The sequence below is a fragment of the Schistocerca piceifrons genome, chromosome 2 (genome assembly GCF_021461385.2).
Source record: "Schistocerca piceifrons isolate TAMUIC-IGC-003096 chromosome 2, iqSchPice1.1, whole genome shotgun sequence".
NCBI lineage: Eukaryota > Metazoa > Arthropoda > Insecta > Orthoptera > Acrididae > Schistocerca > Schistocerca piceifrons.
The window spans coordinates 590171421-590459778 of record NC_060139.1 but is presented as its reverse complement, the minus strand read 5'-3'; the positions used below and the strand labels follow the sequence as shown (position 1 = coordinate 590459778).

The window sequence follows — 288358 nt, the reverse complement described above, 5'->3', positions numbered from 1 at the left end:
AAATCAGAGCTCGTACGGAAAGATATAGGTGTTCATTCTTTCCGCGCGCTATACGAGATTGGAATAACAGATAATTGTGAAGGTGGTTCGACGAACCCTCTGCCAGGCACTTAAATGTGATTTGCAGAGTATCCATGTAGATGCAGATGTAGATGTCTTTCGTGGCCATGTGTGTTACACCATATCTTGCAGACCACGATGAACAGCCTGCTGCGAAACACCAACGAATCCAGAAACTTCAGGCTCCGTATGGCCATGAGGAACGCCAAAACCGATTGTCCCTTTTTGTCACTTTGCCGCGTCCTTACATTTACCCATCTTTACGTACAATGTCCGCTTGAAACAAATGTTTCACTCATCGCTACTGCCTAACGCTCGCGTAGAGGCAGTGAGCGCGCGATTGAGCACGTGACTCGATCGCTGCGCCATATGTAAATGCTTAACATTTCAGCTGTGAGAGGGCATTGGAATGATCACTTTTTTGACTGGTGAGCTTACGATTAACCAGTAATGATGCCACTATATTATACAAAAGGAATTGAAAAATAGTAGGAATTACATCAATATGGAGAACGCTTTAATGCCGTTCGGACTGTAGTCGACGTGATATGTAGCATCGAATAGTAACGGTCTCATTGTCCCCAGATGTCGACAACTGAATATGCGACGAATTTGTTCACCGGACACTACTGCCTGTCTCCACTTACAGACTGCTGGTTCTCAGTGAATCCAGAATTTTTCCAGTCAATGATGTTTCGTGCAGAAGCAGTTGTTAGTGTTGTACAGGTGTGTGCCTGGTATGGACTACCGGTTCTCTGACGGAGGCCTTAGGTTGGCACAGCAGATATAGGCAGCCAGTGGTGACAACAAATTTATTTACTTCTAGGTTGGACAAGCGTAGATACAGTGTCCGCAGGAGGCGGGCGGCCGCGAGAGTCGGCGACCCAGATCGACATGTCAGGTGAGGTGGCGCCCGTGTCAACGCTTCCCTCAACACGGCACAGCGAAACTTTGCTAGCTGTGCATAATTCGGCACTATGCAGCGTCAAGAGGCACGCATCTGCTCTCGTGCAGCCCCAGTGATGGAAGGCAGTGGCCCAGGATCGGACCTGGGACCGGTGATTCGGAGGCGGTGGTAGCTGCTGGCGGTCCCAAGTGGTTCATCCAGGCTACAGCTGGACCCCAGCAGGAGGACGGAATTTGGCAGACGCCAACACATACATCGGATGCTGACTCGAACCCCGGCTGTCTCGACATACCCAGCCTGGCCGTGCGGCCTGCTTTCCGCCAAACGCAGTCGAGATATCCCAAAATGCTGGTTATTGCCCCCGGTGCCTGAGTCGTGATTACGAAGTTGCTGGCATAGCGTTAGTGCTGTACTTGGGCAAGCGTTCTGCATCGGGCCCTGGCTTGTGCCTGCGCCGCCACACTACCCATCTGGGCTCATTTTCCCAACACCCACCTGGGCTCATTTTCTCAATGAAATATTCTTATGTACTACTGGAACTAAAGTCAGGTATCTCTTTCCTGTACTGCGTGTAATCTGTGTAATAAATGTAGCTTTTATGAGGAAAAATAAAAGAAGCCCATTGCATCCAATTGTAATTGGACCTCCCCTCTCGTTACAGTTTCCTTTTCCGCACCTATCATGACAGTATGCTTTTGATGTGGCCAGAGTAGTCATTCGGCTGCTGTCAACCATCGACAGACGTGACGTGTCTCCTCTTTCCACAATTCGATCCTTGTCTTCTCAGGTACGTTGGTGATCTTCTTAGTCAGTTGAAGGGAGGTTTTCTGACCCTCAACTGTTCCAAGTATATGACCGTGGGATGGGAGGCATTGTCTGTTTCCACTTTGAGCGTCTCCTTATCGGCACCCACTTCTTTACGTAGAGTTATGTAACGTGGAGTAGGCCATAAACAGCCTGTTATTTTGCAGAGGTTTCATTCAGACGGTATCTAGAGGCTTGGCATGAGATTGTCTGTGTCACATTGTGGAACCATTTTCAACGGCAGAAAAGAGACAATTATCGTAGGAGCACAGAGGTCCATTACGAACCTGGTGGTTTTCGAATCAAATGTTTCGCGTAAATATTTTAATTTTGCTACGCATACATTGATTCCTAAGTATAAGTGCACTGCCAAGCGCTACTTTCAGGCAGTCTGAAGTGTCACAGTCCTGTATCTGAGTTTGTGACCATTTCACGTTGTTTCACACTAAATTTAACTGTTCCATAGTTGGAAGACCCAGACTTGTGCCACTGAAGATTTCACTCCTAGCTGTTTTCCGTCATAAGAGGTTTACAAATTTACAAGGGCGGTGATTAAATTTCTCTGCACAAACTCGGTGAGTATGCTGTACGCAGCAAGGGCTAGGTCGTCTGAATACAGGAAACGTATTTCGACTCAGTGTTTGGTCATTGGCGTATATTTTAAAGCGTGCTGGAGCTAAAACAGTTCTCTCAGGTAGACCATTTTTCTGTACACTGCCGATTCACGTATCAGTATTTCACATAACGCACTTGGATTTCATCACACGAAGCACAAAAAACAGGATGACAGTCAGAAATACACTCATTCGTACATTCGTGTCTCAACAAATACATTTAAAATACGTTTCGCAATCACGTCAACCGAAATACAGCGCACAGCAACTAGAACAAACAATGCTAACTGCATATTTGCAATGTTGCAAAGTGCAATGCGGCCTGATTCTGACTAATATGCATTTCAATTCAGAGCCAATAAACAGGCGACAAAATCTGTAGCAACTGCTTTTTCGGGTCAACACTCATATACCACAGCAATGTGTGTCACATAGAGTACTATTATACAGAACACAGGAACTATATGTAAGCAGAAACTGAACTAACAACTTAATTTTGAAATCACTCGTATTCCGAAATAAAAAAGTATGTGAAGCTACTGAGAAGTGAAGGTACAATCTGATTAAACACTTATCGAATCTGCAGTGCTCAGCCGATGGGTTACCGTAGCAGCCGTGATGTTTAAGTTGCTGCCAGAGCCTTCAGTTTCACGCTCATTTATCTCAAACGCGTCCACCGTAATGTTACTATTAATATCTTTCCGATTAATAACACCCATCATTATGCCAACGATTCCTTACAACTAGCATTTGATGGAATAGCCACTCGACTCTGTGCCGATCAGGGACTTTTCTCTGCAGCGGCTTGCAACTTGACCACTCAGCAAAATACATGCTTCGTTCAAAATTCCCATGATATAGAATTTTCATTTTATAACTTATTTAAGGAACATGATGCTTCCTGGCCGATGTTTCAGTCTAATGATCAATTTTAGAACCTTGAGCAGTTTCCGACATTTTCTTGTGTTTGTATTGTTGCAGACATGAGGTTGTGTTTTATGCAGCATTTGTAAATATTACGAGTTCTAGATATTTAAGTGCTGTGTAATGCATTGAAACTATTTTGAGGATACTGTTAATTCCCCAGTCAATTGTTACTTGATTGGATTCCTTCCTCCGTGAACTGACAAGGGGAGGCCACGACGTTTGGAACGCGGATTTACTTCAAACTTCGTACACTCGCAGTACTCCATGAGGACAACAAAATGTGTAAGCAGTAGCGCGTACTTCTCAAGCGTTACTGAGAAAATTGCAAGATAATTTCGGTCGTCAAATATATATCTGTGCGTGGCCATTTTAACCATGAAGCGGCTGCAACCGAGTGGTGCCGGCGCGGTAGCTCGGCGTGTTCAGAACAAAATGTTTTCTTTTTTTTTTTTTTTTTTTAATAGAACGTGTTTGTCGTTCAAGCATAGCTGGATCACTGGACCGAGTTCCGTTCGTCAGTTTTTTTTTAGTTTTCAACACAGCCATTTTCTTTACTATTTATATTACAATTGATATAATGGAAAAAATACGTGTAATCGGATGAACTTTTATTAAATTTTCAATGTTATTTGGCAGTCTACTAATTTTTACTATCACAAATTACGTAATATTCATAACTATCGACTAGTAAACAACCAAACGCATAAAGTGATACTGAAAATGTATGCTTGTCCGTGATTTGAGAAATCCCTTATACCTGGAAGGAGCCCGAAACGACTATTACCTCCAAGTTTTGACCGGCACAGACGGTTTTCGAAAGATGTACAACTAATCGTCGCTTTCGACATTACGAGTACAAGTTGCAGGATGGTATTTTTCGTAAAAACATGGAAAACATGAAGTTAAACGGCACTAGCTGCATTTAATAAATGCTATGTTTCCGCATACACAAGGTCTTGTGACGTTTTCCGTGGAAAAACAAACCTCGTTAACATTTTCAGAAACCTCTCTTTCAAACGATAGTTTGGAAGCAAACCATGACTAACGCAGTATTTCGTTAAAAATCGGCGCTGATAATTGGTTATGCAGTGTCGAGTGTATTCTAATAGCGTCTTCCGAGAAGCAATTTCTCTTTTTCCTTCGAATAAATACGAACAGTTTTGAAGACACGGACAAGCATACATTTTCGGTATCACTTTATGCGTTTGGTCGTTTACTAGTCGATAGTTATGAATGTTATATTATTTGTGATAATAAAAATTAGTAGACTGCCAAATAACATTGTAAATTTAATAAAAGTTCATCCGATTACACGTATTTTTTCCATTATATCAATTGTAATATAAATAGTAAAGAAAATGGCTGTGTTGAAAACTAAAAAAAAACTGACGAACGGAACTCGGTCCAGCGATCCAGCTATGCTTGAACGACAAACACGTTCTATTAAAAAAAAAAGAAAACATTTTGTTCTGAACACGCCGAGCTACCGCGCCGGCACCACTCGGTTGCAGCCGCTTCATGGTTAAAATGGCCACGCACAGATATATATTTGACGACCGAAATTATCTTGCAATTTTCTCAGTAACGCTTGAGAAGTACGCGCTACTGCTTACACATTTTGTTGTCCTCATGGAGTACTACGAGTGTACGAAGTTTGCAGTAAATCCGCGTTCCAAACGTCGTGACCTCCCCTTGTGAGTAAGATGCAAGAGCTGTCTTGTGAAAGCTTTTTCCAGAAAGACACCATGCTTACTCGTATGTGAGTAACGGCTGAAACGTAGGAATGCATCTACTCATATTCGTACGTTCAAGGTGCTTATAGAGCTGGACTGAAAGGCTAACTATAATTTTCGTTTGCCTCTTCCCCGTTTTGCCAACATAATTCTGTTCTCTCACCATAAGTTTTGTATTTCGAGCCAGATCACCCAGTTGTTGAAGACTGCAACATTCTTCATCTTGTTATTGGGCCAATATTTTAAATTTGTTTGATTCGGATATTATATAGGGTAATGAGTTCCTAGTCTTGCCTGCCTTGACAACCTTGCTTTGTTGTATTATCATAAATGGGCTAGTAAGGTTTCCTCCTGGTCTTCACGATTAGCCTTAGTTAGGCCTACTATTAAATTTTGATTAATTTTTTCATTCATGGTCAGCTAGTGAGGTATCCCGTCCGCAGTGATATAGGAATGTACTGTAGTCCTGCCTGGGTCTTTATTGAGGCTGTCTCTGATTACGTTAAGTTCATCTGTGCTTTCGATTATAAGATACGTTTTTGATTTTGTCGACGATGTTAAGAGTTTATTCCGAAAAGGTCCAACAGATCTTCTTCGACAAGTCTTCATAGTATGCAAATCGGACAGCAAGCTGTGAAGGAAGGAATGTTCAAATATGTGTCAATTCCTAAGTGACCAAACTGCTGAGGTCATCGGTCCTCTAGGCTTACATACTACTTTAACTTAAGCGAAGAACAACACACACACCCATGCCAGAGGGAGGACTCGAACCTCCGGCGGTACGGGCCGCGTAGTCCGTAGCATGGCGCCGCAAACCGCGCCGCCACTCCGCGCGGCGTTAAGGAAGGACAGGGATATATTCTACAAGACAACCATGGTAGTTACGATCTTCTACAGCCTATGTTTATAGCTTCAACATGCATCGTGAAGGTAGAATGGTGGAAACTGTAGGGTCCAGAATAACCGTAAACCTCAGCCCGTCAACTTTCTTGGAACTGAAGCTCATTCGAAATGGGATGACAGTCGCTTATGCATGACAAGTGACTGGTCTGTGTTATTATTGCTAATTACTATTTGTGTTCGTTGGTCTCATGAATTAGAAGATACTCGATGAAGAAATCAGCTCCTGATGATTTGTGATTGATTGTAGTTGTTTAGCCTTTACGTTCCACAGCTACAACTTAAAAATAGTTCACTTCAGTGAAAGTTGTTGGTATGACTTTGTACTGGGTGGGAAAGAGATGGAACTTACGTATTAGTGGTGATGTTATTCAATAGTAAATAAATGTTTTTATTCACCGGTCGGCACATATTATATTAGAGGCGGTCAAATGAAAATGTTACATGCGGAGATTATGTAGCAATTTTTCTCGAGTACGGTGCAGAAGATTCGCTGTTAAGCCCTTACATATTCACCATAGAGTTCCGATCTCGCCCCATACGGTTTTCATATTTTTGGGCCCTGAAGAAAGACATTCGTCTTCAGATGAGATGGAGTACGCCTCGGTTCCACCATAGTTCCGTAGGCAGCCGCAAACGTTTTTATGTGAAGACACTGACCGTCATGTCCCACAGGGCTGTAAATAAAGGGTGATCAAATGGTTCAAATGGCTCTGAGCACTATGGGACTTAACATCTTAGGTCATCAGTCCCCTAGAACTTAGAACTACTTAAACCTAACTAACCTAAGGACATCACACACATCCATGTCCGAGGCAGGATTCGAACCTGCGACCGTAGCAGTCCCGCGATTCCGGACTGCAGCGCCTAGAACCGCACGGCCACCGCGGCCGGCGGGTGATCAGAAAGTCAGTATAAATTTGAAAACTGAATAAATCACGGAATAATGTAGATAGAGAGGTACAAATTGACACACATGCTTGGAATGACATGGGGTTTCATGAGAGCCAAAAAAATACAAAAGTTCAAAAAATTCCGACAGATGGCGCTTCAGCTGATCAGAATAGCAATAATTAGCATAGCAAAGTAAGACAAAGCAAAGATGATGTTCTTTACAGGAAGTGCTCAATATGTCCACCATCGTTCCTCAACAATAGCTGTAATCGAGTGAACAGCACTGTAAAGCATGTCCAGAGTTATGGTGAGGCATTGGCGTCGGATGACGTCTTTCAGCATCCCTAGAGATGTCGGTCGATCACGACACACTTGCAACTTCAGGTAACCCCAAAGCCAATAATCGCACGGACTGAGGTCTGGGGACCTGGCGGGCCAAGCATGACGAAAGTGGCGGCTGAGCACACGATCATCACCAAACGACCTGCGCAAGAGATCTTTCAGGCGTCTAGCAATATGGGGTCGAGCGCCATCCTGCATAAACATCGTACGTTCCAGCAGGTGTTTATCAGCCAGGCTAGGGATGATGCGATTCTGTAACATATCGGCGTACCTCTCACCCGTCACGGTAGCAGTTACAAAACCAGAATCACGCATTTCCTCGAAGAAAAAAGGCCCGATAACGGTAGATGTGGTAAATCCAACCCATACCGTGACTTTCTCGTCGTGCAATGGAGTTTCCACGACAGTTCTAGGATTATAGGTAGCCCAAATTCTGCAGTTGTGGGCGTTGACAGACCCTCGGAGCGTGAAATGAGCTTCGTCGGTCCACAATACGTTACTCAACTAGTCGTCATCTTCCGCCATCTTTTGAAACGCCCACACCGGAAATGCCCTCCGCTTCACTAAATCGCCAGGTAACAGTTCATGATGCCGATGGATTTTGTACGAATAGCGTCGGACGGTACGCCTAAGTGCCAACCAAATAGTAGTGTATGGAATGCCGGTGCGACGTGCGACTGCGCGAGCGCTGACTTCCCGTGCATAGACGAACCCGCTACAATCTCCATTTCTTCCTGAACTATCTCAGCAGCATTACGCCTTGTGCTCGGTCGGCCACTACAAGGTCTATCGTCTAAACAATCCGTGGCTGCGAACTTCGAAATCATTCTCGCCATAGCTGCATTTGTCAACAGACCTTTACCCGTTCGAATCCCCTTCCTATGGCGATAGGATCGTAACGCTGAACTAACACATTCCCCATGACCCCATTCTGATAATACAGCTTCACTAAAAGCGCCTTTTCGGGTAACGTCAACATGCTGCGACTGCTGGCGCATCTGATTCTCTCTCTCATTACAGCTCTTTTTATACACGATTGTCGTGCGCAGTCACTGACGTTTTGCTGTCCAGCGCCATCTGTCGGACATTTTGTGAACTTTGTTTTCCTTTTTGGTTCTAATAAAACCCCATGTCATTCTAAGCATGTGTGTCAAGTTTTACCTCTCTATCTACATTATTCCGTGGTTTATAAGTTTTCAAATTTATACTGACTTTTTATCACCCGCTATATTAACAGTTATGGCTCTGTTAAACAGTACTCCAAAAATACCGGACGGGTCACTCAATGAAATGCCATCAGTTGGTGAACGAATGACTGCGGCGCATTAGAATTTCACGCTCTACATTTTGCGAAAAGTCGTGACATCAGACCAAATCTTAAAAGACGAACCACATTCGCCTCCTTATCATTTAAAATAGAGAGCACATCATGTGAGAGTCCCAGACTTTCTCTCAGGTCGTCATATGAAACACACTCAATTAAAACTTGTCGTGTCGATAGTTGTGTTCGACATCTGTGACGTACTGGGGACTCCTTGCGACGTAAGAGAACGCCATTTGTCAATGTGCAATGTCCCACTGCAAGCCTAATATTTGAAGACATGTTACTGTCCCATGTACGGCATTCAGACACAACCAGCGTACTGATTTGTAGGTGCCAGCGCTTGAGAGACAAGTACAAAAACTTCCTCATCGTACTGTACGAGAAACCGTGTAAGAATAAGTTGCCCATAAGACAAGTGAAGCTTGGTTGTGAACGGAAATAGTGTCCAATGACTAAAGGAAGAACGGCGCGACCACGTCCTGTTTACGAAAGGATTGCGCTGTTGCTTCCAGCTGATGCGCCTCGCTCCATCAGCTTCTAACTAACAAATTGGAACGTCATTACCCTCCAAAGAGAAGTGAATTCCTTGACAGGATGTCACCACCGTTGTCTTTATACCGGAGCAATGGTCGCTGTAACGGCGTACACCGTAGTAGTCTTACAGTAGTAGCGCGGTCACCAATGCACAGTTAAACATTGACAGGTAATTTTGTTTGACAATACTGCCCGCACATTCTGACATTTATTCACATGGTAATGAATATGAAACTGCTTTTTACCCGAATAAACCTCTGGCCGTTTTTAGTTTAATGCTTCGTTTTCCGTAAAAATCGAATATAGTATTCGTTTTTAAAACAGTGTCGTCTCGTTAGCACACATGACGGCTCGTTATTCTGACACGATTTAAGACGATATATCACAGACAGAAAATTTTTTCTCAATTTCCTAGAAAGCCTTGAGGTCCATGTCTGCCTCGGCACTCCTTACCTGAGCTTGCTACCGATGAGGTAGTTCAGTCGGTCGCCACCAAAGTGTCTGAACTGTTGCCATCTCCTAACGACAATGAATGCCAAGTCTATAGCGTTAAACACGCAGCACCTTTCGATTCAGCGGTTCGGAGTTAAAAAACTTCTGCTTCAGAAAAACTGATAAGAAATATTTACACACAAGAGCACGAAGAAGTATTAGATGGTGGTTTTCCACACTGTTACAACAAAAACAAGCTGCTTTTTCTAGTTCTGGCAGTTTATATGTTTCCATCTGTTTTCTAACGCCACGTACGGGAGAACGCTTTTCACAAAATCCGACACTGCATTTACCAAATTCACGAAGGGCACTGACGCCAGGGTTTGCCAATCGTCCCGATATATCGGGACCGTCACCGTTAAGGACCTTCTTGTCCCGACAACCTGACAAGACCCAATTTTGTTCCGATTTTGAAAATGCTTTTACGAGTTTGGCTCAAGTACTGACGTAACGGCATCTGCAGTTTTATTTATGTCAACAAGTTTATGTTGACAAGGTCATCGCACAGATGGCGCTGCATGTTGCGTATCCGTATAGACGACGCGAGCACCTGCTGGAACTCGTGTCATCATTCGAGAAAATTCCTGACTTCTCCAGTAGTTCGGGACTGCAACTATTTAAGCAGCGCCACGCAGGAGAATTCTGTAGTTCCTCTTTGAACAGCGATCTGATAAGACGTAATACAAAACGTAATACGAGCAACGACTGCAATTTAGTAGCACGTGGTCTTGCGGTAGCGTTCTCGCTTCCCGCGCTCGGGGTCCCGGGTTCGATTCCCGGCGGGGTCAGGGATTTTCTCTGCCTCGTGATGACTGAGTGTTGTGTGTTCATCAACATTTCATCCTCATTGACTCGCAAGTGGCGCCAACTACCAAAGGACTTGCAATACGGCGGCCGAACTTCCCCGCATGGGGCCTCCCGGCCAACAATGCCATACGATCATTTCATTTTCAGTAATTTTTGAAGTGTTTACTGCGGGTGTATAGGGCGTGATGTGTGTTGTTGTTGTTGTGATTTACCTATCTAATTTTCAGCATTCTTCTGTAGCACCACATTACAAAAGCTTCTATTCTCTTCTTGTCCAAACGGTTTATCGTCCATGTTTCACTTCCATACATCGCTACACTCCATACTAGTACTTTCAGAAACGACTTCCTGACACTTAAATGTATACTCGATGTTAACAGATTTCTCTTCTTCAGAAACGCTTTCCTTGCCATTGCCAGTCTACATTTTATATCCTCTCTACTTCGACCATCATCAGTTATTTTGCTCCCCAAATAGCAAAACTCCTTTATTACTTTAAGTATCTCATTTCATAATCAAATTCCCTCAGCATCACCCGACTTAATTCGACTACATTCCATTATCCTCGTTTTGCTTTTGTTGATGTTCATCTTACTACCTCCTTTCAAGACGCTATCTATTCCGTTCAACTGTTCTTCCAAGTCCTTTGCTGTGTCTGACAGAATTACAATGTCATCGGCGAACCTCAAAGTTTTTATTTCTGCTCCATGGATTTTAATTCCTACTCCGAATTTTTGGTTTGTTTCCTTCACTGTTTGCTCAATACACAGATTGAATAACATTGGGGAGAGGCTACAGCCCTGTCTCACTCCCTTCCCAACCACTGCTTCCCTTTCGTGTCCCTCGACTCTTATAACTGCCATCTGGTTTCTGTACAAATTGTAAATAATTTTTCGCTCCCTGTATTTTACCCATGCCACCTTCCGAATTTGAAAGAGAGTATTCCAGTCAACATTGTGAAAAGCTTTCTCTAAGTCTATAAATGATAGAAACGTCGGTTTGCTATTCCTTAATCTAGCTTATAAAATAAGTCGTAGGGTCAGTATTGCCTCAAGTGTTCCAATATTTCTACGGAATCCAAACTGATCTTCCCCGAGGTTGGCTTCTACCAGTTGTACCATTCGACTGTAAAGAATTCGCGTTAGTATTTTGCAGCCATGATTTATTAAACTGATAGTTCGGTACTTTTCACATCTGTCAACACCTGCTTTCTTTGGGATTGGAATTATTATATTCTTCTTGAAGTCTGAGGGTATTTCGCCTGTCTCATACATCTTGCTCACCAGATGGTAGAGTTTTGTCTGGACTGGCTCTCCCAAGGCTGTCAGTAGTTCTAATGGAATGTTGTCTACTCCCGGGGCCTTGTTTCGAGTCAGGTCTTTCAGTGATCTGTCAAACTCTTCACGTAGTATCACATCTCCCATTTCATCTTTATCTACATCCTCTTCCATTTCCATAATATTGTCCTCAAGTACATCGCCCTTGTATAGATCCTCTGTATACTCCTTCCACCTTTCTGCTTTCCCTTCTTTGCTTAGAACTGGGTTTCCATCTGAGCTCTTGATATTCATACAAGTGGTTCTCTTTTCTCCAAAGGTCTCTTTAATTTTCCTGTAGGCAGTATCTATCTTTCCCCTAGTGAGATAAGCCTCTACATCCTTACATTTGTCCTCTAGCCATCCCTGCTTAGCCATTTTGCGCTTCGTGATGTGTGTAGCGACGTGTAATTCGATGACTAAAGTATTGCTGTTGACTGTTTTCCGTCTAATAAACTTATCTTATCAAATCTTATGAAAATACCCAAGGATGGAAAGAGAAAGTGACGCTTTCCTGGTGATTATACAAAAGAATGGTCTTTTTTCAAGAAAGGACGCACGGATTAGGAAGCGTCGTGTGAGATTTGTGGCTGTTTCATCTCACTAACTCATGGCGGTAAGGCAGATGTGATGCATCACATTTCTACGAAGGATCATACGAATAGGTTCGCGGTGGCATCGACATCAAAGCCTATTTCTGCATTAATGATTGAAGAAAGTGCTCAGGAAGAAAAGCTCGTTGTTGCTGCAGAACTAACAACACCTTATAAAGTTGTCAAAAATCATCAGTTCTTCCGCTCTCTTGACTGTACCGTAAAACCGAAGGCCGCAGTGTATGCTGACTCCCAAGTCGCCGCTAAGCAGTCTACAGCCAGCACCAAAGTTACAGCGCATGTTAAAAATATTCTCACACTACACTCTGTGTCCAAATACATAAAACAATTGCAAGAAGTTTCATTTTACGGCGTATGCACCGATGCATCGAACCACAAGTCTGGAAAGATGTTTCCTCGAGTTGTTCAGTACTTAACTGAAACTGACGGAATCCAACAAAAGCTGTTGGAGGTTGATTCGCTGAGTAACGAAACATGGGAGACAATTGGGAAGTTTTGTCTAAACACTTTAAGACAACTGCAGTTTCCATTAAATGAATAAATCGCTTTTTGTAGAGGCAATACCAATAACTCCGGAGGGCTTCATCGACGCGGCCAGTGGATTGTGTTACATCAAATTTAAGAAGAACCAGGAAAACATGTAGAACGAACTGGATGCCCTGCCCATATTCTCCACAATGCTATTCGTATATAAAGCGCTGCTGGAGTAACTGTCTACAATGAAACAATCGTCATGAAAATATTTAAATATTTTTCAATGTACACGATGACAGAGAAGCTGAAAGAGGCTTATGCGTTGATGTCAGTCATCGGACTCTTCTATCTCACTCAAATACAAGGTGGCTGTCGTCAGTGCCCTCAGATGAAAGAATTATTAAGCTCTGAATTCAATTAAAACAATTTTGTGACTCCGAAGACGGCCACCTAAAGTAATTTCAGATTTTTTCAGTATTCCGATCAGTGAAATTTACTTTATATTTCTGCAGACAAGCTTGGCTCTGTTTGAAAAATATTAAAAGCGCGGAGAAAGATAAAGTCTCCATAGCTGAACTAAGAAATAATTGACACTCAAAGATGCCTGAATGAAAGGAAGACTGCCAATTTTATTGGTATGCAAACCAAGATGGATTTAAACAAATTACAGAATGAGAACCCTAACCAAGAAATAATCAATTTCATTTCGAAATTTGAGGAAGAGGTAGTATCTTTCTATAACACAAAATTTGATTACTTGGAGAAATGGGCTTTTTCTTTTAATAAATATCAAGTATTTGGTTGGATGATGCTTTCTGAAACCGCAGACTGCGTGTTGATTGAAAACACTGTTATAACCTGACTAGAAATGTGTGAAGATTTCGGGCAACTATTGTTTCAGGAATATATATATATATATATATGATGAGCTTTCTAGAAATTAAGCGTGTCTCGGAAGACTGGAAGTGTAAACACTCTGTGGAAGAAATGTGGATTTACTTTTTTAAGGAAACCGAAAAATCCTGAACGCAAATGCCGGCTGCTAAAATTATGCGAGTATTTGTTCTCTATTCCCGCACAAAACGGTACTGTGGAAAGAGCGTTTTCGCTGATGCCGGACCAGTTGACTAATGAAAGAAATCGACTGCTGCCTGGGACTGTGGAATCAGTCTTACAGTGTCAGTTTAGCTACAAACTGACTTGCATGAAGTTTTATAAATACGTAAAAGGGAAAAATGAGATGTTGGAAAAGGGTAATTCTTCCGAAAAATATGTTGTACCAACTACTTCTGCCACAACCAGTTCCAAGTAACAGTGGCCTAAATAAAAAATAATTATATTAAATAAATTTTTAAAGTCATTTCTACATCCCCATCTCAGACTTTACCGACGAGGTGCCTGCTAGATATGGCAATCATAACTGACTTATAACTCATGCTATTTCCTGTGATGTCACGGGAATATATCAAATCCATTAATGGAAATTTATACGAACTGGTAGAATCAGATGTTTGCATGTCAAACAGGATATTTTCTTTAGTACTTTCATTACGACATATCCAACGACATAGGCCAATAATGAACGTTTAACAGAATTAAGCTGTGTTTCTGAAAACTATAAGCACTCTTAGTTTAAATTTTCAAACTTAAACTATATTGAGTTTTAATTATTATTGAAAGCGGTTTAGAGAAAATTTAAATTTTACTTTTCTAACTAGGTAATATTAGATTATTTTAATACTGGTAGGTGCATAAGGCAATAACTATTAAACACAAAACAACTTACGTTGTATTTCGAGAGTAGCAGCTAGTACTTTATGTTGACAGTATCAGCAGGCAATTGTTTTCACCTTCGCTGTGTGGTGAATTTGGTGTTGTTTGCGAAGTTTCCCACAATGCTGTTCTGTTCATATCTGTGTTGGTACATGAAGGTACCATTAATAAACTAGTTTTCAAAATTCTATTCATGCTAAAGGTCACTGTTCCGCAATCCAGCATGTCGTTACCGCCGGCTGTTAATAGCATTCCACTAAAGAACATTTCTGCACAGTCATTGTTAAAACTGCGACTGAAGACAAAGTGAAATCCTCTATTTAGCAAATATTTTGTGCATTCGACTGTCGAGATGGTTGTAAGTTTAATGGTTTCGTAAGTTTCATTGCTTAGGAATTGCTTCTCAGATGTAGGGCTTTCGTTTTTAAAGGAGTCTGGATACCCCAAAAACTGACTCTGTAGCCACTTCGTCGTCAACTTCTGGGTCCTGTCATCATTGGGAGTACGTGTATGGTGTGATGTAGTGCTGACATAATGAAGTGTGTGCCTTTTTACACATACTCCATATTTTATTATAGTTCCTGAAGAAGTAAAATCCAAATCCTTCTTCTGAATAGGAACCTGAAGCTTTAGTGTAGCAATTAATTTTGGTGAAAATACCTGCTTCACACGCTTAACATTCATTTTCTCGAAGTTTTCTAGAAAGAAAACTGACAGGTTTATAATTTCAGAAGCTTGTAGTTGGTACAGCTGTTTTATGCATTTCCCAGAAATCATTACCTCACTATCAAACATACTTCTGTCTAGCAAGAGAGACCTCAGACTCTTTGAAAAGTGATACTGGTCGAAAGCTAGAAAGAGCGGCCGTTCACATTTTTCTGGACGTGGCACTTTAGGGGACATGATTGTAGGTACTTCCACACAACCTTTTCATCGTTGTGACGTTTATTTTGCGATCATCTGTTACCAAGCGTAGCACAAAAAACCCACATTGTTCTATTTCGTGAATCACAGGCAATGTAAGCTTATGCAGCTGTGCACTAAACAGCTGCTTAGTGAAGAAATACGCTGCTGGCAACCTGAACTTGGTTGAAAATTTGCTTATATGAAGCTCAACAAACGATCGACTAGAATTGGTAATTTTCTTTGCACACATTGTTGTGACTAGCTACCATTCTCAAGCTCCCGAGTCTGCATTTTATCTGGCACACTGGAGTTGTTGCTTAATTGACATCAGTTACTAAGCTCCGCCTCTTCCTGCTTCCAATCTTGACTTTACCAAAGGCGTAACTACTGTTTCTTACGATATATCACCAACAAAACGAGAAGGAATATGACTACTGGGTAATTTCAGCATAAAATCTCTGGCATATTTGTAGCTTTTGGGAGAGCAGCATTGCCAAATGAAGTACTGTTTCATTGCTTCCCTACTCCAATGAGACGATTTTTTTTACTAACATTTTTATTTGCTCCAGTAAGAATTCTATTGTAGACTTGTTGCTTTCTTCCTATGTTAATTATTCCAGGTTTTCATGATATGTGTTATTTTCATACTGTGCAAGTCGTTTTGACAGGACGTGAATGTTACGTTCCTGGGTCTATATTTTTTGCTTATTCTTCATGTTTTAATTTTTGTGATCTTAGTTCTTTTTCCAAGGCTTTTAGATTGGAAAGCACGTCATCTTTTGTTTGAACTGCAACTTCAGTGAATGAATTTAATAGAATAATAGTACTGATTTCTTGTGCAGAGCTTGCGCTTCTTTTACATTTACGACACACCTGATTATTTGGAGGCTGCTTTTCAGTTCGTAGCCAAGATAATATTGCTACTGGAATTTTAAGTAGAGGATAATTTGGAAATCTGCTGCAAATATTACCTGTTCTCAGAATCTTTCTCTTGGAACCAGATTTATGGTCTGCTTCGGTGAAATGTCAACTACAAACTATTGATCAAATTAACAGCGTATTTGGCGTGAAGTAGTCTCGAGGAATCACTCATAACCACGCATTTCTTAGGTCATTACCAATTGGACATTCATGGTAACTTATACCACTACCTTTTACTTTCTCGTTCTTACAGAACGGCACACAACAATAAGACATCTGTAAGGAATAATGAGTGTATTTCGGACTATTGTATAACAGAAATGTAGTTACCAATGTACTTTTGTCACAAATTTTCACACTATCAACAGCATGCACAACGGTGGTACAAATGCAGATACTACAGCAATATTTTCAGCTGCATATGCTTTCTTTATTGGTTACGTTCATTAAAAGCTGACTCCAGTTAATCATCAAACACAATAAATCCACTAAATAATACATTGATGAGCCGGAACAGTATGTCCACCCACCTAATTGCTGTTATGGCACAGAATAGTAAGGGGTTGAAAAATTAGAAAATTTTATTGAAACTCATTCATCTTGCTACAAGGAAAGTGCGGTCACGCCAGAGGTGGAGACAGAACCAGGAAATAAACAATATGTTGCAAGTGGGTCAGGCTTCAGCACGTTACAACACCATGCTGAGGGGAGAGGGCGGGCTCAACAGAAAATACAACCTCTGACAAGTTCGGTGAATGAAGGCAGAACGGTCGATCGGGCAACACTAACGACTCACAACGCCGTAACTGCCTATGGACCGGAGTGGGCAACCTGCCCCCACCGTGGTCCAGTTGAGCATCGTGTGTGTTCCGTGTTAGACCCGTTGGACGAAATGCTTGTTCAATGCGTTGGTTCTGAACTGAGAATAGGGCAATGAACAAGCAAAGCATCAATTTAAAGTTTTGTTTTAAGCTTAGAAAGAGACTGAAAGAAACGCATACAGTGCTGGTACTGTCCATGAAGTGTGTGTACGAGTGGTTCGCCTGTTTTCCAGGAGGCCGGGAAAATGTTTCTGACAATCCCCGTAGCGGACGAACGGCGACCGCGTCAGTGACGAAAATATTGAGAAAGTATGGACATTAATCAAGAACGACTGTCGATTAATTGCGCGAATGATAGCGAATGAACTGCAGTGAACCGTGAATCCGTGCGAAAAATTCTTACCCAGGAGTTAGGGAGGAGGAAAACGTATTGTCGGCTTGTGCCACATCACTTGACTGACGATTAGAAGCAGGCACGTTTAGAGGCTTCACAGCATTTTGTCGAAACGTTGGATGCGACATCCAATTTCTTGAACCGTATTGTCACTAAGGATGAAACCTGGTGTCTCCAGTACGACCCTGAAACTAAACGGCAAAGCATAGAATGGCGTTCTCCGACATCACCTCGTCGGAAAAAGGTCAGAGCCGAAAACTCACGAATCAAAAAGATGCTCATCATCTTTTTCGATACTAGTCAAGGTATTATCCACAAGGAATTTCTACATTTCTACCTGAGGGAACGACGTTGAACGCTACACGGTGCGTTGTAACTTTGACCCGTTTCATGCAACCCCCCCCCTCCCCCCAGCACGCATAACAAGGTTCCTGTTCCTTCCTTTTTTTTCACGACAACCATCGCCCACACACGGCCAATATCGTCAAACAGTTCTGGCAAAAAAAGAGGGTGGTGCAACTTGAACGTCCGCCATACTCACCGGATATCAATCCTACAGACTTATTACTATTCCCTCGACTCAAACTCGCTTTGAAAGGAAAAAGATTTGACGATATTCCTGACATCCAACGTAATGCGACGCAGCTTTTGAACTCCGTGCATAGTTTTCAGGACATATGTCACAGAGATCAGCGGCGCATAGTTGACTATTTCGGAGGACAGTAAGGTAACTGTAGTTCATAGTTCATCTACGTTAAAGTTGCAGGACTATTCACCTAAGTTTATTGTCAGAGGTTGTAGCACAGGACAGAAAGACATCGGAAACGTGACAAGCAGATTTGTTAGCTCGAAAATGAGCATCAGCGAACCTACACGGCAATTAAGAGCCTGTTAAGCGAATATGGCAGAATAAGAAGAACACATGTGGTCTCTACGAACCGAGCGTCGCGTCATAGACTCACGTTAACTCCTCTTAAAAACTCGTGTTGATCATTCGGATCGATGGAATTCATAGCAATAGCACTCTATTTCATGTTTACGATACTGTGGCGAATCAATATCCTAGATATTCCAGAACAGTTTACGAACCAGCCGAAGATGTATCTGAGATGACGGTCTTCACCTGATGACCTTCTCCCCACCTACCATTGCTGATGGAGAAGCTGACTGTCTTCCGACAACACCACATCGAGGATTGCTTACAGCAACGAACTTCATCGCAGAAACCGGCAGCACGGTCTCGAGGGCTCCACGTACCTGTTCAGCACTAAGGCGCCTCCGGGTGATGAAACCTACATGGCTGGTAGGGAGGAAATCGACTGACCACACGACTTCCAGCAACACCACATCGTTTATGGGTCACCAAGGGTCAACACAGAATTCGGAGTGGAACTGAGCACACTCTAGTAGCTAGCACGAGACCATTCGTGCTGGACCATAGCAGCGCCGGCAGCGCGTCGCAGCGCGAGATCACTCGATCGTCGCCTGGGCCTGCAGACGAGGAGCTGACTCGGCAGCCGTAAGCGAGAACGTAACACGCAGCTGAATGAGGCATCGGCTATAGCGCCGGTGTGGAACAAGATAACTGTAAACACTGTTAATAAATAACGGAATTTTGACAATGTTTTCTTAGCGTCAGAGGCGCTCCACAGGTACGCAACTGCTATCCTGACGTCCTGCAGAGTTATTTCCGCTCGGCCTCTCTGTACCACGTTTTGCACGGATTACAGTAGCGACGCTTCCTGGCATGGAAACAATGAGTCCTTGGTAGGTTGCTGGAGGGAACTGGAACCGCATCTGCACACATAAGTCACGCCACGTTGCATGGGGGCTTAATTAAATATAAAGAATGCAAATATTTTTAATTTTTCGTAGCTGTAAGTCCGATTACGCAGTCTCGTAAACGGTTGGCCCTGACTAGTATTTGTACGCAATCTGACTGCATAGAATAACAACAAAGAATGAAAGAAAATTTTCGTTAACACAATTAATTAATTAATTAAGTCCCCAGCAACTATAAAACCTACGAAACCAAAGCACAAGTATAACTGTTCTGTGTGTGGAAGTATGACTCAACGTACACATCTGGCACGGTTCTTCTTCAATAAGACAAGAAATTTCAAATACCATTTATACTGAAGTCATTAAAAGAAATTAGAAATACTGTAATTGCGCAAGAAAACCAGAATTACACTCTAATACAAGAACACAAGCCAGATGCTTTGTTGACTGAACCTGTAATGACGCATTATTTAAGACATTGAGATAATAAAAAGAAAAGGAAAAATTTTTTTTCTTTTACCTTCATATATATTGATGAAAAACACTCTAATCATTACAATATCTCCACACCGACTCGCTACTACCACATCTCAACAAGCACTGACTACTGCCACATCTCGACAAGCACTCTTCACTACGACATCTCAGCAAGCACTGCCTACTACGAGTTCTCAACAAGCATTGCCCTCCGCTACTTCTCAATAATCACTGCCAGTGGAGGCGGCGAAACAAAACTCTCTGGCGCTGTGGCTCAGTGTAGCCACCTTTCATATGCCCTTCCTCCACGGGCTAGAATTTGATGGTATTTTTGCCAGCATTGGTGGTGAAAATACCACCAAATTCGTCAAAAAAATATACAGACAAAAATAAAATATAATATTAATACGTAAATATCATGTAATTAGATTAAATTTTGGCTTTGCACTGACCTTTCAATAACCTAATATATGAAATACAGTAAGCAATACAAATTCTTTCATACATGTGGCTTTACATAATAGTTTACACAATACACAAAAACCAGTTTATACAAATGTTCACATAAAATACTTCTAATTATTCAAAAAACAAAAAAAAAACAAATAGTTGATAGTTCCAGCAGCAGCACCCAGCAATGGTCAACAGGTGCAAACACCAACAAGTGACATCATTTTAGTAAAAACAGTTCCATCTGTGGCACCCAGTAATGTTGAACAGGTGCAGACAGCAAGAAGCAACATCATTTCAGTAGAAGCAGTCCATCAGTGGCACCCAGTAATGTTGAGCAGGTGCAGACAGCAACAAGTGACATTATTTCAGTAGAAGCAGTTCCATCTGTGGCACCCAGCAATGTTGAGCAGGTGCAGACAGCAACAAGTGACATTATTTCAGTAGAAGCAGTTCCATCTGTGGCAACCAGTAATGTTGAACAGGTGCAGACAGCAAGAAGCAACATCATTTCAGTAGAAGCAGTCCATCAGTGGCACCCAGTAATGTTGAGCAGGTGCAGACAGCAACAAGTGACATTATTTCAGTAGAAGCAGTTCCGTCTGTGGCACCCAGCAATGTTGAGCAGGTGCAGACAGCAACAAGTTACATTATTTCAGTAGAAGCAGTTCCATCTGTGGCACCCAGTAATGTTGAACAGGTGCAGACAGCAAGGAGTAGCATCATTTCAGTAGAAGCAGTTCCATTAGTGGCACCCAGTAATGTTGAACAGGTGCAGACACCAACAAGTGACATCATTTCAGTAGAAGCAGTTCCATCTGTGGCACCCAGCAATGTTGAGCAGGTGCAGAGAGCAGTCCATAATATTCACTATCACTGATCACACTGTTCATCAGAGTTTATAAGCAGAAATTAAACATGTCCTAGTGGCACCAATCATGTAGAAAAAGTACAAGTAACAGTCCATAATATTCACTATCCTAATCACACAGTTCATCAGCAGAAATTAATCATTTCTAAGTGGCACCCATTATGTTGAAAAAGTGCAGGTAACAGTCCATAATATTCACTATCACTAATCACACAGTTCAGGCATGAACAATAGTTTGAATGCACATACAAATGCTTTTACAAAATTATTCTCAATGCTCTTACACTAAACATACAAATTCTAATAAACACACAAATGATATCAGATAATTGTCATATGAACTGTTACAAATACTCAAATATCATTAAACCTATAATATTTATGGGTGTCAGTGCAAGCCACTACAGACAAATAAAATAATATTTAGGAGATAGGTGGGTAGAATTAGGAAAGGAAAACACACAAAACACACTCACTCATCTTACATCCACATTAAGTACTACTGTGTAATTGAATAGTGTTAACAGTGTAAATGCAATTCTGTCAAAATTTGATGTTCATCATGTGTATCAAGTAGTAGTGGCAGCAATGTATAACAGTCAATAATAGTTAAGTCAACGTCATAGTCATCATGTCAAGACCAATGTTTGCCAAGCCAGATCAAAATGTACGGTTACTGAACAACTGTCAGTGAGCCAAGATATGCAATCACTTCCTCTCTCAAAAAAAAAAAAAAAAAAAAAAAAAAAAAAAAAAAAAAAAAAAGTACTTCTTATTGATTTAACAAAGTGTGCGTAGACAATCTTCCTTCTACTTGAGTGTTCTAGTCTGCTATCTTCATCCTCCTTGTTCCATATAGACCAACAAAAAAAAAATATGCACCTCACTTACTTTACCTCTTATCCACCAAAACTCCAATAATCATCAGCATCACATAATCTCAATACTTCAATAATACCTCTTTCGTCGATACATATAAATCTTATCATCAATATCATTTACCTTACTTCTTGTCCACAAAAACTCCAATAATCATCAACTTCATATAATCTCAATACCTCAATAATACCTCTTCAATACGTCGACACATACAAACCTTATCGCCAATATCATTTCACTTCCATAACAACTCTTTCCTCTAGTCAGTCTCCTCGAACAAGTACAGATAAAATCCTAACGCAAACCTCATCATCCCATACAATCCGAAGACACACTGTCAACACACAACCTCTGTGTAATCCATCTGACCCAAATCTTCTACTCATTATGAATTATAAACAAAAGAAATGCATACATGACCTCTAACAGACTTAGTTCGAATAACTCTCAGTAATTAAGTACGATTACGGAGTGTGAATGATCATAATATTTCACAGTGTGTACACCACTTCAAGAATAATGGCAAACAGAAGCAAACATGTGGAGTAGTTCTTGTGTCAAGTGTCACTTCCTATTTCAATTGCTCACGAAAAATGCAGTGTAATAACTGTCAATGATCTAAAATTAGTTTTAGTATGTCATGTCGTTAGCTTCTTTCCTATTAGCATACATTTATACAGCTTTCATAAAACCTCCAGCTCATCTGACTTCTATGAAGTTTCTTGTACTAATGTCGTTCGTCGAATTATAGCAGTTCATTTTCTTATCTTAAAATATAAGGCACTGAGCGTAAGCAAAACAAGAAATAGCGAGTAAATATACCAGTAGAGAACAGAATGTCAACAAGTGGATGCAGTACAATCCTTACAACGAGACTCTGCCAAGCGAACAATCTATAATTAATACAATAGTGTGACCTAAACTCTATGTTTGTACACAGTATATCAGCATTTCTATATACCAAATTAAAGAGTAGTTGTGACGACAAACAGAAATGTATAAATATGCAATCCATACGCATAGCAGTAAACATATATCTTACGTAATAAACAGGTCATTAGCATCATATCAGCATAAGCAAATAAATGTTCATATGTCATCTTAATAAGTAAACATGAAGGCGCAAGCAGATAAATCACAAAGTATAAATTACATACATATCAGCACAACTAATCAGGTGACAATTATAATTTAAATAAATAAGCACAGCAGACACATAATAAAAAAATATGACATCAGTGAAAAAGCAATGCAGCCAAGCGATGCATAATATATACAAGTAACAACCCTGTTCATTAATAAAACATTGTCAAATTCAGCAAATGTACGCAAGCACGTCGCTTCACAAGTAAATTCATAGAACATGAAATTAGCACAAAGTATGAATCACGTAATTGCGAGCAGCAAATAACGTCTAAAGTACGTACCTAAGTGGAAATATGTCACCTGAAAAAATAAACTCAATTAATAGTTACCTTTTTAGTTTAGTAGTTTCTTCTTGGAAATTACATTCTTTCTGAAATTTTCTCGATAGCAAGTCCTCTTAACGTCGGAGACACACAGAATTTACCTGAAGTTCTTAAATATTTTATACAACCGTATCCTGAAAAATACTGAACGTTAATAACATAATTCATCAAGTCACTATAGCTTTATACTGAATTTAATCGGAGAAATTAGACTGTGTATTTGTTTACGGCTGTCAGTGCATTCGCACTGAGCGCTCGATCAGCTGTAGGCGCGTGACGTAGGAAGCAATTGTTTGCGGTCAACGACTGCCTGGTGCGGCGCGCAGACTTGACTGTTGCTTTGAGTATATGCCGCCGCCAAAACACAGCGCGGTATCCTTGTATTCTCTGCATTTTTACATGTAGCTGTTGGTTTCTCGAAAGTATGTCATTCCACAAAAATTTTAACATTTGATATATGATATATTCCCTTAGAGCGTCGTGATTTAAGAGTTTCTACTTCAACAGTGTTATCATGAATAATTTTGCGAATTCTATATGGACCGTTATAAAGCAGAAAAAATTTGCGACACAAGCCTTTTCCTTTGTGAGACAAACGATGAGACTTAATTAACACCTTTTGGCCAACTGAAAAAGTTTTTAAACGACCAGGACGCTACGCTGATTTCTCTCTTCTAGCAGCCGCAGATGCAATATTTTGCAGAGCCATGTTCACAACTTCAGAATGCCGCAGTTTCCGTGAAGGCGGAAAAGGAACGATTTCAGATATGCGATTTGTCGGTGCTTTCTTTTTTAATATCAGTATAGGCGGTAAAGAAGTTGAATCATTAGGGAGTTCATTCAGAATGTTTTGAAAAATATGAAGATACTGATCCCAAGTTCTGTGATTCTGATGACAATAGAGTCGACACAATTTATTGATTTCCTTCATCCATCTCTCTGAAGCGTTAGATTGAGGGTAAAAAAGTGAAATGAAAATTGGTTTAATCTTACGACGCCGTAGAGTACGAAGCCAATTTTTAGAACAAAACTGTGATCCATTATCTGATATAACCTTATCAACATGACCAACTTCTTTAAGAAAATGGTTAATGAAAGCATTAGATATTGAACGAGCTGTTGCTTTGCGTAAAGGTGTAAAACACACATATTTTGATGTCAACTCCACTGCTACGAAAATGTACGCAAAACCATTAGTAGAACGAACCACTGGACCGAACAAATCGACTGCAGCCATGTCCTTTAATTTCGCTGGAATGATAGGAAACAACGGTGCTCTGTGAGAAATTGTTGGCGGCTTAGCCTTTTGACATAATTTGCATTTGGCCAGAACAGATCGAATACGTTTTTCCATATTACTGAAGTAGCAATTTTCTCGTAATTTATGAAAGCATTTTCTGGGACCAAAGTGTGCATAACTCAAATGTGTATACCAAATCAGCTTATTAACCCACTCATCAGGAATACAAACTAACCAAACAGAGTTGTCGACCGATTTTCGTTTAAAAAGAATGTCATTACGAACTAAATAATGCTGTCTAATCGCTACGCCTTCCTTTCTCCTCCACTTCTCCTTAATGTCCTTCCAGACTGGATCCTTATTTTGCTCCTTAGCGATGTCCTGGAGCGAAGACGAAATAAAGTTCTCAAACGCAACACCTTGAATATACATCAAACAATAATTGTTTTCCTTGCAGTCCTCTTCAGCACTGTTTCAAACCCATAGGTGCACGTGATAAAACATCAGCAACAATATTTGAAGAACCCTGTATGTAAACAATACTAAAGTCAAATTCCTGTAGGTACAACGCCCATCGTGACAATCTGCCATGAGTTAATTTTGTTGACATAAGAAATTCCAGAGCTCGATGATCGGTGTAAACCTTAGTATGTCTGCCATACAAAAATGTGCGAAATTTTGTGAAAGCCCAAACAATAGCCAAAGCTTCAAGTTCCATAATCGAATAATTCTTTTCTGATTTAGAGAGAACACGACTTCCAAATGCAGTAGTTTTCTGTACTACAACGCCGTTTTCTTCTATCTCTTGAAATAAATGTGCACCTAGGCCTTTGTATGATGAGTCCGTCGCCAAACAAAAATCTTTAGATAAATCCGGATGTGAAAGAAGTGGAGCAGCAACTAAAGGATCACGAAGCTGTTCAAATTCTTACTGAGCTTCCTCATCCCAACACCAATTAGAATTCTTTCCAGATAGTTCACATAAACGAGGTGTAGCCAAATTGTCCAATCTATCAAAGCGTCTAAGAAAATTACAGACACCAAGGAAACTACGAACATCACGTTTTGTGGTAGGTACAGCATAATTACGAATAGCGTCTAATTTCTCTGGATCAGGGAGAATACCTTCTGTAGAAATAATGTGACCGAGAAATTTCACCTGAGAACGACCAAATTCAGATTTTTCCAAGTTCACTGTAATGCCAACTCTTGCAAAGATACGTAATAATGAATCCAAAATTTTGTTATGCTCACTCCAAGAACGTTTAGCAATAAGAATATCGTCAACATATGAAGTAATATTGTCACGAAGATAAACAGGTAAAATTTCGTTTAAGCTACGAATGAATGCTGCTGAAGATACAGTAAGTCCAAACGGTAATTTCCGAAACTGGTAACAGTTACCAAAGGCTAAAAAGGCAGTATATTTTCTACAATCAGGGTGGAGTTCTATTTGCCAAAAATTTGCGCGCATATCAATCGTGGATAAAACTTTAATTCCATGGAAATGTTGAAGAAGTTCATCTAAATTTTGTGGGCGGTCAGTTTCAGGAATGATGATATTATTTATCTGTCTGGAATCCAGAACCAAACGAATTGACCCATCCTTTTTAAGAACAACGTGTAATGGGCTGGTATAAGGACTGACTGCTGGCTCAATAATGCCTTGATCTATCATGTATTGAAGTTCACTCTTAACCTTATCTCTGTAAGCCAAAGGAATAGCGTACGTTTTCCCCCGAAATGGTGTGTGTTCTTTTACTTTAAATAAATATTGTAAGCCTTGTATAGTTCCTGTGTGATGACTAAATACTGTAGCATGTGAAGTCAAAATGTGGTGCAGCTCTTCTCTTGCAACGTCATCTGGCACTTCAGCTTTCTAAACCTTTTCATTAATTAATTCTTCGCTATTAATTATATCATCCATCGCGTCTCTGTATCTATTGTCATTGTCATGAATAAACACACCGTCGTCATAATGCTCAACGAAAACATCAGAAGTAAGAAACCTTAAACATTTTGCATCTGATTCACATCTAGTTAAACACTCGAAAAATTTCAAACATTTCGGCATTCCGGCAACAGTCAAATTCACACTTCCTTCTTTAAAGTTCAAAATTGCCTTATGTGCGTTAAGAAACTCCATACCTAATATAATTTGTGTACTGAGTAATGGAACAATAATAAAATTAGCAGAAAATTCGTATCCTTGACAAATGAAATTTAAGTTGGTCTGTTGTTTAACTTCCACACTTTTTCCAGAAATAGCGCCTCGAATTGTAGTTTTAGAAACAGGTAACACAGGACAGGCAATAGTTCTTACACATATACGAAAAACTGATTCACTAATGACATTCAGTGGGCTCCCAGAATCTAAAACTGCAGTGAACTTATTCTTACCCAAACATACTTCAATAACAGGATGTAAAAATGCGTCTACATTATTTTCCTTTTCGTCTAGCAAAATGTCTCTCATGTCTTCCAGGCGTACGTAGTGTAAAGTCGTAGTGTCATTACTTTCTGAACCGTCTATATTGCTGCCAGAAGCCGAAGCTACAAGTCATTGTCGATTGTTTGCGTCACGTCTTTGAGTATTCGCGTCATTTCGCGGATCAATTTCTACGATTTGCACTTGTCTTTCTGAAGTTCTGTCACGTGGAGGATGCCAATTAGGTCCCTCCTGTCTGTTAGATGCAAATTCTTGGTTGTGTCTTTTATTAAAATTTCTATTTTCCTGTCTGTCTGCATGACTACTTCTTGTGTAATTTCGACTGCCACTTCTGAAATTATTGTTGTATCTACTACCCTGGTTATTTCTGTAGTAAGAATTTCTATTACTGTATGCATAATTTCTGTCTTGATGATACCGATTACTGTTTCCGTATGATTGATCATTCCGATACGAATTACCGCTATTATAATTGTCTGTGTAATTTCTGTTAGAACGTCTGTTATTGTCATAAGGCTGGTATCTATTGTCCTGTCTGTTACGTCTGTCATTCTCAAAATTACCCATATAACGCCCGTTCCGATCACTATCTCTTTTCTCTGAAAATCTATTGTAAATACTGTTACTGAAAAAGTTACAAGAAGTCCCGTCGTCGTTGTCATACTCAAGTTCTTGCAACAAAGTCTTAAAAGTCTCAATGTCGTCTTTACATCTTTCGGCTAAAGCAATTTGTCTTATGGATTGTGGCAGCTTAGTTAAACAAATGCGAATTAATTCAGTCGGGCTATAAGGGTTGGACAGGAACTGATTCTTTTGAATCATGTCTTCAAAATATTCTGCTGGCGTGCGGAACTCAGACTGTTTAAAATTACACTGCATAATCAGACTATGTTTGACTCTGTCTTGTGTGTTTTCGGACCAATATGCCGATAGAAATGCATGATAAAAATCATTCAGATTATTACAATCTGTAATGAGTGCGCGCATCCGCGTCGCCGGTTCGTTTTCTAAATATTCACACATAAATTCCAGTTTGTGACTTAGTGGCCAATTTGGTGGAAGTGCGTACATAAATTGATCTAACCATGCACATGGATGTATGTCATTCTTAGAATTGCGGAAGATCTTAAATTTCCGAACAGTCAAAAAGTGTTTATAGTCAAAGTTTTCACCTCGTGGCGACAAAGACCTACCGCGTCTGTCCCAGTCCCAATGTTGATTATTGTTAAATTCACGCGCCTGGCGCTCTCTTGTTGCATCCCGTGCACGAAACAAATTACTTTCTTCAAACCCCTTTAGTATCTGTGATTCTAAATTTCCTTTGCTGTCTTTTCCTCCGATTTCGCCTTCAATTTGTTTGACTTGCTTTCGTAATGCCTCAACTTCCCTTTTAACGCGCTCATTAAATTTTCCCTGATTTTCAACATGTTTATTTATGTTCTGATACTCTTCGGTTTCTGCAAATGGCAATGGTGCTGTATCATCTGAATCTCTGTCCCCACTTAAACTAAGACTTGTCAGTTTATCTGAAATCTCCTCAACTCTTTCCGATAAGTCACCTATTTTTTCTTTCTGTTTATTTACGTCTTCCGTAAGTGTCGCGACTCGGGTTTCAGTATTAACACATTTGGTAGGTAACTGTTCATGTTGTTGTGTTAGGTTATTTATTCTGTCATTTGGTACGGATTCCTCGATTCTCTCAAATATTTCTTCCTTATCGTGTGCGTGTTGTAAATTTTAACTCTGAAAATTTCTGTACTATCACGCGATCTCTTTCCTCCTGTTCTCTATCCTGTTCCTTTTGTCTGATTTCTACTGCAATTAATCTATTATTGTGAGCATTCAAAATTGGTTGTACTTCTTCTCTGATTTCTTTCTTTAATTCATCTTTCATATTTTTGAAACACGTCCCTATTCGTGAACCTAATCGTGTTTCCATTGTTTCCATCTCTGTTTTAATTGTTCCTATTTGTGAGTCTAACCGTGTTGCCAAAGTTCCCATATCTGTTTTTAATTCAGATCGTAAAGTTCCCATCTGTGATCCCAAATGTAATATAGCACCCATCAACTGCTCCATATTAGCCGGTTCGAAATTCTTTTCACCCCTAACATTTCCCGCAAAACTAACTTCCTTCTGCATAGCCATAAAGCTATCTGTGTTCGATACTATTTCAGAATCTTCTATCGTTGATCTCATATTCTGTGAATTTTCTGATTGAGAAAAATTTTGAAATGGTTCCCGACTATCTTCCCGACTTATTAAATTGTTTTCCACTTCATTATTCATGATACTGTTCCCCTGTGTTGGCGAGTTCGCCATGTCAACAATTTCGTCATTCTGACTATCCATCATTTTTGCCTTTTTCATCAATCGCGTAATCATTTACAAAACATACAAAACTCGTCACTGTACGAAAATTACACACAATGCCTCCTTATCTCCAACAATACCATTCACACGAAATGTTTCCCTCAAACACGATTAACGAACAATTGAAATAATTGCACTAAATTGTCAAACGCGTATACAAGACAGCAAAATTAAATTCTGAAATAGCATTAGAAGAATGACAATTACCAAATCTACACATGCAAAATAGACTACAATTACTAAACTACAAATTACTACAACAATACTACTGTCCACTATTTTTACAATCAGAAGAATTCCAAGGGACGATCCGAAGCAGCGGTCGCCACGTGCATGGGGGCTTAATTAAATATAAAGAATGCAAATATTTTTAATTTTTCGTAGCTGTAAGTCCGATTACGCAGTCTCGTAAACGGTTGGCCCTGACTAGTATTTGTACGCAATCTGACTGCATAGAATAACAACAAAGAATGAAAGAAAATTTTCGTTAACACAATTAATTAATTAAGTCCCCAGCAACTATAAAACCTACGAAACCAAAGCACAAGTATAACTGTTCTGTGTGTGGAAGTATGACTCAACGTACACGTCTGGCACGGTTCTTCTTCAATAAGACAAGAAATTTCAAATACCATTTATACTGAAGTCATTAAAAGAAATTAGAAATACTGTAATTGCGCAAGAATTCCAGAATTACACTCTAATACAAGAACACAAGCCAGATGCTTTGTTGACTGAACCTGTAATGACGCATTATTTAAGACATTGAGATAATAAAAAGAAAAGGAATTTTTTTTTTTCTTTTACCTTCATATATATTGATGAAAAACACTCTAATCATTACAATATCTCCACACCGACTCGCTACTACCACATCTCAACAAGAACTGACTACTGCCACATCTCGACAAGCACTCTTCACTACGACATCTCAGCAAGCACTGCCTACTACGAGTTCTCAACAAGCACTGCCCTCCGCTACTTCTCAATAATCACTGCCAGTGGAGGCGGCGAAACAAAACTCTCTGGCGCTGTGGCTCAGTGTAGCCACCTTTCAACGTTCAATCACATCCCAGATGTGTTCGATCGGGCTCAGATCTGTCGAGTTGGGGGTCCAGAACATCAATTGGAACTCGCCATTGTGTTCCTCGAACCGCTTCACCACACTCCTGGCCTTGTGACATGCCGCATTATCTTTTTGAAAAATGCCATTGCCGTCAGGAAATATGATCGTCATGGAGGGGCGTACATGGTCCTCAACCAGTGTACCATACTCCTTGGCCGTCATGGTATCTTGCACAAGCTTCACCGAACCTATGAATGTCCACTAGAATGTTCCCCAGAGCATAAAAGGAGCTGCCGCGAGCTTGTCACCGTACGGGTGCCAAGGAGCTCATCTCCTAGAAGATGACGGATTTGCGTCCTTCCATGGCTACGACGAAGAAGGTATCGGGATTCATCAGACCACGCAACGTTCTGCCGCTGCGCCAACGTCCAGTGCCGATGGTGACGTGCCCATTCCCGTCGTAGTTGTCGACGTCGTGGTATTAACATTGGCACATGCATGAGTTGTCGGCTATGGAGGCGCTTCGTTAGGAGTGTTCAGTGCACTGTGTGTTCAGCCGTTTCACCTTACATACTTCTCTTCTTAGTGCAGCAAATGATTCCCGCTTTGGAAGAGCGCATCAGTGTGGAAACTACTGTTTTCACGTAAGATGGGGTAACACCTCACGTCGCTCGTCCAGTGAATGATCTGCTTAATGCAGCCTTTCACGAACGTGTTATCTCCATAGGTTTTCCAGGTGCATGGCTTGCAAGATCATCTGATCTGAATCCATGTGACGTTTGGCTCTGAGATATCTAAAAGAACGCGTTTTCCACAGACACGTTCGTTCTTTGCTTGATCTGAAGGCCAGTATACAAGAAAACATTTCTCCAATTCCATTGGAACTGCGTCCCGTTCCTAATCCGTTACATATGGAAACATATCTAGACGTCTATCTTGCATTCACAGAGCCAGATTTGCACCCGGTAGCCAAAATTGGAACTAATTTTTTTCCAGCTTTAATAGATTTCGTATTAATGCATCAGAATATCCACCAAGCTTCACTGCCGTACATTAATTACAGCCCACACTGGTAACTATAACCATCAGTACTTCCTTGGCAACTTCCACAAACACTGTAAAGCGTTTTCTTTTTCAGAAATACATTCTGTGCTAGCGACTCGCCCCGGTTTCGAATGGGCAGCCCTAAGTATCTGTTACCGAATAGCTTGCCAGACGTAGTGGTAATACATTTTACATACAAAACTTCCTCATGAATCAGTTTATCTGTTAGTGAAAACGGTATGAAACTCCTTACAGGGGTTCCTCAGATTAGCCTTCCATACAGACAGAAGATCGCGATGGGGACTTTAATCCATTATAGTTCACGTAGTTTTCACTCAATATTTGTGAATTACGTACGCAAACCTTCTCTTAAATTAGTTTAACTGTTAGTGAAAACTTTATCAAAGTCCCTACAACAGTTTCTCAGATTAGCGTTTACATACAGACAGAAAAATACGACAAGGGAATTTACACTACTGCCCATTAAAGCCGGCCGCGGTGGTCTCGCGGTTCTAGGCGCGCAGTCCGGAACCGCGCGACTGCTACGGTCGCAGGTTCGAATCCTGCCTCGGGCATGGATGTGTGTGATGTCCTTAGGTTAGTTAGGTTTAAGTAGTTCTAAGTTCTAGGGGACTGATGACCACAGCTGTTAAGTCCCATAGTGCTCAGAGCCATTTGCCCATTAAAATTTCTACGCCATGAAGATGACCTGCTACATACGCGAAATTTAACCGACAGGAAGAAGATGCTGTGATATACAAATGATTAGCTTTTCAGAGCATTCACACAAGGTTGGCGCCGGTGGCGACACCTAAAACGTGCTGACATGAGGAAAGTTTCCAACCGATTTCTCATACACAAACAGCAGATGACTGGCGTTGCCTGGTGAAACGTTGTTGTGATGCCTCGTGTAAGGAGGAGAAATGCGTACCATCACGTTTCCGTCTTTGATAAAGGTTGGATTGTAGCCTATCGCGATTGCGGTTTATCGTATCGCAACACTGCTGCTCGCGTCGGTCGAGATCCAATGACTGTTAGCAGAATATGGAATCAGCGGGTTCAGGAGGGTAGTACTGAACGCTGTGCTGGATCCCAACGGCCTCGTATCACTAGCAGTCGAGATGACAGGCATCTTATCCGCATGGCTGTAACGGATCGGGCAGCCACGTCTCGATCCCTGAGTCAACAGATGGGGACGTTTGCAAGACAACAACCATCTGCACGAACAGTTGGGCGACGTTTGCAGCAGCATGGACTATCAGCTTGGAGACCATGGTTGCGTTTACCCTTGACGCTGCATCTCAGACAGGAGCGCCTACGATGGTGTACTCAACGACGAACCTGGGTGCACGAATGGCAAAACGTCTTTTTTCGGATGAATCCAGGTTCTGTGTACAGCATCATGATGGTCGCATTCGTGTTTGGCGACATCACGGTGAACGCACATTGGAAGCGTGTATTCGTCATCGTCGTGCTGGCGTATCACCTGGCATGATGGTATGGGGTGCCATTGGTTACACGTCTCGGTCACCCTCTTGTTCGCATTGACGGCACTTTGAAGAGTGGACGTTACATTTCAGATATGTTACGACCCGTGGCTCTACCCTTCATTCGATCCCTGCGAAACCCTACATTTCAGCAGGATAATGCACGACCGCATGTTTCAGGTCCTGTACGGGCCTTTCTGGATACAGAAAATGTTCGACTGCTGCCCTGGCCAGCACATTCTCCAGATCTCTTACCAATTGAAAACGTCTGGTCAATGATGGCCGAGCAACTGGCTCGTCACAATGCGCCAGTCACTACTCTTGATGAACTGTGGTATCGTGTTGAAGCTGCATGGGCAGCTGTACCTGTACACGCCATCCAAGCTCTGTTTGACTCAATGCCCAGCCGTATCAAGGCCGTTATTACGGCCAGAGGTGGTTATTCTGGGTACTGATTTCTCAGGATCTATGCACCCAAATTGCGTGAAAATGTAATCACATGTCAGTTCTAGTATAATATATTTGTCCAATGAATACACGTTTATCATCTGCATTTCTTCTTGGTGTAGCAATTTTAATGGCCAGTAGTGTAAATTGTAATAGGTAGTTATTTATGAAACAAACAAAATTGGTTTATTATTATGTGAAAGGCGAATATATTTCACAATTCCCTGATCTCCGAGCCTGCACTTTCAGTTACCGGATAGAAAAAATGTCTCGACGGAAGTACAAGGGTTGGCAAAAATATGTAAATATGGCGAGAAATGCGTGGGTAACATAAATGTACACTCCTGGAAATGGAAAAAAGAACACATTGACACCGGTGTGTTAGACCCATCATACTTGCTCCGGACACTGCGAGAGGGCTGTACAAGCAATGATCACACGCACGGCACAGCGGACACACCAGGAACCGCGGTGTTGGCCGTCGAATGGCGCTAGCTGCGCAGCATTTGTGCACCGCCACCGTCAGTGTCAGCCAGTTTGCCGTGGCATACGGAGCTCCATCGCAGTCTTTAACACTGGTAGCATGCCGCGACAGCGTGGACGTGAACCGTATGTGCAGTTGACGGACTTTGAGCGAGGGCGTATAGTGGGCATGCGGGAGGCCGGGTGGACGTACCGCCGAATTGCTCAACACGTGGGGCGTGAGGTCTCCACAGTACATCGATGTTGTCGCCAGTGGTCGGCGGAAGGTGCACGTGCCCGTCGACCTGGGACCGGACCGCAGCGACGCACGGATGCACGCCAAGACCGTGGGATCCTACGCAGTGCCGTAGGGGACCGCACCGCCACTTCCCAGCAAATTAGGGACACTGTTGCTCCTGGGGTATCGGCGAGGACCATTCGCAACCGTCTCCATGAAGCTGGGCTACGGTCCCGCACACCGTTAGGCCGTCTTCCGCTCACGCCCCAACATCGTGCAGCCCGCCTCCAGTGGTGTCGCGACAGGCGTGAATGGAGGGACGAATGGAGACGTGTCGTCTTCAGCGATGAGAGTCGCTTCTGCCTTGGTGCCAATGATGGTCGTATGCGTGTTTGGCGCCGTGCAGGTGAGCGCCACAATCAGGACTGCATACGACCGAAGCACACAGGGCCAACACCCGGCATCATGGTGTGGGGAGCGATCTCCTACACTGGCCGTACACCACTGGTGATCGTCGAGGGGACACTGAATAGTGCACGGTACATCCAAACCGTCATCGAACCCATCGTTCTACCATTCCTAGACCGGCAAGGGAACTTGCTGTTCCAACAGGACAATGCACGTCCGCATGTATCCCGTGCCACCCAACGTGCTCTAGAAGGTGTAAGTCAACTACCCTGGCCAGCAAGATCTCCGGATCTGTCCCCCATTGAGCATGTTTGGGACTGGATGAAGCGTCGTCTCACGCGGTCTGCACGCCCAGCACGGACGCTGGTCCAACTGAGGCGCCAGGTGGAAATGGCATGGCAAGCCGTTCCACAGGACTACATCCAGCATCTCTACGATCGTCTCCATGGGAGAATAGCAGCCTGCATTGCTGCGAAAGGTGGATATACACTGTACTAGTGCCGACATTGTGCATGCTCTGTTGCCTGGGTCTATGTGCCTGTGGTTCTGTCAGTGTGATCATGTGATGTATCTGACCCCAGGAATGTGTCAATAAAGTTTCCCCTTCCTGGGACAATGAATTCACGGTGTTCTTATTTCAATTTCCAGGAGTGTAGATGCTAGCCAAGCCTGCAAGTTGCGCCGGTGTGCTTGAAAACGAATGGCACCTAAGCAGTGTCATCAATATGTTGCAAGTTTCAGTCAGTCGTGAGTGCGTTATATCGGAGATAAGCGAATCCGAACGCGGGCAAATTGTTGATGCACGTATCGTGCGTGCTTCTGTTACCAACGTAGTTTCAAGTGGCACCTTGTTGAAGGTTTATGTCGCATACAGGGAAAGCGGGAAAACAGCATCCGCTAAGTCACAGCGCGAACAAAAGTGTGTGTTGAATGATCGTGACAGACGGTTATTGAAGAGGATTGAGACGAAAAATAGAAAGATGATAGCTGCAAAAGTCACTGCTGTACTGAATGTCGCATTTACGAACACTGTCAGCACCAAAACAACATGAACGGAGGTCCATAAGCAGGGAACTGCAGGGCGTCCTGGAATTCCAGACGACTCATCATTGATGCAAATGCCAACAACAGGAAAACGGGGTGCCGAAGTTATAAAACCTGGAGCTTGAAAGTAAGTAATGTGGTTGGATGAATCTCGTTTCACACTGTTTCCGACTTCTGGCCGAGTTTACGCACCGAGAGTGAAACTTGGTAGCGACTCGATGATGATTTGGGCAGCCATATCGTGGTATTCCATGGGTCCCATGGTTACTCTGCAAGGTCGCATTACTATCATTGGTTATGTGACCATTTTGGTTGATCAGATCCATGTCACAGTACAGTGTTTGTTCCTCAGTGGTGACATTATGTTCCTAGACGACAGGGTAGCTGCTCACTCAGCTCGCATAATCCAGAACTAGTTTTGTGAACACAAGGACGAATTGTCGCATCACCCAAGGCCACCACAGTTACCAGATCTTAACATTATTGAACCTTAGTGGTCTGTTTTGGAGAGAAGTGTGTGTGATAGCTATCAAAAATGGCTCAAATGACTCTAAGCACTATCGGAATTAACATCTGAGGTCATCAGTCTCCTAGACTTAGTACTACTTAAACCAGACTAACCTAAGGACATCACACACATCCATGTCCGAGGCAGGATTCGAACCTGCGACCGTAGCGCGGTTCCGGACTGAAGCGCCTAGAACCGCTCGGCCACAGCGGCCGGCTCATAGCTGTCCACTTCCATCATAGTTACCTGAATTCGTCACTATTTTGCAGGAAGAGCGGTTTTAGTTTCCCCGTGAAAACCTTACAGGACCTGCATTTATCGGTTCCGAGACGACTGGAAACTGTTTCGAGCGCCAACGGGTTTCCTACACAGTGTTAGGCATGGTAATGTGTTTTATTTTTGGTGTTTCCATGTTTTTGTCCAGCCTGTGTACATGTAAATATATGACAGATTCAATCCTTAAGTGTTCGATAATCGCCCGCCGGAGTGGCCGAGCGGTTCTAGGCGCTACACTTTGGAACCGCGTGACCGCTATGGTCGCAGGTTCGAATCCTGCCTCGGGCATGGATGTGTGTGATGGCCTTAGGTTAGTTAGGTTTAAGTAGTTCTAAGTTCTATGGGATTGATGACCACAGCAGTTAAGTCCCATAGTGCTCAGAGCCATTTGAACCATTTTGTTCGATAATCGTAACGTAAAGAGAATAGTACCCTTGAGTGCTCATGAACGAAGATATCCTAATAGCCAGCGACCCAGTCCGTTAAGTATACCAGGAGCGGAAAATAGTTCAACACTTGGCGAGTAGTCTTACGGTTTTAATTTCTTTCCATTCCTACCACTACGTATATAGCAGCGCTTGTACAGGTGTGTGTCACACCAGATTCGATACGGTTAGACGAAAATTTGGATACTCTAATTAACTGCTTATCACACATTAATCGCTGTTGGATTACAACTGAATGTCGTACATATCTTAAGCTTCTGGAATGTGTCCCACTGTACATGTAGCAATATATTTGTATCAAGTGTATTTTGCTCTACAATTATTTGTCATTCGTTAAATGTCTTATCTCATAATGTAACACCTGTTCACTTCTTGCTATCATGTACCATTTCTTTAGCTAACACTAGCTTATATATGAATCCTAATTATGTACTTGATGCTAAAGCTTCGAGTAAAATCCTAATATAACGAGAGAGCACTGTGCATTAAACAGATATTTTGCTTATTCTGTAGCACGATAGATAAAAATATCTGCTCACTAAGCGGCAGCATGAGAACACACACATATAAAGGTTAAAGAAATCTGGAAGCTTTTGGAGCCAGTGGCTCCTCCTTTTGGCAAAAGGGTTGAAGGGAAACGAAAAGGACTGGCGACATTTGGGAAATAGGAAAAGTTTGGATAAGACACCCGGAAGCCCGGGTCAGGGGAGACTTACCGGACGGGATGAGAAGGAAAGATCGATTGTTTGAGATTGATTTGAAAGTCTGAGAACTTAGTTGTGGAAGATAAGATAATAAGCGAAACAGAGATGTATGTGGTAGAGGTGGGAGGGGGGGGGGTCGGAGAAAAATAGACAAGTCGAAAATGAAAGACATAGAAAACCAAAAGGAATAATTACTGACAAGAAACGCTGAGACCGAAGAAATTAACGTAAATTGAGGCCAGGTGGATGGTAAGAACCAAGGACATGTTATCATCCCGGTTCTCACCTGCGGTCTTCTTAGAGGCTAGTGTCTGTGGGAAGAATCAGAGTTGATGAAATAGGCACTGAAATCACGACTTTTATGTTGTAGAGCAGGGGTCTCCAAACTACGGCCCGCGGGCCGAAACCGGCCCGCGAGGGCCGCTAACCGGCCCGCGTTAGCTGGCTGGACATCCCCGGTATCCGGCCCGCCAAATATTTGAGGTGGTACGTATACTGCCAACAACTGAGTTTCGAGGCCTATCGCGACCAATACACCGCGACATTGTCGGAGCTCTATCTTTACAAAGCGGAAGGTCATGGTTAAACTTGTGGCTATCAAGAATAAACAGACAGACCATTCTACGTGCTATAGTGAAAAAAAAGAACGGTTAACAGACTAGTTTGGCGAAAACATTTTAAGTAATATAATTCTTTGCATTTTATTCTACTCACGAGTCTGGTGCAAGTCTTTCAAACGGACGCCACTTCGGCGACTAGCCTTAGCAATCAATCATTACGGAAGATGCTTATTAAGCGAGGTTTCACTTTCTTTTGATTACGTTGTAAAATACACATAGCAAGTAAATCGTATAAAATATTTTTATTTAAAGGCAATTTAAAGAAAATGCAATACCTGGTGTACATAATGATATTGGATATTTTAGTTGTAACTGACGTATAAAAATAACTGTAATTAATTTGTATCTTGAAAACTCACAGCGGTAAGAGTATTCACGTAAAGAAATTTAACATCTTACAAGGGAACCTCCCCATCGCACCCCCCTCAGATTTAGTTATAAGTTGGCACAGTGGATAGGCCTTGAAAAACCGAACACAGATCAAGCGAGAAAACAGGAAGAAGTTGTGTGGAACTATGAAAAAATAAGCAAAATGTACAAACTGAGTAGTGCACGCGAAGATAGGCAACATCATGGACATTCTGAGACTAGGAGCGCCGTGGTCCAGTGCTGAGCGTGAGCAGCTGCGGAGCGAGAGGTCCTTGATACAAGTCTCCCCTCAAGCTAAAAATTTTTCTTTATTTTAGCAAAGTTATGAGCTATCCATTCGTTCATTGACGTCTCTGTTCACTGTAATAAGTTTAGTGTCTGTGTTTTGCGGCCGCACCGCAAAACCGTGCGATTAGTAGACGAAAGGACGTGCCTCTCCAATGGGAACCGAAAACTTTTGATCACAAGGTCATAGGTCAACCGATTCCTCCACAGGAAAACATGTCTGATATATTCTATACGACACTGCTGACGGCATGTTGACAGGAATATGTCGTCGACCCACCTAACTTGTACACTTGGCGAATGGGTAAAAAGATTCTTCTACGTTGCCCGATTTAGGTTTTCTTGTGGATGTGATAATTACTCCCAAAAAAGTGATGAAAACATAAGAGTTTGTCACATAAACTGCAACAAATGAATCCAAAAGTCTCACACTCGCACACTTTTCCCTGTGCTCTGTCAAAACATATGTTTTTTACGTTTTCAAATTTTTCCGTGTGTAGACCGTCAAATCCTGCATATGTCCAAGCAAATCTGGTCCTGGAATTTTGGAGAGCGAAGTTGATTATGTGTCAGTGCCTGAACTTTGATAATTGTCTGAAAATAAAAAATTAAACTTCTTGCTCGAAAGAATACTTGAACCAGAGACCTCCCGTTCCGCAGCTGCTCACGCTAACCACGAGACCACGGCGCTCCTTATCTCTGAATGTCCATGATGTTGCCTATCTTCGCGTGCACTACTCAGTTTGTATATTTTGCTTATTTTTTCATAGTTCCACACAACTTCTTCCTGTTTTATCGATTAATCTGTGTTCAGTTTTTCAAGGCCTATCCACTGTGCCAACTTATAACTAACTCTGAGGGGGGTGCGATGGGGAGGTTCCCCTGTTAGTGATAATAATTAGTGACTTTTATGTAGCTGTAACTTTCCTTTCATAATTACCTCCAGTTGTGGATCAAGTTTATCGTCAGCGACTTCAAATGCTCATCACTTAATTTTGATCTTTAAATACTTTTTGCATGTTTCATTTTGGAGAAAGTTTTTTCACACAAATAAGTAGTGCTAAAAGCGGAAAAAAAGCCACGGGAAAATTTATGTAAATTTGGAAACTGTGTGGATGGAAGACACTTATAAAATTCCAGTATTGTTGACTTTGAATGTTTTTCTTTAAAAAAGTCACTACATTGCAAATCAATAATTTCAAACTGTAGTTCTGTGGGTAACGCTTCTATATTGACGTCAAAAATATCTTGATATCGTTTGAATTTTCATCGATATCTGAAAAACGTGATTCAAAATTAAGTTTTAAAGCGCCCAAAGCTTCAATTGCGAAACTTACAGGAAACGGAATCTCAGTTTGCTGACTGAATGTTTGGCATGTATTAAAATGCGTGAAGCATACTTTGTTCAACTGAGATTGAAACAAAGGAATCTTTCGTCGAAAGAACTAAACATGCGTGTATAAATCAGGCAAAAGCTGGTTTTCACCTTGCAATTTTAAATTAAAGTCATTCATATGTTTAGTTAAATCTGTATAAAATGCTAGCTTCCATAACCACTCACCATTCCGTAACTCGGCCAGAGGACGATTCCTTTCGTTTAAAAAAAATTCAGTTACTGTTCGGAGTTCAAAAAAACGGGTCAGAACTTTAGCGCAGCTAAGCCAGCGCACTGCAGTATAATATGGCAAGTCGCTTTCCTCAATATCTTCAAGACACTGGCGATGGCGATGACCAAGTGCATGGGATCTGATATAATTAACAACTGAAATAACTGGCTTTAAAACTTCCGACATATCTAAATGTTTTCCCCACAAAGACTGTTGGTGAATAATACAATGCACTACTGATGGTTTTTCTACGGCCTTAGAAAGGAGAGCAACATCACCTTTATTTTTCCCCACACATGTTTTTGCCACCATCAGTTGTAATACATTTTAATTTCTTCCACTCAAGATTGTTTTTCTGAACTGCCCTTTCAACTCCTTTAAAAATATCTTCGCCAGTGGTCGTCCCGTGAATACTGTAACATCAAGGAGCTCTTCATACACTTCATAATTTTTGTCAATCCCTCGAATAAAAAGTAGTACTTTTGAGCAGTATCTGATACATCTCTTGACTCATCCACGGCCAAAGAGAACCAGTCCAAGTCTTGATTTTTGTCACGCAGTTGTGATGATATATTTTGTGCAATGTCATCTATTCTTCGAGCCACAGTGTTTGCCGACAAACTTATGTTTTTAAATAAATTAACTTTTTCTGGACACAATTCTTCTGCTGTTGCAATAATGCAGTTCTTAATTAATTCGCAGTCGGTAAATGGCTTACACTGTTTCGCTACTAAATGAGCCACACGAAAACTAGCACGAGTTGCTGCATGTTGTTCAGCATTTACTTTCTTAAACAGCGACTGCTGGGTTTTTAGCTGGCGTTTCAGAGACTCATACATTTCTAATCGATCGCATCCTGTAAACTTGGAGTAATTCTGAGAGAGCTTAGTCTCATAATGACGTTTTATATTGTATTCTTTCAAGACTGATATTGCTTCATTGCAAATAATACACATTGGTTTGTTGCTTGACTCCACCACGAAATATTGACACGCCCCCTGCTTTTTAAAAATTCTACATTCACTGTCAACCTTTCGTTTCTTTTCCATATTTGTACAGAACTTCACAAAAGATTGTAACCTGAAAATAGAATTGTGCTATTTAATACTAATAAAACTAGGGAGTAGTGTGCCTAAACAAAATGCAATGAATTTATTTCTAAGGCACTTTAATTACTAAATTAAATACTCACAGTTACACTGCAGTTCCACTAAAAAATACAGTGAAAAAATACTCAAGTCGTGCTATATGTATTTCGATTTTCAAATTTTCCTTGTCTCTTCGAATTCAAACTTTGAATTGTCCCACACTTCGTCGTCTCACCTACTAGTACGGCGCATAAAACAGTTAAAAACCCGTGAGACACTCGTAACATAGACACAATCACGCAACAGAACTATCAAATATATGCTCTGGCTCTGCTACTCGTTACAAGACTACATAACTAAACTTATTGTTGCGCCGATTGAAATAACAACGTGTTGACGTACTCTACCTCTGTTAAGTCTTGCAGTAATAGTGTTGCTAACAATGATTTTGAGATTTCGATAACTTTGCAGGATGCTTTCGTGAAGAATGTGCAGTGACATACTTTTTTGTCGGTGAAATTCACCAGAATAAAATACACCAGAATATAGGTCAGGTACGTTCACCAACCCCCCCCCCCCCCTGAACCATGGACCTTGCCGTTGGTGGGGAGGCTTGCGTGCCTCAGCGATACAGATAGCCGTACCGTAGGTGCAACCACAACGGAGGGGTACCTGTTGAGAGGCCAGACAAACGTGTGGTTCCTGAAGAGGGGCAGCAGCCTTTTCAGTAGTTGCAAGGGCAACAGTCTGGATGATTGACTGATGTGGCCTTGTAACAATAACCAAAACGGCCTTGCTGTGCTGGTACTGCGAACGGCTGAAAGCAAGGGGAAACTACAGCCGTAATTTTTCCCGAGGGCATGCAGCTTTACTGTATGATTACATGATGATGGCGTCCTCTTGGGTAAAATATTCCAGAGGTAAAATAGTCCCCCATTCGGATCACCGGGCGGGGACTACTCAAGAGGATGTCGTTATCAGGAGAAAGAAAACTGGCGTTCTACGGATCGGAGCGTGGAATGTCAGATCCCTTAATCGGACAGGTAGGTTAGAAAATTTAAAAAGGGAAATGGATAGGTTGAAGTTAGATATAGTGGGAATTAGTGAAGTTCGGTGGCAGGAGGAACAAGACTTCTGGTCAGGTGACTACAGGGTTATAAACACAAAATCAAATAGGGGTAATGCAGGAGTAGGTTTAATAATGAATAGGAAAATAGGAATGCGGGTAAGCTACTACAAACAGCATAGTGAACGCATTATTGTGGCCAAGATAGATACGAAGCCCACACCTACTACAGTAGTACAAGTTTATATGCCAACTAGCTCTGCAGATGACGAAGAAATTGAAGAAATGTATGATGAAATAAAAGAAATTATTCAGATTGTGAAGGGAGACGAAAATTTAATAGTCATGGGTGACTGGAATTCGAGTGTAGGAAAAGGGAGAGAAGGAAACATAGTAGGTGAATATGGATTGGGGGACAGAAATGAAAGAGGAAGCCGCCTGGTAGAATTTTGCACAGAGCACAGCATAATCATAACTAACACTTGGTTTAAGAATCATGAAAGAAGGTTATATACATGGAAGAACCCTGGAGATACTAAAAGGTATCAGATAGATTATATAATGGTAAGACAGAGCTTTAGGAACCAGGTTTTAAATTGTAAGACATTTCCAGGGGCAGATGTGGACTCTGACCACAATCTATTGGTTATGACCTGTAGATTAAAACTGAAGAAACTGCAAAAGGGTGGGAATTTAAGGAGATGGGACCTGGATAAACTAAAAGAACCAGAGGTTGTACAGAGATTCAGGGAGAGCATAAGGGAGCAATTGACAGGAATGGGGGAAATAAATACAGTAGAAGAAGAATGGGTAGCTTTGAGGGATGAAGTAGTGAAGGCAGCAGAGGATCAAGTAGGTAAAAAGACGAGGGCTAGTAGAAATCCTTGGGTAACAGAAGAAATATTGAATTTAATTGATGAAAGGAGAAAATATAAAAATGCAGTAAGTGAAACAGGCAAAAAGGAATACAAACGTCTCAAAAATGAGATCGACAGGAAGTGCAAAATGGCTAAGCAGGGATGGCTAGAGGACAAATGTAAGGATGTAGAGGCCTATCTCACTAGGGGTAAGATAGATACCGCCTACAGGAAAATTAAAGAGACCTTTGGAGATAAGAGAACGACTTGTATGAATATCAAGAGCTCAGATGGAAACCCAGTTCTAAGCAAAGAAGGGAAAGCAGAAAGGTGGAAGGAGTATATAGAGGGTCTATACAAGGGCGATGTACTTGAGGACAATATTATGGAAATGGAAGAGGATGTAGATGAAGATGAAATGGGAGATATGATACTGCGTGAAGAGTTTGACAGAGCACTGAAAGACCTGAGTCGAAACAAGGCCCCCGGAGTAGACAATATTCCATTGGAACTACTGACGGCAGTGGGAGAGCCAGTCCTGACAAAACTCTACCATCTGGTGAGCAAGATGTATGAAACAGGCGAAATACCCTCAGACTTCAAGAAGAATATAATAATTCCAATCCCAAAGAAAGCAGGTGTTGACAGATGTGAAAATTACCGAACTATCAGCTTAATAAGTCACAGCTGCAAAATACTAACACGAATTCTTTACAGACGAATGGAAAAACTAGTAGAAGCCAACCTCGGGGAAGATCAGTTTGGATTCCGTAGAAACACTGGAACACGTGAGGCAATACTGACCTTAGGACTTATCTTAGAAGAAAGATTAAGGAAAGGCAAACCTACGTTTCTAGCATTTGTAGACTTAGAGAAAGCTTTTGACAATGTTGACTGGAATACTCTCTTTCAAATTCTAAAGGTGGCAGGGGTAAAATACAGGGAGTGAAAGGCTATTTACAATTTGTACAGAAACCAGATGGCAGTTGAGGGACATGAAAGGGAAGCAGTGGTTGGGAAGGGAGTAAGACAGGGTTGTAGCCTCTCCCCGATGTTGTTCAATCTGTATATTGAGCAAGCAGTAAAGGAAACAAAAGAAAAATTCGGAGTAGGTATTAAAATTCATGGAGAAGAAATAAAAACTTTGAGGTTCGCCGATGACATTGTAATTCTGTCAGAGACAGCAAAGGACTTGGAAGAGCAGTTGAATGGAATGGACAGTGTCTTGAAAGGAGGATATAAGATGAACATCAACAAAAGCAAAACAAGGATAATGGAATGTAGTAGAATTAAATCGGGTGATGTTGAGGGTATTAGATTAGGAAATGAGACACTTAAAGTAGTAAAGGAGTTTTGCTATTTGGGGAGCAAAATAACTGATGATGGTCGAAGTAGAGAGGATATAAAATGTAGGCTGGCAATGGCAAGGAAAGCGTTTCTGAAGAAGAGGAATTTGTTAACATCCAGTATTGATTTAAGTGTCAGGAAGTCATTTCTGAAAGTATTCGTATGGAGTGTAGCCATGTATGGAAGTGAAACATGGACGATAAATAGTTTGGACAAGAAGAGAATAGAAGCTTTCGAAATGTGGTGCTACAGAAGAATGCTGAAGATTAGATGGGTAGATCACATAACTAATGAGGAAGTATTGAATAGGATTGGGGAGAAGAGAAGTTCGTGGCACAACTTGACCAGAAGAAGGGATCGGTTGGTAGGACATGTTCTGAGGCATCAAGGGATCACGAATTTAGTATTGGAGGGCAGCGTGGAGGGTAAAAATCGTAGAGGGAGACCAAGAGATGAATACACTAAGCAGATTCAGAAGGATGTAGGTTGCAGTAAGTACTGGGAGATGAAGAAGCTTGCACAGGATAGAGTAGCATGGAGAGCTGCATCAAACCAGTCTCAGGACTGAAGACCACAACAACAACAACAACGTTCACCAATCAAAATTATCTAATTGAATAAAAATCGTAGTTCGTTTCAGTGCTAGCTATTCCCACAACCTTAGATTTTTGCGATTTCATCTTTCCTTTAGCCTTACATTACGGTGATCATGGAGTGCTAGGGTGCTTTAATCCCTCTAGGTAGATCTTGGCCCTTATGACTTCGTGGAGGAGTCAATGTGGCCCGCTGACTAAAAAGTTTGGAGATCCCTGTTGTAGAGCATGCTTGGTTCTCGCCGCCTCAGCTTTCCGCTCTTACTAACTATCGCACGATGTTTTGTCAATAATCTTTGTTTGCTTATTTCCCTGTCTTACACTTCTAAGCTCTCAGGCTTTCAAATCTCGTCCAGTGCTGTCTCCAACAATCAGTTTTTCCTTCTCATCCCGTCCGCTATCTCTCTCCTGATCCACAGTTCTGAGCCAAACTTTTGGTGGTCTTGGCCGGTAGGGTTTCCTACTAATTCTTTTCCAAACTCTCTCTATTTCCTAGACTTCGCCAGTGCTTTCCTTCATCCGTCTTACTTCCCCCTTCAACTCTTCTATCAGAAGAGCGATCCACGGGCTCCGAAGCTTTGCAAATTTCCGTTAAGTTTTATATGTGTGGGTTCTCCTGCCGCCGCTTAGTGAACAGATTTTTTATGTATCCAGTTACATCACATTTTCGTAGATATCTTACTTACACCCACATAGATAACTGTTTGGGAATCCACGCTTTATAGATAAAAATCTCTTGCATCGTCGTCTGCACGTTTCTGACTTCATGTTATTGGTCTTAGGGTGCATAGTACGTATTCAGTTAGTCCTTATCACTTGTTCTGTGGCAGCACATCTAAACTACGAATACGCACTACGTAATTTAATGCATTTTTCCGATTGCTGTCTAGCTAGTAACTAATTTTGAATAGGAGAGGTGAACGGTACCATTCTGTGTTTATTTCCGGGAGCAGATTTTTTCTTGCTAACAAAGATGATCGTTTGTCTGTGTGGTGGCTGTGTGGCGTCGATATGGTAGGGGAGGATTACTGTAGTGTATCAGGCAGCAGGGTGCTGAATCAACGCTGGATGTCTTGGTATGGACAGCCACAGATTAAAATGACCGTGGATGCTCCTTCTGGCGTTTGTTCACAATCAAGAAACTTTCGTAACATAACCGACCCTATTGCTTACGGCTCCCGCAACGTCAGAGGAATGTGATCACCGAACAGTACTATACACACCTGTTGCACACGTGTCGTGTTAGTCAATTGCAAGACTTTTTTTAGCACAATCGCTGGACCTATCCCCCACAGAATATCTGTTGGACATGATAAGATAGCGTTCGGTCCGGTCAGCATAACAGCATCGTCCTATGGCCAATTCTACCAAGTACAGAATTAGTAGGAAACCCTACCGGCCAAGACCACACTCGTTAGTTCTATGATTGTCCCCGTGCACGACGACAGACTGCGTACTGAAATATACTGAAAGTGTTTACTGTTGTGCACCGGGAAAACCTGAGAGATCATTGAAATTGTTCTACATAGATACTGTCCGTAAGTTGCGCCATATATGTGGGATGATATGCAATATGTAAAGTGTGTAATATTTGAAAAAAACTTCATTAGTTTGACACCAATGCTTCAGGATATTCATTTTCTATTTTCCACTATCTTAAAATCAATCTAAGAGGGGCATCTACTTGCACATTTATGATGGTCAAACTGAAAACTGCTATTACTGGTCTATCACTATACACTAGCTCGAAATTTATGTGTGTGTGTCTGTCTGTGTGTGTGTGTTAGTGAGTGTTTTGTGGATTTAGAGTAATCAGCAGCGAATTTGTTAGCACCCTTGCTGAAATAGTCCGAGACGAATGTGGTTAAATGAGTTAAAACCAAAAGTGCATGAAGTATACTTTCATGTAATCACAATCACTCTCTCACCTCCACTTTCACCTACGCAGTCGTAACCGGTCATGAAGAAGGTAAAATTTTCAGCTTCGTCAATGTTAAAATGTGCTATTAAAAACCTAACATAGCAGTAGGACAAAAATTTAAAAAATTGAGGAAAGTGTGTCTGGCTTATCACTTACACACAGATAAATATTAAAACTTTCACCCATATGCCACATACCTCAAAATATGTTAAAAATGTTTTGTTATAATCGTCTCATTGTCCGCTAAAATAGAGGATAAATCAGCAGTTATATTCAACTTCTAATCTCTTGTCTGAATATGAAATACTTTCATTTAAAATGTAGTGTACACCACAAGCACCACACACTGGGTGGTCCTCCCGTCAGAGCAGAAAGTTATGCTTCGTCCGACTGTGCCCTATCTGAAAGGGAGTGAGAAGTACGTCATGTCGCCTCTGTGGATGGGAGAAGGTACGACCAACGCGAATGTTCGACGTCAACGTGCAATAACCACTCACAGACTGCCGGCGGCAGCACTAGCAGTGGAGGGTATATAAAGAGTTGGTGGGGTGAGGGGGTGGGACGCGTAAAACAGTGCACTTGTCGTAATGCGGAAAAGGAGTGATTTATCTGACAACCAGAAGGGCATGATCATTGGCTTTCGGGCCAAGAGTGGAAGCTTTTCCGACACGGCTAAGTCTGTAAACTGGCGCCATGGTTAAAGTATACTCTGCTTGGAAAAATGGCGCTATCCATTACCGGCGCCGAGAAAACTGTGTGCCCAGTGGGCGATAGATGACAGCGGTGAACGACGCCTGCGGAGATGTGTACTGGCGGATATTCATGCAACTGTTGAGCAACTGATCTCCTAGTTGAACCAAGGGACTACCAACAGTGCCTTCTCAATACCACCCAGCGAACATGCTGCGTATGGGCCGCTGTAGCAGGCGCCTTATTCATGCAGCCATGCTGACTGTTGTTCATCATGGGCGAATTCTGGAATTAGCACGTGAATATCGCAATTGGGCTCCACTGACTGGCAACAGGTGGTCTTTTCAGATGAATCAAATTCTATACTCGATCGGACAGATGAGCGTTGCCGTGTAGGCCTTACGGCGTGAAACGCCTGAAAGCAAACACTTTGCAGACAGGCGGGAGAGTTTTGGTGTTTTCGTGATATTCCCTGGGTGATCTCGTCATTCAGAAAGGCATATTAAACAACACAACATCTACAGCTGGAGACCATGTCCGCCCGTGCATGCAATTTGTTTTCCATCGGCACGACGGCACCTACCAGCAGGACAATGCAACGTGTCACACAGCTCACAGTGTAAGTGTGTGGTTTGAAAAGCACAAGGCTGAGTTTACCGTACTCTCTTTGCCACCAAACTCCATGTATTTAAGCCCAATTGAGAATCTGTGGGGAACAACTCGATCGGGTTTTTGCGCCATGGATCCTGAACCGAGAAACCTAGCGCAGTTGGCCACAGCTCTGGAGTCGGCATAACTCCACGTCCCTGTCGATACCTTCCAAAACCTCGATGACTCTTTTCCTGCACGTCTCGCAGCGGTTAGTGCTGCGAAAGGTGGTTATTCAGGCTTTTGACAGGACAGTGTAGTATAAAACGGGTCAGTACACTGGGGCACCAGATTTAGAATGAAGCGTTTCTTGGCTGTTATGTCCGCTAATTCGTTTCCCTGCATCCCCTGTGTGTGGTAACCAGCAGACTGACACCTTGCTCCCCAGCCTTGGGGAAGGGTGTTCTGGGGATATTTGCCTGCTGCATACACTCATATTTGTGTCTGTGTGTATGAAAAGCTGAGTGGCCGTATACTGCCGACAGCCGGACCAGGATATCAGGCTGAGAGGGCGCGTGACGTGGACGGGGAAGACGACGCTGGAGGCGGAGGTCCGGATGGAACAGCTGAAAGGTGAAGACTGGCGGGTGCTCACCAAGGCCTTCTTCGTGTTGGCCGCGCGGACCCTTCACAACGAGCCGATGGAGGTCAACAGGCTGCGGCCCACCACACCCGCAGAGGAGAAGATAGTCGCTGCTGGAAACCGTGAGTGCTGCTCAGTGAGTTCAATACCAAACTGGACGTAGTGCTCAGGGGCGACATTTGCGGGGAAAACCGTGAAGGTCGCCATACTGACTAGCGGCGTTCACAGTTGTTCGTAGTTCTTGGGCTTGCTACTTTAGACTGATTATTTCTCTCGCATTTAGAACTAAAATGGACAAAAGTTGTGTTGCATACGGATACAGTAATCGAAGAACGACGGAAAACGGCGTCCAATTCCAAATTAAGTTACTTACGTTGTATAACAGAAAGGAAATTATGCTCGAAAAATACAAATAATATTTATAAGGCTTTATTCCATGGGAATAATCGTGCCCCATGACGTGATGTAGTCCAGAGCAAAAGGTCAGCATCAGTCACTATATCATCTATATTTTATGCAGACATAGATTTCAGTGCATTATGGGTAGTCATGAACAGAATGACCCAAAGGTTGCATGGGGGCTTAATTAAATGAATATGATGCAATAATTTTAGTAGCTGTGTGACCGGTTACGAAGTCTCGTAACCGGTTGGCCCTGACTAGTATTAGCACGTAATCTGACTGCATAAAATAAAAATAAGGAATGACAAGAAATTTCTATTAACACCATTGATTAATTAAGTCCCCTGCAACTATAAAAGCAACGAAACAACTAAGCACAAGTGTAACTGTTCTGTATGTGGTAGTGTGACTCAACATACATGTATCTGGCTCGGTTCTTCCTCAATACGACAAGATATTTTAAACACCATTTACAATGAACTAATTGAAAAACTAGAAACCAGAATTACAAGTCTAATACATGAACACGAGCCAGATGCCTTGTTGACTGTACCTGTGACCCAGAGGCATTGTCTTTAAAGAAATCTGTAATACCTTTTTCTTACCTCAATATATATTGACGAAAAATACACTGTGATAATTGCAACATCTTCCATCTATACATTAAACTAACCGAACAGCATCTACTCTCTCGCCCAACAGAACAACTGCACTCGACACCCTCTGAACTACTACTTCCCTCGACATCCTCTGAATTACTACTGCACCAGTGGAGGCGGCGGAATAATAAATAATCTTTGGCGCAATGTCTGGCGCTGTGACTCAGTGTAGCCACCTTTCAAGGTCTGTTAACATTTGAAAATGTATAACTTCACGGAATAATGTGGGTAGGAGGTAAAACTTGACACACATGCATGAAATGACATGGGATTTTTATGAAACAAAAAACGAGTGCAAATATCGTCGAATAGATGACGGTGGACAACAACTCGTCAGTGACGTCGCAAGAGAATCGTGAATAAAAACTCAGCAGGACGGGTGCGAGGCACACCGGTAAGTTACAGAATCGTACTATCCCTAGCCTGGTTGATAAACACCTGCTGGAAGGTACAACTCTTATGAAAAATGGCGCTCTACCCCATACTGCCACACACGTAAAAGATCTCTTGCGCACATTGTGTGGCGAGGATCGCGTGCTGAGCCGCCAGTTGCTTCAGGCTTGGCTTCCCAGTCCCCCCGACCTCAATCCGTGTTATTACTGGTTGGCGCTACCTGAAGTTGCAAGTCTCCCGCGATCGTCTGACCTCATTAGACAACATGTGACGCCAATTTCTCACCATGCCTTTTGATACGCTGTACAGTGCTATTTATAACATTATCCCTAGATTGTAGGTATTGTTGACGATTGACGGCCGACGTAGTGAGCATTTGTTATAAAGAACATCGTCTTTACTAAAAGTCAGTTGTTACGCTAAGTATTGCTCTAGTACCATATGAAGCGCCACCTGTATGTCATTTTGTTCTCTTTGTTTTTGTTTCTATGGAACCCAAAGTAATTTCAAGCATGTGTGTCTATTTTTACCTCCCTACCTACATTATTTCGTGAAATATTGAATTTTCAAATGTTAATGGACTTTTTGTTAACCCTGTAGATTCACCATAGTTATAATAACACATTTTACAGTATAATAACTTGTCAGCGCTACAGAATGTCAATCTTAAGGGCCCGGGTTCGATTCCCGGCTGGGTCGGAGAATTACTCCGCCCAGGGACTGGGTGTTGTGTTGTCCTAATCATCATCATTTCATCCCCATCGACGCGCAAGTCGCTGAAGTGGCGTCAAATCGAAAGACTTGCACCCGGCGAACGGTCTACCCGACGGGAGGCCCTAGTCACACGACATTTCATTTCACTTGTACATGCCAATGTTGTATTTAATAGAGTCGTTATAACTATGCTGAGTCTTCATGACTGCCCATAACGCACTGATGATAGCTCCACTGTCAACTAAAATCTAGATCTGCAACGAAATACAGATGATATTTCGACAGATGCTGAGCTTCTTTCTGACCTGGATAAATAATACTGCTAAGAAAAGTAATTCCGGAATTCTGCTACCTTGGAAGCAAAATAACCCACGACGGACGAAGCAAGGAGGACATAAAAAGCAGACCAGCACAGGAAAAAAGAGCACTCCTGCCCAACAGAAGTCTTCTGGCGTCAAACATAGATCTGACTTTGAGGAAGAAATTCCTAAGGATCTACCTTTGGAGCACAGCATTGTGTGGTAGTGAAGCAAGGACAGTGGGAAAACCGGAACAGAAGAGATTCAAATGGCTCTGAGCACTATGGGACTTAACATCTACGGTCATCAGTCCCCTAGAACTTAGAACTACTTAAACCTAACTAACCTAAGGACAGCACACAACACCCAGCCATCACGAGGCAGAGAAAATCCCTGACCCCGCCGGGAATCGAACCCGGGAACCCGGGCGTGGGAACAGAAGAGAATCGAACCGCTTGAGTGTGGTGTTACAGGAGAAAGTTGAAAATTAGGTGGACTGATACGGTAATGAATGAGGTGGTTCTGCGCAGAATCGGAGAGGAAAGGAATATGTGGGGAACGCTGACAAGGAGAAGGGACAGGATGATAAGATTTCTATTAAGACATTAGAAAATGACTTCCATTGTACTACAGGGAGCTGTAGAGAGCAAAGACTGTAGATGAGCGCAGAGTTTGGAAAACATCCAGCAAATAATTGAGGACGTGGTTTGCTAGTGCTACTCTGATACGAAAAGGTAGTCACAGGAGAGTAATTCGTGGCCGGCTGCAGCAAAGCAGTCGGAAGACTGATGACCCGAAACAAAATATATGCCAATTACATGTAATTTTTAATCTGCAGATTTTCTGTTACGCTGCGGTAATCGTACAAAAGCCTGGCTTTTGACCACAGAATTTCTGTGCCGTGCATATCCAAATATAGTGATAGAAGTTTATAAAGAAAAATGCTGCTCTATGAGAGAGATACACTGAAGACCCAAAGAAACTGGTAAACCTGCCTAATATCGTGTCTGAAGTAGTGCTGGAGGGAACTGACACCATGAATCCTGCAGGGCTGTCCATAAATCCGTAAGAGTACGAGGGGGTGGAGATCTCTTCTGAACAGCACGTTGCAAGGCATCCCAGATATGCTCAATAATGTTCATGTCAGGAGAGTTTGGTGGCTAGTGTTTAAACTCAGAAGCGTGTTCCTGGAGCCACTCTGTAACAATTATGGACATATGGGGAGTCGCATTGTCCTGCTTGAATTGCTCAAGTCCGTTGCAATGCACGATGGACATGAATGGATACAGGGATCAGACAGGATGGTTAAGTACGTGTCACCTGTCAGAGTCGTATCTAGCCGTATCAGGGGTCCCATATCACTCTAACTGCACATGCCCCACACCATTACAGAGCCTCCACCATGTTGAACAGTCCCCTGCTGATATGCAGGGTCCATGGATTCATGAGGTTTTGTCCATACCCGTACACGTCCATCCACTCGATACAATTTGAAACGAGACTCGTCCGATCAGGCATCATGTTTCCAGTCATCAAGAGTTCAGTGTCGGTGTTGACGGGAACAGGCAAGGTGTAAAGCTTTGTGCCGTGCAGTCATCAAGGGTGCAGGAGTAGGCCTTCGGCTTCGATAGCTGGCCGTGGTGGCCGAGCGGTTCTAGGCGCTTCAGTCCGTAACCGCGCGACTGCTACGGTCGCAGGTTCGAATCCTGCCTCGGACATGGATGTGTGTGATGTCCTTAGGTTAGTTAGGTTTAAGTAGTTCAAAGTTCTGGGGCACTGATGACTTCAGATGTTAAGTCCCATAGTGCTCAGAGCCATTTGAACCATTTTCGGCTCCGATAGCCCATATCGAAGATGTTTCGTTGAATGGTTCGCACGCTGTCACTTGTTGATGGCCGAGCATTGATATCCGCAGCAATTTGCAGAAGGGTTGCACTTCTGCGACGTTGAACGATTCTCTTCAGTCTTCATGAAATGATCGTACGGGAAAATCTCCACTTCATCGCTACCTTAGAAATGCTGTCCCGTCGCTCGTGCACTGACTATAACACCACGTTTAAACTCACTTAAATCTTGAAAACCTGCTACTGTAGCAGCAGTAACTGATCTAACAACTGCGCCAGACACTTGTTGTCTTATACAGGCTTTGCTGATCGCAGCTCCGTAATCTGTCTGTTTACATATCTCTGTATTTGAATACGCATGCCCACTCCAGTTTGTTTGGCTCTTTAGTGTATATATCTAAAGGTAAGTAACACACATCGAAAATGAAGCACAGAGGGAGCCTGGGGAACAGTGGGCACATTTGCTGTTTTACAATCATCGCTGTGACGCCCGTCAGAAGACAGACACGATCTTGTCAACTATTTCTAACATTTCCTTTCTGGCATGTAAACAAATCAGATGCTGTTATAACTTCAAGCTTTAATGAATATTTACAAGTTTCTGTGACTGTCATCGAAAAAATATGTACCTTATTATGGTACAGACTGTTTCCAACATGAGAAGAGGTCAGCTCTTCGCAATACGCCCCTATCAAACGTGTAATAGCCACTATGCGCCATTCCATATCTACAACAGTGCTACAGACGTGGTTTCACTAATTATTTATGAAATTTACAAAGATTTAAAAAACTGTCAAGAAGAAGGCACAGGATGATAGAACATGTGTTAAGACGTTAGGAAATAACCTGCCTGGTACTAGAGAGAGTGTAGACGGTGAAAACTGTAGGGTAAGACATGGACTGGGATACTTCCAGCAAATAATTGAGAAAGTATGGTGCAAGTGCTGCTGTGAGAATATAAGGCTGGCGCAGTAGAGGAGTTTTCTTGGCGGGCGCATCAAGCCAGTCAAAAGACTGATGAAAAAGAAAGAAAGGTAAAAAAAAAACAGAGACAAGGAAATACAACATTTACAGCGATCATTTAACAGCTGCCGAAACGCGACGATGTAGCGGGTTCATGCAGGTTTCACGACCAATTTAAGCAGGAAATCAATCGCATTTGCCAATATTTGACGCATTTTATAAGTATTTATGTACTGCAGGAAAACGGTTGAAAACACGAAGAAAATGTGCTATAGGAAAAGCCACTGATTTTACAGCGTCCTCCTTCCCGAGAGTTCTTGCTTGCAAACTGTTAACTTTACCTTTTAAGTGATTCACAGTAACGTTAAAAAATTTTTCTTTGCTGCTGGCTAATTTAATTTATGATGTAGAATGAGGAGCAAAGTAAGCGAAAGTTGAGCGGTTTCGTTATTTAGTGACGTTCACAGAATTGCTTCTTTTTCTTATGTACAGAGAGACAAGTATTTCATCAAATTAGCACGACCCAAACGTGGTTATGTTTGAATAGTTTTGTACCTGAAAGTTCTCTACCCATTGCTGACAATCATACAAACAGAAGTTTCATGTCAATCCTTTGTTCATTTTCTATCGATTTCTTGTTTCGTCATGCAGTTAGATATGTAAAATGAAAGCAGAACCTCCCTTGTACAGACGTAAGATTCTTGAGACGTTTCATTAGGGAATGTAGCGACGATACGAAAACAACGTATGTAGGATGTCTCTCCTAAGCGCCACCTGGCGCATTTTCTCTAGTTTTGAAGAAAATATCTGTAATTTCGTGTAATAAATGTATAGCTAGAGTCAGCCCAAAAAACACTGCTCATCACGTCTTTCGTGCAACGCCAGCGTCGACAGAAAGGTTCGGTCTGTCTCTCTTTACAAACAAAATGATTTTTGAAACGGGAGTTCTACGTACCCATTCGATAGAGCGGTCTCAGATTACTCCAGTGCAGTACTGGTGTTATCAAAAGGTAATAACAGAGATGGTAAAACATGAACAATAACCAAACCTCTAGCAACGACGGAGTAGCTCTGCTGCATGGCTGTAGTACACAGTGCAGTGCAGGATGGCACGTAAATCGCTGCTCGAGTACTGGCTATTCTTCGCTTTTCTATTGTCCCTGTCAGTACGTACTAATAAAACGAATATAGCATTTTTACCAATTTTAGATCGCTCTATAGAAAGGGGATTTAAAATTCCGCTTGAAAAATTATTTTCTTTGTAACTGGACAGAAACCAACGTTCTCCGTTGGCAACGGGTGTCGCATAAAAGATGTGATGAGGAGTATTTGCTTAGCCTGACTCCATCTGCACATCGCAAAACCGAAATTATAAACATTTTCTGGGGACTAGAAATCTACTCTGTAGGAATCAGCATGGGTTTCGAAAAAGACGATCGTGTGAAACCCAGCTCGCGCTATTCGTCCACGAGACTCAGAGGGCCATAGACACAGGTTCCCAGGTAGATGCCGTGTTTCTTGACTTCCCCAAGGCGTTCGATATAGTTTCCCACAGTCGTTTAATGAACAAAGTAAGAGCATATAGACTATCAGACATATTGTGTGATTGGATTGAAGAGTTCCTAGATAACAGAACGCAGCATGTCATTCTCAATGGAGAGAAGTCTTCCGAAGTAAGAGTGATTTCAGGTGTGCCGCAAGGGAGTGTCGTAGAACCGTTGCATTCACAATATACATAAATGACCTTGTGAATAACATCGGAAGTTCACTGAGGCTTTTGCGGATGATGCTGTAGTATATCGAGAGGTTGTAACAATGCTCCTGACAACTCTTCGGAGAAAAAAGCCGTTACAAGCAGAGCAGCTGCGAAATTCATCTTGCAGGGAACCAGTCAGTAAAGTTTACTAAAATGCAGGAGGATCTGCAACGAATTGACACATGGTGCAAGGAATGGCAATTGAATCTCAATGTAGACAAGTGTAATGTGCTGCAAATACATTTATCATTTAGCTACAATATAGCACGTCAGCAACTGGAAGCAGTTAATTCCATAAATTATCTGGGAGTAGGCATTAGGAGTGGTTTAAAATGGAATGACCATATAAAATTAATCGTCAGTAGGGCAGATGCCAGACTGAGATTCATTGGAAGAATCCTAAGGAAATGCAATCCGAAAACAAAGGAAGTAGGTTACAGTACACTTGTTCGCCCACTGCTTGAATACTGCTCGCCGGTGTGTGATCCGTACCAGAGAGGGTTGGTAGAAGAGAGAGAAAAGATGCAACGGAGAGCAGCGCCCCTTCGTTACAGTATCATTTAGTAATCGCGAAAGCGTTACGGAGATGATAGATAAACTCCAGTGGAAGACTCTGCAGGAGAGACGCTCAGTAGCTCGGTACGGGCTTTTGTTGAAATTTCGAGAACATACCTTCACCGAGGAGTCAAGCAGTATATTGCTCCCACCTACGTATATCTCGCGAAGAGACCATGAGGATAAAATCAGAGAGTTTAGAGCCCACACAGAGGCATACCGACAATCTTTCTTTCCACGAACAATACGAGACTTCAATAGAACGGAGAACCGATAGAGGTACTCAAGGTACCCTCCGCCACACACCGTCAGGTGGCTTGCGGAGTATGGATGTAGATGTAGAACATCTTGTGAAACATCAGAAATAATGCTCCTGACAACTCTTCGGAGAAAAAAGCCGTCACAAACAGAGCAGCTGCGAAATTCATCTTGCAGGGAACCAGTCAGTACCAACAATGAGTCACGAACTAAACCTAGACATTGTCGTGCAGCATTAGTAAACAGTAACTGCATTTTTCATTCGTAGCAGAAGAGTTTTGACAGCTAGCCCCGACCTATTACACCGGCTGTGATGTCTTGCGTATACATTGAGTATTCACTCCAGTTTAGTACTGATCTCACTCATAATGTTTCTTGTCGGCAGTCTCATGTTAGCACTGGAACACAGAATAAAACTCTGAAACTATTACTGCATCCTTGCTTTTCGCTGCGTGTGGTAGATATTTTTTGAGAACATTATAAACGACGCAAGGAAACAATTTTTCCTTTACTCAGCACAGTTCTTTTGCGAGCAGTTCATCTGTTCGGATCTGATGAGATGTTTACTGGGCCGTCCGAAACATAATCGGATAGAGATATTGATCCGTCACCCCTGGTCGAGTGGGAGACCATTCCAAAGCGAAATACTTTCCGTGGGGCCGATCATAGGGCCTCTCCGGTTCCTTTGACGGACAGATTTCGGTCGTTATCTGTGGCTGACGATGTCTCTGAGCCGGATGCAGTCGTCAACCCTGTTCCAGAGGAAGCTTCTCGGCCCGCAAGGTCTGGGCATTCACAGAGGGTGGGTTTGCTGGTAGTTGGGAGCTCCAACGTTAGGCGCTTAATGGGGCATCTTAGGAACATGGCTGCCAAGGAGGGGAAGGAGGCCAGTGTGCACTCCGTGTGCATACCGGGAGGAGTCATTCCGGATGTGGAAAGGGTGCTTCCGGATGCCGTGAAGAGTACAGTGTGCAGCCAACTGCATGTGGTGGCTCATGTCGGTACCAATGACGTGTGTCGCCTTGGATCGGAGGAGATTGTCTCTGGTTTCGGGCGGCTAGCGGAAATGGTAAAGACTGCCAGTCTTGCTTGCGAGATTAAGGCGGAGCTCACCATCTGCAACATCGTCGGTAGAACCGACTGTGGTCATTTGGTGCAGAGCCCAGTGGAGGGTCTGAATCAGAGGCTCAGGCGGTTCTGTGATCGTGTAGGTTGCATATTCCTTGACTTGCATCATCGGGTGGTGGGTTTCTGGGTTCCACTTAATAGGTCGGGAGTCCACTACACACAGGAAGCGGCTACAAGGGTAGCGGTGGCTGTGTGGAAGGAACTGGGTGTTTTTTTAGCTCTGAGTGTCTCAGGGAACCACAGAAAAGGCATCCGTTTAAAAGGGGCAGGTGAAACACAGCAAGGCAGGTGTAGAAACGATCGGTATTGTAGTTGTAATTTTCGTAGCTGTGCTGGAAAAGAACCAGAGCTCTAAGCCCTAATAGAAAGCACTGAAGCTCAAATAGTTATAGGTACAGAAAGCTGGCTAAAGCCGGAAATAAGTTCAGCCGAAATTTTTTCAAACGATCTATCAGTGTTCAGAAAGGATAGATTGAATACAGTTGGTGGTGGAGTATTTATTGCTGTCAGAAGTAGTTTGCCTTGAAGTAAAATTGAAGTTGATAGTTCCTGCGAAATAGTATGGATAGAGGTTATACCTCACAATCGGACTAAACTATTAACTGGATCGTTTTACCGATACACCGACTCAGAAGATATAGTTGCTGAACAATTCAAAGAAAACATGAGTCTCATTTCAAATAGGTACCCCACTCATAGATCATAGTCGGTGGCGACTTCACTTTACACCCGATATGCTGGAAAAATTATACGTTCAAAGCCGGCGGCAGGCATACAACGTCATCTGAAATTGTACAGAATGTTTTCACAGAAAATTATTTTGAACAATTAGTTTATGAGCGTAAATGGTTGCGAAAGCACGCATGACCTCTTAGCAACAAATAATCCTGGACAAATAGCAAGCAGCGTGACGAATACAGGGATTAGCGACCACAAGGCTGTTGCTGCTAGGCTGAATACCGTAACACCAACAACCATCAAAAAGAAACGCAAAGTATAACAGTTTAAAAAAGCTGATAAAAGTGCTCTTAATGCCTTTTTAAGAGACAGTCTTCACTCCTTCCGATCTGACCACGCAACCGTAGAAAAGATGTGGAATGAATTCAAAGAGATAGTATCGACAGCAACTGAGAGATATATACCACATAAATTAATAAGTGATGGTACTGGTCCCCCCATGGTACACAAAACGGGCCAGATCGCTGTTGCAGAAGCAGCGAAAAAAGCATGCCAAATTTAAAAGAACGCAAAATCCCCAAGACTGCAAAGTTTTGCAGAAGTTCGAAATATAGTGCCGTCTTCAATGCGAGATGCTTTCAATAATTTCTGCAACGAATCTCTGTCTCGAATTGTGGCAGAAAACCCAAAGAGATTCTGGTCGTACATAAAGCACACCAGTGGCAAGACGCAATCAATACCTTCACTGCGCGATAACACTGGTGAAGTCACTGATGACAGTGCCACTAAAGCAGAGTTATTAAACACAGTTTTCCGAAACTCCTTCACCAAAGAAGACGGAGTAAATTTTCCTGAATTCTAATCAAGAACAACTGCCAAGATGAGAAACATAGAAATAGATATCCTCGGTGTAGCAAAGCAGCTCAATCACTTAATAAAGGCAAGGCCTCCAGTCCAGATTGTATACCAGTCAGGTTCCTCTCAGAGTATGCTGATACAATAGCTCCATATTTAGCACTTATATACAACCGCTCACTCACAGAAAGATCCGTCTCTAAAGACTGGAAAATTGCTCAAGTCACACTAATATCAAAAAACGGGAGGAGGAGTAATCCGCTGAATTACAGGCCCATATCACCAACGCCGATTTTTAGTAGGGTTTTGGAACATACACTGTATTCAGACATTATGAAGTACCTCGAAGAAGATGATTTATTGACACATAATCAGTATTGATTCAGGAAATATCGTTCTTGCGAAACACAACTAATTCTTTAAACTCATGAAGTAATGAGTGCTATCGACAGGGGATGTGAAATTGACTCCATATTTTTAGATTTCTAGAGGGCTTTCGACACCATTCCTCACAAGCGTCTTCTCATCAAACCACGTGCCTATGGAATATCGCCTCAGTTGTGCAACTGGATTCGTGATATCGTGTCAAAAAGGTCACAGTTCGTAGTGATCGACGAAAAGTCATCGATTAAAACAGAAGCAATATCCGGCGTTCCCCAAGGAAGTGTTATAGGCCCTCTATTGTTCCTGCTCTATATTAACGACATAGGAGACAATCTGAGTAGCCGTCTTAGATTTTTTGCAGATGATGCTGTCACTTATCGTCTTGTAAAGTCATCAGATGACCAAAACTAATTGCAAAATGATATAGATAAGATCTCTGTATGGTGCGAAAAGTGGCAATTGACCCAGAATAAAAAAAAAGTGTGAAGTTATTCTCATGAGTACTAAAAGAAATCCGCTAATTTCGATTACACGATAAGTCACGCAAATCTGAAGGCTGTAAATTAAACTAAATACTTAGGGATTACAATTACAAATAACCTAAACTGGAACGGTTACATAGATAATATTGTGGGTAAAGCAAACCAAAGAGTGCAGAACACTTAAAAGGTGCAACAGGTCTACCGAAGAGACTGCTTACACTACGCTTGTCCGCCCTATTCTGGAGTACTGCTGTGCGGTGTGGGATCTGCATCAGGTGGGACTGACGGATGACATCGAAAAAGTACAAAGGGCAGCTCGTTTTGTATTATCGCGAAATAGGGGAGATAGTGTCACAGACATGACACGTGAATTTGAGTGGCAATCATTAAAACAAAGGCGTTTTTCGTTGCGACGGGATCTTCTCATGGAATTTCAATCACCAGTTTTCTCCTCCGATTGCGAAAACATTCTGTTGGCACCCACCTACATAGGGAAAAATGATCATCACAATGAAATAAATCGGGGCTCGCACAGAAAAATTTAAGTGCTCGTTTTTCCCGCGTGCCGTTCGAGAGTGGAACGGTAGAGAGACAGCATGAAGGTGGTTCACTGAACCCTCTGACAGGCACTTTATTGTGAATAGCAGAGTAATCACGTAGATGTAGATGGAGAAGCGATGGCCGCAGCTCATTGTGCCATTTTCGGCTGTACGCCATAGGGAGCCATTTGTTGGTTGTACAGCATACGGTAACATTGATCTGCGATACCTGGGAAGGGTTTAGGTCTGTTCTACTAGAATGGTAACTCACTGTGGCAGAAAAACCTATGTTTCACTCGTTGCAAAAGATACTGAGTGCTTTCCTGGCGGTGATACGAACTTTCAAGGTGGATGGGGAAGGGTAATCGTATTATTTTGTTGTAATGGACAGTGATCCGGAAAGGTGCGAGCGGAAGTTACGAGGTTGTACGTGTTGCGTGATAACTCTTCCAGTCGCCGTTCCGGCAACGCAAGAAATTTATTTATTGCGTACAGTAAACGACTTTGTTGTCTCGTTACTACAATCACAGTTGGCAACAGATGCTTAATGGAAGTGAGGAGAAGAATTCCATTGATAAAACATGCGTTTGTGACTAAGAAAACCATTTTAACCAACAAACGTACGAATACATAGTAAACTCCCGTGGTGCTTGTAACATAAAGAGTGATAAAACAAACGGTTTACAAACTGATGTGGCACATCGGGCATACGACAGAGATCACTAATCACGTAGGAAGCGGGGCTCGCAAACGCTACGAGAGGGCACTACGGTCACGAGAACGAAGCTCCACAGCGAGTGTCCTCTTCACCAATGAGGCTGCGTTATCACTCGAGGGCTTGATGTACTTTCACAACTTGAGCACGGGAGCATAGGTGAACCCACGTGCTACACATACGCATGCCTCAAAACGGAAATTTACATTTAAAGTGTGGGCTGGCATCATCAGAGATTCTTTAAGTGCACCGTGCCTCCTCCCGGACCGAGTTGATGGTCGCACGTATCTCGTATTCCTGCGGGAGGTTCTGCTGAACATGCTGAATGATACTTCGTGGCAGATTAAAACTGTGTGCCGCACCGAGACTCGAACTCGGGACAGCTGCCTTTCGCGGGCAAGTGTTCTACCATCTGAACTATCCAAGCACGACTCACGACTCCTCCTCACAGCTTCACTTTGGCCAGTACCTTGTCTCCTGCCTTCCGAACTTCACAAAAGCTCTACTGCGAACCTTGCAGAACTAGCACTTCTGGAAGAAAGGATATTGTGGACACGTGGCTTAGCCACAGCCTAGGGGATGTTTCCAAAATGAGATTTTCAGTCTTCTTCTGGAAACGTCCCAGGAAGTTTCATATCAGCGCAGAGTGAAAATCTCATTATGCTGAATGATGTCCTCATGCCTATTCGTCGCCGTATTTGACGTGAGCAGCAGGATGTCTCGAGATAGACCAGGTATCTTTGAGAGGATGTGCCGTTCAATACAGCGTCGATATTAGGTCTGTCTCGATGATTCTGGACGAGACTTTGAGCATCTCCTGTAGTGGGCGTCCATTTGTAACACATGGCTGAATAACTGCAAAGCAATTTAATAGCCCCGGATGGCCTTTGCGACTCCGGTTCTTCTGTGATGCCCAATGTGCCATATCAGTTTTTAAACGCTTTTTTTTGAATAACGCTGTATAGCATGTGTATGAGTGTTTGTCTAATGTTGTATCTCCAAATGATTAAAATAGCCCTGCCATTGACAGCCTACGCGAAGGGATTTCTATAAAACAAAGTGTCATCTTGTGGGTTACACTTCACTTCAGTTTAACACATCAAACCAATTAATCTTGTCGGGATGCTACTAGAACGAATCACGAATTGGATACCATAAAAGATTTTTTTCTCAAAAAAAAAAAAAAAAAAAAAAACATGTAGAGTTCAAAAAATTGTATGTACAGGGTGGTCCATTGATCGTGACCGGGCCAAATATCTCACGAAATAAGCGCCAAACGAAAAAACTACAAAGAACAAAACTTGTCTAGCTTGAAGGGGGAAACCAGATGGCGCTATGGTTCGCCCGCTAGATGGCGCTGCCATAGGTAAAACGGATATCAACTGTGTGTTTTTAAATAGGAACCCCCATTTTTTATTACATATTCGTGTAGTACGTAAGGAAATATGAATGTTTTAGTTGGACCACATTTTTCGCTTTGTGATAGATGGCGCTGTAATAGTCACAAACGTATAAGTACAAGTTTGGACGAACAGTTGGTAACAGGTAGGTTTTTTAAATTAAAATACAGAACGTAGGTACGTTTGAACATTTTATTTCGGTTGTTCCAATGTGAAATTATAATTTCTGAGAACGCGTGCTGTTACAGCCTGATTACCTGTAAATACCACATTAATGCAATAAACGCTCAAAATGATGTCCGTCAACCTCAATGCATTTAGCAATACGTGTAACGACATTCCTCTGAACTGCGAGTAGTTCGCCTTTCGTAATGTTCGCACGTGCATTGTCAATGCACTGACGGTGGATCACGATAGTAAATATCCTTCAACTTTCCACACAGAAAGAAACCGTTAACGTCAGATCCGGTGAACGTGCTTCGACGACCAATCCATCTGTCATGAAATATGCTATTCCGTACCGCTTCAACCGCACGCGAGCTATTTGCCGGACATCCATGTTGGAAGTACATCGCCATTCTGATATGCATTGAAACATCTTGTAGTAACATCGGTAGAACATTACGTAGGAAATCAGCATACACTGCACAATTTAGATTACCATCAATAAAATGGGGGCCAATTATCCTTCCTCCCATAATGCCACAACATTCATTAACCCGCCAAGGTCGCTGATGTTCCACTTGTCGCAGCCATCGTGGATTTTCCGTTGCCCAATAGTGCATATTATGCCGGTTTACGTTACCGCTGTTAGTGAATGACGCTTCGTTGCTAAATAGAACGCGTGCAAAAAAATTTGTCATCGTCCCATAATTTCTCTTGTGCCCAGTGGCAGAAACTGTACACGACGTTCAAAGTCGTCACCATGCAATTCCTGGTGCATAGAAATATGGTATGGGTGCAATCGATGTTGATGTAGCATTCTCAATACCTACGTTTTTGAGATTCCCGATTCTCACGCAATTTGTCTGCTACTGATGTGCGGATTAGCCGCGACAGCAGCAAAAATGCTTACTTGGGCATCATCATTTGTTGCAGGTCGTGGTTGACGTTTCACATGTGGCTGAACACTTCCTGTTTCCTTAAATAACGCAGCTATCCGGCGAACGGTCCTGACACTTGGATGATGTCGTCCAGGATACCGAGCAGCATACATAGCACACGCCCGATGTGCATTTTGATCACAATAGCCATACATCAACACGATATCTACCTTTTCCGCAATTGGTAAACGGTCAATTTTAACTCGGGTAATGTATCACGAAGCAAATACCGTCCGCACTGGCGGAATGTTACGTGATACCACGTACTTGTACGTTTGTGACTATTACAGCGCCATCTATCACAAAGCGAAAAAAGTGGTCCAACTAAAACATTCATATTTCTTTACGTACTACACGAATGTGTAATAAAAATGAGGGTTCCTATTTTTAAAAAAGCAGTTGAGATCCGTTTGACTTATGGGAGCGCCATCTAGCGGGCCAACCATAGCACCATCTGCTTTCCCCCCTCAAGCTAGACGAGTTTCGTTCTTCGTAGTTTTTTGGTTTGATGCTTATTTCGTGAGATATTTGGCCCAGTCACTATCAGTGGACCACCCTGTATATGAAGCACAAAATGTCAGATTCTGCCTCATAGATAATTTAGACCATGGGAGAAAGTATATTTGACTTTCTTTACACCGCACCCCTACTTCTTTTAGAACCCCTGAATGGCACTTTTAGAAAAGCTCAGTGGACACGGAAATGGAATGCAACACATTTACCATGAGTGTTGGGCATTTGCCGAACCGCAGTGCGCATATCACATATTGAAGTATGGACAGGAGTTATACTGCAACGATGATCTGCTCGTTGGGGCGTTGGCTGCTGTGCAGACGACGCATGTGGCGTGCCTGTAACTCTCTGCCCACACAGTGGATACAATATGCAGTCCGTGAACTCTTAGAGCTGAAATTACCCCAGTACAAGAGAGAAAACGAGTCACCAGCCAGGAACAGAAATTCGACTCAAGTATTCTTCTGGGAAGAAACACTTCAATGTGTGTCAGACTCCACAGAGAGATAAACAATCGCCACTCGAGCAAACAAAAAACAATTTTATTCACAGAGAAACGACTTTACGCGCTCCTTGTGGAGAAATCAACACTTTTCAAAATCTAATCAGCAGGTTCTCCGCTGTGGCACTCGCCAGCGACGTGTCCAGATCTATCCCCAGAGGGATGTACCTTTGATGAATCCCCAGAGGTAAACGGCTCCACGCCACGCATCCACTCTCCTCTGGACACGCGGCGTCCATGTTTGCGCTCAGGAGACGAATCCCAGCATTTGTTACAAAAAGATTTCCTCCCACTTCATGGGTCATGGACCTGCCAGCCAATCACTTGGAGCTCATATTCCTTTCAGAAGATTGTATGGAAGTTTCCATTCCCCTGCTACATCGTTAGCACTCCACCCATCAAATCTACGTCTCTGCTTTTCAGTGGGCAGCCAACCCCTCCACTTCACTTCAGAAGATTCCTCTGAGGTCATCTAGCCACCATTATTTGTGATCCAATGCATTCCTTTGCACAAAAAAGAATGTCTTTTCGACTTGTACCACCCCCGATGCTCTTTCGAAAGGTACCTTATTCTGAAATTGTTTCCGCCCACTAGGGGAGTTCTGGAGCTTCCAGCGTTGCAAACCGCCGCCTCCTCGCTCTGCTCTTTTGGAGGGCAGTAAATGTCCGTCTTTGCAGAACATGACAGCTGTCTTCCCCGCCCCTCTTTAGCCGATGGCAGCTTCTGAGGAACGCTTTGTCCATGTCACCCTTCCTGTCAATGCTCAGCTCTAATTAATTTCCAGACATACCGTACTACAGAAATTGTTAGTATGTGATGCTAGCCAGTATCAGCCAATGAAATGATTAATAATCCGACTGTGCATCGTAAACAGTGATCTAATGTAAACATAAATTGAAAATAGTTTATAGAATATCGCATTTACGGTACCTCTTTGGTAGCGAAAGTTGGACTCGGGTAAATTGGAAAGAAATCGACTTGAAGCTGCTGAAATGTGCATATGGCTGTAACAGCCCGGAGGTGAGAGCCCATATGGTGTAGAGGTTGAAGTACAGCAGGAGTGGAGATGGTGGTGTCGGCTGGTGGTTGGTGGGAAAACACAGCGTTCATAGCGTGGCGTCGCCACTCTCAGGCCCCCTTGTGCGTGTGTTGTGGAGGCCCCACTGACTCCTACAGAAGTCGGCTGCCGGCGACGTGTCTGGCTATGACATCGGCGCCCAGCGTTGCTGAAACTTGTTTTCCCCACTTAGCAATGCGTGCTCCACGTTGCATTTGTCGGCATGCGGCAAGAGCCATTGCTGCGCCCATCTACAAGAATTCTTTGTGGAGTCCTCAGGACCCAAAGAACAGCTCGTTTCTGCGGGTGACGAATGGCAGATGCAGGAACACTCGCCCATGTGGTGAAGCGCGGAGACCACACTGGACTGGGCACGGACCACAGCCCTCCAAGGCAGAAGTTCGGCTGTGCCGTAGAAAGCCTGGTACCTACTCACCTGTCGCATAGCCTAAAGTCGACAGGTGGCGCGCGTAGCTACTCGGAGGTAGTATGATGGAGGTGGCGACCCCATCTGGTATCGATTGCTTGTTGCCCCATAGCCTCATAATCGTTGTGGCGGGTGCTGCCAGACTGCGCATATCTCTGCTAAAATCAACGAGTATTGTACTAGTTAAAGCTCCTTTTGTTACGCTAAAGCATGGCTTCCAGCTGTGTACGAATCCACAAACTTATGACTGAACGATGCAGAAACTTTCTGTCTGTCCCGTAGCTGCTCTGCACTTCTACTACGTCCCCAGGACCGTGAAGCGCGGCTCAGCTAGGCCTGCCTCATGGTAGGTAAACAAGGTTGTTAATGAAATCAGCATACCACTGCCTCAGCGCCCTTCAGGTACCCGTTAGCCGCAGCGGAGCTGCTGTTTCCACGGAACTGCCCAAAGTTTAGCGGCGGCACTACATGACGGAAAATAACACGAACGATCTGGACGGAAAGAAAAACCAACCTGGAAGTCTTAAAGGAAGTCAAGAAGAGAGAAGATTGTTAAAAGAAATGGAAAAGGGAACAATAAAATTAATTGACATATCCTCAGAAACAACATTTTCGTTAAAATTCTTAAAAGGAAAGTGCTCTGAAAGAAAGGAAGAGAATGACCAGTAGGAAGCATTTGGAGGACACCGAGAAGAGGATAGGATGTGACACTTACATGAAACTGAAACGAATAGTGACAGGAGAGAGAGAACGGTTCCATCGAAGAGGGATTAGCTTGTAGAACATTTATGTATGCATGTACACTGCTGGCTATTAAAATTGCGATACCAGGAAGGATCGGCATGCGGTATGACATGCCATGCGGTATGGCAGAAAGAAGGCATAATAGAAATTGTAGCTGATTGGGGGCATGCAGGGTACGAAATACAGTAGATAGGGCTAGAATCTCTGGCAGCAACGGTGACTCTAACCCATTTGGACAGCGAGTCAAACTGAGCCTGGATAGTCTATGCTAGAGTTCATCAAGTGTAGTAACTGGCGACTGGTGGCGAACCAGTCTCTCGGCAGCTCATGAAGAGATGATTTCAGTGGATGAGGTATTTGGAGAACATCCTGACCAGGGTTACAGTTGAACACCTCTTGGTAGGCCAGGGCAGCACGGGTGACATGTGGCCTTGCGTTACCTTATTAAAAGGTAAAGTCACAGAGACTTTGAAGATAGGCTACAGCCATCTGCCTTAACACGTCAACGAAGTAATGGCTGCTGTCCAAATTAGCGACTATGTGGACCAGAGGTACTGAAATTGTGTGAGGACTACGAATGAAATCATGCAATGTTCTTTCTCAACGGAGCCGCCATATACTGTTACGATCATTGTTGTCGTTGGGCACACTACTGACGGCTCGCCTCTATTTACTGCAGCGTTAAGGACGGGCGTAGGGCAAAAGGCGTTCTTGTACCTGAACATACATACTTCCAAAAGTATAACAGCTAAGATAGTAAAACTTGAGACTACTATGTACAACATAGTTCAATTTTTGTTTGAAAATGCACATCGACATACGTTTTATAAGGATTTGAATTTTTAATTACCGTTGTTTCTATAATGTACTTTTCTCGTAAACTAATCAATCAATAAAACTGGAAGTTCATAGTTCACATCTGCATAAGAGTCTTATAAAACGTGTGGAACAGATTTTTTTGAGGTAATAGTTGCTTTGAAATTGTTTTTCTTTTTTGTGTTATCCGGGACTGGACAATTTTTCTCAAATTTTAAAGGAGAACGTTTCTCAGAGAAAAGATAGCGGAAAAGTGCTGCGCACCTGGATTATTAAGTAAGCAATTCTTAAGAATTATGCCAAATCTCAGGATGTTAGCTTTTATAGTTCCTGGAAAAGGTACATTATAGCTCAAAAAAGTCAGTTTACAGCAATTGGCATTTAAAGTTTGTATTTCAATTTTTGACAATATTGCTGTACCTCGAGTGACTAATGCAGTCCACATCCATGATCTTTATTTTCTTCCCCGTCTTCCTGAAGTAATCTGTTTCCTTGTCTCCTTTGCCTACCCAACTTTTATATTTTTTCTTCTGTTGACTGAGCTTTCTCCAACCGCACTTCATCGCTGCTTCTGAGTACCTTTAGTGTGAATGCACCTGGATGGAAGTCTAGTCTCTGCAGGCACTTAACCTTACCAACTTTTCCACTACTGAACACTAGACAGGCATCACATGCAGCTATCTTCACAACAATTGAGGACACAAAAACTGCTTTTCGACAATTCACCCATTTAAGGTGATTGTAGCTCTCATTTTTATCCTGTGTTTTCCCATGTGCACATTTTTTCAGCAGTTCAGGATTGACTAGGTACCTGAAAGTTGGTTTTATAACATCTTAAACAGTAAGTGGCAAACCATGTTTGTGGGTGTGTTATTTCCCACTGGCTCCTGCCTGAAGATATTTGCACCAAAGCACTGAATCTCCATCACCTAGATGCTTCAGGTCCCTAACACCACGGTGTTCAACTGACCTTTGGAATATTAGTTTCATCCCAGCTGCTTCCATCTCCCCCCTTGCCCCTGGTAATTCTTGCTGCACACTTCCTTGTGTTCCTGCTGCCACTTTTCTTCTTCACTGCTATCGTTGTTCTTTCTTGTATCACACTGATAGTAATGTTTGCTTTTTACTTGGAAGTCTAAGATTTTCCCCGTATCCACACTAATGACAGATGGTACGCCACATAGTGATGTATGGCCCCGCTTCATCCAGATATCATCATAAGACACACAGACCTGTCTTCACTAGTCAGTGTCCTTCTTCCCCTTTACTGTTAATATCTACATCTGCCTCATCTCCTCCTTCCACTCAACTTCAAGAGCGCTGAGGATTGGTCTATTGTAATCACTGAATCTTGTCACTGGTGCAGGCATGTTCATCAAGCCACAAAACAAATTTGTGCCTTCTCTGCCTATACCTAAGCATCTCATGGCGTAACACAATCTTGTATTCGCCTCATACATCTTCCCATGGAGAGCAGAAGCCTTGAACTGAACATTATATTTACAAGCCTTACATGAAATACGTATATTATCTACAGTGGCATTCTGTCGCTGTCATCATACAGTCTAAGATCCTTTGACGTACAGCTACCACATGTACATGAAACCTTAATCATACGGGCAAGTATTTCTAAGTCAGGGAACCTAAATCCACTGGCAACTCGTCTTTGGCGCTCTACACAGCATCATCAGTTCCTTCATTAATTTTCTTCTTCGAAGAACACAATGGCTTAAACAGAAACTAACCTAGGACATCACACACATCCATGCCCGAGGCAGGATTCGAACCTGCGACCGTAGCGCTCGCGCGGTTTCAGACTGTAGTGCCTAGAACCGCTCGGCCACTCCGGCCGGCAATAGCAGAATGGATTGGTTAGGAGAGCACATTGAATTCGAACGTGGATTAGTCATTGGATGTCACCTGAGTAACGGATCAATCGGGTACATTTCTACATTTCTAAAACTTCCCAAGGCGAGTTTTGGTAATGTGATTATGAAGTGGAAACGCGAAGGAACAACCATAGATAAACCCAAGACCAGGCAGATACTGGAGGACAGAGACCGTCGAGGATTGCTCAGGGTGGTTGTAAAAGCTCAGATCAAATCGATGAAAGAAATTTCCGCCTCCGTAGCGTAGCGGTAGCGTCACCGCCTACCATACAGGGGGCCCGGGTTCGATTCCCGGCAGGGGACTGTGTGTTGTGTGTCCTTCATCATCATTGTCATCATCATTGACTCTCAAGTCACCGACGTGGCGTAAACTAAAAGAGGACTTGCAATACGGCGGCTGAATGCTGAACTCCCCCACATGGGGCCTCCCGGCCAACAATGCCATACGATCAACATCATCATCATCAACGAAAGAAATCACACGTAAGTTCCAAAGTACTACCAGCAATGCAGCTAGCACAGTGGCTGTGCGCAGGGTTTTAAAAAGAATGCGCTATCGTGGTCGAGCAGCTCGTCATAAGCCAATCATTTCTGTAGGCAGTTCCAAGCGACACTAGAGGTGGTACGAAGGAGGACGCCGCTGGATAGCGGATAACTGGAAACGAGTGATGTGGAGTGATGAATCACGGTATACTCTGTGGCAATATGATGGAAGGGTTAAAAAAACGCTAAATGCGGAAGGACATTTTACAGCATTATGTATTGCTTACAGTAGAGGAACACTTCCGAGACGATGATTGTTTGTATGAACATGACAGTGCACCCCGTGATATAGCAGTCAACGGTTTGCGGACAATAACATTTCTGAAATGGATTCGCCTGTGCAGAGTTCGGACCTGAACCCAATGTAACTACTTTACGATGAGCTAAAACGTCGTCTTCGCTCTAGGCTCCAGCGCCCAACGTCACTTCCTTCGCTGGTCTCATCTCTTGAGGAAAAGTGTGCTGCAGTTCCTCCACAGACATTCAGACATCTCATTGAAAGTGTTCCTAGCAGAACCGAAGCCGTCATAAGGGCGAAGTGTGGACACACTCCATGTCAATGTCCACTACTGGGTATCGAGAGATTTTTAATCAAATAATGTGTATACAGAAGAAGAAGCTGCAACTGTGTAAATTTATGATTGGGAGTTAATTTCTTATCTTAGCTTGGTATCAGTGAGACTAGTGCCGTACAGAATGACCTGAGATCTCCGGATCTTATTTGGATTCTCAGTGTTCTTGTTGGTAACAATATATGGCCACGAATAGTAACACTTCAGTTGTTCTTTCTAGGGCTTTCTAGCTTGCAAATGCCTAGCGTAAATTAAAGCCTGTTCTTCGCCGTTTGTGGGACCTCTCCCTATAGTCGTATTGTGTGAAATTTACTGCGTTAAAGTCACTAGCCAACAATGTTGAATTTCCACATGTTATGACAGGGAGAAGAAGTATGACTAACCTTACACGTGAGATTTTCACATCTGAGGCATCGTTTAGGCCAAAGGTTACAAAAATCAATAAAACTACCAGGTTTGGGCTAGGAGAAATCAAACGAACTAGCTGGATTTATTAGTGATTTGGTCAAAACGGATCTGTGAGCAAACTAACGAAAATGTTATCGAGCCTTTCCTTCATAGAGCAAGATCTGCCTTGAATGTTGACATTATGCTGCAATGTTGTTTCCAAATGGTTCAAATGGCTCTGAGCACTATGGGACTTAACATCTGAGGTCATCAGCCCCCTAGAACTTAGAACTACTTAAACCTAACTAACCTAAGGACATCACACACATCCATGCCCGAGGCAGGATTCGAACCTGCGGCCATAGCAGTCGCGCGGTTCCGGACTGAAGCGCCTAGAACCGCTCGGCCACCGAGGCAGGCGCAATGTTGTTTTCACATCAGTGGAATGATAGTAGATATTCTGTTGTGTGGCACTAATTACAGTGTGAGACATGTCAAAATTGTCTGTGCCAAAGTTCGCTCTATGATGCAGTGCTTGACAGTGCCTACAAACTCCACTCTCATTTCTTGCAAATGGTGTGAATAATGAAGTATGACTGAACGGAGTACACAACTGTCTTCTTATTATTTCAAAGGAAAAAAAGAAAAACCTGTATGATATTATGATACAATAAACCCTCCTCTATTATTCATCGTTCGAGATAAAAATTACGCGCTGCTGCACCACCATCAAGGGAAGCGTAAATCCTGTTTTCCTCAATTTGAGGGACAGTAAACAAGTGCAGCATTTCTGCAGTGTTCGCGCTCATAACAATTTTTTAACGAAGAAGAAGAAGGTACTTCATCTTTAATGTACGACGTCGACGCCAAAGTTACATCTGGGAACAATGAATCTGGTTGAGCGAAGCCTCAGATGCGGTTATGTGTGTATTTGACTCGAAAATTTGTCTCGGCTGTGAGTTACGCGCTTTTTCGTCGCCCATTTTTATCGCTGTAAAATTCACTTGCTCCGCACTGCTGAGACGATGAGTTGTCCATTTCATGACACAAATGAATACTGTACTTATATAATTGCAATCACTTTAACATAACTTTAAACACATCTGATACCTATGGAACTCGCTCTACTGTAAGTTACAAATTTCTTTTCTGTTAAATATACTTGATATCCTCTATATTTAATCGATTTACTTTTTTCATCGCTTCAGTATTCCATAAGTTTACTTAGTTATTCGTTTATTATCTAGAACGTTGATATTGTTCTGTCGTATGTTTATGCGTTTTAATATGTCTGGCGCAGTTTGCTTTCGACAATATTTTATACGTTCGTGCCGCCGGAAAGTTCTACTTTCGTAAATGAGTAACACAGACACAAAAAATAAATTTATTAATATACCGTACGGCACTACATGATGATGATTACAATAAGTAACCAGAAGAAATTGAAGGGTATGTCGTGCCTGAAAACTAAAGGACACGAGAAAAAAATAATAAAGATGGATGAAACAGATCAATGTAGTACGAGGGGCTTTCAGTAAGGACCAAGACTTTCTTCGTTCCAATACACCATGTTTTTCCCCACTCTTTTGGCTACAATATCCTATTTTTCAATATAACCTCCGTTCAATACGATGGCCTTACGCCACCTTAGTGGGAAGGCCTGTGTGCCCGCATGGTACCACTATATTGGTCGACGTTGGGGCCAACGTCTTGTTGCATCAATAACCTCCCCACCATCTAAGTACTGCTTCTCTGGGACTGCATCCTTCATTGGACCAAACAGATGGAAATCGGAATGTGCGAGCTCTCCGCGTTTCAATGGATGAGGAAGAACAATCAAGTGAAGTTTTGTGAGCTCCTCTTGGGTGTGCAGACTTGGGTGAGGCCTTATGTAGTCATGAAGAAGTTATTAAATTCGTTTGCATTTTTGTGGTGACGAACGCGCTGAAATCGTTCTCCTGTTTCCGACATCGCAAGAGTCACAGCTTTGTGCCGTAGGCCGACACGCGGCTCATCGGATGCGTCAGCGCAGCCTTGTTGGGATTATGACAGACGCCTGGCCCAACGGCTCACCGTGCTTTTGTTCTCTGCTAGGCCTTCGTAGAAATTCTGCAAGCGCCTATGAACATGTGTGAAACTGTGGTTTTCCGCGAGAAGAAACTCAATCGTAGCTTTCCGCTTGGAACGCATCTTCGTTACAGACGCCACTTTGAAGACTACGTGTAGTGCCGCCACTTGTCGGACCTTCATCAAAATATAGCGGCTAAAGCGGAAATATTCCACCATGTTCCACAACAAATTCTGCATTTTTTCAATCAAAGCTGGCCGAGCAAAATTTTGTTGCACTTCTTATTAAACGCCCCTCGTAATTTAATATAATCTCCCCTGCCATACAGCTGTTTCGTGTTTTTTATACTCGACGATCTTTCCACCGACAACTGCTGAGTCATTGTCAATACAGTGGCAGCTACTGAACGCAGCATGGCTGACGGCTCTTTGTGGTCCATCACAGCTGGGTTTGGTACAGGATAGGCGCAAATGCCTCCCATCTTATTTCTGCCATTGGGTTATAGCGCTCCCTGTCCACTATAAAAGCGACCGCATGCGTACAGTATTTAATACACATTTGGTGTTATGAGTCCTTCCTCGACCATGGCGCCTCAGAATATGTAAATTCCTTGATAGATACCATAAAATTGACGTAACACCTTGTTTCCGCTGGATTTCGCTCATTTTCCTCGTAACTGAGGCACAGAACAACAGTATCACGGTCTTCTTCTTGTGCTACTTTCTTGTGTTTTTCTTGTGAATCCTGTCCGAGGTGACACGCGAAGCCTGTACTTTTTTGTATCCATTTTCTTTCGGCGCTTAACGTTAGTGTTTCAGTTCTTACAATAGGTTATTCACGCCTGATACAGCTATAGTTCGATACGACATGGTCCTCAGAACAGTGCAAGTCTGCGCCGGACGGTGGTGGTTGCGGGCGTTCAAATTGGCTCAAATGGCTTTGTGCACTATGGGACTTAACTTCTGAGGTCATCAGTCCCCTAGAACTTAGAACTGCTTAAACCTAACTAACGTAAGGACATCACACACATCCATGCCCGAGGCAGGATTCGAACCTGTGACCGTAGCGGTCGCGATGTTCCAGACTGCAGCGCCTTGAACCGTTCGGCCACACCAACCGGCCGTTGCGGGTGTGCAGATAAGAGTTGGTACATGTTGATATCTCACACAGGCTTAGGCTTAAGCAATCTCTGCATTTACTAGGGTCCAGGACGGCAACGAAAGGCAGCGTGCTATATTTTTCCATTTAGGTTGTGACCGTAGTGTGATGATCACTGCTGCAGAATGCCGCATGCTGAAATTCCCGATCGTGGAAATAAATAAAAAGCCAATGAAAAAGATACAACAATGTTGTAAGGGTACACATCACTCAGTTTACGTCAAATACATATTTGAATCATACACTATCTTTGTGACAGCCACCATTCTTACAAAATTGTTAAGGCTTTCGTGGCCACTTGTTGACAAACTGCCTACTGGCTTCTGTCTCGGATTCTTCGGCCGACGTTCATCTGATGATTTTACCGACGTTTCGCCAGCACGAGTGGCTGGCTTTATCAAAGCCTCACCCTCCATTGCCATTATTCGCAATTGCGAAGTCATCTGATGTGATTCGTAACGGCTGTGGTCGCCGCAGTGCATTGTCATTGGAATAAGACAGCCACTGCAATATCCTATTCTTGATGCAGTCGTTGATATCCTCTCGGAAGTTTTTCACAACTCACCGAGTCATTTTAGGCTGAGTAGTGGCAGTGTTTTGGGTTATTATCTTCTGGAGAGCTTCCAGATCTTGTAACGGATATCTTACGCTTGACGTAAGCTCTAGGGAAATCACTCGCTGAGTGCCTAACCTGAAGAATGTGGAGATCATTTGATATTACGATGCAGTGACGTAACTTGTTAGGAAACATCACTCTGAGGTTTCCAAGGTAATGACGAGACATGTTGGCCCTTGTATACTCTGACTGAAACCAAATATTTTCAGCAGACTTGGTCGATTTGTGACTGTACGCCGTACCTCAGACGAGAAAAAATCAGAACCGCAGATTTTGAGATGTGATACGATAGAACTTTTGCTGCAGTTGAAGTGATGTAAAACAAATGTTGTATTCACACTTTTAAAATGCTCATAAAAACGTTAAAATAAAGTTCTAAAAAGCCTAAATTTCGAAACCACCTCCTGGAAGATAACAGTACCAGAACCTCTCTTTTTTTTTTTTTTTTTACTAATCCACAGATTACTGCTACCGGTTTTCGGTGCTATTGTCAAATAATGAAACATGCAGGAAGGAAGAAAACGTTCCTAAAAATGTGATCACACAATTCCTTATGGGTTCCAAAATCTTTGTTACTTAGTTCTTATGTGATTTTAACACTGACTGGTATATATCTAGTTCTCAGAGAAGAATTTTTCGAATAATTAAGGCCGATAGCTGAAAAGGAGCCATGCGTTTCCATGGAGAGTGCTGTGGGGACTGCTCAGTAACTCTCGCGGCAGACGTTTTCCATTTCCCAGTCCTCTGATTGTGGGAGGTCGAGAAAGCGGTTTCCTTTCCGATGAAAATCTATTTGCCTGAAGCTCAGAAGTCAAAGTGTTTCTCGTTTTCTTATCTGTAGCTGGATACCGACGACCTAGCGCAAAGTGGCCGCGAAATATTCGCTGCTTTGCTATCGACGACCAGCATTTATAAAGCAATCCTCGATAATGAAAGTACGCTGGTTTTCAAATCAAATCGAGGCTGACACAGAATACGGCGAGTCTGTTAATTCTTTTTTCGGAAGTGAGAGTTTATTATGCCTATCTTGTAAGGAGATGTTCCAGAAAAAACTCTCCCAGTTACTCGACTACTTTCCCAGACAAAAAATGTACCGTTGACGTAGTGTTTCCTGTGGAACACTACACAAGGAAATGTATTCAATATACTCCATACTCAGGTCAACTATGGGTGGGGTTAACGGGTTGCCCTTTGAATTGTAGTCCATTTGGTCGTAATACTGACAATCGAACAGAAAATACGACGATATCAGAAGTACGCTTTCGTAAGTGGTCAACACTACAGTCAGAGACATGCTAAATCAGGCTGTCCAACAAAAAATTCTTGGTTGGTAACGAAGACATTGCGTTACACTTCTAATTAAAGACGTAATATACTCTGAGATGATGATAAAAATAATGCGGTACATATACTATGGTAGTGAGAGAAAATGGAGGTGTCTATGTCACGGTCTAGTAGGAGCGCTGCATCTCGTCCACTAAGCAAAATAAAAGAATTTATCATCTGTCACACACATAATGCAACTCTCTTGGGCGCTGATGATGCTGATTACCTGATTGTCGATAGCTCCCGTGAGAATATACCAGAAATCAAACCGAATATATTTAAGCCAGTTTGTACTTAAATTTTTCGCTGCAGCAGAAGCGTAAAAAAAGTGATAGTACTTCTACAACTGGGAAGAACATAGTGTGCAAAAAATGTTTGAGGGGGAGTTCGATATGGCAGTTACAATTAGCCACCAACTGACGTCTCAGAGATACTTTCATACCAATGTTTGCAGAACTCAAATAATGTTAATCTAATTCTTCTTTAATTCCGTATAAATACGGACGAAACTGGAATGCCCCTACAGTAAAAATTTTACCTGTTTCTATGATACAAAATAGTAATTAAGAATCTATGTAGAATAACGCATTATGTTGCTTTCTTAACCCTTTGGTGCGGTTGTCCAGTGCAATGGACAGCTGTTAATGTCACTTCTTTGGCGTTTTTAATCAGGTGTGAGGCTACAAAGGAACGCATGGCACAGAACCACCAGGGAGTATCCACTGGAGTGGACTGTATGCATCTGCAGCCTCAGGACTAATTAAAAACGCCGAAGTAGCGACATTAACAGTTGTCCACTGCAGTGGACATCTGCACCACTAGGTTAACATACTTAATCATTTCACTTAAGAGCCGACAATTTACTTCACTCAAGACTTCTAAAAAACGAACGTCATATTATAATTGTGTCTGAAACTGCAACATACGAGTAACTCTTCAGGCAAAACATTCACACTTCTACCCATTTTTTCAAGTTAGTAGTAAATAATTCAACATAAATTTTACACTCCATGGTTAAGTAAGAGAGGTACGTGAGAAATGTGTAACAGACAAGTATATACAACTTGATTACGGTGTCGTGTACCGGAAGGAGACATGAGAAGTTCGTGGTGATGCTGTGGTATATGTGGCGCCCCTCTGTAGTTCAATTGAAAGCAGACAGGATGTCTCAGACGCTAAGGCCAAAATTACAAACAGCAGAGGATACTAAACGGTTTGATGTCGTACGATCTCCTGAATGAACAATGCGTGTAAGGAGTGCACTTACATTATGTTTCATAAGAAACAGATCTCTCCCCCTTCATGTTTTGGTGTTATCTTGAAAAATGCACTATTATCTTATAATAGAGCTTCAAGTGATAGTGCCGCATCGTGTGGGAGAAGGTTCATCAATAACCTATCAACCTGACGGGGAAACTATACAGTACGAAGAAGGATGGATGCTTAAGTTTTAAGGATCCACATGCAACATGGTCGTTAGAGATGGAAAGCAAGCTCAAACTGGAAAGGTCAGAGGGAGGAAACCTATCGTTTTCTTCTAAGAAGACATCACCTCGGCATTTGGCTTAAGTGATTTAGGGAAAATGCTGAAAGTCTGAATCCAGATGACCGGATTGTGAGCGTGTGGGTACTAATCTGTCATTCTGCGCAACGGATTACTCTGAGATGCACCCTTTACCCTGTGGCTCCTGCAATATGCAATATCCACCCCCACACTACTACAGAAGTCAGACAGACGCTCCTAACGTTCTAAAGAGAAATGCCTGAAAACTTTCAGCAATTAATATCTTCTGGAGTCGTCCACTGTAAGGAAATGACACCAAAATTCGCAAAATTTCTTACGTAACTAGTGGGATACTTGGGTACTGTAGTAGTGCTAGTTAGTGTAATAAAAACATGAAACTAACGAAAATTATTATTTATTTTGCAAAAATTCTGAGAAATCACAATGGCACTTTTAGTTATGAATTGAACAAGCTATTTCCGGGTTCTTTTCGGAATGTGAAGTTACCTCTCAAGGATAGGATTCGCTAATGAAATTTCTATACAAAGTTTAAGATTGTTATTGACTTGGCAGAATGGCTGAGAGCCGCGCCTACTCAACTTGAATAATTATCCGTTAGAATGTTGCTAGGTACAGTCGAGGCTGTTGCGTGTGAAATGCAGTGAAGTGAAGTGTACTGTCGTGGAGGAAATATGGGGCTCGCAAGAGCTGTAGCGCACAATACCATAAGCTGCGATGACTGCTGTCTCCGCCGCTCGCTGCTGACAAATAAGATAACTCTCGTTCTATCTGGATTGACCTTCGCCAATCAATCTCTCCCTACGCCTTGATGAAGTCAAGGACTCCTATTCGCCCCTATTCTAACTATTGGCGTGGTACACCGGTCAGATAAACAGTCCACCGCAATGCCACTAACTATAACTCTGTCCGTTCACACCGCACAATAAGTGTGGTGGCTAACACAGTGAACAACGCTTAATCGCAAGGACTCAATATAGAGTCGCACTCCGATTCTCTCTTGACAGAGGTGCTCTCCCAGTAAAGTGAAACGTCCCCTTTGAACAATTGTACATGACTGTGCTTAACCTGACACACAATATTTTGTTAGCGCAACGCAATCTGACTTTCAAAATTCCCTACAAAAGAATGGCCCTGACTAACATTAAACTATACCTTTCACAAATCACTTACCTCACAAAAATCTTCGCTACTCAAGCTACTGCAATACAGCGAGCGCCACTACTGCCAGCTAAATAAAAGATTCAAACTATGGAAGGCACTAACTACTGATAGGGATAGTTAGCAAATGAAAGATATTAATAGAGAACAAACAATGTATTTACCTTGATATCATCATATATAAATATAGCAGTTCATGACAAATTTCAAAACTCCGCCATCTCTCTCCCCACATCCACCACTGCTGGCGGCTCACCTCCAACTGCCTAACGCTACGCGCTGTTCACATCCAGCTGCCGCTGCCCAACACTACAATGGCAGACAACAATGCAAACTAGCCACAGACTGCACACAGCACAGCCAGTGATTTTCATACAGAGGTGGCGTTACCAATGAAAAAACCTAAACAGCCTACTTACATAGCCCCCATGCTCCCCACAAAAATTTTTACAAATGGTGTTGGGCACTGGCCAATACAGATTTGACAAAAAATTTTCACAATTACAGTAACAAAGATATAAAATGCACACACTTATTGATACAATGTTGGTCAAAAGCTAAAATTTTCTCACAGTCCATAAAGATAGTCCTGATCATTCATCATAATAGTAATTACAGTTTTTTTTGCAAAGTCTCATTAGTAAAAGAAATTGCACACAGAAGTAGTGGATTTCCATGCAGTCTTGAAGAAGTAGTGTTGTCCTTCCAACGGAAAGACAGCGCTGACTCTCGACATGCACACGGGTAATGGGCTACAACAGAGCAAACCCACAGCAGAGTCATTCGACGTTTTGAAGAATATTGGTAGGTAGGTCATCACAGAGCAGACCCACTGTAGTCCTGGTAGAAATTACGGTACTGGTGGGCCACCAGAGGTGCAGACCCACTGTAGTCCTTGTAGAGATAATGGTAATGGTGGGCCATCAAAGATGCAGACCCACTGTAGTCCTTGTAGAGATGGCCAGCAGCCATCTGTTGCGATTGTGCAGGTGCACATTCACCATCGAAGAGTCTTGCAGAGAATGTAGCAAGTCCATAAACCACCACTTGTGCACTCACAAAGTTTTTGGAATTGTCTTTAGAACCAGCAATGCTGTTATCCAGTCCCTTGCTGAATTATTAACACACGTGCAAACACTAACAGTCCCTACTTCTCACATATTGTCCATATACTATGACCAACAGAAACGTGTGCAGTGAAATGTAACTTACAAGTTAATAATAAGATGAACTGGTGTCAATTACAATTTTATAAATTTACAACATGAAAATACAATTACAAAGGTACAAAATACATCATTAAAGAACATAATAATACAGATAACATTTGTAGTACAGGCTTTACAAAAGAATCGAACTAACATATACATCAGTGGAATTATGACATGAGTACATACATAAAAGATCAGAATAATTATTGAAACATCAACTTCACACATGCGCATTAAAACAAAACAGAATAAATAATGTCTAAACATCTTTACAAAGTAAATAACATATTATTAATGCAAATTGTATTTGAGGATAACAGTATTCCTCATCATAGTGAATGTAGCTGAGTATTAGAAAAAGTCTACAACCTAAATCATATCAGATAAACACATAAAGACAGGATGAACACAAATACACAAGGGTACACAAACATATAGCGGAATAATACAAAAGGAAAGGACAGGGTTTGTTGTACTGCAGTATTTTGCAAACAAAACTTTCTTTACTTCTTGGAGATCTCCCTTCATTCATCATTATTCCCAAAAAGTCCTATCTATACCCGCTTTCTGTACTTTTCTCATATAGCCTCTCAGTGCATTTCTTCAAATTCATCGCAACTCATTCTCTTATAGGCTACCCCCTCTTAAGCTAACTTAAATCTACTGAGCTCAGATATATATACCAAGGGACGAGGCAATGCAGCATCACATAAAACAATTAATACAAACAGCAATGAAAAAAAATGGAAAATCGCAAAGCAAGCTACAGTAAATCTAAATTACCAAGCAATTCAACATTACAGCTAATATGAGGCAATGCGCAGCAAACAAAAAAATAAATCTGGCTTAGCAGAGTAACACAAATTAAAGTTCAGTTGCACTATGCCTGGCAAACAGCAGCTTATATCTAAACATGACATAGTTCAAGCAGAAAAAATAGTACACTAAAGATAACAATGCAGATAAGGGAAATGTATAATCACATCTTAATGTCTAAGTAATTAAAGTGGTGCACCACAACAACTTATTGTAAAAGAAATATTACCATGTACTTGAAAAGAAAATTATGTGTTACTGTTACTAGTTCCTTCTTATTGTTCTTTCCTTTCCAAGTGCTCCTTTTTTAAAGAATGTGGATCATAAAATAATTATTTAATAGATCTGTTGACAGAAAGTGTTCACATTAGCAAATGCATTTCATTTTATAAAAGCAATGCTGCAACACAGCTGGAAACCAGATATCAAATGAAATAAGCAATTACGCAAACCAAAGCATAAAAACATCATTCAATAGTCATGCGGCATTTCGTAAGTCAGTAGCTCTCAACTCTCATAGAAAGACACTTGTCATAATCAGGTGTGCAGATGTACGAATATTTCCCATCAATTCATAAGCATTGCAGTAATTAGCACAAAGTACGAGTAATCATATGTTTTCAGGTAATGAGCATGTAATATTTGCGATGCTTTCTACAAAGGAATGTCAATAGCAAGGTTAATGGAAGAAATGAGGGTGTCGCATTTGCAATATTTTCTCTAAAGGAATGTCAATGGCGAGGATAAAGGCCTGCCTTTTTTCTTTTTTTTTTCTACCTGTGCTTCCGGAAAGGCACACCCTAATGGCTTGTTCTCCAGGTGTTTGACACAGCTGCGTGCCCACGACGCATTACATGCAGGTGGTCACTTAACTTTCTTACGGAAATATTTACGACACCAGTTTCCGCTACAGTGACAGTCTCACATAAAAATATTTCACAGGTCAAGAATTAGCGTTGCAAATCTGTAGAAAGAAAATCCTATAAATATAAGTGTCCAAATAAAATATTCGTCAGCATTGTGATACAGTCACGCATTTACGCACATTTCATAACTCTTAAAGTACGATTCTTGGTTTCCAACATACTTCTTATTCCTCATATATGGTAGCATCATCTTATTGATCATAAACATATCTCAACAGCATAGTACACATCGTCGTCGTAATAATAACATCATAACACCTCAGTCAAATCTCAAAAACGTCGTAGCTTTCTGCAATAATTTCAAAACCTAAAAAAAATTCTCTGCTCATTTCAATAGTGTTATCTACCTCAAACGTACTTTAAAATCATGCTCCCTTACCAAATATATCATTCAAAGCTCTCATAGTATCACAATGGTTCCGAAAAAATATGAACAGATCACACAGTACAGACAAAATACAATTTCGTAAGTGTGAAGTAATCCAACTCTGTAATTGCGTAAACATATGTCACTGATGTAATAAAAAAAGTTTATCTCTCAGTTACATGATCAGATAGCTGTGTAATTTGTGTGTTAGAGAAATATGGTACCGATGTGTAAAGTTGTATAAGCAAATACCATAATAGCTAGGGCTCCTTGTGCTTGCCAAACACATGATACACAAAGTAAGCGTGTACCCCCCTGAGGATATGTAATTATACCCTCAGGTGTTACAGATTACAGCAATGGAATGAAATGTATCACGGAAAACTTTCTTTGTAATTCAAAAATCTTTAAAAATAAATGTTTTAAGTACAAAATTAATCACCGAAATGGGTGTCCTGTAGCGCTAAATGTGCATCTTGTTGTAAGATAATCTCTGTGGAAGTGTCGTAGTTATTTTCCTCTGAAAGCTAAGTTCTGCAGAAGCCAATGTACTTACCTCATGATAAACAAAAGTGAAATGCTTTGCGTAGAGATATCTTAGTTATTATGCTTATTGTTGTGATGATGAAAGTACTGTGCTGTAACGTATTGTTGTGCTATGGAAAAGGCTGTCTCCTTGTAGCTATACCACAAAAGTTACTAATAAAACATGTTTTGATTTCCAGAAGAATTCAGAAAAACTGTGCAGATATAAAACAGATACACTGCAAAAGCAACATTGTAAATTGTCACTCATTAGTAGCGTCGTGTACATGACTGTGCTTAACCTGACACACAATATTTTGTTAGCGCAACGCAATCTGACTTTCAAAATTCCCTACAAAAGAATGGCCCTGACTAACATTAAACTATACCTTTCACAAATCACTTACCTCACAAAAATCTTCGCTACTCAAGCTACTGCAATACAGCGAGCGCCACTACTGCCAGCTAAATAAAAGATTCAAACTATGGAAGGCACTAACTACTGATAGGGATAGTTAGCAAATGAAAGATATTAATAGAGAACAAACAACGTATTTACCTTGATATCATCATATATAAATATAGCAGTTCATGACAAATTTCAAAACTCCGCCATCTCTCTCCCCACATCCACCACTGCTGGCGGCTCACCTCCAACTGCCTAACGCTACGCGCTGTTCACATCCAGCTGCCGCTGCCCAACACTACAATGGCAGACAACAATGCAAATTAGCCACAGACTGCACACAGCACAGCCAGTGATTTTCATACAGAGGTGGCGTTACCAATAAAAAAACCTAAACAGCCTACTTACAAAAGTACTGAGGAGAGACCAATCTGAATGCTATGTTTGTAAAGAATGTGTAGGCTCGGCTTTTAAGCTGAACACGGGGTCATTCTGCCTTTCACTAGGGCAAATGCTGTCTGCTCTATGGGCGGTCGCCAGCTTACGTAGATAGGCTGAATCGTCCTCTGAAGGGACCGGCCTCCTGGCGTGCGGTCTGCCTCTCCCTAACTAAAAGCTCCTGTGACCGTAATGTCTGGAATGTGCATGTGTACGCCAGCCTCGAGTATTTCAATCTCGGAGTGCATTTGCAATTTACTAGTTATTTGCATATCATTTACATGAATTCATACAACTTTGGCTTTATCTTATCGAGTTTGGATTCGAATGAAGCGTCTTGATGTGCGGAATATGATTGTGTGGGCGGAATATGTAAGCAATGAAGGTCAGGAGACCATGACGTCTTACAGGATGCAGATTTGAAACCTCGATTGCATCAAATGCCCACAATTCGAAGAACAGACTCTGGAGAATACTTCTGTAACAGCAGTTTAACCCCTTGCATTATTGTGAAAGCAATGGGGTCGAATTATTTTGGATTCAGAGTTTAGCTTTGTCAATGAATTCTGCAGCTCAGTACGGCAGTGCTGAACAGTTTGTGTTGTTCGCAGATGAGATCTCATTTAACCATGATGGTTGTTTTCCACTACCATTCCTAGAGTGATGAAAGTCCCATAGCCCACTACCATCTTATATCAGCAGAACCGATTCTCTGCGAACTTATGGGATGAAACCAGTAGAGGATCAGTGAGCATACAAGACCAAATCGCCGACAGCAGCATCAGCATTCCTGGAACAGATGACACCAGTGTCAGCTTCTGCGGTACTGCTGACGCCAGCTTCTGGTGATTGGGCATGATACCTTCTTTGGAATTTTCTCCCCCTCCTCTCCCCCCCACCTGTGGCCAATGGTGTTACAGCGAGGAGCCCTTGGGGCACCAATGGCGAGCAATCTGGACCCCTCCCCCTCCCTAACTCCCCTTGCCACTCAGCACCCCAGTGATGATGTTCATATGCCCACTGCAGCCGGAGGAGCTTGTGGTTTCTGGACAATGTAAGCCGACGTAATGGCATGCTTGCAACCAGTCCAACCTGTAGCAGACAGTGACTAACCGTCGATGCAGACAAGTTCACACCAGTTGCTGTGCTCCAGCGACGAACCTTCATTGTGTATGACGCTGTACAGTGCGTAATGACCATTGCGGACAAGATGACGGCCATCCTGTGCTGTGGTCATGTTGTGTGATCCAGTTCTCGCTCGTCGCTGCGTATGACCTTCCTCTGCTCACTGCTTCCACACACGCATCACTGTCGTAGCAGCATGCCCTGTGTGAGCTGGTATGTCACGGTATGACAACCCCGTTTCCCGGAGATCGATTATTCTGCTCCTTTAGAATTCTCTCACATGCCGATATGGCTCCCTTTGACGTCGACGAGGCATACTGGCACTCAGTGACCATGCAGCTCGTTAGAATGAAATTACAGTGAAATGAATACCCTTAGCTGTATACAGGCGTTGATATAAGTCAACGGGGACAGCTGAAAATGTGTGCCCCGACCAGGACTCGAACCCGGGATCTCCTGCTTACATGGCAGATGCTCTATCCATCTGAGCCACCGAGGTCACAGAGGATAGTGCGACTACAGGGACTTATCTCTGGCAAGCCTCCCGTGAGACCCACATTCGCAACTTATTGTCCCACACTATATACATAGTGCCCCTGTCCATCATACTCATTATTCGCGGCTTTACCGCCGATTCCCGTAAGAGTTCGGGCACTGTTTGTGCATCCGCACAGAAGAAGATGGTCAAATGGCCGGTGAGCCTTAACTATAAATATATGAAGATGGTATCTGTTCTTTCGGACATGTCCGCAATATATTGATTGTTTTTTTGGGGAGGGGGTGGTGGGTGTCTGTTTTGAATAATACAGTGGGTTTGTGAACATAACCCATGGCTTATTTTTCATAGCCACAGTTCTAACGGAACTCGAATACATTGTGTGTACTGTGTTCCGTTATGAAATGCCTCGAAAAAAATCATCTATTAACACATAACCAGAACGGATTAAGAAATTATCGTTCTTGTGAAAGAAAAGTGGCTCTTTATTCAGACGAAATGGTGAGTGCTATCGAAAGTGGAACTTAACCTGATTCCATGTACACTGTAGCCGACATATTGGTCGCTAGAGAACAGAAACTTTATTGAAATTTAAAAAGAATGTCATTAATTCTTCAGTCTCACATGTACATGTATGTAAAAATGCGTAACTCAGACTGAAGTACAAATGACAAGTGATACCATATTTCTAGATTTCCAGAACGTTTCTGTCAGTATTCTTCACTAGCGTCTTCTGATCCATTTTTGTGCCTAAGGAGGACTATCGTCTGAATTGTGGGACCCGATTCACGATTTACAGTTTGAAGGGTCACAGTTGGTAGCAACTGACAGTAAGTCATCGTGTAAAACAAAAGTGATATCTGGTATTCCCCCTAGATGCGTTATAGGCTCCCTGCTGTGCCTGATCTATGTAAACTATTTGGGAGACAATCTGAACAGTCCTCTTAGACTGTTTTCGCGATGATAGTGTCGTTTACCGTCTAATAAAATCATCAGAAGGTCACAACCAATTACAGCAGGCAGCGAGAAGTGGCAGTTCATGCTAAATTATGCGTAGTGTGAGGTCCTGCACATGACAACAACAACAACAACAAAAATCTGTCAAACTTCACTTACGCAATGAATTGAATGAAGTAAAAGGTGGGGAAGCTCAATCAAAGACTGCTGTTTATTCGCAGTACACATAGAAATGAAGATGCAAGAAACACACTACAGAGACTTCCTATACTACGGTTGTCCGTTCTCTTCTGCAGTAGTGCTGCACATAATAAGATCCTTACTAGATGGGATTGACGAAGGGTAACGAAAGTCTTCAAAGAAGGGCAGCTCGTTTCATGTTATCGCGAAATGAGGAATTAATATCACGGATATGATACGCGAGTTGGATTGGCAATCATTAAAATAAAGGCGTTGATAGTTGCGTTGAGATATTTTAACAAAATATCAGTTGCCAACTTTCTTCTCTACCTCGGGCATGGATGTGTGTGATGCCCTTAGGTTAGTTAGGTTTAAGTAGTTCTAAGTTCTAGGGGACTGATGACCTCAGATGTTAACTCCCATAGTACTCAGAGCCATTTGAACCGTTTTGTTCTTTTTTTCCCACGTGTTATTAGAGAACGTAACTGTCGTGAAATAGTCTGAAACTGATTCATCGGAATATCTGTCAAAGACTTAAGTGTGAACTGCAGATTTATCATGTAGGTGTAGGTATATGACCTACATTGCTCGCCCACTTTTTAATTAATTTCTTATGCGAGTAACTGACATCCTATGGTTACTCACAGCTACGTTCATGGTCACATTCAGACTTTTTGTAACTTGTTTGGCTCCTGAGTCCTGAGCTTAGATTTTACGAATCTGAATTGATGTAAGTGGTCAATAATTGTTCTGGTAGAAAAAAATGAGTCTAGAATACTAGCCGCGCGGGATTAGCCGAGCGGTCTGGGCGCTGCAGTCATGGACTGTGTGGCTGGTCCCGGCGGAGGTTCGTGTCCTCCCTCGGGCATGGGTGTGTGTGTTTGTCCTTAGGATAATTTAGGTTAAGTAGTGTGTAAGCTTAGGGACTGATGACTTTAGCAGTTAAGTCCCATAAGATTTCACACACATTTAAACATTTTCTAGAATACTATATTTTAGAAATTAATATAATCCAGAAAAATTTTGGAATTTGTTGAAAGTGAGTATAATTTATGTCAGAAAATAAATGAAATATCTGCAGTATTCAGAAAAATCAATAATAAACTCCTAAAAATTATGAGAACTGTGCCACTGGATTGTGAAGACGTATATCGTTTCTGAACGTAGAACCAGGGACGCAGCAAAAACAGAAAGGAGTAACGCTGTATTATTATGATGAAGTAAATTACTAGTGCCGCATAACAGCATTTTCGAAACACTTCATAGTCCAAAGATATTAAAAACGGACAAATTACCTATATTTGTCGAAGTCATTACGACACTGCAACAAACAACTTTCTTCAAGCATACATTTTAAACTACTGGGAACAAGTAGAAACGAAAACTAGTGATTCACAGAAAAAAACGACGCACCACGAATGAATTATCCGAATGGGAAATCGATAGATGAAAAAAAAATGAAAAAATGCATCACGAATGATTGTGTTGTTGGACGTCTTCCTCATGGATATGGCGTCAAAGTCTGTCCAATTGGCGAATTAGATCGTCAAAATCCCAAACTGGTTGGAGGAAACTGCCTATCATGTTCCAAACTTTTTGAGTTGGGGAGAGACCCGGCGACCTTGCTGGCCAACGTAGGGACTGGCAAGCACGAAGGCAAACAGCAGAAACTCTCCCCGTATGTGGGCGTGCATTATCTTGCTGAAATGTAAGCCCAACGTGGCTTGCCCTGAATGGCAACAATCGGGGCGTAGAATATCGTCGACGTACTGCAGTGCTGCCAAGGTGCGGCGGATGACAACCGACCATCAGTCCTGTTTGTCAGGCCTTACGGTATCCCACCATCGGCTGGGACGTCTACTCTATTCATAAGTATTGATTTCGAAGCGGGATTCGCCATTGAAGACAATTATACTCCTGTCAATGAGGTTCCAGGCCGAAACGTGTCTGGAAACGCCACCGACAGCGGTGGGTTACCAAACTAACTTGCACCCGCCGTAAGGCCCGAAAAACGGGAGTGATGGTCTGGGTGACATTTCATTTCATAGGAGGACCCCTTTGTGCGTCATCCGCAGCTCCCTTACACCACAGCGATACGTCGACGATATCCTACACCCCTTCATGGCAAGCCGTCCTGGGCTTAAACTTCAGCAAGATAATGCCTGTCCGCACACAGCGAGTGTTTCTGCTGCTTGTCTTAGTATTTGCCATATCACACCTTGACCAATAAGGTATCCGAATCTCTCCCCAGACAGATAACGGTTGAGGTCGGGATTTTGACGATCTAACGCGCCAGCTGGACAGAATTTGGTACATCAGTCAGGAGGACATCCAACAGCTCTGTCAACCAATACCAAGCCGAATAAGTACTTGCATAAAGGCCGCAGGTGGACCAACGCATTATTGACTCGCTCAATGTGTGATTTTTATTTTACTCCTTGAGCTAGGGAAAAATAAGAATTGGATGTGAGGCAGCAACTGTTAAGTTTTTACAGTAGTACAGTTGTACAGACAGCTCAAGAACGCGTTACGAGAGAAAATTCTCTCATCGTCAGGTTGTGAAACTCGACTTTGTAGAGGTATTGGAGCTGTCATTCATGAAAGAAATGTGGCAGTGTTCTGAACGTACAAATGAAAGACAACAAGACGAGATTTCTTAGCGGCTTTGTAGAATTATTTTAGGGCACATATATTATTATACAAGCCAGAGGCCGACATCCTATGTTTAGGAAATGAGGAAAAGTAGGCTACCAATACGACAGAAGCTCCAGATGCACAGTAATACCGCAGAGAAGACAACCCCCGGATCCCTGCAGAAGCATTGACTAAACAGAGCAGAGCAACAGGATGCGGCATGGTGTAGTGTGCGATATGAGATGACACGTGTGAGATCGAACGGATACTTATCTCGGAGATTTTAATGTAAGACGAAGAACCACAAACAAGTGTGATTTTATTCTGTTTTGTGATGCTAAAGCCTCAATTGTTACTGCTGGTATATCTTTAAGTGTTTTAACTTAATGAGCCAAGTTTTACAACCTGATGACGAGAGTATTGCCCCTCGAAACGCGTTATTGAGCTGTGTGTAGGACACAAAATCGGTATAGTGCTACCAATTATTACTGTAAAAACTTGGATTCAGCATTTATCTGTACTGCTGTGTAAAGCTAAGTTGTTTTTTAACATTGTTACCAAAACCTTGAAAGGTAATTGTATCATTTACTTCCACTTTTTATTCGATGTCCTAATGAACATTCCGACAGTCACAGGCTCTTTAATATTTTAAGTATGTATTACGTAAATTTTTACAAAATATATATAGAACAAAAGTTATTAGAAAATCTTGAAAATCTCTTCGCGAATTAATTTTAAATGACAGTAACAAACATTTAGACTGAGGCGAACAGGATATTTTTAAAATGACACTGTATAGAACCGACTGCGAGAAAGTAAATCCTGCTCTGTGAAAAAGTCAACACTGTCACATCATGCAGCGCGCTGGATTTTACAAAGGAACATGGATCACCCCGCACCACCGTACCAGCCGCTGCGGATCACGGAATAGACTGCTGGAATATAAAACCCAGTCCACCGTGGAGTTATGGCTCGAATCCTCGTTAGGTTCTTTTTTAATTTTTAGACTTCCGTTCGCTAGTTCTCTTCGTTTATTAGCAGGACATCATTTTGTCACATGACAATGCATACCACGTGACAACAGCCCATCACATGACAGTGGGATCCATTAAACTGCATACGTGGGTCTACTAACGGCATAGTGCACAACCATTACTGGTTCTGTCAAGTTCATGTAGGGCGCCTTCCCGATGGAGTACTCAAACAATGAATACGTCGATACGCTTTTGGTGCTGGGTGCATTCGATAACCAAGGTGCTGCTACTGGTCGTGCGTATACTGCACGTTACCCTCAAAAGCGCCATCCTGATAAGAACGGCTTTGGTCACCTGGAGCAACGCCTTCGAGAAACCGATAATCTTCGTCCAGAAGTAATAGACAGAGGTCGTCCAAGGACTAGATGTTCTCCACAAACAGAGGACATGATTCTTTAATCATTAACCAAACAACTCTGCGAGGTACCTGTGATATTGCGAAACAGTTGTAGATATCTCAAAGACCCGTTGTTGAAGTGTTCCACGATGAAGAACTGTTAACTCAACGCCAGCGGCTAGAAGACCGCATTCGACGAGTACAGTTTTGTGAATGGCTTTTGGACCAAGTGGAAGATGATTAATATTTTATAAAAAAATCGTGATATGGACTCATGAAGGTTTTTCAACCTCAACAACAGACCTTATTGATCATAACACAACCCATATGTCACCCATGAATGCAGCTTTCAGGCACACTTTGGAATAAAACTGTGGGCTGGTTCAAATGGTTCAAATGGCTCTGAGCACTATGGGACTTAACTGCTGTGGTCATCAGTCCCCTAGAACTTAGAACTACTTAAACCTAACTAACCTAAGGACATCACACACATCCATGCCCGAGGCAAGATTCGAACCTGCAACCGTAGCGGTTGCGCGGTTCCAGATCGAAGCGCCTAGAACCGCTCTGCCACCCCTGCCGGCAAACTGTGGGCTGGGATATTGGGGGGAGTCCTTTTGGGCCCTTGCCTATTGATGGAGGTTTTGGAGGCGCCACTGCATCATACGTTTGTTTGCAATACTTTGCCGGCCGGGGTGGCCGAGCGGTTCTAGACCCTACAGTCTGGAACCGCTCGACCGCTACTGTCTCAGGTTCGAATCCTGCCTCGGGTATGGATGTGTGTGATGTCCTTAGGTTAGTTAGATTTAAGTAGTTCTAAGTTCTAGGGGACAAATGACCTCAGAAGTTAAGTCCTATAGTGCTCAGAGCCATATGAACCATTTTTTGCAATACTTTGCCTGACGCATAAGACAAAGTTTCACTCGGTGTTCGGCGACAGCTATGGTTTCAGCATAATGATGCACTGTGACACTTTACAATGAATGTGCGTAACTATTTAAATGAAGTGTTTCCAGGAAAATAGGTTGTCGTGGAAGTTCAATGTTCTGGCTTCCACATTCCCTGGACTTTAATCTACTAGAATTTTATTTGTGGGGACACTTAAAGGAACAAGTTTATAGTTCTCCACCCACCGATATGCGTGACCTAATAATTTGCGTGCAGGCTGCTTCGGAATGGTAGTTGCAGGTGTGTAGCGCAGGGTCCAACAAAGTATGATCCAGACAGTGGCGAAGTGTTTGTAAATGCATGGTGATCGCTTTGAACATCTTCTCTAAAGTGAACATTGCTCGTACATCTACATCCCGGCTCTGTAAAGATAAGGCTGGATGTGACATGTACTGAATGGAATTATTGTGCAAAGCATGATATGCAAACAAGTGTAGCCTGTCTATCAAGTTTTTTTGTACCCTACTGAATACAGACGCTGTTACTGTGTCCACTATTACACTGATCATCCAGAACATTATGAGCACCTACATAAGTCCCGGTATGTCGTCCTCTTGCACGAATAACAGCGGCGACGCGTCGTGGCATGGGACAATAAGGCCTTGGTAGGTCGCTGCAGGGAGTTGGCGCCACATCTGCACCCAACAGTCACATAACTTCCGCAAATTCCGGAAAGGGTGGCGCCGAGCTCTGATACCACATTCAACATCACCCCAGATGTATTCGATATGGTTCAGATCTGGCGAGTTGGGGGGCCAGCACATCAACTGGAGCTCGCCACTGTGTTCCTCCAACCATTCCATCACAATCCTGGCCTTATGACATGTCGCATTATCTTGTTGAAAAATGCCACTGCCATTAGAAAACATGACTGTCACGAAGAGGTGTATGTGGTCTGCAAGCAGTGCACGATACTCCTTGGCCGTCGTGGTGTGTTGCACGAGCTCCACTGGACTCATGGCTGCCAGCGTGAATGCTCCCCAGAGCATAATGTAGCCGCAGACAGCCTGTCTCCATCCCGCAGTACAGGTGTCAAGGAGCTGTTCCACTGGAGCGCCCCTCCCATCGGCATTATGGAAAAGGTGTGGGGATTCATCAGACCATGAAACGCTCTACCACTGTGCCAGCGTCCAGTGCCGATGGCCACATGCCTGTTTCAGTCGTAGTTGTCGATGTCGTGGTGTTAACATTGCCACATCGGCTGCGGAGGCTCTTCGTTAGGAGTGTTCGGTACACTTTGTGTTCAGACCCTCTCGGACTCTGTCCAGCATTAAAGTCTGATGTTAGTTCTGCCACTGTTCGCCCTTTGTCCTGTCTGCCCAGCCTACGATGTCCTACGTCTGTGATGAGGGATGGCCACCCAAATCCACGACGTCTGGACGTGGTTTCACCTTGGTTTCGCCACGTGTTGAAGACACTCACCACAACATTCCTCGAACACCCGACAAGTCACACAGTTTCGTAAATGCTTGTGCCGAGCCTCCAGGCCATCACAATCTCCCCCGGCCAAACTCAGATAGATAGTGCGCGTTCCTCATTCTACACACGGACAGCGCTCTCACTAATATTGCATGGACTATGCGTGTGTATGATTAGCAGTCATTCCTCGCCAGGTGACACTGCTATCGGCTGAACGGGTTTGTATCGATAGTAGGTTGGTGGTTATAATATGTATTTTCTATTGGCTTTTTTTGTGTCATGTACGAAACAAAGAGGTCGTTTACATCTGTAAGAAGCTCGTTCTTATGCCTTAACGTTTAGATAAATGTAACAGTAGCAGAAAGAAACACACCAGATAGCGAATTGTGGATGTGTAAATCGGATGCATTCGATGCTTTGCCTGAAAAAATAAGTTTGGCGGGAACGTGACTTGAAGTTCGGCGAGTCTGCATTTCCATTTCCAACGGCATTGCTTCATCTCACTAACTAAAGGGACAGTCCCGGCAAATTGCAGAGTTGGTGCTATCTGTCCTTGTTCACACTGCACACAGTTACAGCGTTGCCAGAGCCTTGCTTTTTAATTCACACTTCCATTAATCGCATTATAGGAACTAGGCTTAGCTAGAAACACTTTTGTCCTGAATCGGTACGAGGAATCGCATGTCGAGCGCCAAGTGCGGCATTTTTTCTTCACTCTGTATGATCTTTCTCCTTATGTATAATTCCAAAGAGCAATTCCATTCTCAACAATGTGGTGTTTTATTTTCTTCCTTGCCACGGGCCTTAGAGAAAAGAGGAAAGGTGTTTTTATAACTTATCAGCTTATGATTAGAATATTACTACGGAATCTGAATTGTTATAAACTTTGTAATCTTAACCACCTGCAGATTAAAACTGCGCAGAATATTATCACTGAAGTTATCACACTCAGAGATCCAGTAGCTGGAGAGGTGTCTCTTACACCCTGTACACCATGATCCCAACCGATTTACCCAGTAATTTCTCTCTGAGTGATCAGTTTTCTGACTGGTTTGATGCCGCCCGCCACGAATTCCTCTCCTGTGTCAACCTCTCTTCATCTCAGAGTAGCACTTGCAGTCTACGTCCTCAATTATTTACTGGATGTATTCCAACCTCTAAAGACTTTGCCCTCTACAGCTCCCTCTAGTACCATGGAAATCATTTCCTCGTGTCTTAACGGATGTCCTATGATCCTGTCCCTTCTCCTTACCAGTAAAAATGTCGTGTGATTAGTGCCTCCCGTCGGGTAGGCCGTTCTGCAGGTGCAAGTCTTTCGATTTGACGCCACTTCGGCGACTTTCGTGTCGATGGGGATGAAATGTTGATGATTAGGACAACACAACACCCAGTCCCTGAGCGGAGAAAATCGCCGGCCCAGCCGGGAATCGAATCCGGGCTCTTAGGACTGACATGCTGTCGCGCTGACCACTCAGCTACCGGGGGCGGACCTCCTTATCAGTCTTTTCGGCACATTCCTTTCATTTCCGATTCTCAAATGCTTCGAGTCGCTTCCATTTCGGCTTTCCCACAGTCCAAATTTCACTACCATACAACGCTGTGCTCCAATCTTATATTCTGAGAAAGTGCTTCCTCAAATTAAGGCCCATGTTTGATACTAGTAGAATTCTCCTGGCCAGGAATGCCCTTTTTACCAGTGCTAGTCTTCTTTTTATGTCCTCCTTGCTCCGTCCGTCATAGGTAATTTTGCTGCCTTGGTAGCAGATCTCCTTAGCTTCGTCTACTTCGTGATACCCAGTTCTGATATTAAGTTTGTCGCTGTTTTCATTTCTGCTACTTCTCACTACTTTCGTCTTTCTTCGGTTTACTCTCAGTCCATGTTCTGTACTCATTATATTGTTCATTCCATTCAACACACCCTGCAACTCTTCTTCACTTTCACTGAGGATTGTAATGTCATCAGTGAACCATTTCATTGATATCCTTTCACCTAGAATTTTAATCCCGCTCATGAACTCATCTTTTATTTCCGTCTTTGCTTCTTCGACGTACAGACAGAACATCAGGGGCGAAAGACGACATCCCTGTCTTACACGTTTTTAATCCGAGCACTTCGTTCTTTGTCTTGCACATTTATTATTCCCTCTTGGTTCTTGTACACATTGTACAAGTGATTTAATTTCCGAATAGAGGTTTCGTTCGTTTGCAATAATAATAAAAAAGCTTCAGGGGCAGTGAGAGGGGTTGGAGGGCAGAGAGGGACATGGAAACAGAGAGCGGGGAGGGGGGATGGACAGAGAGAGGAGGAGGAGATAATGCACAGTCAGAGTGAAGGAAGGAGGAGATGGACAGAGAGAGGAGGGAGGAGAAGATGTGCAGAGAGAGATAGAAGGGAATAAGTTTAGGATGTACGAGGGTTATTCCGAAAGTAAGGAACGATCGGTCGCGAAATGGAAACCATAGTGAAAATCTAACGAAGTTTTGCACAGGTATGTTGGGCAGTGTCTCTAGGATGCCCGTCGATGGCGTTACGTCGTTATTTTTGGTTCTGAGCACACAGGGAGCACATAAAGATACCTAGAACAATAGTGTCTCCCGCCAAGTACGAGGGCCTGGTGAGAAATTTCGCCTGAAGCTATGCAGCCAACATTACATAACTGTCGTGCGGTTTCTTCTTCAAGACGATTCTCAGCCGCATTCTGCAGGGGCAATGAAGATGCTACTGCATCGTTTTCAATTGGAAATGTTTGATTACCCACAATACAGCCCGTAATTTTCTCCCTCTGAGTTTCATCTCTGCTCACACGAACCGCTGGCTATGAAACAACTTTTTTGGCACAGACAACAAACTATAGGCCAGCGTAGAGAATTGGCGGAAAGCACTGGTGGCTGCCCTGTATAAAGAGAGTATTGGAAAGTTGGTACAACGCTACGACTTCTAAGTCGGATCGGCGACTATGGAGATAAGTAGCTGGAAGTTGTAGCTAACTGCTGCAAATAAAAAAGTTTTGATTTTCACTGTGGTTTCCATTTCGCGACCTATCGTTCCTTACTTTCCGAATAGTCCTCGTATATGTAGTTGTCATACATTTTTAGCAATATCAAAGCATTGCCAAGTTCGGTAGTGTTACGCAAGGACAGAAGGGGTTGACCAGTTGATGATGCAGCGAACAGCTGAGCGGGGGTGACGCTATGTACAGAATATGAGAAAATACTCATGTTTGCTGACGACACCACTTTATCAGTTAATAATCTCTCAGGGAATGTGTCAAATGAGGCTGCAAATAAAACTTTTGCAGATTTGACAAACTGGTTTAAAACCAATGGCCTTACAGTCAACTTAAAAAAAACGAATTACATTCTATCATCTTCTAACACAAATGTTACTAATGAAATGAACCTAAAAATGGATGATCACGAGATTTTGAAGGTTCAGTCCTCCAAATTCTTGGATCTGCATATAGATAGCAAAATGAAGTGGCAGCACCATATTCAAGATCTGTGAGAAAGGCAAAGCTCAGCAACGTTTGCCTTAAGAATAATTTCAGACACTTGGGAAATGAGCACAATAAAAACTGCATATTTTGGCTATTTTCACCAACTTATGGCCTATGGTATAATATTTTGGGGAAATGAACCAATAGCAACAAAAGTGTTCCATGCACAGAAGCGAGCAATAAGAATTGTGTGTGGAGTACATCCTAGGCACTCGTGCAGGGATCTATTTAGAGCTCTACAAATCCTTACAACACCTGCCCAATATATTTTTTCCCTGATGTGCTTTATTTCAAAAAATAGCAACTTATTCAAAATCAATAGCTCATACCACAGTTATAACACCCGAAGGAAACTGGATATCCATTATGAGCTAAAAACGAAAAACATGGTCCAGAAGGGGGTTTTATACAGTGGAACCAAGATTTTTAATTTCTCTGCCACCGCACATAAAGAACTGGTTGGAAACATGTCAAAGTTTAAAGAAAATCTGAAGCACTTCCTTTTAGATGAATCTTGTTACAGTATTGATGAATTTCTTAGCAAAAATGCATAGAATCTCTTGTTTGTGCTTAAACCTTACTGTGTGACCTCTACAATTGATTAATCGTACTCTGTAAGTACAGTGTAACATAATACAATTCCCAAATTTATGCAGGGGAAGGCGGGGCAAGACGGGGAGGTGGGGTAAGACGGGGAAGGGCTATAAACTACAGTTAGAGTATTGCCATCTGTGGATAGCTACGTCAACACCATCAGTACGCAGGTCCCAGTATGTTGACATTGCTGAACCTTAGCTTCACGGCGGTTTCTGTGAGCTTTGCAAGGTACGTACAATTGTTATACTGATTTGCAATGTTTTACACCTTTCGAGGTCCTAAAACATGTGTTTCGTGAACATTTGTCCAGACTGTATATATAGCACTGAATAGATGGGGAGCTTCCCCGTCTTGCCCCTACTATTTGTCCAACCATTACGTTCTAATCGTCTCGCTGCGGGTTTTGAACACGTACATTATACGTTGAATACAATTGTAAACAGAATGGTATTCGTTATTCCAAAGTTTCCTAACTAATTACAAAGTATGCCTTAGGCTATATGGTGAATAAAAATACACAAACAGTGCAAAGTCAGTATTCTTGCTATGCTTTAACGACTGACTATTGGGAATAAGGTATTTACTGTATAATATAGATTACCAGGAATGACCCGACTCAATAGTACGTTCCACGTGTTTTATTTCAGATGGTTCGCAAGTATCGGCGACAAACGTCTAGGCAAGATTGGTCATTGGAGTCAATGGAAGACGCTGTAAATGCTGTTATAGAAGGGCATATGGGTTCTTTCAGGGCTGCTCGACAGTTCAAAGTGCCACCGAAATCTGTGTTTCAGCGTCGGGGTGCCCACGATACTTGTGCAGGGACAGAAAGTGATGATGACGAGCCTGTCCACACTTGTGTACTTCGTGAATGTAAGAGGCCTAAATAAAACGTAATACCTGATTCTACAATTCGCAGAACCATATTTCGAAATCTTATCGCCACATGATTTCGTTATTCCAGTCCTTATTTAAACTTAAGAGATGAATTCATGCTAGTTCCCCATCTTACCCCGCATATGGGGCAAGACGGGGAATTGGTAGTTTATGTTTCAAATCGAGATATTTCTGACTAAATGTAACAAGTTTGCAGGTTTCTTTGCATGCTATTGTAATTCAATGGTTAAGTAAACAAATGATAATCAAACCTACTTGAATTTGTTTATTTTTGTCCCTTTTGTAAGGGTGTAAAGTTAGCTTCCCCATCTTGCCCCGCCTTCCCCTATGTCTGTATATGACGCCTGTATAACTTAAGAACAATACCAAAATTTATGTATGACTGTATATTCTTTCAGATGTCCTGTATCTACATCTACATCTACATCTACATGATTACTCTGCAATTCTCATTTAAGTGCTTGGCAGAGGGTTCATCGAACCACAATCATACTATCTCCCTACCATTCCACCCCCGAACAGCGCGCGGGAAAAACGAACACCTAAACCTTTCTGTTCAAGCTCTGATTTCTCTTATTTTATTTTGATGATCATTACTACCTATGTAGGATGGGTTCAACAAAATATTTACGCATTCGGAAGAGAAAGTTGGTGACTGAAATTTCGTAAATAGATCTCGCCGCGACGAAAAACGTCTTTGCTTTAATGACTTCCATCCCAACTCGCGTATCATATCTGCCACACTCTCTCCCCTATTACGCGATAATACAAAACGAGCTGCGCTTTTTTGCACCCTTTCGATGTCCTCGGTCAATCCCACCTGGTAAGGATCCCACACCGCGCAGCAATATTCTAACAGAGGACGAACGAGTGTAGTGTAAGCTGTCTCTTTAGTGGACTTGTTTCATTTTCTAAGTGTCCTGCCAATGAAGCGCAACCTTTGGCTCGCCTTCCCCACAGTATTATCTATGTGGTCTTTCCAACTGAAGTTGTTTGTAATTTTTACACCCAGGTTCTTAGTTGAATTAACAGCCTTGAGAATTGTACTATTTATCGAGTAATCGAATTCCAACGGATTTCTTTTGGAACTCATGTGGATAACCTCACACTTTTCGTTATTTAGCGTGAACTGCCACCTGCCCCGCCATACAGCAATCGTTTCTAAATCGCTTTGCAACTGATACTGGTCTTCGGATGACCTTATATAGACGTTAAATTACAGCATCATCTGCGAACAACCTAAGAGAACTGCTCAGATTGTCACCTAGGTCATTTATATAGATCAGGAACAGCAGAGGTCCCAGGACGCTTCCCTGGGGAACACCTGATATCACTTCAGTTTTACTCGATGATTTGCCGTCTATTACTACGAACTGCGACCTTCCTGACAGGAAATCACGAATCCAGTCGCACAACTGAGACGATACCCCATAGGCCCGCAGCTTGATTAGAAGTGTAAGGGTATATGCTAAACTTCACAGTTTCTTTAATCTAATGATAAGATCAATGTATCTGTGCACAAAACAATAATCTGTAAAAAACCTTGACTCGTTCTATATCCAGGGATATGTTCCCATATGGATCTATGGAATACGAAAAAAATAAATAAATACAAGGCCCTGGTGTGGCAGAGAGGAGGCAGCGGCGCTTCGAGCTGGCGGACGACCGATCGCTGCTGCAGGCGCCGACCAGCGAGGAGTACGCGATGCTGCACAGCAACTACCTGGCCACGCTGGCCGGCGGCAACCTCTCGCCCGCCTGCCTGCCCGAGACCCCGCGGCGGGCCGGTTGCGAGCGCCTCAGCGAGAGCCGCCTCACCACAACCGTCTTCGCGCACCCCATAGTGAGTATTGAGCTTACCCGTCGCCACCGAACCACCTCTTCACTCTTCCACATCTACATTTACATCTACATTTATACTCCGCAAGCCACCCAACGGTGTGTGGCGGAGGGCACTTTACGTGCCACTGTCATTACCTCCCTTTCCTGTTCCACTCGCGTATGGTTCGCGGGAAGAACGACTGCCGGAAAGCCTCCGTGCGCGCTCGAATCTCTCTAATTTTACATTCGTGATCTCCTCGGGAGGTATAAGTAGGGGGGAAGCAATATATTCGATACCTCATCCAGAAACGCGCCCTCTCTAAACATGGACAGCAAGCTACACTGCGATTCAGAGCACCTCTCTTGCAGAGTCTGCCACGTGAGTTTGCTAAACATCTCCGTAACGCTATCACGCTCACCAAATAACCCTGTGACGAAACGCGCCGCTCTTCTTTGATCTTCTCTACCTCCTCTGTCAACCCGACCTGGTACGGAACCCACACTGATGAGCAATACTCAAGTACAGCCCGAACGAGTGTTTTGTAAGCCACCTCTATCGTTGATGGACTACATTTTCTAAGGACTATCGCAATGAATATCAACCTGGTACCTCTTCTTACGGTTCCGTGTCTCAATCGCTAAAAACGAACCCTTATAAGATCACTTTGTTGTCCGTCTGTCTGTCTGTTAAAACCCATTTTTCTCAGAATGTGGTAGACGTATCCAGTAGAAATTTATATTACGGACTAAGGTCTATAGGCGCTTGGTGGTGTAAACATATGAAGCTTCTACGTTAATGCAGCAAAAAGATATGGCTATTTATGTCTCATATTCTGATATTTGCAAACTGTCATCGAATCCTGTAGGGTACTTCCCGTTCACTAGTCTGCGAATCTTTGTTTCCCACACAACTTGAAACGCCATGTCTACGTGCAGTAATCGCTCCTCGATATCTGCTGATGGATAAGTTTCGAAACGCGTCATGCTAGCAATAAAGTCAGACTGTTTTAGGTTTCTCGCAATATAACTCAATATACATTTTAAAACATTCCATAAATCAACTTTCTCATGCGATTGGGACCTGCTTAGAATACTTATTGCTACAGAAATATCTGTTCTGGACACTAACATGGCATATATCAGTGCCCTTATTAATTTTCTGCAGCTTTTCGCATTGACTTCATTTTCAGACTTTTCTCTTTTTAACACACATTGAAGTGCTATGTCAAAACACTGTATAAGATTTCAAAGTCGAGCAAAGATTGCCCACTTACTTTAAATTTTCATAAGTGCAAAACTGTGCACTTCACAAAACGAAAAGAACCTAGTATCTTATGACTATAATATCAATGAGTCACTGTTGGTATCGGCCAATTCATACAAATACCAGGGTGTAACTCTTTGTAGGGTATGAAACGGAATTATCATAAAGGCTCTGTTATGGATAAAGCAGGTGGTAGACTTCGGTTCATTGGCAGAAATCTGGGGAAGTGCGATCAGTCTAGAAAGGAAGTAGCTTACAAAAATAACTCGCCCGACTAGTTCTAGAATATTGCTCAAGTGCGTGGGACCAGATAGGACTAGAGATGGGCAGCACGTATGGTCAGTGGATTGCTTCATCTGTGGGAAGATGTCACCGAGATACTGAACAAACTGAACTGGCGAATTCTTGAAGATAGGCATGAACTATCCCGAGGACGTTTGCTAACAGAGTTTCAAGAACGGGCCTTATACGATGACTCTAGGAATATGCTACAATCCCCTACATATTAGTCACATAGGGATAGTGAGGAGAAGATTTTAGAATAATTATTGCACAGACAGAGTCATTCAGTCAGTCATTCTTCATGCGCTCTGTATGTGAATGGAATGGGAAGAAATCCTAATGACAGGTACAGTGGGACGTACCGTTTACCATGCACCTCATGGTGGTTTGCACAGTATAGATATAGGTGTAGATTCCTTGCCTGATGTTTGACTTCCATCTTTGCGACCTGGTCGTCCTAAGTGGAGAACTACTGATTATTATAATGCTGGTCATCTGCCTCCTGTATTACTTTATGTCATGCTTATATTATTGCAATTGGAAACCTGGGATAGATATCTTACCAGTATCAATATCGATAACAGGTGAAAATCATCGAGATTCTCGATTCACGGGACATACGAACTGTGTAGTACATAACTAAGTTTGTACAGAACCCTCAGCGCCAAAGTCCTACTTTCAGCCTGCTAACTTTTATCTGTTGTCCTGTCTTCTAAATGGTTTGATGCGGGCCGCCGCAACTTCACTCCTGTGTCAGCTTCCTCCTCTCAGAGTAGCAAGAACACCCAACGTCCTCAGTTATTTGTTGAACATACTCCAATCAGTAAATCCCCAATTGTTTAAAGACTCGAACACCAGTATATGAAAGAGCTTCACGGTCGAGTTAATGGGTTAAATATTCGACGTTAAGCATATAAGCGAAAATGTAAAAAGCGATAAACTGTTTCCTTTGACAGTTTTGTGTGGGTTGTCAGCCAGAAAAAATTTAGTAAAGCTTGGAAATTACGTTTAACGTTTGTTGGAGGTGGATAGGCGTATGACTTCATTCCAAACTTTACTACTGCGAAACAGTACATCACCAGAAATAGAGTGTTATAGAAACCAACACGATGATAACACACATACACACACACACACACACACATATACACAGTTGGGGTTTGAAATCAGTAAATTGCAGTCAAATTGTGACGAAGGAAATCGTTTCAGCTCAAGTGCAATATGAGTTGAACTCTGTTCAAAGAATTACACAGATGAAGCCGATTAGTGAAGATTACCAATGCCCCACAAACATGTCGCCGACTGCACGTGGCTACCTGCGACCGACCCCGACAGCGATGCATATCAGAATGACTCAGACCAACTTTTTCTTTTCAACCCTGCATCCGGGATGGATCTCATCTGGCGTTACTACATGGGACCCAAAGCAGAGTAAAGAAATTCTGCCGAAGCGTTTGGCATTACCAACGTTTCCCTTGTTCTGACCAAGCATTCATGAAGCTTCGCAAATAGAGAGAGAGAGAGCGAGAGATCCACAGACAGAGGTGTGTATCTGTTTGCCGTGGTAATAGTCTGTGACAATGCAGTTTTTCATACAGGACGTACACTTTCTAATAGGGAAGGTTCAAGATACAGACACCTTTCAGGATCTGTGGGCTAGAAACTACTCTTTGAAGGTGTTCGCCGCGAACATCGTCATATGCAAATGGGGCTTGTGCTGTGGTGTCAGTCTATCAGTTAGGAGCTAGGAGCCTTAAGGGCAAATACACTCCTGGAAATTGAAATAAGAACACCGTGAATTCATTGTCCCAGGAAGGGGAAACTTTATTGACACATTCCTGGGGTCAGATACATCACATGATCACACTGACAGAACCACAGGCACATAGACACAGGCAACAGAGCATGCACAATGTCGGCACTAGTACAGTGTATATCCACCTTTCGCAGCAATGCAGGCTGCTATTCTCCCATGGAGACGATCGTAGAGATGCTGGATGTAGTCCTGTGGAACGGCTTGCCATGCCATTTCCACCTGGCGCCTCAGTTGGCCCAGCGTTCGTGCTGGACGTGCAGACCGCGTGAGACGACGCTTCATCCAGTCCCAAACATGCTCAATGGGGGACAGATCCGGAGATCTTGCTGGCCAGGGTAGTTGACTTACACCTTCTAGAGCACGTTGGGTGGCACGGGATACATGCGGACGTGCATTGTCCTGTTGGAACAGCAAGTTCCCTTTCCGGTCTAGCATTGGTAGAACGATGGGTTCGATGACGGTTTGGATGTACCGTGCACTATTCAGTGTCCCCTCGACGATCACCAGTGGTGTACGGCCAGTGTAGGAGATCGCTCCCCACACCATGATGCCGGGTGTTGGCCCTGTGTGCCTCGGTCGTATGCAGTCCTGATTGTGGCGCTCACCTGCACGGCGCCAAACACGCATACGACCATCATTGGCACCAAGGCAGAAGCGACTCTCATCGCTGAAGACGACACGTCTCCATTCGTCCCTCCATTCACGCCTGCCGCGACACCACTGGAGGCGGGCTGCACGATGTTGGGGCGTGAGCAGAAGACGGCCTAACGGTGTGCGGGACCGTAGCCCAGCTTCATGGAGACGGTTGCGAACGGTCCTCGCCGATACCCCAGGAGCAACAGTGTCCCTAATTTGCTGGGAAGTGGCGGTGCGGTCCCCTACGGCACTGCGTAGGATCCTACGGTCTCGGCGTGCATCCGTGCGTCGCTGCGGTCCGGTCCCAGGTCGACGGGCACGTGCACCTTCCGCCGACCACTGGCGACAACATCGATGTACTGTGGAGACCTCACGCCCCACGTGTTGAGCAATTCGGCGGTACGTCCACCCGGCCTCCCGCATGCCCACTATACGCCCTCGCTCAAAGTCCGTCAACTGCACATACGGTTCACGTCCACGCTGTCGCGGCATGCTACCAGTGTTAAAGACTGCGATGGAGCTCCGTATGCCACGGCAAACTGGCTGACACTGATGGCGGCGGTGCACAAATGCTGCGCAGCTAGCGCCATTCGACGGCCAACACCGCGGTTCCTGGTGTGTCCGCTGTGCCGTGCGTGTGATCATTGCTTGTACAGCCCTCTCGCAGTGTCCGGAGAAAGTATGGTGGGTCTGACACACCGGTGTCAATGTGTTCTTTTTTCCATTTCCAGGAGTGTAGTAATGAGTGACAGCCGCTCGCATGTGCAAACCGATTATCTCGATGTGGTTGAGTATCTTCATATTGTAAATAGGTTTATACTTTGATTAAATAATGATTAAAGAATCTTCAACACTTTCTTTTCCGACGAGAGAAAGTCTAATTCCTTAATTAACGGCGGCATATCAGTAGTGCTATCGACAACTAGTCAGAATATCGCCAGAAGGACAGCAGCAGCACAGATGAGGTGCCTGGACTGCCAGATCACTGACCAATTAGTCAGTCTAACAATATCACGTCTAGTGGATAGCAACTGAGAGACAACGTGAAGCATCGTGGTTAATAAGTTACATTTAATGCGACGATGTCACAGAATCATATGGCTCAGTTGACAGTGATCCGTTTGCTAGCTGCAAATGTTGAGCACGGTGGTCCTCTCTGTCCCTCTTCCATAGGGATGTGCTTCCTATCTTCGCCATCATCAGACAACATACTCCCTACTTTCTACACACGTCCATCATATTCACCTGCTCACATGAAACGTAATATGTACACTTCGCGAAACAGAGGTGCCACTGCACTCGAATAAAGATGCTGAAGCTACGGACTAGATGTTCCAGCCAACTTTATTATTTGGCTGACTAAGGAAGTCGTAAATGTACTTAAAATATTTATCAAGAAAACATTTTCGATAACATTCAATGCTCGAGAAACTAGCAGTCCCCCCCCCCCTTTCCCCTCCACATCACCGCCACCAACATCTCAGTCATCCCTTCTTGCAGGGTCATACCCTCGCCCTCGAACTAGGCTTCCAGCTCGAACTCCCATGGTCCTTCACGGTAGCGGACATCACCGACCCATTCGGGACGCCGACTTCCTCGTTCATTAAAATCCACTGCCTGACGTAGCAAGGCATTGTTTAGTCCATAGGACTGTTCACTGCAGCTCCCGTGCCGCCTCCTGGTTGGTTGCTTCGTTTGATGTTTAAAGGGACCAAACTACATGGTCATTGGTCCCGCCGCCTCCTGTTTCGCCGTTAAACAGCTGGCAGTTTCAGGCCCATGTGCTCAGCTCCTTGCAGAATTCCCCCTCCTCATCCAGCCACATAGCGCCCCCTAGAATGTTCAGCATGACACTATGAACGACATCGCCGCTACCCCTGCCTGCCCCCCCCCCCCCCCCCCCCGCCCGGTTTTCTGCCATGCCCGCCTCTTCCTCCTTCACAAGTGCAAAGTCGCGCAAAAGGAGTTTGAAGAGCTGCTCGCTGCCAGCGTACTTCACCCTTCCAAAAGTCCCTGGGCTTCAGCTCTTCACCTTGTCCCCAAGAAGGACGATTCCTGGCACCCTTGCAGCGATTACCATAAACTCCTTGCCCCCATCAACCCTGACAGCTATCCTGTCCCTAGTCCTCTGCACCCACAACAACGCGAGCTATTATCTCCAGTAAGATAGACTGCGCTAAAGTTTACACACGAATCCCAGTTGCCATAGAGGACATTGAGAAGACAGCCATAATCACACATTTGTCCTGTTTGAGAGTGCATTTAATGACTTTTGGCCTTTGCAACGCTGCACAAACATGGCAACGACTTTTGGACAACATCCTCTGGGGCGCAACAGGGTGTTTAGCCTACCTAGATGATATATCTACTACAGGGATCCTACTGAATTCCACCAACACCTATGCGAAGATTTTTTGCGCCTGCAGAAAGGTCGAATGATCCTCAATACCGCAAAATGCGTTTTCGGGATGAGCGATGCCGAATTCCTTGGACACTTAGTCTCTGCCTCCAGCTCCCGCCTCCAGCCCAAGACAGTACAGGCATTAGCAGACTTTCCATGCACTACTACTCTCAAAGGCCTCTGGCGTTTCATCAGCATGCCAACTATTTCAGTCGCCGGTTTGAGGACGCCGCTGCCACCCAATAGCCCCTTACTACAGCACTCCGTTGCGTTAAAACCAAAGCAAAGGCAAGAAACTGGTCCCTTAGACCCAGGCCATGGTCGAGAGCTGAGCTTTTTTTTATTTTTTTTTTTTTTAAAAAAAGCTCGCCAATGCGGCCTTTAGGCCCACCGCCATCCTAGTGCAACCCTCGCAATAGCGAGCCAGACTTCTATTGGGGCCATCCCAAAACAATACGTGAACAACACCAGGCAGCTGCTTGCCTTATTTTCGTCCAAGCTCTCTGATGCACAGTGGCACTGGGGCGCTTATGATCGCAAGATGCTCGAGTCAAAGAATTCGTCCGCTATTTCCGAACTTCATTCGAGGGAAGCGTCTTTACGACCTTGACAGGCCATTGCCCCCTAGCTTCTGGTTTTTGCAGGGAAAACATAAACCAGCAGTTTAGGTTACAGGAATACGTTACACAATTCACTACCAACGTCCGACATGTTGCCAGCATCGATAACATTAAGGCAGACTGTTTTAGCCACTTCTGCACCATGACCTAACCCTTAGACTACAATACCCTGTTCGCTGCTCAAGAGGTGGACCCAGACCTATGCCACACCCTTTGGAAAGCTGACTCTATCCTCAGCCTCCACCTAAGACCTATACCTGGCTCCGACCATATCATCTGGTGTGACATCCTCGTGGATCCTTCACAGCATGATGGATCCAAAGATGGCCCTCGTACCCTTCCTTCCTCCCGCCTTCCAAAAACCGGCATTTGACATCGTCCATTTGATGATAGCACACGGTGTTTCCCAAAGCAACCATTAACGTTAGCCGCATCGCATTGCGTGGGCGACTAAACTCTGATGCTGCGGGTCAAAACATTTAATATAAAAAATAAGATTAGACAATTGATGGTTGCTTGGTCAAAGCAATTCATTAGACAAATGAAGGATTCGACTGCACCTTATCTTCAATTACCGGTCGCCATCGGCAAGCAAGTGTCACGTGAACGGAACGAAACGGTGGTATGATCAAAAGAATGGAACAGCAACGTCAAATATTTCTCTCTAGAGAGATAATTGTGGCATTATACGCGTCGTCAACAGAAAAGAACGTTAGACATTTTTAACGTTCTTGGCAAGAATATGTTGACTTCGAAGTTGGTTGTTGTATAACTCTCTTAGCGTGGACTTGCTCTCAAATGGTTCTGAGCACCATGGGACCAACATCTGAGGTCATCCATCAGTCCCCTAGAACTTAGAACAACTTAAACCTAACTAACCTAAGGACATCACACACATTCATGCCCGAGGCAGGATTTGAACCTGCGACCGTAGCGGTCGCGCGGTTCCAGACTGAAGCGCCTACAACCGCGCGGCCACACCGGCCGGCGATTTGCTCTCAGCCAGGCTTCCTTCGCTTGTAGATCGTTTATGTGGTTGCTCTGCCGTAAAGCGGCGAGCCTTTCCTTTAGTTGTTCAATTGTATTTCTTTCTGTCTAGTGCTTCTTTTCGCTTATGAATCTTAGTATGTAATAATGGAAGCTGTTTGATGGGAAAAGTGCGTTTATACAGAGCATTTTTTTATGAAAAATTGTCAGCAATGAAAGTATGGGCTATATTTTTATATTTACGTAATGCGGAAAACAAGTACAGAAATTAATATTTAGCAGAGCTGTTGACAAATCTATGGAAGAGTAGAATTATGACTACTATCAGAAAATTACAATTGAAGAAAGGCATGCAGTGAAATGTTTGCTTCTTTAATAATTTGTGTTTATCACACTCCTTTTTCTACTAAATTCAACGAAAGTAAATGTAATGGCTAATGTACGATGAATATTACGTAAATTATAGGTATATTTTATTTTTCAACATTCCGCTGGAAAGCAATGAACAACAACATCAATAAAAAGTTCTAGAAAAAATAAGGTTTTAAAAATAGCTCAGAACGTGACAAAAAATAACACCCAAATCGGCAAAAAAATAATAAAACTAATGACAAAAGAAAACCTGTGTTTACTTACTTGTCTGTTGTTTTTCTGCATCTTGTCTAAGACGACAGGGTGGGCGGTTATAAATTCGCATTTCTTTTTTCAACCGTAAGGTCTATATAGATGGAGCAGCAAAAAGGGGATTCCAACGGGAATTGCTCTAAAGGGGATTACCCGTTCCGGTATTTTCCTGATAGCCAAGCGAAACCTCACCATAATCTCAATCGGAATCGCAGATTACAGCTGTGTCTTATTTTTTGTTTTGATAATGCTTAATAGTGTCCAAGACAGAAATATGGTTTTTGTGTGTACGTGTGTTAGCGCGCTCGCTCTTGAGACAGAGAATTAGAGAATATATGTGCGAGAGTGTGAATGGCTCCTTTGTTTCATATCGTAGTCACTGTCATGAGCGGAAGGCTGAAAGAAAACAGATTGTTACCTTGTTTACTCACTGGAACAAAACATACACGGATTTTACTCTTTATTACTTACTTGTGGTGCGTTTAGAGATCTCTTCTGGTTTGAATGTTTTCACGTTATAGATCACACGATGTTTGTTTTAGGATGGAGTGTTACAGAACTCCAGTATGTACAAACAATGGCGCTAACGACCTTTCTTTGTGCTTCCACAGTACCATATTGTCATCAACATCACGTACAAACAAATCCTAACAAGCTGTGTACTTGTGTTATTTCTCAGTTTATGGAGCGTTTTTATCAGCTAAAAAATGAAACCGCACACTTGCAAACACTATGAGGCATTTAATATGCATGGTAAATACTACATACTACTTGCAGTCTCTGTGTTAACGATCTATGTAATATTTTTCAGGCATGCATGCTTACCTGAAAGAACAGATACTGCTGCGATCTACAGCTGTAATATACAGGGTGTTTCAAAAATGACCAGTATATTTGAAACGGCAATAAAAACTAAACGAGCAGCGATAGAAATACACCGTTTGTTGCAATATGCTTGGGACAACAGTACATTTTGAGGCAGACAAACTTTCGAAATTACAGTAGTTACAATTTTCAACAACAGATGGCGCTGCGATCTGGGAAACTCTATAGTACGATATTTTCCACATATCCACCATGCGTAGCAATAATATGGCGTAGTCTCTGAATGAAATTACCCGAAACCTTTGACAACGTGTCTGGCGGAATGGCTTCACATGCAGATGAGGTGTACTGCTTCAGCTGTTCAATTGTTTCTGGATTCTGGCGGTACACCTGGTCTTTCAAGTGTCCCCACAGAAAGAAGTCACAGGGGTTCATGTCTGGCGAATAGGGAGGCCAATCCACGCCGCCTCCTGTATGTTTCGGATAGCCCAAAGCAATCACACGATCATCGAAATATTCATTCAGGAAATTAAAGACGTCGGCCGTGCGATGTGGCCAGGCACCATCTTGCATAAATCACGAGGTGTTCGCAGTGTCGTCTAAGGCAGTTTGTACCACCACAAATTCACGAAGAATGTCCAGATAGCGTGATGCAGTAATCGTTTCGGATCTGAAAAATGGGCCAATGATTCCATTGGAAGAAATGGCGGCCCAGACCAGTACTTTTTGAGGATGCAGGGACGATGGGACTGCAACATGGGGCTTTTCAGTTCCCCCTATGCGCCAGTTCTGTTTATTGACGAAGCCGTCCAGGTAAAAATAAGCTTCGTCAGTAAACCAAATGCTGCCCACATGCATATCGCCGTCATCAATCCTGTGCACTATATCGTTAGCGAATGTCCCTCGTGCAGCAATGGTAGTGGCGCTGAGGGGTTGCTGCGTTTGAATTTTGTATGGATAGAGGTGTAAACTCTGGCGCATGAGATGAAACGTGGACATTGGCGTCATTTGGACCGCAGCTGCAACACGGCGAACGGAAACCCGAGGCCGCTGTTGGATCACCTGCTGCACTAGCTGCGCGTTGCCCTCTGTGGTTGCTGTACGCGGTCGCCCTACCTTTCCAGCACGTTCATCCGTCACATTCCCTGTCCGTTGAAATTTTTCAAACAGATCCTTTATTGTATCGCTTTTCGGTCCTTTGGTTACATTAAACCTCCGTTGAAAACTTCGTCTTGTTGCAACAACACTGTGTTCTAGGCGGTGGAATTCCAACACCAGAAAAATCCTCTGTTCTAAGGAATAAACCATGTTGTCTACAGCACACTTGCACGTTGTGAACAGCACACGCTTACAGAAGAAAGACGACGTACAGAATGGCGCGCTCACAGACTGCGTTGTCTTCTGTATCTTTCACATCACATGCAGCGCCATCTGTTGTTGAAAATTGCAACTACTGTAATTTCGAAAGTTTGTCCGCCTGAAAATGTACTGTTGTCCCAAGCATATTGCAACAAACGGTGTATTTCTATCGCTGCTCGTTTAGTTTTTATTGCCGTTTCAAATATACCGGTCATTTTTGAAACACCCTGTACATGCGCCGAGTGGCTAAAATGTTGAGGGAAGGCAATAGATGTGATGTCAGTATCTAGTCCCTCCACCCATGAGACCACAAAACTATAGTAACACATGGATTCCATTAGGTGTTGGAATCATTTGGGGACACGTTGATTCACGCATTTATTTTGTAGTTGGTGCTGGGCTCATCGAGCGTACACGGGTGTCGACAGCATCCGATAAATGTTCAAGTGGATTGAGATCAGGTGATCCACGGGGCGAAGCCATGGTCATGAATTCACTGGAGTGTTCATTGAGCCACATGCGTACAACCAGAGAATGGCATAATGTCACATTCTCCTCCTGGAAAATGACACCTCCTTCATGGTATTCTAATACGAGGAAGAGATGCAAATGGGCTGCAAGAATATCCGCACAATGTGGATCTGTTGCTGGTACCTACAGCCGGGCAACAAGGCCTAACTGCGACCGTGTGAACACAGTCCAGTCCATGGCTGAGCCACCTCCTGCCTAGACAACTTTATTGGGATGCAAGATACATAGCTTCATGAGTAACGCGTTACATTCTCAGATGCATCAACTCGGTACAGCTGAAACAGGGACCTTGTTACATGCCATCAATGACCATACCGTTCTACGTCGAGGTGTCAGCAAAGGAACGCGTGTCGGTCGTCGGGTGCTAAAGTGTATGCAGTACATTTGGCTGTGTGGATTCCTGTTGAGAAATGGGTTCCTGACGTTCCACCCTCAAGTCGGAGGTGTTCTGTCTCACAGCAGACAGTGCATTGCCTGGTATGTTTCTGTGGGGGCCCATTCATCAAACACTTATGGTCTTCCTGTGCGGCGATTCCCATGCATGTTCAAAGTCAGTTAACTCTTAACATGCTGCAGTGTTCACTACACACCTGTATGTAGCAGACTGCTAAGATGTAGTGTCTACACTGGCACCATATGTTGCATCTAGTTAATCCCTGAAAGTTGCAGCGGGCTGGGCACGGTAGCTTCATGGGTCTGTCTCAACCAGTAACGTAACGTGATATGGTGAACGTCTCTATGGCAGCGCCTCAGTGTTGCTACAGCTCTGTAAATGGCTCCTGCTTTCGTCTGAAGCCATTACCGCTCTGTATTTGAAAGCTGGCAACAGTGCTGTGAGCTGTCATGGATCATCTTGTGCTGTCTCTGCTATAGTCACAGCATCAGGGGGTGTTGTGTGGTAAATCTTCCGATGGAACTATCCTTCCAATTGTTTTTGGCCATTCAGTTTATATGTGGTGTTCAAAAACAGCGTCTACCTACCAAAATAGCCATGCATCTTAGCATACAACTTCCAAGATTTGGGGAGGTGTGCAGACCCTGGATCAAATCTCTCCAATGGCCTGACGACGGGCCAATTTGCCAGACACTGTGGATTTGCTTTTATGCTGGTTTTCCATGTCTGACTGGGTGAGCTCTAGGCTGGTACCCAATTCCTGCGTTAGTTACATGATTCGCAGACCTTTAGAAAGACTCTGCACACTTTCACTTGGGTACATGCATCCCACCTCAGGGTCGGGGAGGAGTAGAGTTTGAGCAGGGTGGGGGGGCGGGGGGGGGGGCTGGGAGTAATGAGATAGCAACAGGAAGGAAACTAACCATGCCCATGCCAAATCCAATAGTAACCATGCTGATCCTGTATATTCGTACTGTTATTAGTACTGGTCAAACCTCGAAACAGGAGCTATAAACATATTCCTAGAAGCAAATACTTGTCGAGATATGGAGCATTGTGCTTGTTTCACGAAACATGCTGTAGGCAGTCTTGCTATTGATGGTCATTGCTCATTTCTTATTAGTTGGATTTATCCCTGCAGTTAGTACTTAATTGTGCAATGTTGTTTCTTACATGAGCCATTTCCCACATATCATTTTCAGGTAGCGTTGACACCACAACAAGAGTAGCAATTCCATGGATTGTGAACAATGTAAACAGTTAGAGTTCTTTTTGCATAAATTATAGATCACAGCAATCAGTAGTCCTTTTTTGTAGGTTTTATTACTAAATTCCAGATTTTGGCTAGTGCCTAGTCATTATCAATGCAAGATTTTCTAATCTCAATGCGTGTTAGTTCCCTGTTGTTCAGGCGCCAGTCACAGATTAGAAAATGTTGCATTGATAATGACTATGCACTAGGTGAAATCTGGATTTGTGTAATAAAACCTACAAAAAAAGGGCGACTGATAGCTGCGCTCTATAATACATAAATCACATGACAGTCGGTGAGTGCACCCACTTTCCTAAAGGAAGGTAACCTGAGTTAGAGGACTACTTTTACATGCCAGAAATGGCAGATTGGTATCTGTAACATGATCTCCCCGTTCATATGAACCTGATTTCACAGATTTTTGACTACGAGGATATCTAAAGGCATTGGCATTTTCCACACCGATCGACAATGTGCTCAGGCTACAGGACTCTGTTTCCAACGCACGAGACAAAATTCGAGGGCAGGCAGATGTGTTCGCACAAGTTCGTGATTCTTTGACAAAGATAGTAAATAATGTAAAAAATGACCAGTAAACACCTGAAGTACCTCCTGCTGTGAAACTGAACAGATGATTGTCATAGAACAGACTTGCCTGTAGCTCAATAAGCATTTGTTTCTGGACGTATGTTCACAGAACTTTCTTCTGGTTTGATGAGTGGTATCTGCTATGCATCTCTGTCTTACTACAGATCATGGGACAACAACTGTTACATCTTTATGTAGTATGGATAGCACTTTCAGCTAAGTTTAAGGGTCTTGTTTGTGTTTATTTGCAGTCGGTTTTGGTAGTTCATTGGACTAATTTCAGGCACTGAATACAGTACACATATCTTTGTCATAACTGTTGGAGTACCAAACTGTACTTGAGAAATGGACATGAAGAGCACAAATAGATGGCATGACAATGCTTGCAGAAGAAAGACTAAATACGTTTGTTCTAAATGTGAGGAGCCACTGTGTCTTAACTGCCTTGAGAATTTTCACTCAGAAGGAAACAAGAAATTGAACTTTTGTAGAGGTCCTCAGATGGACAGTGTCCATTCTAATTGATGAGGTTGTATTTTTTTGTTAATTATACAAATTGATAGAATTTTATCTTCTGTATCAGTACTCAATGTATTTCACTTAGTGAAGTCAATTGCAACACTTTTTCAAGTTTATTAATAGATGATGCATTACAGGGTTAATAGTTTGATAAAACACATCAGTGCAAAGCAGAGTCATTATACATGTTGTAATATGCTACACTTAGCTATTTATAGTGTTCCACCTGCTTCACCTAAGTAAGCTGACCTGTGAACTAGTAACTAGAGTGGGTAGTGCTGTAAGCATGGCACTCCATGTGTTGAAGGCTGCACTTATAACTGAGCACACAGAATACATTATACACCTACCATTGACAATATACCAGAAACACATGCTCACTCTAATCATCTAATCACTAGATCTATGTCATAGATTTGGGGTTTCTGCCACAGAGAACATTTTTTTTAAGATTAAAAGATATAAAATCATAAAGTCTAATTGATTTTATAAATGTAGTTCAACCATGAGGTTTTTTCAAAAATTTCTTGATAGAATGTCATTATTCTTTTAAATTTACTATATCCCCTATTTAAACTGTGTTTATCAATACCCTGGAAGAAAATGTCATCTTATTACAAAATAAAAGAAACTACTTAATTTATCAGCTAAATGTTAAAAATACAAAAATTCTATAATTCATTTACAGTTAATAACATGAACCAATTTATCTTCATCACTGTTTCATGAGTAATTACAAAGTTTGTTCCTCTAGTCATATATATTATATTGATGGGATAATTTCCAAAAAATTCAATGGGCTTATACTAACATCATTATTTAATTGTATTATTCTTTTAAAATCTCGAAAAGCATCATAAACTTTTAAAAAGGTATTTGGTGGATCAAGGTCCCATATTTCTTGAGGAAAAACTTGTTTTCTTCCATTCTCTACATAGATATTTTGCAATTTAACATGATCGAGTAAAGAAGAAGCAATTAACTGATTATTTTTTCATTTAGATTGGAATATAACGAAAATAAAGTAAGAGAAATAAAATTCTGCAGAATTATTATAATTGATAATATCTAGTTCAAAATTTCTTTTTCCACTTAATCCTCCAATCTCTATGGTTTGTGATTCAAAGAAAGAAATTGGAATTTTTGGATTTTTCAATTTTTCTTGTTCTAGTTTGTGTGAATATTCTGGTTCATATTTAACAACTGGAACATGGATGTACATTGACCCTCCAACAATTTTTCCTTGTTTAGGAAGTGTAGTCTCATCTTAAACTCCAGCATTATTATAATCAGACCATTTATAAATAGAATCTCCAGAACTTGAACTACAAGTAAAATTTACTGTTAAATCTTCTTCCCAAATAATTTCTTTAAAATCTTTAAAAATCCTCCTCGTAATTCCAGTGGATAAAGTACTTAGTTTTTCTCACTTTTTATTTTTCCATTATTAAGAATATGTCTTTCCATAGTTTATTCATTTAATAGAGATGTAGCTAATCAAATACGAACTGATGAAAAATGAACAGGTATTCTATTTTTAGACAGAACATTGTTTCCTTTTTTAACTGTGATAATATTGAACAATTTTACAACATAATTATTGATTAATATTTTTTGGATTTTTCATTGTAACTTGGTAATCTCTCCCATGAGTTCCAATAATACTAAAACTCATATAAAGTTTGTGAATGATTAGGATGAATCCATCCATCTTCAATATTAATATTAATTACTATTCTCTTGTTTGGAATATTTAAATTATTTTTCGTTTTTTTCAATAATGGGAAAAGAGTAAAACCGCTAACTCTCAATATTATTCATTTATCAATGAAAAAAGTTTGTTACTACATTTTTAAAATAACTGTGAAATAACTGTGACTCTTCAACCATTAAAGTCAATCAGATTATGATTTCCATTAGTTACAGTAATTTCTAAATCCTGAAATTATCAAAAATTCAAATATTTACGGGAAAATTCTGTTGATAAATTATTGGTCCTCCAAATACTACATTTGGTTTAAATGAAGGAATTATATTAAGCTCTTGATTAAAATGATCAGTATGTTTAACAAACACTGATCCAGCCAGATTAAAATTTATATTTATTAATTTGACCAGTATTATTTTGGGTAAATTATTACCAACCCTTTTTTCATTCAGTTCAGTAATTTCACCATTAAAACCTAAATTTGTCCAATACTATCTTCCTTATCCATAAATAATTTAACATCACTTTCAATGATAACTTTAAAATTTTATCTTCTTGAATGACTATGTCCATTATAATTATCCATGCTGTTATGCTGAGGTCGGTCGATGAATTCTGTGTCGATCCCAACTAAACTGTGTTTGTTTGGATGAAGACTATATTGACCAACAGGAATTTCTATTATTTCTTCATAAAAGTACAGTTTATTATTTTTCAGTGTAATATTTGATGTTCAGATTTTCAGTAAAAACCTAATAGTGTAAAATTTTTAGAAGTGTCTCATATAGGAACAGTTAGTCATTTTTAAGAACTGATGAATTATGATGCAGCTGAAAAAGACAACTCATTTCATTATTAATAAAAATTTATCTGCATAAATGACTGAGTGGGTGTCAAAAATAAGAATTCCAGAAAACAAGGAGAAAAAAACACGATATGATACCATTAGGACAATGTGAAGATAATTTCTAGATATATTTCATGATTTAATTCTTAAAAATCAAGATGTATGCAAAGATTATTTTACTAGAGGCAGACATAAAGGAATAGCCTAATAAGTTTTTAAACATCGAATATAAATGTGAAATATAAGCAATGCATGCAAGTGTTGAACATAAAATGTATCTGATTATCGTTTTTATCCTTAATAAATGTTCACGAAAAATGACCTTACATTGTTGAAAAAGCTAAACAAAATACAACAGTAAAAGAACAATTAAAAGAAGACTTTAAAAACGGGAAAACAGCTAAGAATGAAGTATGAAAAATTGAAAAAAGATGCAGTTTAAGAAGTTAAAGAGCGAATTGAAGGATTAGGTGGATTAGGTAATAATGTGTTAAAAGCGATTGAAGAAAGCAGAGAAGGTGAAGAACAGTGCGAAAGTTCACAATTTGATTATATGTTAAATGAATCAGAAATACAAGACTTATTGAAAAACATGAAGAAGAAATTAAATATAGAAAAAAGGTAAAAACATGAAGAAGAACGATTAGATATTGAAAAAATAAATAAAAGTCAAGCAATGTTAGAATTGATCAACAACAGCGAAGGTACAGTTTCTCGATTAAGACCTGTTGGTAGATTAAAATACATTTTAAGATTACCAGTAATATTTGGAGGTGATAACTTAATACTTCGACAAGTAGCATATTCAGGAACTAATGTACTAATGAATCGTTTACCTAAGAAAGAAATTACTATGGATGATACAGATCAAAAATTTATCAAATTATGCTGATACATTATTAAATTAGTTCCATTATATGGTGAAAAGAATATGAACACAATTAATCAAGTACATGTAAGAAATATAAATATTTGGTAAAAGAAACTGTCAATCCAAAAAATTATATTTAAATTTAGATTCAAGTTTAGATTTGAACACAGATGAAAAAGTTGGTGAAGGGTCAATTAAAAATAATTAGGAAAACCAATCAAATATATTTGGATGGAGGAAGTCCATCATTTAATCGATAGCTTATCACTAATTCAAGGTGTAGAATTACCTGGAAATAAAAATCATCAAAATGAAAAAGTAGGAATAACAAACATGTTAACAAATAAATTTAGTGATTTTACTATTAATAATTCGAAAGTAATTTCGTATTTGATTAGAATTTTGAATAATATTCCTCACACATTTTTGAAAACAGAAAAATATGGAATATGTTTAGTGAATACATTAATTAACAAACTGCCTTTTAATGAAATAAGCCCAATTATAATTACTGTGGTCCTGAAGCAAGGTTAGAAGAAAGAATATCTAGAGGTGATAAAGGAGATAATCTGTTACATAAAGCTCAACTTTTTTCGGAGACAGTAAATATTTGGAAAAAATACATAAAGCTGATAAAAAGCTTCAATTAAGAACATATGCTAAAGATTGCACGATTGGAGGAACAACATATGGAAAATGAAAATTGATAATTGGTATCGAAACTGATGATAAAGGATAGGGTTTACAGAACTCTTTACTAATTTTTAAACCATATAAATGAATAATCTACTGTTTGAAGAGTAAAAAAATTTACCGAAATAAATAATCCTCACAGAGTGACAACTTAAAATGGAAGACTGTGAACTGAAGGTCATTGTTCAATCTGTCAAGTTAGAATGAGTAAATTCCTTAACAAATTTAGGTAATGGGTTGAATACTGTTAATATTTGTGCAGAAATCACTAAAGAATTACATAAACAGATGAGAAAACTTTTAAAAGGTGGCCTATAATTTTTCTTTGCATTGAAGTCTAGTCGATACGGATTATGCTAATTTGAAAGGAATTTCAAATATAAATAAAGAATATTTATTAACCATTATCAATGTTTTTTTTTTCAAAATATGCTTTGGCCATTCTGGTTAAAGATAAAGCATGTAAGAATATAGTTGAGTCTTTTGGGAAAAAGTCAAGGAAATTGAGAGATTTACTGACAGATAATAGTAAAGAATTTTGTAATAAAGAATTTCAAGAATTTGTGAAGAAACATGTATTAACTGTTATAGAACTTCTCCAGAATTAGAAGTGTCAATTATTGATAGAATTAATAGAAGATTGAAAGAAAAGATGCAGAAAAAGTGACTTACAGGGAAATTATAATAGGTCCGATTTAGTCAAGTTGATGAATATAATACCACAAAATATTCAACAGTAACAATGAAACCAAAAGATATAACAAGGAAAATGAAAAAATCTCATTGAAAACCGTTTATATAGTGAATTTACCAAATACTGAAACTAGATATAAAATAGATGACAAAGTAAGAATAAGTAATTTAAAAAGAATATTGGAGAGGGTATAACATTTTTTAAATGTTAAAGATAATAAGTTGCTGTCTCTTCATCTAAGAATAGATTATGAATGCAGCAAGCCGCTAACTTTGTGTAATGTCTTGTCTGTATAGACGTATATCTGTTGCCTTTAAGATCCCTTCACCTTCACACATAAATCTATACAGTAAAGTAAGGGCCTCCCATTTCTTGGCTGATCCGTGATAAGACAGGCGAAAAGTTAGACTAATGGAGGATTATTAGTATTATCTCTATTTTCATTTGCTCTCTCTCTCTTTCTCTACATTATCTATGTACAGTTTTTAATATAATATTTCATTACGTGAAATCAGCCAAATAGAATCTTTGGTGGAGTCCTTCGTCTTGGTAATCAGCATCTGGCTTGCTGTAAGAGATCTTTACATTTATTATTACTGTTAAACACTGCATTCAGTGTGGAGAATCAATCGTGTGGACAATTTGTTCCATTTACGAAAGATTGCGAATTCCAGATGTGTACGAAGCCTTTTTGGACAATTTAACACAGACTCAGTGATTGCAGGTTCTCTTCAACACAGCTGAAACTTCCCCACTAATTACAGGGCCAACGTGATCATCAAATGATTCAGAAAAAACTCATTCGTTCATTCACTCCTGAACAAATGAGTCACAAACCATATTTATGAAGGAAATTGTGTATTAAATCCATCTCCATTACATGTCCAGATCTCCGCTGATTCCATGTCTTAATTATTTTCCGCTTACAGTCTCTTTCTCTTCAAACAAACCGCTAGCAGCACATATGTTAATTGGCTCGCTTTAGCGAGAAGAAAAGCAAAATATGTATCTCTCAGAAACACGTCAATCCCTCAACAGATACTCCAGAAGCTGTCCTAGATACCACTCTAACAACCATGGAGAATGCATATATGCATCTCTGTTATTTCAAAGAATAAACGCACTAGAAAATACTTTGGCGTTGTCGAGCTGTCGCCGCATATATTATGAGAAAATCAGATCAGATACTTTTCCAAAGTGAATGAATGTGGATGGTTTGATTGACAATGATTAATTGTTGCGTGGTAGAGGGTATTTTCTGTGGGGACATTACAAGGGGACATACTGACAATTAGTCAATTGAAATGTTTGTAATTGAAGATGTTATTCATTCTAATTCAGTTACTTAGAAAAACACATTTCAACAGAGAAGAAGTAAAACGAAATTTTTATGAACAAGAACTGTTGAAACAAATTATCCAGATGTTTATATTGTAGAAAAAAATTAAGAAAGAAATGAAATAAAATATATGTTAAATGGTTGGGATTTGATAATTCACACAACAGTTTGATCGATAAAAATAAAATTATTTTACATATTTTTTATATAAATGGATATTGTTATTGTTTGTATTGAATATAATACTCATTATGTTGATTGTTTTATTAAAGAAGATAATGTGTACTTTGATATTAAAATAAAAGTTAATAGGAATGACCTTATTTAATTTTAAATCTTTGTTAATTGAATTGGACACTTCAGATAGTATTCATGTATTAGATGATTATCTAAATCGCTGTGAATGGTGTATTAAATTCGAATATGAAGAAGCAGTTAGATTTTAAATTTTCTTTTCTAAGAAATTTTACTGTGAGGTGAACACTATTAGAAGACTATTTCAGCAGTCATCAGTCTGAAATCAGCTTTAGCAGTCACAAGATTAATTATATAATCAAACAATTCTTCTCGTGTATCATTACCACAAATATTGAAATAATTTCAATAACAAACAATACCCAATCATTCTTTCACATTGGGCGCCAATCTCGCGTCCATCGGCCATCGAAATTTAATATATTATTATTTTTATTATTAATTTTTGATTGTTGCCGACTTACATGGTGGACCTTAATTAGAAATGATATTTCATTTAATTTTGATTTTACGATTAAATGCTTTCCTGAAGTTCTCCTTTTTAACAATATTAATCTCAAATTATTTGTTACGTTAATGAGTGTTAGACTTGCTGAATCTTAAACCATGAGCATTTAAGCTGAACAATGTAATAAACTTTTCATATTAATTTCCTCGGCTAGTCAGCTCACTTTAAAGCAAAAGATCTTTAGTTATTAATTAAAATTGCGGCCCACACACGCGCGAGAGTATTTTTCTTACCTCCGTTAACCATTGTATTGTAGTCGAAGTCCTGGCTCAGGTTCTCGGCTATGGTACTGAAAATAAGAATCTTAAAACTACGTATTTCTGCAACTTCGTGCGGCTGTGGAGAAAAATTAATATTATGTTAATAGCGGGCGAGTATTTCGCTTCTGCTAATTTTTCATAAGTTAATATCGCCACGTAATGGCGTCGTTGGCTGCATCGCCCGCTGCGATTGTTGAACTGTAAATTACTTGAATGCACGTTAATTCAAGGAAGGCGGACATGAAATCGGGATCACCTCTTACAAATTAAAAGTGCACAATAAGATTCAATTAATATATTATCTGCTTAACTCATACAATATGCTTACATTTGCCAGCACTCGCAAGATGTCCGTCTATACACACTCAAGACAAAAGAGGAAGTGAAGACGACTAAAAAATTAACAAAAGAGCGTATCTTGTCGTCTCTTTAGATCACTTTGTTATATTTCTTTGCATTGCATTTCTTTGCATTTCTCGACAGATAAATTATTGTTTTACGGCTACATGATAAAAATATATTATTCAATTTTTGAATGTCTCTTCTTTATAAATATAGTTTTTTAATTCTTTTCGTAATGTAGCACTGGGGACGCTATATTGCCCCCCGAAATGTTTATGTCATAAAAAATGTTCGTGTTTTTTGACATAAATATTTCCTCTTTCATGCCCACAGTGTCCACACGCAGATTTTTCTTTCACAGTTTACATATGTCACATCGTATGTTTACACTGTTGTAATTACTGAGGTGTGTTGCACACAAGGTGTAATACAGATGAAGTTATTTACATAACAATGTAATATACAATTGGTTACGTGTACAGTCATGTACAAAAGAAAAGGACTTAGAATACAATTAGTTTCATTTTGGCTGCTTCTTTTTAGGGTTGTAACTTTTGCAGTGTTCAAAGGTATACAATCACGAGTTAGTCCGTAAACTTTAAGTCCCAGGGGTGTCAACTGTTCGCTCCCCATTTGGCGCGGCCGTAGGGAAACCTGGGGAAAACCTCGGCGGAGCGACAGACTAACTGCTTGGGTCACTTTCGCTTAAATGTTTCTGGGATGTCATTGGAGTACAGGATGTGCATACATTACAAATAATGTTTTGTTGCACTATGCAAAGAAATGAGGTCATTATAACAATCGATTGCGGTGTCGATGATCTACGCCGCGGCGTTTAGCTCGCGACGGCGTCGGTTGGTGTGTTCGGTGCTAGGCGGTCGCGGCGGCTGCGAAGAGGTCAACGCCCGCTCGACGCCAGCGTGTCTCTCGCCGTCGCGGAACGTCAGAATCAGCTGATCGGCTGCACGGTCGGCGATGCGCTTCTGTCTCGCCCGGGCGTGTGGAGTGGGATGATATTCGCCCCCCCCCACCCCCCCCCGCTCTTGTTGGCAGGAGTCAGCTCTGTTACGCATCTCCGACGTAGTACATGAAGCATACACACAACCAACGTAATATTTGTTTCCCGCTGCAGATGGTTACGCTAGTGGGAAATAAGCATTTATTAGTGCGGCAGTTGTTGTTAAGCTTTCGCCAGTTTCCGGGTGTCAAGCCAGCACTGTCCTGCAGAATACATGACATGGATCTTCTCCCGTGAATGCAGTTTGATGCAATACTGTTTCCATTACACCTCACAATTTGTCTTGACAAAATTATTTATATTTTCGCCGCACTCGCAGGCACTGGCGAGTGTCCCAATACGAGCTTAGCACAAACATTCGCCGTTTCTGCGGTCGCTGTTTCGCAACAGTCCACGCATCGCATTCCAATCTCGCATTGTTGTATTCACTGAAATTACAGTCTGTCTCAAAAATATTTACTGTGGGTTCACTTCACGTTAACAGTTCACATTTATAAGCAAATTCACAGTTTTTCGTGCGTAATATTGGCGTTTGGCGTCTTCACCGCTGTTGAACGTTCAATACTAGCACTTCACTGACCGTATTACAGTTTCACCTTCACAGTTTTTCACACTGCTTAAAGTAACTGTTTCGATTAGTTCACAAACACTAATGTATTTCATTCAGTCTGAACTGGATTTTGGCTTGTGCTGGATTTTACCAGTCTCTCGCACTAATTATATCTTTTCATTTTCCACTTAGAGTCGTACTTGCCTTCAGATTTTTTGAATATACAATTGTATTTCCGTCTCATCTGAGGTAAGTCCCCACGTCATGTCTGCCCACTCATTGCGTACTTGCCCTCCAGAGCCAGGCTCGACTTTACAAAACTTTGCCTCTCGCATTATTGTAGACATTTTATAATCTAGGCCTACCGTGCAAGTTCCTAGATTAGTGTTTGATTTGTGACTTTTGTTTACACTATAAATTCGTGTAAATCTCTGCCTTAGCAGATGGCAATATATTTTAATAGTGCTTAGCGGTAGTCGCATTTACTGATTTGCTTTGTACCTTGTCCACAACACATGAGGTACCTTGGGTGATGTGCACCCTGCACTCATGTTGTTTAGTAAATTATGATTGAGCATATTTCAAGATCGGTATAGACATAAATACATAGAACAACGTATACACTATAATATTGAATTTCATAAGTTGCATTACTACTACAGTTCAAAAATATTCATGACACACTAATGAAAAATTCTATCATTACATGTTGTTGAATTTTTTTAATATATCTTTAAAGCATTTTTAAACATGAAATTTGTAAAATATTCTTAAACCCAATTTCATTTTTTTTCTTCAAAATGCAATTGCTTAAAAATGCTATTAATCTTTAACATCTACAAAATTGAATCGCACTGATCTTGTGCGCCTCATTGTCTTTTAATGTTACACTAAAATCTGAACATTTACACACAGAAAAAAATAAACTTAACGTATTATTCACATATGTAAACGTTGCTCTACTGAGCGAACTTCTTTAAGTCTTTGTAAGTATTTTTTCTTATTTCCTTCGTAATTGCCTCCTCCTTTGACCACGGGATGGTGTACTTTGCGTGACAGAAAGTATCGTGAGGTACCACTTCGATGTTATAGGTGTAGCCCTCAATAACAGAGGGTTTTTCCGAAAACACATTCTTATAATCTGTAAGTAGCTGAGTCAATTCGTTTTGTTGTGCTTTAGTCAAATGTTCTGACTTCCTGACTTTCATGGCTATCAGTTTCCTTTTTTCCTCTCTGTCTTCAGTAATAAACTCTTTATAACATGCTTGTCTTGTACTTAAGTCAGAATATAAATTCATTACCTGTATTCCTTCGAATCTCGACTGAAATCTCCGGCAATATTCATCATGCACTTCCCGTGACCTCAACAATGGCAAAATTACACGTCTACCCTCATTCATAAGGCTTACTTCCCCGCACAAGAGGTCGATTTTTGCGTCCCTCTGGCGTAAAAATTCCATCCCCAGGGTGCAAGCAACACCTAATCCTTTAACTACTAGGAACGAGCTTTTCATTGCTTCATTTCCTACCGTAAACTCGACTGTGCACCTGGTGCTTTATGATATGAGATTGTGCACCTATTGCACCTGTTACATGACAATTCTCCACTGGCAATACTGGTATTCTACTATTTTGACTCAAGTACTTGTAAAAATTAGCACTCACGACATTGGTTGACTCACCGGTATCGACTATTATCTGTATTGGTGCTCCGTACATATCCGCTTGCAATATAGCCTGCACAACACTTTTGTCGGTTCGGATACATTTCTGCGGTATGTCTACAAGTTCCTTTTCTATTTTTGTTCCTTCATTGTATCTCAGCATACAAAGTTTATGGCTGTCATCCGTGAATGTGCCCTCACTACACCGTCCTGCAGCCAACAATGGAGAGCGTATAGTGGCTGTCTTTAGTTTAATGGATGAGCATTAGTGGATTGACAGTTGTCTGTCATTTCCACTAACCTCACATTGTGGTTCTGGTTGTTGTTGTTGCTACTGTTTGGTTGGCCACCCTGCCTCCCCGATGGTGTAATTTGATATTGTGTATGGCTCTGGTTTTGCAGTGGTCGGTTGTAACTTCCTGACATGTTCTGTGACGAACCTGGTTTGGCGTTCCATTATGGTGCTGTGTTTTGTTGCCACTGTGGTGTCGGTTCATTACAACCACGCCACTGGTTTCGGTTCTTCCGCCATTGCGGATTGCCGTTACCATTATATCCATTACTCATGCGTACATCATGATGTCTCTTTCGATTTCGACGATTATAACCGTTGCCGTTATAACCATTGCCATTGTTTGTGCCTCGATTCTGTTGCCGGTGCTCTTTTCTATTCCCGTTACCATTTGGTACTAAGTTACTACCGTTACTGTGGCTGCTATTGTAACCGGTTTTTTGTTGATTACAGCCTGCATGGTTCCACTTGTTTTCGGTTTTCATATCTTCGATCAATAAGTCAACAGAGTCCACTATTTCCATGAATTGTTCTATATCGTATTCCGGCACATTGATGAAATATCTTTTAATTTCACTGGGCAACTTCATTTTTATCAATCTGATTATGTCACGATCGGACATTGGCTCGTCCCAGTACCTGGTTTTGATTATATACTTTTCGAAATATTTGCGTAACGTTCCCATCTTAGGATTGTACATTTCTGGACTGTACAACTCCTTTCGTAGTCTTTCTTGGACGCTATCGGACCAGAATTTTTGCAAGAATGCACCTTCAAACTGTTGCATCGTTAGACATTTTTCGGACACGTCAGTGGCCCACAGTGCCGCGTCACCTTGAATAAAGGAGACCACGAACTGTATTCTTTGTTTTTCCGTCCATGTCCTGGGAAATACATTCCTGAAGCTCTTAATAAATACCACAGGGTGGACATTTCGTTTTTCGCTATTGAAGGGTTGGAATGTTCTGTGTTTTATTACATTGTCCTCTTTTTTGCACATCTGATTGCTACATTCTGTGACATTCATTACTTGGTGATGTGCGCTGCACGGTATCGCATGTTGTTCGTGCTCATAATTCGCATTAGGTTGCAGTTGCGCACTCGCACCCTGCATACCGTCAGCATTATTATAGTAATCAGTGCGCGGAGTCGGATTCATTATCTGGCCGCCACTGTTTACATTGCTTTCCAACGCAGACAGTCTCCGCGCGACCTCCTGTTGCCAATTTGGCAACTCCGCAGTCACACGGGATTTGATCTGTGTTAATTCGGCATGTAGTGCAGCAGCGCTAGCGTCAATATTTACACTCGCGGCCGCAGTCGCTTGTTCTACAGCTGTTTTTACGTCGCTTTCAATCTTTGCAGATATCTCGCGGTCCTTTACTTCTAGCCATTCATTTAATTCTTTTTCTACTTTTTGAGCTTGCACTTCCAAATATGCGTCAATACTTTTCCGTGCATCTATCTCCACATTATCCACGCAGTTGGTTAAAGTCTGGACATTATCTTCAAGCCTAGCCTGCGATATCTGTAATTTCAGCATCTCGCCGGCTAAGCTTTGCACAAGATCGGGGATTTCTTTGCAAGCGTCCCGCATCTCAGCAAGTTCGCTTTGGATCCTATCTATTTTCGCTTCATTGCGCTGCTCTTGCTCACATAGCATCTGAGCCAGTTTTTCGTCTCTTTCCCTATCTCTTTCTTCGAGCCTATGCAGAAATTCAGCAAATGGGTCTGCAATCGGTGAGCATACTGGTGCCCTGCTTAATCTAGCACTCGATTGGCCCCCCTGCCCAGGCAGTGGAGTGGTTACTCTATTCCCATTTTGCTGTGGAGCGTCATTCATCGTCCACAGATCCTCGCCCCCCGCTCCGGAAATTATGTTATCCGAGGCAGTGGCTTGGGATTCGTTTGCGTATTGCAAATGACCCTCACTTTCCTTATTAACAAAATTTTGTTCGTCTGGTACGGATGCTTTAGCTTGTCCTATCTTACCCACAATAAATTCACTTTAAGCCACTGACAAATCTTTAACACTGATACACACACGATTAATTATCCTCTCCAAAAATAAACACATAAATACACAAAACACCGAAGGTATCTCATGTGCACATGGGTTCGTTATTCCGCACAGAGCTACGCAGGATGCTTGCACAACAGGCCTTACCTTACTTATTTTTCTTTCTCGCAATGCTTTTTCTTTTCTACACTTTTTCTTCTCCAGATCTCCTCTGGGTGTGCTTTTGTTGTCGTACATGTAAAGGAATTCATATAGGCATTAATATTTTACAACAATTAGACACATACATAATTACATTCATTACAATAGAGTCAGATTTAGTAAATCTCATATTTTCTTTGATCGGGCCCCAAAGTTGCGGCGCCAATCTCGCGTCCGTCGGCGTTCGTAATTTAATATATTATTATTTTTTTTGATTGTTGCCGACTTATGTGGTGGGTCTTAATAAAAATGATATTTCATTTAATTTTGATTTACGATTAAATGCTTTCCTGAAGTTCTCCTTTTTAATAAAATTAATCTCAAATTATCTGTTACGTTATTGAATGTTAGACTCGCTGAATCTTAAAAGATGAGCATATAAGTTGAACATTGGAATAAACCTTTCATATTAATTTCCTCGGCTAGTCAGTTCCCTTTAAAGTAAAAGATCTTTAGTTATTAATTAAAATTGCGGCCCACATACGCGCGAGAGTATTTTTCTTACCTCCGTTAACCATTGTACTGTAGTCGGAATCCTGGCTCTGGCTCTCAGCTATGGTACTGAAAATAAGAATCTTAAAGCTACGTATTTTCTGCAACGTCGGGCGGCTGTGGAGAAAAATTAATATTATGTTAATAGCGGGCGAGTTTTCCGCTTCCGCTAATTTTTCATAAGTTAATATCGCCACGTAATGGCGTCGTTGGCTGCATCAGCCGCTGCGATTGTTGAACTGTAAATTACTTGAATGCAGGTTAATTCAAGGAAGGCGGACATGAAATCGGGATCACCTCTCACAAATTAAAAGTGCACAATAATATTCAATTAATATATTATCTGCTTAACTCATACAAATATGCTTACATTTGCCAGCACTCGCATGATGTCCGTCTATACACACTCAAGACAAAAGAGGAAGTGAAGACGACTAAAAAATTAACAAAAGAGCGTATCTTGTCGTCTCTTTAGATCACTTTGTTATATTTCTTTGCATTGCATTTCTTTGCATTTCTCGACAGATAAATTATTGTTTTACAGCTACGTGATAAAAATATATTATTCAATTTTTGAATGTCTCTTCTTTATAAATATAGTTTTTTTAAGTAATTTCGTAATATAGCACTGGGGACGCTATATCTTTGTTAATTGAATCGGATACTTTTGATAGTATTCATGTATTAGATGATTATCTAAATCGCTATGAATTGTGTATTAAATTTGAATATGAAGAAGCAGTTGTATTTTAAATTTTCTTTTCTAAGAAATTTTACTGTGAGGTGAACACTATTAGAAGACTATTTCAGCAGTCATCAATCTGAAATCAGCTTTAGCAGTCACAAGGTTAATTATATCATCAAACAATTCTTCTCGTGTATCGTTACCACAAATATTGAAATAATTTCAATAACAAACAATACCCAATCTTTCTTTCATTCTTTGAAATAATTTTCTTGGATTAGGTACATAATTAATTCTTAAAATGTCTTCACAATTTGGATCTCTATTTCGAATAATATTTATTTCTTTTTCAAGATTTTTAAATTGTGTTTGAATGATGTTGTAATCATAATTAAAAATGTACTTATATAATCCTAAAATAACAAAAGCTATTCTTAAATTCTGATCGTTTATTTGAACAACCACATGAGGTAATAATGTATATTTTTCTCTGCTTGTTGGGTTTATTACATCTAAAGCAATATCACTTATTTGTGTCAAGTTTTTTATACCGATATCACTTATTTCATCTCATTTTCATATGTAACCATCCTCAATTTTATTTACATGTTTTAAATGATTTATTAGATCTTCATAGAGCTGTTATATATTACCCTTTATTTTATATTCGACCTGATAGTAAATGTTTAACACATTTTTTAAAAGTTGTTTGGCTTCTTCTTCTTTTGTCTTTTAATATAATACAATGTAAAAGAGACTCATTATTTAATATTGAAGATTTTTTATTACCTCTTGACCCCTACGGATTTGAGGGTATTAAATTCTCTGAAGATATTAAAAAAATAACCTTCAGATTAAGGGAAAATTTTGTTGTCAACATACAGCTGTAGGAAACGTATACAACAAGACTCACTAGCAATCAGTGTGAAACAAGTGAAACTGACTGAATTTAAAACTCACACAACCTGAAAACATGACGTCTAAAGATGCAGACAGGCATTAAAACAATACCTTTTAGGCGGGAAAGAGAAAGGCCGATAAAATTCAAATTAATCTATAAACAGCTAGAATAAACTAGGGCACCACGGTGCTGCACCGCCCCAGATAATGGCCGAGACCGCAATCACTGGGGTGTCACACAAACAGGCCACAAGCACGCTATGATCACGTGAGGGCCCGAACTTCAGGGACACAGTTAGCAAACGCTGTCAACGAGAATACCATAGCCTAAGCACAAATAAAGTAAGCCAAGATAACTCAAGGCTGTTCTATTGTTATTCACCAAAAGGCGCCTTTAGAATCTGATGCTAGGAAGCCAGAAAAATAGTCAATTACGCTTCTAGAAATGTCTTTACGCGTTTTAACATAACAAGGTTTTAGACCAAGAAAAATTTACAACACCATTCGCCGATGTATCTCAGAGACCATAACTAACTCGAACCAGACAAAAAGAAGTGAAGAAATTAAAGTCCATAAAACATACTTTACGTACAGATCCAGCAAAGGGCCGTTAGTACAGTCAGTGTCTTAAAGTATGCATAAGACTTACCTCTATAATTGATGGTATTTAACACAACCTTTTAGCCACCAAGAAATACATCAAAGTCTTAAGCTAGCACCATAGGATCTAAAACAACTCAAGCATATATTAACAATGGCGTCTAAAATCACAATATTTCTTTCTGATTCCGTAAAATAATGAATGAAATGCAACAAATTTTAAAATTGTCCCTAAGTACTAATTAATCTTCCAGTTTTACCCCACAACTTGGCCCATAAGACCTCATAATTCCCAAAATCACTCAAGGTAAACTAAATATACACCAATGCAATCTGAATAAACCGTGTGGTAACTGTTCCGTAAAATTAAACTGCAACAAATCTCAGAGAGCCATGCGAGGCAGGAACTGAGTGACCAAACAGGTAATCAGTCCAAACATTCAAAATATCCGTCAACGAACGGATGGCAAGATCCGTAATTACGGCAATCCAATACGATCGGAAACGACTCCCTACACCAATAACGGCGACGATTCCTTGAAGTCGCACACTGACTCTCTCGGCGTGCAAGGCTTCTTTTTCAAAGAGCTGGCCGCCTCCAGGAAGCGTCGTACTCCAAGTCTCGGCTCTTACTAACCCCAGTGAGCGCGTAGGGCTTCTTTTTCACGTCGCCACGGCAACGAGAAGTCCAGATACCTACGCTACAATCACACCACTATCGAGATGCCAGTAAATCAGACAAGTAAACGAGCCAAAGATTCGACTGGAACCGGCACGGCTCAAGTCTGATGTTAAAAAACGTTTTTGAAATGCGTTGCGTGCGAATACGCAGACGGAAAAAATAGCAGCACCAAAAAATAATTAATGAAGCATAATGAAATTTCGGAATATGTTTCAGTGATCAACATTGGAAGGTAACAGGTTAATGTAAGCACGAAATAAGCCATGACAAGAGTGAGATGATGGCACAATAATGACCGGTGTAACCGCAATGTAAGCATGGAAACATGTATGCATTGTGTTATACAGGTGCTGGTTGTTAGTTTGTGGGATGGAGTTCCATGCCTGTTGCACCTACTCGATCAATACAGGGTCAGTTAATACTGTTCTTGGATTACGCTGGAGTTGTCGTCCGATTATGTCCCATATGTGCTGACTGGAGACAAATCTGGTGGTCGAGCACGACAAGGCAACATGTCGACACTCTGTAGAACATGTTGAGTTACAACAGCAGTATGTGGGCGAGCGTTATGCTGTTGGAAAACACTCCCTGGACTGTTATTCATGAATGGAAGCACAACATTTCGAATCACCAGATTGACGTACAAATTTGCAATCCGACATCGCACCCCAGACCATAACTCCACGTGTAGGTCCGATATGTCTAGTAAACAGAGAAGTTGGTTGCAGGCCCTGAACTGGCCTCCTATTAAGTAACACACGTCCTTCACTGGTACCGAAGCAGAACCAGCTTTCAGCAGAAAAAACAACAGACCTCTACCCCGCCATCCATTGAGCTCTGGCTTGACTCCACCGATGTCACAAATGGCTGTTGTTTAGGGTCAGTGGAATCTACGCTATAGGACGTCTGGCTTGTCGTTGTTGTTCAAGTAACTGGTCTGTAACAGTTCGTGGTGCCACTATGGTGCCACCTGCTGCTCAGATTACTGCTACTTGATGCTGTACGATGTTGTGTCAGAGCCGTATGAAGAAATGCATTGGTCTTCCCTCTCAGTAGTGCCACGTGGCCGTCCGGCGCCCTTCTTGCGACCGTGCATTTTCGTGACAACCGCTGTCAGCCGTCACATACAATGGCTATATTCCAGCCAAATCTTTTTGAAATATCGCTGAAGTAACATCCAGCTTCTCGTAGCCTTATCACAAGACCTCGTTCAAACTCAGTGATTTGCTGATAAGGCTTTCTTGACTAACATCAATTCACCACTTCGAATCTCAAAGGTAACTACCGCTCACAACCGTTTTAGCGTGTATTTAAAGCAAACCTAATTTGGATCCTCATAGTGGCGCTACTAGTATCATTCTTATGCGACTGGCGCTAAATTGGAATATACATCATCTTTCAGATGTATAAACACGCCTACAACATTCATTTATGTCGTACAATTCCTTCTTGTTGTTTCGAAGTTTTTGCCGTCAATACAGAATGAAAGGTATTAAGAACTATCTCGTTACTGTGTTTACTGAAATTCAGTGTCCAATTTTTTCTTTCATGTACAAAGCATGGCTGAAGAAAGATACAGATTGTGCTTTCGGATGACTGGAGCACGTAAACCAGCACGATCTAAGGATCATTGTTTAAATGTGGACGGGTTCAAGCTAACTTAAAACTTAAACTCGCTATGGAAATGAGTAAAACTGTTTGTAGTAAAAGAGTGCAGTGTATCATCTAGTAACGTTGTTTAAGGTTTTGTAAAACTTTTAAGTCATGCATTTGTGAAGTTTACTTCGTTTCAAAATGGTTCTGAGCACTATGGGACTTAACTTCTGAGGTCATCAGTCCCCTAAAACTTAGAACTACTTAAACCTAACTAACCTAAGGACATCACACACATCCATGCCCAAGGCAGGATTCGAACCTGCGACTGCAGCGGTCGCGCGGTTCCAGACTGTAGCGCCTAGAACCGCTCGGCCACCCCGGCCGGCTTTGCTTCGTTTCCTAAGATAGAATTGTCTAATGAATGGAAAACCGTAATTACTTCATAATGATGCAGTAGGTGCTGGTCACAGTTCGGAAACGATTAGTAGTCGTACTGTATGTCTGACGAAGATAGATGTATGGGAATTAATGGCGCGAGGGAACAACGAATATCACAGGCTCTGATCCTGGGGTAGCTTCCTGTGATCTTGGCTTGATGTAGCCAACATCACTTCAACAAGAGCGCCACTTCATTCCAGGATTATGACATTCATACCAGAACACGATTGGTCTCGAAATTTCACTCACACGCCTGACAAGCGAGTGCAGAACTCTATCTACAAATATGCGACAACTAAGTCGGCCCATTTTTGATGATGTTGCGGGAGATGACTCAGACAGATCTTAAGAGGCAGACTCGCCACTGCACTTGCTACTCGAAACAGCAGTCTCGGACAAATGACGGATCAACAGAGAATAATAGCAGTAAGTAGAATGTCAACCTTAGTCAACAAGAGTCAACAACTGACCTCTTGTTTGTTTTTGAAATAATCTAGAACTCGGGCTACATTATTTGTCATTGTAGTAAATATTTTGATCTACTCTGAAGACTACTGACAGGTGCACAAAAAAGCTGGACACATAATATAGACACCTGAATTGCTGAGTACGTTTGGCGAGCAGATTAAAAGAGGCAGGTGATTCTGAGAAGCACCACATCAGTAAGCGTCGTGAAACAAAAGCGGTTCCTGGGTTCCTTAATCTGGTCATACCTAAGTAGGGGATCCCTAGTACGGACGTCTGCTTCTACTCTATCGTAACACTGAGTGCCACTCTTTTTGGGCGTTACACCTTTCACCATATGACATGGAGATGCTGGAATACTCAGATTTCTCTTTATTTTTTGTATTATCACCGACCCCCGTAAGTCCAATGTCGTACGAAATTTTGTTAAAATTACTGATTAGACCCTGGCAAAACTGACAACCATAAATTGAGCACGCAACGAGGAATGCTATGTTTTCTGTACGACTATACAGTGGTGACAGATTACCTAAGGTCACGCAACTCATATCGGGATTCAGTGCAACTCTTGGCGTCCGTGCAACAAGAAAGTCTCTGAGGGAGTGGGGATCCCTGACTTCTGAATTTGCACAGAGTTCGAAGGAAGTTGGAGTGTAAGACTCGTTTAGACCAACAAGAGATAATATCTGATCATAATAGATACATCGAAAAAGACGCACTGACTGTATATGGTTCCTTAAAAGCAGAAAACATTAACATACTTCGTTAACCTGATAAACAGGAAAGACCTTTCAGGAGTATTTAGGATGTGAAGCTCGGAAATTGGTGAGGAGTGAATAACTGTGGTTTTCCACAGGTAATCAGTCACACAAGGGAGGATGCAACAGAAGTAACTGCATACTATTTCTTTATAACAAGAGACACTTGACGAGAGGGTAGAAAATAGTCTGTTACACCCAATAAAAAATAAATTATTTGGATCAAATGCAACACAGGGGAACATTGTCATGCATATAGGGATTCGTTGTACTCAGTTTAGTACTATGCAATTAAAGAGGGTAATTAGGGACGCACAGTGGGATCAGAGTCAGTCCGTGAAAACCACACTAATTCTTATAAAATTTGTTAAATGAAATTATAAATATATATATAGGGGTTCATTATGTACATTGAACTTAGCTTATTCTGCTAGGAGGGATTCATAACCGTAAATCACCTCGTGGAAGTTGGTGCCACACAAAGGACTAGTTCGACCTAATGAACGTAGAGTATAAAGACAATGCAAACCAATCGAAGCTGCGCTTGAATAAATGCAGAAGGTTGGCTGAGAGTGATTAAATGAAATTAGGCATTATGGAAAACGACTGTGCTGAAACCATGTGGTCCGACTGGGATTAAGTACAAAGCATAACTGCAAGATCATGCATTATTTTTGAATTGTACCGTATACAAAACACGATCTTCACTAAAAGCATTATTAATTGCTAACCCAAAGTAAATGCGTTGTTTCCTTCATCTCCAACGACATTCTAGCCTACATAAAGGAATCTGAATTTACAACAGATCGTGTTGCGAAGAAGAGGGATACTCACGAATCGGCGGTTTCAGCAAAAGTGCTTTAAGAAGCAGTCCCCGAACGATTGTTGGAGAGGGGACTGTTTTTTTTCCCTTCTAGGAGAGCAAAAGGCAAAAGAGACATACCCTTTTCAACCTGTATGCTTTTTTTGGCTATCTAACCTCTCTATAGTTCTGGTGAAACTGTCTACAACGGTGAAGCGGTGTCAAGGAAACCATAGTTTCTTTGTCATGTCTCATCCACAGACAAATATTATGATTCTTCCTTTCTTACCCGATACACAGACAGAAACATTAGCCTAAGGGTTGCGATGAATCTCAAGAAATGATTTTATATACTGACATCAGAATTCTCATCTATCACTATGTACATAAAGTTGTGTGAAGAAGAGTGGCACGAATGTCTTACCTGCCAGAAACGAATATCAGTCGCTACTAGTGACGATATATCAGTCACAGTCAGGATGTCACGTTAATGAAATCGGTATCAGTTCAGAATATGGTAATGTCTGGCCGAAGGTATATAATAACCGATCTATAGATAATTTCCATCAACAGCTGAGAGACATTCGTTGGAGCAATTAATGCAGCACCTCTGGTTAGGTCAAAACCGGAAGAGTTTGATTTCATTTGGCTTGCTATTGACTATAATAATTAAGTTTTTATTTCATGGATGGACATAAAAGTTCTGGCGAAATTGTTCTGAGAGTTTTAAGTGACAGTTGTCTTGAACGGCTGTTGAGGCATCCATCCGAAACAGCTGCGATTCAGAGTCGCTGACAACGAACGAGTTACATTTATTGCTGCGGCTAGCACGGATGCGGGGAAGAGCACTGATTAATAACTGCAAAGAAAGGCCGAATAGGATTTTGTGCAGAAACTATGTCAGAACTTCACTGGCAAGCTGTCGGCAAAGACATCCGCAAGCAATTAATTTTGGATGAGAATGTGCCGAAGATGCTCTACTTGTTCCAAATGCACGCTGTAAGTTTGCACTAAGGAAGATATTGAACAATGGAAAGTTTCGTCACGAGTATCAGAAATGAGTCAGCAATGAAGCAAGCAGAAAGATCGGTGAAGTATTTTGTAAATAAGTCAGCGGGTTACGAGGAACAAAAGTTAAATGGGTTTCAGATGACTTTTAAAGATCATACTGATCGGCAGCTGGTTGCTGCAATCGTTTTGCTGCCAACATGTAATGTACGTATACTCAACTGTGTATGTAAGGTTTTACTGTGGCACATGTACCTAATGTTCCGCTGTTAGTGGAAACAAGGCATCGAATCCGATGATCAAACTTACCGACAGAATATAATACATGGTTACAGTCTGATCGCTATCGCATGAGTGTCTCTTACAACTTTCAGTATCGATCGAAACGTAAAAAATGGCAATAAATTAAAGTTTCATTGTAGTTAGCCGTAATTTTGAATGCCGGAATATGGTTTGAATGAATTTAGATTGCAGAATACGGTCGCCAACTCCAAAAACAAAAATTTTAGTTTATGATATAATTGTAATGACTCTGAAATCACGTCAGTATCGTGCGAGAAAAACAAAGGAGCTACTAGACAAACTGCACAAGCCTTAACTTACATGTAAAAGACACATGTGTCACGAAAAAAAAGACGTTAATCTGGAATGCTATGACATTAGTCAACTTTATGATCACCAATAATAAGCAATGACTTGCAACACTTCATGGAAACTGTACTGTCTCACGTAACTCACGGTAATACTATTCATTTGTAAAAAAATGCATAAAGGTGACAAAACTGCTTATTATTCTTTACTTATTACTTTGCAACTGATTGCTTTTCAAATAGATGCCGTAAGAACCTTCATTCACTGCGAAATTATTTTCAGTACTAATGTCACATAGACTTATGCACATAATATCATTTACAAAATACGACACAAAATTCTAAAACTACTTTCACTACATGAAAGACAGCATGCTTTTGTCATAAAATGTGAATTTCCCTTTAAATCACTTGTAATTAGAAGTGACTGTCTGCAGTAGTTGTGAAATACTATCTGAGCCACAATAGTTACTAATGTTTTTGAATACAGTAGGTACTTGATTGACAATCTGCTGTAGGTTTAACTAGATTTGGCTTCTTTTGAGTATTTCTTTCACTTGTGACTTTCTTGGAATTTATGACGAAAGGACAGGATCCTGCTGATGGTTAACGACTCGGGTCAATGGAGTTCCTCTCGACAAGTTTTTCTTTGACTAAACACACTATAATGTTCCAAAAAGTTACTAAGACTCTGGCATGCCTATTACATGGCTGCGAAATACTGACTGGATCTTACTTTGCGATGCGCTGCTTGCGATGCGAAGTAGTGCTTATGATGAAGTCCATTATTGGGAGCCGGCTCTTCTTAATTAGCGAGGGGCTTGAATAAATTTGGGACACACAGTGTTCTTCATCACTTCCAAAATCTTCTTGCGATCGTATGATGTGCCCACACTCTTGCTCGTCCACTTATAATTGGCCTGGCCACATATTACACCATTCTCGACGCAAAACACTCTGGTATTTGTGCTTCAGCACATACGTCTGTTCCACACCACAGATGCTTCGTAACTACTTCTCTACCTTCACCTCTACGACTGCACGCACTCTCGACAACGATGTTGCTCATAAATAATATATTTACAAAAAATGTTTATAAACTCGAAAAATCAAGTAAATGAAAAATACGCGAGGGACTGGGTTGTAGTGTTAAAAACATTGCAACAAAAAACGGGAATATTGATGTATAAAGTTCTATTTCTCCTTTTTGTTTATTTTTCAAATGAAGGAAAGCTGCACTCACCTTAACGAATTCACTTTCGTCAGTATCACTAGTATGGTCTATGTAACCACGACTGGCAAAAAAAAACAATGTTGCTGTACCGTTTGTTCAGCAACTGTGGCCAGAAATGTGGGCGCAATTCGTGTTGCCTGAAATTTTGACGGGTGGAACTGCTGTGTCCGAGTTTTAGGTAGTCTACATCACACCTTCACATAACTCACCATAGCTGCTACACTCAAAAAAAAAATACTGTGATGGTATCGCGTTGCATTCGACTGCGCAATTTTATTCCCATTTCATCTTCCTCATTTTACTTTAAAATGTTCAGTCACAATTTAGCATGATAGCCTCTATTGTCTTGATCTCTGCTGGTAGCTGTATTTCCACTGAAAAAAAAAAAAAACCTTCGCGGATTTCTCCATCAATCGTGCTCAAGCGACATAGAAACGAGGAGCTCTGGATCTCTTGCCGGATGAGACAAGAAATCTGATAATTTCGATTAAAAAACGTAAACCTGAAATTTGACAGGAATTAACATATTGTTACTTCTTGTCATCACGTTCCTTGTTTCTTAAGATAGCAATCAGGTTCTCCAAAGCAGAAACATACAGAAATAAGTACAGCCATTTCTCTACTGATTGACAGTGAACAATTTATGTGGGATACATTAATGAAATTTGTCAGATTTTTGAAAACTGAAACAATGAAGCTTATGATCTAAGCTGACGGTTGCTAACCAAACGCCTGAAAGTTGCAATAAATAAAGTACTACTCTTAAATAAAATGTATTATTTACATACAGTACATTATTTAGACACTATAATTACAAAATAAAACCAGAAATAAGGAAAATGATTGCAACAGAGAAATACGTGTTTTCCCCTAATAAGACAAGTAACAAGTAATATAATATGAAACTAAAAAATGGGTTATCAAAGTGTTCATCTCGAGAGTGCTGTTTGTTATTGAAAGCTAGACGCTGTTGAGAACACATAAGAAACCCTTAGACGGGATGAAGATGTGGCTTCGGAGAAAATAAAGACCAGCTGAACAAATGAAAAATATTTGAAGAAGTTTAAAGAGACTTAACGAACTTCCAGCATGCTGGAGTGACTTGGGCCTGCAACGTCTGTTAATCAAGAGAACGAAAAACCAGTCCAAGTTGCAAATATTTCATTTTTCATTCGATGACTAGTTTCGGGCCGAGACCCATTTTCAAATCAACATAACGAAGTCGAAAATGGCATTTCCGAAGATGTCAGCAAAATGTGTAAATGCACATTCACATTACATATAGATAACAGTTATCTGCATGCACTGCGAATATACATTACATTTTTCGGAACGAGACCCATTTTCAAATCAACATAACAAAGTCGAAAATGGCATTTCCGAAGATGTCAACAAAATGTGTAAATGCACATTCACATTGCATACAGATAACAGTTATCTGTATGCACTGCGAATATACATTACATTTGTTATGTTGATTTGAAAATGGGTCTCGTTCCGAAACTAGTCGTCGAATGAAAAATATCATATTTGCAACGTGGAGTGGTTTTTCGTTTTATTAAGACGATTTTGGTGGACTATGGATCTGCGCGATACGCGCAACTTCCAGGTTATAGTCAAGAAAATTCGAAAATACTTCACAGGGTTCGAAAATATTCGGTACCATTAGTGTATGTTTGTAAAATTTCTAAAACGGCAGAGAAGAATCTCACATATTTTCTATAAAATTATATTGATGCATAAGAGACGGCCGTCTTGTAACCAGCAAGATGTGATGACGACCACTTCAAACGTTCTTGGACTGTTTTTTCGTTCTATGAAAGTGTATTTTTCAATATACGCATGTAATCTGATACCACATTTTTTCGGCTGTCGGGGAAGTATTTCAATTGTAGAACAGCTTCTCCAACCCCTACGATGCACAAGCACAGCTGCTTCTCTGGTAACAATAGATTCCTTCAGCTGTGGGGTAATAGTTTTTGTCAGTGACATTACACTCATAGCAATAGTATTGCCGACTAACTGCTTTTTCACAGTCGTAATCTCCAAGAAGATGCCTTTCAGCTATCCGCCAACAGTTTGTTTGTATTAATCTGATTGGAGTATACCGATGATGCTGTGGACGTGTCTGCAGGTGTAGTAGTACTATGCACTTCCTTGTTGTTTAGGGTTGTTAACTGGAGCATTTACTGACAGCGGACCCTGACCTCGCGAACGACGGACTGCCTGACGTGCAACGATGGCTTTATAATTTGCAGAAAACTTTTCTTGTGCTATAGTAAGCCAAATACCTTGTGAACTTTGTTTGGAACCGCGCTGCTGCTACGGTCGCAGGTTCGAATCCTACCTCAGGCATGGATGTGTGTGATGTCCTTAGGTTAGTTAGGTTTAAGTATTTCTAAGTTCTAGGGGACTGATGACCTCAGATTTTAAGTCCCATAGTGCTCAGAGACATTTGAACCATTTTTGAACTTTGTTTTTTAATTTTCTAGCTTTTAATTAAATGTCCTTGGCTAGCCTAGAAAATTATTCATTGTAATCATTAATATCAGAAGACTACTGATTGCTTTCACCTCACGCATTTGCTGGAGCGTGACCGACAGACCGACTGCATGAGATTTTCAATGATGAACGAGCTTCTACACTGCTGTGATGTGTGCAGCGCTAAGTTGAGCCATTTGGCAATGTCCTCCAATAACAACTCATCCTTATTCTTCAGTTTTATTGATAGTGTTAGATGGTATGTTCTCCCATCTTAACAGATTCAATTTAGCGATGTAGAGTAGATAAGATCCACACATTTATGCATAAAATCCTAGACCACAGTGACAATTCCTTGTCTCGCAGAAGTTCTTAGATACGTCAAATGTACGAATTATGCTACAGCAATACTGGAAATCATTTGCTACATTTTTCATTTTTAGCGATGAGGTAGCCTTCCACATAACTGGCAAGGGTAACCAGCACAGCGTTCAGTTAAGGGGTACAGAAATTCTTCGTGTGCAACAGAAAATTAGAGTGATTCAGCGTAAGGCAGTGTGTTTGTGCGACGTCGGCACAAACATTGTTGAGTCACATTTTCTTCACTGAACTAAGCGTCTCAGCAAACACTTAACAAGACATGTTCGAGCCTTTCAGAAAGACGGATTCCCCCTCCCCCCCACCGCCCCCCACCCTCCCCGCCCCTCCCGCAATTGAGGTATGGGGGTTTGCACCGGCCGGGGTGGCCTAGCGGTTCTAGGCGCTACAGTCTGGAACTGCGCGACCGCAACGGTCGCAGGTTCGAATCCTGCTTCGGGCATGGATGTGTGTGATGTCCTTAGGTTAGATAGGTTTAAGTAGTTCTAAGTTCTAGGGGATCGATGACCTCAGAAGTTATGTCCCATAGTGCTCTGTGCCATTTAACCATTTTTTTTTTTTTTTTTTTTTGAGGTTTGCACAATTTTATAAATCACCTCCTTCAAAGCCGTTGCATCGGTCGTACTGAACATGACGACGCTATGTTTCGCTTTTTACCATACGCACGGTCCAGCCACATTAATGTGATCACCGACTTTGTTCGACGTCAACGTACAGTAGCCACCCACAGAAGGAAGATGATAGTACTAAAAGTGGAAGGTGTGTAAAGCGTGTCTGGGGACGCGGAAAATAGATCAGTTGCTGCGGTAATGCGATAAAAGACCGATTTGTCTGACGTCCAAAAAGACGTAATCATTGGCTTTCGCGCCAAGGGTGGAGGCATTTTCTAAACGACTAAGTTAGTAAACTGTTCGCGTGCCGCCGTGGTTCAAGTGTACGGCGCATGGCAAAATGGCGATATCCAAAACCGACGCCGAAGCAGCTGTGGTGCACCATGGACCACAGATAACAGGGGTGAACGACGGCTGCGGAGATGTGTACAGCCGGGTAGGCGTGCAACTGTTGAACAAGTGACTGCCCAGATGAACCAATGAGCTACCATCGACGTCTCCTGAACGACCGTTTAGAGAACGTTGCTGCATATTGGCATCTGCAGAAAGCGCCCGATTCATATGCCCATGCTGACTGCTGTTCACTGGCAACAAAGGCTGCAGTTCGCATGTCAGTGCCGCAACTGGATGTCCACTGCGTGACGACAAGTGACCTTTTCAGATGAATCACGTTACGCTCCTGTGGACAGATGGAAGTTGGCGTGTACGGCATGAAACGTCTGAAAACAAACATCCTGCATGCCTTATGGTCTGGGGAACGTGTTCGTGGCATCCCCTGGGTGGCCTTGTCGTTCCAAAACGCACAATGAATCAACTCAATTATGCATCCATACTTGAGGGCCATTTCCATCCCTACATGCAGTATGTTTTTGCCTCGGCACGATGACGTCTACCAGCACGACAATTCAACGCGTCCCACTGCTCGCAGTGTACGTGCTTGATTTGAAGAGCACCATTCATGAGTTTACCGTACTCCGCTGGTTACCAAACTCCCTGTATTTAAAATCCAGACGAGAATCTTTGGGACCACCTCGTTCGGACTGTTAGCGCCGTGGATCATCAAGCGAGAAATCTAATGCAGCTGGCCACAGCACTGGAGTCAAGAATATTTCCATATCCCTGTCGGTACCTTCCAGATCCTCGTTAGCTCTCTTCCGGCACATCTCGCAGCGGTCTGCGTATTTTCAGGCTTTTGACGAGTGGTCACATTAACGTGACTGGTCGGTGTATATCTCCGGACCTGACAATAATTGATTTCTTTTCATGAGGTAATTTGAAAGACCTTGCGTCGCCTTTGCCGATAGCAATTCCAGAGCTAAAAAAATGTGCGTTTCTAATATGCCCGGGACGGTGACTCCACATATGCTTCAGAATGTATAGTGTGAAATGGGTTATAATTCAGATTCTGTCAGTGTGACCAATGGGAATCATATGTAACAGATATAAAATGTGTTAAAATAATCTGAACTTTCTTTTATATTCTCTGTGATATTTATACCTGTATCGCTGTTCAGTAAAGAGTTATAGCGGTTTGTAACCGCTACAATCATCTTGAATTGCCTCGTATAATCAAAATATGACTGCGAAAAATATTGACAGTAGTCGAAACCCTTAGTGAGGGAGAGCAATATTCTAATAAAACCAGAAGTTTTAAACCAGCTGACTAAGTGCTAAACATGGAGAAATGTTCAAATGTGTGTGAAATCTTATGGGACATAACTGCTAAGGTCATCAGTCCCTAAGTTTACACACTACTTAAGCTAAATTATCCTAAGGACGAACACACACACCCATGCCCGAGGGAGGACTCGAACCTCCGCCGGGACCAGCCGCACAGTGCATGGCTGCTGCGCCTTAGACCTAAACATGGAGAAGCTGGCAAAGTTGCACGTAGATAGGAAATGAAAATTGGAGAACTACAGATGTTACGCATGTAGAGACAGTATTAACAAAAGGGTGGCACCGGTCATCTGTTTACTAATTAATTTAGAAGTTGTAGTTTAGGCTCGCTCTGAAATTTTAACAAACGAATCTTTTTCGAGATACGAGATAATTAAACTAGTCGATATATAATGACGTTTAGGCAAGTTTATTACTAGCATCTGCCCCTGGATCACGGGGTCCCGGATTCGATTCCCAGTCGGGTTGTGGATTTTCTCCGCCCGGGGACTAAGTGTTTGTGTAGTCATCATCATTTCATACTCATCACCATTCATGAAAGTGACTAAATTGGACTGTGTAAATATTCGGACTTTGTACGGGTGCTGATGACCGCGCAGTTGAGCGCCCCACAAACCAAACATCATCATCAAGTTTCTTACCTGGCGTCTTCTGGCGATGTGTTGGGTTTGCGTACGACACTGATGTTTATATGTTCCATTTTTCTGGTCTGTATCAACCGAAGTCACCCTAGGCGCATCAAATTACTTAAATCTCTGAAAACTTAAGAAGAAAAAATTCAGATGACTCTAAGCACTATGGGATTTAACATCTGAGATCATCAGTCCCCTAGACTTAGAACTACTTCAACTTAACTTACCTAAGGACATCACACACATCCCTGTATGAGGCAGGATTCGAACCTGCGACCGTAGCAGCAGCGCGGTTCCGGACTGAAGCGCCTAGAACCGCTCGGCCAACAGCGGCCGGCCTTCCTGCAAAATCGAGGAAATTTCAGATATGGAGGTGGATAGCGATCAAATATCTTTCTCTTCAAATCAGACCACAAAGTCTCCACGCATCCTTCTCTCCAAAGCAAACCACAAAGGCCTCAGTGATGTTAAGATATTGTGAATGTGATGGACAAGGAAGACGTGACATTTCATCACCGTGTCCAGGAAGCCGATGCTAGACAATGCGACCTCTGTGAACAGGGGCCCTGTCGTCTTGGAACATATCATCACTAATGAGGAACAAACATTGTACTATGGTTTGGACCTGATGGTCACGTAATCGTTGGCAGTAATGCGACCTTACAGAGCAATCACGGGGCCCATGGAATACCACGGTAAGGCTTCCAAAATCATAATCGAATCCCAGTCACGTTTCAATCTTTCGACGTAAATTTGGCTAGAAGTTGGAAACAGTGTGAAAGAAGATCCGTTCGACCAAATGACTATCTTCCATTGGTCCTTAGTCCAGGCTTTATGGCTTCGATACCACGTTTTCTGGTTACTGGCTTTTGCATATCGCTTAGTGGTATTCAAATTCCAGCTCGTACTGAAATTACCTGCTTATGGAGCTCCCTTCGTGCTGCTTTATTGCTGACAGGGTTCGCGAGCGCGTCTTTCAGTTCTGGAGTGACTTTTGCGGCTGTCTTCCTCTTATTTTTTGTCACAATTCACTTCAGTGACCGTCTGACACTATCACTCAAGATGCACTTCCGTCCTCGTTGTAATGCAGTGGATGATGTATCTCCGTTTTCTGTGCATGCTGCATAAATCTTTGATACCGTGTCTCTTGAAACGCCAAACCCTCCGGCTACGTTGGTTAAGGAAGCACCCACCTTATGAGCACGAACAAATTTCTCACGTTCGAATTTACTGAGATCAGACATTCTGCACTCACTACTACACAGAACACTGTTCCGACCACGACTGACACTTGCAGCGTATTGACGACATTGCACAAGTGCCATCCGTGGTCAAATACAACAGCGCGACTTAAAGGGATGGCCAGCGTTTGTATTTATGTTCAAGCATGCATTTCTCGCGGGGTTTCCATATACACTGAAGCTCCAAAGAAACTGGTATAGGCATGCGTATTCAAATACAGAAATATGTAAAGAGGCAAATACGGCGCCGCGGTCGAACACGCCTATAAGACAACACTTCTTGGATCGGTTATTGCTGCTACAATGGCAGGCTATCAAGATTTAAGTAAGTCTGAACGTGATGTTATAGTCGGTGCATGAGCGATGGAACACAGCTTCTCCCAGGTAGCGATGAAACGGGTATTTTCTCGTACGATCATTTCACGAGTGTACCGTGAATAGCAGGTATCCGGTAAAACATCAAATCTCCGACATCGTTGAGGCCGGGAAAAGATCCTGCAAGAACGGGACCAACGACGACTGAAGAGAATCGTTCAACGTGACAAAAGTGAAAACCTTCTGCAAATTTGGTGCAGATTTCAACGCTGGGCCATCAACAAGTGTCAGCGAGCGAACCATTCATCCATATGGGCTTTCGAAGCCGAAGGCCCACTCGTGTACCCTTGATGACTGCACGACGCGAAGCTTTACATCTCGCCTGGGCCCGTCACACCGACATTGGACTGTTGATGACTGGAAGGATTTCGCCTGGTCGGACGAGTCTCATTTCAGATAGTATCGAGCGGATGGATGTGAACGAGTATGGAGACAACCTCATGAATCCATGGACCCTGCATGTAGCAGGGGAGTGTTCATGTTGGTGGAGGCTCTGTAATGGTGTGGGGCTTGTGTAGCTGGAGTGGTATGGGACGTCTGATAAGTCTAGATACGACTCCGACAGGTGATACGTACGTAAGCATTCTGTCTGATCACCTGCAACCATTCATGCCCGTTGTGCATTCCGACGTACTTGGGCAATTCCACCAGGACAATGCGACACTCCACACTGCAGAATTGCTACAGAGTGGCTCCAGGAACACTCTTCTGAGTTTAAACACTGCCGCTGACCACTAAACTCACCAGACATGAACATTATTGAGCACATATGGGATGCATTGAAACATCCTGTTCAGGAGAGATCACCACCCCCTCATACTCTTGCAGATTTATTGATAACTCTGCAGGATTCATGGTGTCAGTTCCCTCCAGCACTACTTCAGACATTAGTCGAGTCCATACCACGTCGTGTTGCGGCGCTTCTACGTGCTGGTGGGGGCTCAACACGATTTTGGGCAGGTGTACCAGTTTCTTTGCTTCTTCAGTGTATTTGGGCAGTCCCCGTATTATATTAAACGCAAAAGGCACAAGGCACTGGAAAGTTCAAAAGAAGCGAAAGAGGCAAACTATACTCAAGATCAAAAGAATACGTCATGAATTTAAAGTGTTTAGAGGATACAGGCTCTCCTGCAATGAAAGTGCAGCAGAACAGTGTCTCTAGTATGCCTATAGATAACGCGTAGTCGCTCTTTTCCGCCGGCCGGTGTGGCCGTGCGGTTCTAGGCGCTACGGCCTGGAACCGTGCGACCGCTACGGTCGCAGGTTCGAATCCTGCCTCGCGCATGGATGTGTGTGATGTCCTTAGGTTAGTTACGTTTAAGTAGTTCTAAGTTCTAGCGGACTGATGACCGCAGCAGTTAAGTCCCATAGTGCTCAGAGCCATTTTTTTGTAGAGTAAAAACCGATCCCACTTAGAAAATGTTGAGAAAGCAGAAAAAGCCAACAGAATGAGATCTTTAAGCTAGTCAAATACGAAAGGGATTTCTAAATCAAAACGGCAAGAAGATGAACACTTCTAGTGACGACAACTGAGTGATAACTATATTATCAAATAATAATATTACTTAAAGTGAAATAATAATGAATCAGGACATGCAGTTAACTTTCATGGATGAAATAACCTCCGGACACAGAATAGAAACCAAAATAACGGATGTACAAAGCATTTCTCGACGACATTTGCATGAACAGCACTCTCTTCTCTGGGAGTGTCAGTGGTGAGTTAAAAATATATTATAATACATGTCCAGTCTTTCACCTTGAGAAGAGGTGACGAAGAGAATGAAAATACCATAGAGAACTGGAAGATAAATACACTGTGTAATAGGCCGCGAATATAAAACCTGCTGCTGTAGCAGGAGAAGGAAAAGAAGGCAAGATATGGAGAATGGTGGAGGAGAAAGCTATGCTAGGCCATCGGTATTCCACAGCAACCGCCAGCTGCTTAAAACAGTACTCACTTCAAAGTGTACGAATTTTGAACACAGTTTATTTTATAAAGCCATGCATTGTGAAATGCGTGAAAACGTTGCTATTGTGCTATTTCTACTTTCAAATCATTTAGGAATCCATAATTTTTTTATAGCAACAAAATTAAATACTATTAGCGTACCCTACATAAGAGTAAATTTTATGAGTTTCAGTAAATTTGTATCACAGCGCTTTTGACAGCTGTTTTGTACGTCTCTGTCATATGCAGCTCCTAAAAACACAGCTTTCACCTCTCATTTGTGCTGTATTCTCGTGTGACTGATTTATTAGCTTAGTGCGTTCCTAATAAACGTTTATCATTCACTTTTTTGGTAACTATAGTGTCTAGTTCGTTAACGTGACCACCTATTAAAAGCCTGAATAATCATGTTTTGCAGTGTAGACAGCTGCGAGGCGTGCAGAAAGAGAGTCAATGAGGTTCTGGAAGGGAAAAGACCAAACAGCGAGGTCATCGGTCTCATCAGATTGGGGAAGGAAGTCGGCCATGCCCTGTCAAAGGAACCATCCTGGCATTTGCCTAAAGTGATTTAGGGAAACCATGGAAAACCTAAATCAGGATGGCCGGACGTGGTATTGAACCGTCCTCCTCCCGAATGCGACTCCAGTGTGCTAACCACTTAGCCACCTCACTCGGTGGCCAGCTGCGCTAGGTTTCTCAGTTGAGGATCCGTGGAGTGAACAGCCTGATCCAGGTGGTCCCACAGATTCTCAATTTTCTTTAAATCCTGGAAATTGGTGACCAGAGGAGTGCGGTAAATTCATCCTGGTGCTCTTCGAACCACACAGAAAAAGCAAAGTAAATGTGTGGGTGGATACGATCCCCAAGGACAGATGTCTTCCAGAATGACAAGATCACCCGGGGAATGCCATGACAACATTCCCCAGACCATAACGCTCCCTCCTCCAGCCCCAACCCTTCCGACGATTATTGCAGCTTGTTTACTTTCATGACGATGAAGCATAAAATGTGATTTATCTGAAAAGACCACCCGTCGCCACTCCGTGGATGTACGCTTACGGTTTTGGCGTACAAATTCCAACCTTCGTCGGCGACGAACAACAGTCAGTACACGGGCTCATGAACCAGGCGCCTACTGCGGAGGTCCATACGCAGTAACGTTCGCTGAACGATCCATGAGGAGACGCTGCCGGTAGCCCCTTCGTTAATTTGGGCGGACAGTTGCTCAACAGTTGCACGTCCATTCATTCGTATGTATCTCCGCAGCCGTAGTGTGCCACAATGGCCTCGGCGCTGGTTTTGGATAGCCCCTTTTTGCCATGTACGTTATACTTCAATCTTGGTAGCATGCGAACAGTTTACAAACGTAACCATTTCAAAAATGCTTCTATCCTTGGCCCGGATGCCAATGATCAAGCCCTTCCGGACGTCAGATAAATCGCTCCGTTCCCACATTAAGACAACGATTGCACTGTCTTCCACGTCAGGTGCACACGCTTCATATAACCTCCATTGGTAGAGTTGCCACCTGTTGTCTGTGAGTAATTTTTGCGCTCTGACGTCGAACACAGCCGGTCGTGGTACTGATGTGATTGGACCTTGCACGTAAATGCTCAGTAATTCATCAGTATATGAAAAGAATCTTTGGATTCTTAATGCCAATACTTGTGTTCCTTTATTAAAATTGGTAAACGCTGTTAGGTATACAGAAATTCTGGGAAGGGTTCGTTCACTATCTTCAGCGTCCTTTTATCGTTCAGAGTTAGCTATCTGGCAGTGGAATCTGGCTGCCTCGCAAAGCAGGCAGAAACCTCGGCGTGTTCTGGGTACGATTAAGAGGCTCTATTTAACTTTCATTTAATTGAGGGGCAGCTTAGTTTAAGAACATTGTTGTCCGACGTTGCATTATCGAAAGAAGCGTTTCATTCTTCTTATATCTGTTGAAGTGTTTTGCACAAATACAGTATTTTAGTAACATTTCAAGTGTTACTAGACTGTTTTTGTTTTGTTTCCTCCGTTTGTCATCAAAGCTCCTCAGACAATGACTCCATATCTCCTGAAAAAGTTCATTATTATGTTTAGTTCTGTTTCTGTTGCTACAATTACCACCTTTACCCTGTTGTCGGAGAGATAGCACCTAAACAGTTATGTCAAAGATCGATAGCCTCATAACAAATATGTATCAGATTAAATGTTAATATCGAGCGTAATCTGTTTCTATCAATCTCTCACACTCAATAACTATTTTGTGTTGCACAATGTAAAATTCAAGTAATGGAAAATTTCCGAAATGTAATATTATTATCCATACGTTACGTGGTGTTCACCACATCTGAATTCATAAAAATATTCGACGATGTGTTTTTCAGGTTTTCTGCTTTTCGCTTTGCATAGTATACTTTCTAGAAACACTATAAATGTTGAATTCTGGTTCATATTTGCTACTATAGCTGCGAGTTGGTTTGTGAGACTTCTGAGTGACCCAGTCTGGCTCGAATCCGCTTGCTGGGTTGATGACTCCTGGCTTCATATACCGCCCAACCTGAGTGTGGTTTTCTAAGAACGTCTACTCTGTTTTCCCATCTCCATCTCTGATTTTCAATACTTAAATGCTGAAAATACGAATATGTACATAACAGAAAGATGTCAAAGTCAAAAGTGCTGCGTGGTACAATTCGACTAAAAGAAGTGCAGTAGTTAAGTTGGCAATGGGAGGAATTGAAGAACGTGAAAGTTGTAGGAGACCCAGACTTGACACAAGTTCGAATGTTTTTAGGTTGCGATACCTATGTACAGATGAAAAGACTTGTGCAAAGCTGAGTGAATAAAGAGTAGCACATAACAGGTCTCCGGGCTGAGGAAAACAGGAATAATAACAACGGATAGCGTGCACGATTAACGATGAACTGGCACACCCGACTGTCCCACCTGAGATTAACTGACGACTGTAGAGCGCAGAAAGGCAATTGACCACATAATTAGAATAAAAAGAAAAAAGTTTCTGACTCGTGGATAAGCGGTTGCTGGTCATTAGTGGACGCTGACACAAGGTAAGAGGCGGGGTGGAAGTAGCAAACGCAGAAGAAAAACGAAAAGAAGCCTTTCTGCATCACGTAAATTGATATTTCTACAGTCATATCTCTGGAATTGCTGACAGCAGTTCTGTACTGTTCAAAGCGCAGACGATATAGCCTATGTCTCAGCTCAAGCAACTGTGAAAGTTAGAAAACACCGCCAGCCAAGTAAAGAGTACCATGATGGGTAAAGGAAGACTGAAATCAGTAGTAGCCTTCGGATAACTAATTAACATGATATATTGCAAAAAAATTGTCATTAAAGCACGTCATGCGCATAAACCTGTTATTCAGGAATAACTTATTTGTGCAGTGAGGCAGAGCTTCACATCACAGCGACAAATTATTCAGTACTGAAAATAGCCAATTATAGTGATTAATTTTTAAAAAACTGCATAGCGACTCGTCAGAGTTCCGGCAGTTATATTTCAAAACAACATTGCGTGCATATATCCAACCCCAATGTGAATTTAATATCAAATGTCAATGGCTAAAATTAGCAGCAAAGCCAAAATCGTTCCGAATAAAAGAAGTAAAGGGGCTGGCGTTCACATCATACCATCTTTCTAGAGAAAGTGAGAAGCATAAAGCTTATATTTAAAAAAAAGAAAGATACAGGAGACTTATGAAATCAATTGACTTGTCCTTTTATTAAGAACGAAAGTTGCATTGCTATTATTTGATTTGGATTTGTTCTTCGTTTAACCAAGAGAGTCTGGTAAGTTGTACAATAAACAAAGAAAAGTTACTCCAACTAGCCTCAGTGCGTTGCATATTATATTTTCTGAGTGACTCCTCAGACACATAGCATTAACTCCTTCTGCTGCTACATCATCCCTTCGGTAACGCACTATTTTTGATGATCGGAGATTGTAAAGAATACGCCTCCAGTTACATGTTAAGTGGAAACAACTGCGAACATCACGTTATCACGTAACATCGCAGATCTAATATCTACACTGCAGCAGAATAAAAAATAAAATGATCTTTCTTTAAGTTAAAAATGTATGAGATGACAATCGAACTAGAATCTTTGTCCTTTACGAGGTACGTACTACCATCTGAACTATCCGAGCCTGAGTCAGAGACTGAATTCAGACTTTAATTCTCAGTTTACTGTCTTATACATGCCAAGCTGAACCCCTTATGAAGATTTTGGAAAAAGCGGAACGCAGGAGGTAAAATTGGAATTACCACGGTGTCGACATCAAAGTATTTTCGATGTATTACAGTGATTATTCAGTTTTACTGTAGACAGAAACGTTACCCATTGTATCTTTGGACTAATAACTCAATATTAAAAACATTAAAATGATGCACAAGGTTCTGTAACGAACTTTCATTAATATTAAAAAAAGGCCGAGGCTTTAGAACACTATTTAAGCAATAAGAGCATTGTGCAACGAAGGACTGTTTTTAATATTAGTTACAATACAAGGCTGCTGTACCACCGCGCCACAATGGATTGAAATTAAAAAAAATCTTTAAATTGACTATTTATACACTGATTATTAAGACTCATTTTCAGATTATGTTCTACGGAATATTTTCCTTTTCCCGTTCCTGTACGTCGTAGTTTTCTTCGCGTAACCAATGTTTTAGTGTTGTTGTAGGTATCTAGCTATCTAGTTATTTATTATTAGCAGTGTATTGCTTCCCCGTCGATAGATATTGATGTATTCGCTCTTATATGCATTAATCAAGAAGAAAAGGCAAAACAACCAGTAGGTAAAACGAGCGCGTGAAAATCGAGCAAGAATATGCCATGAAACCTAGTAGTGGCGTCACACTCTGCTTCACCCCTCAACCACCGACGAGGTAGCGAGTAGCGCGGCCGCGTTGCCTAGTGGTTGTTTTGTTTTCTAGTACGTTGCTTTTTGTTATTGTTATTTCAGACCCCTCGCCCCTTATGGGGGGAGCTGGGCTGTCAAAGGTACAACCTTCCACTCTACAGCCAAAAGCTTACAAATGTAAAAAAATACGAAATAAATATGTTTAAAAAGTGAAAAGGTTGCAGATTTTTTAAAAGATATGTTGATTTTCTTTATTGTTTAAATTAAAATCGAAGGACTAAAAGGTAATTATATACAGGGCGTTACAAAAAGGTACGGCCAAACTTTCAGGAAACATTCCTCACACACAAAGAAAGAAAATATGTTATGTGGACATGTGTCCGGAAACGCTTACTTTTCATGTTAGAGCTCATTTTATTACTTCTATTCGAATCACATTAATCATGGAATGGAAACACACAGCAACAGAACGTACCAGCGTGACTTCAAACACTTTGTTACAGGAAATGTTCAAAATGTCCTCCGTTAGCGAGGATACATGCATCCACCCTCCGTCGCATGGAATTCCTGATGCGCTGATGCAGCCCTGGAGAATGGCGTATTGTATCACAGCCGTCCACAATACGAGCACGAAGAGTCTCTACATTTGGTACCGGGGTTGCGTAGACAAGAGCTTTCAAATGCCCCCATAAATGAAAGTCAAGAGGGTTGAGGTGGCGGTGAATCGAGGAAGTACAGTACATACTGACGAAACTGAAATGAGCTCTAACATGGAAATTAAGCGTTTCCGGACACATGTCCACATAACATCTTTTCTTTATTTGTGTGTGAGGAATGTTTCCTGAAAGTTTGGCCGTACCTTTTTGATAGCAGCCTCCTTCCATTGTGGGGGACTGATCAGCATATTATTTCCTACGATTGCCGTTGCTAATAAAACACCATATTTCTAAAATTTTATTTTTGTTTTGTGAATGAAAACAAGGTCCAAGTAGGCTCTATTATTTTTTTTATTATCTATGCGATTGACAATTTCGACCTTTGGTCATTTTCAAGAACGTGTCTTAAGCTTCCAACTTCATTTTACATTATAATTCATTCCTCTCGTCATTGTTGGCGCTTGGCGATAACTAATGATAGGGCATCAGTCGGAAATGGCTTGCCTGTTACATTTATAACTACATCAGGGAATGAGAGGTTTGGAGGGGACGGAGTAGCATCTCATGATATGTGTCAGCTTCTACTTTACCTTTTTAAGTGGTCACTAGTGTTTCAGAACTTTTGTTCCTGTTTATGTTTTGCTACTTTTTTGTTGTAAAGAAACAGATAGTTCAGTCGTTAGCACTCTTTAAAAAAGACTTAAGCGAAAGATCGCTTTCCCTCTCCGATATTTCTGCGGTGGGCGGACAGAATCGACTAGATGGTTTCAATACGTTCTGAGGTCTGCTGGACAGACGTAAACAGTTATCCACAGGTGTCAGGCGCACAGCGTTTGTGGTGGGAATGGAGCTGCTTTTGCGGAGCTAACATGAACTCACAGGTGCGGCAGGTATCCCTATCTGATGCAGTTTTGACGTTCAGTGACAAAGTGAATTCCCGCTGCAGCCAGCGACGGCGGCTTGATAGCGGCTGCGAGCACGTCATTTGTATCGTGTGTCACGTCAACAACTGTCACTGGTGCTAGATACACAGAGTAACGTGATCCTCAGTTCTTGTTTGTGTACGCCGTAACTCCAGCCTGTGATTCCTATCTGCTGTTAACCGTTTGAATAAACGACATAGAGTGTTGAAGATTACCTGGGCACTTATCTGCATTGTCCTCTGATGCTATGTTTTGCTGTTAATTACGCCTGTCGCGTTTCACATCCACATGTTAAATACGTTTCAATTATTGTCGATCCTCGGCGTGGTAACTGTTTTAAACAGCAAAAATACTGTAATCTGCTGTCTTATAGCATGTGGTAATCTCGTAAAATGCCTGTCACTACTCAAAGTCAGCAGAGCATTAGTGCACCTCTGTTCGTTTTAACACATCTGCCCCCCAATCTGTACTGCGCAATTCACTTTTATCTACATAAGTAACATTTTGAGTACAGACCATTTCGGCTTTATCTGAGAACTATCGCACGACTATTGCAAACGACCTGCTTGTTGACGGCGGGCGAGTAGCAACTATAATGATTTAAGTGGAACGTTAACCATCATTATGTGCCAGGTGTCGCTCTGAAGAGTCATCATGTGCCTTCACTATTACATTCGATATAGTCACAAGAAAGTAGCTAACGACTAGATATTTTTTTCAATAACTATTTTTGATATTTAAATATTTTAACTAAAAACAATAATAGAATTAATGTTTTTCTTCATGTAAGAACGTTATGTAATGCATCCAACAGTATTAAAAAGATGTTAAAATTACAAATATTTGGAGATTACATGATTTGTATTGTTAAATTGTGTAAGCTGTGGGTGATTAGTATCGTAAGCAATTCGTTGCTCAGAATTTTATTTTTAAGTTTATTTCTGTTAATAGCGATATCTTATTAGCTTTTCATAAAACCGAATCGTTAATTAATTAACTAGTGTGCTATGAGTACAAAATGCTAGTTACACAATATTATGTTCAGTTTTCTAATGGAGTAAGGCATTTTTATTGTCCGCATGTGATTTCACATGCCACTACCATCCGAAGCACTTGTTGCAAATTGGGGTTACGTCATTATTTTCAAAATGGGCTCTTAATTTCGTTTCAGTAAAGACGGAGGCAAAACACCGTTGTTTTGTAGTAATATACTGCATTTGTTTCAGGATAGAAATATGTACAACACCGTGTTCGGCGGGTACATCATGCGGATGGCGCAAGAGCTATCTTCCGCTAATACCTACTTGTTATGGTAAGTACATGTTGCTTGGAATCGGGGCTGTCGGTATCACTGGGTAGTACCACTGTAATTCCAGTATTACAATGGTGTACGGTGTAGATCTATGATCCCTAACTACGTTTGAGATGTAATAATACTATTACAGGTAAGTTTAGACACTAAAAAACCAGTTAATGCCACCGGTATGCCTCAGTTACCTACACTAATCACAGTGGGCTGTCGTCCACCTTACGGTTGACGTAAGCCATGACAACGCATTATTTTGCGAGCAGGTCTTTAGGCTGTGCTACGCGTTATTTGGACAGTTTACGAGTTGATCTGAAATCCATACCTAAATAAATTGTTCCAAAATAAATAAAGCACACTCCTCCCACGCTCCAGCAGCCCAGTGCAGGCTGTCAGTTTTTCCCCACCAGACAGCCATCTTGGGTTACGTCACGGAACGAACAGCAGTGCCCTGTGGTGGTGGTGCTGTGTACTAGGTGAGTTGGACTCCGAACCCCATGGCGACCAAACTGTTTCCCACCATCCCCCCCCCCCCCCACCCCCAACGCAATTACACAAGGTAGAAAATGAGTATCTGCAGATGAATAAAGTTCTGCGTGTATAAAACTCGAGTTGTCAACAGTCTTGATCAACAATAAAATACGTCTGACTGAATTTTCATTGCTGAAGGAGTATATGGATGCCTGCTCTAAGTGTGGTATAGTGTCTATATTGGGGATTTATCTTTCAATGCCGATATTAGTCAGAAATCTTCGTTATGGAGATTTTCACGCAGCGGAAGATTGGTGCCTGACACCACAGATCATACTTCTGCGCCTTACATAGGATGAATTTCAACTGCACCTACAAAATTTCGGAGGTTGTTCACAGACATTTTCTGAGTAATTTGGTATAGGCTCGTTACAGAGTAATTAATGCAATTATGTTTTGTTCGACTTGTTACAGAAATTAGCTTCGTTTCTGTGAAAATACTTTCGCAACAGCGAAAAAACCTTAATTTGCAATATCCAAAACGTACAATACAAGACAAAGTGAAGTACAGATGAATAACTACTATGTTTGATGTGATGCCGTCGCTGTGTAAACAGCTCAGCTTGGCGTCATCGTGACTCTCCATCGCGTTCAGTGAATGAATAGCTTATCGCCCACTCTTCAACACTAAACCTATCCATACTGCTGTTGTGGTGGTAAGTTCCTATGGAATCAAACTGCTGAGGTCGGTCGGTTGGCTTCCACGCTATTTAAACTCACTTAAACTAACTTACGCTAAGGACAAAACGCACACCCAGGCGCGAGGGAGGACTCGAACCTCCGACGGGGGGAGCCGCGCTAACCGTGGCAAGGCTCACCTAGACCGTGCGGTTCCATACTGCTGTGTATCACTGTTAACGTACTACTAACACTACTGGAAAGCTAACCCGAGTCAGAACCAGACGGTATTGAATGCAAGCGCGAGGGAAGGAATAAAGAGGGCATTACTGTTACCAGCAGCAAGCAACGTGAGCAAATAGAATAAGTTTGTTCCCAGACATAACGTCTAAATTTGTATTGTTAGGCAAATATTTCCAGTACAAAGACAAGTGGAGGAAGGAAATAAAACAAGACGCAATTATTCCGTAGCTAGGAAATTACACAAAACGCAATTACTCCGTAGGGAGTTACAGAACACCACGGGTCCCACGTACCGCAATACTTAGAAAACAACCCTGGACAGTCTTCGAATTTTTGTCGGTGAAATTCGCGTTCACCATTTAGAATGACCTGACGCCAGTGCAGAACTTTCATTTGGTAGTTAGCCCCTGACGGTTGAGTAGAGGATATAGGCAAAAGAAGAATGCTGAACCATTGCTTGAGATCGTAAAATAGTGATTGTACGTAGAAAGCCGTCTATCAGTTTCAAGGCCTAAGTATGATATCGAGTCACGCCAAGTAAGTTCTCTGCCGCCAATGGAAAGTTTGTGCCTGGTCGTGAAATACAGCACGATTCAGCTGCCCCTATCGATGTCGTTTTGTGCAACCCACAATGTAACATTTGGCCTTGAATTCAAGCGTGAGTTTTTCATGATTTCTCGCTCACTACGCGCGAACAACACTACTGGCCATTACAATTGCAACACCACGAAGATGACGTGCTACAGTCGCGAAATTTAACAGACAAGAAGAAGATGCTGTGATATGCAAATGATTAGCTTTTCAGAGCATTCACAAAGGTTGGCGCCGGTGGTGACACCTACAACGTGCTGACATGAGGAAAGTTTCCAACCGATTTCTCACACACAAACAGCAGTTGACCGGCGTTGCCTGGTGAAACGTTATTGTGATGCCTCGTGTAAGGAGGAGAAATGCGTACCATCACGTTTCAGACTTTGATAAAGGTCGGATTGTAGCCTATCGCGATTGCGGTTTATCGTATCCTGACATTTCTGCTCGCGTTGGTCGAGATCCAATGACTGTTGGTTTAATAGCTTTGCAGCAGCATGGACTATCAGCTCGGAGACCATGGCTACAGTTACTCTTGATGCTGCATCACAGACAGGAGCGCCTGCGATGGTGTACTCAACGACGAACCTGGGTGCACGAATGACAAAACGTCATTTTTTCGGATGAATCCAAATTCTGTTTACAGCATCATGATGGTCGCATCCGTGTTTGGCGACATCGCGGTGAACGCACATTGGAAGCGTGTATTCGTCACCGCCATACTGGCGTATCATCCGGGGTGATGGTATGGGGTGCCATTGGTTACACGTCTCGGTCACCTCTTGTTCGCATTGACGGCACTTTGAACAGTGGACGTTACTTTTCAGATGTGTTACGACCCGTGGCTCACCCTTCCTTCGATTCCTGCGAAACTTTACATTTCAGCAGTATAAGGGACGACCGCGTGTTGCAGGTCCTGTACGGGCCTTTCTGGATACAGAAAATGTTCGACTGCTTCCCTGGTCAGCACATTCTCCAGATCTCTCACCAACTGAAAACGTTTGGTCAATGGTGGCCGAGCAATTGGCTCGTCAGAATACGCCAGTCACTACTCTTGATGAACTGTGGTATCATGTTGAAGCTGCATGGGCAGCTGCACCTGTACACACCATCCAAGATCTGTTTGACTCAATGCCCAGGCGTATCAAGGCCGTTATTACGGCCAGAGATGGTTGTTCTGGGTACTGATTTCTCAGGATCTATGCGCCCAAATTGTGTGCAAATGTAATCACATGTCAGTTCTAGTATAATATATTTGTCCAATGAATACCCGTTTATCATTTGCATTTCTTCTTGGTGTAGCAATTTTAATGGCCAGTAGTGTGTTAGTCCTACAGAAAAAATGAAGGAAATTTAATGTAGTTACATTTTGTATGAATACGTTTTTGCTACAAGCCGTAGTTTTCGCGTTAGTCAAGAAAAGCATACAAAAGTGACCTTCAAACATACCCACACTGCCACATCAGCTCCAACCGATCAGGATTTCTAGTACGTTGTTCATGGCCCTCCCTGGAACCACTGCACAAGAATATCCTACTGCACTAATTATTTCCCACATTCAACCTTTCTAACTGGGCTTATTACGCCACTGGCTTAGTCGAGCATTTACAAATTCTAAAACTGATGTGTGTGTAAATGTTACCCAACAATTTTGTGATATTTGACATCATAAAATAAACAATTACATCGTTGTATCCGCCGGGCCTTCTGACTACGAAACAACTGTGCTTGTAGGGGTTACATTTGGATCGAATTGTCAATGCAATTAATTTTAGCGTAACGTTTACAAACGTCGTTTTTCTCTCATTACACTCATGGACACGTTTAAACTAATAGTATTAATGAAATCACAATTCCATCAGGATAATGCAAAACACCTCTACTAATCTAAGAAAATGGCGGGAAGATAGGTCGATTGGGCTACCTTCACTAACCTAACTCATCCGACCACCACCTCTTGGGGCCGATGACCGTCGCAGTCTGGTCCCTTTAACCCCCACAAACCAACCACCACCTCTTCCTAGGGATTGGGGGGAAATTTGAATTTTGGCGGTACAGGAAGGCTACTTGGGCTATCTCTACTCACCTATGAAAGTGTCGGGAAAGAAAGGGCACCTGGGCTACTTCCACTAACCTATGTCATCCGACCGCCACCTCTTCGTAGGGATTGATGGGAAAATGATTCAGCCTGCACTGGGCTACTGGAGAGAGGAAGGAGTGTACTTAGTTTATTTTGGAGCAATTTATTTAGGGATGGATTTTGAGAGATAGTATATTTATTACACTGATACAAAACACACGCTCTGACGTGCACAGCCTACAGACCTGTAAACTACTCCTAAATTACCAAATAATGCACTACAAATAACTCGTGAATTACCGAAATAATTTCAGTACATAGCATACAGACCTGCAAGCAATTCGTAAATAATGCATTACATTTATGTCCAGAGGGGCAAACAACTAGTCAGTTGTCAAAATAATAATCCATGTAAATACTCTGCAAACATGCTTTCTAATCGTCAACTGTGCAAATAATGCACAAGTCTTTATTTAAACAATTTGAGGCGCTATTGCCATCCAGTGTGTTCGTCACGAGGTCTGGAGTCCAACTGACCTACTACACAGTACCACCACCAGATGGCACTGTCGTCCATTCCATGACGTAATCCAAGATGGCGGCCATGACGTCAGCTGATGACACAAGTACTGTTATCCAATATGGCGGATTTTGATGGAAAACAGTGTGTTCACCACAAAGCCTGGTCCTAGTACCCAGTACTGCGACCAGAGTGCACTGTCATCCCCCCTACACAATTATGTAATCCAAGAAGACAGTCTGGGGGGGGGGGGGGGGTGGTATGGTGGGACACCGAGTGATCACCATGGGGTCCAGAGTCAAACTGACCTAGTACACAGTACCACCACCAGAGGGCACTGTCATCTGTTCCGTGATGTAACCCAAGATGGCTGTCTGGAAGGGAAAAAATGACTCAGCCTGCTCTGGGCTCCTGGAGAGAGGAAGGAATGTGCTTTATTTATTTTGTAGCAATTTATTTAGGTATGGATTTGAGATCACCTCTTAAACTGTCCAAATAACGCATAGCACAGTCAACAAACCTGCTTGCAAAATAATACAACAGTCAAGCAAAAAACGTGCACAGGCCCCGCCCACCACATCCTGTCCACTGGACTGCAGAGGAGGCTACCGCCACGCTCCCAGAAGTCGGAAGGCACTGACGGCACCCGCAGTTGTCAGCTGGCAAGCCATGGACAGGTGCCTGTTCGGGTCCCTCAAGCTTGAGGCGGCGACATCCCTAACATGTTTGCTAATTGTCGACTGTCAAAATCAACCACAGCACACCTGTTCGCAAAATAATGCAACAAACACCAAAACAAAACCTAAATAGTCAAAAGATAATGTATGTGTAACGCTCACAAAGCTTAAACAACCGAAAATAACCTACTGCACACACACTAGTGCTCATAAGAACCGCTACCGAACCATCATCAACCGCAACCATCAGAGGCTCCAACTCACTCTGCAGGGACAGCTTGATGCAAGCCAGTGCAAGAGCACTGCCGACAGCATGTCAAAGTCACATGTACAGTTAAAGTTCTTCGAGTGTTGTATTGATGTCACATGTCTATCTAAATAAGCGCCAAGTCATCCTCTGGGCCACGTGTGCATAGGTTCACCACTGCTGCTGTGATTCCTCTCTGTACCTGCAGTCCAGTGAAAAGCTAATTGCCGAGTCAATCACCCTCGCAGATGCTGCAGAAATGCGTTCCAGAGTAGCACAGGGAACAATGATCCAAAGATCCAAGTCACCCTCTCGGAAATTGTATAGTGTCCCAGAAATAGTTAATGCTAGCTTTTGTAGGAGCTGTCATGATGTCTTGGATTGTATGAATGGAAATTCTTGCCCTAACAACCTGTTTACGAAAAAAGTGCAGAATAATGTCGAATGTATTCTTCCTCGAAGTCCTAATGTGGCTCCCCGTCCATCACTTGTTACCCTTCCTGCTTTCAACATAAGCAAACGTTCTCACTGCTATGCAGAGCCTCCTACGTCCCAGTAAGAAGGCTGTCTTGTGAAATGAATGGAGCATTATGATTAGCTCTTATCGAATTGACACTCTGAATTACTGATGCTGCCTGTGTGGAAGCACCATCCACCTATTTTCTTTCTGCAGACCAGACTTTCAGTGCCAAAAAGCTATTTTACACAGATCGCTGTACTGCACCAGCAATTAAACATTAAAAACTACATTACATATCGTGAAATAATGAAAGACTGTCACTCAGTTACACTGCTCTTCCACCGAGGACAGGAGCTTGAATATTAGAACGTGAAACCGATCTCTGACCCATCAGTATATCACCATGTACTGTGTCGATCTAGTAAACATACAATTCATATCCTGAACCACACAAAGTCAGCCCTTTTACATTATTCGTAGATGTACCACAAAGACAGACAGCACAATAGGTATACTCGCGGCATTATATATTTACTGCGAGTTCGGGCTGGCATCCACCCCCAACACATGACCAGAGCGCTCTCAGTGGATCGAAGTCACTCTCAGAACTTTTCTACAGATTCGTCCTTGTGTCCCCTCTTGACACAAGTGTGTTACTGTTTTTGGTCAAAACTTACTTGCTGGCTCGCTTTTCTACATCCATCTCGATACTCTGGGTGTACGAGAACATATCTAATTTGGCATGAATTCCTAGAATATCATACCATTTTCGCGGTACTTCTTGATATCAAGCATACAGCTGTCTCCTACCAATCGCTCACGCAACATATTTCTGAAGATATTGTCTGGAAATTATTTCTCTACAAATGCGAAAATCTACCTAGGTGCGACGTGCTGTGAACCACTGACTAACTAGAAGCTTGTTACGTCTGTGAAGACATTTACGCAGAAACTCGAAAAAAAAAAAAAAAACAAAAACAGAGAAAACGGAAATTTCCACTCGCAAATACCGATGTCGGTGATGTAGCAGATTCCAAATCACCCCTATAATTTACAAGCTCAACTAAGGTGTTTCTCATGTCTAGAGAACCGGAAAACATGTCTTCCACATGCTAGATGCACAGACCACAATCGATCTTCTCTCAACCAAATAAAGGCGTGAAATGTGCAGAAGCAGTCAACCGAACAACTTACATGGGAGGGAATAATGGTCCAGTGCAAACACACCTCCATATTCAATCTTCTCAAATTTCCATGCGATCACGAAAGCCACCCAACACATACGAAGTATTAGTTCGCTATTCGGTCGTCTAGAGGATAACACGATTAATTCATCTACATTTCTACACTCCAACAGGCCTCTCCGCTTGGACAACGCCTACTGTTAACGGGAAACGTGAATCACTCCCGCACAGGTCACCAATGCTGTATACCAAGCACGCACAGGTAGAAGAATCATCATCCTAAGAAATCAGTCACATATATATTCTATCCCTGTACTTCCAACTAAATGTTACAATCGCGGTCTTAGTTGAACGACATTCGACAATGAGCGAATTATCGGAAATACATCCTGCTGACGGCTCTGGAAACAGAAATATCTCTACCTCCCTTACGATTGGACATAGTCATCCCCTTTCGCACATGTTGGAACACAAACACATACTTTATAATGCTGATGTTCAGGATGAACCTATCACGACCTCCTACTACTACTAAGTATAATACTTGGCCAATAAATGACTGCAGACGATACAAAATAATACTGAGAGAAAAATCAGTGATGGGTGGACATGCCTCATAAGTTTTTCTTGCGAGTGCTACCACCATGCGTTAGCAAGAGAGTTTTAATCGTCTTATAAACCGCCAGATGTTAAAAAAACCCGATCCCAAAAACTACTGTATGTTACTATCACAAGCAGTCTTGGTTTTACATGTGCACGCAAGCATCCATGTTATAAGCTATACCAGCTTTAAAAATCCACATATGTCATTACCTACCTCCGACTTATATTGGAGGGATCACGTGCGCAAAGCTGCAGGGATTCTAGTGCAGAGTCTGAGGGGGCAGTTGCAGGATGTATAGGGGCTACCTAAAACGAGGCGGAAATTTTACTGTAGCAGATAGGTTCGAGAAGGATGACTCGTTTCGAGATATGAGAGTGCCAGAAATATGATTCACTTGTGGCTGTAATTATTAAAGATCACTCCATAGGATTCAATGCATGTATGTGAATGAATGGAAAGACTTTGATTCCAAATCATAGACATCATTTCCAGCGGATAGTGTAGCGCTAGAGATCTGAAAAGCTAGTGTACATTTCTTACAGCCTCAACCAACACACAATCTACTACTGTTTGTGATGCTTCTCAATCAGTCATCGCCTATAACTCAGTGTTTATATCACAGAACCTCACTTTCGACATTCAGCGATTTTATGATGAGGTTGCATCGTGGGGTATGTGTAATCGGATTGCTGGTCTGATAATATACACTCTGGCCATCACCGTCTCCATATTTGTCTGGAAAAACCACATGATTTGTAGGTAATGACATATGAGGATTTGTAAAGCCGGTATAGCTTATAACATGGATACTTGCGTGCACATGTAAAACCAAGACTGCTTGTGACAGTAACTTACAGTAGTTTTTGGGATCGGATTTTTTAACATCTGGCGATTAAACCTCTCTTTCTAACGCGCAGTGGTAGCACTCGCAAGAAAAGCTTATGAGACATGACCAACCATCACTGATTTTTCTCTCAGTATTATTTTGTATCGTCTGCAGTCATTTATTGGCCAAGTATTACACTTAGTAGTAGTAGGGGGTGCGTGATTGGTTCATCCTGAACATCAGCATTATAAAGTATGTGTTTGCGTTCCGACGTGTGCGAAAGGGGATGACTATGTCCAATCGTAAGGGAGGTAGAGATATTTCTGTTTCCAGAGCCGTCAGACTGATGTATTTCCGATAATTCGCTCATTGTCGAATGTCGTTCAACTAAGACCGCGATTGTAACATTTAGTTGGAAGTACAGGGATAGAATATATACGTGACCAATTTCTTAGGATGATGATACTTCTTCCTGTGCGTGCTTGGTATACAGCCTTGGTGACCTGTGCGGGAGTGATTCACGTTTCTCGTTAACAGTAGGCGTTGTCCAAGTGGAGAGGCCTGTTGGAGTGTAGAAATGTAGATGAATTAATCGTGTTATCCTCTAGACGACCGAATAGCGAACTAATACTTCGTATGTGTTGGGTGGCTTTCGTGATCGCATGGAAATTTGAGAAGATTGAATATGGAGGTGTGTTTGCACTGGACCATTATTCCCTCCCATGTAAATTGTTCAGTTGACTGCTTCTGCACATTTCACGCCTTTATTTGGTTGAGAGAAGATCGATTGTGGTCCGTGCATCTGGCATGAAGAAGACACATTTTCCAATTCTCTAGACATGAGAAACACCTTAGTTGAGCTTGAAAAATTATAGGCTGATTTGGAATCTCCTACATCACCGACATCAGTATTTGCGAATGGAGATATCAGTTTTCTCTGGTTTTTTTTTTTTTTTTTTCAAGTTTCCACGTAAATGTTTTCGCAGACATGACAGGTTTGTGGTTAGTCAACAGTTTACAGCATGCCACACCTAGGTAGAGTTTCGCGTTTGTAGAGAACTAATATCTGGACTATATCTTCAGCATTATGTTGCACAATCGATTGGTAGGATACTGCTGTGTGCTTGATATCGACAAAAAAAATGGTATGATATTCTAGAAAGCCATGCGAAATTAGATATGTTCTTGTAACTCCAGAGTCTGGAGATGGGTGTAGAAAAACGAGCAAGCAAGCAAGCAGATCTGTACCAGAAACAGTAACGCATTTGTGCCGAGGGGGGAAATGAAGCCGAAATTGTAGAACAGTTCTGAGAGTGACTTCAATCCACTGAGGGAACTCTAGTCACATGTTGGGGGTGGATGCCCGCCTAACACGCAGTAAATATATAGTGCCACAAGGATACCTACGGTGCTGTCTGTCTTCGCGGTATATGTACGAATGAGGTAAAAGTGCTGACTTTGTGTGGTGCAGGATACGAATTGTATGTTTACTAGATCGACACAGTGCTTGGTGATATATTGATGGGCTGGAGGACTTTGTGTGGTGCACGATACGAATTGTGTTTACTAAATCGACACGGTACACTGTGATATATTGATGGGTTGGAGATCGGTTTCACATTCTTATATTCAAACTCCTGTCCTTGGTGGGAGAGCAGTGTAATTGAGTAATAGTCTTTCCATATTTGACGATATGTAGGGTAGTTTGTAAGGTTTAATCACCGGTGCAATATGGCCATATGTGTAAAATAGTTTTTTGCCGCTGAAAGTCTGATCTGCAGAAAGAAAATAAAAGGTAGACAGTGCTCCCACACCAACGGCATCAGTAATCCAGACGATAAATACGATAAGAGCTAATCATATTGCTCCATTCATTTCACAAGAGGTCCTTTGTACTGAGATATAGGAGTGTCTACGTACTAGTGGCACGTTTTATTATGTTGAAAGCAGGAAGGGTAACACGTGATGGATGGGGAGCCACGTTAGAACCGCGAAGAAGAAGACATTCACCATTATTCTGTGCTATTTTCGTAATCAGGTTCTGTTAGGGCAAGAATTTCCATGCATAGAAGCCGAGACATCATGAAAGCTCCTGCAGAGGCGAGTGTTACATATTTTTGGGACACTATACAATTTCCGAGAGGTTGACTTGGTTCTTATTTTACGTATCCATGTGATATAAATATAAGATTGAGAACCTTGTTAGATGCACTTGGGATAATTTGTAGCTATGCAAGCATATTTTGTACAATTGTGTCAGTTACACTGGGCAGTTAAGCATGGCTAGAGGTGTTCTGTTGGGATTACATGGAACAATGAACTCTGTGTTATTCTGGAACAGATTTCTGCAGCGTCTGTAAGGTTGAGTCACTTGGCAATTAGCTCTACACTGGACCGCAGGTAGAGAGAGGGATCCCACCAGCAGCAGTGAACACATGATTGCACGGCCCAGAGGATGACTTGGCGCTCATTTAGATAGACATGTGACGTCAGTATAACACTCGAAGAACACTGTAGAGGTGACTTTGACATGAAGTCAGCAGCGCTCCTGCATTGGCTTGCATCCGGCCGGTCCTCCAGAGCACGTTGAGCCTTTGAAAGTTGCTTTTGATGATAGTCTGGAAGCATATTTTACGTGCACTGCGTTATTTTCGGTTGTTTAAGCGCTGTGAGCGTTTCACATGCATTATCTTTTGAAAATGGAGTTGTTGTGGTGTTTGTTGCATTATTTTGCTAACAGGTGTGCAGTGCTTGATTTCGGCAGTTGACGATTAGAAAACATGTTAGGGATGCTGCCACCTCGTGCTTGAGGAACCCAAACTGGCACCTGTGTGTGGCTTGGGAGCTGACTGCTGAGGGGACTATTGGTGCATCCCGACTTGTGGGAGCGTGTGTGGTAGCCTCCTGTGTGGTCCAGTGGAAAGGAGGCGGCGGGCGGTACTTGTGCATGTTGTCTGTGTGTCTGTTCCATTATTTTGCGAACAGGTCTGTAGACTGTGCTATGCGTTATTTGGACAATTGACGAGTTCATTTCGTGTCTGCGCATTAGTGTACTGCGTTATTTAGGAGGAGTTTGTATGTCTGTATGCTGTGTACTGAAATTATTTCGGTAATTTGGGAGTTGTTTGCTTGTCTGCAGAGCATTATTTCGGTAATTTGGGAGTAGTTTACAGGTCTGTAGGCTGTGTAGCGTGATCCCAAGCATGTCATAGCGTGTGTTTTGTATCATTAGGTATGGATTTGAGATAGTATATAAATATACTATCTCAAATCCATATCTAAATAAATTGTTCCAAAATAAATAAAATACACTCCTTCCTCTTTCCAGTAGCCCAGTGCAGGCTGTCATTTTCCCACCAGTCCCAAGGAAGAGGTGGCGGTCGGATGACTTAGGTTAGTGGAGGTTGCCCAAGTGCCCTTTCTCTCCCACCATTTTCTTAGGTGAGTAGAGATAGCCCAAGTAGCCTTCCTGTACCGCCAAAATGCAAATTTCCTTCAATCCTTAGGAAGAGGTGGTGGTCAGATGAGCTAGGTTAGTGGAGGTAGTCCAATAGACCTATCTTCCCATCATATTCTTAGGTTAGTAGAGGTGCATTGCCTTATTCTGATGCAATTTGAACTTCCCGCCATTTTCTGATAGAGGGGTGGTGAGGGGGGGTTAGGTTAGTGAAGGTAGCCCAATTGACCTCTCCTCCCGCCAAAATCCGCCATTTTGGATGATGTCGTGCGCTGTTGCCTAGTGTACAGGCCGCATTCATGGATCAAGTCATCAATGCCATCTTGGGTACATGTGGCAACAATGTAGAGAGGGGTGACACGAACTTTGTCCCACCACTGGCCTGTTTAGGTCTTCTGTTCATACAAAGAGCGTGCAGAAGGCGTCTTAAAACACGACCCTGCAGCACTCCTGGCTTAGTTACACCTGGTGGAAACGTATGTTATTTCTTATAAAGAACTGTCGCATTGTAAAGAAGAAATCGATAATCCAGATTATGTGCTGTGGACATCCGAGTAGAGCTGATATGTAGATGAGGTCATCGTATTGTACTCTGTAAAAGGTTTATTCAATATTTAGAATACTATTCCTGCAAAATTTCTCTTTTTGTATGGACTTAACAGATGTGCTGTGTCAAATTCAGGGATAGTTGGACGGTTGTGTACTTGGTAAGAAAATCAAAATGTGTAGGAATCAAGATGTTATTGCAGAAATGGAATCACCGGAGGAGGATTATGATTAGAAGATTTTACTGAGGCCTCTTAACTGGAAGATATCACGGATTAGACTTGAAATGGGTGAGGACTTCTGCAGTTTTTCACGCCGAGGCAATGTAAATTCAAGTCAAATACTCTATAGCGGATGGAGGCAGGCACTTGAAGAGAGAAATGCGGGTGCAGTCACGGCCAGGGGCTTAGTGATTACCTTGGCGATTGATTAAGACTGAAATAATCGGCTCGTTAACGGGCCTGGAGTCTATTGGCGGCCTGATCTCTCTTGTCTGAGTCATCGTCGATGACAATGGTTTCGAATTGCGACTGTAATGACTTAGCCATTACGCTTTTTCTGGACAGTTTCTGCACATATACGCAATAATCAGCGAGTCGTTATTTTTATACCGTATGTGAAAACGTTAAGAATTTTATTAAGAACATTGATGTAATCATATTTCATAGACTTCACAGCTCAACACGGGAAAGAGAGAAAATTTAGGAAGATCATTTGATACTACCCAGCGCACAGCAGAACTAATCTGTACAGTGAACGACTGATAGAAATTTTTCATGGTTTCGAAAAATGACTCTAAACACTATGGGACTTAACATCTGAGGTCATTAGTCCCCTAGTCTTTAAACTATTTAAACCTAACTAACCTAAGGAGATCACACACATGCATGCCCGAGGCAGGATTCGAACCTGCGACCGCATCTGGCGCGCGGTTCTGGACTGAAGCGCCTAGAACCGCTCGGCCACCACGGCCGGCAAGGGTTTCGATCTGATATGGCAATCGACAGCATTTAAACGTCTTCCAAGAAGATAGAAAACGCTGGTATCTCCAAATGCTCTACTAAGACAGTTTCAGAGTGATCATTTGGCGATCTCGAGAGATATGGGCGAGGAAATTTAAAATTTCAGAGTCCTCAGTGACGCAACTTTAGGTTGACAACACTTTTTCTCCAAAATTAAGATCAAATTCCTCTCAAGAGTTCAACAAACTTAGAATACTACCCATATTGTTTAAGTCTGACGCAGAGAAATTTAGAAGCAATTTACTGATTGACAGTGCGAAGGAAACGGTGTACTGTGAGCAAAGGAGGGAAGACGGAAGGTGGTCTGCAGGAGAAGGTAAAACAATCGCAGGTTGTCGGAAAGTGTGGTTGATTGTTGTTCTGAGAAAAGTCAAGAAAAAAGTAAAAACACTGCCAATCAGGAATCTAGAGAGAAAATATAACAAGGAAAGCTTAACGCAAGTAGAAGAGGACTTTCGAAGGAATAATACGCGAGACTTTCATAGAATATTCGAAAGTAACTTGTTAGATATGCTTCGTCAAATCTCAGCTTCAAAAACAAGGAAGGGAAGCCAGTACACGAAAAACTGTCGGATGTTGACAAAGTACTTTCAACAGCTCCTAAACTGTGAATCACCATCTGCGAAGTTCAACCCTAATCACAAAAAACCAAAAGCATAACCAGAGCCACGAACTTTAGAAGTGGTTTCGGGCATCATAAATATATTGAACACTAAAGCTCCTGGGGAAGGTGTGGTCGTTGCAGAACTGTTGAAGTATGCTAACGAGAATGCTATCACACTGAGCGGCGCTCCAATCCGGACAAATTTCAATTTGAATTGCCCGCCACATCGTAGTTCCGCCGGAGGTCGAGATTGGCGTTCTTGGAAGCCATGGGCATCTAGTAAACAGTCAGAACCTCAAAATAGCCGAGATGTTACGGACAAGTGCGGAGTACAACCGAAGAGCCGCGATTGTTGAAAGTCTTCGCGCTGGGCGTTCGTCCACTGAAATAGTTCGATTCTTCGGGCACTCGAGATCAACTGTTTACGATATTGTTACCAAGTATAATGCTTCGGAAAAGTCTGGGGAAGGTTCTGATAACCAGGCGAGGAAACCTCATTCGGGGAAACGCGTGTCACGAACTGCAGCAGTCATGAAAAAGGCTCAGGCGCTGATTTCGGAGGACGCGGAGCAATCGCTGAGGAAATTGGCATCAGTGTTAATGTCAGAAAGCGAACAATGCGTCTGGTGGCAGAGGAGGGTTTCAGACGAGCTATTTAGTCCAAAACTGGCTCTCGGATAACGTTGACATGTTCTGGTCAAAGGATTTCTGGTCCCCTAGTAGCCCGGATTTGAAACCCTCGACGGCTATGTTTAGAGTGTAGTCGAAAGAATTACCAGTAAGATGGGGCACCCTAATGTTGCATCTCTACGCACCGCTGTTCAAGCAGCATTCGAGAATATGGACGGAGCTTTTTTAAAGAGTGTGTGCTGTCGTTTTAGGACAAGATTGGAGGCGGTCATTGACGCTGAAGGGAGTTACATCGACTAATGTTACTCTTGAAAAATACCACTACGTTACATGTAAAAGGATTTTCATTTTCATTTTTATCTTGTTTTAATAAATTTGCTTTTAAAAAAAGTTTCATTTGTCCGGATATATACGCCGCACGCTGTAAAACTGCCACACATTATAAGTAAAATTTGAGAAGAAAGCGACTTTCAGAAGAGTGGACATCGGCACTAATACATGCTGTACACAAAATAGAAGATACATTGGAGACTGGGAACTACAGAGGAATATCGTTAATATCAGTGACATATACGAAAATCTCAGTGGAAAAGCAACTAAATACACAAATTGGTGAGTGTCAAGGAGGCTTAAAAGAGGTAGATCGTGACTAAACAAATCTTGAATCTGGAACTGCTAATCATTTATCAAAAACAGAGAGGCAGGAATTTCGTGCTCATATTCGTAGACTTCACTAAAGCCTATGATTCAGTAAATAGGCCAACCACTGTTCCAATTTCTGAGGAGATGAGTGTGGACAAGCGATACTGTGTTATTGCTGGAACCATTATAAGAGACAACTAATGGAATTACCAAGGTCGTTCTGATCAAGAGAGCCACCTGAACACGCCTCACGACGTCAGTATGCCAAAATAAATCTGTTAAGACTGTGTAGAAAGCTACTAATAGCATTCAGTGGTTCAATTTAGTTTTCCAGCCCCGTATGCCTTTTTCATCTGTCACGCAGCTTATCTGCAGCCTACACTTCACTAGCAGCACTATGGGGCTACTTTAATTGAGTCTGCAGTATGAGGGACAGGGCTGTCGTTAGGAATGAAGTGCAGCTGAATTCTGTCGAGCCGAGCGGTCTAAGGCGCTGCAGTCATGGACTGTGCGGCTGGTCCCGGCGGAGGTTCGAGTCCTCCCTCGGGCATGGGTGTGAGTGTTTGTCCTTAGGATAATTTAGGTTAAGTAGTGTGTAAGCTCAGGGACGGATAACCTTAGCAGTTAAGTCCCATAAGATTTCACACACATTTTTTTAAAATTCTGTCGAAGATGTGTTAAAGAATTTATTGCGAAATTATTGCGGTATCATTACGGCAAAACTGAAGTGACTCAGCTAGCAGAAGGATGGATCTCCATTTTAACTTTTTTTTTATTTTTAATTTGAGTCCAGTGTTACGGTGCTGCACGACATGACTTGATAAATACCTAGGCGTAACGAGATGAAATGAAACAAACACCTATCGTTTGCTGATGGGAAGCCGAAAGACAGAGAGATATGTAAAAGTGCAGCAAACCTGCAAAGCAGATAGCCTACAGAGCGCTTATGTGACCAGCTATTGAGTACGGCTCAAGTGTTTGAACAAGAATGACATCGAAGCAATTTAGAGGTGTGTAATTTTTAGATTTGTTATCGACGGTTCGGCCTGCGCGAGAGTGTTGTGGAAATTGCTCAGTAAGAGCAATTGTACCGTAGGATATGAGAGAACCAGGCAGTAAATTATTGTAGAACGATTCTGCTGCCTCCAGTGTTCCATCCCGCATAAGGATTGTAAGGACAAAACAGAGGAGATGAGGAACCATAAAGAAGCATAAAGGCAATAGTTTTCCTTTGGTTAATTTTTTAATTGAACAAGGAAGGGAATTAGAAGCCATGGTGTGAGGGACCTTGTGCCATACAATGGACAGTGGCTTACGGAGTTAAACGTAGATGTTGATGTAGATACCGTATTTTATATATGTATAGATTTTATATCTGTATAGATGATTTTACTAGTTACTAATTAATAGCTATCAACCTCTCTTACATAGTCACTGCATCTCTCGTAAATTTGTCCCTTTTTCACTTCATTGCCCTAGATGTTGAGGAATTCGTCCTGTTAATACAATGCTGTCATCTAATCATAAACCGAATGTTCGAAATCACTAGTGGCAAGAAACACTAAAACATGTTAAAGAAAAAAGTCACCAACTTAGTGGTCTGCAGCTAGTTTTAATAATATATCTTATGTAGAACCACATAGTTTCATAAGTTTATCTTCTGAGAAAAAAAGCTTTTTACTTACATAGGCAGGAAATGGAGACCCTAAGTGCGTTTAAGAAATGTAAAGTTAACTTAATGAACATAAAATTTAACAAGGAATCTTTTCTAGCGAAGGTTGTGCCAAAATATTTTAAAATAAATATCAGTTCTAATAGAAAAGCAGGAAAATTATTTAAAGTAAAACTTGAGAATATATGGGTTAAGAATCAAAGCAGAGCATTTTGTAAAACAAAGGATATTCTTAATAGGCAGCTATACTATAATGATCTAGTTACTTAGTTAGTTACATGTTCCCTAGATCATTTAAACGATCTCAGTGAAATAACGTGAAATGAATGAATTTACAGGATACTTAAATATGAATAATTTTAACTTCAGTTTCTGTGCTATCCAACCAACTGCACTTAAAAATTACTTACATCTTATACTGGCTATCAGTTTATAAAAAAGGTTCGTTTATACAATAGAATCAGTTGTTCATATGAAAATATTTCAGTTTAAGGTAAACACTTGCTTTGCTACCTGTCAAACATTTTATGTTATTTCTCTTTTCTGAGCCACTGAGAGCTTTAGTAATGTTTGCTTCTACTGTCGGTATGGACAACACCATTCTTTTCAAACTGTGATGGATTATTTAGGACGAATTTCATCAGCAAATATATATTTGTGAAGATCCAGTTAAAATGCTCAACTCGTTGAAAAGGTCACTACAAGATGACTGCAGGTGAAAAATCACATATTATTCTTACTGTTCGGTTTTGTGCAATCGACACTCTCTTCTTAAGTGATGAATTGCATCAGAAAATTATTCTATAACACATTATTGAATGGAATTATGTAGAATATGCTAGAAGGTTGATTTGTTTACTTCCAAGACTAGCAATTACATGAAGAGCTGAAGTAGGTGAACTTAACGACTCAGCAGTTCAGTAACGTTCTTCTTCCAGTTCAAGTTTTCATAAATATGTATACTCAAATTGGAAGGATTCTGCCTTATTTAGTAACTCCTTTCATGTGCTACACCATTTGTTGATATGATTCTGTTCTATGAAAGTAAATATATGTTTTTGCTTATAAGTTTAGGAGAGTCCATACTTTGAAAAACATCATTAAAAGTAGTTTCTGTTACTTTCTCTCTAATGGGAGCTATTATAACATTGTAGCATCTGCGAAAAGCAACAATTCTGATTGATGGCTGTTAAGTGGGAGGTCATTCATGTACATGAGGAATGGGGATGGACTCAAACATCAACCCTGTGGGACTCACTTTGTAATGTCTCCCCAGTCACTAAAATTTTTTTGTTTCTTCCAATATTATTGGTATTATTAATTATGACCTTTTGAGTTCTTTTCATCAAGAATGATACCAGCCAGTTGCTAGTAAGCCCATCAGTTTCTTACAACTTGAGGTCACATGGGGTTTCTGTGCTGTCTAGGGTGCCTTGCCACAGTTTGCATGGCTCCCCCTCCCCCCCCCCCCCCATTGGCGGTTCGAGTCCTCCTTAGGGCATGTGTGTGTGTGGTGTGTGTATGTATGTGTGTGTGTGTGTGTGTGTGTGTGTGTGTATGTGTATGTGTGTGTGTGTGTGTTGTCCTTAGTGTAAGTCGGATTAAGTGGTGTGTAAGCCTAAGGACCGATGACCTGAGCAGTTTTGTCCCATAGAACTTAATAGAACTTACCAGAAATTCCCCAAAAGTAGTTTTCTTCTCTGAGTGTGATATAATATATACAATCAAATGTCTTGCACAGGTCAGAAAATATACCAACTGTCTATATTTTATTATTTCAGGCTTGTAATATTTGATAAGCAAAAGAATAGCTTGCATTCTCAGTTGAGCAACCTGCCTGTAATCCAAAGAGTTATATACTAAGTAAATTGTTTCTACTTAGACGAACTCTTGAGTACACTAATTTTTCGAATATTTTGGAGAACGGTGCCAGTAAGAAATTTGGATGGTAATTATAGGTTTAACAATTGCATATTTTAAGCTGTCTGGAAAAATTCACTGTAATCCATTACATACAGAGTAGACAGAAACAGTGTGAAATCCTTGTAATGGTTTTGCAGAATAGGTTGTGCTGAGAAACAATTGTTAAGAAAAAATTCAAAAGTATGCACTATGTCCAATTTAATTAGCATTCAGCCTGCTGGACACAGTCTTCTTCATTTGGTTTCCCAAATTGAACAAATGTAGCTTTGCAATTCTGGTGTAAATTTATTGCTTCCAAAAAGGTCACATTTTTAAGTGGTAATAAGCATTTCAACGAGTGGTAGCTTGCAGACCCACAAATGTCTGTGCGTTGCAGCATTTTAGCGTCTGTAATTTGTGTGCATAACTATCTGATGGACTAACATAATGCTAATTAGATCAGGAATGGCACAATGTATCGAATTTTTTCTTAACAATCATTTCCCAGGACAACCTACCCTGCAACACTCTTGGAAGCTTTTCAGACTGTTTCTGACCAACCTTTATATAACCAGGTTAGAAAATCTTACTAGAATTCTGTCTGAAATTCCATCAATTTCATATGAGCCTTTATTTTTTTTTAGAATTTTGATAGTTCTTTCACTTTCAGTGAGGGATATTGGTGCAGATCTCAGTTCTTTAAATTTTTGTGGAATGATATTTTCCATCTATTTTCTAGCTACTTCAACTGAACTATTTAATCCTAGTTTTTATGTTTCAGAAGCGATCACGAAAACTACTCAACTTGTGAATTTCAGTCATGACATTGGCATTATGTTTAACTACAGTAGCACCTCGTGTACTGACTGGATTTCATGTCTCTTGTTTCACAATACATAGTACAGTTTTAATCTTCTTATTTGCATTTTTAATTTCTCTCATGATCTGGATACTTTACAACTTTCCTTAAAATATTATACTGGAATACTTGTCGTGCTGGATCTTGATTTATTCTGGCATTTACATAAATTTCCTTTTTCCTCTTAGCTGATATTGAAATCCCTTTAGTTGCCGATCGTTAAATTTTTTATTTATTGGACTCTCTGGATAGTTTTTTAGGGCACCTGCTTTCAGATATTGACACAAATTTACTATGCAACACCTTGAATTACACAATGACATCTATTAACATGTATGTAGCAGTAGTAGTAGTAGTAGTAGTAGTAGTAGTAGTAGCTTCATTCATCAGTGGATCTCTTTTTACAAGACTATAGGACATGTCAAAGTATTTACAAATTTAAATCAATTTAAAATAAGTTAATTCGTATACAAATACATTTACAGACTTCTAGTTAGAGACAGTCATTAGATTTACTCCTGGTATACAATACTTATTTTTGCAAATAACTTATTAAGTAATGTAATGCGACACTGTTCACTCATATCTCACTATTAGTCACTGCACACACATTGTTTCATAACACTTCACTCACTACACACACACACACACACACACACACACACACACACACACACACACACACACACACACACACACACACATACACACTGGTGATCTCTAAGCCATTTTCTGTACCACAAGGTCCCATTTGCTATCTTGAGAAACTGAGTCAGCATCCCTCCAGAATGAGTGAGATGTTGAGCTCAGAAAGAGGAAGAGGTGTTAGTATTATGTTATGCGTAGCTTGAGGGTAAGTATTTCTCGAAAGGAAAAAGAAGGAAAAACATAAAGTGAAGGTGTTATGTGGAATGTTGAATATTTTATAATGATTATTGTTATTATTTATTTGTATAACTTTCTTTTATCAAACCCCTACTCTGTTTTAGCTGAGTAATCCTTCAATTATAAAATGTATTGCATAACAGGTACTTTTTAGCTCCTTTTTAAATAAGTGTATTTTTGCAATTTCTTTAATCTCTGTTGGTAATTTATTGTACAGTTTTATTCCTTGGTAGAAAATGCTGTTTTGAGTTTCATGTTTATTTTTTCTTGGTAAATGTAAATTGAGTCTATCTCTTGTAGCATGCTCATGGACAGAGCTGTTTTTGCAGTAATTACAAATGTTATTTTTGATGTGTATCACTGACTGGTAAATGTATTCACACGGAGAAGTTAAAATCCCCAGTGTTTTGAACAGATCTTTACAATGAGCTCGACTAGTATTTTTGGTTATTATTCTTATGGCTCTCTTATGGAGTTTAAAAACTGTGTTCATATTTTGTGCATTTTTTCCCCAAAAAAGAGTGCCATAGCTGAGAACTGAGTGTACATATGAATAATATGTAAATAAAAGACACACTGATGATACGATCCTAAGGGAATAACATGCTGATGACATTCTGTTTGCAAGTACCTTTGTGTGTTCACACCACTTCAGCTGAGAATCAATATTCATTCCTACAAATTTGGCATTTGTTACGCAGTCTATTGATGTGCCATCTACATTTAATTTATCATTGTCATTTTTTCTCTTCAAACTGAAATTCGTGGCATTAGTTTTCTTTATGTTCAATGTCAGTTTTTTGCTTATTGACCAGTCATAAACTTCCTTGAGTGTTTCATTTGCTTTCTCGGCAACGAGACTATGTGACTATAATATTGCTGTCATCAGCGAAGAGAATTTTTTCACCAGGAGTGACACTACTGGGAAAGTTATTGATGTACATCAGGAACAGTATTGGTCCTAATATGCTACATTGCGGAACTCCTATATTAATGTATTTTGGTTCTGATAAGTGTTTTACTAAATGCTTAGATCTATTTGAAGTATGTGTTATCTCTACTCTTTGTACCCTATCTGTTAGGTATGATCGAAGCCAGTCATTAGCTACCCCTCTTATTGTTAATGCTTCTAATTTATTTAATAGAATCTTATGGTCGACTGTATCAAACGCCTTAGAAAGATCCAAAAATATGCATGTGACACACTCATCTTTATCAAGAGCCGTAAGTACAACTTTTGTCAATTCTACTATGGCTGACTCCATATTTTTTGCCACTTTGGAAACCAAACTGTGATTCACTTAAAATATTGTATTTATTCAGGTAATTCATTAATCTGTCTTTCATAATTGCTTATATTTTTTATGATTATGGGAATAGCAAGGAAATGGGCCAGTAATTTTCTACGTCTTCTCCATTGCCATTCTTAAGCGAAGGTACAACTCTTGCCTGTTTTAACTGCTCTGGAAATGTCCCTGAAGTGAAGAATTCATTTATTGTATTTGTTAAGAGGCCTTGTACAATCCCTATGCAATGTTTCAGTACACACACTGGTACTTCATCTAAGCCTACTCACTTTCTATTTTTAGTTTTTGAACATTCTCTGTGGTTGGAAGTAGCATCATTGTATTTAGTGCAACATTATTTACAGATGTTACATTTTTGGGGGGTTATTTTTGCTATAACTTCTCTGCAATACGTGAAAAATGCTTGTTTACATAGTTTGTTAAGTGTTGTGGACCATTTATTACCTTATCCTTCTCCCTTAACAGTATGTTATTCTGCATTTGTGTGCCTCTCCCCGTTTTCTTTTTTATAACACCTCAGACTGCTTTGCTTTTATTCTCTGCATTACATATTATTTTGTCATTAAATCATTTTTGCAGCAATCAGCACCTTTCTATAGATCTTTTTGTATCTATGATCGAAATTTAAGAATTCTGGATCATTGCAAATCTTTTTCATGGAACTGAGGTGTTTATGTGTTTGGGAGGACTTCATAATATCTGCTGTTGTCCATCTCTTTTTGTGAGATGTTGATACAGACATGCATACTTTTGGAAATGCCTTTTCAAAGTTCAATTTAAATAATGTGGTGAATTTAGAGAATTTCATATACACATTGGTTTCCTTATACACTTCATAATTCACTTCATAATAATTTCGTATTCACATTGGGTTTCTTATACACTTCATCCCAGCATTGTTTTTCTAGTTCGTTTGAAAAATCTTTAAAATCTTTATTTTGGTTTTTGATAGACGCCGTTTTTAAGCTTGTAGTTTAAGGAATGTTTAATGGCTGATTTTACTGTTATTATTTGACAGAGCTGGTCTGATAGTCTGAGATCACATTTTTCCCTGTCTGTATTTGTGGCCACATGGTCAAATTCTGATGAAGTCGTTGTAGCAACCCTTGTTGCACTATTGACCAGCAGGGACATGCCAAAACTTTGAAGGATGTTTATGAAGGTGCTGCTGGATTCATTTATGATATTAGTGTTGATTATAATCTCCCCACACGGAATTATGTTGAATTTTGTACTTGAGTCTTTATCTAGAACTTCTGATAACTGATTGAAAAAAGTGTCCACACTACCACTGGGAGATCTATACACACACAAAATGATTAATTTCTTGGTGATATCAAGCCTTGTTAATTCAATAGCTGTTATTTCAAAGTGTTTGTCTTCACTTACTGTACTGAGGTCATGTCTTGATTTGAACTGTGTTCCTCTTCTGATATAAATGCATGATCCTCCAGCCCTTGAAGTAGTTCTGCGGTAAGAGTATGCCTTTTCATACAATGATAATATTACATGTTGGATTTCTGTGTCTCTACGCCAGTGCTCAGTAACACAGTGCTCAGTAATACAGTGCTCAGTAATATACCTTATACTGTACCAATTCTTTGACTTATTCTCAAAACGCTGCATTCTAGTATCATCAAAAAGACTCACTGCTTTATATAAACATGCCTCAGGGCTAGAACCTGTTTGTCCCTATTCAGATTTCTCTTATGAGGAAAAATTTTACGTGTTTGGTAGCAAGCAGTAGTAATGTAGTTTAATACACACAACAAACAGTTAACAGCTTTAAATATGGAACATTGCAAACATTCCCTCGGAAGTTCACATAAATACCAGAAAAATTAATGCAATTAGCACAGCATTTAATCTTAAAGGAAGCTTCAAACATAACCTTACCACTTTAGTAAACAATGAAAACATGAAATAGTTAAATGCATACACAAAAGTAGCGAGTGCTAGAACTAAAGTCAACTCAGGTGAAAGAAATATAATTGGCTTTAAAGCTGATAACGTAATACACAGTTATCTTAGCAAATAACAAATGATGTAATAGTCAAGAACTTAAAAACATGAATGACATCGAACTTAAACTGTCATAAAATGAGGGCCTCATAGTAAATGCTGATAAAGGCAATTCCATATTTATAATGCTAAAACAAGTTTACACTGAAAAAACTTCACAATTTTGTAGCTGCAAAAATGTTATCAAAATAGATTATGAATCAACACATAAATTTAATTTAAGCTAAAAAGTGCTAAACAATTGTATCTTTCTGCTGACAAAGACTGAAATAGAGGACTCCACTGATATCAACCCTACAGTGCCTAGCCTTTGCGTGCAACCAAAATTTCACAAGCCAGATGTCCCACAAGACCTACTGTTAAATCCAAAATCAGTTCTGCATGTTAAATTGCCAGAAAAGTGAATGACCTACTTACAGTCAGTTTTACTTTCAACAAGACATATACTACAAATAATACTTACAGACTGGTTAAAACGCTAATGATGTACACATGCCACCAACAGCAAAATTTTCCTCTCTGGACTTGGGTCAGTCTAGACATAAACATGCCAGTTGAAGAAACTGATGAAATAATTAAAAATTTAAAATTATAATTAAATAATTAAAAAATAATTAAAGAGCTAAGTTTACAAGCATTGGATAAAATGATAGAATTTTTGGAACTCATTTTGTCAGATAACCGATTCAGTTTCAATGATAAAGTTAATAAACAGCGAGATGACTTGGCAACAGTTGGTAGTCTTGTAGTATTAGCTGATATTTACATCAACAACTTAGAGCAGCAATTTTTTTTTGAACAAATCATCATTTTATCCACAAAGTTATGTATTTCAAGAGTTATATTGATGGTAAATCTCCACTACCAAAAGATGATCTAGACACCCTAGATAACCATGAAAATGTATGAAAATATCACATTCATCATAGAACATGACAATAATAAAAACATAAATTTCCTTGACGTTACAATTACGACTGGGAATCAGAAACATCAGTTCGATGTATAAAGGAAGCCAACAACATATGATTCAAATGTGAGCAGCAGTTCTTTTCATGTAGATCTACATAAAACACAATATTTCAGGGCGCCGCTGAATTGTGTGTTTATGATCCCACTTGATGAAAAAAAGGAATTAAATTGAAATTATTAGAACAGAAGCTGAGACCAATATTTATAATCCTTCCTCACTGAGAAACTCTCAGATCAAATAAAAACAAAAAGCAACATGTACATCTCCCTGTCTCCAACACAGCATGTTAAAACCACTACCACTTATGGAACCATGACGTTTCCAGGAAGGTAGATAAAACGAAAGTGATGGCATTTCAGGGCAGACTACCATAAGATCTATAATATTCTTCAACAATGAAATCTTGGAGCAAATAAAACATTGTAAATATCTAGGATGCTACATCACTTACGACTACAACCATGACATGGACCAAAAATTAAATAAATTCACTTCCATACGTGGAATCATCGTAAAAAGTTTGCAGAATAAAGCTAGGAAAGAAACCCAGCAGAAGTTTTATAAAACAATAGCAGCACAAACCCTTATGAACGTGAAGCATGGACAACAACAAGACGTCAACAAAGTAGACTACAGGCTCGAGAAATGAGATTTCTAAGAAGCGTATAAGGATGTACAAGGAAACATCAAAAAAGGAATGAAGTTATAAGGAATATATAACTTAAACGAAAAAATGAAGGAAAATAGGAGAAAATGGGACGAACATGTAGACTGTATGAGTGGAGAAAGGTTCCCAGTAAAGGCTCTCAATTATAAATCTATTCGATGAAGAAATGTAAGGAGACCATACAAGAGATTTGCCTAACACGTGAAGTGAAGAAGAAGATGAAGAAGAAGAAGAAAGATCTACAAGGAAATGGACGGATAATTTCAAGGAATTTTATATAGTGGTCGAAAGTGTTACGTCAGAAACAACTTTTATTTGGTAGAATTTACTTTAGGATGAAAAAAGCAGTTCTCATCAGAGGCAATCGATTTGGGATAGATCGGGTGATCGCAGTCGATTTTCGATTTATAAAAAACATAGCGTGTTCAATAGAATTATATCACAGCTAATGGAAAGAAACAATAAAATTTGTAAAGCAAAATGTCATCATGTCGATGGTTAGTAGGCGTTTCTGTAACATATCTGTAAGTGCAACCAGAGAAGTTTCGTAACGTCATTTGCTGAAACATTGCTTTAAGTTCATTAAATATTTTCGGCACTACACAAAAAGGCTTCATCGTAGTCTAATATGTTCAGAGAGTTTAATTTTTCGTTTCTTTTTGATGTACAGAGTGGTTCAAAATGAATATACGGGTTTGAAGGCTTTGTAGAATTTATTACATTCATCTCACAATAATAAATAATACATCAAATCAAAGTGGAACTCAAACAGTTTTTTTTTCGTTTATATATGCGCAAAGGAGAGTGTGCAACTAACAAGAGTGACAGATGAACGTGTTTAACGAGTGAGAGTCTTTCACGCGTAGCCCAAGAAATCATTTCGGAAGCTTAGCGGTGAATTAGTAATTCCTGTGACGTCCATGTGGAGACTTTTATGGAGATGCCTGGAACTACATCCTTATGGTTCGCAGTTGTTACAAGCTCTAAAGCCTGTAGACTACACTTTACATGCCAACTTTGCAAACGAAATTTTGTTGCGTGTCGATCAAGATTTTCAGGATCTTGTCGTTTTCAGTGATGTATCACCATTTCACCTACGTGGGTATGCGAACACACATAACGTGCGCATCTAGAGGTCTGCAAATACCCACGAGAGCTTACAGTTGCAACGAGACTCCCAGTAATTTAATGTTTTCTTGCCGTAACCTGGCGGAAAGTTTATCAGCCTTTGTTTTTCAGTGAAGTAACTGTACCTAATTTTTCTTATCTTGATGAGCTAGAACTATGACTCTTTGCTCAATTGGAAGAAACTGAACCACAGAACTTCATTTGGCTGCAAGATAGTGCGCTGCCTTATTAGCGTAACTCAGTTCGCGATCGGTTAAACGACGTCGTAACAGGCCGTACGACAAGGCTTGTCTTGCGTGACCTCAACGTTCACACACGATCTGAGGCCATGAGAATTTTACCTTTTTTTTGGAGGTTCATACAGCATCGTGTGTATGTGCCTCCGCTACCCTTGATCTACCCGACTTCAGAAACAGTATTTTGCAACAATTACTCCGGGCACACTGATCAAGCTTTGGAAAGAACTCGCCTATCGATTCGATGTGTGACGAATGGTGCTCACATTGAAAACTTGTGATAAAAACTATTTGAGCTGGTCTTTCATTTGATGTATTATTTATAATTGTAAGTTGAATGTAATGAAAGCTACAACGCTTTAAAACCTTTGTATTCATTTTGGAACACCCGGTGTTAAGCTTAACAAAATTACTGTACGAGCAAGCCCAATTTTTCTCCTTGTACACTGGTCAAAGAGCACCAGCGGCCACCGTGTGAAGCCCTAAGCACGGAGATGTAGCAGTGGTGGGAGGGGAGGTGCGTTGAGGAGCGCTGTAATTTGACGGGAGGAGGGGTTCAGTCCGCATGTGTCGGGGCGGCAGCTGGCGGTGGCGGTTGGCGGGTGGCGTGCCTGTCAGGGGCAGACGCGCCCGCGGCTGTGGTCAGCAAGCAGAGCCGCGGGACCTGCCGCGCCGCTCCTCTGTCCACGACGCGAGCTCTGGAGGCACTGCCGTCACCAGTCTCATCTACAAGGTCCAGCTGGGAAGATTCGAAGGAAACTGAAGATGCAAGCCAAATACCTTTATATTCCTGTTAATCTCTTCATCGCCAATGACGATGGAGGCATGGAGCCACAATTTATCGTGTTACTACTGACCCACCCCGGCTTCGCAAGCGTAACACTAATTATCTCCGACCGGACGACTTGTCTGGCGTAGCGATAGATTTGTTTTCGGGCCTCTGCGTGGAGCTATGCATAAAATTCAGACAACAATGTTACCTAATTCAATATAATCAGTTTCACATAAGTGAAACGCTTTAAGCAGCGCACCCCAGGAACCTTTTTAGAAAGTATGAATGTTATCTGTTATCTGTTATCGTTTGGAGCAATGACGAGAGCAAATCATGTCTTGAGTAAAATGTTTAGAATCAATATAGTGGAAAGCCGAGCAAATGGGCCAGGGTAAATTATTCCTGCTTTTTAAGCTGAGTAGCAGTAGATGGAAATGCATAGATATGAGTGATTACAATCTGCTACTGTTGAAGTACAATATTTTAGTTACCTTAGGTTCAAATGAAGTGCTTTAAACAATTCAACCTCTTTGCTAGATTGAGTGGGCAGAGTGGGTACTTGGTTTTAAGCTAAAAAATAAGGGATAAAAAACTCTTTTAACAAAGAAATAAATATATTTTATTGTAAAACATGATTCTAATTAAGTTATTTACACTTTTCAAAAATATATGGAGCTCTTGATTCCTGAGGGAGAAAAATTGGCACTAAATCCATTGAGCTTCTGGCCTGGGACCTGAAACTTTTTCTTCGGAGTACATGCACTTTATGTCTTCTTCGTTGTCGGCAAAAGGAACCCTTCTAGGGTTGGGTTTCCTGCTCTTCGCACTCTTCTCTTTACTGCCTTTCTTCTTTTCAGCTGTTTTCCGTTTTCCCTTCTTTCTACTTTTTTTCTCCTCTTTTTCTATTTGCCGCTTCTTGGTCAGTGTTATAAGGACTTTCTGTAAGTATCACTCTTCTTTTGGCCGCTACTTTGTCGTTTTTCCCCTTACCTAAAGAGGTCAGAAGCCCCCTCCGAGTTGGCTACTTTGTCCGCATTGACGTTATTACACAAAAATTGTATACCCTTTAATTGCAAAGTAGGATTATCGAGTCAAGATATGACACTTTCAACACAATTCTATTAAAAGACATAAGTCACTTTCCCTCTGCACAATAAATAGACGATCTGAGAACTCACAACAGGATACTTAAAATCTACAAAATTCATTATAACTCTGGGGCGCGGAACAGAAAAGAGGTCAGACGTCATGAAATGACTGTACCCTGTAGGGAGAATACGTTTAAGGCATTTACCAAGCCATGTCATCACCTTATAGCCCCAGGACTCCTACGTAGCCACTTTGTCCATCATGACCCCTTTTCCTTGTTCTCCCCTAAGTATTCTATGCTAATCATTGGTGTATGTGCGCGTGTGGTTGGATATGGCTTTGAATTTGTAGTATATCATATACTGGAGGTTAGATGAGTGGATCATATGCGAATGTCACAAGTAAGAGAAATGAAACATAAAAAACACGCTTGTTGTAGATGCGTAGCCTGTGACAGCATTCCTGTCGTAAACTTAAGTTCGCACTGGTTCATTGTTCAGGCTCATTGCCGTAATTCCTTGTGGTGGACTTATTCGTACTGCCACACAAAGAATCGTGTCTGAATCTCGATTAGATTCAAGCGAAGCAGAATTTCAAAACGACCAAACAAATAATATCTGAATACATTAAGCAACTTCCGCACTGACCACACCACGCCAACCACGTTCCTCCTATTGTCGATATATTAAATGAAAGAGAGCATTTGCTTGCGCCCTTGGCTATGGCAGCATCATGCTGCGCAGAGCTGTGGGTCCAGGGAGTTCACCATTCACCGCTAAATGGCAATGACCTCATTTTCAGAGTGGTGTAGACTAATTCATCCCAGTACAGTCATTTTGTACGAAATAAATTATGCACACAAGGCATCCTCGTAAATCAGTCAACATATTACTACAAACTGTATTAAAATTACTACAGTAAATACTGAGATTAGCCCGGATATACAGAAAGAAGCGAGTAGGTGACTCAAGTTTACAAACGTAGAGAAGACGTGAAATATTATATACTTACACAGGCTGTAATTCATTGAAAATGATTATTCATACAGCAAACATGATCGTTTTAGCAATAGACATTCTGAAACTTCCTGGCAGATTAAAACTGTGTGCTAACCCGAGACTAGAACTCCGGACCTTTGCCTTTCGCGGAAAGCCTCTACAACAGGCATTTTGTCATCAAATGGATCTGTACCCAATAAAGCCATCATAAGCAAGCAGTAGACATAATAGGGTGAAGTAAAGTAACTCCGTGATGCTATGATTTCTCTGTTAGGGATTCAAAAACTTTAGTCACAGGTTATTTTGATTTTTGTCGTGGGAAAGAGGGATGTCCTACGAAGTATTTTTGGCGTATATATTAAAAATATCAACATGTTATTTTTGAAATTAACTTACAAATAATGGTAGTAGAAGAAGTAATGCTGTGATATTTAAGTTATGCTGTGACAGTGTTCATGTTGCTCTGTGGTAGTATGCTGTTTACCATTAAGAGTACCACTTAGATTTTGGATAGTAGTTTCCAATGTAATGGAAGTGTTCAAACAATACACATAAGTTTACGTTAGCAGTCTGAAATATTCTATTGTCAAACATTGTAGGAAACACAAAAAAATATATTCCAAAAAATGTACAAACAAAGTGTCTGCTCTTGTTTTAAGTTTGATGAGCTATTCTTAGTCACTATCTGATTTCTCACACCCATTACACATAAAACAGACGCTATACTCTCTGGCACTTACAGAACTGGCACTCGATTCATTCGGCCCCATTCTTCTGCATGGTGTCATTCGCATAGAAAATACGACACGCACCACAACCATCATCATCATTTTTCTGTGGTCTGAATTTAGGATTAGGACTAGAGATATTTATTGATTTTATGGATCTGACTCCTCATGGCATCGTTGACTTGTTGCGACTTGGTGAAATTACTTTCGCAGAAGGATCTCATCTTCCTTCCGTGGCACTCTTTTTGGTACAGTGGGAGTTTTAGAGGGTCTTCTAGAGCAACCGTCTTCTTTCCAGATAATTCTTATTTATGTGTTTGCTTAACAAAGGAAGGAGCAAGAGCCTCATCGGAAACAGTATCTCAGTTGTAAGGGAATATCCTGGTTTTTATGAAGTTGTTGCAGATAGCAGTGGTCTGAAAGGCGTTTTGCTAAGCTGTATCCAGAAGTTTATTGAAACCGCGACGAACAAGTTTCTATCCACGACGATCCGTCAAAAATCTAGCCAATTGGTTTCTCCAGATTCTTTAAGATGTTTGTAAATCCCGACGTCCAAGGCTGGAGAAGATGAGTCGTGTGGTGCGAGAATATCACAATGTGGACGTGATTCTCAGCTACCAGAAGACAGAGTTTCTGGGGTCATATGTCTAGCATGTGAATCCATGAACAACGTTACTAGTCGGTAGGGAAGACTGCATTCCAGGAAATTCTTAAACCGTTCCAGAAATAAATATGCATTAATCCAGTCTTTCGGAGAGAGGCAGATTAGTGAAGGCGCAGGTGTGACAACCACTTTGTCATTCATCCTTACCCCTTTAAAAACAACTATAGGTGGGAAGCTCATTCCATATGCACTTAAGCAACAAATGACAGTCGTTGTGATTTCCCTTCCTCCGAAGCTTTGCTTATAAATATAATTTTTGCCCAACTGACTGTCAACCTTGCCAGACTTCAGAACATACGAAATCCCCATTTCATCACAGTGCCATAGTCGAACTGGCTAGTCCCCTGAATTCAGTTTTTCCATTAACTGTTTTGTCTTACCATAAAAATCATCCCACCAAAACCGACCAGCCATGTAAAAGAAAGGACTATTGACTTCTTTAGTTTCAGCAACCTTATACCCAATGTTCTGACTTGGTTAACTGTAAACCCGAAACCTAATGACTGCATCTTATCATATACTTCACTAACTTTACTTCAAGTTCAGGTGGCATAACTAATGCTTCCCAATTTTTGAAAGAGCCGCACTTCCTGGACCGGATGAAATTTTCGTGTAATAATCCTTAAGCGTACTCCACGGAATACCGGAACGTTTACTGACCTTGTGTACTGTCCATCCTTCGTTCTTCACCAACCACAAAGCTTCTTTAAGTGTTGTACCTGTGTAGGAAGGTGCCATTGTGTCCCACTTAGGCGCCATCTCAGCGTTCAACCCAGGGGAAACCAACCCATAGCTAAGGTCACACGCCGTCAATGCTTGATACAAATTTTATATGCGAATGATATGTATCTTACAAATTACTGGTGTTAAAATGGAACTTATACACTGGAACAGGTATTTGTACGAAATTAATATCTTAGCTAACGATTTCGCTGCCTGCGTGTGACCTGCCCGCACGATAAAACAGCTTGAATAGCTTTGTGAAACTTCTTTGTGTTGTGGCGTAGCAAGACAGCCACGCCACGGAAGTAGCCGAAAGGCACGCGCTAAGCTCACGCAGATGGGCGTGAGGTCTGAAACAGGATACGTAATGAATGCTATAAAGAAAAGTACGTAGCTGCTGGAATACTTAACTTTAATCCATCTTTGTGGTACATCGCTCTTGACGAGACAAGTGAGACTCTTTAGATACAAGCTATGTAAGGCTAATGGCGCCTTGCTAGGTCGTAGCCATTGACTTAGCTGAAGGCTATTCTAACTATCTGCTCTGCAAATGAGCGAGGCTTCGTCAGTGTTGCATCGCTAGCTAAGTCGTCCGTACAACTGGGGCGAGTGCTAGTAAGTCTCTCGAGACCTGCCGTGTGGTGGCGCTCGGTCTGCGATCACTGAAGTGGCGACACGCGGGTCCGACATGTACTAATGGACCGCGGCCGATTTAAAGCTACCACCTAGCAAGTGTGGTGTCGCGGTGACACCACACTTTGAACGACCAAGAGATGGAGCACGAGGGCGGGATAGATTCCTGGATGCTTCTGCTATCTCCTGGCATAATCTTTGGAGCTGAAGTTACGTTGCGACACAAGAAATACGACTTATCACAGGATTACTTGACATCACCAAGTAATTTGACTTTACCCTATTCCTCGTACGCATTTAATATACGTGAGAGAGGAGGCAAGTACTTACCTGGTATTTTACTTATGTTTCTTTGTTTTCAGCTTGCATCTATGTTACTGAGTGGTCTATTATGTGTCAGGCCTTTCCTGTGTATTTTTGGATATAGTAGGCCGCGCTTGATCTTCAGTGTACGCATATTTTTCGGATTTTTCGAAGTTTTCTCATATTGTTTTACCTTCACAGTGATTTGTATGTGTTTTTCATTGGAGAGGATTGCTTGATCGTTACATATCTACATAGTTCCAGAGCTTATACAGACATCTTTGCATTTGCAGACGTTTGGTTCTTTGCGTGCTAGCAATGTAAATATTAAAAATAAAAAAGATGAAAAGCATTACTGGGTCCCTCGCTACCAGGTAATTTATTCATGTAATTTATGTTTTGTCTCATTATTTTTTGACTTCTCTTAGACTGAGTCTGTATCTGGAATATGGTAGCACATTTGTAATTTTTACTTTTTAATACGTATATTATTATTAGTCTCATTTCATCCTTGTATTAGGTTAATCGCATTATAAGATTTTGTTAAATACTAGGAAAATTTGGATATCTGTGGTACGTTCCTACGGGACCAAACTGCTAAGGTCATCGGTCCCTAGGCTTACACACTACTTAATCTAACTTTAACTTACGCGAACGACAACACAAACACCTATGCCCGAGGGAGTACTCGAATCTCCGAAGCGGATAGCCACGCGAACCGTGGTAAGCCGCCCTAGACCGCACGGCTACTGTTTATGCTAGGAATGTTATGTTTTCTGGCGCTTGCTTATTGTAGTTTTATTGTGTGCAGGTACATCTGATGATGGAATGCGTACTCTAAAGTGGAGTCTGAGTATGTCCTTTATACTTTGTTTGCTCAATAGGCTTTTGGCAACGTCTATCATTAGCTTGCTACGGCTTCTTTTTGTTATAGGTAGAAGTGTTGATGTCAAACGTCTTTGAATGTCTGGTATATCTGCATAACGTGTGCCTGTTGAAAACAAGTAGAACACTGCAGCCTTCACATCTATGGAGTAAGGTAGATGTTCGTTAACAGTCACAAAACCCTCATCCAAACAATTTCGCAAATGGATTCTTGTTTTCGGACGGAATTTATCGCACACCTGGTTACGCTGTCCATTTCAGAACAAGCAAGACGTGAGACAGCGACCATTTCAAATGTGCCTCGTTGACTTCGAGTTTGATAGTTTCATGACTAGACACGAATTTCTTGGGGTCATGCTGTTGCTGTTGGAAAAGGTGATCAACGCTGGTATTCAATTTGTGGAGATGACTCTTTTCGGAAAATCGAAAAATGGAACACATTGGAAACAGCACCAGGTCTAAGGCTTTGCGATAATGTACTGTATAAGTCAAGTGAAAACAAGTAAGTAAATCGATATTGTTTCAGAAGTTATCGCAGTGACTGTTAATACATTTATCTCACTGTAAAAGAAGACGGTCAGTGTCTTCATGGAAAAATGTTTGTATTCAGCCGTGAACCTCTTCGTCCGAAGCTCACACACATCCTCCATACAGCCCCGATCTCTTCCCATGTGATTTCAATAGTTTTGGGACCCTGAAGACAAAAGTTTGTTTCGGAATAGATGCACGTATGGGTGCAATGATGGTTCCATAGGCAACGGCAAAGATTTTTCCTTAAAGGCATTGACGTCTTGTGTCACAAGGGGATAAACGGATTAATAGTTATGCCGATTATTTTTGAAATAATAAGCAGTGTACCTATGTCTTTCCATCTGTCTCGTTTTCATTTGACTGCCCCTTATAAAGATGATGTGTTTGTGTTAGAGGTATCAACGAAAATTACAAAAATTTTGACTTTAGCGACTTTCTCCTCGTCCGTCAATTTATGAGACAGCAATCGGAAACAGATATTTTACTCGAGCGAGTCGTTGTAAATAACGGCGTGAAAACGTTATCTTAAACTCCTAACGCGTCCGAAATTAACCTTACAATCAGAGACAGTCACCGATTTAGTTGCCGCGTTTAACGTACCATTTCAGTATTGTTTTTCGTTATTGCCTTTTCCAATATATTCCACTTGCATATTCAGTAATATTTCATTTTTTATACGAAAAGTACGTATCTGTGCCTCGACGGTTTTAGGAAGGTGGCAATTTATCCCCTTGTCATGTTGTTTTGCAATTTGATTGAGCACTTTCTTTGCAACTGTTTCACATTTTTATGATACCTGGGAGGATGATCACGTCGGAAACCGATCTGACTGATGGACAACATTGGCCATGCTCCTCAAAATAGATGAGCTCTGAGTTGTATTAATGTGAGAATGACTGAAAACGCATGTTCGCGTTAGACTGAGGCTGGATTTCTTGGGTTTCCTATGTAGCAAGGCCTGGGAAGGGCCGTTGAGTTTTGTTTCTGAAGCGGGCTTGGGTAGCTGGCGTGGATGTCTGACTGGCCCACGCTTTTTAAACGGTTGGCCATGGGATTGGACGCTCACACCGACGTGCAAGAAGAGTGTATGTTCAAATTTTAGACGTAAAACCAGAGGAAATTTTAAGCAGCGTGTGTAGGCGTTGTTTCAAAGTCTTTTGATATGAGAAAACGCCTAACACCACTCTGGTCCATTTTTTTGATTCGCCGCGTTCGCCTCCACCAAGGATTTTCTACATCGGTCCACGGACTCATGGTAGATTCAGATTTTAGTGGCGTTAGACAGAGACGATCTAGAAGTCTGGTGAGTATGACGTGCTACCTCCGTGCGTATTTGAGGTGACTGGTTTGAATCTGAGTTAGTTAAATTTTTCGTGTTGATAAGCAGGAGATTCAGTGATCTTTAGTTCGTTTGGAAAAGGAATCACGTAGTTTTGAGGGTGTTAGTTTAGCCGTTGTGCACTCAGTTTCAGTTATAAATGACTTTGTTTCTTTTTCTGCGCACGACTTACTTCATGCATTGTATTTCCGGGCATATTTTCGTGAAAACTTTGTGGGTCATAAGCCAGTTTCAACTACTGGTACTTACTAGACGTGGTGAAATTGCCTTATAGTGTCTGCTTTCCCAACTGCATCGAATGTTTGAATCTCTGTGATTGAATTAATCAGCCTACATGTTTCATTCCCCGACAACGCGATCTCTGCTGGGCGACGACATTTATAAAGTTTGTGGAGAACATATCCACCTTAAGGGATCTTAAAGTTAAGAAGTTGCCCATTTGGGTGCTCTTTGGTGACTAGGAGAACGCTACACTTTCTGTTAAACGTCTGTTGGCCGGCCATTCTACGTCCTGTGTTCATTAATCCCAGTTACCCTCTGGGAGAAATGTACTTGAAAGCACTAAGTGAATTTCATTCCGTGACCGCTCGATCTGAAATCTTATTAGTTAGTTTCTCATTGTCCATTTCTGTAATAAACATAGCGTCATTTCAATTACTGTTTCGTTAACTTCAAACGGCTTGGCATTCAGTGGAAATTAGAAAATAAGAGGTCCTCCCTGCTCAAGATACGAAGCATATAGGCTCCGCAGAGTCTGTGTCATATCGATGATAGGCAATGAAAATGTCGAAGCTCCATCTGTCTATGGAAGCCTCGTAATTCTAGTAACCAGTCACTCCATTATCAAAGAGAGATTTCAAAGTGAGTGGATATATCTAATCTGTAAGTAACTAGGCTTCTACCGTATAGTTATAAATGTCGCAAAATTATCTGCATAAATGTACATATTTTTTGAGAAGCCGTTTTTGCTTCTGCAAAATTTAACGAAATGGAGTTACGAAGTTTACACTGCCTACATCGATATGGCTAAAGCTCGCCCCACATTAAAATTTACATAACTTATGGTAAAATAAGTGAGCGGCTTTTAATTTGATTTTAGTGTGTTGCTATTGTAATAATCACAGAGTACATTCACACCAGACGAGAAAATGTTTTCTGTTTCTATGCTCCCACCCTAGTTGCAACTGATAGGTCAACACCTTCCAAGAACCCTTAGTACCTAGTGAAAGTTGTTGATCACTAGTGTATACATTAAAGAGGACTACGGATAAGGTATTGTCCAATCTATAGTGAATCCGTTAACATGCGGAGACGATATAGCAAATTCGTTTCCGTAAGAGAGAGGCAGCAGTTCTGATGAGTTTAAAAATCCCTTTTTAGACTTAGAAGTTTACGTAACATAATTCAGGTGCGTTAAAAGTCCCTTGTTAGACTGAAAAATTTACGTAGCGTAATTTGGAGTTGTGTAGTATCATAGACACAAGAAAGATCCACAAAAGAGACATCGGTGATCTAGTTCAACTGGGAACTGTGTTAACTATTTGGTGTCACAATTATTGCTTGTGACTTGCAGTTTTAGTTTGTTTAGTGCCAGCTTCGTAGGGAATTAGAAGTTACTGGATAAGAGGTGTGAGGCTATGAAGGATCATGTTTTGAAGACATTATCTAAGTGACAAATTAACGAAATCAGTAGCACATTTTTCGGGTTACTTGTGTCCTTGCTGTGTTTTAGCCTGGGAGCTACTCTTAGTCTTTTTTTTTAATTTTTGTTATATCATGGAGCTAGAAACAAGTGTTTAAAAGCGACAATATCTTTCTCCTTGTATAATTCCCCGAACCATCGATCTGCTTTACGCGAATATCTCTAGGTCAGATGTTTCTAGTTATCACAAACTGCGATGTCCTTCTCCAGTTCCTTCACGTTAGTGGCTGATATAGTTAACTGCTTTCTTACTTGGTGTGTTTTACACGTTTTTGTATAGTGTTTCATCTTTTTATTGTGCCGTTCGTCAGCAACAGCTGACTGGGTTGCCTGGGTTTCCCATTTAGTGAACAGTTGCTTCGATGCGGTAAGTTTCCAATCGCAGTCTCCTGGATTTTATACTGTCCTTTTACAAACACATCTCTTCCATAAGTTTACTGCATTGTGTGCTCTTGATTTTGTCTATAGGCTGGATTAGTTGTCAACATCTGCTCTCTCTTCGTTGAAAAGAAATACTTCATAAATGAAAAGATAATCATCTAGTTTTTCCACTGCACTGATATATAACGCTTGATTGCAATGGGTTCTTCAACGTCAGATTTTTTCAGAAATTCTAGCCACTGCCAAACAAGGAAGACCGTACCAGAACAGAGAATACAATCGGAAAGAAATGAGAGGTAAACAACACATGCTTATCAAACGCAATTGGTCACCTCCAGTGGATGTCAGTTTAGTTTAATAGAGGGAAGCTCATTCTCAGATCGTTAGTTGTTAAACATTTTTATTTCGTTCCAGGTAATGTAAGTACTAAGACGCTCTGTTGTGAACGAAGTCTGAATCTAGGTGGCTATTTAATGTTAGGACTAACAATGTTGGTACTTTTGTTTTTTTCTGCTTAGAATTCAGGCATCACTGTTGTCCCGAATTTAAAAGCCCTGAGAAACAACAATTATTAATTTTTTTCGATTTCTGTTTTCACAAATCGGCATTCCATACATGAAAAAATAGACATCGGTAGTTGCTATGGAGATATATTTTCTGATCTCGAACAGTAATTTCGTTGCAGAGACCTAGGCCTGTACACCAATTTCTGCCAGATGAATCTGTTTTGTTGCTACTGACATAACCATTTAACACAATTTTAATAAGACTGATTTTTTATGAATGAATTTTTGCAACAATTTCTGAGCTTTCGTTGAAGAGAAGTACATATCATTATACTTCCAGACGATTGATCCATTACAACATCAATAACGGCAGTCGAGATAGATTACTGTTTAAAAAATCATAATACTGTAAACGGAAATAATTCTTTTACTATTGCTTCTTTTGTTCGAAATTTTAACTTGGTCTACAGAGAGAACGTAAACTTTCTTTTCACTGGTATCAACCCTTAAACTCATGACGAAAACTATACTCAGGTACTTCAATGAAAATTGTGTGCGCCGTTCACGACAGATGTTTTTTTTTCTAAAAATGTGCAAGTCGAGTATTAAATTCTAGTTTTCAACCAATATTGATGAATCATCACAGTAAAATATTTTATAGCTAAGTTGTCAGGTACACTTTAAATCCCTTTCACTTTCGTGAAGTCATAACAAATGATGCTATGCTCAGTGAAAAAGCACATTTGAACTTTTCAATGTCACATTTTTTAATCACTGAAACTTCTTTCCCTTTAACTACTGAAACATTTAACTGTATTTAAATATTTTTATTTATATAGTTTGTCGATATACTACTTTTATGACGACTTGTTCAGTTAATAACTTAACACAAGGGTGTGTGGTTGTTTCATACCGAGAAACTATGCTATAGACGAGTTCCAGACTCGCAAAAGTTTTTACCTATTTAGTTTTGTGTTACTGAGTTTTGTTTGCAGCTACCAGCCGTGGCAGTGAGGCGTTTTGCGTCTGTTTCAGCAACGAAACTCCCATATTGCGCTACATCAGTTACATCGCCTTCAGACGGCCCATCAAGATAGGGACGCTGATGATTTTACATTCCATGGTAAGAACCATGTACCTCTCGCCACGGTAAGTGTAATCAGTAACGTACGGCACCCCGGGTGAATGTTGCTCTGTGCTACCTATTTCTTAAGTTTATGACATTTGATAGGACAGGTCGAAGATTTGAACTGTTATGTCTGTATGAAGTGACTCATAAAAGAGAGAAAGGTTAGAGATTAATGATCTATAAACATGTATGCAGACCCGGAGTGCAAGCTTGGGCTGGGGAAGGAAAGGGACCAAAGTCGGACGAGTTATTTTGTAATGAGTTTGGAATTTTCCCTAAAAGATGTGGGGAGACCTCATGAAATCCAAATCTCGATGGCTGGAGGGGGATCTGAACTGCTGTTCTCTTGACAGCGATGCTGGTGTGTCGCACTCGATAGCGGCTACTGGGACATATGTGATATCCTTAAATTTGTTTTGTTTGAAGCTTTCCCGACGTAATAACTGCGACTGCGGCTCACAGGCATCGCTTCCGATAATTTTGTGAGTATTTCAGCGAGACAACTACTCGTCATCCTAGATGCTTATTGGTGTGCTGATGCAGTAGTACGCCAATATATGATCTGGCTCGCTAGGAAAGAGCAGGCTTCAAGGGATGGGGCTATAAGGTCATCATAGACGAATCATAGAGGAAGCCGACATTCAGAACCTCTGACGGAGAAACGGGCAATGGTCTTCGAATGCACGACGTGATATGCTTCAAGAAACATCAAATAAAATTTGTCTTCCGCCCTCCAGCGTGGATGAAAACGATGCTCGGTTTTGTTAAACACGTGCTAGACCTAAGGAGACCAGGGATATATGAAATCCTGCAGCAATGTCGGAAATCATACGTTGACCAGACGTGTTAAAGATAGATGCAATGAACATAAACGCCCCACCAGATTACGTCAGCCAGAAAAGTAGGCTGTTGCTGAAGACTGTCTTGACGTGGAACATCCCAAGAACCACGGACAGAGGAAGAACCTTTCGTCCGCCACCACGTACTTATTTAGTTTCACAATAAAAAAATGTTTCACCGTGGTGTGTGGATCGAAATATTGTAGCACTTTTGCAACCTCATTATGGAGAGGTGAAAACTCTATCTAAGGAAAGTATTGTAGATGTCCTGGACAGTTCTAACGTACATGGATCAGAATTTAAAACGAGAATTACCATGCGGGTCAATCAGTTACGTCTGCACATGCAAAGGGGAACTATCAACTGAAACGGTCTGGAAAACAGCTTCAAAACACATGTAAGACTGTTAATGTCATCAAAACGTTTAGGAATCCTTGTAATTCTTTCAACGCCACAATGAATTCTCACCTTTTCTTTAACGGAAGTTACCTTAGGGAACTGGACTGTGTTCGTCAGAATGTGTTCCTTCTAAAACTCTATTTTATTTTAAAATGCATCCCGTTAAAATCAGAAAGAAGTTGTTTCGCACCTTGCAATGTCTAACTATCGTCAGTTTGGAGTCAAGTCACTTAAAATACGTGGTCTGGAATCCATTCCGGTACTTTAATTTCCATTCCTGCACTGCTTTTTCCTGCATAGATTCAACAATAGCGAGTTTTAAATCGAAAAATCGTTACAGGCAAGCCCCTTGACTTAATCAGTGTACTTTTCAGTAATAAAGTCTCCATACTCTTCAAGGTATCAGATAGATTATATAATGGTAAGACAGAGATTTAGGAACCAGGTCTTAAATTGTAGGACTTTTCCAGGGGCAGATGTGGACTCTGACCACAATCTGTTGGTTATGAACTGTAGATTAAAACTGAAGAAATTGCAAAAAGGTGGGAATTTAAGGAGATGGGACCTGGATAAACTGACTAAACCAGAGGTTGTACAGAGTTTCAGGGACAGCATAAGGGAACAATTGACAGGAATGGGGAAAGAAATACAGTAGAAGACGAATGGGTAGCTCTGAGGGATGAAGTAGTGAAGGCAGCAGAGGATCAAGTAGGTAAAAAGAGGAGGGCTAGTAGAAATCCTTGGGTAAGAGAAGAAATATTGAATTTAATTGATGAAAGGATAAAATATAAAATTGCAGTAAATGAAGCGGGCAAAAAGGAATACAAACGTCTCAAAAATGAGATCGACGGGAAGTGCAAAATGGCTAAGCAGGCATGGCTAGAGGACAAATATAAGGATGTAGAGGCTTATCTCACTAAGGGTAAGATAGATACAGCCTACAGGAAAATTAAAGAAACCTTTGGAGAGAAGAGGGCCACTTGTATGAATATCAAGAGCTCAGATGGAAACCCAGTTCTAGGGGAAAGCAGAATGGTGGAAGGAATATATAGAGGGTCTATACAAGGGCGATGTACTTGAGGAAAATATTATGTAAATGGAAGAGGATGTAGATGAAGATGAAATGGGAGATACGATACTGCGTGAAGAGTTTGACAGAGCACTGAAAGACCTGAGTCAAAACAAGGCCCCGGGAGTAGACAACATTCCATTGGAGCTACTGACGGCCTTGGGAGAGCCAGTCCTGACAAAACTCTACCATCTGGTGAGAAAGATGTATGAGACAGGCGAAATACCCTCAGACTTCAAGAAGAATATAATAATTCCAATCTCAAAGAAAGCAGGTGTTGACAGATGTGAAAAGTACCGAACAATCAGTTTAATAAGTCACAGCTGCAAAATACTAACGTGAATTCTTTACAGACGAATGGAAAAACTGGTAGAAGCCGACCTCAGGGAAGATCAATTTGGATTCCGTAGAAATATTGGAACACGTGAGGCAATACTGACCCTACGAGATATCTTAGAAAATAGATAAAGGAAAGGCAAACCTACATTTCTAGCATTTGTAGATGTAGAGTAAGCTTTTGACAATGTTAACTGGAATACTCTCTTTCAAATTCTAAAGGTGGCAAGGGTAAAATACAGGGAGCGAAAGGCTATTTACAATTTGTACAGAAACCAGATGGCAGTTACAAGAGTCGAGGGGCATGAAAGGGAAACAGTGGTTGGGAAGGGAGTGAGACCGGCTAGTAGCCTATCCCCGATATTATTCAATCTATATATTGAGCAAGCAGTAAAGGAAACAAAAGAAAAATTCGGAGTAGGTATTAAAGTCCATGGAGAAGAAATAAAAACTTTGAGGTTCGCCGATGACATTGTAATTCTGTTGGAAGAGCTGTTGAACGGAATGGACAGTGTCTTGACAGGAGGATATAAGATGAACAACAACAAAAGCAAAACGAGGATAATGGAATGTAGTTGAATTAAGTCGGGTGATGCAGAGGGAATTAGATTAGGAAATGAGACACTTAAAGTAGTAAAGGAGTTTTGCTATTTGGGGAGCAAAATAACTGATGATGGTCGAAGTAGAGAGGATATAAAACGTAGACTGGCAATGGCAAGGAAAGCGTTTCTGAAGAAGAGAAATTTGTTAACATCCAGTATTGATTTAAGTGTCAGGAAGTCGTTTCTGAAAGTATTTGTATGGAGTGTAGCCATGTATGGAAGTGAAACATGGACGATAAATAGTTTAGACAAGAAGAGAATAGAAGATTTCGAAATGTGGTGCTACAGAAGAATGTTGAAGATTAGATGGCTAGATCACGTAACTAATGAGGAGGTATTGAATAGGATTGGGGAGAAGAGAAGTTTGTGGCACAACTTGACTAGAAGAAGGGATCGGTTGGTAGGACATGTCCTGAGGCATCAAGGGATCACAAATTTAGCATTGGAGGGCAGCGTGGAGGGTAAAAATCGTAGAGGGAGACCAAGAGATGAATACACTAAGCAGATTCAGAAAGAAGGATGTAGGTTGTAGTAGGTACTGGGAGATGAAGGAGCTTGCACAGGATAGATTAGCATGGAGAGCTGTATCAAACCAGTCTCAGGACTGAGGACCACAACAACAACAACCCTTGATTAAGTTCCATCGAAAACTGTTGAAACTGATAGCGGACTAATGCTGAGACTTGAAAAATTTCACTGTTCATACCATCAGCATCTTCACGTGCTGCATGCCTACACATATAGCACAACGTTCTTCTTGAGGTGCAGAACACTGAATCGTATCTGTCGGGCGTTGTAACTTTTTGCTCTTTCATTGTCAACTAAATATTTAAATTCTTTGTACTTGGTGCTATAATGTCGTTTCGTACCAAATCTGCATCAGCCATGGGTTAAGCGACTGCCTAACACGTGTTGAGAATTTTCATCCCCCTGTTCTGTATTTCCATTCATTTTTAAAGGCCTGCAACGATAGATCGCTAGACTGTCTCCTTTGTGCAAGCAGCCACTGAACTTGTGAACGTCCTTCACACTCCCAACAAACAGCGAAGAGTAAACAGTGCTAACACCGCGATTCTGCCGAAATAAAAGGAGTTGTGGCAACTAGAAAGCGGCACACCGCTATACTAAACAAAATATCAGGCAATACTGAGTTCTTCACGGAAGGAACGAGCAAAGCCGAGCCAGACTGAGCCTTGGCCCACGTGACTCCCAAACACTTAGCCCGCGTGAAGTTTGTCTTGCCGTGGCAGGCCCTGATATAAGACGACGTTACAGCCCCACCATTTGGTACTTGTATATTTCAGCTGTCTCATGAAAGAACTGTACAGATTTTACAGCATTACCAGAAGCGACGCCCGTGAACAACTGAAGGTGTCCTTAGATATGTTTGTCTCTCTTCATTACATTTCATAAAACATTGGTTACAGCTATAAATTACCTTTTCTTTTATCTTTTACGCCTGTTAACTTGTTACAGTTATTTATATGGATTAAACTGAGTTTCCACTATTCAACACTGACTTTTCTTGCTGAGAGAATAATCATTCATGGCTGACCCTATTAAATAAATGTGGTCTTCATTAAAAAAAGGGAATATTTTAATCTTAAAAGGCTGCATGTTAGCATGATCCTCGGCTCCTAGTTTCAGAACAGATAATCTAGAATTTACTTCAATGGGCATACAAATAAAGAAAGTGACTGCAACAATAATAACTTATAACACAAGAACTAATTGTACCATTAAATTCTCAAACATAACAGAGCTGGGGAAATGTAAACTAATTGACTCCAGTATGTTACAGAACGATTATTATGTAGACCACATTATATTTATGCTTATAGATTGTCTACAGGATTGATTCAGACTGGTTGCAAAGCATTAGAAAAATCTGGGTAACAAAAGAGATTGTATAGTAAAAGTTAATTCCAAAGTTGCAAGAGCCCACTTCTAACCGAAGCTGTAAAACCTTTTTCTTTGCCTGTATGCTCTTTTTACATAAGGATCATGTAGGAAATTATAAAATTAAACAAAGTCCAAACACTTTTTCAACAGTCAGTAACGCCCCGCCGGTTAGTGAGTAGTTAAAATGGCTTAAATACCTGAGAATATCTTGCCTTCAGTGTCCCTCGACGACTGCATACATGAGCTAAAATATTCTTGTTGAATACATGCAGGATACCATATGGATTTCACTACAGTGATGTAGGCCACAACTGAAGTAAAGTAAGTACGTAGATTTAGTCACTTCAAAACCTGTATCTTATGAGCTCTTGATCAATATTTGGTGTAATAAGCCTCGTTGTTACTACTACAGCTAACCAATGGTAGTACATACTACAATAAATAAATAATAATAAATGGCATCCGTCCATCCTTGAGGGATGATGATGTAGCATGCTTGGTTCAGAGTCTGCAGCGTCTGCTGTGGCTAAAAAGTCCCACTCGAGAGTGGCAGTCCCTACTGCAGTTTGGACATGTGAAATTTGTGGGACTTCGAACAGAAGCCGCTCTGTCTCTTCGCTTTGTCCTCTTCCTGATTTGTTCCTGTGTGCGTTCGTCCTCTGAAAGCTTGACGCCGTTGCGCACAGTTGCTCGCCACTTGACACGGTCATGTGTAATGCTTTCCCAGCGACTTGGATTGATTCTGGTCTTGGTCAGGTCTCTCTTGCAGACATCCTTGAAACGAAGACGCGGTCGTCCCACTAGCCTCACACCTTCCTGAAGTTCGCCGTACAGCAGCTTTTTCGGTATCCGTTCAGGATCCATGCGCCTGACATGTCCCAACCATCTTAGACGTCGATGACTTAGGAGTGCAAAGATGCTGGTTGTGCTTGCACGATGAAAGACTTCGGTGTTGGGTACTCTATCTCTCCAAGAGATCTGAAGGATCTTCCAGAGACAGCGGAGATGGAAGCTGTTGAGTCGAGATTCATGCCTAGAAAGAGTTGTCCATGTCTCACAGCTAAAGAGAAGGGTGCTTATAACACAAGCGTTGTAGACTTTTAATTTAGTTTTTGTGGTAAGCAGTCCGTTGTTCCATACTCTGTTTTTCAATCTAGCCATGACAGATGATGCCTTTGCGGTTCTGTTAGTAAGTTCAGTGTCCATGGACAAGTTGCTATATATTGTGGATCCGAAGTAGGTAAAGTCATCAACTATCTGGAGAGGATTGCCATCAATACTAATGGATGGAAGGTTGGTAGTGCTCTGCGCCATGATCTTAGTCTTTTGAAGGCTGATGAGTACACCAAACTTTTCACAGGCATTTGATAATTTGATAATTATATACTGCAGCTCATCTTATGTGTTCGCTACTAGAGCTGCATTGTCTGCATATAACAACTCACGGATAACAACTGTATTTACTTTGATCTTGGCCTTGAGGCGAGCAATGTTGAAAAGATTTCCATCAGACCTCGTATGTAGATACACTCCCTCCTCACAATCTTCAAAGGCAAATCTGAGCTGAAGGGAAAAGAAAATCCCAAATAATGTAGGAGCTAACACACACCCCTGTTTCACACCGCTATTAACAGGAAATGGTTCTGATGTTTTACCGTTGAAGCAAATTGTTGCTTGTGTTTTCTCATGGAAAGAGACAATTATCTGCAGTAGTTTAGGTGGGCATCCAATCTTCTGCAACAGTTTGAAAAGCCCATTTCTGGTCACTAAATCAAACGCTTTAACAAGGTCAATGAAAGCAACATAAAGTGGCCTCTGCTGCTCATGACATTTCTCTTGTAGCTGTCTTAAGGAGAAGATCATATCTACGGTTGATCGGCCAGGCCTGAAGCCACACTGAGATTCTGGGTAGATTCTGGAAGCTAAGATCTGTAATCGCATTAGGATGACTCTTGCATAAGCTTTCCCAGCTGTTTATATAGAGTAACTATCCTCGAATTCCGCATACTCATTGGGACATAACCTTCTTCCCAGCTGGTTGTGGTAAGTGAGTATAAATATTTGAGAAGAACAGACTTGTTATACTTAATAATCTCTGCAGGGACCCCATACTACACTGCAATATTAAATACTCCAGTTGCAGCCATTTGATAGAAATGCATGTGTGAGGTCATTGCATTGTTCAACACTAGTACTCAACAAAGTACGAATCTAAAGTCACACATCATTCTACCTTTTGTGACATTAAATTGTAAATACAAACCTGAATCATGCATCAAGAACTTATCTCAGCTGTACACACAAACGTGTCCTTTAGTGGGTCCAACACTCATCTGCCCTAACAATATTCAAGGCCGTGTATTTATACTCTTCCTACAATGTACTACTGGTTAGACTATGAAATAGTTTAACAACGTTGTCAAACACACTATAATATTCTCTACTTTGTTAGAACAAGTTTAAGACATTTTCTAAACACATAAAAATGACATTAGTACTGAAATTGCAGAAATAAGCATTCTAACAATTCTTAATAGTCAATTATCTAAATTTTGTTAATTAGGCTTGAGATTTAATTCCTACCAATTACAGATGATGAGAACGAAATATATTATTCTTTTATCTGAACATTTTCCATACATTAATTTCCTGAATCTGATTTTCATTGTTTATGGTACAAAACATATGGTAGCTACTATTGTTTGGTATTGCTATTATTCTTCTAAAAGCCTTTTTTCTATTATTGAAAAGTAATATAATTTAATTACAGCTGGAGATATAAAGAGTATTGAGCTAGTAAGTCATAATGCAGGGGTGGTAACCATTAACCTGGAATGTTACAAGTCCACTTGATTTAATAGAACATAAAGCATGTTAAATGTTTTAACATACTTAGACACAGATTTAATGCTTAATTTAAAATAATTTAGTGCACCAAATTAATTGTTTCTCGATATACTTAGCCCCTAAAGTTAGAGAAAGGAGAGCATTAAGTGTCAGTGACTTTCAAAATAATTATTTAAAAGTCGATTTACTTCAGTTGTTTTTTTCAAATTACAGAGAATAAATCTCTGATGTTAAATTTTTGTCATATAAAATGTTCCTTACACATTTTAAAATGATTCCTTTGTAATAATAACTAACTGGTTTTCTGTTATTCTATATAATTTGAGATATTGAATTAAATTCTGTTGAACATAAGGAATTCTTTAATTTTTAGAATTTTGTTCTTGTGGGAGTCCAAAACCTTTTAAAATTTTTTAATTGATCATTAATTTTGTTACAGGTATGAAAAATACATATAATAATCGAGACTCAGCTAATATAAAAAGACTTCTTTCAGCTGTTGCCTATCATAGCTAAAATCACAGTACAGGTTTTATATATCTTAACTTTCTTCTCAGATTTTAGTCCAATATCTGATCACATTTTTGTCCTCTTTCTGTTTTTTCTCAACTCTTTTTCTATTAAGTCTGAAATGTAATGATCTTTCATTTTTTTGTATTTTATACATATTTTGTGTTAGGTACAGATATCTGTTTCATGGTTTTAATGACATATTGAATGGTCTAGCAATCTTATATGTTTGGAAAGGTAACCTTCTTAGGAAATCAAATGCTGGTACTGTTCTGCAATTTTGAATGTAGATATTCTAATGAGAGCACATAAATGTGATTCATTGATTTAACAGTAATGGTTGTTTTTGTGAAAGTGTAGATGAACTGTTTCTCTGAACTGTAGATTATTTTCCTTGTAGCAGCCACTAAGAACTACTTTTTATTACATGAAAACATTTTGTTCAGTATATCAATATTTTAGCTGTGGGTCAGTGTGAAATGCAATCAGATGCAAAAGATGTATTAAAATACGTTCTTCATTAATGAGAAATTTTAATATTCTCTTGAAACCTATATACATCAACAGCAAATATACTGTCTTCCTTATTCTAAATTGTCTTCAAAGTTTTTTCCTGTTAGCATATAGAGTCATTCTTTTTAATTAATTTTGAATCAATGAATGTACTTACATTTACTAGAAATTCCCATTTATTTTCCATTTCTGTAAAATGTTTTGAAACGTCCCCTTACAAAAATTATAAATGACTGTGCTTAAACTGACACACAATATTTTTAGCGAAACGCAATCTGACTTTCAAAAATCCCTACAAAAGAATGGCCCCGACTAACAATAACCTATACCTTTCATGAATTACTTACCTCACAAAAATCTTCGTTACTCAAACTACGGCAATACAGCGTGCGCCAATACTGCCAGCTGAATAAAAGATTCTAACTGCTGAAGGCAATAACTACTGATAGGCATACTTAGCAAATGAAAGATTTTGATAGAGAACAAACACTGTATTTACCTTAATAGTATTCAAAAGTCATACTATATATATCAGTTCATGACATCCAGTCTTACAAATTTACTGTCTCTGATGGACACACATCCAGATCATCCGCTCTCAAAACTCCGCCATCTCTCTCCCCACATCCACCACTGCTGGCGGTTCACCTCCAACTGCGCAACACTGCGCGCTGTTAACAGCCAACTGCCCAACACTACAATAGCAAATTCCAACAATGCAAACCAGTCACAGACTTCACACAGCACAGCCAGTGATTTTCATACAGAGCGCTACGTGGCGTTACCAACATAAAAACCTAAACAGCCTACTTACATAGCCCCCATTTTACAAATTGTTTTGGGCAGTAGTTTTTAATTTTTAATTTCGCATCAATGCCATCTGAGAGACAGAAATTAGAACTTCATAAATATATCTTATTATTACAGCTAGCAGGTGTCATTACAGCCTTATTCATTACGCCTTAATACTCCAATGCCTTAGTTGCATAATTACCTCAAAACCATAGACTATTATACTTTTAAAAAGTAAATACCGTTTGTCATTTATTATATTCCATTTTGTTGTTAAAGAGAGATTATATAGGTCTCATCTTTATAAAATAAAAAATAAATTATTTAATGCTATTGATCTTTTGTAAGCTATGAGTTAATTAAAATAATATACATTTTCCAAGACTGGATTTCTATCATTAAGGTGACTTGATTTCACAATTTATTAAACGTTCTTCAGGAATGAAATCTTGACGTTATCGCATTTCCAAAGTGAAAATCAGTTTAGTCTGCTTCTATACTTCTTTAATCATATAATTTTTTCCTACAACACATAACGACAGTTTTGCTGGAAGAATAACAGTTCACTACTCTTTAGAAGTTTCCATTGAAACCATTACCTTGTGGTTCTATCTCGGGAAATATTACTGTTGAAAGTATGTCTGATTAGGTTAACAATTTATTTAGTGTATGTCTTAATCAGTTATGGAAACTGCAATTACCGACCTCTGTGAAGGAAGAACTTTTTATTGTGTTATCGGATGAGGTCTAATGCCTGCATACATTCCCAATTGTGTGCCTCGCAGATGACGTACACGGAAGGGAACTTCGAGCAACTGCAGGTGTGCGTCGAGGTGATGGAGCCGAAGACCGGCGAGACCGTCACCACCAATGTGTTCTACCTGACGTACCAGACGGCCAGTCTCGCGCCGCTCGTCTTCCCCGACAGCTACAGCGGTAGGTGGTCCTCACTTCTGACGTCTCCCGTGCTGATTGCTTCCTTTGCAGCTGTCGTGTACGTCTTAGGATGAACGACAGGAGGAAGGGCATGGCTCGTCGGCAAGACGGAGATGGGGTTTTCAGTTTCGGTTTTCTTCTCACGGACAAGTGTCACGCAAAGTTAAAGTTGTCGGGACTCAGAATAAGGGAGACAAACATGACAGCTTGATTGAAAAAGCTATAGTGAGAGATAACAATGTGGAGCTGTGTGATACAGGATGTCTCATATCTTTTATGGCTGCCGTTTTTTCTAAAATGGAGCATCCAAGATTTTATTTATTTACAATGTTTTTACCTTACCAAATAAAGCTCTTCAGTTACTCTTTTACATCTAACGAGGCAATCTTAGAGATTCTTTTTATACGGTTTTACAATGCAATGTCTGTGTTATTCTGATTACGATGTAAAGTTCCTTTGGACATCATACATGTCCAGAGGAACAGGCACTGCGGAGACCACAGCCGTTACGAAACACATCAAATGAATTCGCGATTGCGAATAAGGACTACCATCAGCGGTAGAATGGAACTTTGCATCGTAATCAGAAAACACAGGCACTGCAATATCGTATTTATCTACCGATACCGGCCAAGCTACTTTCAAGTACAGCCCCTGACCTGTACCAGTTCAGGTCGTAGACGCATGGTTGACCGCATATGGAAGTTTGGGTTTGGTCGTGAATAGTACGCGGGTAACCAAATGGTAAGGCAACCGCTCGCGATAAGCGGGAAAACTGGCTTCGAGTCCCCGTCCGGCACAAATTTTCATTGCCGTCATTCCATTTTACAGCTGATGGTAGTCCCTATCCGCAACTGCGAATTCATTTGATATGATTCTTTTTATAGGTGAAATTGATATTTTATGGTTTTTTTACGTATTTTACCCATTTACAGCAGTCCTTTTAGGACATATTGAAAGCCTGACTTCACATTTCCAAGAACCATTCGAGAATTGTAGGAAACTTAGACACTTTAAGTGGGAAGATGATGCGAGCAGTCTGGAGTGCCATGACCACACGTTGCTGTTGATGGCAATGACTGTATTTAAGCGACTGTTACAGTTCGAGTAGTTATCAGAGTTATCGCACTCGAATTTGAGCCACTAGTAACACGTTCGTATTCCTACTTGGGCACGAATCAGAAATTGTGTTATGCTCGTAAGTTCATTTATTTACCTGTTTCCAAATTTATAACTGTTTAATGTGTCAGGGGTAATCACCTAACCTTTAAAGTACATAGTGGATCTATCAAAAAGTTAAACTTACATCTCGGCTGACCTATGGTGGTCAGTCATGTCAACCCACAATGCAGCCCACTCTAGTTAGAGTCGACTGATTTTTTGTGCAACCCTGCTATTGTTTTCATCAGAAATTGTGCAACTTTAACCATTATCGAAAGTCCTGTTGTTAATTCGTCTCACAACCCATTACCTCTAACGATGATAATCAAACTACTTAGTTAATTGCTTAATTTCCACATAACAATCTTTAGGAATCAGTTTTATTAGAAGTTTTCTTATGAATCGTATCACATTTGAGCTCATGGAGACAATTTGCATGTTACGTGGCCTGCAACACGAGAAATACTGGAATGCATCCTCATCCTCACACGCCACAGCAGGTATAATGTAGAGTGGGGAACATTACTCGCTGCAATATATTCAGCTCTGACGCACGTCAAAACATTACGGCCAAAAGCGATTCGATACTGAAGTAAAATGAATAAAGTATGTCTGTGAAACAGCCTGTTACTATTCCAGAACATTAATTCTCGACTATTCAAAAATGGTTCAACTGGCTCTGAGCACTATCGGACTCAACATCTGTGGTCATAAGTCCCCTAGAACTTAGAAGTACTTAAACCTAACTAACCTAAGGACATCACACACATCCATGCCCGAAGCAGGATTCGAACCTGCAACCGTAGCGATCGCGCGGTTCCGGGCTGAGCGCCTAGAACCGCTAGACCACCACGGCCGGCCTCTCGACTATTAGCAGCCTTGCAACAACCAAAATTAAATAATTTCTTTTTGTAAAGTTTTGCAGCATTTTGTTCTCATTTGGCAATATCGTTGAAAAATCTTTCAAGCGTCAAGCAAGACATTGCTAAAGAAAGAAAGAACTAAAGAGAAATTTAATGGGCTATGAATACATTAAAAAATACGTTTTCTTGCATTTCACATTAGAAAAAAATATTTTTGTCACCACTAGAATAAAAGTGCCCGTCTGCTTTTTATATCTTTATGTGTTATTTTGCTTAAAATGTAGCAGAAGATTACCAGCTTTGTGTTAAGTTTATCACTAATCTAATTTCTGTTAATCCTCTTTATTTTCGTCTTTCTTCGATTTACTCTCAGTCCATATTCTATACTCATTTGACAGTTTATTCCATTCAACAGGTCTTACAATACTCACTAAGGACATCAATGTCATCTGCGAATTTTATCATTGATATCCCTTCACCCTGAATTGTAATCTCACTGGTTGATCTCTCTTTTATTTCTGTCATTACTTCATCGGTGGACAGATTCAACAGTAGAGCGGAAAGACTGCATTGTTGTGTTAAACACTATTTAACTTGTGAGATTCTCCTGTAGTTACTGTTGCAATACGTCCAATTAAAATGTAACCACCATTTGTGGCTACCAAATTCGACACTTAACTTGCAGTTTCTTGATGTTCGTAAATTGAGGCGTGTTTTTCATTGCTCCAAGTATTTCCAAGTAAGAAAGCTTTGGCTTCTCGTCTGTCAGGATCGAATTGTCAGGTTAATCAACTCTACTAAATGATGTGGCCGAAACGAAAATGTACTTAATAACTTGTTAATTCGCACTACAGTGGTAACGTAACATCGATTCTGCAAAATCTGAGACAATACTAGCCTCGGCAGGGCTACTGCTACTGGTCCTTATATATCTTACAATAATCGACATATAAAAGCATTCATTATTCAAAACTATGATTTTGAAGATCACAGATAAAAGGTGATCGGTTTTCTAAAGCAAATAGCAAAATTTTGATTTAAAATTTGTCACGATCTTTCCATAACAATTAACAAGCTAAATATTTCAGTCATTATTCTCGAAATACATAAAATACCCTTTCACAATAACGTTTGATTTAGAATTGTTTATAACTTTTCAAATACAGGTTGATTTTGATACCAGCATAAACCCTGGATCTTTACAGATAGCTGAACAATATTTACAATCAGGTTGCTCTGTACGAATTTTGTAAATACAAATTTTAACATTTGATTCAATTTGTTAGATGTATTTTCGGATAGATGCTATATATCATTATAATTATACTATATTTCATCATTATTATGTTCCAGGTAACTCAGTTTCATCAATTCAGCAATTTATGTTGTTAAAATATGTGCTCATTTAGTTACATAGCATTGTGTACACCAGAGACAGTATCAGATACTTAGATTTGATCTGTATCGCACTTTTCGGTAAGTGCCGTCCCATTCTGTTACTTCACGCAGTAAAAGTACCTTGGTCCAGTGAGTCAAGATCGGTAAGGATCGAGGTCATTAGTGATTGTTACCACTTAAATACTGCGACCATTGAATGAGGGTTGCCGTTATAGTCCGCAGTAAAGGATTGTTGACACAAGCCTATGTTTGTTTGTCCCTAGTACATAGTGTGAACTGTAGCGCGGGATCATGCATTATCATGTTGGGGTATGCCCTTTTGTTCGATGGTACGACAGCAGCCTTTACCATTCTCGTAATATACTGTAGAACGTTCGATTTCCCTTCAACTCCGTCCTTTTCTCATATCCAGTAGCTGCAGCAGTGTGAGATGTGTGGACCAGGAGAATCACCGCTTCCTGTGACGTTACACCAGGTGCTCTACAGACGCGTTGGCGTCGATCTGGCTGCAACAAACAGAAGCGAGCTCGCCGCGGAACAACGTAGTTGACTCTTGCTTTACACTGTGCAAGTCACTGTTGTCTGTGGCATGACGTCAGCGGTAAATGACGAATGGAAACCTGAGATCTCAGTCCAGATATCAGGAGCCTGTTCCCGACGGACGAGGTGACAATGCCTGCACTTATTTCAGCTGCTGTCATTGGTCTGTTCGTCAAAATCAGTAAAACAGTCCTACAGTCTTGTCGTCGAGTAGCCCATCCGGAATTACCGCTGCATACTCTTCTTGCCACTCTGTTGTTGCGAGTACACCTCGCCACTACTCGTTCTGCAGTCTTTGCACTAAAGCATACTTCGATACATCGATATGATGTTCCCATCACGCTTCTGCTAATTAAACTCTAAGAAAAAGAAACGACGCACCACGAAGGTGTTATGTAAATTCGTCGCAAACTGATATTCTTACAGGTATCGACGGGATATGCAGAACTGTAAACTTCGGCGGCAGGCGGGCTGATGCGTGACGGTGCAGGACATTTCACCGCACAGCTGACAAGGCTAGTAAATGGGGGCGTAAAGTCTTTGTGAATCTATTTTCGTGTATTCAGCTGCACTGTAGCTATACTTCGTAGACAGGCGTGAATGGTATACGCAGATGTCAGCACTTGACAGAGGACGTGTAGTTGGGCTCGAAGAAGCCGGTTGGAGTATTCGAAGAATCACTCGACATTTGAATAAGAGAGATGCTACTAACTGACAGTTTTGGCAGGAATGGATGAACTATAGCCGAACACAGCGTTAAGAAAAAAGCGGTCGACATAGAGAGACGATAGAAACTGAGGACCGAGGAATCTCTGCGTCAGAGAGGCCCTCAGAGCCCTGTTTCATCTTCACCATCTATCCGACGTGTAACTGGTGCTTCAGTGACCACAAGAATCATTAACAGGCGGCTCAAAGAAGTGGGGCTGCGCTCCCGTACCCCTTGACTACCATTGACCTCTTTACACCAGCAATCCCGTTTGCAGAGGTGTCGAACACATATGGCCTGGGACGTCATTGACTGAGGTAGAATTGTCTTCCGTGATAAATTCCGCTCCGAAATGAGCCCGATGACAAACGAAAACGCATCTGGAGACTCCCTGGACAGTGGTGGGATACCAACCTCACTGTCAGCCACCGGCCGGAGTGGCCGAGCGGTTCTAGGCGCTACAGTCTGGAACCGCGTGACCGCTACGGTCGCGGGTTCGAATTCTGCCTCAGGCATGGATGTGTGTGATGTCCTTAGGTTAGTTAGGTTTAAGTAGTTCTAAGTTATAGGGGACTGATTACCTGAGATGTTGGGTCCCATAGTGCTCAGAGCCATTTTAGACACTGTCGGCCGCCATATGGCTCTCGAACCAGGAGTGATTCTCTGGGGTGCCATTCCTTTTCATAGAAGGACGCCTTTAGTCGTCATCCGTGGCACGGTAGAAAAGTGGTACGTCGATGATAGTATAGTTCCCATTTCGTTCCTATTTATAACAAGCCATCCAGGGTTATATTTCAGTAAGGTAAGGCCCGACCACACACGATGAGAGTCTCTGCTACATCTCTTCCTGCTCGCCAAACCATACCTTGGCCAACTAGGTCCCCGGATCTCCCTCCAATTGAGAACGTTTGTAGCAGTGTGACAGGACCCTCCAACCAGCTCGGGAATTTGACGATCTAACGCGCCAATTGGGCAAAATATGGCACGATATCCCTCAGGAGGACAACCAGCAATTCTGTTAGTCAATGCCAAGCCGAATAACTACTTTTATAAGGGCTAGAGGTGGACAAAGGGGTAATTGTGAAGCGGTTTTACTTGATTAAATCATCCAATTTTTTTTAAAATTTGCAATGTTTTTTCGTTTGTACATTACTTCACATCTACCGATTTCCGATCCATTCGGATAATTCCTTCGTGGTGCATTTTTTTCTTTTTGTCTTGGAGTATATTTGATCGTTGCCAAAGTCTGAAAGATGGCGAAAAGCTGCATCTGCAGGTCCCCTGGGCACGTTTTTCCTGTGAAGTCCTAGAAATGTTAGACACACCCAATCGCCATCATGTATTCACACCATTCTTCATCTGTAGCAATGAATTTAAAGATGAAATTTTAATCAACACATGCCGAATGTATGGTCGTACTGGTATGTCAGTTGGCTAGCGTTGTTCAAAGAGTTCATGCAGTTTCCGTCACTTTAACAAAGAACAGTTCCAGTATACCACATAGCCTCTTACCTCCATTATTCTGAATATGACTCCGTCCCATCTCGATTCAAATTTCGTACAGCTAGTTCACATGGCTACCAACACTGCTAATGCGTCGCCCTATCTTTGACTGTGGAGTGACTGAGTGGCAGCTACAACAGAAAGTGTGGTAATTTCTAAGCGATTCTCGTCTTTGTTTCAGAGTGTCTGGTGTACCTGGAAGGTCGTCGGCATTTCCTTACGGCTGCCAAAGCGATGGGAAATAGGCCGCATCCGAAAGGTGCTCCGCCACCAACGGGGCCGCCAACCGCCGGTCCCCAAAAAAACCCCGTTCACAAACTGGGCTACAAGCTTCCTGTGCGACCGTCAACGCAGAAACCTCCTGAGAAACAAGGCCCAGACAAGTGAACTGAGAAGAACCGCTCTGCTGCTGTCCTCGGACTAGTTGCATGAACTGCATTTCAGAAGTATACTTCAAACGAAATCAGGTGATTCAGGTGCAAGAAGCAAGTGTATACGGGATAATAGACGACGGCTCTGTTTCCTCAGAGTAACCAATAGGAAATAAAGTTATCATTATTATACTTGTAGTCTGTGCTGCTAACTGGCAGTCATGAGCCAAAACATTATGTTTCTAGCTTTTAAAATAAAAAAAATAAAAAAAATGGTGTTGAAATGAGGTGAATGTCGTGGCCCTGTACTATGCCCCCTCTGAATCAGAGATGAAATATTAAAACTTTTGGCTGGTTTCGTTGTCTAGGGGCTGCGATACGTAGTTGCCGCATTACAAGCCAAATACAGCTGACTCTACAGTGTAGTATATAAACATACACTTGAATCGAATGGTCGAAGGTTGCTATCACTCGACAATTGCGAATTTTGATAGTAAAGTAGACATTTATAAATGAAAGATTGCAATTCAATAAATTCTGCAGGTATTATGTTAACGATTTTAAATGATGAGTACGAAAGCAGAAGCACCTTTAAGAATGTCCTTTATTACTGTAAAGCACTTATTGGTGTCGATGGTTCAGCAATTAAATAAAATATAAGTTGAATAACAGGGAAACAATAGATTCTTACTTCACATAATCAGTTATGAGCAGCAACATGGGTCGCGAGATAGTCACTTTTAAGTCTTCACTGCAGAATCCAAGGAAATCTCACAAGTGCACCAGTCGGCACTATGAAATATTTCTATCTGCCGCGACCACGCGCAAACTCCCCCACTCTCCAACTTAGTTCCAGTTACCGACTGTCCTTCACATCCAGCACCTCCCGTCTCCCATTAACGAGTGCTATGATTGGCTAGAGCGCTCCCGCCCTGTCTCCAAGCCAAAGCACACTCACAAACATAATGAAACACATTCGAAATGCTGGATTTACATTTAAATAACTTGAAATTAAATAAATATTCCTATGGCTGGACCATAAACACGCTCTAATACACATTATTAAATACATAAACAAATCAAATAAACATCTATCAAAGGAATAGAAACAAAAGGTGGACCAGTAGCCTAATGTCTCTGAGCTTTCTAAAACACAATAAATATTTAAACAGTTTCTTCATGAATAGTATATATCGGATATAAAAAAACCAGATGAATAAATATATTTACACTACTGGCCATTAAAATTGCTACACCAAGAAGAAATGCAGATGATAAACGGGTATTCATTGGACAAATATATTATACTATAACTGACATGTGATTACATTTGCACGCAATTTGGGTGCATAGATCTTGAGAAATCAATACCCAGAACAATCACCTCTGGCCGTAATAACGGCCGTGATACGCCTGGGCATTGAGTCAAACAGAGCTTGGATGGCGTGTACAGGTACAGCTGCCCATGCAGCTTCAACACGATATCACAGTTCATCAAGAGTAGTGACTAGCGTATTGTGACGAGCCAGTTGCTCGGCCACCATTGACGAGACGTTTTAAATTGGTGAGAGATCTGGAGAATGTGCTGGCCATTTTCTGTATTCAGAAAGGCCTGTACAGGACCTGCAACATGAGGTCGTGCATTATCCTGCTGGAATGTAGGGTTTCGCAGGGATCGAATGAAGGGTAGAGCCACAGGTCGTAACACATCTGAAATGTAACGTCCACTGTTCAAAGTGCCGTCAGTGCGAACAAGAGGTGACCGAGACGTGTAGCCAATGGCATCCCATACCATCACGCCGGGTGATACGCCAGTATGGCGATGACGAATACACGCTTCCAATGTGCGTTCACCGCGATGTCGCCAAACACGGATGCGACCATCATGATGCTGTAAACAGAACCTGGAATCATCCGAAAAAAATCACGTTTTGCCATTCGTGCACCAGAGGTTCGTCGTTGAGTACACCATCGCAGGCGCTCCTGTCTGTGATGCAGCGTCAAGGGTAACCGCACCCATGGTCTCCGAGCTGATAGTCCATGCTGCTGCAAACGTCGTCGAATTTTTCGTGCAGATGGTTGTTGTCTTGCAAACGTACCCATCTGCTGACTGAGTGATCGAGACGTGACTGCACGATCCGTTACAGCCATGCGGATAAGATGCCTCTCATCTCGACTGCTAGTGATACGAGGCCGTTGGGATCCAGCACGGCGTTCCGTATTACCCTCCTGAACCAACCGATTCTGTATTCTGCTAACATTCATTGGATCTCGACCAACGCGAGCAGCAATGTCGCGATACGATAAACCACAATCGCGATAGGCTACAATCCGACCTTTATCAAACTCGGAAACGTGATGGTACGCATTTCTCCTCCTTACTCGAGGCATCACAATAACGTTGCACCAGGCAACGCCGGTCAACTGCTGTTTGTGTATGAGAAATCGGTTGGAAACTTTCCTCATGTCAGCACGTTGTAGGTGTCGCCACCGGCGCCAACCTTGTGTGAATGTTCTGAAAAGCTAATCATTTGCATGTCACAGCATCTTCTTCCTGGTTAAATTTCGCGTCTGTAGTACCTCATCTTCATGGCGTAGCAATTTTGATGTAATACTTTGAAAATTATGATACCTTACTAAGGAGTATGGTCCCATGGTGATGAAAAAATTTAAGCTTCTACGTCAACGCAATTAAAAGATACGAGCATTTATGTCATATTTTGATACCCGCAGATTCACTTATCATAACGTATAAAGTACTTTCTGTAGACCTAGAATCGTAAAATTTGGCAAGAAGCCAGGTAGCATAGGAAAAGTAAGAGAAAAGAATTCGAAAATCGTTAATCTGTAATTATATCAGAAAAAATTGTCATGTTGTCTGTCTGCCTGTCCGCTTGTTGGGTCCCCTTATTCTCAGGAACGAGTGCACTATAAAGCTGAAATCTGTGGACCCTATGCAGGGTAAAAGGTTTAAGCTTCTACTGTCGTGCCATCAAAACATACGACCATTTATGTAACATATTTTGATATCTTGGCACTGTCGATATCCATAACAGGCAAACATCGTCGAAATTGTCGATTCGCGGGATGGATGAACAATCTATAAGCGTAACTAATTTTGTACGGGAACCTCGGTGCGAGAGTCCTATTCGCACTTATCCGGATTTTTCCATTTATACTAGCACTTTTATAGGGAAAGATTCTAGTCTTGACCTGTTCAACGCAGACATAGCTACATTCGGATCGAATGATTTATCTGAACTCTAGAAAACCTACACCAGGACTATAGAACGGGATTATAAATCAACGAATTTCCTACTGTACGTAGTTTTGTGGCGGTGTTCGTAGCGACAAACACTTGGCTGTAGAAATGGCTTACGAAGTCACCGCCACACTTTTAATAGCGGGCCGACCGGTCCGCTGGAACAGTAAACAGAAAGATGAAACCCCAAACACTCTGATTAAATAAAAGTCGGTACTTATCTTTATTAAAGAAGATACAGAACAGTAGTGAACTCCGTGTCTACAGAAATCTATCTAGTTCGAGTCGGAGCGGCTAGGTCAGCGTCGGCTGACGACAAACAACAACTCTGCTGCGATGAACACACAACTGTCTAGCAAGTACACAATTCGGTGGCGAGTATACAACTGAGCGGCGAATACAGAACTGTCCTAGCGCTCGCGACTCCAGCGCTTAAGAAGCCCAGAAGCCAGTGGTGGCGCGCGCAGACTTGCGGCGATTTGCTGTCTCGCTGGCGCTGCTTATGCGGACGGCGTCCGGACTGTGATGCTGCCAACCTTTTGGCAGCGGGCACGGGTGGCATTACTGGCTAGGACATAACACTCCTCCCCCCCCAAATCGCCGCACCGTCGTTGAATAATGACGTGGCGAGCGTCGACGGCGGGGGAGGGGTCTGGCCGCAGGCGTAGCAGAAGAGACCGGGGCGGAGACTGTTGTCGGTGGCAGTCCCCGGTCCGCACCCCAGCATTGGCTGCGCGGGGCCTCGGGAAACACCGACTGAAAACCGAGGTCAGGGTGCACGCCTGTGACCACGGGCGCAGCTTCTGGTACTGGACGCGACGGGGCGTCGGGACCCACGAAGAGAGGCAGCGTCTCCTGACGCTGCGTCGACGGCTGCTGAGAGGGCGCCGGACAAGGCGCTGCGGTGTCAGACTCCTTGGGGGTGCCCAAGGAAAGCGGCTGCAGGACAGGCTGCACAGCCACCGCTTGGGAAGGCGGCCCGGCTGAGGGGTCGACGTCCATCAGCTCCGGAGGCGGTGGCGACTGAAGAGGGACCGCAGGCGCCGGAGCGACCACCTGGGACGCTCCCGGAAGAAGCTGCGCGGGAGGCATCAACGGGACGGGCTGTCGGCGTGGTAGCGGCGACGGCTGCTGCTGCTGGCCTGGGGGCGGCAGCGAAGTCGGAAGGCGCGGCTGGAACCCGCCGCGGACCAAATCTGTGGACAAAGAACGAGCGGCAGAATCCGGGCGGCCAGCGCGGCGCAACTGGTTCTGATGCCTCCTGTGCACCCCAGTAGCACCTTGAACAGTATAAAAACCGCGACCCTGGACACTTATCACGGTACCACGTTCCCAACGACGGCGACCGTGATAAACTCTGAAAAAAAAACGGCGTCGTTGCGCTGAAAACGCGTGCGATGCTCAGAAGCGGCGGGTCGATCCGGGGGGTGCAACAACCGTAGTAGGGTGCGATGACGACGGCCGTGGAGAAGCTCCGCAGGCGAAGGGCCGTCACGTGGCGTGGTCCGGTACGACGACAGGAACGTGATGAGGGCCTGCTGACGAGAGTGCGTAGCACGAAGGCGGTCCATGTGATCCTTGAATGTGCGTACAAAACGTTCCGCTGCACCATTCGATTGAGGGTGGAACGGCGGAGTAAGAACATGGCGAATGCCATTGGCAGAACAAAAACTTTCAAATTCAGCAGAGGTAAATTGTGGACCATTGTCAGACACTAAAACTTCTGGAAGACCCTCAATACAAAAAATTGAAGTCAACGCCTGTATAGTTTGTGCAGACGTTGTAGACTGCATGGGCACAACAAACGGAAAATGACTAAATGCATCTATCACGATGAGCCAACGAGAATTCCAATATGGACCAGCGAAATCAATATGTACTCGCTGCCAGGGACCGGCAGGGCGTGCCCACTCAAAATAGCGTTGAGGCAGAGCAGCTTGGTGTTCGGCACACGTCGAACAATCTGTAGACATCTGCGTAATCTGCTTATCAATGCCGATCCATGTACAATGACGGCGGGCAAGCTGCTTGGGGCGGTCCACTCCCCAATGACCTTGATGCAACAAGTCGAGGACCTTGGATTGGAGCACTTGGGGAACCACTACACGAAGCTGGTCATTCTCGGTGCGTAACAGCAAAACTCCATGCGAAACAGACAACAGATGACGTTGCGGATAATAGCGACGAACCACAGGATCCGATATGTCCTGTGCCTTGGACGGCCAACCACGTTGAACAAAACGTAATAGTAAACTGAGATGAGGATCCGTAGCTGTCTCACGTGCCACCTGACGATAATCAATCGGAAAATCCCGGAGGGATTGATGCTCATCGGCGTCAATCTGATGGCAAGAGTCGTCAGAGGAATCGAAGACAGCATCCGCAGCAATCGGCAATCTAGAAAGCGCGTCAGCGTTTGCATGCTGAGCTGTAGGGCGATACAGTATCTCATACTGGTATTGTGATAACAAAAGAGCCCAACGTTGTAGTCTCTGAGCTGTCCGCTGAGGAACTGGTTTAGACGGATGAAACAGTGACGTCAGGGGCTTGTGATCTGTTACCAAATAGAATGGTCTACCATAGAGGTAGTGATGGAATTTCGTGACACCGAACACAATAGCCAACGCTTCCTTGTCCAATTGGCTATAATTACACTGAGCTTTGTTTAGCAATTTAGATGCGAACGCAATAGGACGTTCGGTGTTACCGACTCGGTGAGACAACACAGCACCGAGGCCGAAAGAAGAGGCATCACAAGCTAACACCAGAGGCTTGTTAGGGTCGTAATGGACCAGACAACGATCATTCAATAAAGCCTCTTTAAGCTGCTGAAAGGCTGATTGGCAATCAGCTGACCACACAAACGGAACATTCTTACGGCGGAGACGATGCAACGGTGCAGCAATCTGTGATGCATTAGGTATAAACCTAATATAATACGTCAATTTGCCAAGAACTGCTTGCAATTCATGCGGATTGCGAGGGGCGGGCAAATCACGAATAGCTGCTAAATGTGACTGGGAGGAATGAATGCCTTGAGCATTAATAACATGTCCCAGATACTCCATCTCCGTAAGGAAAAATGAACATTTATCGATGTTGCAACGTAGGCCTGCCTGAGACAACACTTTAAACAAACACTCCAAATTACGGAAATGTTCAGCAGGCGTCCGACCGGACACAACAATATCGTCTAAATAGTTGCAACACGATGGCACATTAGCCAGAAGTTGTGACAAAAAACGCTGAAAAACAGCTGGAGCTGACGCACAACCAAAAGGCAAACGCAGAAAACGGAACAACCCCAACGACGTGTTTATGACAAAATACTGTTGTGATTGCTCGTCGAGGGGTAATTGCAAATATGCTTCACGGAGATCAATTTTGGAAAAGAAACGAGCTTCCCCTAGCTTATCCATCAGCTCGTCCGGTCTAGGCAAAGGAAAAGAATCAATGACAGTCTGAGGATTAACTGTCGACTTAAAATCAGCACACAAACGTAACTTTCCAGACGGTTTCTTTATAATAACTAAGGGAGAAGCCCACTGGCTCGCTGAAACTGGTTGAATAACACCGTTGTTTTGCCAACGACGAAGTTCATCTTCTACAGGTGCCCGGAGGGCGTGAGGCACTGGACGAGCACGACAAAATCGAGGCTGAGCATTATCTTTTAACGTAATATGAGCGGCAAAGTTCGCAGCACAACCTAGTTCGTCTTTAAATATGTCACTGTATCGTTTACACAAATCGGTTATGCTGTCTTGAGGAACAACAACAGAATTAATTTGCAACACATTGTCTTGGATAGACAGGCCAAACAAGTCAAAACAGTCTAATCCGAAAATGTTTACACTGTCTGTAGCGCGGAGCACTGTGAATGAAACTGTTTTTGTATTGCCACGGAATGTGGCTGGCACGCTACATACACCTAACACAGGAATTTGTTCGCCACTATAAGTAGCCAAAGAATGTTTTGCCGCTGAAAGTTTAGGGCGGCCGATAGCCGCATACGTAGCACTATTTATGAGAGTCACAGACGCACCAGTGTCTAATTGAAAATTGAAGGTCTTATCCTGAATGCGTAGCTTCACAAATAGTTTATTACACTGTCGCTGGATCGGTGCAGTGGAGGCGGAAGACACAAAATCAGTGCGTTTAGTGCGTGTTCGCTGCTTACGACAACTCGTGGGTTGGGCGGGTGGAACAACAACTCCCGCTTCACTTGCAGTCTGTACATTACTTTTTACAGCGTTTGAATTACGCTTGGGTCGCATAGCAGAGGGCTGGGTGGGTGGCTTGTTGCGAACAAGTTTATTACCCACACGAACCGTGGATGAGTCTTTAAACGCGACCTTCTGGGCGGGCTGGCTTTGAAGAACATGAATATCCATGGGCTGGGCAGCACTAGAATTGTTCTTGCGTTTACGCAAACAAACAGTCTGGATGTGTCCTTTCCTTTGACAAAAGTGACAAACCGCGTTTCTTAACGGGCAACGTTCACGAGGATGAGCAAGAACACACTTAGGGCAAGACTTAACTCTATCATTTTGCACACGCGGCTGACGAATGTGTTTAACATGACGCGGCCGGCTAGTGTTTACAGTCTGACTCTGCCGGTGGGGCCGCGGGCGTGACATAACTTGCTTAGCACAGGCAATTTGAGAAATACATGGCTGATCTAACTCACACTCAGCATAGTCAAAAGTATCTTGGGCTTCAATGATGTTCATCACAGTCTCTAATGACGGGTAAGGCAACTTTAAGATAGCAGCACGAATACGAGAATCTGCAATGTTTTGAGTAATAGCGTCTCGTAACATGACATCACTGTAGGAAGCTCCACACACACAATTAAATCGGCACTGACGGGTGAGGCCCCGTAAATCTGTTAACCACTGTTTATTAGATTGATGTGGCAGTTTCTTTAATCTGAAGAACTTGAATCTGGCTGCTGCCACATGAACTCGCGACTCGAAATACTCAGCAAGCTTGTTAACAACAACGTCATAGTCTAAAGCTTCTGGCTGGGATTCCGGGAACAACTTACAAAGTAGTCGATAGATTTCCACGCCTGCAGTGGAAATTAAATAAAGCTGCCGCTCAGTACCTGTGATTTTGTAGACTGACATGTGCGCCTGCAACTGCGCGAAATATTCGCGCCATTCTTCTCTGGATTCATCAAAAGCCCGGAACTGTGGTGCTGCCTGTGCTTGTTCCTTTTGTGTTGGAGGATTAGCCGCTTGTTTGGCGATTGCTTCCACCAGACTTTGTATTTGCTGACTCTGTAACAAGATCAACTGTTGTAATTCGGCAGACATAGTGAACACAAATTAAACCAGCCCCCATAAGTTTATCGCTATAATTAGTATAACAAGAACAAGTTGAACCAGCCCTGCACACGAGTTCGGAAGTCCTCGTCGCCAGTTTTGTGGCAGTGTTCGTAGCGACAAACACTTGGCTGTAGAAATGGCTTACGAAGTCACCGCCACACTTTTAATAGCGGGCCGACCGGTCCGCTGGAACAGTAAACAGAAAGATGAAACCCCAAACACTCTGATTAAATAAAAGTCGGTACTTATCTTTATTAAAGAAGATACAGAACAGTAGTGAACTCCGTGTCTACAGAAATCTATCTAGTTCGAGTCGGAGCGGCTAGGTCAGCGTCGGCTGACGACAAACAACAACTCTGCTGCGATGAACACACAACTGTCTAGCAAGTACACAATTCGGTGGCGAGTATACAACTGAGCGGCGAATACAGAACTGTCCTAGCGCTCGCGACTCCAGCGCTTAAGAAGCCCAGAAGCCAGTGGTGGCGCGCGCAGACTTGCGGCGATTTGCTGTCTCGCTGGCGCTGCTTATGCGGACGGCGTCCGGACTGTGATGCTGCCAACCTTTTGGCAGCGGGCACGGGTGGCATTACTGGCTAGGACATAACACGTAGTAAAGTTGCAACACCAGAACACTGAAGTTAAATGTGTGGATGGATGCAGAATATGATGATTAATGCGGGACCTGGCAGTAGATCTTCAACGTAAATAAATGTACCGTTGTGGGTATAAGTAACGGGAAAACCCAATACCGCTCCATTGCAGTACTAAAGATAAGTTACTAGGAAAGATAAAACAACATTAAAATAAATAGTAATAACAGTCCGGAGAGTCTGAAGTGGAATGAACACGTGATAACAATAATAATTGTAGGAATCGACAGGCTGACGTTCATTGAATGAATCCCAAAGACAATTAATTAACCCACGAAAGAAACCAATTACCAAAAAGCTCGTTCAATTGATTCTTGAGTATTTCCCGGCAGTCTCGGACTCTTACAGGATGGATTGGTTCAAATGGCTCTGAGCACTGTGGGACTTAACTTCTGAGGTCATCAGTCCCCTAGAACTTAGAACTACTTAACCCTAACTAACCTAGGGACATCACACACATCCATGCCCGAGGCAGGATTCGAACCTGCGACCGTAGCGGTCGCGCGGTTCCAGACTGTAGCGCCTAGAACCGCTCGGCCACGCTGGCCGGCACAGGGTGGATTAATCGAATAGATAATCCTGAGAAGAGCGGCACGTTTCGTCACGAATTCGTTCAGTAAGTGCGAGAGCGTTAAGGAAACACTCTTCAAGCTCCAGTGGCAGACGGTTCAAGACAGACGTTGTGCTCCACAAAGTTTACTGTTAAAATGCCGAACGTATAGAAAGGACAATTACAGAAATTAGAGGTCATACTGAGATTTAATGCCAGTCTTTCTTGCCAAGCACCATTCTCGAGCAGAAGACGAAAGGGCGGAAATTATAGTGGCACCTCCACCACATACCGTAAGATGACTTGCCGAGTATAGATGTAGATACATACTAACACTTTAATCACATCATCACAATGCTCTATTTCATAAATTCTTTGACCTGGCTGGAGGCACTATAAAAGGCAACTTTCTGAACATGTACCAGGTGTACCGGTATGAAATAAGGGTTTTTTGGGAAAATGAAACACTAATTTTGAATTGAAAAGCAAAAACATTTTATTCAAAGTACTGACCATTGCTTTCTATACATTTTGACCACCTTTCTGACAATTTGTGGACACCACGCCAATAGAAATGTTCGTCTTTTGAAGCAAACCAATCAGACACCCAATTTTCGACTTCTTCGTAGGAATCGAAGTGTTCCCCAGCCAATGCGTGTCCCATTGATGGTTTTGCAGTCGATGTTGATGGTTGTCCCGGATTAACCCATGATTTTTCTCGTTTAGGATTCTTAAAATAAATCCATTTTTCATCACCAGTAACAATTCGATGCAAAATTGATTTTCTTTCGTTTCTTTGAAGCAAAATTTGACAAATGGTTTTTCGGTTTTCCATCTGTCTTTCATTCAATTTATGTGGCACCCATTTTCCATACTTTTGGATCTTTCCCATAACTTTCAAACGGTCAGAAATTGTTTGTTGTGCAACATTTAGCATTGCTGCCATTTGATTCTGACTCAAAGTAACATCTTCATTCAATATTGCTTGCAATTCGGCGTCTTCGAACTTTTTTGGTGGTCTTCCACGTTCTTCATTTCTTACACCAAAACCATTATTTCTGAACCGTTGAAACCATCTTTTGCATGTTGCTTCTGATAGAGCATGATCACCATATGCCTCGACAAGCATTAGATGCGACTCTGCAGCACGTTTTATCAAATGATAACAAAAACTTAATGCTTTCCGCATATCATCACATTCTGGTACAAAGTTCGACATTGTTAACACGATGAAAACATATGATGTTGTTTGTTCCATGACTTGATGTATACTAAATATCTTTGAAAGATGTCATACCAACGAAACAAAAAAAATTAAGGCTCGTTCACAGCAAATGTTCCCTATCGACACATTTGTATCTTAACGCTCATTTCATACCGGTACTCCTGGTAAGTCGTTTGCAAAAGATTTCATTCAGTTTTGGGTCAAACTGCTCTACACAAGATAGTTTCACAGACACACCCCACTGATAGTATTTTGGGGTATCAGACAGGGTAAAGTTTCTGTATGTGTATTGTAGTGATTCTGGTTATGGATTCGTGTTTGTAGTCCTTAAAATATGATGCCGTGCTGAAAAATAATGCGTCCGAATTTTTTATTGATTTGTCAATATTGGTTGAGATATTACGTCATGCATATTACTCGGTCGACTTCTCAGCTTCCCTGACGCAAGTTGCAACTCTCCGCCGCTAGGGGGCTCCGAATTGTAGCATTTAACATGGCGTTGTGTAACGGAACTCTGTCGATGTGTGAGAAGCAGCGTGCTGTGATCGAAGATATCGTCCACATATGGAGCACCTTCTGCTTCAGAATGACAGTTCCAGGCCACATACGAGCGCTGCGACATCTGCAGCAATCCTACGTCTTGGGTTCACTGTCATCGATCATCCTCCGAACAGTCCAAAATTCGCCCCATCCGATTTTCATCTGTTTTCCAAACTTGAAGAACACCCTCGAAGACTTCACTTTGATATTAATGAAGTGGTGCAAACAGAGGTGAGGTTGTGGCTCCGTCAACAAAGTCAAACATTCTACAGGTACGGTATCAACAAACTGGTCTCTAGTTGTGAGAAACGTACTTGACGTCACGGTGAATATATTTAGAACTAAATATGTAGACATCAAGAATAAAGATATAGAAAGTTAATAAAGCTAGTTTTATTTGAAAAGCCTTACAAATTGCACCCAGAAAATTCGGAGCCTCGTATATTACCTAGTCTTCCCAAATAACATTTTGTTACGAAAATATTGTGTTCGTATATATGAGTAATAGTTTATTTATTAATCGTAGTGAAGAACAATGTGGCGGAACCGTTTTATAGTATTTCGTGACTTAAATTACTTATAAATGATATTTCAGGTAGATAAAAAAAATATATAAACCAGTTACCTATTGGCAGCGTAACAATTCGTTTGATCTCAAAAATGATTATCCCGTCTAATATTTGTCACTCCGCTAAAGAAATCTCCACTTGACGTTGTGTAGAAATGTTGTCTCTAAAGTCATGTGAGTAGGACTGAATTGCATATCATTTATCAGATTTTACGCAACTGCTACTTAAGATGGAAGCACTTTTCTCTAGCAAAAGGAACATTTAGTCACAAAATACTACCCGCGCACAACACTAACGTATGTCTCCTATTAAAATATTTCATGTAAATCCTCCGAAATAATTAGGCTTCATACATCAGCAAATAAGAAATCGATATTACGTAACGTGCTGTGAGCAATATTTTTAAAGATTCAATCTGAGTTGAATTCTGTCTTTTAAAGTAAATTCGGGACCACCGGTGCACATTTATTTCCATTCATTTATATCTAACAACATTTATGTTTGTTGAAATTCTCGATTCAAAACTGCCGCGAAGATAATTTTGCTAAGATGGCGGCAGACAGACGATAGTCATTTTGACTATTGTTATTCTCGATTCCTTTTATATCAAGTTAATATATCAGATAAAATTCTTTAAGCCTTTTGATTTCTATTCTTTAGCATTTAAAATTATTCTCAATGACAATTACTTCATATTTTTTATACCAACTACTAGTAAACTCCGCTGTAAGTTACTAGCGCTAATGGCTGCGCTCCTAATTCCGGGGTTGAAAATTAACACTTAAAAACATTAATTAGGCTGGATTACAAATGAAATAAATACAAATCCATGTCTAGACAATAGCGACTATATTTTTTCAAATAATAATTAACAATATAGTTACAGGTTGTCTCTTTACAGACCTCACACGTCTCACGTCCGAACAGTTCATCGGTTAGCACAGGAAGAACAACTGAACCACAATTACCACAGAAAACATAAAAAGATCATAATTGTCGTTATCTACGAATGTAGTCCTCTGATAATAGTTTTAATTCAAACAGAAATTAAATTACTACAGAAATAATGAAATAATTATCGTCATTTTTACACGATACAGTCTTTTTTATACGTAGTATCGATAATATTTGTTGAAGTTTGTACAGTTAGTTCATTTTGACATCTTGTGGCTAGAACATAGTTTCGTGGATATTACAACAGTTTACGTATTTCGTCAAGTTAGAAAAATTAAATGCAGTTAATTGTTAGTAGAGTTTGAAAACTCATTGCATAATTAATCATCGATTTCCTCTTTGTTATAAATTTCCCCAGTGGAAGGCTACAGTTGTTTAGGCCAATATTTGAAGTTTTAAATGTTCTATCATGACGATTATAGGGCCTACATAAGACTAATTCAGTAGGTGTTAAATAAAATGAATAGTAATTTCCCTCTTGGTTGGAGAGGATAATAGGCTATTTGGAAAACTTCTAAATTAATGAAACTATATACAGTTTTGTTTGGAATGATAACTTCTGTACTCATGAGCGGTCAGTGTGAACCAAAAGGAAATGCCACTCTGCTCGTTCGTCAGACATTAGTGAAGGCGGTTTACAATTGCCTTCGCCCCATATTAGAAGCATTTTATATTACGTGTCCAATTCTATTGCGAGGGTTATTCGGAAAGTACTTCCGATTGGTCGCAAAATGGACACCACAGTGAAAATGGGTGATCCATCTCTTCCCATCGAAAACGCTGCAGAGGCGTCCTCATTTTCTCTTTAGTGTGGGGCTGAGAATTGTCAGGAGGAAGGAAATATACGACAGCTGTGTAATGTGCGGTCGCATGAAACAGGCGCAACGTCGCTGCGGGTGCCCATACTCGGCGGGAGACACTACTGCCATAGGCATGTTTACACACTCACTGTGCGCTCAGAGCAGAAAATAGCGACAAAAAAGTTTCAAATGGCTCTGAGCACTATGGGACTTAACAGCTGAGGTCATCAGTCCCCTAGAACTTAGAACTACTTAAACCTAACCTAAGGACATCACACACTTCCATGCCCGAGGCAGGATTTGAACCTGCGATCGTAGCGGTCACGCGTTTCCAGATTGAAGCGCCTAGAACCGCTCGGCCACTCCGGCCGGCGGAAAAGAGAGACTTCGCGTTATCTATAGGCATACGAGAGACACTGTCCAAATACCTGAAAAAAAAAAAAACACCTCAGAAACAAGGAAAGGTTACGTTTCGAATATGATGTAACTTGACCAAAATGTATACACACTCTCTGTTATAAATAAACCATGAAAACACAGAACCCGTCTAAAGACTGATGTTGGATCTTGGAATATATTTAAAATACAAAGAATGAATGGTTAAGCTGGCGTACTAGAAGCAACTTCTTGCACGGTGAAAGTACCTAAACTGCACTGCGGCACGTATAATGCTATGTGATGTGCTTAATTGATGTGTTTAAGACCTCCTTAGGATCTAAAAGCTACTCCTCCAGCAAGGATACTTTTAGTGCATCGTGGCCATTGATAGGAGGACTGCCAACAGAATCTCACGTTCGGAGAGCCTACTAATGATGTTCTAGGAGATTCAGTAGAGGTTTCGAATTGGTCACCCCTAGTGTGATTCGTTGTTGTTGAGGATACTCGTCCACGGGACGAGCCATTTGTGAAGTACAACTGTGGAGCTACTGCCCGGAAAATGGTGCACATATCACCGAAGGATATCATCTCCTACACGTTGCTAACAAATTTGCGGATGTTGATAATGGTATTCGCTAGTTTCAAGCCTTCTTATCGGAAAATTGCACTTCTACACGCAAAGAAAACTGTAAAAATGATCGGGTAATTGAAGACGTTGGCCTGCAAGCTATTAGCTGAAGGCAGTTCCCTTTCTGCTAGCGTTACTCTATGTAAAAGTAATTCATTAACGCAAAATAACAGATTTAATTGATGATTTGACCACATTCCTTCAAGTTCTTCAAGTCGTTTTGTGAAAGGGAGTAAACCGGTAAGTATTGAGGGTAGGGCTAGTTGCAAAGTCTACCATGCCGAGAGGATAGAAGATCATTTACAAAAACCTTTTTGGATCACACTAACGGGGCAACAAGGTAATGAATAGTAAGGGATTACAGTTCTGTGAGCTGAACCTGAATATATCAGTACGCTCGAATAAAGTGCTTGGTACGTTAGAGAGTTACACACCCAGTAAGCAACTCCTTGACACTAAACGCCTTTCAGCTTTCTAGTACAGAATTTCCACTCTTAGTAGTAGGATGAGATCAGGGTCCACACATTTTGCGGGCAACGAGGGATATTCGGAAAGCAATTTACGCCGGCTGATTTAAAGCACACCTATTATTGTGTAACAAAACTCTTTACTGCAGACTACAATACAGATATGTGAATACGTTCCTTCATAAACTCACGTACACGTGCCGAAGCATTGTCGAGACCCACGTAGCAATATAAGAAATGGCAGTAATATGTGCACCAAAGGTGCCCTGTAAAAATGGTGACACGTGACAGAGTGGTATGGACACTAGAAAGACGGTAAAATTGACCATCTACATCTACGTCTACATCTACGTGATTACTCTGCTATTCACAATTAAGAGTCTGGCAGAGGGTTCAATGAACCACCTTCAAACTGTGTCTCTACCGTTCCTCTCTAATGGTGCGCGGGAAAAACAAGCACTTAAATTTTTCTATGCGAGCCTTGATTTCTCTTATTTTATAGTGATGATCATTTCTCCCTATGTAGTTGGATGCCAACAAAATGTTTTCGCAGTCGGAGAAGAAAACTGGTGAGTGAAATTTCATGAGAAGATCCCGTCGTAACGAAAAACGCCTTTGTTTTAATGATTGCCACTCCAATTCACGCATCATGTCTGTGGCACTATCCCTCTATTTCGCGACAATACAAAACGAGCTGCCCTTCTTTGCACTTTTTCGATGTCATCCGTCAGTCCAACCTGATGCGGATCCCACACCTCCCAGCAATACTCCAGAACAGGGCGGCCAAGCGTGGTGCAAGCAGTCTCTTTAGTAGACTTGTTGCACCATCTAAGTGCTCTGCCAATGAATCTGCCCACAACAATATCTGTGTGATCGTCCCAATTTAGATTATTTGTAACTGTAATTCCTAAGTATTTAGTTATTTAGCTGAATTTACAGCCTTCAGATTTGTGTGACTTATCGCGTAATCGAAATTTAGTTGATTTCTTTTAGTACTCATGTGAATAACTTCACACGTTTCTTTATTCAGGATCAATTGCCACTTTTCGCACCATACAGATACCTTATCTAAATCATTTTGCAATTCGTTTTGGTCATCTGATGACTTTACAAGACGGTAAATGACAGCATCATCAGCAAGCAATCTAAGGCGGCTACTCAGACTGTCTCCATGTCGTTAATACAGATCAGGAACAATTGAAGACCTATAACATTTCCCTGGGGAACGCCGGATATTACATATGTTTTACTCGATAACTTTCCGTCTATTACTACGAACTGTGACCTTTCTGACAGGAAATCACGAATCCAGTCGCACAAATGAGGCGGCATTCCATAGGCACGCAGTTTGTTTAGAAGACGCCTGAGACGAACGGTGTCGAAAGCCTTCTGGAAATCTAAAAATATGGAATCAATTTGACATAGCCTGTCTACAGTCCTCATTACTTCATAAATGTAAAGAGCTAGTTGTGTTTCACAAGAACAATATTTTCTGAATCCGTGCTGACTATGTGTCAATAAATCGTTTATTTCGAGGTACTTCATAATGTTCGAACACAGTATATGTTCCAAAATCTTACTGCAAATCGACGTTAGTGACGTAGGGCTGTAATTCAGCAGATTACTCCTACTTCCGTTATTGGGTGTTGATGTGACTTGAGCAATTTTCCAGTCTTTAGTACAGATCTTTCTGTGAGCGAGCAGTTGAATATAATTGCTAAATATGGAGTTATTTTATCAGCACACCCTGAGAGGAACCTGACTGGTACACAATCTGGGCCGGAGGCCTTGCCTTTATTAAGTGATTTAAGCTGTTTCTTTACTCCGAGGATATCTACTTCTATGTTTCTCATCTTGGCAGTTGTTTTTGATTGGAATTCAGGAATATTTACTTCTTTTTCTTTGGTGAAGGAGTTTCGGCAAACCGTGTTTAATAACTCTGCTTTAGTGGCACTGTCATCAGTGACATCCCCATTGATATGGCGCAGTAAAGGTATTGATTGCGTCTTGCCACTGGTGTGCCTTATGTATGACCAGAATCTCTTTGGGTTTTCTGCCAGATTACGAGACAAAGTTTCGTTGTGGAAATTATTAAAAGCATCTCGCGTTGAAGTACGTGCTATATTTCGAACTTCTGCAAAACTTTGCCAATCTTGGGGATTTTGTGTTATTTTAAATTTGGCATGCTTTTATCGTTGCTTCTTCAACAGCAATATGACCCGTTTTGTGTACCATGGGGGATCAGTACCATCACTTATTAATTTATGTGGTATATATCTCTCAATTGGCGTCGATACTATCTCTTTGAAATCATTCCACATCTTTTCTACGCTTACAAGATCAGATCTGAAGGAATGAAGACTGTCTCTTAAAAAGTCGTTAAGAGGGTTTTTTTCAGCTTATATATATATATATATATATATATATATATATATATATATGTTGCATTTAATTTTTATGATTGTAGGTGTTACAGTATTCAGCCTAGCAGCTACTGCCTTCTGGTCGCTAATCCCTGTGTACGTCACGATACTCACTATTTCACCAGGATTATTTGTTGCTAAGAGGTCAAGTATGCTTCCGCAACCATTTACGCTTCGAGTAGGCTCATGAATTAATTGTTCAAAATAATTTTCTGGGAAAGTATTCAGTACAATTTCAGATGACGTTTTATGCCTACCGCCGGTTGTAAACGTTTAATTTTTCCAGGATACCGAGGGTAGATTGAAGTCACGTCGACTGTAATTGTATGTGTGGGGTACCTATTTGAAATGAGACTCAAGTTTTCTTTGAACTGTTCAGCAAAAATAAGCTGTGAGAGTCAATTTTTGTTCATGGTATGTCTGTAATGAAGTACTCTCTAAAAGAAAGCTGCGTAGCTATCCAGTTAAACCTTAATGAGTTTAAAAAGTGGCCTAAGGGTTGTTAACTTATTTTAAATGTTCAGAACTGCAAAACTGTGCACTTACCGAGCTGCAAAAACGAAGCAGAAAGACGCTGGCTGAAATTTTACTCCAGATTCACCGCAAAGGGTTACATTTAGCATCGGCCCACGTGGTATGTAGAGCTAATTTGAAATTTACAAACGAGACATAAGCATAGAATCAGAAGTAACATTCCACCTTGCTCGCCAGATAGTGCAAATGTAAATTTCATGTTTTGTCAGAATTAGAAAAGACTACCCCTTCTTTGAACGTCCAAGTTTATTAAGATTCAGTGACTTCGGCTACTGAAACGGAATTCAGTGACAGATCTATAAGACAGTACATGAAGTCATACGAACGATGAAATGTTCTTTCCGTACTGTCGATATTTTGCTGTGCTAACATTCTGCATTGGTTAACTTAAATACTGAACAGTGTAGCGACGTGAGTAATGTTTTCTTAAAGATCTGCTGTAGCTGTATCCCTCCATTAATGCTGTATTACTTAATGGTAAATGCTTTGTGGCACAGTAATTTTAGTAATGAACCCATGCCTCCAAAAGAAAAAGTGCTAAGAGCAAGTAGCGAAACATCTCCAGCTCCGAAACATAGGTTTCCGTCTGAAAATTACGTAAGTCATTCTTCCGTTTTGAAATAGTAAAGGTAAGCAATAGCTATAAATGACAGTGGAATTTTCCGAACAAACTGGCGTTGAGATATGCATATAGATCGTTGCTTAGAAATGACATATGACTAAAAGGTGAAGGTAAAATAAAACAGTAAACTAGATCCGTAATGTGACAGACGAGTTTTTATGAATTCATATCGCAGAGCCACAAAGACGGAATTTACCCTGGAAGGCTAGAGAGACTTCAGAATTCCCTTGAAGGAAATGTCTGACTCAATGGATAAACATGCTCATCACTTATAAATCTCGCTTTAGTTTGTAGAATGATTCTTGTTGCACTCTCACGCGGAAACGAAGGGTTAAGTCGCACAATCCCAAGAACATCTTGAAAAGAGACCAGTTTATTAGTAAGTGGGCCCATGGTGAAGGGAGACGTGCTGGCTGGATGTCTCAGCGTTTACATGTGAGTTAGTGGCGAGACGAATACAGTTGACGTCCTGAGTTATAAAGATAAGACAGTGTAGCAGAATGTGCAACATTTCATAGTTACAGTTAATCAGGCCTGTCTCTACATTGACGATAATGCCCTCCCATTCAAGATGCTCTGGTGTGTAAATTTCTTGTTCATCACATGAATTTATGAACTAGGTCTTCGTGTCTGAATGCTGCAATAGAAAAATGTGACACATGAGTTGTGTTGGAGACAAAAATTACGGACCGTGAGCTATTAACTCTTCCGATCCCCATCTAAATCTTTCTAAAGAAAAGGGTCAGCTGCCGCAAGAGCTACTGAACCCCTTATGAAAGGTATGTTACGTAACTGCTAAGCATGAGTAGCAGCTGGAGCAGCGATTGCTCATTTTTATTGCATTGTTGTAGCCAAAACTGGTTTTCCAAAGTGGCCGTGCGGTTAAAGGCGCTGCAGTCTGCAACCGCAAGACCGCTACGGTCGCAGGTTCGAATCCTGCCTCGGGCATGGATGTTTGTGATGTCCTTAGGTTAGTTAGGTTTAACTAGTTCTAAGTTCTAGGGGACTAATGACCTCACCAGTTGAGTCCCATAGTGCTCAGAGCCCATTTGGTTTTCCAAAAATGGTTCAAATGGCTCTGAGCACTAAGGGACTTAACAGCTGAGGTCATCAGTCCCCTAGAACTTAGAACTACTTAAACCTAACTAACCGAAGGACATCACACACATCCATGCCCGAGGTAGGATTCGAACCTCCAACCGTAGCGGTCGCGCGGTTCCAGACTGAAGCGCCTAGAACCGCTCGGCCACACCGGCCGGCACTGGTTTTTCAGTTTTGTTTCTAAGTTTAAGAACTTTGTGTTATAGTAGCTTATTCATTACACCATTGCATGACATGTCTCTATAATCTTAAAGATATCCTGTTCAGCAAATAGTCTCTTCATTTTTTACTTATTTCTAACGTTTCGATAGTGTTGTACCTTACAGATATACATTTAAGATGCAAAATGCGGCGTCTACGAGTGTCGACCACTGCAGTGGTACTGCACAGAAAAGTGCTATTACGAGGGGCCAATGAGATGCTAGGAGGAAGCCGTACCTCTCGTAGTTCCGAGGCGCACCGCCGCACCTCTGCCCTGAAATAGCGGTCTCCAGAGGCCAGGAGGGCAGTTCTGTTCGGATTCTGCCTCCTTCCAGGAATCTCCTGTGGGAGTAACGTTGCTGTGCTGCCTGTTCACCATGTCACAGCCCATGTCAACTGCCGAGGAGTAAAGAGACTTCCATCTCCTGCGAGCCGTGTCTGTGCGCCAACGCTATCAGAACAGTGTGCAATTTCATAGCTACAGCCGAGCGTGGCGAGCAAAGGTAAGTTTTGTCGTAATTCAGAGTGTTCTAATTAATTGTACAGTTACTAGCCACCACAGTATCCAAGAAGTCGGACACAACACAAAAGATACTCTTCCTGAGGGAAAACCACCCATGCGCGTGAAGGAAGACCGTCGTTCCAATTAGGCGGCTAATCGACTTCATAGGGCACATAAATCAACAACATCATCTGACTGTTTCTTTCTTTTCCACATTAAACCTACACTTCTGCTTAAAAAAAATCTATGAATGATTCTGAAGACTGGGTCGTAAATAAAACCGAATGAACAACTCGAATAGCGATCCTTCTTCTTCGTGTATGACTGTCATTGAAGTAAGCTTCTGAACCATACATACTGCTCTGTGAGTGTGTGGGTGCTATTCTGTTATTCTGCGCAACGGATTAATCTGAGATGTACCCTTTACCCTGTGGCTCCTGCAAGATGCAATTTCCACCTGCACACTACTACAGAAGTCAGACAGACGCTCCTAACGTTCTAAAGGAAAATGCCTGAAAAACTTTCAGCAATAAATATCTTCTGGAGTCGTCTACTGTAAGGAAATGACACAAAAATTCACAAAATTTCTTATGTAACTAGAGGGATACTTGGGTACTGGAGTAGTGCTAGTAGGTGTAAGAAAAACATGAAACTAACGAAAATTATTATTATTTTTTTTTTGAAAAAATTCTGATAAATCACAATGGCACTTTTAGTTATGAACTTAACACGTTATTTCCAGGTTCTTTTCGGAATGTGAAGTTACCTCTTAAGGATAGGATTCGCTAATGAAATTTCTATACAAAGTTTAAGATTGTTATTGACTTGGCAGAATGGCTGACAGCCGTGCCTACTCAACTTGAATAATTATCCATTAGAATGTTGCTAGGTGCAGTTGAGGCTGTCACGTGTGAAATGCAGTGAAGTGTACTGTTGTGGAGGAAGAGCTGTAGCGCACAATACCGTAAGCTGCGATGACTGCTTCCTGCGCCGCTCGCTGCTGACAAATAAGACAACTCTTGTTCTATCTGGATTGAACTAATCAAACTCTCCCTACGCCTTGATGAAGTCAAGGAATCCTATTCGCCCCTAGTCTAACTATTGGCATGGTACTCCGGTCAGATAAACAGTCCATCGTGATGACACTCAAAAATTCGCTCACAGGCGTCTAACTATAACTCGGTCCGTTCACACCGCACATTAAGTGTGGCGGCCAACACAGTGAAGAACGCTTAATCGCAAGGACTCAATATAGAGTCGCACTCTGATTCGCTCTCGACAGAGGTGATCTCCCACTGAAGTACTGAGGAGAGACTTGTTCCTCGCTCTGAGTACATGTACGAGCGCACACGCTCTCATTACGTGTTCTCCCTCCAAGAGCGACAACGGAACAGCCCCTCTCCATGCCAGACGTGAAGGGGTATATCTTTCGGTCTCTTCCATTACTCCTTCAACTCAAGGCGCCAGGAGTATCGTCTGCCAATCAGCATTGCTCTTCTAAAACGGGAGAATGACGTTTCGTTTAAGGCGACCAATCCGGAAATCTGTAGCATCGGCGTTTGGCGTTTGCTGTCTTCTTGTGAAAACCTTTGAAACTGCATGCTATGTTTGTAAAGAATGCGTAGGCTGGGCGCTCCCACACAATGTAGCGGAATTTGCTTTTAAGCCGAACACAGGGTTGTTCTTCCTTTCACTCAGGCAAACGCTGTGTGCTCTACGGGCGGTCGCCGGCTGACGTAGATAGGTTGACTCGTTGACTCGTCCTCTGAAGGGACCGGCCTCCTGGCGTGCGGTTTACCTCTCCCGAACTAAAAACTTTTGTGACCATCGTGTCTTGAATGTGTGTGTGTACGCCAGCCTCGAGTATTTCAACCACGGTGCGCATTTGCGATTTACTTGTTGTTTGCATATCATTTACATGAATTCATACAACATTGACTTTATCTTATCGAGTTTGGGTTCGAATGAAGCGTCTTGATGCGCGGAATATGACTGTGAGGGCGGAATATGTAAGCAATGTCTTACACTGCTTATTTACCTCTAGTCTTCGTTAAGATTTAATTTTCCGTTAATTTCCTATTCAGCTACAATAAAATATAACAAAAGCTGACAGCTCGTATCTGAAAGGAGTGCTCTTTGCTAACGTCATGTTTACTATCTCCCCCGACGATAGTTTGTACCAAATTTCATATGTAGGATGTCATTGTTTTGGAGTCTATGATCCAAATGGCAAAGCATTTTCTGTGCTCACATCTGTACATGCCAGTAAAGCATCAACAATGTGCACGGATGTGAACAAATATAGTTACGTATTGCTAGCAAGTTAATTTTCCGATTTACTCTTTTCTCTATATAAGCCATAACGTGGTATACCACAACTCTCAATACTTTGTAATTGTTCACTATAAAAGATTTTCTTCCAACAAAAAATGAATTCCTGATCGCACTGTCACACTCTCCTCAATATGTTAGGACGGCTCTTTAGGCGGGGGTGGCTGGTTTTAGCTAGACCGTAGTTTAGCAATAAACTAACTCTTCACTTTCAACGTTATGTTTATAGTGTGGTGTAAAGCGTTGTAATGTACATCATCTCGTCCGTACTTGTTTGAGTCCTGAAAGGGTAAATACAGAAATAAGATCTACAAAAGAGCTTCAAGGAAGCTTTTATTTATCAAGCTACGATTCCAGAGGCTGCCTCCCAGTGGTTCCGCCCTTCGACATTCCGGGACTGCGTGGCGACAGGCCTGTCCTTTGCAGTAACAAGAACGCGCAGCGACGGGAGAAAAGTCGAGCTGACTAAGCCGCGGTGGCCGTGAGGATCCAATTAGCGTCACCACCAGCTGCGACGCTGCGCGACGCGACACGATGCGATGCCGTCGCCGGCGAACGAGCGAGCATTCGTGACGTCTGTGGCGCTCGCCCCGTCTCTCGTTATTCTCCGCCTTCTGACAGGCGGCCCGCCGGAACACGGAGCAGATCTTTCGCGTCTTATCCACCACCGCCTTCTACACAAATTGCCGAATTTTCACAGTTCGAACGGTTTTTTGCACACACACACACACACACACACACACACACACAGAAACATATATACACACCGATATTCACATATCGGCGATCACGGACCCTGAATATTATGCGCCGATCTTACGATGTTCCTTCATATACGGCGATCTTGTGCACTTGGGATTCAGTTTCTTTTCAGGGAGATGATTTGCGGAGTTGGACTAATGTAGCATTAATAATGTCTTGAATATGATTTATCTGCACGTAATTCCCAGATTTCTGCTATCAGTAATTTCCTTAAATCAAATTTTTTTGTCAGACAACAAATATACAATAACAATAAAGGTAACAGCAGTGTAAAGAAAAGGAAGTCTCATTTTCCTGCGTCCCTTTAGTATTATTTTCGAGTGCAAACAACAGAAGGAAGCAGACTTCCATCCACTGGAAGCGCTATTCTCCTACATTACTTCACGAGAACGACAATCTAGTGCATCCAACGTGTCTACATTCGATTTCTTCATCTATCCACGGTATAATAGTGCCGAGAGTCGTTGGCGCCTACACCGTTGGTTACAAACGGATTTCCAGGATAGCTTGTTGTAGGCTGGGGTTCCCTACTGAAGAAAGATGAGGTGCGCAACCAAAGCGTATTGGATCAAAGTTATAATAACTTCTTTAAAGCTGATTGTTCACAGTCATTGTCTCGGAACTGCAAGTAATGATGGGGGGCGACGAGTTAAGGGGGTAGGACGCCAAAAATTAAAAAAAAACCGACTTTCCAATAATATGCCTATTTTGTAGCGGACATCTTCTTGAACAGTTTGATGTATAAAACATATATATTTGAGAGATTGTAAGGTACGTTATTTGGTCTTAAGTGTAGCAAGAAACAGCGCCACACCACTTTGCCCAGCATTCTTCTGTCATACGTAAGTGTATTCAGCTCTGTAGAATTCGAATGTTTATATTTGCACCAGATGTTGTCATACTAGAAACGAAGGACTATTGATATCAATACTTTCTTGTCTACTATTGTCTTCATGGCGGTACCCAAAACACAAATGAAAGTTTTAACCAATGTGTACGGGGAAGATTTCCATAAATCATTTTTGTGGGAAGAAATACACTTGTTATTGGTGTTTATGATGCTGTTTGATTTTTTCATGATGGTGTGCAAAGCAGGAAGTATATTTTAGAGAAAATGGGAATGAGGCCCGGAGTGAACTCCATCAAAGCTTTGTATGCGATAGACACAAAGCGTGTAGTGAAAGTAGATAAATCATTTTTGGAGGTGATAAAATCGAGAAGAGTGCATCACAGGAATGTGAAAAGGAAGAAAATTGATTTATAAAATGTAAAAGAATCTGCTTATGGTGCTGGACAGGTCTAAAAGAATATCAAATACAAGCAGAAATTTTAACGCCCTTTTCCGCAAAACACAAATTTATGTACTTAGGTACATGTAATATCTAAAATAAATATCCTATTACTTTCAAACTTGGTATGCTTATTAAACACAAACTCCTTAATGCAAGACTCTACAATTTTATGACTCTATTATAAACAATGGTAAAAATTGAGATATTTAACTATAAAATTTGAGTTTTTTCTGATCGTGAAGTTTAAAATGTAACAACTCATTCATTTTTGCATAAATTAAATAAATTCATGCATCTGCAAGTATGGTTTGTATGCTATGCAAAATTCATCAAAGAATCTCTCTTATTTATGAAAAAAAGTGTACCTATAGCAACAAATGCAGCCAATAGTAAGTGATAAAAATGATGAAATTTCATATGTAAAAAAATAATTTTGTAATGTTTTTGAACTTTCACTGTTACGAGTGTGAATCCTGAATCCTTCCTGGCCACGCTGACAAAGTTTTATGAATTTATTTGTAAAATTATAGACAGTGAAAACTAAAATGTCCTGTGATGTCTCTCTTGCTCCAAGTCGGCCCGTTTGACGTTTTACCCCCTTTAAGGCACTGATGTTACTTGATCTTGATACAACCATACACTGCTTCCGTTTAAATAACTGTAACCTGTGACGCGCGCAATTTGATGTGCATAACGTAGTTATTTATTTATCGTGTCAGAAGCAAACTAAAAACGATATTAGATACATTACTACATACATACATACATTATGGTTTATAAATTAAACTAGTCAAGAATGAAATAAACGATTAGACACAGATTGTGTTGTCAAACATAAGGTAATTTTAATGTATACAGTGGATGCCCAAAAATTTGCAACGTCCAGTGCACTTTGTGTAGCGTTTACGAGGTCCTCCATGGTGGGCACAGTTGGAGGTAATGTGCATTGTAGTAGATGTGTTGGTGTCTGCACGGCAGCTCCGCAGTCGCACTGGAGAGAGTCCACCTGGAAGCCCCACCTCTCCAGATTACTCTTGGATCTTGTGACAGAAGAACGCAGGCGGTTGAGTGATTTCCATGTGGACCATTTCTCTGTGTGGCCTGGGGGAAGAAATTCTTGCAGGATCAGCCACTCCTACACATGCTGGCATCTGACCTGCCATCTCTTCTCCCAGTGTTGATGTGGAGTGTCAGCGAGTGGTTATGTACTGTGAAGGAAGCTCTTTCTAGACACAAGTCTTTGCTGTGCCGGTTGGTGGCCATGTAGTGGGTGGGCTTCGGATGCTAATGCCTTCTTCATTTCACTCCGTGCTGCTGTATCTCTTCGGATGTTCGGGGGGGCTATGCCGGATAAGCAGTACAGTTTTTCCACAGGTATGGCTCTTAGACAACCCGTAGTGATACGACATGTCTCATTCAGAGCAACATCAACTTTCTTTGTATGTGTAGATCTGCACCATACTGGGCAAGCGTACTCAGCTACAGAGTAGCAGAGGGCTAATACGGATGTGCGCACTGTGTCTGGCTGTGCTCCCCATGTTGTTCCAGTCAGCTTCCTAACCACATTGTTCCTGGCAGCCACTTTTTGCTTTGTTTTTAAGCAGTGTTCCTTATATGTAAGAGAACGGTCCAGAGTGACTCCGAGGTATTTTGGAGTCTTGCAGTGTTCTAAAGAGGTTCCTTCCCAATCCATCTGCAAGGTTCTACTAGCCTGTCTGTTTCGGAGGTGGAAAGCACAGGTCTGGGTCTTAGAAGGATTTTGTTTCAATTGATTGTCCCTGTAATAGGCAGTTAATTCTTTCAGAGCATCAGTTAGCTTCCGCTCCACCCTCTCAAAGCTGTGATCTTGTGCTGTGATTGCTCGGTCATCTGCATATATGAAGCTTTGTGTTCCTTCTGGTAACGGCTGGTCATTAGTGTATATATTGAAGAGGATGGGTGCCAGTACACTGCCCTGTGGCAGCCCATTTTTCTGCTGCCTCCATCTGCTTCTTTGTCCTTGATATCCCACAAAATATCTTCGGTTCTACAGAAGATTTTTAATTAGACATGTTAGTTTGTAGTCTTTGGTGAGGTTGTATAGCTTCAGCAACAAGAGTCTTTGGTTGACAGTGTCGTAGGCGGCTGAAAGATCTATAAACACTGCTCCTGTTATCTGCCGTCCTCTATATGCTGTGTCAAATTCAACACCTGTGCTGTGTAGCTCTTCCCTTGTCTGAATCCTGCCTGTTGAGGGATCAGTAATGGTTCTATCATATCTGTAATTCTTTGGAGGATCAACCTTTCCAATACCTTATACAGGTGGCATAGGAGGGAGATTGACCTATAGCTTTTGGGGTCATCCCGGTCTTTCCCTGGTTTATGTATAGCTATAATTTTTGCTTTCCGCCAAGATTTTGGTATCTTGCCGCTCTTGGCACAATTATTCATTAGCTCGAGTAGCCAGCACTTTGCGCCTGGACCAAAGTTCTTGATCTGTTCACTTCTTATGTCATCTACCCCTGCTGCTTTTCCGACTTTGCACTTATTTAGAGCTGAGTCGAGCTCATTCAGACTGAATGGTCGAGACAGAATATTTCCCTCTTGTTCGGGCTCCCTTTCCAGGGTTCGTCTCCTACTTTTACTGGTATGGTCAGGTTTACCATTTTTCAAAAGCTGGTGTGCGATCTGGTCTGCCTTCACATTTGTATGCGTATTGGGTTGGGAGGGATCATTGCTAAGGTGTCGTAACAATCTCCAGGCCTTTTGACTACTTCTACTCATCTCACATTCTGTCATCAGTTTACTCCACTGTTCTCTCTTCACCTCAAAAATTGAGGAGAGAGTATTTTGCGCAGCCAGATAAGTCTCCTCGCTATAAGGGGGACATGAGAGAAGCCTCCACGAAGGGTGTGTCCTGACAACTAAGCCTTACACATCCGGGCGTCTCCTGGGCGTCTAGGTATACCTAGACGGCTGATTCTCTCACACCAGGAGCAAATAAACATGCATAACGTAGTAGGTCAGTATCATGTACATCCTGTAAATTGGATCGAGCGTCCTTGAAACGCGCAAACACCAGTTTTTGTAACAAGAGCGCCTTGTCCTCCCTTGAATAACCGTAGTTTTTCTTACGCACTACACGGTCATATTGCTGCGGAGTTATTTGAATTCTGTTTATGTACGTAACTACGTTTAGTACCCGCTCCTTGGACAACGATTGTCTTTTACTACGTTTCGCTAGAGACGGGATTTGTGGCTATTTGTCCGAGAATGAGCTACATGGCTCTACACCTGTTTCAATTTCATTTTCACTTCTGAAGCACGTATCGTCATTGTTGTACTGCTCATGTACATTGTCCTCACAGTCAAGCGTCGATACTTCACATGCCATTGACTCACTTTGCATAAACGCTAACATTTCATCTGCCATTTCTTTCTTACTCTGTGAAATTCCTTGGGCTCATTTCCGACGGGAACTGTTGTTATAGATATAATGCAATGTTTGCTTTGTTTATTGGTGCCACTGCTCCGCTTTGCATCAAAACCACCGCACCGTAGTACTGTTGTGAGTTACTAGTGGGGCAAGCAGTTGAACTATGCTCCTTAGCCGCTTGCTGTGCTCACCATTGGATACCTCCAGTGTCGCTCCATGTTGCCATTAGTAGCTAATGTAGCGGTTGCATGGTAAACAATATCTGAGGCGTCGAATAGCGTAGACATTATTGATCTTTTGAGACCTCGTACACAAGGGGTTCCTTGTCAGAAGACTGTTTCAGATAAGGAATGGACATCATAGAAGAATCGTGAGAATTATATGAATCATTATTGAAATGTGGAATAGCATGAGAGACGCAGGGGAAGATGAGGTGAAGTGGGCAGGTGGAAAAGTGGCCATTGTATATTTTTTGTCGCGAAAAGTGTTGCTGCCTACCGAGAAGTGATTAAATTAGTTCTTACATTCTCCATCACCGTTATCAGCGGGTTTAACAGAAGAAGCTCGTTCCGTTTTTCCTTAGTACAAACTTTTCTGATTTTCAGTCGTCTGATGTAAGGAAAAACATTTCTATTATTCTTGTTACTTCATTTAAACGTAGAATAACACTTTTTTACAATATATATGTTTAAAAAGCGTCTCCTTGCTTGGTGGTATTTCAGATGCTAGAGCATCAAGTTACACAGAAAATACGTTCAGAAATCAGAGCAACAAACATGGCACCCTTTTGCGATTGAAAATGCGATTGAAGCGATAAAGAATTATACGATACCTTCTTCTACAGCAATTTTGTGTCCCACGTGATTCGCTGAAATGAAGAGTTATAGGAAAAAATGGCATGCAGTAGGCAGTAAAATGATTGTGGGGAGTTTGCGGAGTGTGTTCAGTAAATAAATAGAAAAGGAGAGCTAAGTACGTCGAAATCTTTGCGCTTAAATGAAGAAGATAAGATCACGGCGTTACTTCACCCGAAAGAGGGTTTGTGACCATTTTCGGAAAACGTTTGTCTGCAATCGCCAATTTACCCCGTTAGTTGGAAAAGTGGACGATCTTGAGGCTCCAGGAAATGCATGTAGGTCCTTTTCATTACATATTTTTTAATCGCAAATTTTTAGTGTCATACTTTATAAAATGTAAACTGAAAATCTATAACAAGAAAGCTTCTATTAGTAATCAGGGTTTAGTGAAAATTCAGTTTCCCATAGAGTTGCCACTTTACAATACCTTCCCCTAAATGTTGTTAGAAGGACTGCATGGTCGTATTTCACATACTGTTAGTGTAGGTCGTCTAACCAGTCTTGGGTGTATCACGAGTTTTAGTGTTATTTCTAAATGTTTACCACCTAAATTTTCGTTTGTGGTGTTCGAATACAATTCATTGTGTCCTGCGTGCCGAATAGGACTGTCCCCTCAGCAGAGGCTGTTTGTTTCCGTAAAAAACGATCCTCTGCTCACCACTTTTTGAACAGCCCATAAGAAACGTAGGAGAGAAATCGCGTATTCGCTTCAGGGCGCAGCCGGAGCGTCGGTCCAACATAGGACGCTCTGCCTGGTTCCAGCCTCCAGCTGGACATGACGTACAGCCTCACCTCTCTCTCATGATTGTTTTCAGACTTCTTTACGACACAAAACGGTATCTTTCCATGATTAGTTTGACTGGCTAATGGTGTGGCACTCTGCCCACGGCGCATCCAAAGGAAATCTTTTATTTGAGCAATAACTCCCTTTAAATGTCTACATTCTTGATCATTCTGACCAGGACCCACCGCACCTGTACAGTGTACAACATCCAACAGCCATCTCTTACACTCGTCTTTTACCGGCTAAGAAAGTTTCTAACACTTGTTAAATTGCTAAAATGTTCTTTAGTAACTTCCATAAAATAATGTATGAGAAGCTGGTAGTGTACCTGCGTCTAATCTCATCTGGATCGCCCGCATCTCGTGGTCGTGCGGTAGCGTTCTCGCTTCCCACGCCCGGGATCCCGGGTTCGATTCCCGCCGGGGTCAGGGATTTTCTCTGCCTCGTGATGGCTGGGTGTTGTGTGCTGTCCTTAGGTTAGTTAGGTTTAAGTAGTTCTAAGTTCTAGTGGACTGATGACCATAGATGTTAAGTCCCATAGTGCTCAGAGCCATTTGAACAATTTTTTTCATCTGGATCACTGCCGCAGCAACATAAACACGTCATAACTCGTACCTCCGCACTTTCGTTTCCTATTCCTGGACAACATAAACAGGCTCCACGAGATCAATTTTAGTTTCAGAATCCCAATCTACTCACTACTATCCTGCCATTTTTAAACTAAATCTGTCATCACCTCTTAGGTTGGCTCATACGCTACACTCCTTTACTAGATGTGGTCCTATTTGAGATGGTCTGCCCTTGTCATCTTTCAACTTTCCAACAGACTTATCAAGTAAGTTACAAGCTGACCGCCGGCCAGAGTGGCCGAGCGGTTCTAGGCGCTACAGTCTGGAACCGCGCGACCGCTACGGTCGCAGGTTCGAATGCTGCCTCGGTCATGGATGTGTGTGATGTCCTTAGGTTAGTTAGGTTTAAGTAGTTCTCAGTTCTAGGGAACTAATGACCTCAGAAGTTGAGTTCCATAGTGCTCAGACCATTTGAACCAAGAGATGCTCGATAAGATCCTGATATAGGTTATTTAACAGGAGAGAGGAGGTACTGCAGTTCATCTGCAGGTTCATCAAGCCGCGTTTATCTTGATTATTACCTTCTTGGAGCAGGAGATCCTCGTTGACGTGCAACGATTGTATTTGGTCGCTTAAACTGTCCACATAATTCTTTGTGCTAATTCATCCTTTGAAAATATAAGGTGCCATGTAACTAGTAACTGCGCTTTTCCATAAAATGATGCCAAAACTTTACGGTATTCCGAAATTGATTTAACCCTTTTGGCGATGGCTGAATCAAAGCTGCTAAATTCGTTGCGGAGCACTAAACGTAATACCAATTAGCATAGGATAATACTATATTTTAAAACCGTACTGAATGTGATTAATTCAATAATGCAATTAAATAAACAAAAAATAAATTTATTCTTGTTGGTCCATGAGGTACAATGATTAAAAAAAATTTCTCTGGTTTGGGAAAGATCAAAATGGTTCCAGAATGTAAATTTTTGTTCGTATCTTTGTTTTTTTACATACAGAGAGGATTTAGTATCCTTCTATCTATCTTGCAAGATACTGGTAAGTTTATTCAGTAACGCCTTGGCTTCTGTCTTCTTTCTCGTTCCAGGAAAAGTTTTCATTACTCGCTTATTTATTTACTTTCAGTCTGATCAACATAGTCATTCAGATCTCTTAACCATGTCTTCTTTTTATTTATCCAGAGATAAAAGGAGAACCTACAACAGTATGTAGCAGCTCAACACAAAATCAGTGATCAGTATAATCAGACATTTAGTTTCATCTATACAAAAGTTCTTTGCAGTAATGTTTTCTCAACGGTCAGTCTTCGTGGTCTGATCCTGAACACTGGTCAGCGAGAGGGACGACCATTCAAAAAACGGATTTGTCCTCCTTCCGTCGGCTTATCCATTTAGTATTACGAGATAGGGGTCTGAAGCCTCAAATAGTTATTAAATGGTTAGGGAATATTTACTTATTTATAGTGTTAATGTATGCGTCCTGTTTTGGGGGCTGGAGGTAAGAGAATGTCAGCAGTGGTTTAACGGATTAACCATCAAGTTCCTGCATGCACGTGTTTCTAAGTTTGGAACCCCAAACGTACGTGGCGTCAGTGACGAAATGTTTATATACTCCACGTTCTTTCTGTTTCGGGAGGAGACTGCTGCTGTTGAAAACCAGCAACTCAAAGATTATCGAAGGGACCAAGTTACGATCAGTCTTCAATCGTGAGTTTTCTACCTCTGTGAGTTTGTGGTGTGGCGTGCTTATATTGCCATGCAGCTTTTCATTCAGCTATTGGGAACGTGCTCATTGAATATCGCGCATTTTTGAGCAATTCCAGCTTCTACGAGTCGCAGCAGTTGCAACGCTAGAACTAAAATTAGTCTATGTGTCTGATTTCAGTAATGTTGAGTGTTGTACCTAATTTTATAATTAAATCGCTAATGACAAACAAAGTGAGGTACAAGAAACCAAAACTAGCAGAAATGACATGTCATGATTGTCCTTAATTTTTCCAAATAAAAGTTCTCTATCCGCATCGTGTCCGAATGGTATGGACTTACTCTTTCTGATGAGAAATCTCACGTCGAATTTGTTTCATGTTTTGTATTGATTGCTTGTTTGCGTGAACTGGCTGGTGTCGTCTTCACAATCACACAATCTGTTTCTCACACAAACGGATTCTGCGATCAAACTTTCACGATTTTTATATAGTGTATAAGATACTCCCCTAATTCCGGCAGGCCAGTGTGGCTGAGCGGTTCTAGGCGCTTCAGTCTGGAACCGAGCGACCACTACGGTCTCAGGTTCGAATCCTGCATCGGGCATGGATGTGTGTGATGTCCTTAGGTTAGTTAGGTTTAAGTAGCACTAAGTTCTAGGGGACTGATGACCTCAGATGTTAAGTCCCACAGTGCTCAGAGCCATTTGAACCCTAATTCCGACGTATCATCTTCCTGTACTCATGTCCCGTTGTAGCACATTGAGCACGGTTATCTGAATGATGTGTTACAGTTCCTAAAGTAGCCATAATTTGTTTTCCATCACCAATTTGGAATGATGAAATAATATGAAATTATATACGTGTACTTGTACTTTGGTTGCCCTGTGATTATAGTTTGTTCCACTAATACGGTAGGGAATTTACAGCTTCCAGCGTATCCATCACTCCTTTTCAAACACAAATTCAGAATGATAAGATGACACGACTGTGCTTACACTTTTGGATCATTGCACAGATATTTGAGTCATTCACACTGTATGAATATGTAAAATGGTACGTTAAAGTGAAGTTACGTTGAGGATTAGCCAACTGTAATACTTAAACGTGGATCAGAAATCTCTGTCGCATGGTGACAAGCAAGAGAGGAAGCACTGATGACTAGCACAAATAGAAAGCTTGAGGAACAGAGTCAGTACGACTATCGTTAAATCAGTAACGGTGTCCATGAATGCCTGACGTGGCAGCCAGCACTGAAAAGCGGTTTGTGCATGTCTTCAGATCAAGATCAAATGGAAAGCGATAGTGGATGGGGTTAGGATTAAAAAATAAAATGCACTGAATGATATTAGATGTGACTAATAATTAAGTAACAGTTACGCCATTCTATTTATTATAATTCTGCATGAAAAATTTTCGATAAAATTTTACGTAGGATGCTTTTCTGACTGATATATTTTTCTACTACGTGCGCTAACACGGAGTGTTGGCTCACTGTCGTGTCCAAGGAGCAATGAAGGGAAAAAAATGAAACAAATGAGATGAGAGTTTGCAAGAGGGGGATACAGAAGTGTATAATTGTAAGAAAATTTAGAAGAATTGTATGTTAGCAACTTTATATTGAGGTCTGATCGTTTTTGCTTGATTAGTTGTCTCAACTAATATGTCTGCGACCTAAACATTATGCGCCCTATAGAATGGTTCGTGATATGTAGGTTAGTGGGTAGTAAACGGGTAGATTTGTCTTGATGTCCGAAGCGGCCAGCCGAGTCCAACAGTGGTCGGGTCACGTAACAGTGTGATCGCACTTGGTAGTGTAGGAAGCGCGTGTGTACAGGGCCTTTAATGGCTAGCAGACACAGAGGGAGAACGCAGTAATGGCTCTCTGAGGCGTTAAACAGCAGTATCATATCGTGATGGAGGTTGAATGGGGCCCGCAATGTAGGTCATCATGAGGATGGATGGCGTAATTGCACTGTCTCGAGGCGCCTAGGGCATTCTGATGTCACTGAAGCTCTTCGATCAAAACATGGAATACGTGATGACATCGGTCGTTCATGCGGAAATTGCCGAAAAATGTCGTCATGGGCAGAGACTATAGCCGTACAAGAGATTAAAGAAAATTTTTCGGTCTGGAGTCCAGGTTGGCATTTCACGACATGCTTAAATGAAACTTCGTGACATGTGTCTAGAATGAAATTTGATACGAACCTTGTATTCATTGTGTACCAGAACTCGAACTCCTTCTTTCAGTTTTGTCAAAGGTTTTGATTCATTAACGACAGGGAACATAACGGTGGAAAATGGGAGAGAGACTATGAGACTTGTGATGTAGCTTTTTGCGACGGAAAGAATGAAATTTGGAGTTTCATATTTCGTCAGCGAGTTCGCTAGAGCCGGAATGCGTGCTCAATTCAGGGATGATGGCGATGAATGCTGCTGTAGCTTGCTTTAAGGAACTATAGCAGCATTCGCCTGGCGTAATTAAGGAGAACCACGGAACATATCAGGCAGAATGGTCGTGTGGGGATTTGTGACCAGCTCCTAGAGCATACACGTCGGTGAATCTCTGCACCCCCTCAAACGGTGATTTCTCACGTCTGTTGAAACTGGATCACCGCTTTGGAAACCATTCGAATATTTTTATCTTCAGATGGTTTGAATATATAGAGAGGGACAGTTTTATCCGCGAGAACATTTTCACCTCGATTTCTACAATCCTTATGCGAGAATATAATTATAATGCTTAAACTAGGTGACAAATCTCTGTGGCACACAGCAGCGAGAGCTCATATTAAACTGAGAACAGCGTTTCTTTTAGGGGTACCAGGCCGTTTGTCAGGACAGCATATGATACATCGTGTGCCGTAATGTAGAGAATAAAAAAATGCGTATTTAAAGTGTAGGTGATGAAATGTGGATTTAAGATAATTCTTATTTATTGTTCAGTCTCAGTTGCACATTTTTAATTAGATTCTGTTTCGATCACTCAGGATCACTTTAACATCTAAAACAAAGTAAAGCTAAATAGGTACAATCTAACTTTTTGCAATAAATAGGAAAAATAAATGTAGAATTTACCTAAGTAGTTGCGTCAGCAACCCGTCTTGTCCACTCAGAACCACATATCAAAGTACTGTCTTTCGCAACTGCGATCAGTGTTTAAATAGGAGGGGGGGGGGGGAGAAATGGGGCGAGGGTGAATGGGGTGGAGGAAATGAAGTAGGGAGGTGGTGGAGGGGATGTCATGAGTTCAACAAGAGGAGTCTTCCTAAAACTGCATACGGTAAAATCGGGCAAATATTCTCGTTAAAATACTAATAGTGTAGAACAATGTGTATGTAAAATGAAAACGGGATGAGATAGTAAATTTATGAAATGGAGAGAGAGGGATTGAGAGGGGGAAAAGAAGGTAGGGGTGGGTGGGGGCGGTAGTAGCAGGAGTGCTATGGGTTTAAGAAGAAATTGCAAAAGTCAGTTCTGTAACACACCTTCAGTTAAAATACCAGAAGCGGGGACAAATGTACATGCAAAAAGTAAAAAGGAATAAATTAGTAGATTAGAGAATTGGAAATAAAAAACTGAATTAATTTCTTAAGATATTAAAAGTGTGAGTCTTTGGATGTGCGCAACTATAAGGTCTATAAAAAAATAAAATCATATAAAATTTTTTGTTAAAATATCACAAGCATAGGCTAAAACGATGGAAGCATAAACAGTGAAAGAGAAAAAGACCGTAAAATCACAGAAGGAGAATTATGTAGAAGACCTAGAATTGCATGAAGTGTCATTAAATATTTTAAAAAAATGAAAAACATTGAAAGTAAAAAATCGAAAGAAATAAAACAGTAAATTGGAAAAGTGCTACTATGTGCAGTAAGTAAAGTTACAGGGAACATGGTGTGACTGTCCCTTCCACCAGAACATCTTGAGAAAGAAATTGGCTTACGAGCGTTTTCGGCGCGTATAAAGATGCACTGAGTGTAGTGGAAATTATTAGAAAAACCTGAAACGACCGTGGTTCGTGTGGCATGACTTCCGTAGCCGTCTCTACACTGTGCCACGTCACGAAGTACATTTCCGCGCCTGCAAACAGTGTTGAACTGCGCGGCTATAGCGCAGTCTTGTTCTGTGGTTGACAGCAGCTGGACTGCGCTTTCACCGACACATACACGAGCTCGCGTTAACGCCTCACACCACACAGACGGCCCCTCTTGGAGTGACATTAACCAGGATAGCATTCCGACGTGTGGCTTACCATCTCTGTTATTTCTGACCCGCAATTAATTTTAAATTCGTAACACTTTCATTATATTACAGCACTTCACATAGCCTGTTTACCTGCTTAGCTGAGTCGTACGCCGACATGGTAGCTCAGCGTGTTCGGTCAGAGGGTTATTGTGTTGTCCTCACCAACACCGGCGCACAGGGAGCACGACGTGGCGTCACCTGAAATAAGACTTGCACCAGGCGGCCGAACTTCCCCAGACGGCGTCTCCCGGCTAACAATGCCAATAATTTTATTTCAAAGTCTTAAAAATGGCTGCGAAGTCTATTCATTTCATTTCATATAGCCTTTCTGTTGCACACCAACACTGTTTTGTACAAAGTAATATGTAGTTTTTTCAATTTTAATGAAACAAGCTCTTTAACGTAGGTAATTATACATAATGTGTACCAACTGAGATTGGCCCTTTTCTGTTTTTCACTGTAAAACTAAATCTCCTGTCAGTATATTATGATTCGTATTCATTCATAATCCTGGGCTATGTCAGAGTCAGTTTTAAGTAGTGTATGTACGTTGAAGAGTGCGTCTTCTTAAATTTGTCCACATTGCATGCAATTGATTGTCTGCGATTATATTACTAAATTTATAAAGTAGCACTCTCATCTTCAGTCACTTTATTTTTCCAATTTTTAGTGGCAGTGCGCTTTTCCGCGGAACGCTAATTTCATGTTGCTCATAGTATCTTGTAGGAAAACGTCTGTACCAGGCACGCACAGAACAAGGACAAACACAAAGCTATCACTTTACACATCCTCAAGCAGTTAATTATACGTCAGAGATAGTTCAACTGCTAAGATAGTACATACTTCAACTGCTACGACAACACGTACAGTAAGAGTACGACAATTTTCGAACAGTCATATTCAGATCATGATATATGTTCTAGAGTGTGATTATTGAGCATTTATTAACTTCTTTACTAAGGTCAGATACTTTTTCTAGGGCCAAGCAGTCACTAATTACCTTCTATATTACTGGACACACACTGTGGTGCTTCAGATTTTGAAAGGAATCCCCGCCTTATTTTCATACTTGAGCAATGTCGGGTAAGCCAGTAATATTAACTGTTAGATATCATGATCTGTCCTGAATAATTGTACTAAAAAATTTGCTTCGTTTTGTTTATGTTGAAGGAGCCAGTTGCTCACAACGTGATCCAATGATGATCTGCCGACACAGCGAGCGACAGTGCGGTGCGAGTCACTAAAAGAGTGAAGCCGGAGGTCAGTGCCAGGAAGAGCTGCTGGATTGCTCTCTCAGAAGAGACTTAGTACTTTGTTATTCGCAAAACTCGAATGAAAAAGAGTGAACATTGTATCGGTCCTTGTAATGGCTTGTCAGACTAACATCTTTCACAGTGTGCATAATAAAAGATGGATCAACAATAATATTTGTTGTGTACGTCTCTTGAATTTGCAGTACCTCACTTACGTAGTCCACTATGAAAGGAAATTCTACTCAGTTTACGTAAATTTTATTAAAAGAAGACAAGCTTGTAAGCAGCTTGTTTAAAAGATACTAACCACAGGGAAGGCGCTGCATTGAATCGCAATACGAGTTTAATAAATCTTTGTACTGGGGAAATCATTCTCACAAAACAGTTGTATGAATAGTAACATGAATGAAGAGCAGACTCTCTGGAGTGTGAACGAAACCTTATTCAGTGTCAGAAATTTATCAGAAGGTGGTTGAGAAAACTGGAATCATAAAGAATGATTGGAATTATTTTATACAGAATATCAGATCGCAGCTTTTACAAACAATTATTTGGAAGTAATTCAAAAAGATATAATCAAATACCATCCGTGAGCATCTGTGAACTATCGATCTTGACGACGCGTTGTAGTTTTTTTTCAAATGAGAATTTTCAAACTTAAGCATTAATAGATAATGATTTGAACGATTTCTGTTCTCTTCTCTTTCGATAGAAAAATCTGCATCGTACTAAGCAAATTTAAACAAGAAGTTTATTACCTGTGGCGTCACTGCGGTCGGTAAAGTCAACCACTCGGCCGTGGCGTTCCTCCTGCCGGCTGCTCAGGCGGGAAGAGGTAGCCCTCACACGTCTTCGGATCGGGCACTGTCCTCTGACGCATAGCTATTTATTACGGCGGGAGGATCCTTCGTTTTGTGCTGCTTGTGATGTGCACATGTCTGTCCGACACATTTTAACAGACTGCATTTTATACCGTGATGCAAGGGCAGAAGCACAAGTTTATGGGGATCTGCCCTGTGTTTTAGCTAACGATGATACGTGTGTGTCTAGGGTTTTTAAGTTTTGTGATGTGTCTGGACTCTGGTCTAAACTTTTAAGCTGGAGGATTTAGTGTATTGCAGAGTGGCTGACTCCTCCCAGTTTTTCCTTGCGGTCAGCCAGCCACTTCCATCTGCTACATTGTTTTAGCTCCCTCTCCCTTTTTTTTCCTGTGTTGTCCATGTTTTACTGCTGACGCCCTGCTTCATCCCACGCTTCGGTGTGGGTGAGCACATATTTTCCAATGATTGTTCCCCGTGTTTTTGGTTCCGTTTTATGTAAATGTTCTGAGTTTTTTTTCTTGACACCCGTCTCACTATGATACTGAACGAGCGCTGAAGACCTTGCTGTCGTGCGCCCACAAACCCCTCTACTACTACTACTACTACTACCACCTGCAACGGCAGGGGAAGGAGGTTTCCTTCTGCTGGGTGCCGGGGTGCGTGTGTATTAGGGGAAACGAACTGGCGGATGTGGCTGCCAAAGACGCATGTTCCCTCCCTCACGTTGTTGAATGTGCCGTCCCCCTCCATGCTGTTACCTCCCTTTTGCCTTTTCGTGTTATGCGTCAATGGGAAGAGGAGTGGCTGGCAGTCAGTGAAAATAAGCTGCGTCTGGTCAAGGCCACCACGCGGCCATGGCGTACGTCCCACCAGTCATGCAGGCGGGATGAGATTCTCCTCACTCGCCTCCGCATCGGGCACAGTCCCTTAACGCATGGTTTTTTACTCCGGCGGGAGGACCCGCCAATCTGCAGTGTTTGTGGCGTCCAGATTACTGTCCGCCACATTTTACTTGACTGTCCTTTATTCTCTGACCAGAGGGCGGTGGTTTCCTTGCCACTGGATTTGCCCTCTATTTTGCAAGACGACGCAACGACTGTGGTTAAGGTCTTACGGTTTTGTGTCCTGTCCAATTTGTTGCCTCGGATTTTAGGGAGAGGATTTTAATGTGCTGCTAGGTGACTGGTTCACCCAGGCTTTAGGTAAGAGGTCCGCCGGTCACGATTACCTACTTGTTTCACTTCGATTTCTGTTCTCTTTTCCTTGTGTTTCCTTTCCTTTTTTAGTGCTTTTCTTCTCCTCTTGTTTTGCCTCTGTATGTGAGGATTTGTAACTGCGTCAGGCCTGTACCTTTTAACCGTTCTCCTTGTTCGCTGTCCGTCTTCGTCCCTTCACTGCATGTGTTCCTGTTTCTATGCGTTTGGGCGCTGATGACCACGCTGTTTAGCGCCCGAAAACCTCAAACCACACACACCAATGAACTTAACTAGAAGATGATTAGTGTGCGGTGAGACGCCAACATTACGCACAGTCGACAAATTACTTCAAGAAAATATTTTGTCACTATTGTCTAGAGATAAAATCTCACAATATTGAGAATTCAAATCTGTCCATGTCTACATAACGACAAGACATTTTTCAGCCAATGGAGTGTTACTGAGTGGAATCTGGTATCACATATTTTCAAAAGCTGTTGTTTCCAGCTTAACTGAATCAACAGAGTCGGGTCACCGCAACATTATCTGTCTCTTTACTTATAATGTAACGAGCATTCAACACTGTAGAAATTTTTTAAAGACGTTTACGCTACTTTCCCACCTGTTATTCAGCAGTAGTTACTATGTATTGTGCTATTAATGAAAACCTTAATTTCTTCATTCAAGTCCTTTTGCTGTTACTTTACACTTTTATGTGATATAGGAAGATCATTTTTAATATTATACAACACGGTGGAAGCCCAATGTCTTTAAAGTAGGTGGCTGCTGCCGGTTTGGAATAATGTGTGTTCTCTATTATCTTTTTTGAAGGTATTAGCCAGTTTTGCCTGTATAGAGGACTTTTCATTTATTTTATACATGTTTTATGGTGTGTATTTATCTCTCTGTGTGTATGTGTGTTGTATGTTACCGTGTACTTCACAGTGGTTTGTGTTGTGGAACAGATATTGACGTTGTGTGGCCTGAATATAATAGCTATTTGGAAGGAAAGTTTGCTAATGCAATTTATTCATGAGGTGGCATTGTTTCTATATTCTGTGTAGCAGCTGGTTTTTTATTGTTTCCCTTCTTTAACAACAAATGCGTCATTAAAGCCACTTGTTGAACTTCTTGTTTCAACGTTCTGAGATCATCACACTCTGAAATTTTATCAATTGGAGTTTTATTGGTTATGTTAATTATTGTTGTGTGTGCAACATGTTTGTGTGCTACTGAGTGGCAATGCCGCTTGGGTATGTTGATGTGGGTCGCCGTTTTTCTGTGGGCTTTAAAGGTGTCTTTGTTGTTTTCTTTATTAATTTTCAGATCATGGAAGTTAATAATACAATTGATTCTTCACAATTAAAAATAAAATTTGTATTTCTGTATTGTTCATTAAATGTATAAATGTGTTGGTAATATTTTTGTCACAATCCAACAAGTGCAATGTGTGCCTTGCCATCAATGCCATATGATCATTTCATTTCAATGTAACACTTACAGTAAATAATTTTATCTATAGAGAATGATTTTGTGGACAGGATATTCTGTTTCAGATCTGCAGCGGATAGGCGCTTGGTGCAGGGAGTGGCAACCAACCCTTAACATAGACAAATGTAATGTATTGCGAATACATAGAAAGAAGGATCCTTTATTGTATGCTCATATGATAACGGAACAAACACTGGTAGCAGTTACTTCTGTAAAATATCTGGGAGTATGCGTGCGGAACGATTTGAAGTGGAATGATCATATAAAATTAATTGTTGGTAAGGCGGGTGCCAGGTTGAGATTCATTGGGAGAGTCCTTAGAAAATGTAGTCCATCAACAAAGGAGGTGGCTTACAAAGCACTCGTTCGATCTATACTTGAGTATTGCTCATCAGTGTGGGATCCGTACCAGATCGGGTTGACGGAGGAGATAGAGAAGATCCAAAGAAGAGCGGCGCGTTTCGTCACAGGGTTATTTGGTAACCGTGATAGCGTTACGGAGATGTTTAGCAGACTCTGCAAGAGAGGCGCTTTGCATCGCGGTGTAGCTTACTCGCCAGGTTTCGAGAGGGTGCGTTGCTGGATGAAGTATCGAATATATTGCTTCCCCCTACTTATACCTCCCGAGGAGATCACGAATGCAAAATTAGAGAGATTAGAGCACGTACGGAGGCTTTCCGGCAGTCGTTCTTCCCGCGAACCATACGCGACTGGAACAGAAAAGGGAGGTAAGGACCGTGGCACGTAAAGTGCCCTCCGCCACACACCACCAGGTGGCTTGCGGAGTATTGATGTAGATTAGATGTAGATTAATATAGATATCCAATTTTTTCTATTATACTTGAACCCACTGACAGATCTGTATGCAGCATGTAGATTTTATTAAGTTGATAATGTTATACCTTGGTATTAACTGCAGCAGTCGAAAAGTTCTGTAATTGTTGTCAGAGATAGCTTTGTATGTTTAATGAACCTAAATAAGACGAATGTTAGTGCTGTTGGAATGGGTATGTTTGAAAATAGATTTTTAATGTTGTATTACACTATCTGGGTTGTTTGGGGAATGATATTCTTAATTTCTTTAATTAAGTACTAACTATTTTTAATGAATAGTGTTCTGTGTATTTATATGACTAGGATACTCTCTGGTTAAGTTTATGTGTTGTTTTCTTCCATATCTAGGGTTATTTCTTCAGTTGACAGTCAATCCTATCAGGCAGCCTTCTTTATACATTTTTGGATGGGATCTTAGATTTGGTACCTGTGGGTATATAATAGTACCATAGGCCGACTTCTTTATATAATCTGTGATCAGGAAATGTATATATTTGGCTGGACTTCGAATTTTGCTCGAAATATTTTTGTTCCATTTTTGTGTTTATGCAATGATTTTTTCAGAGAAAAATCTAGGGTTTCGTCAGTATATTGGGCATCTTTCATTACACAAAAAGTATTCCCTTTGTTTCTTCTCTTAATTATATCCTGTGTCACTGTGCTCTTTTATGTTTTTGAGTGTTTTTCAGTCGTCTTGCTTCTTTCCACGTAGTTCAGTTGTTACGTGCCTCATAGTCTTCTGAACTGCAACTGTATTTTCGTTATTGTCTAACTTCCCTAGACGCGATGTCTTCTTATTGCAACTATAATATCTTTTACACTTTGGGGACTATTTCAGATGATTAATATACATATGCTTTTGTGACTGTTCTTGAACCCAGGGAAAGATCTTTATGCTGCATGTAGATTTTATTGTGAAACATGATACTGTTATAGCTTGCTATTAGCTAAAGCAGTTGAAAAGCTCAAATAATTTTTTTCACATATAGCTTCTTATGTTCAATAAAGCTTAATATGATGACCCTGAGTGTTTTTGGGATGGGTGTTAGTCCACTGGTTAGCAGGTTGTTTTCTCTATCTACGAAAGAGATGATAATGTGATTAAATATTCTGGTGTAAAACTGATGTGTATATTGTGTGTTACTGCATTTGTTGTGACTATGAAGTTGTTGAGTTTCCAATTTCTTCAGCTTAACTACTGAATCACATTGATTTTCATATATTCATTACGTTAAAGAATAGTCACTTAATCAAGGTCAGTTAAAAAAGAAAGAGTTTCCGGCCAGCCCGTGAAGGCCCAAGGGGTGTCTACCAGCCGCAGTGTCATCCTCTGCCTTGCAACAGTACGCGATATGCAGTATGGAGTGGCATGTGGTCAGCACACAGCTCTCCCGGTAGTTTTACAGATTTTCCAGACCAGCCCCTATTATTCGGTCAAGTAGCACCGCAGTTGGCGTCAAGAGGATGAGTGCACCCCCTAGCGGTCCTCTCACCAAGGAAAACTCCTTGACAATACCAAGAATCAGAGCTGGTTCCTCCACTTGGCAGCCATCAACACCGACCACTCCTGTGTAGATGGGCAATCAAGACCAATTATCTGAACAAAATTGTTAAAATAATTAGCTAATTATGAATATATGTTCATGACTTATGTTGGGCAGATCTTCCTTCGTGTGGACCAGTTTAATTGCAATAATCAACCACTCGACTTTTCTGCTTTTTCTTTGCCTGTTTGGTATAATATAGAGGTGTTTATGCTGATCATGCTCTTGATGTATTTGGTACTAAGCATAGTTATTTGCATTCCATATTGAAAGGAGACGATTGTGTATATGGTGGGGGACTGGAATTCGATAGTAGGAAAAGGAAGAGAAGGAAAAATAGTTGGAGAACATGGACAGGCGGAGGGAAAGAAAGACGAAGGCGTGTGGTAGAATTTTGCGCAGAGCATAATTTAATCACTGTTGAGATACAGTTTAAAAATCATAAAAGCAAGTTGTATGCGTGGAAGAGATCTCGAGACACATAGGGGTTTAAAATAAATTACATAATGGTAAGACAGAGATATCGAAACCATATATTAAACAGCAAATCATTTCCAGGGGTGATGTGGAGCCTGACCACAATTTATCGGTTTTACGAACTGCAAATTAAAACTGAAGAAATTTCAAAAAATGGTTCAAATGGCTCTGAGCACTATGGGACTTAACATCTAACGTCATCAGTCCCCGAGAACTTCGAACTACTTAAACCTAACTAACGTAAGGACATCACACACATCCATGCCCGAGGCAGAATTCGAACCTGAGACCGCAGGGGTCTCGCTTTTCCAGACTGAAGCGCCTAGAACCACTCGGCCACTAAGGACGACCGAAGAAATTTCAGAAAGGTAGGAAACTATGGAGATGAGACTTACATAAGTTGAAAGAACCAAATGTTGTTGAGAGCATTAAGCAAAAATAGACTGAAATAGGGGTAAAGAACACAGTAGAAGACAATTAGGTAGCCTTTAGTTCTGAGATAGTGTAGGCAGCAGAGGACCAAATAATCAAAAAGACAATACAAAGTAGAAATCCATGGTAAATGCACGAGATATTGAATCTAACTGACGGAAGAAGAATAGTACAAGAATTCAGCAAATTAAATGGAAAAAAAAGGAAATACACAGAGTGAGATTGATAGGAAGTGCAAAATGGCAAAGTAGGGTCAGCTAATCGAGAAATGTAAGTATGAAGAAGCACGAGTAACTAGTGGAAAGACGGACACCGCCTTCAGGAAAGTTAATGAGACTTTTGGAGAAAAGAAAAGCAGTTGTATGAAAATCGACAGCTCAGATGGCAAGAGAGTACTAAATAATGGAGGGAAAGCTGAAAGGTGGAAGACTACACAAGGAAAATAAACTTGAAGCTAGTATTATAGAAAGGGAAAGGAAGTATATGAAAAAGAGTTGGGAGATGTGATACTTCGAGAAGAATTTGACAGAGCACTGAAAGACTGAAAGACCCGTGGAGTAGACGGCATTTCCTCAGAACTATTGAGATCCTTGGGAGAGCCGGGCATGTCAGAATCATTCCACATGGTGTGCAAGATGTATAAGACAGGCGAAATACCCTTAGGCTTCAAGGAGAAAGCAACAGTGCCAATTGCAAAGAAGTTAGGTGATAACATGCATAAATCTTACCGAACTATCAGTTAATATGTCATGGTTGCAAAATACTGACACGAATTATTTACAGATAAATGGAGAAACTGGTAGAAGCCGACCTCGGGGAAGATCGGTTTGGGTTCTGTTCAAATGTAGAAACCCAAGATGCAGTACCAACAGAATATGGGTTGAAGAAAGACAAAGCTACGTTTATAATATTTGTAAATTAAGAGAAATCATTTGACAATGTTGAATGGAATACACTCTTTGAAATCCTGTATGTAGCAGGGATAAGATACAGAGAGTGAAAGATTGTTTATAACTTGTACAGAAAGCAGATGCCAGTTATAAAAGTCGAAGGGCACGATGGGGAAGCAGTGACGGGGCGAGAGACGGGGTTGCAGCTTTCCCTGAAGTTATCGTATTCGATCTGTTCATGAAATAAGCAGTAAAGGAAGAAGAAATTTGAAGAGGGAAATAAAATAAAAACTTTGGGGCGTGCTAGTGACTTTCGGAGATGGATTTACGAAAGCAGTGGAATAGAAATGAATAGTATCTTGAAAAGATGAACATCCAAAAACGTTAAACTAGGTAAATGGAATGCTGTCGAATTAAAGCAGATGATGAATGCACCGCTACTGCGCCGGCCCGGATACAATCTCAAGCATACTTACGGTGTCCTCAACGAATGTGACGAAAAGAGTGTAAGAAAATCTTAACGCCTAACTATATTGATATTTAGGACCGGCAAGAGCGTGAATAGAGCACTTATTTGACGGAGCGGACACAAGAGAGAATGATGATAATATGGGGGACCGGAATATATACTTTCGTAAAATAGTTCTCTGGGCTCTGACTATTTAACAGCTCGCGACTCACCGACTTGTTAATATAGAATTACGTGAGGCGCTTTTAGGATCTACTGCAAAATTGACGTCTACGTGAAGCGTTCATAGAGACAAAAACGTAGACGTAGTCTCAGGGATTATATTTCGTGTTATCACATTAAAATATTGCTGCAGGATATCTTTACCGTAGCGAAATTAATTAAAAGAAACCTTTGAATTAAAGAAAGTATTTCCTTTTTAAACGAAATAGTCTTTAGCTTGCCGAGAAGCGGCCAAAGTCTGTACTGAAACTGAAAGTTTTTAATTTTTACTTTAATATGAAATAAGTTAATTTATGCACTTTCTGTTCTTTACTGATTATGACTGTGCGTCTTTTAAAGCGCCGTTGATGAAGGAATGCAATGAAATTATAATGAAATTATTCCTATGCAAGATGTCTGCCAAGAATGGCCGATTGACCGTTCTTGTTGTTTATCCAGTGTACTGAAAACCTTGAAAAAACCTTATTTTTACTTCTACATGAAAGAAAAATGCGCAATTAGCATAAATTACAATATATTCTTTAAAATTCACAACTCACAATGCAAAACGTCCACTGCAGCGTGCGTTTTCTTCACGGCTAGGACAGAGAGTGGCTAATAACGCTGGTCTCTTTGGTTTCTGGAACCAGTTAGTAAAAGAACAATTACATTGCTACATAGATTCTACACAGTTATCTTATAGAGTCTTTTGCTTCGTTATTATTTCGTTTCATTACAAATTACCGTTCTGATAGTTAATTACACACGCATTTTGAGAGTCCCCGCACGATATTTTCAATAATTTAAAGCTTTGCAATTTTCATTTTACTTCGTTTTGTGTCCGACTTCTCGTATCACGATTTGATATTTTGTACCGCTAATCGGTTCATGAAGGATTTACATTAGGAAATGAGACTTTAAAAGTGCTAAAAGAGTTTGGTTATTTGGACGACAAAATTACTGATAATGACCAAAGCTCAAACGATATAAAATGCAGGCAGGCTATAGCATGGAAAGTACTTCTGAAGGAAAAGGAATTTGTTACCGTCTAACATAAATTTTTAGATGGGCGGTCTTTTCTGACGGTATTTGTGGGGAATGGAGCCTTGTAGGAAGTGAAATGTGGATGATAATCATTACAGACAAAGTACTAAATCAAACTGAGAAAAAAGAACTTTTTGGTAGAACTTGAAGAGATCGGTTGATAGGTTGCCTCCTGAGGCATGAAGACTTCGTCAGCTTTCTAGTGTGTGTGTGTGTGTGTGTGTGTATGTGTGTGTGTGTGTGTGTGTGTGTGTGTGTGTGTGTGTGTATGTGTGTGTGGGTGTAGGGGGGGAGGGACGAGGGTAAAGGCATTGAGGAAGAGGGAGGACAAGAGATGAATACGGTAAGCAGGTTCAAAAGGATGTAGCTTACGCTAGTAGTCGGGAGATGAAGGGGTTTACACAGGATAGACTAACGTGGAAACCTTCATCGAACCTGTCTTCGGACTGCAGACCACAACAGCAAAACAACATCACTGAACTGTAGGCTGGCTGTAGTTCTGAAGAATTTCACTTTCATATTTTCGTAGCTTTACATTTGCCCTATTGCTTCACAAGTCATGTTAAACATAAATCTGTCCACGTTACATGTAATTGGCAGAGGCCTGCTACTGTATTTTCTACCGCTTCTCTGATGAATACGTATAAAATTAATAGCATATCACGCTGTCATACTCTAGTCTGGATTACCACTGTTTGCCGGACCATGTCGCTCTCGCACATAGTACAGGGAGGGACAGAAACTTAAGCGGATACAGATTATGTGCACTTTCATAAGATCATGTGATGCTGTGCTAAGTTAATGGGAGTTTTCCTTGACAAGATTTAAGTCCCTAAAGCCATTAGCAGCGAGTCGGAGCGTCTGCACTATTATGAAGTCAATGCGACATCATCCCTCGTACCTGCGGTGCACTCGACACCTTGCACCATTTGAAAAAGAGGGAGAATCACTACTCTGCGGACCACACTCTTCGTTTGCAGTCATCTGCTATCCATTTTCTTGTTGCCTGGTCCACTGAAGTCTTGCTGCTTTGTGTTAGGCAACGAGCAATGGTACAGTACGTTGTACCCGATTCCAAATGTCCACTGAATACCGCTCCCTTCGAAATATTCACTCAGAAATTGTTTGACATGGGCCTAAATTCACTGATAGCTGCAATTACTGTCGAGTTTGAAAACAACTGCCATTGGCAAGGCGCGATACTTGTCTCCTGACCCTGTCGGCTCGGTTCTTTATACATGGCGCTTTCCATACAGCCGACTGGCAAACACACGCCACTTCACTATTATGACTGGGTCAGCTATGAAGAGTCATCTAATATCAGTTGTACGCCTGCAGCCATCCATAATTGCGACAGTGTTGCCGATGCAGAATTTTGTCCACGAACTGACCCATCGATTATGTTCCATAAGTGTTGAATGGGATTCATGTAGGGCGACCCGTGTGGCCAAATCATTCGCTCGACATGTTCTTCAAACCAATCGCGAACAATTGTGGCCCAGTGATATGGTTCGTTTTCATCCATAAAAATCCCATCGTTGTTTGGTTGCAGATGATCTCCAGGTAGCCCAACATTACATTTCCTGTCAACGATCGGATAGGTTTGATCAGGGGACCCAGTCCATATCATATAAGCACAGCCGACACCATTATGAAGTCACCACTAGCTTGCACATTGCCTTGTTAACAATTTGGATCCATGGCTTCGTACAGTCTGTGACACACTCGAACCCTACCATCAGCTCTTACCAGCTAAAATCGGGACTCATTTTACCAGGTCACGGTTTTATAGTCGTCTAGGATCCAACCGATGTGGTCACGAGCCCAGGAGAGGAGCTGTAGGCGACATAGTGCTGTTAGCAAAGGTATTCGCGTCGCACGGTTGCTGCCATAGCCCATTAACGCCAAATTTCGCAGCACTGTCGTAATGGATACGTTTCCCGTACGTCCCACATTGACTTCTGCGGTCATTTCAAACAGTGCTGCATGTCTGTTAGCACTGTAGCTGAAATTTGGTATCCTCATTAGGCTCTTGACACTGTGGATATCGGAAAGCTGAATTCCCTAACAATTTTCGGAATGGAATGTCCCATTCCACGTTCGAAGTCTGTTAATTCCGTCGTGCGGCTATACTCAACGTCGGAAACCGTTACACATGAAGCTCCGCCCATGCACTGTCTTCTTACACCTTGTGTACGCGATATTAGCGCCATTTGTATGTGGGAATATTGCTATGTTACGACTTTTGTCACCTAAGTGTACTAATCAGTTTAGTTAGAAAGTTTTCTCATACTCATGGCGAGTCAGGAAGAAAGGAAAAGGCTTGGATGGGTGACAGTATTAATGATTCGAATAAAAAACTTCATATGGACATACGCCCTATTCAGAATGTTTTGCGGAGTAGAATACATTTACTGTACACTGTTATTTATTTTCTATATTATTCAAGTAATGTCATTGTTTTCGACGTACCACAATAGTGTAGAGGACGCTGAGACGAACAATTTGATACAGGACCTTTCGTTCTATCAAGTCGGGAAGCTACTTCAAACAGGCCCATAAAATCTACTTAAGTTACAGCGCTTGGGCATCGCGCGCGATTTTCAGCATCTTCGCGCTCTCTTCGCCCAGACTATTAGTCCTACAGAAAAAAAACGAAGAAGATCTTTACGTCATAAATTTAATGTAGTTTAATTTTGTACTGCGGCACTTTTTCGCTGGAGGGTGCAGTTTCCGAGCTATTCAAGAAAAACGTACAGAAGTGATATTAAAGGTATCTTGGAAACCATTCGTGATACGGCATACGTTCATGTGATGTTTTTTGTTCAGAGTAACTAATACTATCACCCCTCAAAACACTTTATATGTCTGTATTACGTTTACCAAAATGTTTTCGTAAAAAGTTCACTTTTCAAAAGTACCTTAAATACAGGGTGTTTCAAAAAGGACTTTACAACTTTAAAAATTCATATAAATTTATGAAAGAATATATAGTGCTGGATTTAGTGTTATTTCGTAGGGAAACACATCACGTTTTTTATTACCTTAAGTTAAATATGTTGTATGTGGCTTCCGTTGGTTATCCTGCACAGATCCCATCGGACTGAAATTTCTTCCCAAACTCGCTGTGGCATTGCAGGTGTAACCTGGTAAGTGGTAGCGTAAGTTCTTGCTCTAAGTTCAGGTAGAGAAGCCGGGCCGGGAGGTACAAACGCGATATCCATGATGAATCCCAATTATAAAGAATCGAGTGGTGTCAGATCTGGGGAACGTGGGAGTCATGCAATTGGAGCATCATGGCCGATCCATTGACCTGGAAAGCGGTCACTGAGAAAAGCCTGGACGTCAGGCAGGTAATGGGGTGGTGGATCATCTTGCATGAAGTAAACATTTCGTACTTGTTCATCCCCATCGATCTGTGGTATCACAAATAGTTGTGACATATCCAGGTACACTATCCTGTTGATGGTTCTCTCATGGAAGAAAAGGGGCTGCACACTTTCTTCTTGCTCAGTGTACAAAAACGTTCAGTTTAGGGCTATCACGAACACGTTTCAATGTTTGATGTGGATTTTCACTGCCTCAAATCCTTCCGTTATGTGTGCTCACCTTGCCACTAATGTGAAAAGCCGATTCGTCAGAAAATATGATTTTGTCCGAGAAATGTTCATCCTCATGCCATCAATTTAACATATCCACACAGAAGTTATTGCGAACGACCAAACAGTTGTATGTGGGATATGCAGTTTGCGAGATGCACGCCGGGTCGATTTCTTAGGGCTGTTGACAAAATGTTGTCTCACTCGCTCAACGACGTCGTCAGATGTGCTTGGACCACCTGATGATTACCCATGTCTTACCAAGCACCCTGTTTCTACAAAACATTTATGCCACTCATAAATTGTAGGCCCACTAGGAGGATCTTTAGCGTACTTGATACGAAAATTACGCTGAACTGTTGTCGCCGACATAATTCTTCAAACCAAAACACACAGCTAGCACGCTCGAGTCCAGTGAAGGCTGTCAGCTTTAACGCAACTGCCGCTAGCGCTCCTTACGGTGCAATTCGGCACTAGCGAACTACGCGAGACAAAACTTGATGTATTTTCATACAAATTGACACTACAATCACGTCTGTAGGTACTATGAATTAATTTACAGGAATTTTAAAAGTTTTAAAGTCGTTTTTGAAACACCCTGTAATTACTTGAAAACTTAAACTAATTTTAGTTAACCTTTGCGTAATAATAAGATTAATTAGTTAAGTTCATGTCTTTAAATATGTGCTATGTGCCCTTGGAGTTAGTACAAACGTTGTTCGTTTTCTATACAAATTCCGTGTAGAGGTAAATGATTTACATCATTCCTGACAATGGAATTAGACAATTTGGGTTAAAGTAAAAATTACTGTGATGTAATACTCTTCCGTTGTTTATGTGAAATAACTTATTTCAGTTCACTCAATCAGAACTATAATTGATATAGTCTTACACTGGATGAAAAGACAGGAATTCAAGCGACTTACCGAGCACGGTGGGGCAGTGGACGGTTCAATCCCGCGTCTGGCCATCCTGATTTAGGTTTTCTGTGATTTCCTTCAATCACTCTAGGCAAATGCCGGAATGGTTCCATTGACAGGGCACGGCCGACTTCCTTCCCCATCCTTCCCTAATCCGATGAGACCGATGACCTCGCTGTCTGGTCTCCTTCCCCAAAGAACTCAACTCAAGCGACTTATTTCAGATAATTACCCTAATGTTGGCCACTATGTACATCTTAATAATTATATCAACAGTGCACATGGTTCAATTAACTTGTGTAAAAATGATGGTGTTCTTCTGGATTGATGTACAGAACATATAATTTAAAATTTATTAAATATCTTTGTTCACTTACAAATGTTTCATGTGTCTGGTTCCACCTCGTTTCTGTGCAATTACATTTCCTTCACTGACGTTTTCATCTTCATTATGGGTGTTGCATTGAATTAGAGAAACAATGTTGTAAAAGAAAAGAAACAACATTTCCAGAAGCAGATTTGGACTCTGACATTAATCCATAAGACATGGCATACGAAATAAAGGTGAAGAAACTGTAAGACAGCAGGAAATCAAGAACACAGAACTTTGATAAGTTGAAACATTCAAAGACTTTTCATAGTTTGAAAGGACATATTAGCCAATGACTAAATGAACTGGGAGAAGGTACATAACTCCACAGAACAATGATTTGTGCCTTAAAATTTTGATCTCTTTCTGGTTATATTTGGATCACTATCCTGGCAGGGTCACCATGTGTAACTTCCTCACCACACTTTTTGTTTCTGTCTGAAATTTAGCTCAGATGCACCTCAAACTTTATGAAAGTCTACATATTACAAAACTACGTACTCACAAACTGTTATACAACTTAAATTCATATTCTGACCTTTGACTAAACAGCACCTAATTTGAACTGAACTGTAACTGGTCTCAATACAACTTGTCTTTATATAAATTGTGCAGCTGAAGTAAAACAATTATTTGGCCCTAATTAAAATTTCCACTTACCTCACATCTTGACAACATTGAGGCAGATTTCCTCAAAGCACAACAGCAAACAGCAAGCAAGCATCAGATAAATTAGATTTCTATTTCTAAATAAAATTTCCAAACTATATTCAAACTGTTTCGTACCACATGGTGCAATGTGGTAATGCCTAATGATAAACGGTGGTGTGGGAAGAGTAACTACTCCAATGAAATGATATTTCGACATAACAATTTTAGACTGAAGTATTCATTCAAAAAGACAGAGTAAAGCTTCGCCTGATCTTCACACAAAAGATTGGTCTGAACAATACTATGCTTAACAAAGTGAACAATGATTTGAAAAGGGTACAACACAGAATCTCTATAACAGATTAATCACTTGATATCTTAATGCAAGATTCAGGAAAGTGGGGTCGTCTTTCTCTCAGCTCTGAGCAGGTGAACAAAGTTAAGTAACCACTAATATTCATTTCTGCAAAGTAGGTGTACAGTGCTGCAGTTTTACCTCAAAATTTTTCTCTTCAAAAAATATTCCTTTCACCTTTGATTATTTACATCATAGTCATCCTTGCTGTCCTTTACAATAAATCTTTCTTCACGTAACAGATATCGTCACAAGTCAACTGAGCACTACTAAATACGTTCATCACCTACCACACTTCAACACAGAATGTATCAGAATACACAGAGGAAGACCAAAGATTGTTTAACACTAATGTAACTTGCTCCTGTGACAAAAATGAAAATGACATGACAATCTTACAAATGTTAGCTTTGCTCCCCGATAATGGCTAGTGTTTCTGTCTCAGCCTAGAAACAATTCCGCGACTGGTTTGGAAGACTTAGCTTTACAATGAGGTCGCTTGTAACTGTTGTAGGTCCTGCAAAATCACTGTGATTTAGCTTAGCATAGTTTTCAACCGATTTGTCTTCTTCTGATAACTTTCGAAGACTGGTAAATATAGGAATATGTATCTCCTCTGCTACCCCAGATCTGAAGCACTTCCCTTTCCCACTTTTCCAATGTCGCAGACGCTCTGTGCATGTTTTACATACAATGTGAGGTGCCCATAATTTATCTTGGTCTCCCAGTTTTACCTTGAAATAAGTCAAATAAACTATTTTTTATAAACTCAAGTATGGGATTTCGTTGCTCAGTGAATGTGTACTTCTCCCCCCCCCCCCCCCCCTACCCCAGAGGAAACAAAACATATCAGGATTAATCATACATTTTCTTCTTGATGAAGCCACTCCAGTGCTTAAAAAAAAATCTAAATGTCAGAATCATTAAAGCACATATGCAACAACAGCATGATCAGAGCTTAGATAAAATCAGTATTATGCAAACAATTTACAAATGGTGGGGAGAAACAAAGTAGTCGTAAGGACAATGCTTATTGCTATCATCGATATTTCACAATATAGAGCTACTAGAACAAAATGGGTTGCATTTTAGGAATCGGTAGCACAAAAACATCCAGAATCAGTTAAAAAAATTCGGACACCACGAAAAAAAATCCGCAAGTATAATGGACGTGTTGATAACTTTCTGAGATGAAGTAGTGAAGTCAGCAGGAGAAAATCTAGTCATAAAGACAAGGACCAGATTAGTGATGACATACTGCAGCTATAATTTACTAGGCAGTGAAAGAAAGTGTTGGAACATACATTCCTGCAGATTTATTAGCATTCTTGGTTGAATCGTCAGTGCCAAATTTGTTATAGGTGGTATGTGGAGAGAATGAGTGTGCGCAATATTCTGAGATTTCAAGAGGAAAGTAATAATCCAAATACCAAAGAAGGTAGGTGCTGGCACGTTTGAATATCACCGAACTATCAATTCAGTAAGCCACAGTCACAAAATACGTATACAAATAATTTGCAGAAGAATGGGACGACAGATAAAAGCTTGTCTTATGGAGAAATGAAAGAATACCTTGGATGTCACGTAAATGAAATTAAAGAAACCTTTGGAGAGAACAGAAGAAGCTGTATGAATATCAAGGTCCCAGATGGTAGGGCAGTACTAAACGCAGCTGCGAATATTGAAAGGCGAAAAGAATAAAACGAAAACTTGGACAACGGAAGCGATGTTTAAGACAATATTATGGAGAAAGAAGAGAAAACGGATTAAGATGAAATGGGGTATATGAAAGTGCAAAAAAAAAAAAAAAATATGACGGAGCACTGAATGGCCTAAGTCGAAATATAGCACCTGGAGTAGACGACGTCCCCTCAGCCTTATGAAGGTCCTTGGCACAATTAAACCATCACAAAAATGTTTCATCTGCTATGTAGGATGTTTGGAACAGGTTGAATCCCATCCGGCATCAAGATGAACGTAATAATCGAGCTAGCGATATAAAAGTCATACTTGTAAAGTACTTATACGAACTGTAAAGAGAAGAACTGAAAGACTGCCGGCCGGAGTGGCCGAGTAGTTCTAGGCGCTACAGTCTGGAACCGCACAACCGTTATGGTCACAGGTTCGAATCCTGCCTTGGGCATGGATGTGTGTGATGTCCTTAGGTTAGTTAGGTTTCAGTAGTTCTAAGTTCTAGGGAACTGATGACTTCAGAAGCTAAGTCCCATAGTGCTCAGAGCCATTTGAACCATATTGAGCCAATTGAAAGACTTGTGGAAACCAGTATGTGGGAATATCAACAGGGTTCAGGAGAAACGCAAGAACACGTGAGGTTATATAGAACTAATGATTTATCCTGGAAGACAGAAGACAAAATGGCAACTCTACACTTGCAGCTTTTGTAGATTCCGCAAAAAAAATGTTTAACTGCGTTGACTGGAACACAGTACAGGGTGTGTCAAAAAATGTATACACACTTTGAAGCGTCATAGAAAATTTATTTCCCGTTCTACAATGTTAAATTTCTCGGAATGGGAAGCTTAAAGTCCAATTGGAAAAATAAATGTACTTTGCAAATGTGATTAATGTTCAAACTGGTGGCCTTCAGCATCAAAACATTTCTGAGTACGAGTCACCACTGATTCCGTACATCGTACCAGTGTCAGATTTCTGCGCACACCGCCTGAATCTCATTCCAAAGTGTGTCCAGGTTACGTGGTTTACGTTTGTACGCCTCATCTTTTACTGTGCCCCATAAGAAGAAATCCAGCGGCGTGAGGTCTGGAGAGAGTGCAGGAAACTCGATTGGTCCCCTGCGTCCTATCCACTGGCCTGGCATATTGTGATCCAGGTATGTATAATGCACGAATGGCAGGGAATATGGAGTCAGCAAGCATTGTTAGGTACGTTTCTCCAGTAACAGTACCTTCAAAGCGGAAAGGCCCAATGAGTCCCCTTGCAGACAAACCACATCACACATTTACACAAGGCAAATTCACAGCCTTTTCAACTGTAATGTGAGAATTATCTTCGGTCCAGTACACACAATTTTGCCTATTGACAGTTCCATTGAGTTTGAATTGGACTTCATCCGACCAAATTATGCTATCCATAAGCCCCGGTTCACGTCACACCATCTCCTGAACCCATTCACAACATTCTAACTTTCGATCTGGATCGTCGTCACTTAGCTGTTGCACCAGCCTTGGAATGTACACACGAAACTTGCTTTTCTTCAGAATGCGTAGCACAGTACTAGCACTTACATTCCTCTCACGTGCCGCTTGGCTTGAAGATTTTTGAGGCGAACGCTGAAACAGTTCCAAGACCGCAGTTGTGGAAACATCACTTGTAGCTGCACGAGGTCGCCCTAATCGACCTTTATGCACATCACACACTGTTCCATGAATTTCAAATTTGTCTCGTAGACGTGTAATTGTTAACCTTGAAGGTGGTTCTGTACCATACTCACTTCTCCACTGTCTTCGAACCACAGCTACATTCTCAAACTTCCAGTACCACTTAATTATCTGCTTCCGCACTTCAAAGCTCAAACGCACGTCCACCATGTTGCAGTTACTTCCTTGCCACTGCTGCCACCTGTTGATGAAACATAACATTACTTTCTCACAGATATTTAACCTTTTAGAATGGGAAATAAATTGTCCATGACAGTTCAAAGTGTGTATACATTTTTTTGACGCACCCCCTGTTTTAAATTCTGAAGTTTTCACGGATGAAATACAGGGAACGAACGATTAACTACAATTTATACAGAAACCAGAGTTGAGGCATATAGACGGGAAACAGTAGTTGAGTAAGGAATGACATAGATTTGTAGTCTATTCACCATGTTATTGAACTTTTACATAGAACAAGTAAAATGAGGAGAATTTTGGATGAGCAATTAAAGTTAACGAAGAAGAAATGAAAACTTGCAATGTTTGCCGATGAAATACTAATTCTGTCAGAAACGGCATATTATTTCGAAGATTTATTGTGCTTAATAAATAGTGCTTTTAAGAAGATTCTGTGATGAACGTTAATAGATATTGAGGCATCAAGGATTTGTTAATGTGGTAATGGAGGTGTAGGGAGAGAGGGGTGGAGATTAAAGCTGCAGAGGAAGACCAGAGCTTGCATGCAATAGGCACTTTCAAATCGACGTAGGTTGTGATATGTATACAGAGGTGGAAAGATTTGTACAGGAGGACGTAGCTTAGAGATCTGCATCAAACCAATCTTCGGAATGAAGTGCACGACAATATATTACCCTGTAAATCGAGCGCCGATGCCCAAGGCGGCAAAGCCATCACTTAGCCAACAGGGAGGAGTTGCCTCCGCGAATGGCCGGGGACCGTTTTAACGGCGCTTTTGGAGCTCACTGGCCCCATTCAGTACGCCGGTGAGCTCATTCTCTTGTTAATCGATTCAGCCGTTACTGCCGGGCTTATGTGCTCCTCTGGACTGACTAAGACTGAGATTTGGACAGCGGTGCCGGTACCCCGTGTCGACGTGGGCTGCGGAAGCGGATTTGGCTGCCTTCCTCCCAGGAATGATGCAGTTTCGACAATGTAGCTTCTCTACGACGTCCCGGCCATCGCTAGGAACTCGGTTGCTTCAGTATCACAAGTGTTGTTTGCGGTATTTTGTAATGTTTAGTGAATGACGCTGTTCAGGATATAGACAGCGAGCTGCCTACTACAATAATTTCAGTTTGGAGACATCTGTTATGGAAAATTATCCTGAAAACGGTTTATTTGTAGCCATAACGGTTTTAAATTAGTAAAGGGTATAGAATCAGTCGCAAATGATGCTTACTGCATATCTAGATTTCCGCCACTTTGTGGCTATTTCAGTGCAGTGAATGTAAGGTAAAACATTAAAAACACTTGTACACGCACATAGCCCCAATTGGACTATGTGCATTGTATATTTCTTTTTAATGACCTATACATACACTACTGTCCATTAAAATTGCTACACCAAGAAGAAATGCATATGATAAACAGGTATCCATTGGACAAATATATTATACTAGAACTGACATGTCATTACATTTTCACGCAATTTGGGTGCATAGATACTGAGAAATCAGTACCCAGAACAACCACCTCTGGCCGTAATAACGGCCTTGATACGCCTGGGCATTGAGTCAAACAGAGCTTGGATGGCGTGTACAGGTACAGCTGCCCGTGCAGCTTCAACACGATACCACAGTTCATCAAGAGTAGTGACTGGCGTATTGTGACGAGCCAGTTGCTCGGCCACCATTGACCAGACGTTTTCAATTGGTGAGAGATCTTTTGCTGTATCCGGAAAGGCCCGTATAGGACCTGCTACATGAGGTTGTGCATTATCCTGCTGAAATGTAGGGTTTCCCAGGGATCGAATGAAGGGTAGAGCCACGGGTCGTAACACATCTAAACTGTAACGTCCACTGTTCAAAGTGCCGTCAATGCGAACAAGAAGTGACCGAGACGTGTAATCAATGGCACCCCATAACATCACGCCAGGTGATACGACAGTATGGCGATGACGAATACACGTTTCCAATGTGCGTTCACCGCGATGTCGCCAAATGCGGATGCGACCATCATGATGCTGTAAACAGAGCCTGGATTCACTCGAGAAAATGACATTTCCCATTCGTGCACCCAGGTTCGTCGGTGAGTACACCATCGCAGGCGCTCCTGTCTGTGATGCAGCGTCAAGGGCAACTGCAGCCATGGTCTTCGAGTTGATAGTCCATGCTGCTGCAAACGTCGTCGAACTGTTCGTGCAGATTGTTGTTGTGTTGCAAACGCCCCGATCTGTTGACTCAGGGATCGAGACGTGGCTGCACGATCCGTTACAGCGATGCGGATAAGATGCCTGTCATCTCGACTGCTAGTGATACGAGGCCGTTGTCATCCAGCACGGCGATCCGTATTACTCTCCTGAACCCACCGATTCCATATTCTGCTAACAGTCATTGAATCTCGACCAACGCGAGCAGCAATGTCGCAATACGATAAACCGCAATCGCGATAGGCTACAATCCGACCTTTATCAAAGTCGGAAACGTGATGGTACGCATTTCTCCTCCTTACACAAGGCATCACAACAACGATTCACCAGGCAACGCCGGTCAACTGCTGTTTGTATATGAGAAATTGCTTGGAAACTTTCCTCATGTCAGCACGTTATAAGTGTCGCCACCGGCGCCAGCCTTGTGTGAATGCTCTGAAAAGCTAATCATTTGCATATCATAGCATCTTCTTCCCGTCGGTTAAATTTCGCATCTGTACCACGTCATCTTCGTGGTTTAGCAATTTTAATGTCCGGTAGTGTAAATAAATATTCGCGCCATCCCCGTGCGGCGAAGGTATAGTAGGGAGGAATGATTATCTCAGTTAAGTTAGCACGGATTTGAAGGGTAAACTGTCAGTTTTCTACGTACCTCATTTGCTTTCTATTTTACCGAGCTCGGTGTCTGCCTGTATTTTGATCTGTTGCGATAAAGACATATGTAGCTGCGCTCTCCCAGTGTTGTTTTAATTAACAGTTATAATATGCGGTAGTTGCAAGTTTTCATTCTCGTACCTAGCCACGTCCTATTCTCCATCTCCCGATGCGACGAGAACTTGAATTTTAAAATGGACCTTTTCGGCGACGAGAAGTCGATAAGAAGAGAGAATAGCCGCCACAGCCACGCCGGCATTTTGTACGTCGATGGGGAGAAAAGGTAAATACCAAGCCGCACACCGAAACTAAAAGGAATTAACTTTTATCCAATGTTCCAGAACTGCCACAACGTTCTTAACACGAAAACATCTCTACCTAAACGCCTTTCTGGGCAGACAAATTTTGGTGCGACTAAACGATAATTACTACACCTCTGGACAATTCACATTATCTCTCTCCCCAACCACCATAGCATATACAAATGTTTTTGGTGTTTTACTCTACGTTTACTGCACTGAAATGGCCACTCAGAGACCGAAATCTAGATAAGCAGTACACATCATTTGCGATTGATTGTGTGCCGCTTACTACTGAAACTGAGTACTTTCGTTGGGCACAACTGTTTCCCTATGGAATCAAACCCATAAGGAATTTCTACCTCCTGGTGTTCTTTCCGGAGGTGTATGGTGTCTAGTGGCAGTCATATCAGAACAGAAGCAAGATCAGTGTTAGGACTTATACGATGTATAGTGAGTGATAGTAAGACCAGCAGGTTTGCCGATGTCCAGTAACAATGAAATTTTGTCGCTGTCATCTTAGCACTGAGAAATATCTAGTTTATATATTGCTGTCACGTAACTAGATGTACAGTAGTGAGTTCCCTGTGATTCGGTAGAGTGAGGCTACTGAAATAAATGTGACTGAAAGCGTGTTACTGACTGAATAGCACGGTTGATTCCAGCGTCTCGCTGAAAGACCAGCGAACTGATATTCTATGAAGTGTTTACCTCTTGACTGCTACGGATGGCTGTTCCGAGTTTGTTCCTCGGGGTCAACTAAGCCTGACCGTGGATCCTGTGGAAACTTTCTCCAGGCAGTGTTCCTTTAAATTGCCACTCGTAAACGTTCGCCCGCTCTCTTCGTACTTTGCTGAGGTACTATTACACTCAAAAGAATCCGAAAGACCTAAATTGCGTCCCGCTTGATTTGTACGTAACCTACACAACGTAACTCTCTTACAGGTACACTGATCTCTTTTCAGTACACACGTTTGACTGTTCAAAGCGGTTACTACAAGAGATCAATGGAGAACTTTGTATGGTAATCATTCCAGATGCAAATAAACACCACTACAACAAAAAAGGTCAGGAAACACGTTATTAGCGATGTCACAGACTTGCATGCTTGCAAATTCAACTTTATTACAGTTTCAGAAAGCACGTTTCATGTCGACGTTAGATGATGAAACTGACCTGTAAACTTGGACTGACAACATCTTTATCTCTGTGCCAACAGCTTTCTACAGACGTGTATAGAATAACTGCCTGAGCGTTATCAGGATGTTTTAGTCAATGTGAGAGAAAATATTATTGATGACTAATTTCTCTCTCATGTTTTTCAGTTATATGCATTAAAGCGACGTAAACGCTATAAAAGATACGCTTTTCCAATAGGAACGAATTACATTATCATGGTAACCATACAAATAAAGCCCAACTGAATAAAACAAATTGTTGAGTCTGTCCAAAACTTCGCGCATTATTAAGATATTATGCAGTTTTTAATTCGATATGATATTTGTCTACGTGAAGCAGTTCGGAACTAGCTTGAAAATATGTAAATCTGACAGTGAGGGTAGACCCAAAAGAACAAAAAAAAAGGAAAAGTGTCCGTGGAAGTAGAAAATTATAAGTTGTAACACGGGGAAAACTCGCAGTTTCTTAAATGTTTGACATTTAAATAAACGGGGTACTAAATCAAGACTACGAGACGACTTACGGTGGAGAAATTAAGATTCTGTTACTGATTTTCGAAATGGCGTCTTTTAACTCGGTTAGAGGAGAGGTGAATAAGCCACCACTTATCCAGGCCTCCAGCGAGGCTAGAACTAGAAGCAAAGGCATCGTCCCCTTCTCAGATCGGCCTCATTATCACTCAGCTAGCGAACTGTTTCTGCCTGCAGTATGCCCCAATTGCCATAGTGACGCACAACGCACAAAATTCGTTACGTAAAATGTAAGACTGGTTGTAGATTCTGCGGGGAACGAACTTCCTGGAATCAATTCATAACTCTCATGTTTTCGGTTTCGTAACAGCACAGATTTGGAACTCATATGAAGATAGTCTGACAGCTGCAGAGAAGACGGTCTAGAACTGATGACTCGTTCATCCTCCGCTCGTGGGTGAAGCTGAGGCTGGTGAGCCTTTTCTAAGCTTCTTCGTTAATACCAAAGCGTACGCAGTTCATCCAGGGCGCCGATAATTTTTTCCTGTAGTGGCATGACTGCGTTGCGTAGCATGATACAATGCTGCTTCACATCGGGACTGCGATGACGACAGTGACCTGTGTTAGACACCCACCTCTGCGACCGCGAGTTACCAAAGAGTCTGAAAGCACTTGAAGAGATCTTCAGTGACACATATTTGGCGTTTGTTCGCCGTGTTGGGTCCATTTAAACACAGGAATTCTAACGGAAGCAATGAATTAGGTTTGATATCGAAATAGTTATTTCATCAACCTCTCACGTACTATGTAAAACCGTTGCGTTACTAATTTTCAACATGTCGAGTTATTTCACAGTGAAGTCAAGAGTGAGGTCTACAGTGCTCCATGTCCATTTGTCTCTGTGGTAATGCCCTATTTAGGAGAAGCCCAATTCTTTAGTTAAGCAACGCCCGATAAGCAATAGTACGAGGAGGCAAGTAAATGGGGGCAGGATCTCTCTTGAAAGCGTTACTAAGCGTTTCCTGTAGTCTTCAGGATGAAATTAAATTGCAATTAGCGTTTTCTACTGAGTAAGATTCGGTGGCAAGTACCGTAGTATTTAAGTAGCAGTCTGTTCTAACAATTGCATTCGATAATTCTCATACAAATGTTCCGATAGTCTAGAGGTGTCGTAAGCGTGAAACCTTCTGGGAGTAAACCATGAGCAAAATGCGCCACCTGCGAGAAGATCCATACGCAAAGGTGCGCGAATTTCTTTAGATCACGTCGGTCTCTCTCTGTCTTAAGCTGTCTGAAAATTGAAAATCTCATTCGTCAGGCGATCTTTGCTTTCATTCATAAAGCATCACCAGCAGTTATATTATAATCGTTACGAGTAGATGGTACTTTTCATTCCTTTCGTTCTTACGGACTGAATGGCAGTTTTTGTCGAGGATGACATAGTCGAGGCATTACCGTCGCCGTCTTGTGTTTCTTTTTCCACATTCTCATTATAAGTGCTTCTTCTTTTCTGTTATCAAAAATGGAATGAAATTAGCAGTGCATTCATTCACTTCTTTCATCCTTTTCAGGGCTTTTTGAGTCCTATCCTTCGCACAGTTTGGTTTTCTGATTTGAAACAATTATTCGCAGCTTATGAAATCGCTCTGTGCACGTTCTAGTTTCGTAATAACTGCTATTTATTTCATTTGCGTTATTACGTATTAGAGATAGTACCAATGAAAGTGTTCTTAACGAAAATTATTTCTGTGTGTATAATATTAAAATGAAATGTTATGTTAATATCTTCTGGTGACGAACAAAAAGAGAAAGAAAGCGAATCGCTTCTGATGAATGAGCTTTTTAGTTTCAACCACGCTTAAGACGGTAAAACAAAAATATCTACGACAGCTACTGAAGAGGAGGGCCACCCAAATGATTACCCCGGCTCTTTATGTACGATGTTCGAGTTGCAGTCGGCTCATCTATCTACGCTTCTAACTACGCTTTAACTCGAATCATATTTACAGAAATGCGAATAAAACTGATAGCCCAGTGTTTAAGGCGAAGAGTAAGTACTACAGCTATTGCTATTGTTATTGCTTCATCTTTGTTAAGAAAATGGTTCAAATGGCTCTAAGCTCTAAACATCTGAGGTCATCAGACCCCTAGACTTAGAAACTACTTAAACCTAACTAACCTATGGAAATCACATACATCCATGCCCGAGGCAGGATTCGAACCTGGGCCTAGAACCGCTCGGCCACAGCGGCCTGCTTCATTTTTGTTCAGCTCCATTTCTTTCTCCCTCATGTAACGGTTGTTCTTCTTCTTTGTTCAACAGCTGAGGTGACCTCCAGCTAGTCAGGACCTGTAGCGGCAACCGGCACGTGGGGTACTGTGACGCACCTGGTCGGCATGTCGGAGCGGTCTGTGCCACCCAGCATGTCACCCACTCGCAGAAGTGCACTGGAATTTTCAAACAGCATGGTGCAAGTCAGTAATGAGCTCCATCCCAGAACATTTCAGTGATATTGCAGGAACAGAGTGTGGATGTGGTGGATGAGAAATTACCAGTTACTCCCTGTGCACTACTTCTATTCACTTCCAGATATAATTTAACTGCTAGTGGGCCAAAGGGCATGAATGTAGGCACAGAAGCAGCAGACAATGACTGATGTATGGTGAAGGAGATTCAAAATGCAACAAAGAGTCTTAAAGTGCGACTTACTTAGCTTGAATGGAAAGAACGATGACATCCAGTAACCTACATCAGTGCTCAAATGACTATGGAATATAACCCATCTCTGTTTCCCCTGGACATTTACTGTGCTGGCCTGACGCTATCTATCACATCAATGTATGATGACGCAGCACTCAGGATGAAATTTCGGGACCGACCCATTTATTTACAGCATCCCGCTATAGCGAACTTATTTGGATTAAGGATGGTGATACCTCTTTTTTTAGAGAGACTGGAGCAGTGCCTACTACATATTCAGGCTGTGTACAATAACGTTGTGAACTATCTCCATGAATGCAGTGTGCATGTAGATGATTTATGGTTCAAATGGCTGTGAGCACTATGGGACTCAACTGCTGAGGTCATTAGTCCCCTAGAACTTAGAACTAGTTAAACCTAACTAACCTAAGGACATCACAAACATCCATGCCCGAGGCAGGATTCGAACCTGCGACCGTAGCGGTCTTGCGGTTCCAGACTGCAGCGCCTTTAACCGCACGGCCACTTCGGCCGGCTGTAGATGATTTAGAACAGTACTTTAGTTTATCAGTGCAGTCGACTCTGATAGTTATGGAGTCCATCTACGCTAAATTTTCAGATGGTGTACCCGAGTTTTGTGGTGCTCCTCTTAGTTTGAGGGAAATAGTACAGAATTTAGTGCATACAAAAACGATTATTCGGGAAATACTGTGAAAAATGACCTAATAGATTTTTGTGTTGGTGTAATGCATCCTATTTATCATTCCTGAAGCGTGAATAAAATATATGTAAATTACCGCAAATCGTGTGTGATTACTTTTTTCAAAACCCTCTTATTATAATGTAGCCATTATAAGGTGACTGCTTATATTGGCTACGTATTATTATTATTATTTTCGATTATTCCCATTTAGAGAGAGCGTTTGAACTTGAATTCCTTTATGATGATTGTTTATGTTTTTTCTGAGTCCAAATTTTCTTAATGTGTTCACTGTGTTGTTTCTTTCGCTCCGCTGTCCATTTGCATCCTGGTCGCTTCTGTGTTGTGGTGTCAAATTTATGTTTTTTGATCATAGTCCTGAATTCAGTTCTATTTTCTGCATCGTTTACTGTTAAGTGTGCTTGTCTGAGGTCCTCTTCAACTTCTTTTATCCATTTTGTTTTTCCCCTGTCTGAGTTGATGACTTTAAGAATTCGCTTTGAAATTCTGTTTTCATTCATCCTGTGGATATGTCTGTAGAACTGCATTCTTCTTTTCCTTATTGTATCCGTAATCTCGTCTGTGTATTTATATAATTCTGATGTTGGTCTCTTCTTCCAGATTTCTTGCTCTTGTATTGGGCCAAAAATTTTCCTGACAATTTTCCTTCCTTGTTTCTCTATTTCTTTGATTTTAGTTTGCCCACCTATTTGTGATGTTTCAGATGCATACTATGCCTCCGCAGGTACGACAGTGTTGTAGTGCCTCAACTTTGCGTTAATGGATATAGACTTTTTGTTATAATATTTCCACGTGAGTTTATGTGCTTTCTGTAGTTTTTTTATTCTTTCCTCATTGGCCTTTAGGTTGATCCGTGATGGCTGGATGATTTCTCCCAGGTACTTAAAATGTGGTAGTTGTACGATTTTCCCATAGGTTTTCACAATAGGCAATTTGTCTTGCGGCACTCTTTCTATGTGCTGGGTTTTCTCATACGAGATTTGCAGACCAGTTCTTTGTGCAATTTCGTATAACTTCCCTATGGCGTTAGTGGCTTCTTTTCTATTATTTGTGAGGATTGCAAGGTCATCTGCAAAAGCTAAACACTTCACATTGAATCTATTATCTTTTCTAATGCCAGTTTGGGTTCCTTTGACTTATTTTTCTCATGTCCTGATACTTTTTTCAAGAATGATATTAAAGAGTAATGGTGAAAGTCCATCACCCTGTCGCATTCCAGTTTGGATTTCAAATGGCTCAGAGATATCCCCCATAAATTTAACCTTTGAGACTGTGTCTGTTAATGTTTGCCGAATGATTCTCTTGTCTTTCTGTCAATGCTGAATTCTTCCAGCGTGTTTCAGAGCGCAACTCTGTCTATTGAGTCGTAGGCCTTACGACTAAAACCCCGTTTAATAACATAAAATAAAGTTAAGTGCTTGTCCAGTATATCACATAGTATGTAGTTTGAGTTTTCGACCCATGCTGTGTATGTTTTCACATGTTTTTATAAATTCATTGAATGACGTATCAGATCAGTTCCTATATGTGCTTGGTAAATGTGCTTAAAATTCAGATTGTTTTGTTGGAGGATTATAATGAGGGTTGCATTGTCCCTCCCCAACTGTTTTGGGATTATGGAATGTGTCTGGTTCAAACAAAGTACGTCAACATCCATATGACTGCCAAAACGAAAATATTTTCGAATTTGATCCTGGTTTTCCACACAAACATCGTCGAATAGAACATGGTGTTTCGTTTTATATTTTCTTGTGTGTTTATGGGGGGGGGGGGGGAGAGGGCTGACATCACAGCTTTCATTGAATGTTGTGTATGTCTTGCCATCGACACGTTGTAAACAGTGTTTTTGAGAGCACACATACAAGCGGACTCAATCCAGGAGCGTTAGCAGCATCATGAGAACATTTGTCTTCTACATCTACATCTACATTTACATATATATTCCGCTAGTCACCAAGCAGTGCGTGGCGGAGGGCACAATTCGCGCCTCTGTTCCACTCGCGGATCGCGCGAGGGAAAAACGACTGAACGCCTCACTACGAGCTCTAATTTTCCTTATCTTTGAATGATGATCATTGCGTGATCTGAAAATTTGTGGTAATAATCCAGCAGCTGGATGGACCGACAATTATTGCTCGTGTATTATCAGAAAGGAGTGTCCCATTTTTTTCTTCTTCTTCTGGTCTTCCACGCTGTCACAGTGGCTTACAACAAAGTCCCTGTGATGAAGATGTTTCATCTATCCTGCCATAATATCGACTACATCGGGTATTGGTGTGCAATGGGGATTTACAGAAAAAACAGTTGTAATAATAATAATAATAATAATAATAATAATAACAATAACAATAATATATGTAGCCAATATCAAGTGTGGAGTTGGTAGTCTCCCATAGGGCGCCTCCCCACGTGGCGGATAGGGGAATGATCTCCAGTTATGGAGGGTTCCGGGGAAATAAAATACCCGGGGTGGACCAAAACTATCAACCGAAATCCACTAACGTCTGCCTGGTATCCAGCGGTTAGGGGTCAGCGTCTGTTCGCCTAGATGGTACGGTTGTAGCAACCTTCTTGATCTCAACAATCAAGTCGTATTCCTCGTGATATTTCCTCGGAAGGACCACCACCAAGTTAGTTTTCAACTTTTGAAAACCGAACATGATGATAACACAAGGAATGAATCAACTATCACGGGCACCAGTCGCAAGGCTAGGTTTACCTGGTCGTCGGATTCCGGGCGACCAGGAGCATCATGTTACGCCTAAGGTTGAGAACCAGACGACGTCCAAATTATTACACACAAAACAAAGACACTTCATCGGTACACTTAATACTAATACTCTCTTCAAACTGGGCAAGATCAAGCAACTTACAGACGTGCTGCAAAAATTCCAGATCAAAATCCTTCCAATCCAGGAAACACGATTTACGGACGAAAACCATTTTGACACAGGCAACTACAGGATCTACAAACGAAAACCAGCAGTTAAAACTAATGAGAAAGGACTCAAACAGATTGGGACAGCATTTGTAGTCCACAAACCTGTCAGCGACTCCGTCATTGACTTCCAGTCTGCCTCAGAACGTATATCAACGCTCTCCGTCAAATCGGCCAACAAAGCATATACCTTGATCAACGCACACGCACCCACAAATAACTATAACAAGAAGAACCCCCAGAAAGTGGATGACTTCTGGAATGACCTTGAAGAGACGACAAACAAAATTGCCAAACACCATTAATAATCTTGTTAGGCGCACAATTAGGAAAAGAGAAAAATTACAGAAAAATCACCGGAATCCATACAGCTCACAAGAGAAATAACAAGAATGGGGAAAGATTGATAAGCTTTTGCGAAAATTTCGGCTTTGTAATTATATCAACACAATTCAAAAAAACCAGCAAGAAACTGTATACTTGGAAGTCGCCCAACACAATGTAGGGTGAATTCCAGATAGACCATGTGGCCATCTCCAAGAGTAACACAGCAGAAATTCTGAATGTGAAAACGAGAAGAGGATATTTTGAATCAGACCACCATCTTCTACAGATAAAGACCAGATGACAACCGAACAGAAAAAAGCCAAAACTAAACAAAGTGCTGAGACCAGACCCCGAATACATAAAACTCAACAAGGAAAACATCTTACAGGAAATTAGTCAGACAAACACCACAAACTGAACAGAACTTGTGGACGTCCTCAAGCCCACGATGAGATTTGGTCAACCCCCGAGAAGGAGAAAAGACAGGTGGTGGAATATAATATGTGACCAAGCAGTAGAAGAAAGGACCAATGCCTGGAAAAACTTCAATAGTCACAAAATTTCATAAAAATGGCAACAATTTCTAGTAATCCGAAAACAAACATCGAAAACTATTCGGAGGGAAAAAAGAAATTATGACAAACGGCGACTAGATGAGATAGAACAAGACTTTAAGAAGAACAACACCAGGATTATTATAAGACGTTTAAAGAATGTATTGCAGCATACCAGCCACCCAATCTTTGCTTCAAGAAACCGGATGGTTCACTAGAAACTAACACGAAGAATAACTGCCAAATCCTCGCAGACTATTTCAATAAGCTTCTCAACTGCGAAAGACCTACAGAGGATATTCACCACCAGGAGAAGATGGAATTATTGCAGAACTATGGAAACTAAATGATGAAAGATTAACAGGAAAAATTCGCAAAATCATATTAACCATTTGGGAAACAGAACAGATCCCTTCTGAATGGAAATGCGCACTCATCCAACCACTCCACAAAAAAGGGGACAAAACTGAACCAAATAATTACAGAGGTATCTCACTCGTGCCGGTCACATATAAAATCCTATCAAAAGTTCTCGTGAATAGATTAGAAGAACAAGCTGACCCACAAATAGAAGAATACCAGGCTGGTTTTCGCAAGGGACGATCATGCATAGAACAGATCTGGAATCTGAAAATGATTCTCCAGATGAGAAACACCCAAAACACAAAGGTCACTTTTGTACCAGAAAAGAGTATTTTTTTAGCGCTTCTTCGTGATTGTTTGAATATAACAGAAAAGCATAAGAGAGAAATTAATCATCAACAATATATTCTCTCACATTAACTAAAACAATCCAACACTTACGCAGTTTTTGTACCCACGTCTGTAGAAAGCTACTGGTACAGATATACACATATTGTCAGTCCACAAAGAAAGTTTTTGACAATTGTTCGACATATAGTAAGGAAAGTCCTTAGTGAACGCAAGAATAAGTGCGCTAGAGACTGCTTTCCCGCAAAGCTCCTGGATAGGTCCTGTAGTGAAATTAGCAGAGTGCAGATTGGCATTCTTGTCCAGTAGCAACACTTGAATCATCTTTCTTGGACGCTTTTCTCATATGGCAACAGCAAAGCGTCTCAGTTGTTGGCAACATATGGCAACTGCGAGCGCCACAGCCCTAGAATGCAGTTCGTAACATCTTCTTTGCGTCACCAGACGGATAAAATTACGTTTTGTTTATTCACGCTGGCCTTTGCTTCGGATATTTTTCTAGGACCAACCATTAGTTTCTTTTTACAAAGAAAGCAGAAGTTAGCACACAGTGGTTCAAATGTGTGCCTCGCCATCCTGACTTTAGTTTTGCGTTACTTTCCTAAATTAATTAAGGCAAAAGCATATGTATTTCCTTTTAAAGGGCACAATCGGTTTCCTTCTCCATCCTTCTGAGTCTTAGCTTCCGCTTCGTCTCTAACGACGTCATCGTCGTTGGGACGTTCCCCTCTGATTATCGTTCTTTTCTTTCTTCCCCGTTATTGTTCTCTGAATGCAGGTGTCTCACGAAGGTTAAATGGTCGCAGTTCATCACACTTGCCAATAATCGGGTGGACCATAGTGGTAAAACGTAGAAATTTCATTCGTCGGATCACGTATGCCTTCTTGAATATGGATAATAATTCATGTCTAAGCGATTGTACTCGAAGCGAGAAAACCATTTGCGTTCACACTGCACCGCGTTTGTCACCAGACCACTAATAAATACAGCGCTACAGCAGCGTCAATGGAAAGCAGTAGTTCATGTGGAAATTTCCGCATCTCACTGTTTTGCCAGGACGTGCAGGTAGCCGTTTCGTGATTGCATTTCACTCACTACAAAACCAAGTGTAAGGTTCGCAGTGGGTAGCGAAGGCACTGGTGGATGGAAATGCGGACTAACCAAGAGATGAATGTTTGAACAGGCTGTAATCCACTTCCAGTGGCTTCGAATTCTCATTTACTGTGGAGCAATCTTCATTCGTACAGAATCATGCCCCATCCAGATGTGAAGTTTGGTGGTCTGTTGGAAAGTTTCTAGTTTCGTCCTCTTTAGATGTGAGTTCGATTGAAAATTCCAGCAACTGTTTTTAACATGCGTGAACAGACCCGCTTCCCCTCTTGTAGCGCCAACTAAACAGTCTAGGTTTATACCGTGTTTCCACACCCACATTAAAACTGCCGTCCTTTACGTCGGCCTGGAGAAGTGTCGATGTATTGCAGTTTGGGCCATGACAGAGGAGTGAATAGCGGCAATAGCCTTCCTTATTTTATTAATGAATCAGCCGTTATGTGACGTCGCGGGGCATTTATTTCTTACTGTATCAGAGCTTTAAATGTTCAAAATATTGGTGCTGGACTGGGATTCGAACTCAAAGCTCTTCTTTCTTGGGACTGGACCTCTTCTGGACGATACAGTTTCATCGTTTAGTTGTTTCCTCAGGTTTCAAAACTCCTCAAGGTCTTCACGAAAGGCACGCGTTTGGTTCAAATCGCGGTCTGGTGCAAAATTTTCACGTCATTTCAAGCCGTAGCATATGCCCAGCAAACTGCAACTGAAAAATAATTATGATTTTGTACGCGTCTCCCAGTCAGACACAGAACACTTCATCATATCATATCAGGTTCAAACATGCCACGTCTAGCTACTGGTGAAAAAGAATTCTACAGTTAATGTCTCTCCGTGTGTAGGTAAAAACGATGATATGTGCGAGTTTAACTTCCAGTCGGCTCAGAACAACTCGTTACGTTATTTCCAGTTAAAACATACGTCCATCGCGCTACTGGTGAAACACCGAGATTTAACGTTTGCTCGTGGCCAGAAAACAACGGCGACAGGTGCCAGCAGATTCGAATCCCCGTTAGCGTAAAGCTTTTTCGTCTCGTCACCTCAGTTTCCATCATCTCTCTGTTGGTGCAATGTTTCGATATCCACCATCCGAGTGTGCTTACTCGTCATCACCGATTATGTCCACATTTACGATACGTGCACGGCTTGGAGAGAAATGAAAGTGGCACGAGTGGGAGGTCGGGGGCCCAATCCTTCAGAGAAAAATAGCATTTATGGCGCGTATCGGGCGAGGCATCAGTCATTTACACACATCAAAAAAAGTTTTGCATCACCTCGGTTCCGACATTTCTGGAACCTGTATAGAAAATTGGAACAGAGATCAACATAAACATCAATTTGGCCATTTTTATTACTCCTGAAAACCACACGTTGCATGTTGTACCATCATACAGCGAGACCTTCAGAGGTGGTGGTCTAGATACTTCTGATACCGAGTAGCACGTCCTCTTGCAGTGATGCATGCCTGTATTCGTCGTGGCATACTATCCATAAGTTCGTCAAGGCACTTTTGGTCCAGATTGTCCCACTCGTCAATGGTGATTCGGCGTAGATCCCTCACAGTGGTCACGTCGTCCATAAACAGCCCTTTCCAAACAATCCCAGGCATGTTCGGTAGAGTTCATGCCTGGAGAACATGCTGGCCACTCTCGTCGAGCGATGTAGTTATCCTGAAGAAAGTCATCGACAAGATGTGCACGATGGGCTCGCGAACTGTCGTCCATGAAGACGAATGCCTTGTCAGTATGCTGCCGATAGGGTTGCACGATCGGTCGGAGGATGGCATCCACGTATCGTACAGCTGTTACGGCGTCATCCATGACCACCAGCGGGATACGTCGGCCAAAAAATATGCCATCCCAAAACATCAGGGGACCTCCACCTTGCTGCACTCGCTGGACTGTGTGTCTAAGGCTTTTAGCCTGACCGGGTTGCCTCCAAACAAATCTCCGACGATTGTCTGGCTGAAGGCATAGGCGACAGTCATCGGTGAAGAGAACGTGATGCCAATCCGGAGCGCTCCATTCGGTATGTTGTTGGGCCCATCTGTTCCGCGCTGCATGGTGTCGTGGTTGCAAAAGTGGACTCGCCATGGACGTCGGGAGTGAAGTTGCGCAACATGCAGCCTATTGCACACAGTTTGAGTCGTAACACGACGTCCTGTGGCTACACGAAAAGCATTATTCAAAGCGGTGGCGTTGCTGTCAGGGTTCCTCCGAGCCATAATTCGTAGGTAGCGGTCATCCACTGCAGTAGTAGCCCTTGAGTAGCCTGAGCGAGGCATGTCATCGACAGTCCCTGCCTCTCTGTATCTCCTCCATGTCCGAACAACATAGATTTGGTTCACTCCGAGACGCCTGTACACTTTCCTTGTTGTGAGCCCTTCCTGGAACAATGTAACAATGCGGATGCTATCGAACCGCGGTATTGACCGTCTAGGCATGGTTGAACTACATACAACACGAGCCGTGTACCTCATTCCTGGTGGAATGACTGGAACTGATCGACTGTCGGACCCCCTCAGTCCAATAGGCGCTACTCATGCACCGTTGTTTACATCTTTGGCCAGGTTTAGTGTCTGTGATATAGTATCCACAATCAAAGTCTATCTTCAGGAGTTTTGGGAACCGTGGCGATGCAAAACTTTTTTGATGTGTATATTTTCATAAAATTCATGAAAATGAATAGTGAAGGAAAATTTGAGATTAAGGATTGGTTAACGAGTAAGTATTCTACTTACAGCGTTCTCGACGATTTTAACGTTGGGGAAGAGTGCGTTACAATACATTCCACCGTACATCACTAGCTATCCTCACCAACGTTCGCTGAAATTTTTCATTGTGCTTGTTTTTACTGCCAAGCTGTGCGCTGAGAGAAAATATTTTATGAATGTAAACTAGGTTTGTTTTTGTACAGAAACTTTAAAAAAATCATGTACTTATAAAGTGCGACGTTCATAACGTGATCAAAATGACGAGAGAATTACTGCTTCCCATGTTCTTATGAGAAATATCGACCCAGCACCCGTAAATCATCAACTGTACAACAATAAAAACGTCTAACTTTAAATATGATGTTCTTCTGCACGGGTTACATGTTCTTTATGGAAATTATTTTCAATCCCGAATTTTACTCGCTTTTCCTTTTCATTCTGTTTACGAAGATGCTAATGAATACAGTACACTGTGCGTAATTTCGGTAAATTTGCAGTGCAAGTAACGTAAGAACTGAGAATAAAAAGAATTACTGCATTAGGACTCGACCCCACAGCCTTTGGATTAGCATTCAGTAACCTTGCCGCTACACCACCGCCGGGCGGAGTGGCCGTGCGGTTCTAGGCGCTGCACTCTGGAACCGAGCGACCGCTATGGTCGCAGGTTCGAATCCTGCCTCGGGCATGGATGTGTGTGATGTCCTTAGGTTAGTTAGGTTTAATTAGTTCTAAGTTCTAGGCGACTGATGACCTCAGAAGTTCAATCGCATAGTGCTCAGAGCCATTTGAGCTACGCCACCAACTGCTTGGGAACTACGCACACATTAATGGGACGTCCGATCAGTGCCAAAATTGCAATTTTTTACTAAACTCTTGGCTATCTGGAGCTATCACATCTGTCTCTTTCATTTGTGGCCGGGCCTTGAGAATATCATAAGTTTGGACGGAATTGGTGATGGCGAGCAGGCGCAGTCTCTTCTTAGGTAACGGGGAAGAATAGTTGCTGGAAGGGTGTCCTGGGTCGTGATCCAGTAAACAATTTTCGTCATGGAATTTCAAGTAGAAATTTGCTTTTTGTTACATTATTTTTTTGTAACAAATTTGAATTTGCAAGCATTAAATGACGTGTCATGTTTAAAAGCGCGTTTACTGACATTTTCATTATAGTGCTATTAATTTTCATCTGGAGTAATTGCCACACAGAGCAAAGTTCTCTATGGGCAGTTATAGTAACGATTTTATATCGTCAACGACTATATCATAAATACATTAGAGTACCTGCAAGACAGTTACGTAATGTGGGTTGCAGAGAAATCCGGCGGAACGCAGCAAAGGTCGTTCGGATACTTTGGAGTTTGGTAGTACATGACGGTGTTCTCCAAACAGAGCAGTGTTCTAGGTCTTCAATCGTAGCAGCGAAGTATTGTGGTACTTAAGAATTTTATCGGTCAAGACAGTAACGTCAGAAACTGTTTAGCATGCACGCTCCTACCTCGTGACTGTACGCCATTGTGTAATAGCACTGTGGTGAACCTCACTTCGTGTAGAGTGCTAAGTTTATAGTGCTGGAAGTTCATAATCGTAGCAATGCGTAGCGTAAGGTGCGATATACACGACAAGAATCTAATCTGCTTTTCCACAGTGTGTCCTTCACTAGATGTGTAGCGTAGGGTAGGCCAATTCCTACGACTCTCATGTTCTCTTTAAGCATGCGTTTGGCATTTCTTTGGTCGTCCACCAGATCATCTGCTCTTCGGGCTGAGGTTAACAAGCTGCTTCGTAATGACTTCTTATTATCACTAGTCACGTATCCTTACAAAAGGTGATATGCTTCTTCCTTGTTTTTCTGTTGTGGAGATATACGAATGTGCTTCTGTCACTTTCTTCAGTGACATGACGTGATGCAGACGGTACATACGAACTGTCTACAAAGTGTACAAATCTTCCCCGCGTACAGAGCAGTTAGGGACGTATTGCTACAGTCCAGGATTATGCTGGTGTGTCAAATTTGGTCTTATTAACGTTTTATAGTGAGTGTCCCAAACATTTAGGATCAAAATTTTGCAGATAGATAGTAGAGGAACAAAGAAAGCTGAGTATTTTTAGATCAGGAACCAACGGTCTAAAATTAACGTTTCAGGGCGTATGAGGTCTTGAATGAAAAAAAAAGCGTTAGAGACATGATTTGTAATCTGATTGTTTTTCATAACAGACAGCTACTTACGGCATCAAAGTAGGCCTGCTAGCTTGAAAAGTAGTGAACTATTATCTGCTCTACATCCGACCAGCCTGCGGGTAAAGAAGAAGACGAGGAAGATTCTTCATTAATATGATGGCGGTGCAATTTACCACTGTTAGTCACTGATTGGTTGTTAAAGAAGAAGCATTAATCGTTGCAGGAACTAATACATTTAACAAATGTTGCAGCACGGTGTAGCACCCAGAAAGTCAAGTGAAAGGATTGTGAAAAGTTTCGGAATAGGAGAGTCCCAACTAGAACAAGTTTATCTCGTGTGTAGAAATTTGCCGGCCGGGGTGGCCGAGCGGTTCTAGGCGATTCAGTCCGGAACCGCGCGACCGCTACGGTCCATGAATCCACAAAAGTACGAGGGGGTGGAGATCTCTTCTGAACAGCACCTGGCAAGGAATCCCAGACATTCTCAATAATGTGCATGTCTGGGGATTTTGGTGGCCAGCGGACGTGTTTCAACTCAGAAGAGTGTTCCTGGAGCCACTCTAAAGCAATTCTGCACGTGTGGAGTGTCGCTCTGTCCTGCTGGAATTGCCATGTCCGTCGGAATGCACAACAACATGAACAGATGCAGGTGATCAGACAGGATGCTTACATACGTGTCACCTGTCAGAGTCGCATCTAGACGTATCAGGCGTCCCACATCACTCCAACTGCACACGTCCCTCATCATTACGAAGCCTTCACCAGTCTGAACAGTCCCCAGCTGACATGCAGGATCCATGGATTCATGAGGTTGTCTCCATACCCG

General features: G+C 41.5%; 1 protein-coding gene and 1 non-coding gene across 2 annotated transcripts; one reads left to right on the top strand and one right to left on the bottom strand.

The window, feature by feature from the left end:
• Nucleotides 1-47467: 47467 nt before the first annotated feature.
• LOC124775619 (acyl-coenzyme A thioesterase 9, mitochondrial-like) lies at nucleotides 47468-203073 on the top strand. The gene is made up of 4 exons (XM_047250447.1): nucleotides 47468-47476; nucleotides 49252-49471; nucleotides 100220-100431; nucleotides 203068-203073. Exons 1-4 carry the CDS (start codon nucleotides 47468-47470, stop codon nucleotides 203071-203073), a joined length of 447 nt encoding a protein of 148 aa, XP_047106403.1.
• On the bottom strand, nucleotides 86018-86091 carry Trnat-ugu. The gene has a single exon. It is a non-coding gene; the product is annotated as a tRNA-Thr (tRNA).
• Nucleotides 203074-288358: the final 85285 nt, after the last annotated feature.

What these genes read in the sequence shown, in the direction of transcription:
- LOC124775619 (XM_047250447.1), top strand. An exon ending in GATAGTCGCTGCTGGAAACC is followed by an intron (nt 49,472 to 100,219) that starts GTGAGTGCTGCT and finishes CTGGTGTGGCAG; the next exon opens with AGAGGAGGCAGCGGCGCTTC.